This window comes from Microcaecilia unicolor, chromosome 5 (genome assembly GCF_901765095.1).
Source record: "Microcaecilia unicolor chromosome 5, aMicUni1.1, whole genome shotgun sequence".
Taxonomy (NCBI): Eukaryota; Metazoa; Chordata; class Amphibia; order Gymnophiona; family Siphonopidae; genus Microcaecilia; species Microcaecilia unicolor.
This window is the reverse complement of record NC_044035.1, coordinates 136,855,703-137,062,512: the sequence shown is the minus strand read 5'-3', so window position 1 is coordinate 137,062,512 and position 206,810 is coordinate 136,855,703. Positions and strand designations below refer to the sequence as shown.

Genomic DNA, 206,810 nt, shown 5'->3' with positions numbered 1-206,810 from the left:
GCTGGATGTACTTAGCATTTTTCTCATAAACACAAAGCGGGAAGAACCTTGTAGTTTCTCTGGGCTTAAATAGCTTATAGAAATAAATGTCGGTACTGGAATAGAATAGTTTATGGTCTTCAAGTTAAAGTACTTAGGGGTCATTCACTAACTATGCACTAATGTCATTAATGCATGTTCTTTACCATGGGGCCCTCTGTATAAAGGGGCCTTTTTACAAAGCAGAGTTAGAGCTACTGCAGCTTTACCGCACACCAATTCACCAATGGTGAGTGCTGGAGCCTGGCGTAGTTCCCACCCCGGCACTCACCATTTCTAGCACGGCAAAAATATTTTTTATTTTGTAGCACCGGGTCTTACCTGGCAGTAATTGGGCAGCGCCGTATGCTGCCCGATTACCGCTGGATTAGTGCAGGAGCTCTTGGCTCTCCCCAAAAATGGCTGCACACCAATCCCTGTGATTAGCACAGGGCCAGTTCTTTTTTGGGGCCAAAAACAATCTTTTACCCACTGCAGTAAAGGGGGCCTCAGTGTGTGGCAAATCCATGCTCCAATGCCACCACAGGCCTCCTTTTACTGCAGCAGTGGCGTTCCTACTCTCGATGACACCCGGGGCAGATCACCGATGCGCCCCCCCCCCCCCCCCCCCCCCCCGTGAAATGACACCTCCCCCCCTGGCAAAATAACACCCCCCCCTGGTGCACGTTGCTGAGGGGGGATGCCGTGGCGCACGCCTGTGGGCTCCGAGTTCGCTACGCTAACTTCGCTGGTTTGCTGCAGCTCCCTCTGTCCCGGAACAGGAAGTAACCTGTTCCGGGGCAGAGGGAGGGAGCTGCAGTGAACCAGCGAAGTTAGCATAGCGAACTTGGAGCCCACAGGCGCGCGCCGCGGCACCCCCCCAGCGGCGTGCACCTGGGGTGGACCGCCCCCACCGCCCCCCCCCTTGGTACGCCACTGTACTGCAGCTTGGTAAAAGGGGCCCAAAATCATTTGTAGTATTGTATAAAATGAGCTCTCTGCTAAATGACATGCATTAATGGTGTTTCCGCATGCTAAACCGGTAGTAAATTATTTTTCGTATCATTTTAAGGAGCCTATGCACATACATGTGTGATAAATTATTTTAGACTGAAATCTTTTTTTATTGATGACATTCTACACAAAAATTAGAGAGACACAAGTCCAATTCAATTGAACAATCTGTATTTTGTTAGAATTTCCATCACCATAACCAACTTGACATTATCAACATGCCTGTTTTACTTCCCTCCCCCCTCCCCCCATCATTCCCTCTCCTTCCCTTCTTTTCCCTCCACCCCACTGCTGGAAATCTGCCTCAGTTTGAGGGGTCCTTAAGTACATGTGCCACGATGAATTCTTGTTCCTTAGCCCTTAACTGTGCTAAAATAATATTCTATAGCGGGTGCTCTGTTCAGAATGTCCTTTACAGAACACTAGCTTGGCGCTTCTCATGCTTAACTTTGGGTGCCAGCATCTGACAAAAGCTGGTGTAAATGCTCACACCCAACTCATGGCAATTAGGTGTGTAAATGCTGGTATTCTATTACATTGCGCCTAATTTCTGGGAACACCCTGATCCCATGGCCACATCCCCTTTTGAGCAATGTACTATCCCCCAGATCTTATCCTCTGTCAGTTCAGACCTATCCTCCACTACTTGAGCCCTGATATATTTCATTCTTTAATTCTCTCACTACTCACAACCCAATTAAACTATTGCCATATAGTTTACCTCGGATGCACCCAGGCCAATATCAAATGCCTACAAATCTTACAGAACATGGCTATCCAGCTATTATGTCATGCTCAACGACATGATCATGTCACTCCACTGCTTAAGAAATACCATTGGCTTCCCACCCATCAGTGTATAATTTTCAAATTGTTAATGGTCACTTTCAAGTCTCACAGACTTGGAGAGGCATAATCGAACGGCGCCGGCCATCTATATGGCCGGCATTGCAAACAGCGGTCCCGAACCATATTATCGAAAAAGATGGCCGGCCATCTTTCGTTTCGATAATACAGTTGGGGCTGGCCAAATGTCAGAGATGGCCGGGTTTGAGATGGCCGGCATCGGTTTTTGTCGATAATGGAAACCGATGCCGGCCATCTCAAGCCCGGCCAAATCCAAGGCATTTGGTCATGGGAGGAGCCAACATTTGAAGTGCACTGGTCCCCCTCACATGCCAGGACACCAACCGGGCACCCTAGGGGGCACTACAGTGGACTTCAAAAATTGCTCCCAGGTGCATACCTCCCTTACCTTGTGTGCTGAGCCCCCCCAAATCCCCCCAAAACCCACTACCCACAACTGTACAACACTACCATAGCCCTAAGGGGTGAAGGGGGCACCTAGATGTGGGTACAGTGGGTTTTGGGGGGGGGGGTTGGAGGGCTCCCATTTACCACCACAAGTGTAACAGGCGGGGGGGGGGGGGGATGGGCCTGGGTCCACCTGCCTGAAGTGCACTGCACACACTAAAACCTGCTCCAGGGATCTGCATACTCCTGTCATGGAGCTGGGTATGACATTTGAAGCTGGCATAGAGGCTGGTAAAAAAATGATTTTTAATTTTTTTTTGGGTGGGAGGGGATTGGTGACCACTGGGGGAGTAAGGGGAGGTGATCCCCAATTCACTCCGGTGGTCATCTACTCAGTTGGGGCACTTTTTTGAGGCTTGGTCCTAAAAATAAATGGACCAAGTGAAGCCAGTGAAGTGCTCGTCAGAGCAGGCCTTTTTTTTCCATTATCGGCCGAAGCTGGCCATCTCATAACCACGCCCCCGTCCCACCTTCCATACCCTGCGGAAACGCCCCCTTTAACTTTGGCCGGCTCTGCGACGGAAAGCAGTTGGAGCCGGCCAAAATCAGCTTTCGATTATACCGATTTGGCTGGGTTCAGGAGATGGCCGGCCATCTCTCGATTTGTGTTGGAAGATGGCCGGCGATCTTTTTCAAAAATAAGCAGGTTGGGCTCCTGCACTTCTTATCTACTCTTACCATCCCATACTCTTCAATCCATCTTCTTTGATCATTATATGACCACCAGTTAGTGCGTCAGCGTGCACAGGAGGAGCAAGAAGAAAGCAGAGCAGGCAGTGAACGCGACAGTGCCGGAGACCGCGCTGAAGAAGGCTTCAGCTGGTGGGGGTTGGGGACCCCCCGCCAGCCAAACCAGGGGCCTGGATGAAATTTGTGGGGACCCAGGCCCCGTGGCCCACCGTAGCTATGCCCCTGGTCCAAAGCATGCAGTAGAAAATATTTTCTATCTTCTACTGCGTGGCACTTACCCAGTGGTAATTGGCATTTTACGTGCACTGACACTTACTGCCCAGTTAGCACACGAGACCTTACTGCTAAGTCAATGGGTGGCAGTAAGGTCGTTTTAATTTTGCCACACGTCCATTTACGGCCACAAACAAAAATGACTTTTTTCCAGGTGCGCTGAAAAATAGACTCACAGACGTCCAAAACACACGCCTACAACATCACAAGCCACTTTTAGCCATGCCTTAGTAAAAGGGCCCCTCAGCTTGTGAGCCCACCAGGGAAAGAGAAATTACCTGTCTATAATAAATGCAGTGGCGTTCCAAGGGGCGCTGACACCAGGGGCGGATCGCCGATGCGCCCCGTCCCCCCTGGGTGCAGCGCGACCCCCCCTCCCAGTGAAGGGACACCCCCACCCCAGCGAAAGAACCCCCCCGGTTGCACACCGCTGGGGGGGTGCCGCGCCCCGGTCAGTATCGTTCGTTTCCATGCTCCCTCTGCCCCGGAACAGGAAGTAACCTGTTCCGGGGCAGAGGGAGCATGGAAACGAATGACACTGACCAGCACGCGGCACCTCCCCAGCGGCATGCACCCGGGGCGGACCGCCCCCACCGCCCCCCCCCCCTTGGTACGCCACTGAATAAATGTAAACTGCTTTGGTTGTACCATGGAAAGGCTGTACATCATATATGAATGGAATGGCTGCATATCTGCAAACATCCTGAAAAAAACATTAAAATCACATCAGAAACATGAGGTTTGGTCATCTTAATTGCTGGTCAGTGCACAAGTAAGAAAAAGCAGTATCCCTTTAAGTGGACCACATTAAGCAAACTCCCCCCCCCCCCCCCCCCCAAAGAGGGTGATGTCACTGGGATGGAAACAGCTTATAAATTTGCAGTCGGAGCCACAGGAAAGCCAGAAGAGCACCAGAGAAGGACCCGCTGAGCTGCTCCCAGGTAGAGATCATAAATATATCTGTCTAAAAGCATTAATCTTGCTCCTCCTAGTAACACTTTACTACTATGTGAACTTTCTTGCATGCTTCGGATTTGAAAATCTCTCTTTTCTAGGCTTTGCTCTGCAACTCCACCTCCAGAAATGACCATCCCACTGTGGTCACTGGCATGGCTGTCAGTGTCATGCTGCGTTTGTTTCATGCTTGTGCCTGCTGGGGATGGAGATTTTCAACCTGAATACGTCAGCTGGGATTTACTTGAGACCATTTGTTCACTAATCAATCAGGATCAGCTGTTTTTGCAGAACGCACGTTGTTCTATCCTCGTCTCTGCATGTCTGTTTCATTTAATTCCAGCTACATGTAATGCGTTCAGAGTTCAGGCTTTTTTTTTTTTAATTTTGTAATCTGCTTGCCCTCACAAAACATTATTTGAGGCTGAGGAGCTGAAATGTAACTATTGTAGATTTCTGTACCTGGATTCTGAAGTTTGAAAAATGTATTTTCATCATTAATCATCATTTTATTATTTTGTGGAATTAGGGGCTTAGCCATACATCGAGGTGGGTGAGGGTCAGAGCCCAAGGGGGGGGCACATTTTGGTCGCCACTGCCCCCCCCCCTTCGCCCACTGCCGCCGCTGTACATCTTGGCTAGTGGGAGTCCCCAACCCCCGCCAGCTGAAGACTTCGTCCAGCGCGGGTCTCTGGTGCTACTGCAGACCAGCACTGGACGAAGTCTTCAGCTGGTGGGGTTGGGGACCCCCACCAGCCAACCAGGGGCCTAGAGTAAATTTGGGGGACCCAGGCCCCTGTGGCCCCACCTATCTACGCCAAGATCCTTACAACATGCCAAAATCTAGTGTCATTCTTGAAAAATACAGAAGTACTTGTTTAGTACACTTTTCTTCCTTATGAAGTACATTTTTAAATCATTTTATGAGCATCTAAACCTTGGATCTTTTTCCTGTATGAAGGCTAGTACTTGAGATTGATAAACTCATATCTGAAGTACCACACAGTCCAGAACACTTCAAATACTTGCTAAAATTTCATTCCTCTTTTCTCTTCCACTTTTTTTTCTTTTTTTTGGTAATAATTCCAGGTTGCTGATTTTGCTAATCCCAAGTCTCAGGATCTTAGAAAATAAACGTACAAATTATATCTTTAACCTATGTGATTTCATTCTGGCCATGCCATTGTCCTAAATCCCATGAGATTATTTCATTATTTATTGATGAGTCACTAAATCTGGGCAAAAAGACTCCAAATAAAGATTACCATTTCACTTTAAGTGCCCCTGGAATGAAGTATAAACCTTTTTAATTCCACGCAGCTTTTTCCTTGTTTTCTTGACCAAACATACCATGTTGGATTGGTCTCAGTGACATATATAGCATGTTCCCAGTATACCAACCAATCGTCACTTCCACCTCCTACCAGTCATCATTTAGAGGACTTGACATTCTGTCTTCTCATATTATGGCCTAGTAGATTAGAATTCACATCCCCCCCCCCCCCTCCCTGCCCCTTAAGTGGAGAATTCAACCATGCTCACTTTAAAGCAGCTTTAAAAATGTATACCTTCACTTTAGCCTTTGAGGACACTTAGGGGGATTCTAGGATTGCACCAGTATCATAACTCTAGCAAGATCCTTTTTGATACACTGTAATTTGTTTTTCTATTAACATCTTATTGTAAACTACTTTGGTATGTCCTGCTGGATGCTGAAAATTAAAATAATATATGGAGCCATTTTACTAAGCCGCATTAAGTAGCTAACGCGATGTTATCAGCGGAGGCCCGCATTGTCTACTGTGCTAAAACAGGGGCCTTTGTGGTAAAAACACCACATTAGCTGCCTAATGTGGGAGTAGGCCAGGTCTGGGTGTGACAGGGGTGGAAGGAAATATGTCCAGCCAGGGCTGCCGAGAGAGAGGGGGCAGAGGGGACAAAATTCCCTGGGCCCGGCGCCAGCAAGCTGATTCTTGCTGCCTGCTTCCGAGTCTGTCCTCCCCTGCTCCTTTGTGCCGCCCAGGACCTGGATGATTGCATTAGCATGATATCGCATTTATGCATTCATCCAGGTCCTGACTCCTGGCACGTACAGGAGCAGGAGAGACAGACTGTGGGAGCAGGCACACAGGAAGCGGCTTGCTGGCTCCCCCTTGGAGGCAAAGTCAGAAAGGTAAGGGAGTGGGTAGGCAGGAGCAGCGATGTGAGTGGGTGGGGGGGGGGGGGCTTGCAGCGGTCTACTTCTGACCCGGGCCTGGCTATGCCTCTCGGTGACCCTGTCTCCAGCTGTGACAGCTATGGGTTTCTACCATGCACTAGCTATCCCAATTGATGAGAGAGTGAATCTGCCCTTGAAGAGGAGGCAGTAAGTGCAGCCATGCTATCGGCAGTTAATAGCTCAGCACGCTGAGTCATGTTGCAGTGGTGCATCCCTGATCCACCCCCACACACAACCCCACACCTCCAGATTAGTATCCCTATATTCCCCTTCCCTTGAATGAATCTTTTTGTCCCCTGCACCCCCTGATAGCATAACCAAGTCCTTCCCTGCAACAATTCAACCCCCTGACACACATACCCTACCACCTTCCAGCAAAACCTGTCAACCTGTGCCCAAACTTCCCCCACCCCCTACCTCCTCATGAATTACCCGGGGATCAGCATTGGTTGCAATGGGATCTCATGTGGCCCCTCATCCAAAATGGTGCTAATGAGACCTAGTGGCAGTTTTGCAGTTATACTCCAGGGGGGTCATCCTTCCATATAAAGAGAGATATATATGCAGAAGGGGGGGGAGGTGCCGCCCCCAACAGAACCTTTACAGCTGGCCCTGCACCACATTACATGCAGGGGCAGGTAGCATGGTTGCTCCCATGTAAACTGCACTTGTATGTAATGTGTTGCCATATGATGCAGTAAGTGTCTGTCCTGTACAATAAAGGTAAGGCAGATGCCATCCTCTTCCCCTGCATGTACCACACAGGCTAAATTTTGCGGTACAAGTGCGGTAACTGCAAAATCTATTACACTTTAGTAAAAGGGCCTCTCAACTAATATAAATACCCCAGTGTTTTATGACATGCTGACATTAATCCCCGGATTATATATATTGCTCCGAGATTTCCATACTGAAATCAAAGCATATTCCTTAACAATACTCATAACTTAATTAGTTAACAAGCCACTGATAATTGGATGTTAACAAGCAATTATCAGCACTAATAGGCAGTAAATAGAATTTACACGCACTGCCTGTTAAGCGTATTCTGCAAAGTGGGGCGTGTACGTTCTAATGTGTGCTGCAGAGAGGGAGCTTGGAATGGGTGTGTCATGGGTATTCCAGAAAACTACATGCAGGGTTATAGAATATACCTGCTCTGTGCCTAACTCAGGGACCCTTTTACTAAGCCACATAGGTGCCTATGTGTGCCCAGTGCGTGTCAATTTGGAGTTAGTGTCCGGCTACCGCATGGCCCTTGTGGTAATTTCATTTTTGACGTGCATCCGCTACGCACGCCGGAAAATCATTTTTATTTTCTGGTGCGCAGCAGAAACCGTGCAGTAATTGTCATTCTAAGTGCGTAGACGATTATCACACGGATAAAGCGTGAGACCTTACTGCTAAGAAAATGGCTGGCAGTAAGATCTCGGATGCACGCCAATTTTGATTTTGCCGCACATCCATTTTCGGCAAAAATAAACGGCATTTATTGCAGACGCGCTGAAAAATGGATCTGCGAACGCCCAAAACACACGCCTACACTACTGCAGGCCATTTCTCAGCGCACCTTAGTAAAAGGACCCCTTAGGTGCTGGTATTTATACCAAGTTTTATTTGGCGTAAATGGTCGCGCCTAGAGTTAGGTGCTGTCAAGGCTGCTCAGCATATTCTACACACTGTGCAGAAATTTAGGCTTATTCTATAAAGTATGCCTAAATTAAGGCATACTTTATAGAATGTGCTTAGGCAAATTTTATTTTGGCACAAACTTTTTAGGCGTGATATATTTTATCTAGTCCTAAATGCCATCTGCTCATGTGAATAAGTGCAGTGATGCATGTGGGAAAGAGGAACCCAAACTATAGCTACATGATGCAAGGTTCTACATTAGGAATCACTGCCCAGAAAAAGAATCTAGGTGTCATTATTGATGATATGTTGAATCCCTCTGCATACTGTGCAGTGAAGTCTAAGAAAGGAAATAACATGTTAGGAATTATTAGGAAAGGAATGGAAAACCAAAATGATGTTATAATGCCTTTGTATCGTTCCATGGGGCTACCTCACCTTGAAAACTGTGTGCAATTCTGGTCACCACATCTCAAAAAAAGATATAACGGAATTAGAAATGGTTGAAAATCTAAACTAAACCCAAAACATTAATATAGTAGTACCTATCATACTGGAGAACTGGTTTCAACTGACAGACATTTAGAGGCCACTAAATTGCAAGATGAGAAAGATCACAGAATTATAGGCAATTGTATATTCACTAGAAAATGCAAGGAAGACCACCCCTCCACCAAATGGAGAATTCGTGGATGTAACAAAAGGGACTGCTTCCTTCTTTTATGAATTTCACATGAAACATTGGGGAAAATATGAATTATATAATTCAAAAATAACTGATCACAATGTCTCAAGAAAAGTTTCAAAATTCAATCTCTGTCCGTAAGCAGGGCAAAACTGTTATCAAAGTAGTCGATACAATTAATGAAGAATCAGATGACTCAAGAAACTCTGTTAAGTTCAGTACGTCCATTTGCAAACCAACTTCTTATTGCATTTGTGTACCCCATTTTGGCTTGTAGAAGATAATAGACTCCTGTCACCAGAGATAGTTTATCCTCCAGAACCCTTAATACCTCCAGGAAATATTTTTTAAACATCTCTCTTTGGGAAAGTCAAAATTTGGAGATTTAATTGACGAGACACATTGTCTAATGCTTCCACTTTTAGTTGCAACGGGGTAAGATCTTTTATTGCTGCAGAATATGATATTTGAGATGATTCTAGTAGCTGTTCAGTCTTCCTATATAATAATTCTCACCTCCAACGTTCTAATGTGCCTGGGACCGTGGCTCCCTCGGAGGTGGTCTGCTAGGCAGTTTAGAATGCACTGACGTCAGTGATGTCACTGACAGCTGATTCCAAGGCAAGGGGAGGAGTAGGGAAACACGCAACACCCCTCGGCGCAACACCCAAGCCCCTGCCCTGCAAGACCGTGAGCCAGGCAGGGGGAGGAGTAGGGAAACACGTGGAGCATGTTTCCCTACTCCTCCCCCTGCCTACCAATCAGCTCTCAGTGCCCCCACCCCCTCGGCGCAACACCCAAGCCCCTCCGCCCCGGCGCAGCACCCAAGCCCCTACCCCCCCTCGATGCATCACCCAAGACCCTCCCCCTGGCGCATCACCAAAGCCCCTACCCCCCTCTCGGGCACATCAACTCCCTCGCCACCCGCAGCCGCCAATACTAACGCTGTCCGACCGCTGCTGCTTCTCCTATGGAGCAGCAGCGGCCGGTACAAAAAGAAAAAAGCCAAAAAAAGATTTTTAACCTGAAACGCGGCTCCGTAGACAGCCATCTGGCATTGGCTGTCATCACTGCAGCCGCTCCTCCTCTCCCCTCCATATCACTGCCCCTGCAGGAAGACCCGGAGGAGCGCAGCGACGTCAGAGGGGAGAGGAGGAGCGGCTGCAGAGATGACAGCCAATGCCAGATGGTTGTCTACGGAGCCGTGTTTCAGGTTTAAAATCTTTTTTTGGCTTTTTTCTTTTTGTACCGGCTGCTGCTGCTCAACAGGAGATGCAGCAGCAGCCAGACAGCGTTAGTATTGGTGGCTGCGGGTGGCGAGGGGGTTGATGTGCTCGAGGGGGGGGGGTAGGGGCTTGGGTGATGCGCTGGGGGGGGTAGGGGTTTGGGTGATACGCCGAGGGGGGAGGGGAGGGTCGCTGTACATGGGTGGCTGCAGGGGGAGAGGAGGGTCGCTGGACATGGATGGCTGCTGGGGGGGCAGGGAAGAGGGCGGTGGGGAGGGGGTCCTGAGACCAGATGGGTGGCTGCAGGGGAGGGCAGGGGAGACAGAAGGGATGCTGCAGGGGGGGCAGGGGGAGAGGAGGGTCGCTGGACATGGGTGGCTGCAGGGGGGGGCAGGGGAGAGAGGTGGGTCACTGGACATGGGTGGCTACAGGGGGGGCAGGGGAGAGGAGGGTCGCTGGACATGGGTAGCTGCAGGGGGAGAGGAGGGTTGCTGGACATGGGTGGCTGCAGGGGGGCAGGGGAGAGGAGGGTCGCTGGATATGGGTAGCTGCAGGGGGAGAGGAGGGTTGCTGGACATGGGTGGCTGCAGGGGGGCAGGGGGAGAGGAGAGTTGCTGGACATGGGTGGCTGCAGGGGGAGCAGGGGAGAGAGGAGGGCTGCTGCACATGCGTGGCTGCAGGGGCAGAGGAGGGTTGGTGGGGAGGGGGTCCTGAGACCAGATGGGTGGCTGCAGGGGGGGCAGGGGAGACAGGAAGGACGCTGCAGGGGGGGGTTACCTTGCTAGCGCCCGTTTCATTGCCTACCGAAACGGGCCTTTTATACTAGTTTCTAAATAAATTTTACTAAGGTAATTTCTTGAGTCATATTTTGCTGTAAACTTTCACACTGTCACTCTCAAAAAGCCAAAGAATTAATTTGTGGGAGCAAAACCTTACTCAAATCAGTCACTGCCTCTCAGATAAAGTCAAGTAACAGCTGTAACAATTGATCTCAGAGAAAGGGAAGTTGGAATAGAAAGAGGCAAAATTGAAGAAGAAATAGCTGCAGCTCTAATTTTCTCAGCCATTATTACAGCAGACCCCAGGTTACTCCTTCTATCACACTCCACAGCATTGATGACCCATTCTGACTCAATTGTTCGAGGTTCTATTCTCAAGCCTTCCACCCTTGATGATTCCTACTTTTCCTGGTCAAGGGAGATCTTTTTCAGTAAGGGGTGCACCACAGCTCTTTCTATTGTCATTGGCAGCTACCCTTCTGCAAGAGAGGAAATTTTAGTGGCCCCTTCTATGAGGCCTATGCTAACTCATTGTACTGTCTTTGCTGGGGAGGGGTCAAGAGGGTAGGATTTTTTTCAAGAGCTTCCTCTGTGACCTGGTTGACTGCGCATAGTGAGGGAGAAGGAGTGTTCTCTACATTAGCAGCTGGGAGCTTTGATGGGACTGATGAAGACCTTTAATCGTGTTGGCAATGTATGTGGCAAAATCATTGCTGGTTAGTTGTGACTGGGAAGACTGGTTCTGTTATGGGTTTTGCAGTAGTTTGTTTACTATTTTAAATAGTTGCTTGGTTGAGTTTGCAGCTTGTTCAGTGTGTTGAGAGAAATATTGTTTATTATTTTTTTTTTTTGGCTTTTGTGAAGGCCTGGTGGTAGATTGCCATGTGTTTCTTGAAGTTGAGTGTCTAAGTGAGATTTTCACCATTTTCTTTCAAGTTGATATCCTTAACACTTAAGGGGAAATGTTTGTACTTAGAGTATAGGACCTTCTTTAGAGGGGCCATTTTTTTGCTAAGTGTGCATTCCAGATATCAACCTGTTCTGACACTGTCATTATCTTTTCAAACACATGGGGATAGGACAGTGCCTCTAGGAAGTTATCAACAGTTAGATTTATCATGTCTCAATTTTTCTTCCAAATTTTGGTTGGGTCCATCTGTTTTAGGTAGTCAATAGAAAATTTGATTAGAAAATGAACAACCCATGATAAGAATGTAATCTTGATGCCAACAGCCTTGTGTTCAAAGATGTCGACCCCTTTGCAGAACACCAAGTCTAGCATATGGCCTATTTCATGGGTTGGAGATTTGATCACCTGAGTAAATCCTAGCGCTCCAATCATATCTAGGAAGGCAGCAGTGGTGGTGTCTTGAGTTTCTATTTGTAGATTAAAAAGTCTCCCATGATCAGTAACCTAGGGCAGTGCAGGGTTACCTCAGTCACCAGATTCAGCAGTTGTTGCACAGATTATGTGTTGTTGCAAGATGCTCTGTAGACCACAAACAGCCACATTGGTTCCTTATTTCCCAGCTGGATTAGGAAGCATTCTGACTCAGACAGGTGAGGGTTGGAGACTCTATACAGTTTTATTGTCTCTCGGATCAGTACTACTACCCCACCATCCTGATTCACTTGTCTTGGTTGGTGCAGGATTGGGGCATAGTTCAGCTACCGGTACTCCTCTGCTTTCATCCAGCCAGGTCTCAGTTATTCTCAAGATTTCTAGGTGGTATTCACTGATGACAGCATGGATCGCAGGACATTTTTTATTGACTGATTTGGCATTTACTAGGCCCAGGTTTCCAAGTAGTGGTCTGTTAGTTGTGATTATGGTTGTAGTTGTAGGTTTAGGGGTTTCTTGATGGTGGTATCCAGTAGAGAGTTGCACAAGGACCCTTCCCGTCCTTGCTGGAATCTTACCAGTCCCCACTCAGCCCCACCCATCCGCACAAGAATTTAATAGTACCAGTCAGCTCTCTCGATCTCTGGGTTCAATCCGCAGCACTGCTGGCAAGGAAGAAATGGAAGTTGGAACACTCTGGTGCACATATGTAAGGCTCATCTCTGATTCGCTGGCACTGTGTGTGCTGAAAGGTCACCACATGCAAGCATCAACAGATCAAGTGACCTCTGATGCTCGTGCCTGAGTCATAGCTGAGGCCTATGCATCAGCCCAGGAGCAGAGAGGTTTTAATGGAAGACTTTCTACATCTGCACTGTTAAAGCAAAGAGGAGGAGGAGGTGGCACTCAAAGAACTTGCTACGTGAGAGTCTGGTGCAGGTGCAGCTTACACTTCCACAGGAATCCTGTAGGAACTGCTTCTGTCCCCACAGGAACTCTGCAGAACTGCTTCCGTCCCCACGGGAACCCTGCAGAGCTACTTCCATCCCTGCAGGAGCCCCGCAACCCCAGAGGGGATTCCTGCAGATTCCGTGGGATTCCTATGAACCCCATTCCCTAGCAGATCTCTAGTAGGCAGGTATTCATGTAGATATAGCTAGATAAGTGTTTTGCTTCTTGAGTCTGTGGCCCAGATGCACTAAACCTGAACGACCCTTTTAATGACCCTTAACGAAGAAATTTTCAAACGTAGCATGCATCAAAGGCCATTTTCCGAGGAAGCTAGCAGCTAACGAAACTGGAATGCAAATGATAAACTACCATTGAAATGTAGACAATTCGGAATACACTAACCATACCAACGATAGCAACGATTCACTTACCGCCAGAAATTTAACGTCCGCTCAGACGTCGTTAAAGCCTGAGCTGTCATCTCCCCGCTGCCCCCTGCACGATGAAAAACCAAATTGCTGGCATGTTTAAAAAGAAAAATGGCTCCCTGCTTCCTTGTGCCTAAAATAAAAAACGAAACTAAATTAAAAAAGGATCGGGAGGGGGCAAAGGCACTCATCAGCAACGTCCTGTATGGACGGCCTTGCCCCTCCCCCCCCCCAAAGTCCCTGCTGCTCCCCGCTGCTCTGATTGTGAAATAAAAGCTGTTAAAAATGAAACCTTTGCAGTTGCTGGGCTCCCCCTCCCTTCCTGTCTCTCTCTTCTTCAGTCGGCAATGCTCCGCCTCCTGCCCTCCTCCACCTCCGTGCCCCGCCACCCCGAGTTCGTCCCCGTCGCTCCCCCCCTCCACCGGACCCCCCCCCTCCACCATAATGGCCGGTGCAGTGCCTCTCACCTATGTTTGAAGGCGCTGCACGGGATGGATCAGCTGTTCTTGATCTCTTCTGTCTCCTCCGATGTCTCCTTCTTCTTCCTGTGCCCGCCCTCCTCTGATGTCAGAGAGAGACAGGAAGGGAGGGGGAGCCCAGCAACTGAAAAGGTTTCATTTTTAACAGCTTTTATTTCACAAACGGAGCTGCGGGGACTTTGGGGGGGGGGGGGGAGCAAGGCAAGGCCGTCCATAAAGGACGCTGCTGATGAGCGCCTTTGCCCCTCCCGATCCTTTAATGTTTGTGGAGACATGCAGGGGAAAGTGGGGAGCCACGTGTTTGTGTTTCTTTTTTTCTTTTATGTTCTGGCATGCGCAGAACAGCCAGCATAACGCTTGGCTGCTCTGCGCATGCTTTACGAGCCGATTACCGACGGGGATTAGTGCATCGTTCTTTACAATACCGCACCGAACTTGTGCGACTTGTTTTTTGGAGCATTGGTCGTTTTTTAAATTCGGTAATGGCTTTAACGATTTTGCTTTTTTTACGTTTGGTTGATGCATCTGGGCCTGTGTCCAGTAGGCTGATGGAGGAGTCTAATTTCTTCTTCCTCAGATTACTGGGATATATGAAGATCTTTGGTTTACTAGGTCAAATCACATTCTTGTTTAAAGTAGGAATGATTACAGAGCTCTCTTGCTAGTTAGCATAACAAAAAACCAGTTTGTCTATGGCTGCAATTAACAATAGAGTGATAATTTCACAGACAGTGCTTGATGAGAGTCTGAGGGCCAGATGCACTAAACGTAACGAGCCAGCAACGTGGTTTTTAAACTGGTTCTAGCCAGTTTAACGCGCAAGTAGTAAACCGGGACATGCACAAAAGGGTTCTCCGAGCCATTTCCCTGTCATGGTAGCAGCTAACGAAAATGGAATGCAAAAGAGCAAATTAGTATTATAATGTGTATAATTCGTATTACAATGAGATGCACTACCGTTTTCCGATCCCCTCACCGTGGAAAACCTAACGGGAGGTCTGCACCTCTCGTTGGGGCTGCTGCGAGGGAGTCGGAAGGAAAAAAACGTCCAAGTGCTCGTCAGGGCCGTCCTTCTAAAGTGCCTAACATGGACGTCCTTCACTAATCCAAAAACGGACGTCCCTGATGAGCACTTGGACGTTTCCCCCCCCCCCCCCAGATTTTTTGTGATGGGTGTCCTTTTTTAGTGCATCTACCCCTTAAAGACATGGGAAAAGAGACAACATGCAGCCCCCTCCCCTACCGGAAATTACCTTCCCCATCACATGTAGCTTTGAGATAATCTGAGCCAAAAGGGGTAAAGAAGAGACAGATAATCATTGAGCCAACAACCTAACGGGAGGTCTGCACCTCTCGTTGGAGCTGCTGCGAGGGAATCAAAAGGAAAAAAAAACATCCAAGTGCTCGTCAGGGACATCCAAGCGCCTAACACAAGCTGGATGTCTTCCTGCAGCTTTTGTGATGGGCGTCCTTCTTGGACGTGTTTTTCTTACCTGCCTGAACTGACCACAACCACAGTTCTCTCAACAGCTCCTCCAAGGTTGTTTTCAGCTTGTGCCCCCCCCCCCCCCCCACACACACACACACATACACACAGGATCTGGACGTGCGAGGACATCCAAATCAAAACTTTTGGACGTCCCTCCCTCCAGGTCTCTCTCAGCCAATCACAGCGCGTTTAGCTGATACTGGTAACAGCTAAACACGCTGTGATTGGCTGAGAGAGGACCAGGAGGGAGGGACGTCCAAAAAGTTTTGATTTGGACGTCCTCGCACATCCTGCGTCCTGATCCTGTGGGGGGGGGGGGGGGGAGCAAGCTGAAAACAACCTTGGAGGGGACTGTGAGAGAACTGTGGTTGTGGTCAGTTCAGGCAGGTAAGAAAAACAGGAATGTCCTTTTTTTTTTTCTTCAGAGAGTCCCTTCCTAATTGCCTGATGTAAGCCTGCCTTTAACATGCGAAGCAGTAAACAATGGAAATGTTACACAAGCAAAGAGCAGCAGCACTTAAATTAACTGGGGGCTCTTTTCAGCACTCTTTCTCTTCTGAGGTTTCAGGCTGCTGACAAGTTTCCTGCTCCTCAAGGACGTCCTTTTTTTTTTTTTTTTTTGAGTGAAGAACCTCGTCCTTGGCATGCACAGAGCAGCCAGCATAACGCTTGGCTGCTCTGTGCATGCTCAGCTGGCTGACAGGCTTGGAAGGAAATCCCATGCAAATGAGCTAGCAGCAACCAGCTCATTTGCATGCGATTTCCTTGATGCATGCCCGTTTCTTACCGATTCGCTAAGGAATCGGTAAGGGAAGGGCTTTAACGATTTTTTTAGTGCATCTACCACTGAGGCCCAGATGCATCTACCATACGTAAAAAAATTACAAACGTTAAAGTCCGAACCGAATTTAAAAAAACGAACAATGCTCAAAAAAAACAATTTGTACAAGTGCGGTGCGGATTTAAAAAGTACAATGTATCAATGCTGTTCGGTAATCGGCCCTTAAATCATGCGCAGAGCAGCCAAGCGTTATGCTGGCTGCTCTGCGCATGCCAGAACCGTCAGAACAACAACAACAACAAAACCCCCACAAACACGTGGCTCCCCGCTCCCCGCTGCATCCCTGAAAAATAAACATACCTTAAAAAAGGATCGGGAGGGGCAAAGGCGCTCTTCAGAAGCGTCCTGTATGGACGGCCTTGCCCCCCCCCTAGATCGCCGCTGTTCCACGCTTCCGCCCTTCACTAAATTAAAAACTGAAAATAAAAAGTGAAACTTTAGCAGCGCCGGGCCCCCCTCCCTTCCTGTGTTCATCTTCTTCTTTCCCAACACTGCTCCGCCTCCCGCCATCCTCCGCCCCTTGCTCCGCCCCCCATGAGTTCTTCGCCGCCGTTACCCCCTCCAAAGGACCCCCCTCCGCCTTACCAGCCGTGCAGTGCCTCTCACCTTTGTGTGAAGGCGCTGCACGAGATGAAACAACGGATCGTCGCTCCCTTCTGCCTCCACCGACGTCTCTCTCCTTCTTCCTGTGCACGCCCTTCTCTGACGTCAGTCAGAAAAAGCACAAAAGGACCTCCAAGACTGGAACAACGGTACAATCTTTAATAAAATGGACCAGACACGGGCCACGTTTTGGCGCAGAAAAATGCTACCTCAGGGTCAAACCAGTATTCTTTTCAGTTGGAAATAAGTATCCCAAATCATCCTTTAAAAGAACACATCTCAATCAGCAGCAGATTTACCAGATGCTTCCAAATGTAGTAGTGGATTCCTATGAATTACGGGATGTCAAGAAGCATTTGCAGTATGAGGACATTTTTTAAGCTACATGCAAAACAGTGGCCTTTTCAAGCATGTTCAAGATAAAATTAGAGATATTAATTTGCAAATTACTTGCAAAAGATCTTTTGGCGTGCAAGGTCCAAAATTGTGGAACAATCTACCCTTAGAGCTTCATCATCAAATTCATTGCTATGAAAAAAGTAAAAACTGTTTAAAGGCATGGATTTTATATGTGTTTTTCAGGAAAGGACTTGGAAAGATTAGATTTTTAGGTTTGTAATTTTTATTAAGGGATAGATTGTGTGTAAATTTTTAAAACTGTAATTCGTTGCAGGCTATTTTTGGTGAGGTGAAAACATCAAATAAAGTAAAGTAAAAATAAGACAGCATTAATACATTCCAAGACAGATCTATATATGCACACATCTGGGGTCCTATTACTAAGCTACAGTAAGCACTAACATGCTCACCACAGCTTAAAATGCCTTACTGTAAGGTGCGCTATAGCATTCCACAGTAATTTTGGCATCAGTGCACACTATATGCATGCTAAAAAGTAGATTTTATTTTTTAGCACTGGGATGATCTGGGGTGGAGAGTATCAGTGGCGTAGCTAGGTGGGGTGCCAGGGGAGCGGCCGCTCCCCAAATGGAGTTCTGCTGGCGCCGGCGCCTATTTTTTCTCAATGTGTTGCATTGAAACTGTGCACTGGCGCTAGCAGAAGTCTGCTCTTGCGCCGCTTTCGCTCCCCCTGTGCTGTCAACCTGGCTCCGCTTCTGGAGAGTAGATGTCTTCTGTGCTAATCGTTTAGTGCGTAGTTAGCGTGTAAGCCCTTACCACCTACAGTAGGGAATAATGAGAAAATTAGCATGTGACCATTAATTCCAAAAATAGAAAAAGTGTCTTTTACCCATGTGGTAAAAAAAATGTCCTTGGTGTCTGAGAATGATCCACATAAGGACGTACTAAGGCCACTTTTTACTACAGTTTGGTAAAATAAATAACTCCTTTGGAAGTTATTTTAGAAGTCTTATTCATTATTTCTGTGGGGATATTGCAGCATTTGCATGTATATAGCACATACACCCAGGGTTGACAACTGGCTGGTTTTCAGAAAAGCCAGTTTTCTGACTAAACATCTGCCAGCTACCCAGGCCCAGTCAAAACACACAAATACAATACAATAGCCAAATACAATAGCCAACCCAAGGCCCATAAACCTTTGCAGTCCAGCATTTTCTATCTCTTTGTCCCTGCCCCCCCATGCCTCATGGTCCAGCATTCTTGTCTTCCCCTTTCCCACCCTCAGTCCATCAAACATACTTTATTAATGCCTAGCAGAAGAAAAGAGGCGTTGATGCCCCTGTACCAGTCATTGGTGTGGTCCCACTTTTGGAGTATTGTGTTCAGGTTTGGAGGCCATATCTTGCTAAAGGACATAAAAAGACTTGAAACGGTTCAGAGAAAAGTGACAAAAATGGTATGGAATTTGCATCATAAGACGAATGAGGAGAGACTTCACGACCTGAACATGCACCCTGGAGGAAAGGAAAGACGGGTCATATGATAGAAACATATTTGAAAGGTATTAATCCACAAACAAATCTTTTCCAGAGATGGGAAGGTAGTAGAACTAGAGGACATAAATTGAGTTTGCATGGGGACTGACTCAGGAATAATGTTAGGAAGTACTTTTTTACAGAGAGGGCGGTAGATAGCTGGAATGCCTTCCTGTGGGAGGTGGTAGGGATGAAAATAGTAACAGAATTAAAAAATGCATTCGATAAACACAAAGAAATCCTGTATAGAAGGCATGGAACCAAAGAAGCTTAGCGGTGATTAGATGGCAACACCAGTAATTGGGAACCAAAGCCAGTGCCGGGAAGACTTGTGTGATCTGTGACCTGATCATAACTTCAGAAGTTGGAAAACAAGGATTTGAGGTGAATTATCTTTGCCCAATTTATCTACGCAGCTTATTCTTTTTGTATGGAAGCTGGTGACTCTTTACTGATGAATGTTTTATGAATATATCCTATAGCTTTATTGGAGTTCTTTTCTTTATATTAATTTGAATTCTAAACTTCCTTGCCTTGTATTTTGAAGTAAAGGCAGTATAGCAAATATAAACAAATAAATTAAACTAAACATATAGCTTTTACAAACGTACTCATTTCAGTCAAAGCTATACACAGAATCAGATTAAGGCATAGACAAACTAGGGAAAAGGTTACCAGACATCCCCAATTTCAAACACCCGTACCTGATTCTTTCCTATTTGAGAGTTTTCTGTCAGAGGTGACATATTGTAGTTTGCACTGCCCACCTTCTCCCACATGTTCCACCATCTCCTCCTCTTGCTGCCAACCCCCTGGGGTCACCTCTCCTCTCAAACCTCCCCTTTTGCAGCACCTTCCCATTTGCTCCAGTGTTCATATTAAAACACAGCAGAGCAATGCAGAACCTCCACTCAAGCACACTACGAGTCTTTTCCTGGTCCTGCTCCCATGGCAACGGGAGGTGTACATCAGAGGGGGCGGAGCCAGGTAGAGACTTGAAGTGTGCTTGAGAGGAGGCTCCACATTGCACCACTGTAATTTTTAATGTTGACATTGAAACAAACCAGAGAGCCACAAAGGGAGGTTTGAGGGATGGGGTGAGAGAATTAAAGATGCTGAACTAGAAAGGGAAGGAGAGAGGTGCAAGTACTGGACTGAGGGGTAGATGCATCAAGCAAACGTAAAAAAATCAGAAACGTTAAAACCTTTACCGAATTTAAAATAACGAAGCATGCTCCAAAAACACAGCCCCAAAAAGTTTGGTGCGGTATTGGAAAGAACGATGCACCAATCCCCGTCGGTAATCGGCTCGTAAAGCATGCGCAAAGCAGCCAAGCGTTATGCTGGCTGCTCTGCGCATGCCAGAAACGTTCAAAACACAGTCAAATCGCAAGCACATGGCTCCCAAATCAAAATAAAAATAAAAAAGGATCGGGAGGGGGCAAGGGCGCTCATCAGGAGCGTCCTGTACGGACGGCCTTGCCCCCCCCCCCGCTGCTCCCCACTTTCCGCCGCTCCCCCACCCCGAAAAGCAAACTTCTAGAAGCCCCTGCCCCCCTCCCTTCCTCACTACTCTCACCTAAGCTCCGCCTCCCGACATCCTCCGTCCGTGCCCCGCCCCTTTTGGGGTCGTCGCCGCCATTCCCTCCTCCATCGGGCCCCCCTTCCTCTTACCCGGGCCCGTTGCAGCGCCTCTCTCCTCTGTCCGAAGGCGCTGCACGGGCAAGAAGAACGCTGAATCGCTGATGCCTGCCTTCGCCTAGCTTCGATAGAGCGGTCTTTCTCCTGCTGGGCCCGCCCCTGTCTGACGTCAGTAACCTACGTAGGTTACTGACGTCAGACAGGGGCGGGCGCAGCAGGAGAAAGACGCGCCATCGCGAAGGCAGGCATCAGCTGATTCAGCGTTCTTCTTGCCCGTGCAGCGCCTTCGGACAGAGGAGAGAGGCGCTGCACGGGCCCGGTAAGAGGAAGGGGGGCCCGATGGAGTAGGGGAATGGCGGCGACGACCCCAAAAGGGGGCGGGGGCGCGGACGGAGGATGTCGGGAGGCGGAGCTGAGGTGACAAGAGTAGTGAGGAAGGGAGGGGGGCAGGGGCTTCTAGAAGTTTGCTTTTTCGGGGTGGGGGGAGCAGCGGGGAGCAGCGGGGGGGGGCAAGGCCGTCCGTACAGGACGCTCCTGATGAGCGCCCTTGCCCCCTCCCGATCCTTTTTTATTTTTATTTTTTTTATGTGTTTTCTGAGGTCCTTTGGACCAATCACAGCGCTTTTAGCTCTGCTAATGCGCTGGGATTGGCTCAAAAGTTTGTTATTTTTTCACTTAACACTTTTTCCTGGCACAGAGCTGTCCTAACGAGAGGTCCAGACCTCTCGTTAGTTTTCCTGCCTTTTTCCTGCGTAAAGGCAATCGGAAAAGGTAGTGCATGTCGTTTCAATGGGGTTTTCACACTAATTGCTCATCTACATTCCGTTTTCGTTAGCTGCTACGACCGTCGAAAAAATAGCTTTAGTGCATGGAAAGGATCGGAAATTCTTCCTTAAGGGCTCATTTACGATGAAAACGTTTAGTGCATCTGGGCCTCAGGAAGGGGGAGAAGACAGAGAGGTGGAAATGGCTGTGCTGGCATAGCAGAAGGGAGAGAGAAGAAAGATGGAGATGCTCTTCTTCCAGTCCAGTGGAGAGAGGGGATGGAGAGTGCTGGGCCCATGGGGGGGGGAAAGGGGATCAAAGGGGAAAGAGTGAAAATAATTAAGGAGCACCCATAAAGGAATGGAGAAAATGTGGGAATAATAAAATCCTGGAGAAAGAATATGAAAAGTGAAGGAGAGAAGGAATGGAAAGAAGAGCAGCAAGGGTAGAAAAATGGGAAAGCATCAAGGGACAGGGGTAGAAATATACATCCAGAAGGAAACGTATTCAAATATCCACTGTTGAAGGAAAGAAACAAATACATAAAGGAAAGAGCAAAAACAGAAAAAAAAAAGGAGGAAAACACCAGAGAGAAAAATAAAAGGAACAGATGCGACCAGCGAGTGAATAGAAAGAGCAATAAAACCAAGCCAGAGACACCAAAGGTTGGATTTTTAAATTCTCTGATAGATGAATCATCAGCGTAAAATGTCTTGAGACCCAATTCAAAGATTCAGAACCTGAACATATGTCCCACATAATGTTGCATGTTGAAAGGCTGGCTTTTGTCAGCTGTTTTGGTGTTTTCATTACATAATTAATTCTTTTTGATGTGCCACCTATCACGCAGCATAAGACTTTGGTACTGGACTCTAACCCCCCCCCCCCCCCCCCAAATTTACTAAAGATTAACTCGAGTTATCTGCAGCAGGGTCCATTTTATTCCTATGGGCCCTGCTGCAGATAACTGGAGCTCAGCTTTAGTAAACAACCCCCTAAATATTTTATGTTAAGCAACTTAAAGAATATACTTAAAATATAAAAAGGATAAATATTTATTTTTAGTAGATTATCATTTTTATGGTGGGAAAATTGCCATGCGATGGCCCAATTCTGTTCTACCCCTCCCAGAGATATCCCAGATTTGCAAGCCAAAAATCTAGTAACCTTAACTAGACACCCAAATGTTTAGGGGTGGGAATGTCAGTTGAGCATAGGATGTAAGAGGCTAGGATCATAGGCACCAGCTCTGTGGGTGCTGCAGGTACCTGAGCATCTCAAATATTCTATGCTATAATTCATTTTTAGGGTCTTTTACTAAGGCACACTCACGTTTTTGTCACGTGCTAAAATTGTGGGTGCGCTAAACATTAGAGACGCCAATGCATTCTTATGGGCGTCTCTAAAGTTTAGCACTCCCATGATTTTAGCGAGTGCTAAAAACGTGAGCTCACCTTAGTAAAAGACGCCCTAAATTTGGAGCAGAAAGCTCTATGGTGTAGAGCAGCAGGAAAAGGCAGGAAGAGTGCTTCTGTTTCCCAAGTACCAGTTTTATTCAAAGAACAAAGTACTTAAGTAAAAGTAAAAATAAATGTATATTGTAATTCTTAGGTAAAAGTAAACAGTACAGTGAAGAGCGCATTAAAAATTTTACTTAAATGAAAGTAAAAAAAAGTTATTGCCTAACATAAAACTATTTGAGTAAAAAATAAAAGTACCACAACTATAATGAATGCAACTATTGTTAATATTTTTATCATAAGAACATAAGAATAGCCATACTGGGTCACAACAGTGGTCCATCTAGCCCAGTATCCTGTTTCCAACAATGGCCAAGTCAGGTCACAAGTATCTGGCAGAAACCCAAATTGTGGCAAAACTCTATGCTACCAATCCCAGGGCAAGCAGTTGCTTCCCCATATCTGTCTTAATAGCAGACTATAGACTTTTCTTCCAGGAACTTGTCCAAACATTGTTTAAATCCAAATACACTAACTGCTGTTACTACAGCTTCCAGCAAAGAGATCCAGTGCTTAACTATCCGTTGAGTGAAAAAATATTTCCTTCTATTTGTTTTAAAAGTATTTCCATGTAACTTCCTCGAGTGCCCCCTAGTTTTTGTACTTTTGGAATGAGTAAAAACTTGATTTACTTCTACTTGTTCTACACCACTCAGGATTTAGTAGACCTCAATCATATTTCTACTCATCCGTCTCTTTTCCAGGTTAAAGAACCCTAACCTCTTTCGCCTTTCCTTATATGAGAGGAGTTCCATCCCCTTTATCATTTTGGTCATGGAATCAGTGGATCCTTTCATAACTCGAGCTAAGTGAAGAGTGAAGAGCTTCCATTGCACCTGTACCAGACTCAAAACATCCCAAACCAAAAATCATGCATACAGCAGTATGCTGAACCACCTGTAATGCATGAATTCTAGCCCCTGTAATGCCCAGTAAAAGGCTATTACAATAGTCTAATTTTGTAAGCACTAAACTCTAAACAGCAATTTGAAAGTCATACCTTGTCAACAATGGTTTTAATTGACTTAGGACTTTCAGCTGAAAAAAACACATTTGTACCAATTTCAAAATTTGCACTTGCATAGACAAACATGAATCAGTGATAACACCCAAACTTGTAATCTGGTTCTTAACTGGATATGCATCCCTTCAAACATAACAGGATTATAAACCATTTCTTTACTTGATCCAATCACCAAGATTACCTCTATTTTCAATAAATTCAAGGATAAACAATTGGTTTGCATCCACAACTTAATTTTTCTCAAAAACTTAGCCAATTTCTCCCATCCTACAGAAAAATCTTCATACACAGGGAAAAAAAAATTATATATCATCTGCAAATAATTTGTACTCAACCTGCAACTCACGCAATAAAACATAAAGTGGAGCTAAATACAAATTAAATAGCAATGCTGACAAGGCAGATCCATGAGAAACTCCTACATCCACTGCCAAAACCTGTGACACAGAATCTTCCCAACTCATGTGCATAGATCATCCAGAATGATAAGATATAACCCAATCATAAACTGTCTTCCTCACCCCTACTACATAAAGCCTATCCAGCAAGACACTATAACTTATGGTGTCAAAAGCGGATGAAATATCCAAAGGCACCAAACAATATGTCAAACCTGACATATTGCTTTTAATACATTCTCTGGCAATGAATTCCAGAGTTTAATTACACACTGAGTGGAGAGATATTTTCTCCAGTTTGTTTTAAATTTACTGTTTAGTAGCTTCATTGTGTGCCCCCTAGTCCTAGTATTTTTGGAAAGAGTGAACAAGCAATTCACGTCTACCCGTTCCACTCAGCGTTTTATAGACTTCTATCATATCACGCCTTAGCTGACTCTTCTTCAAGCTGAAGAGCCCTAGTCGCTTTAGCCTTTCCTCAATGGGAAATAATCCCATCCACTTTATCATTTTTGTTGTCCTTCTCTGTACCTTTTCTAATTCTGCTATATCTTTTTTGAGATGCGGTGACTACAATTGCACGCAGTATTTGAAGTGTGGTCGCACCATGGAGTGATACAAAGGCATTATAACATTCTCGTTTTTGTTTTCCATTACTTTCCTAATAATTCCTAACATTCTGTTTGTTTGCTTTCTTAGCTACCGCTGCACACTGAGCAGAAGGTTTCACTATATCATCAACGATGACACCTAGATCCTTTTCCTGGGCAGTAACTCCTAATGTGGAACCTCATATCATGTAGCTATAGTTTTGGTTCCTCTTTTCCACATGCATCACTGTGCACTTGCTCCCATTGCACATCATCTGCCATTTGGATACCCAGTTTACCAGTCTTGTTAGGTTCTCTTGCAATTTTTCACAATTCTCTTGTGATTTAACAACTTGCCTGTCCCTAGAGATTGAAACACAATATTGAAGCACCATCCCCTACTGCTAGCATTGCAGTTGGAGGACACCCACTCAGCTTAGAACAGTGCTCACTAATTATTCCCATCTCTAGATTATTTATAAATGTTAAAAAGCAGTGGTCCCAGCACAGAGCCCTGGAGAGCCCCCAATATCTTCCTTTCTCTATTAAGAATACTGACCATTTAACCATACTTTCTGTTTCCAGTTTTTAATCCACAATAGGACATTACCTCTTATCCCACAAATTTCTAATTTCCACAGGAGTCTTTCATGAGATGCTTTGTCAATTCCTTTTGAAAATCCAGATACACAATATCGACTGGCTCAACTTTATCCACGTTTGTTCACCCCTTCAAAGAAATGTAATAGACTGATGAGGCAAGATTTCCCTTCACTACATCCATGTTGGTTTTGCCTCATTAATCCATGCTTCTATATATGCTCTGTAATTTTGTTCTTTATAATATAGTCTCTACCATTTTGCCTGGATCATCAAAAGAACCCTTTTAAAAATTGGTGTTATATTGACCACCCTCTAGTTTTCACAGTACCATGCTTGATTTTAAATATTTATTTATTTTTCTATTTCATCCGCTTTTGACACCATAAGTCATAGTGTCTTGCTGGATAGGCTTTATGTAGTAGGGGTGAGGAAGACAGTTTATGATTGGGTTGTATCTTATCATTGCTGCATTTGTATCCCACATTTTCCCACCTATTTGCAGGCTCAATGTGGCTTACATTATATAGCCATGGTATCACCATTAACAGAGAAGAGGTTCAGCATATTGTTACAATTAATGTACAAGAATAACAGGTAGGTAGGGTAACTAAAAGGATAATACATAACATACAAGTGAGAGTAGGAAAAAATGTAATGTTCAATAATGATAATATGATAAAATAATCAAATCAGAAGGGATCAATATTGGTTGGTTCTGGTATAGATTAGGAAACAAGTCATTAAGGAGGATTCTTTTTGTAAGTCTCTTTGAACAGGTACATCTTCAGTAACTTCCGGAAGGTTGTCAAGTTGTGCGTAGTTTTTATAGTATTCGGTAGTTTATTCCATAATTGTGTGCGGAGGTAGGCGAAGCTAGATGCATGTATTGATTAAATTACACATTACTAACAGTAGCTCTGCCTCATCCTTGCCTCACATGGCAGACTGCCTTAGGCTGCCCCTGTATCCATAGCACACCTGAATTACAGAGTACCATAATTTACCTGCGTATTTGCATGCCCTGCCCAATCTCCACCCATACACATGTCTCCAGGGAAATTACATGCCATCAAGACATAGTGAATACTTTTATGCTAGTTGGTGTTCTTTAAGGGGTGATTTATGTGAATCCCTGTCTAAAATTAGATGGTTTCTTAGCACACATTCTATAAGGAACCATCTAATTTTAGACAGGGATGCACATACATCACCTCTTAAAGAACACCAACTAGCATAAAAGTATTCACTATGTCTTGATGGCATGTAATTTCCCTGGAGAATGTGTGCTGAGTTTTGAAATTTGATTCCTATGGCTAGGATTGCTTACTCTGGATTTTTTTCAGGCTGTTCAGATTTATAAAATAACTGTCTCAAAGTCAGAAGGGTGGTTAAAAGGTTGGGATATTGCTCACAGTTTAGCTGTCTATAGCTCTCCAAAAAGTGGGAGAAAACACTACTACTACTACTACTATTTAGCATTTCTATAACACCATACATGAAGATTTATTTTAATTTAATTAAATTTGATATACTGCTAATTGCCATATGGCAACTAAGCAGTTAACAATAAAAGCTCGAGAGGAGCACAAATAAGGGAGCAGGAATTGGAAATAGTCTGAATGGGGAAGATTGGGGGGGGGGAAGAGAAGTGATTGTGGCTTGGGGGGATGTGAGAAAATAAATGGGGCTTCATGGTTAAGTGCCCACAAATGTATGTTTGCATAGGGCTCAATATAGTGTTAATGCACCCCTGGCTTTACACAAGGGATTAAGAGTCATTCTCCTCAGTCCCATATATTTTATGTTCACCTCTGAAATGAAATTGATGAAATTATGGCCTCACTACTTATTTGGTAACACATGTATAGGTTTTTAAAACGTAGCAGTTACACGTGGAGGTGTCAGCCCCTACACATGGAAGTTGCAACATTGACACCTCCATGTGGAAGCTACCAGATGTGTGCCGTTTATTTTTTCAGTGTTTCTATTTCTAAAATGACTGCTCCCACTGGATAGGATAGAAATACATGTACATCCCTGCAGATATTAGAAAAGGCTCTTCTTCGGCAGCAGATCTGAATGCTTCCCAACCTTATTCCAATCTCTATGTTCCATGTACAATGGGGTTACATTTTCAAAATCTTTCTCCCAAAGTGCCCTAAGCTTGTGAGAAGTAACTAAACAATTGATCGTAAAAGAATTCAGGGCAGTGTAGCAAGCTATAAGGGCAGAGTTCCCTATATCAAACATAAGTACATAAGTAGTGCCATACTGGGACAGACCAAAGGTCCATCAAGCCCAGCATCCTGTTTCCAACAGTGGCCAATCCAGGTCACAGATACCTGGCAAGATCCCCAAAAAGTACAAAACATTTTATGCTGCTTATCCTAGAAATAAACAGTGGATTTTCACCAAGTCCATTTTAATAATGGTCTATAGACTTTTCCTTTAGAAAGACGTCCAAACCTTTTTTAAGCCCCGCTAAGCTAATCATCTTTACCACATTCTCTGGCAACGAATTCCAGAGTTTAATTACATGTTGAGTGAAGAAAATTTTTCTCCAATTCATTTTAAATTGACTACTTTGTAGCTTCATTGCATGCCCCCTAGTCCTAGTATTTTTGGGAAGTGTAAACAGACGCTTCACGTATATCCGTTCCACTCCGCTCATTATTTTATAGAGCTCTATCATATCTCCCCTCAGCCATCTTTTCACCAAGCTGAGGAGCCCTAGCAGCTTTAGCCTTTCCTCATAAGGAAGTCCCATCCCTTTTATCATTTTCGTTGCCCTTCTCTGCACCTTTTCTAATTCCACTATTTCATTTTTGAGATCCACTATATCTTTTTTGACTAAGCTGTACCAGTTGTGAATGCAACATTTAACAAACACTAATAGTACAGCCAGTATATTAACAACTAGTTCAGTTATTAACATAACTACTGTACTAATCCATTGCAAAAAAAATAAAAGCCATCACTACACAAGTAATAAAAAAGACTTGAATTTGGTAGGATCAGTGTATCATGAATACTGTGTCCACAAGCACTGTTCAATAATTGTGAAATGCTGTGGCCCAAGATAACATGCAGGTACTATGTAAGAATCAGAAAGTGTTTATAGTATGAGGAGAATATTTGTTTTAACCCAATGGTTTTTCACCCCTACCCCCAAAATCATTTTGTTCAGTAGCTGTAAGCATGAGGAGGGGAGGTGTAACAAGCCTGGAAAAATCCTCTGGTCTCCCAAGGGGCTATATCGGATCTCTGAGTCATGGAGTCCTCACATAGTAGGTGTTTGGTTACATGCCTTTTATGGGCCCAGCTCAGCTGAGATATCAGTATCTACATTATAGCTCCAGTCTATTCTTAGGTGCCACTTCAACCAGACACAGCAGGCAAGGCAACAATTATCATTGTGTGTTCTTTGTGCTTTTTTTTCAACCTCAATTGCTTTTAATTCTTTTCTTTTTTCATTAAACATCTTTTATTTTTCCCCTATCTTACAGTTTTTGTAAATTTTTTTTTTAGAGGCCTTTGGTGGCTGGTGTGAGAGTTACAAAACAAAATGTCTTACTCTGTAACTCTCTCTGGACCTGGACCATGGGGCTTCCGACTGCAAGGCGGAAAGGACTTTAACATGCCCTTGACCGTCTCCAGAGTAAGTGCAATGAGAACAGTACTGTGTATGATTTATTCATTCAGTACCATTATGCAACGTGTTTAAGGGATTTAAGTGCATGATATTCCTCTGAGTCGTAGGTGCTGAAAGGCTGTTGCTACTACAGTGAGGTCAGTCGCTGTGGGCTAAGATGACCTTTTTGACAAAACTGCTTTATTTCTCCTAGTATCAGCACCAGTTTGGACAGTGTCTCGAGATTTTGGACAGGTGGCAAAGCCAAGACTAATATTTAGGAGAATCATTTTCAGTGAGGAGTATGCAGCTTAATATTTTCTAAATTACACATCTATCTCAGTGAAGTCATTTGGCTGTCATAATATTCTGCTTGTAAATTTATGTTCTTATGGCCACAAAGGATTTTTTTTTAATGAGGAATCCACTGAAGTAGAATGTTAAAATTAGTTTTATCATAATGCCAGAAGGTGGTAAATGATTAGAATATTCATATTACCTAAACACACATATATCTATATACTTGGAGTCCTTATTTGACTTTCTATATAATATAATTAATTTTAACTTGGTGTCAAAATCGGCATAAAAGCATTCCATCATTACTGAAAACAGATCAATTTGCTGCTTAAAAACAGTTTTACATTAATAGCAGGAGTGTATGGTAGAAAAAAGAGAGAGTGTTGGCAAAATACCATCTTTCCTGACTCTCTAATATTTAGGAGAAGCTTCTAATATCAAAGCAGGCTACATCTGCACATCCAGAGAGCTAAATTATGAATGAACCTTTTGTTTCCAGGCAATGTTGATATTTTATGCTCCCAGACAGTTTCTGGCTTTTTAAAGTTAGGCAGCTAGTCAGTTTCTGCAAGATGGCTAATCCAGAGAGTCAATAGTACTTTCCTTAGCTAGGTGACTTCAGAAGTAACTGTTCTTCGTTAAAATCATCTGTGTAGATGCTTGCTCTAAAGGTTCAATAATTAATGTACAGTAACACAAAAATAGCACAGTATTTTCATTTATTCCATATTTGCTTTATTTTAGTATGGGGCAGTTGCCTTTGATAGCTGCAGTATGTCCTAAAGATGCACCCAAAAGTGTTATTAAAAGGTTTTTGTTCTCTTCCAAAACTTATATCTATTGTTTCCATTTTATTTTTAATTTTAAAAGATTTTTTGTGTGTTAATCCTATGGTGGCTACCAGGCATGTTCTCCTTGTAATAGAGGCCTCTGTGACTGTCCCCTTTTCTCCTCCTGGCATCTATCACCATCCCCTAAAAGGGGCAATCATAGCCCACATATGCACATTTCAAATTGGATAATATATGGCCATGTCTTTATTAGATGACCTAACAAGGGAATCTAATCCTTCTGCTCAAGCCTCTCTATTTACTACCTCAGAGAGGTCTTCCCAGGCCTGCAAGGCTTCTTGCCAGTTGGTATCCCAGGGTCACCACAACAGCAAACCTTATCCCAGCTGCCCAAGCAGCCTTCCTGGTCTGTCTTAAGTATACAAGCCTGCCCCAATGCAAGATTTCTCCAAGGCCTTGAATTGTAAGGTCTCGCTGACAGGATTCTGCATGAACTTAGATGAATTGGCACAGACTACCACCCAATCTGTGGTCAAGCTCATGCTGGTCCTTCTGGCCCCTTCCTACCATCCTTCAGGGGCACAACAGGAGGAATAAATTGATAAAATATTGCTTATAAGCTATATTCCCAAATTAGCGGGACAGAGATCTACCTAATTACTCACCCACCCATAATAAAGGGTGGGTGAGTGAAAAAGAGCCATCCATTCTGGAGAGGGCAAGGGCTGAAGGGGAGGGGAGCCATTGGCCTCTTTTAAACCTCATAAATCTTTGCCTTCACTCCTCTGGAGCCAGCCAGTGACAGTCCTGCTTAACGGTCACATATAATCAGGCTGTGTCCAGGCCTACTCGGCATGCTCCTTCCAATCAGGAAGTTACTGGTTTGGCAATGTGCTCCAGTTACCATGTGGTCTCCTCCAGTCCCCCAGTTGGGTGTTGTTTCTATTATGTGCACAACAAGGGACATCTTAGCAATTCAGTCCCTCCATCCCTCACTGCTGGGTTGGGGTATCAGAATGATGGCTGAGCCATGTAAGCCCTGGGGACCTCTCTTGGAGGCTGTTAGGGCCATGGGAGGCCCATTACCAGTGGCCAAGGAAGGCATGTTAACCAGCTCACTTCTTGTTGTTTAACAAATAGGAACTCTCTATATCCTGCAAAAGCAGGGCTATAAGTGAAGCAATCGGGAAAATGCAGTTGTGGCTACATCTAGCCTAGATCTGAAACATTATTCTTCAAAACACTTTGTTACTGATGCTGAGAAGTAGGAGTGCAGAATTAATCAGTTAGAAGTGTAGATGGTCATTGCCCATCTCATTCAAATTCAAACAAAGTATTGGATAGTATTAAACTTACTTCAGCACAGCACTCTATATGCGGGTCTCTAAAGTCTCACTGGAGCTGAAGTACATTGTTTAGATATGTTTACAATTTCTACTGTGAGTTTTCAGTCCAAGACAACACTGTATACAATAATTTCCAAAACTCAACCTGAAATTAATTATCTCCCATTACCTAGCCAACCTGTCACCTTCCCCTGTCCATTCCCCTCACCATACCATTTGGATGTCAATATCAAAAACATAACCACAAAGTGTTTCCATAACCATATCCCTCAAGTTCTGTTTTTCAACCCCAAATAGGTTTTCCACCAATTATATATAACCTACCCTCTATGCAACCCCTCCCTCCAACCGTATAGCTTTCTCTAACATTATTTTAGCCACCTGCAGCTCCTGTGTGTCATAAGAACATAAGAGTTATCATCCTGGGACAGACCGAAGGTCTATCAAGCCTAGCATCCTGTTTCCAACAGTGGCCAATCCAGGTCACAAGTACCTGGCAAGATCCCAAAACAGTACAATACATTCTATGCTGCTTACCCTAGAAATAAGTAGTGGATTTCCCCAAGTACATCTTAATAATGGCTTATGGACTTTTCTTTTAGGAAGTTATCCAAACCTTATTTAAACCCACTAAGCTAACTGCTTTTACCACATTTTCTGGCAACAAATTCCTTATGTTGTATAACATCCCCCAGCTGACCATATAAGATCTCTTTAAGGCTTATTTTCGAAAGAGAAGGACGCCCATCTTTTGACACAAATCGGAAGATGGGCATCCTTCTCCCAGGTTTGCCCAAATCGGCATAATCGAAAGCCGATTTTGGGCGTCCCCAACTGCTTTCCGTTGCGGAGATGACCAAAGTTCCCTGGGGGTGTGTCGGAGGTGCAGCAAAGGCAGGACTTGGGCATGCCTAACACATGGGCGTCCTCGACCCATAATCGAAAAAAAAAGAGTGTCCCTGGCGAGCACTTGGACGACTTTACTTGGTCCTTTTTTTGTTACGACCAAGCCACGAAAAGATGTCCGAACTGACCAGATGACCAACGTAGGGAATCGGGGATGACCTTCCCTTACTCCCCCAGTGGTCACTAACCCCCTCCCACCCTCAAAAAAATAGTTTAAAAATATTTTGTGCCAGCCTCTATGCCAGCCTCAAATGTCATACTCAGGTCCATCGCAGCAGTATGCAGGTCCCTGGAGCAGTTTTAGTGGGTGCAGTGCACTTCAGGCAAAGACCAAAAAAAGAGAGTCCATATCTCCAGCAAAAAATGCCAAACGCACAAAACAAAAGAAACGGAAGAAACCCAAAAAGACCAGACTGAAACCACAGATGGTAAGAGCACCAAAATAGTTTACTGGGACCCTACACGGTCTGTGTTTCGGCCAAAAAGGCCTTCCTCAGGGGTCTAAAACAAAACATAACATATAAACATATGTAAAACACATATAAAAGTCTTCCATGCAAGATTCTGTATATAATACGTGTAATGGTGACATTCAAGTACTATTAAAACCATAAAAGTCTAAAAACATATAATATCACAAAAACATTATAAAAGGTAAATGAGGATGCAACATTTGAAATAGTCTGGAATAAGAATAGCAATAAAGGCCAAGGCATATAAATATGGTAATATTGTTTCAACCATTCAGAGCCACATACAGGGATATGTATATCGAAAACATATAAATATAAATATGGAAATGTCAATTCAACCATTAAAACCATATACAGAACATATCAGAATTATATGTGATGTAAATTAATATATAGTAAAATAGAAAGAAAAAAGGAAATGAAAACTGAACAAGATAAGATGATTAAATGGTAATGTACACCAGTTCTATAAACTCTTCAACCTTGACTTCATCTAACAGTTGCCCTAGGATATGAAGGCCCCTAGATTCCTATTTCTTGTAAGTAGTCTTCATGGTCTGGTTGGGAGCCCATAGTATATGTTATCAGGGTTGATGTAAAAAAGTTTCTATCTCACAGTAGCTTGGCTCTCATGCTCCTCCTTAAGTCAATGATCCCTTGAATGTATGGGTTAGTTCATTTTTATATGTTTTTAGCACATGTACTGGTAACTACAGTATAGCCCAGAGGGGCATATCCCCCACCATCTTTTGCTCTAACTTGGTCCACCTCTTCATTGTCTCCCCTCCCTCCCATATTGCGGATACTTGTAATTGCGATACCATATAATATTTTGGAAGTTGGAGACTGCCATCCCTCCTTGTGCTCTAGGCCAATATAGCACTTCCCTATGGACCGTTGGAAGTTTATGCATCCATATGTATTCAAATACTTTGTGATAGAGCTTCTTAAAAAAAATATCCTGAATTGTCTTATGAGAAGCACCATAAGCAAAGTAATTTAGGAGGAATGATCATTTTTAAAGCATTTACTCTACCCCACCAAGTCAAATTGAGCCCTTCCCATCTCTTTAGCTCTTCCCATAGCTCCTTGAGTAATGGGGGGTAGATAATCCTATAGAGCTTTCCCATGTGACCCCTAAATATCTGATATATAATGGAGCCCATTTAAGTGGGTATTGTGTCAGTAGCTATGTGACTTGTTCTGGGTTTACACTAATATTTAATATTTGGACATTTGGACATTTGTCTTGAAGCCTGATACTTGCCCATATTGTGCTAGGGCTTGGGTAATTTCAAGCAGCAAATCTATGGGGTCTCTAATTGTAAATAATATATTATTGGTTTATTCTATGTTGATCCCTTTAATAACAAATGCCTTTTATTGATAGATGGTCCCTAATGTGTTGTGCTAGAGGCTCCACAGCTAAGGCAAAAAGCAGGGGCGACAAGGCATAGGCATCTTGTGTCCCCCTCTCAAGCTCAAAACTGGATGTCCTATAAAATGTCTTTTGCCCAGAAATCTACCCTCTGTCCTTACTTTTTCCAAGGCCCTCAACATGAAAGTCAGGTGACCCTGTCAAAAGCCTTTTCTGCATCAATGGACAGTACCAATGATGATATTCTGGCTCACCTGGTCTGCCATATCAAATATAGGACCCATCTGATAAATTCAGTTTGGTTGTGTCAGACCAGTAGAGGCATGACTCTTTGCAATCATTCGGTCATTATTTTTTTAAAGATTTTGAAATCCATTTCCAACAGGGAGATTGACAGATATGATCCACAGTGAATGCAGTCCTTCCCTTGGCTTGCACCAGGAATGGGACAGTTCATTTATAGTATAAAAGGTGTTAAACCTCTAGATAGAGCAGACCCAAGATATTTTTTTAAAATATGGGTAAAATTTATTACTAATGCTTAAGCCTGGGACCTTGCCATGTGGGAAGTCATAAGTACATAAGTATTACCATATTGGGAAAGACCAAAAGTCCATCAAGCCCAGCATCCTGCTTCCAACAGTGGCCAATCCAGGTCACAAATATCTAGCAAGATCCCCAAAAAGTGCAAAACATTTTATAACTGCTTATCCCAGAAATATTAGATTTTCCCCAGTCCATTTAATAAGGGTCTATGGACTTTTCCTTTAGGAAGCTGTCCAACTCTTTTTAAAACTCTGCTAAGCTAACCGCCTTTACCGCTTTCTCTGGCAACAAATTCCAGAGTTTAATTACAAGTTGAGTGAAGAAAGATTTTCTCCAATTTGTTTTAAATTTACTACATTGTAGCTTCATCACATGCCCAGTACTCCTAGTATTTTGGAAAGCGTGAACAGATGCTTCACATCTACCCGTTCAATTTCAATCATTATTTATAGACCTCTATCATATCTCCCCTCAGCCACCTTTTCTCTAAGCTGAAGAGCCCTAGCTGCTTTAGCCTTTCCTTATAGGGAAGCCGTTCCATCTCCTTTATAATTTTCATCGCCCTTCTCTGCACCTTTACTAATTCCACTATATCTTTTTGAGATGTGACGACCAGAATTGAACACAATATTCGAGGTGCAGTCGCACCATGGAGCGATACAAAGGCATTATAACATCCTCATTTTTGTTTTCCATTCCTTTCCTAATAATACCTAACATTCTATTTCTTTCTTTGCTGCAGCAGCACACTGAGCAGAAGGTTTGAACGTATCATCAACGACGACACCTAGATCCCTTTCTTGGTCCATGACTCCTAATGTGGAACCTTGCATGACATAGCTATAATTCAGGTTCCTCTTTCCCACATGTATCACTTTGCACTTGCTCACATTAAACGTCATCAGCCATTTAGACGCCCAGTCTCGTAAGGTCCTCTTGTAATTTTTCACAATCCTCCTGCGATTTAACGACTTTGAATAACTTTGTGCCATCAGCAAATTTAATTACCTCACTAGTTACTCCATCTCTAGGTCATTTATAATATGTTAAAAAGCAGCAGTCCGAGCACAGACCCCTGGGGAACCCCACTAACTACCCTTCTCCATTGAGAATACTGACCATTTAACCCTACTCTCTGTTTTCTATCTTTTAACCAGTTTTTAATCCACAATAGAACACTACCTCCTATCCCATGACTCTCCAATTTCCTTTGGAGTCTTTCATGAGGTACTTTGTCAAACGCCTTCTGAAAATCCAGATACACAATATCAACCGGCTCCCTTTTATCCACATGTTTGTTCACCCCTTCAAAGAAATGTAGTAGATTGGTGAGGCAAGATTTCCCTTTCCCTAAATCCATGTTGACTTTGTCTCATTAATCCATGCTTTTGAATATGCTCTGTAATTTTGTTCTTAATAATTTTGCCCGGCACCAACGTCAGACTCCACCGGTCTATAATTTCCTGGATCTCCTCTGCAACCTTTTTTAAAATCAGCATTACATTGGCCAAACTCCAATCTTCTGGTACCACGCTCGATTTTAAGAATAGCCCACATTGTTTCATCTAGACCTATTGGTTGGGATAGTTGATGCAATCTCTCCTGGAAATAGGCGGGGTAAATCTATTTCTTATAAGTACTGATTTATCTCTTCTAGGGGTGCAACTTGCTCTGCTGTATAATGTTTCTTATAAAATTGGATGGCAGTCTGCCTGATTGCCTTACTAACTTGATGTTCCCCTCCTAGGGGGGTCCTTAATAATTAAATGGTATTCATGCTGCCTTCTTTTTAAGCTTGCAGGCTAGAAGTGTCCCTGTCCCATTACTCGATTCAAGGTACTTCTGTTCAACCTGCTGTAACTTGTTTCCTCCATAGTTGATATATATATATATATATATATATATATATATATAATATATATATATATATATATATATATATAATATATATAGTTATAGTTATAGTTGATCTATATACTCCTTAAGATCCATCTCTATTTTGTTCAGCGTTGTCCTTCCTCATATTGGTGCTACTAGTCCAATAGTTATTGGGGCATGGCAGACCATACCTGAGGTTCTGTGATCATTGTCTGTATCAATCCAGTCTCCAGTGTCCACATATATATTCTAGAATAGGCAGCATGAACCTTGGAGTAGCATGAGTGTTCTCTTTGTGTGGGGTAGAAATGTTGTCATATATCATAATGATCCCAGTGTTACAACAATAATTTAAGCTTTTCCTTACTTGCTTGCCAGTGCCATATTATCAATCCGAGGTTTGGTTGTCAAATTGAAATCTCCCCCTATGAGAAGGTGCTCCTCTGCATGGTTTCTCAGGAGCTTATAAATGTGTTCGTAGAATCTCCCCTGGTCTGAATTTAGGGCATAAACATTTAGAAGTATATAGAGCTGGTACACTACCTCTGCTTTAAGCAAAACGTAATGCCCTTCTCTTTCATCACTTCTTTAGCTCGACTAGTCGAGGAACAGGAAATTAAGATGCCTACTTCATTTGTCTTCTTTTTCAGCCTATTAGAGGCTAGAAATATTAACAAATACTTAAAGAGCTTTTCATGAGACTGCAGTAAATGTGTTTATTGCACAAGTCAACCCCCAAATGCCTCTAAAGTATAGCTGGCACTTTGGAGGAAATTATCAAACATCATATCTCTATTTCCTTCTTGATTTCTCCCTACCCCCTCCCCCTCCTTCTCCCCCTGCCTGATTCCCACCATTACTCACCTCTCCTCCCTCTCCCATGTCTAAGCTCTGTCCCATATCTTCCCCATCTACCTCCGGATCATTCAGGAAGTACTTATAACACCCCCATTCCTCCCTTTCCCATTGATCTAACTTCCCCTTCACACTTGTTATTTATTTGTTATATTATGTCCATGGTTTTCACTATATACCTTAAATATTGTTAGGCTCCTGCAAATAGTTCCCCAATTGTGTTCATAGTTAGAAATAGGCCCCCTCTATTATATTGGTCTCTGCGCCAATAGCCCAATTATTTCTATTGAAATCCTCCTTTTGTAGTTCTTCTATTGAAAGCCTCCCTTTGTGGTTCTCTTGACTTGCCTCTTTAGTGTTAGAATAAGCACATGGTAAAGGCTGCTTATGGGTTGGGAATGGGCGTGGACTGCATACTGCAGTTAGTACACAATCACCTACCACATACTGTAACTACCACCTGCTATAGAGTTTTACATAATAACATTCATAAGAACATAAGCGTTGCCATACTGGGGACAAACCAAAGGTCCATCAAGCTCAGTATCCTGTTTCCAATAGTGGTCAATCCAGGTCACAAGTATCTGGCAATATACCAAAAGAGTAAAACAGATTTTATGCTGCTTATCCTAGAAAAGGCAGTGGATTTTCCCAAGTCCATCTTAATAATGGTTTATGGACTTTTCTTTTAGGAACGTGTCCAAACCTTTTTAAACCCCGCTAAGCTAACTGATTTTCCCACATTCTCTGGCAACAAAATTCCAGAGTTTAATTCCACATTGAGTGAAGAAATATTTTCTCTGATTTGTTCTAAATTTACTACTTAGTAGCTTCATTGCGTGCTCCCTAGTCCTTGTATTTTTGGAAAAAGTAAACAAGCAATTCACGTCTACCATTTCCACTCCACTTAGTATTTATAGGTAACTTTGGATTTATAGGTAACTCTATGGGAATGTGCTGGGAAGGCCTCAACAGTCAGCACATAGGCTTTTCATGTACTATTGTATGTGTTAAATACAAAACTTTACTGCATTTTACTGTACTGTAAAGGGTCCCTAATAATCACCTAAGTACCTTTATAAAATATAGTCCCAGACTGAGCCCCTGTGATGCACAGATGCTGACACACATATACGTCTGCTTCAAAGAGGATGCAAATGTGTTTTATAAAACACACACACACACACACACACACATCACAACTCCATCCCTGTTCTGCCCAAATTATGTTACCAGGAACATCTATGCTTATGAGGGAATTCTCTAAATGGCACCCAAAGTTAGTGCCTGGTAAGGTCCATGCTAAACTAGAGCACGCTGCATGGAACTCCCTTTATGGAAAACTTGCTTAGTGTGGATCTCGCACCTAACTTTGGATGCGAGCACTTAGGCCTGCTGAAACTTGATGTAAATGCTGGCACCAGCTAATGGCAGCTGAGTGTGTAAATGGCTCTTTTCTATAACATCACGCCTCATTTCTGGGAACGTCCCTGCTCTGCCCTTGGCCATACCCCTTTTTGAGTGGCATGCTATAGAATAGGGCACAGAGCAGATCCATGCGTAAACCTAAACAAGTGCCAACGAACACCAATGTGAACTGCTCATTAACTAATTAGTTTACATGCAGATCTGGGATCCATGTTCAAATCTGGGTGACCTATATACAATCCGGGGGTTTGTGTGTGTATAAGTATTAACTGCCTTATCACCACATGTCCTTACAGTTTTCTCAGATGCCTTTTCCACGTGTAAAACAGGTTAAACATGCAGAAAAGCATTTATAAAATTACCCCCAAAGTGCATATGACAGCCTGAGTAACAGACTCCAGATCTTTATTCCATGTAGAACACAAATGAAGACGACCAGATTTCAAGGCTAATGGAAGTAAGAAAGTGTAATCACAGTCTTAAGAAAAGCTCAGTGCTCTTAGTTTTACCATTCTGTGCTCTTAGAGGGTCTTTTACTAAGCTGCAGTGGTGTTTCTAGCTCATGGTAGAAATAAGCTGATGGTAAATGTTGTGATACCCATTATATTCCGATGTGCGTCTCAGTGTTTATCATGAGCTGAAAACGCTATCATGGTTTAGTAAAAGGACCCCTTAAATTTCCCTCTCCTGACACACGAATCAATTATCTCATTTCTGATTTCCTCCCCCCCCCCCCCCCCCCCATTGTTTTAGTTTCCCTCACATTGTCTTATTTTAAAAAGTGTGCAACCTATTACATCCAGGGTTAATCGGTGGGAGAATCTCATTTTTGGCTCTCTACACCACAGGAATAAGCATTACCATCCAAAATGTATAGCCCAAATGACTGAGCATTGGCTAGAAGCAATTTACTAATGTGTTAGATTTGTTCCCTTCCCCCCAGCCACCCACAGTGACTGATTCTTCACCGAGCTACACTTGTTTAAGACTGCTGTTAAATTTATTGCTATAAAGGCTCTGGGAAGTTTATACATTCTGATCACTAAGTCAAACATTGTGCTCTGCTATGTGCTGTAAAATGGTTAGGTTCAGAGTTTTCCTGGCAACAAGTTGCCACTGCAACTCAAAAGCTTTCATTTGCTTTACTGTTGCATTCCACGAATGCCCTAAGCCAACTATAAGGAATTGAGTGTGAGACTATACCATATTTAAGGGTGTGTTAACATTTCATTTTTGCTTCGTAAATATCTTGTGAACGTCTAACATATGTGGCAGACCATTGCCCTGGTACAAAATAAGTACCTGTATATAATATGTAAACCACTTTAATTGTGACTACAGAAAGGTGGTATTTCAAATCCCATCCCTTTCCCTAAAGGACCCCAGGGTTTAACTTCAGCGCCTTATTTATTTTATTTATTTATTTATTTATTTATTTATTTACTTATTTATTGTATTTGTACCCCACATTTTCCCACCTTTTTGCAGGCTCAATGTGGCTTACAGAGTATGGAAATGAAAACGTTGTTACATGATTTGAAGACAAAAAAAAAGACAGTCAATCATAGACTGAGGTGAAAGAGGAGTTCAGATGGAAAGGTGTTAGGTAAGGTCGTGTGAGAGGTGTCTTAGGTGTACTTGGGTAGTTTAAGGAGTGATTTGTTTCATTGAGGGTGACTTTTATAGGCTCTGTTGAAGAGATGTGTTTTCAGGGCTTTGCGAAAGCTTGTTAGATTGGTTATGGTTTTCAGCGCCATGGGTAGTGCGTTCCAGGACTGTGTGCTTTTGTACGCAAATGTAGTAGCATAAGCCTGTTTGTATTTCATTCCTTTACAGCTGGGGAAGTTCAGGTTGAGGAATTTGCGGGCCGATCTTTTGGCATTCCTGGGCGGTAAGTCCACTAGGTTTAGCATATAGAGTGGGGCATCTGCATGAATGATTTTGTGTACAGTCGTGCAGATCTTGAACTCAATTCGTTCCTTGAGCAGGAGCCAGTGTAGTTTCTCTCTGAGGGGTTTCGCACTTTCGTATTTAGGTGTTCCAAAAATGAGTCTGGCTGCGGTGTTTTGGGCTGTCTGGAGTTTTTTGATGGTCTGTTCTTTGCAGCCTGCGTATAGAGCGTTACAGTAGTCCAAGTGGCTTATTACCAGTGACTGTACTAGGGTGCGGAAGATGTTTCTTGGGAAGAAAGGTTTTATTCTTTTGAGTTTCCACATCGATTGGAACATTTTTTTCGTAGTGTTCTTCGCGTGGGTGTCGAGAGTGAGGTTTCGGTCAATGGTGACTCCAAGGATTTTCAGATTTTCTGAGATAGGAAGTGTGCAGTAGGGTGTAGTTATTGTAGGGTAGTTGTTTGTATTGTATTGGGAGGTGAGAACTAGGCATTGAGTTTTTTCTGCATTTGAGTTTTAGCTTGAATGAGTCCGCCCAAGAGTGCATAGTCTGGAAGCTCTGGTTGATCTCGTTGGTTATTTCATTTAAGTTGTTTTTGAATTGGATATGGATCGTAACATCATCGGCATATATGTAGGGGTTAAGGTTTTGGTTGGCTAGGAGTTTGGCTAGTGGTATCATCATTAGGTTGAAGATAGTTGGTGAGAGGGGGGATCCTTGGGGAACTCCGCATTCTGGTCTCCAGGGTGGTGATCTGTCCGTATTCACTATTACTTGGTAGGATCTGGTGGTGAGGAATCCTTCAAACCATTTGAGAACTGGGCCTCCGATTCCGAAGTACTCTAGTAGGTGTAATAGTATTCCATGATCCACCATGTTGAAGGCACTAGACATGTCAAATTGTAGGATGAGTATGTTCTTGCCGGTTGCGATCATTGTTTTGAATGTGTTCATTGCCTACACTAGTACAGTTTCAATACTATGATTTGATCGAAATCCTGATTGAGACTCATGTAGAATTGAGTGTTTGGTCAGGTATTCGGTGAGTTGTTTTGTCACTATACCTTCCATCAATTTTGTTGTGAGTGGGATGGAAGCGACTGGTCAGTAGTTGGTTAAGTCCATTGTGCTTTTCTTGATATCTTTAGGCAGAGGAGTGAGTAGGATATTTCCATTTTCCGTGGGGAAGAGTCCGTTTATGAGTCTGTAATTTATTTGGTTCATGAGGTCTTGTTTGAATTGTTTGGGTGCGGATCTTATTAGGCTGGTAGGGCAAGTGTCAAGTTTGCATTGAGATTTGGCATATTTACTGAGGCAGTGTGTGAGTTCATTTATTGAGATCAGGTCAAAGTTGGTCCATGATCGATCGACTGGGTATTCCCCAGGATTTGGGTCTACGCATTCAAGGATGCTTGTGTACTCAATGGTATTGCTCGGTATCATGTGTCGTAACTTTGTAATTTTTTCGTTGAAATAGTTCGCTAGGTTGGTTGCCGATGGGGTGTCTGTGCTATTCGAGGTGACCCGAGTGGTGTTTAGGAGACTGTTTACAAGTGAAAAGAGTTTGTGCGTGTCCTTGTAGTTTGGTCCTATTATAGTTTTGTAATGCGTTCTTTTGGTATGTCTGATTTTGTATTTGTATTTTCTTTGTACTTGTTGCCACTCTTTGAGTGTGTGTTCATCTTTTTTTTTGCTCCATGCCCTTTCTAGTCTTCGGACCTGTGTTTTTAGTTCTTTCAGTTCTTCATTAAACCATGGGATTGAGTTATTCCTATGTGAGGTTCTCGTTTGGAGCGGTGCTATTTTGTCTAGCACTGTTCTGCATTTGTTGTCCCATTCTTGTAGGAATTGGGGTGATTCTGTAATTGTATTCCATTCCTCGGTATATATTTGTTGCCAGAATGTTAGAGGGTCTATTTTTCCTCTCGTAGTATAAGTTTTCTTTTCTTGTTTTTGTTGTTTCTCTTTTGTTTTCCAGAGGAGGGAGGTGGTTGCTTTGTAGTGACCTGACCATGGTGTGATTCTCCATTTTGTATCCCTGAATATGAGGTTTGCTTCTGATGAAAATTTATGAGTTATGATGTCTAGTGTGTGTCCTTTTTTGTGGGTGGGTTGCATGTTCGGCCAGTGGATCTCCCATAGCTGGAGGAATTCCTTGCATTCGTGTACGTTGTTTGAATTTGTGTCTTCGAGATGGAGGTTTATATCTCCTGCTATGAGGACATTTTGGGAGGACAGAAAAGTATTTGATATGAAGTCTGTAAAGTGTATTTGTGCGTCTTGCCAGTTAGCCGGGGGTCTGTAGAATAGGATTATGTTTAGTTGATCATGTAGGTTAGGGTGGGTGATTCTAACTGTGGCTATTTCGAGTTGAGGGAGGATTGATGCAGCTGTTGTTGTAACTGTGAATTGGGATTTATAAATTATAGCTATACCTCCGCCTGTTTTTCCTTCTCTTGTCCAATGGGTGATTTTGTATCCTGGTGGACATAGTTCTATGATTATCGGGTCTTTGGAATTATGGATCCAAGTTTCATTGATGAGAAGGAAGTCAAGGTTATCTGCAGTTATCCAGTCAGCTATCATTGTAGTTTTCTTGATTATTGATCTGGCATTGGTGTATCCTATTTGTATTAATTAGTGTTGCTTCCTTGGGTTCGAGTTTGTGGTGATTTTTATCAATTGTCTGTTTTCTTGATGTGCTGGTTTGGTGTCTTCTTTTGGTATCTTCTGTTGGTGTCCATGGGCGTTAAGTTTGTCATGGTTTTTGTTATTTGTTTGGGTGGGCATTGTGTGTGTGTAAGTGGTGTGTGATTTGTGGGGTTGTTGTTATCTGTGTCGTGGGTTGTGTATACGTGTAAGAGTAAGGTGAGACAGAAGAGAGTTAGGAATGTTTTGCTGGGATTCATATCAGCATTTAAGGCACCACAGCGATTTCTAGGCAGCAGTGTATAGAAAAAACAATACCATGTGAGAATAGTACATAAGAGCACGCGGCATCTGGTTCAGTGGGGTAGTGTGCTTAGAGGTAGATCTTGTCTGCGGGAATGTAAGTGATGCAAGTCTCAGTTGCAGTGAACCCTGTGGTCAGTCCAAATCTGCGGAGTCCACATCACATCTAGTACATATGAGCAAGCGGCATCTGGATCAGTGGGATAGTGCGCTTAGAGGTAGATCTCGTTTGCGGGAAAGTAAGTGATGCAAGTCTCAGTTGCAGTGAACCCTGTGGTCAGTCCAAATCTGCGGAGTCCACATCACATCTATGAGCGGTGCAATCAGCGCGAGGCGGTTCAGTCTAGGCAGTGTATTCTGCATTAGTTCAATCAGATCTCACTTGCCTTAAACTTGTCAACAGTTCATGTTGATCTTACTTGGTTTACATCTAGAAGCAAAGCCAGCCAGCATTTGCATTTAAAGCATTACTGTGAGCGGTACAATAAGAAGCAGAGCCAAGCATTACTGTGAGCGGTACGTTCAGAAGCAAAGCAAAGCCAGTGTTTACATATAAAGCATTACTGTGAGCGGTACATGTTATTTCCAAATATCTTACAGTGAAACAGGTGGCTCATTTGCTTGATATTCAGAGCGAAGCAAAATGAGACAACCATATATAAATCAGAGCTGTAAGCGATGCATTCCACTATTATAGTTACTACTACTACTAATCATTTCTATAGCGTTACTAGATATATGCAGTGCTGTACACTTTACATGCAGGTACTTTCTCTGTCCCTAGAGGACTCACAATCTAATGTTTTTGTACTTGGGACAGTGGAGGATTAAGTGGGAATTGAACCCAGGTTGTCAGGCTCAAAGCCTACTACACCTACCATTAGGTTACTCCTCCACTCCTGTCATGACAGGAGCTACCAGACAAACATTGAGTTGGTGCTTTCTCTAAAATTGAAGAATATGAAATGAAGTTTTGTCCAAATTATAGTATATAAACTCATTAGATTAGAAAGATATTCCTGAAAATGTACTATTTGGTTTATTAGACCTTCTATGCAGTTTCACAGACATAACTATCATGATGAGAAAATGGTTAGTCTAAAGTGAATTCTACATTTTATTGGCTTTGCTGATGTTTTTCATTTGATGTCAGTTGCCCAACTCCAACTTTCAGTTTGACTGCCTGCCTGAGTTTCTGAAACTTTCAGTTTGACTGCCTGAGTTTCTGGGAGGTCCTGGTAATCTGTTGACACAGGAGGCCTAGTCAGTCAGAATGACAGGTGAAAACACATTTCTGTGTGTCAATGAAATGAAACTTTGTAGGACATTGGTATCTAACACTAAGTGTGAGGGGAGGGAGGTGAGAGTATGTAGAAGTGTGATCCACAGTTTTAATGTTACCTTGCAATAAGAAGCCAGGTCTGCAATACTGGGTTTTGTCTTTGGTTTTCACAAATAACTAAATTTAGTTTAGATTTTCCATTTTATTTTGTATTCTATTTAGTGCACAGAATTACTACTTTACGCTGAAAAATGGAGGAGGGTGAATAGTGGCATGCCTCTGGGGTCTGTACTGGGACTGGTGCTGCTTAACATATTTATAAATGATCTGGAAAATGGAACAATCAGTGAGGTGATTAAATTTGCAGATGACAAAACTATTCATAGTTGTCAAAACACATGCAGATTGTGAAAAATTGCAGGAAGGTCTTAGGAAACTAGAAGATTGGGCATCCAAATGGCAGATGAAATTTAATGTGGACAGATGCAAAGTGATGCACATTGGGAAGAATAATCCGAATCATAGTTACCCGATGCTAAGATCCACCTTAGGAGTTAGCACCCAAGAAAGAGAACTAGGCATCCTTGTTGACAATACGCTGAAATCTTCTGCCCAGTGTGCGACAGCCAAAGAAGCAAGCAGGATGCTAGGAATTATTAGGAAAGGGATGTGAAATAAGACCAAGAATATAATAATGCCTCTGTATTGCTCCATGGTGCAACCTCACATTGGAACCAAGAAAAAAGGGGGTTAAAAAAGGGGGTTCACACCTTCCACAAAACACAAGCAAACCAAAACAAGGGTGGAAGAGGAGAAAATCCAAATGACCAACCAAACAGCTGAGCAGGAGCTTCAAAATAAGGTTTATTAGGACCCGACACAGTCCGTGTTTCGGCAAAAATGCCTTCTTCAGGGGTCTAAAAACATAAAATTGATTTGCAAGTTTTATAATTTAAAAGCACAATAAAACAATATTTGAAACATGAAATCATAAAATGACAATACTGAAATTTATATAATCATAAAAAAATGATAATAAAAACATATGGAGTAATAATATAGACACATGATATTAATAATGACACACAAAATGTTAAAAAATAAATATGTTTTTACATGAATAGGATAGGAACATCCTCATTAATGTGAATTTGTGAATACAGGTACCATGTGGTAGTAAGAATTAATTGTAGTGACGACACAATTCTAGTGAAACAAGACTGTACAGCTGCTCTGTCTTTTATTAACATGGTATAATTTAATAAATAATACTGCCATAATATGATCCGGAGGAATTAATAAGTTTTTAGGCATGGTTAAAAATACATTGATAATAAATAAATGACTTGTCAACATTCCGGGTAATATGAAATTTCAGTACAACTCAGTCGCAAAGTAGAGGTGCTGAATCAAGCACAGACGGAAATAACGCTGAAAAACAAAGAACGCTGAAAAAACAAACAAACCAATGCTGAAGAAATAAAATAGGTCCGTCAGGATGAGTATACATCAAAGACACAGACCCGCTTACAAAAACAAAGTATGGCAACATTGGAAAGAGAAGCCAACATTAGAGTATAAACTGCTAAAACAGAGGCATAAAGATGCCCGTGAGGAAAAGCAGGCAAAACTAAGTAGGAGCATTTAAGGCAAAGAGCCAGCATCGTGCAAGGATGCTGCCACAGAAAAAGTGTTAAAAGGCACAACCCCGTAGAGGGAAAGAAGCAAAAAGGAAAACAGGAAAAAAAAGCATAAAACTATCATACCTGTCTCCACGGAAAAACTCTGTCTTGGTGAAACAGCCAAATGGACTGGTAAAAAAACCGCAACAAATAAAAAGGGAAGGTAAAGTGACGTAGCGTATCTGGGTTTAAAAAAGGTTTGAACAAGTTCCTGGAGGAAAAGTCCAGTCTGTTATTGAGATGGACATGGGGGAAGTCACTGCTTGCCCTGAGATCAGCAGCATTGAATGTTGCTACTATTTAGGTTTCTGCCAGGTGCTTGTGACCTGAATTGGCCACTGTTGGAAGCAGGATACTGGACTACATAGACCATTGGTCTGACCCAATATGGCTGTTCTTACGTTCTAAATTTCCTACAAACTGGGAAGTCAGTTAGGAACCCTTCTCAGAATTACAATATACAACTATGCCTTGTATCAGCTCTGAAATCCTTTTGGTTACCATACTAACCTAAATCGTAGCCATCAAATTGGTCAAAATCCATTTGGGTATGTTTATGCCTATATTTTAATCGAGTAAAGGTAGAAATAAAAATGCCTATAAAATATAGGACAGACATAGAATTCATGATATTTCTGTTTGTTGCATTCTCTCTCTCTCTAGCCTTGTCTCTCCATAACTTTTCATCTTTTTCCTGCCGCTCCATGCTTCCCTCCGCTCCTTCCTTCTTTCCTTGGCCGTCTTCCACCACCTTCTCCCAATCTCTTCCTTCTTTTTTTTTCTTTTTTCCTCCTCAGCCTTGTGGGTTGTAGTCTCCTTCACACAAACTTCTCATAATTGTTTTCATCGTCTCATGAAATGAAAGAGTCATTCATACTAAAAACACATTCAGAGAAATATTAAAAAGAGCAGTTTTCTGATGCCATCAAATATAGGGGCCCTTTTACTAAGCTTTGCTAATAGAAAATAGCCAGTGCTATCCCCAGCGAAGGGATTTCCCATGCCCTGAGGTCACTTTTAGTGTGGATCTGAAATGGCCTCGTACTTACCGATAGAGCACTTACAACACCTGTTTTCTAGGCAGTAAGGGCTCCCTTGTTAACCATGAACTAACCGTTGGCGAGTAGCAATATAGCTGCGCTAGTCAATTAGTGCAGAATGCCTATTCTTCACCCCCCCAAACATGCCCCCAGAGCTAAAAAAAAAAAAATTGTAAGCGCATTAGAAGCGTGCAACGATCCAAAAACTACTGCGGGATGTCTGAGTGCACCCCATGGTAGTGGGGTTTAACCTGAGGTAAGCATGCATTAGTGCTTACCACCGCTTAGTAAAACGGCCCCATAACTACAGGTGACGTATCTGTGTTGCACACGTAACTGCACACCAAGGCCTCCCGTGATCCACCAATAGGGACACTAAAAAGGGGAGTTTTCAAAGATGGTCTATGCATAAGAATATCCCTCAATGACTGTAAAAAACTAAATGGGCAAATTTTTATTTTAGATATATATAGTTCTGTTATTATATCTGTGCACTGCACCCAACACTGGACTATTCCAGGGACCTGCATGCAGTTCTAATGGACCTGAGTATAACATCTGAGGTTGGCATAGAGGCTGGCAAGTAATGACCACTGAGGGAGTAAGTGGAAGTCACCCCTGATTCCCTCCAGTGGTCATCTGGAGCGGCATAATCGAACGGCACACTATATGGCCGGCGCCGCAAAGAGCAGTCCCGAACTGTATTATCGAAAAAGATGGCCGGCCATCTTTCGTTTCGATACTACGGTTGGGGCCGGCCAAATGTCAGAGATGGCCGGGTTTGAGACGGCCGGCATCGGTTTTCGCCGATAATGGACTAATGCCAGCGATCTCAGACCCGGCCAAATCCAAGGCATTTGGTCATGGGAGGAGCCAGAATTTGTAGTGCACTGGTCCCCCTGACATGCCAGGACACTAACTGGACACCCTAGGGGGCACTGCAGTGGACTTCAAAAATAGCTCCCAGGTGCATAGCTCCCTTACCTTAGGTGCTGAGCCCCCCAAATCCCCCCCAAAACCCACTCCCCACAACTGTACACCACTACCATAGCCCTTAGGGATGAAGGGGGGCACCTACATGTGGGTACAGTGGGTATGGGAGGGTTGGAGGGTTTAACATTTACCATCACAAGTAGGGGGGGATGGGCCTGGGTCCACCTGCCTGCAGTGCACTGCACCACTAAATACTGCTCCAGGGACCTGCATACTGCTGTCAGGGAGCTGGGTATGACATTTGAGGCTGGCATAGAGGCTGGCAAAAAAAAAGTTTTTTTTTTTGGGTGGGAGGGGGTTGGTGACCACTGAGGGAGTACGGAGAGGTCATCCCCGATTCCCTCCGGTGGTCATTTGGTCAGTTGGGGCACCTTTTTAAAGCTTGGTCCCAAAAAAAAAGGGACCAAGTGAAGCCGGCGAAATGCTTGTCAGGGCTGACTTTCTTTTTTTCATTATCTGGCGAAGCCGGCCATCTCGTGAGCACGCCCCCGTCCTGCCCTTTCCCATCCCACCTTCGCTAACCTACCGACACGCCCCTTGAAGTTTGGCCGGCTCTGCGATGGAAAGCAGTTGGCGTCAGCCAAAATCGGCTTTCGATTATACCGATTTGGCTGGGTTCAGGAGATCGCCAGCCATCTCCCAATTTGTGTCGGAAGATGGCCGGCGATCTCCTTCGAAAATAAGCTGGCTGGTCATTTAGGGCAAGCACTGTATGAAATGTAAAAATGGAATGGAACACCTTCCAAGTCCTTTGTCATGTACCCTTCCCTAGCCTTCTTCATCTGCTTTCTGTCTAGCTCCCTTAGACTACGCCAGACATTAGTTTGTTGAACAAATTAGGCATTATATCATGGCTTTCAGTCATACCACTTTGGGTCTTGATCCTATGAAATCAGATGCTGATTTCTAGATTGAAGGCCTAGGGTTGATCCTAAATATTTTGTGCACACAAAAGTAATCTGCTATTTGTACCCAATATAAGTCTTATGTTTAAAAAATTCCTTTCTTAATATTAGTGTGGCCAGTTGAACTGGTGAAGTCACCTGCTTAAGTTAAACACCGGTGCTGCCATTTCATTTAATCCATGTAGTGGCACTGAATGTTAAGGGCTGCTATTTATGTCCCTGTGTAGGCCAGGATTTAAAGAGAAATCATTACATACATCTGTTGGTTAAATTTTCTGCATAAGATAGTGTATTGTTATTGTCTTGGACTCCAAATGATAGAAGCTTTTTCAGACATAGCTTGAAACCATAAGAAACAACTTTGTATTTACAGAAGGATAAGAATTGTGAAAGAACCAGTGTGGCACACCATTTTTCTGCTCATTTTACGATTGGCTACTAGAAGTTGTTTATGATATACTCAGTCATGTACTTAAGGCTGTTAGGTATTCAGGGACTCTTTCACTAAGGCGCATAGGTGCCTATGCGCGTCCAATGCACGTCAATTTGGAACTAACGCCTGGCTACCATGTGCCCTGGACGGTAATTCCATTTTTTTATGTGCATCCAATACGTGCGGCAGAAAATAATTTTTATTTTCTACCGCATGGCGCTAACCCGGCAGTAATCGGCAGTGTATGCATGCTGACGATTACCACCCGGTTAACGCACGAGACATTATCTCTAAGTGAATGGGTGGCCCAAAATGGAAGCGCGCTGATTTTTATTTTGCTGCATGTCCTTTTTTGGAAAAAAAAAGGCCTCTTTTGGAGGCGTGCTGAAAAATGGACCTGTGCGCGTCCAATATACATGTCTACACTAGCACAGGCCATTTTTCAGTGCACCTTAATACAGTGGCATTCCCCGGGTGCACGCCGCTGGGGGGTGCCATGTGCCTGTCGGCACCGCTTGTTCAGTGCTCCCTCTGCCCCGGAACAGGTTACTTCCTGTTCCGGGGCAGAGGGAGCATAGAACAAGCGAAGCCGACAGGCGCGCGGCACCCCCCAGCAGGTAAAGATGCACCCGGGGGGGGGGGCCGTTTCACCGGGGGGAGGTGTCGTTTCGCCGGGGGGGGGGGGGCACTGCACCCGGGTGAGGGGTGCATCGGCGATCCGCCCTGGGTGTCAACCACCCTAGGAACGCCACTGCCTTAATAAAAGGACCCCTCGGTGAATGCTCCATTATGGAGCATCTATAATGAACAATCTTATAAGTGTTGTTCAGCAGTACTTGAAGCTAAAGCATTCCAGCTTTGCATCAGAATAAATTTTATAGCAGAGAGTCTGTCAGAACATAGAAAGCACAGGTTTTGGAATTAAATGACTGTTTCATGTGGAAGTGATGAGAAGATGATATACCAAGCCTCTACTTGGAGACTACTTACTAAATAGCTGTCAGGTCACACATAATAGCTATTGGCTGGATGCACTCTCGGTTACAGGTTTGAAGTTTGATACAGCTGCTATATAATTTAGGGGCATGATGTCAGATTTTGGATGAAAGCACAGTGTCTTAGTATCCAAGGCTGGAAGACTGCTGGAAATGAGTGACTCATCTTTGACCGTCCTTATTTATCCTGTTGGTGCCACCAAGGGCTGCTTTGATATACAACCATGTCCATAGACAGGTGGCTTAGAAAATGTCATGCCCTTTCTCTGGTCCATCTCCTGCCATTATTCTCCATCCACCCCGTTGGTGCTATCTTTCCAACAGAATAATCTATCAACAATGTGAGTTCTTAGTTCCAAATAGCGATGTGCTGATTGGAAGTATTAAAAGGCAGGGGAAATCCATAGCTATGAATGAAGGCTCTTGGCCCTTTCAACCAGTAAGACCAGTTCTGAGTGAAAATGCAAAGGGGCACAAGCTGCTGGGTTTTGGGGGGAAAATACCTTGCAGCTAAGAATTATGAAGACTTAATTTGTTTTATGATATCAGATCTGTGCCCCTTTCTGACATCACATGTAAACCTTTCTCTGCTATTTTTTTTATTTCCATTTTATTCACACCTTTTTCAATAGGTAGCTCAAGGTGAGTTACATTCAAGTACACTGGATATTTCTCTGTCCTAGGAGGGCTCACAATCTAAGTTTGTACCTGAGGAAATGGAGGGTTAAGTAACTTGCCCAAGATCACAAGGAGTGGCAGTGGGATTTGAACTGGTCACTTCTGGATTGCAAGACTGGTGCTCTAACCCCTAGGCCACTCCTTCATTCCTGCATAATTTGCTTTTCAGTTTTTAGGAATTGAAGTAAGTTGCTATATTTTCTCCCCTCCTTTTGCATCTGGCTCACAAATTATTTTCAGTCTTTGGTTAAAGTTTCAGGAGAGTAGACTAGAGGGCAACAAACAGAAGATATCACTCAAGATGTGCATGTCATTCAGATATCTTTAAAGCCTGCAGGATGCTAGCTTTCCATATTTAAAGCACCCTGAAAAAAACCCAGGAAGCTATTTTGAACAAATGTGCTATCTGCTTAACACCGTTGGAATGCTTGCTTAGGCCTGTATAATGCTAAAAAATACTGGGTCCGATATTCAGCCAGCAGTGCTTTTGCTGTCCACCACAGACATTAAACCCAGATATTCAGTTCCGGGGCCATTTATGGTGACCAGCATTGAATATCGAGGTTTTTTTAATCACTAAAAAGTTAACCGGCCATGCCCATATTCATTGCTAACCAGTTAACTCTTTTGCAGTTAAAGATAGGACTTCTATTTATGCAGTCCTATTTGACAGCTAAACTTATCCGGTAAGACAATATAATAATCAAATTTCAAGTTTATTAGGGATTTGCTCCCCGCCTATCAGAGCAAGTGTCTAGGCGGTTTACACCAGTGGCGTAGCCAAGGGTGGGCTTGGGTGGGCCCAGGCCCACCCACTTTGGGTTCAGGCCCACCCAGTAAAAACATACCTATGATGTGGCTGGCAGGGATCCCCAAGCCCCACCAGCCGAAAACTCCCAACAAGTGTCCCTCCTGCATACCTTGTAAGTAGCAGACCTTCGCCTGCAGTGAGCAGTGACATACATACTGCTCACACCGGCCCCATAGCCTTCCCTCTGATGTATTTCTGCCTAGGTGGAAACAGGAAGCTGCATCAGAGGGAAGGGTGTGGGGCCAACATGAGCAGTGTGTATTAGTTGCTGCTCGCTCCTGGTGAAAATCTGCTATTTAAAAGGTATGCGGGGGAGGGGGATGTTTGAGAGGCCATATGGCATGCAGGTGAGAGGAAAGACCAAATCATCTGTGTTGGATTATTTGTAGTAAATAATTAGCAGATTTTAGTACACACAGCTTCAGCTTTAGAAATGTTAATTTCTTTCTTCATCTCTCTCTCATTCACCCCTGAATAATTCACTGCTGAGTCACTTTAAAGTTGAAGTAACAAAACATCTGTTTACTCACAGTTTGTAGTTAGATTATAATCAGACAGGCTTATATATATACATATTACTATACATTTGTATTATCAGCTCCTTCCATGTGCTTAGATGGTAATGGATGCTCACACCACCATAGATCCTCTCAGGTTAGGAGAGATCATGAGCTCCATGTGCTCCATGTGCTGCATGTGCTGTATCTGCTGCATCTGCTGTGTCTGCCCCCACAGGAAGTTACATAGCTGTGTGACCTCTCTAAGTAATTCACATCAGAGGTCACAGAGTAATCACAGAGAAATAATAGGTGACAGTCAATGCATGTAAAATACAATTACATTCCAACAAACCCCTTCTCATGCATAACTGTCATGCAATTATTTATTCATACAAAGTCCAAGCTTTATACGCAGATTCACAAAATGTTCTCTGGGTAACGGTTTGGTCATGATGTCAGCTGTCATCTCACTGGTGTGACAATAGTGTAGACTGATGACCCCTTCTTTCGCCAACTCTCGCACGTTGTGGTATTTCGTTGCGATGTGCTTGGTGCGTGACTGAACCTTGTCATTCTGTGACAGTCGGATGCAGCTCTGATTATCTTCCATTATCTGGATTGGTCTCTTTTCAGCTATTCCGAAATCCAGCAAAAGTTTTTCAATCCACATCAGTTCTCTGCACGCTTCCGATACTGCCACATATTCAGCTTCTGTAGAAGACAAACTCACAATACTTTGTTTATGACTGGCCCATGAAATTTGTACATTTCCATACATAAACACATATCCACTTGTGGATTTATAATCAGAATGATCCCCTGCCCAATCTGAATCACAGTAACATATTAGTTTTGGATTACTATTGGCTGAAATCTTTAATTTACAATCAATGGTACCCTTTAAATACCTTACCATCCTTTTGACTGCAGTCCAATCTGATTTGGTAGGTGAGCTGACCCTTCTGCTCAAAATTCCTACTGCATTTGCTATATCAGCCCTGTATGTGGTAGCTAGATATAAAAGCTTACCTATGGCTGATCTATATTGGATGTTATCTGGTAAAGGTTCTCTTACTGTTTCATCCTTCAGAAAATCAGTGATCATGGGAGTGCTTACAACTTGGGCATCTTGCATACCTAAACTTTCAATAAGCTCATTTATTTTCTGCTTCTGGCTTAGAAGATAAGAACCATCATTTTGTTTCTCAATTTCTATACCAAGATAGTATGACACATTACCCAGTTCTTTTATCTCAACATTGAGGTTTAAACACTTTACAATGTCCTTGTACTCTTGCTCACTTTTGCTTGCAATGAGCAGATCATCAACAAAAGCTAAAATGTATGCATATTGTCCATTTGTGCACCTAGTGTACAAGCATTTATCTGCTTCACCTTGCTTAAATCCTAAATTTGTCAATATTTCATGCAATTTTTCATTCCAACATTTTGCACTTTGCTTTAATCCATAAAGACCTTTGTTTAATTTACACACTAGCTGTCTTTGTTTTGTATTTATGAAACCTGTTGGCTGTTCCATGTACAAGTCTTCAGTTATTTCTCCGTGAAGAAATGCTGTTTTCACATCAATGTGGTTGACTTGCATGCCTTTTGAGACTGCAATGCTCAGAAGTGTTCTGATTGTCGTGTGTTTCACTACAGGTGCAAACACTTCATCAAAATCTTCTCCATATTTTTGAAGATATCCCTTTGCCACTAATCTGGCTTTATACCTTTCCACTTTTCCTTGTGCATTCCTTTTTAACTTGAATACCCATTTGCATCCTATAGCTTTCTTGCCAGGAGGTAATTTTGTAAGAATCCAAGTATTATTTTTATCCAATGCATCAATTTCTTCTTGTGCAGCTTTATGCCATTCAGCAGCTTCTTCTGCTGGCATTTTCTCAATCTCATCCCATGTTAAGGGCTCTTGAGCTTCTGCTGACTTTGTTAGGTAAGACAGTCTTGGGGGTGGAACACCTTTGTTTTCCCTGGATGAGCGTCTGACAACAGGTTGGTCTGACCTTTCCGCATCCTCTAAATCTGAGAGTTCTTCTCCAATTGATTCCCCTTCTCCAACTGTACTGTCTTCTTCAATGATCCTTTCTGTGTCTGCTTCCTCTGCCTGTTCCTCGTTAGATACAGGTGAGTTACTTTCAGACATCTGCCTTGGTATGGCATTTATATATACTGGCATGTCTATTATGGTTCTAGTTTCATATTCTGGATGATAAGGCTCATCTGGGATAATCCAGCCTTTATCAACCCTTTTGTTTTCATCAAAATATGTAACATGTCTTATGCCAACAATGCCAGTTTTCAGATTCAAAATTCTATATCCTTTGTGTCCTGGAGTATAGCCAACTAAAATGCCCCTTTCTGTTGTGGAATCCAGCTTATGCCTTCTTTGCTTTGGTACATGAGCATATGCTGTACTTCCAAATGTTCTTATGTGTGACAGGTTTGGCTTCCTACCATGCCATGTCTCATGTGGTGTGCGCTCAGCGCCTTTAGTTGGCATTCTGTTTTGTAGGTACACTGCTGTGAGAATGGCTTCCCCCCATAGTCTTTTAGGGAGATTGCTATCTGACAGCATACACCTGGTCATTTCCACAAGTGACCTAAATTTTCTCTCTGCAACAGAATTTTGCTCTGGTGTATAAGCTACTGTTGTGATATGCTGAATGCCTTCTTGTTCTAGAAATGTGCGCATGCTTTGTGAAGTGAACTCACCACCATTGTCGGTCTGAAGAACCTTTGGTTTTCTTTCAAATTTATTGCTCACCATGGCTACGTATTTCTTCAGCATGTCTGTGACTTGACTTTTTTCTTTCAGCAAATAGGCCACACAATATCTAGAGAAATCATCCAAGAATATTAGCACAAATCTGTTATTTCCCAATGATGGGATATTAAACGGTCCACATAAGTCACTGTGTATTAAGTCCAGTACTTTATTACTCCTATTTCCTGTGTATGCAGGAAATGAGGGTCTCACACCTTTTTGAGTAACACAATCTATGCATTTCTCCATTTTACCAGCATCTGCACTTATCTGAATGCCAGTGGCCAGTTGCTTACTGTGAAGATCCTGGATCACCTTAAAATCACGATGTCCCAGGCGGCGGTGCCAGATTTCCAGACTACATTTACCATCATTCTTCCTTACTTGCGCCATATGTGAGGCTTCACCTGAAATGTTCAGCTTATAAACATCATTATGCATAAAAGCTTCAGCATACACTTCATCATTTTTAGAGATTGTGCACTTACTGTTTTCAAAATGAATCACAAATCCCTTCTTATCTAATGTAGATACACTAAGCATATTGCAAACTGCTTGGGGAATATACAAGACATCACTTACAGGAATTTCTTTAACTTCATTAGACACTTTGCATTTTAAGAATCCAATACCTTTTGCTTGGATCTTAGCAATCCCTGCGTTTGCAGTTTTAAGAATACCTTCCTCTGGACACATTTCCTGAAAGAAATCCTTACAATTGGTTAAATGGCATGTGCTCCCTGAATCCAAAATCCAAGTACTTTCATTTGAATTATTATTTACCATAGTCAAAGATTTTTCTGCCATTAGAAAGCCCTGGTGTTTATCTTTGTCCTTCATACATTTCCTGGTTTGAAAATTCTTTAGTTCCATTGGCTTAGGTGAGCTAGAGGGAGTGTTTTGTGTTTCCTTACACCATTTAGATACATGTCCCTCCTTTCCACATGAGTAGCAAATCAGCTTGCCCTTGGGTGGAGTTTTCCCATAGCTCCGCCTTCCTCTGTTCTTTGCCAAGAAATTTGTTTCATTTCTCTCTGACTTGCTTTGAGAACACATCTCCTCAGAATCATTTATTATGCATTCCTGCCTTAGTTTTGATGTTGTCTGTTCAAAAGATTGCCCTTCAATGGCCTCATTTACAGACCTAAAAACATCAAACTTCTTTGATAGTGAGGTAAAAAGAAATGCTCTTTTCAATGCATCACACATGGGAATTCCTGAAAGTTCTAGCTTTTGAAATGAAGACATAAGATGCATAATGTGATCATTACATTTACTTTTATCCCTTAATTTGGTTTCATTCAACTCTGCCAACCAAATTGGTTGCTGTTTTGCATATGTAGTTGCATACATAGTTCTCAGTTTATATAAAATGTCCTTTGGTGTATCTTTTCCCTCCACTAATATGGCTTGTTTCTCTGAGAGAGCTTCCAAAAGCATGCACTTCACATAATAGTTTGCATTGTCCCATTCAGCCATATTTTCAGCTGTTCTGTCTTGGTCTAAGCATATATTTAATCTTTTTGCTCGAAGGAGACATATGAATCTTAGTTCCCACTGCCGATAATTAAACTCAGTTAATTTAGGCACCTTGAGAGAATAGAAAAATGGTGAATTTCTTCCCTCAGCCATTTTCTTAGCCTTCTGTCTGCTGTGTGGGGGGAGAGAGAGACAGACTGAATCTTTCCTTTAAAACTTAAGAGAAAAAATGTGGCCTTTTTTTTCTGCCTGGTAATATTTCTCTTCTTTTTCAATTCCTGGACCCTGGGCCCATAACCCTTTTGTTGGATTATTTGTAGTAAATAATTAGCAGATTTTAGTACACACAGCTTCAGCTTTAGAAATGTTAATTTCTTTCTTCATCTCTCTCTCATTCACCCCTGAATAATTCACTGCTGAGTCACTTTAAAGTTGAAGTAACAAAACATCTGTTTACTCACAGTTTGTAGTTAGATTATAATCAGACAGGCTTATATATATACATATTACTATACATTTGTATTATCAGCTCCTTCCATGTGCTTAGATGGTAATGGATGCTCACACCACCATAGATCCTCTCAGGTTAGGAGAGATCATGAGCTCCATGTGCTCCATGTGCTGCATGTGCTGTATCTGCTGCATCTGCTGTGTCTGCCCCCACAGGAAGTTACATAGCTGTGTGACCTCTCTAAGTAATTCACATCAGAGGTCACAGAGTAATCACAGAGAAATAATAGGTGACAGTCAATGCATGTAAAATACAATTACATTCCAACAATCTGTGGGACGGGGCGATGTTCTTCTGCCCACCCATCTTGGGCCCAGGCCCACCCAAAATTGGGTGTCTGGCTACGCCCCTGGTTTACACTCCAGAAGTTACATCTTAACATACCTATATTGAGACAATACATGAAGGGAAGAGGGTCGAACTACAAAGTTTATAGAAAAAAAGGGGGGAGCAAGAAGAGGGAGAAGAGTGCTCAAAGGCAGTAGCGTTCCTAGGGCGGCTGACACCCGGGGCGGATGGCCGATGCGCCGCCCCCCCGGGTGCAGCACCCCCCCCCCCCCCCCGGTGAAACGACACCCCCCCCCAGCGAAGCGACACCCCCCCCCCGGGTGCATCTTTACCTGCTGGGGGGGGGGGGGGTGCCGCGTGCCTGTCTGCTTCGCTCGTTCCATGCTCCCTCTGCCCCGGAACAGGAAGTAACCTGTTCTGGGGCAGAGGGAGCACGGAACGAGCAGCGCCGACAGGCACGTGGCACCCCCCCAGCGGCGTGCACCCGGGGCGGACCACACCCACCGCCCCCCCTTAGGAACGCCACTGCTCAAAGGTTGCACAAAAAACTTTATGAGGCACTCATACTTTTGAATAAAGACAGCGCAAAATCATACAACTTAAATTTCAGATGTATTTCTCTATCAGCCATTATGATACCAGAATACTGCTCTTCATTTGCACATATATCAGTACACGCACCCTGTAGATCAAAACAGAGTAGGCTTCACACAAGACTATATAGTATGTTTGTTTTTATTCCAGTGACTGTCTGGGGTTAGAGATGTCGGGGGCAGGAGGGCTCAAGGATGTATGGCTTGTCCAACTTCTTCCCGGTGGTATAATAGGCCTGTGCTTCTCTCTTTCTTCTTCCCGTATAAGGGCAAGGATATGATTCTGTTGGGTAGAGAGGAAAAGGTAATTTGTTTTAGAAGAATGTTAAATCTGCATGAAACAGCCCATGATAGATACAGTATGGACAATGGCTATCTGAGGAATCAGATGAAGGTGGATTAAGAGGCAAACAATGCCATATGGTTACATTTTAAAAGCATCAGAATGTGAAAGCACGACAACATAGTATTATCACTGTAACACAGAACATTAGACTTGTGAGGATTCCAGGATAATAGGTGAGGAAGTTGCCAGGGAAAGGAGCAGGAGGGGAAGATTTCCCCCCTGAAAACTTAAACTACATGTTCCAGGTTCCTCGGGGTAGATGGCCCACCCCTTCTCAGAGATACAAGCATCTTATTTCCTCTGAAATGGGGTGAAACAGTGATTTCTTTCTATAAAGAATATGTCTTTACTCCCTTCATTTTCCTTACTAAATCTTATTGGGGAGGGCTATATATCTGGATTTGAGTATATGTAGGGGACAATATACTAAAAGCATGTTAATGACTCCATAAATAATTTGTACTAACGATTGCTTTATCTATATTAACAGCATACAACAGAAAGGGTCAAAGTATACAACAAAGCAATCCAGAAAAGAAGCACAAAGGGCTCTCAAGAAAAGGTGCAAGTGTGCTTTATTTGTGACCCGACACAGGCTGTGTTTCGGCGTAAAACAATGCCTGCCTCAGGGGTCAATTCTAAAATATTTTAAAATATTTTTACATACAAAAAATATATAAAATATATATGTACAATACCATAAAAGTAACATAAAAACTGTACTGTGACCAAAAAGCCAAATTAGATAACATTTAATGCAAAATGAAGTGTGCACCAAAAACCACCCTGGCTAGAAAATAATGACTTGAATGCACCCTGATGCAATGTGACATACATAGAGGGGCATAATCAAACACGAACGCCCATCTCCATGGGCGTCTATCTCCGAGAATGGGTATGTGAAGGGGCGGGACAGACCGTATTTTTGAAAAAGATGGGCGTCCATCTTTTTTTTTCGATAATACGGTTTGTGCCGAGCAAATGCCTAGGATTTGTGCGGATTTGAGCTCGGCGGTAACGTTTTTCAGCGATAATGGAAACCGAAGGCGCCCAGCTCAAAAACGGACAAATCCAAGGCATTTGGTTGTGGGAGGGGGCCAGGATTCGTAGTGCACTGGTCTCCCTCACATGTCAGGACACCAACCGGGTACCCTAGGGGGCACGTGTAACAAAAAAAAAAAAGTAAAATACCTCCTAAGTTCATAGCTCCCTTCCCTTGGGTGCTGAGCCCCCCAAATCTCCCCAAAACCCACTGTCCACAACTCTACACCATTACCATATCACTTATAGCTGAAGGGGGGCACCTAGATGTGGGTACAGTGGGTTTTGGGGGCGGTTTGGAACGCTCCCATTTACCAGCACAAGTGTAACAGGTAGGGTGGGGATAGGCCTAGGTCCACCTGGCTGAAGTCCACTGTACCCACTAACAACTGCTCCAGGGACCTGCATACTGCTGTGATGGAGCTGGGTATGACATATGAGGCTGGCATACAGGCTGGAAAAAAGGTTTTTAAAGTTGTTGTTTTTTTGGGTGGGAGGGGGTTAGTGACCACTGGGCGAGTCAGGGGTGGTCATCCCCGATTCCCTCCGGTGGCCATCTGGTCATGTAGGGCACTTTTTTGGGACTTGTTCGTGCAAAAAATGGGTCCAAAAAAAGTGACCTAAATTCACGCTAAAAATGCCTTTCTTTTTTCCATTATCGGCCAAGGGTGCCCATCTCTCCTCGGCCGATAAACATGCCCCAGTCCCGCCTTCACCATGCCTCTGACACTCCCCTGTCAACTTTGCCCGTTTCAGCAACAGATTGCAGTTGAAGACGCCCAAAATTGGCTTTCGATTATACCGGTTTGGGCGCCCACGGGAGAAAGACGCCCATCTCCCAATTTGGGTCGAAATATGGGCGTCTTTCTCTTTTGAAAATAAGCTGGATAGTGGAGACAATATGTGCATGTGTGAAAAAGTATTGATATTCATTAAAGTTAAATGTTGTGAATAAGAGATGATAACCAAGTGACAGAATGTAAAAAATAGTGTGGAGACCACAAACTGGTAAGCAACAAATAAAGCTAATGGGTTAATAGAAAAACGGAGAGGAGAGGGGCATACCAAACAGAACAGCACAACTAATATAAGCTGTTTCTTAAAAGGTAATACTCAGAGAGGTATCAATCCACTCAATGATTTATTGCACTCAAAATGAAAGATCCTAAGATGATATAAGGCACTCTAATTATGGATGTAGGAATAAAGTGCAAAACATACAACACTGCTCTTCAAACTCTATCATAATCAGTTGTAAAGAGATAGGAAACAACTGCCTTAACAGGACGATAATGAGCTGCATACTGCATGGGACACAGTGCAAACCTTGTGCTGACAACTTCTAGCTGCAAAGCTCTAACTTAAAAACATCATCCTGACCAAGACATCATTCTCCACCAGGTCTGGTCAATCGCAACATAGAGCAGACTGGAAAAATCACCCTAATAAAACCGTGACCCTCCACCAGGTCCAGACGAACTCAGCAGTCACTGTCAGTGCCAAGCATTAACGGCATTGTGCAAAGAGGGAGATTAAATCCCATAGGAGAGCTATAAAATAGCCATTGACCTTACCTTAGAACAGTGAAACTTCGACTTGATGAGGTACAAACCGTCATGAAAGCGCGCCAAAAGAAACTAAAGATACGCACCGAGGCTTTTTAAAACAAAGATTGAAAACGAGGTTCCAGACGAATGGACAAACAAACACAGAATACCTTCAAATGAAGAGGATGCACTACGAGTTGCTCGAAAAAAGATTAAAAATAACTATTAATGTTTTATTAACCCATTATTTTTATCTGTTAGTTACTGGTTTGTGGTCTCCACACTACTTTTATATTCTGACACTTGGTTATCATCACTTATTCACAACATTTAACTTTAATGAATATTGATACTTTTTCACACATGCACATATTGTCTCCACAATGTATGCCACATTGCATCAGGGTGCATTTGTCATTATTTTCTTGCCAGGGTGTTTTTTGGTGTACACTCTTCACTTTTTTTTTTTTTTTGTTACATTTGTACCACACGCTTTCCCACTCACGGCAGGCTTAATGTGGCAGACAATGGAGGGTTAAGTGACTTGCCCAGAGTCACAAGGAGCTGCCTGTGCCGGGAATTGAACTCAGTTCCTCAGTTCCCCAGGACCAAAGTCCATCACCCTAACCACTAGGCCACTCCTCCACATTAAATTTTATCTAATTTGTTTTTTTTGGTCACAGTACAGTTTTTATGTTACTTTTATGGTATTGTATATATATTTTTGTATGTAAAAGATTTCTTTCTTCATATTTTAGGATTGACCCCTGAGGCAGGCATTGTTTTACGCCAAAACATATCCTGTGTGGGGTCACAAATAAAGCACACTTGCACCTTTTCTTGAGAGCCCTTTGTGCTTCCTGTCTGGATTACCTATACTAACATAGGTGTTTAAAAAAGCATTACACTAGCTTATTCTTCAACATGAATGCAATCTCATTTGTATATTTATATCAGTGTTTGTGATCGTATTGACTCAAAGTCTGTGCCAATGAAATAATGAGATGCAAAACATAAGAAATAGATCATTATTAGTGTATCAAAACATTACCTGTATTAAAACACAAAAATATAGCAGATGCATATATACAAAAGAAACTAAACATCTAGGGTTTTATTTGCATTTCTGCTCTCCCATCTGCATTAACACAGAAGATGAAGTACAATACATGCGTTTCATCTTCTGTGTTAATGTATGCATCATTTGTATCTTTAGCATTGACCACTGGATTGTACATGAAACATCTCATTTACATGTGTAAATGGCTGATGACAACACAATTTGCAGATCATCCCTAAATGAAGCAGCTGAAGTTGTAGAGGTTGTAGATGGGAAGAATGTTTCCCAGCGCTTACCAACTCTTTCACTTTCTGTCATTTACTTCAGAGAAACCCAAGATACTAAATGCAGAAGCATGCTGATATATTTATATGAGAGCATAGGAACGTAGACACACTCTGTGTTTTCCCATCTTAATTGATCAGGGGTTAAAACCTGATGTCACACATATTAGTAATTGCCGGTAGCCCACTTTATCTGTATTGCTTTGATATGCTTTATTAAGTAGACCCCTTCATGTATTTGCTCTTTTTCTATACAGCGTTATTTATTTATTTATTAGGATTTATTTACCGCCTTTGTGAAAGAATTCACTCAAGGTGGTGTACAGTAAGAATAAATCAAGCATAAGAAATAGACAATTACAGCAGTAAAAATATTCAGATAACAATACAAAGTATAGCATAGTATACTACTTACTATGTCAACACTGGCAATTATGGGCCCTGTTTACTAAGCCACGCTGTAGGTGCGCTGAAATTTTAGCATGTACTAATGCTAGAGACACCCATAGGAATATATGGGTGTCTCTAGCATTTGTGCACACTAATTTTTAGTGTGCACTAAAAAGTCAGCACACCTACAGCATGGCTTAGTAAACAGGCCCCTAAATCTTTTCAGTCTGTTTTTGTTGTTGTAAGCCTGAATGTTAAATGGAAGTGCTGTCAAGTAGAAGATGGTTCCTACTTCTTAGGCAGGTAGGAGATGGGAGTACTGAAGACAGAGGGCCCTTTTTACCAAGCCGTGGCCAAAGGGGGCCTGCGCTGGCATTGGCGCGTGTTTTTGACCCGTGCAGAGTCCCCCTTTTACCGCAGCAGGTAAAAGGTAGATTTTCCTTTTTTTGAGGAATTTGGCCGTACGGCAAGTGAACCACGTGGCCATTTCGGGGGGAGCCCTTACCGCCACCCATTGAGGGTGCCTGATTACCACCGGGTACACACTGGCGCTACAGAAATAAATATATTTCTGTAGCGCTGGATATGACTGCACGCTAAGTGTGAGAGCTACTGCTGGGCTGCTGTGGTAGCCTGGTGATACTTCCTTTTTACCCAGCGGTAAGCCTGCATTGGGCTTACTGCCACTTTGTGAGTACAGTGAATCTCATCACTAGACCAACTACTGCCCAAGAGACAGCATCATAGGCGGTCGGTGGCCCAACTGTTTGGGGAGGCTAAAGGGGGCGGGGTTGGGGGTGGGGCCAGGGGTGGAGCTTAAATCCATAATTGTCTGATAACACACAGAAAAAAATAAATAAAAATAAAAGTCACAATTAATACCTTTTATTAAATTTAGATATTAGATATGTATCATATGTCAAAGAATAAAGTGGTTGCTCAAAGCATATTCTAAGCACAATCGCTCAACTGCAAAACACTATGCACAACTTTGTGCAAAAACACACTCAGAACCTTACTGTACCATAAATATTACACTGGGCAGAACCTAATACACCAATATACCACCCATACGGAAAATGCAGACCGTCAACAATATGAAACAAGGGATCATATCATCACAATTCTCATGTAGAGCCACAAAACACCCTAATTCATGTTTAATGTGGGATAAAATGCCATAAATAAGTAAATAAATATAAACTTTTAATGTTGAGCACCTGATTCTCAAAGTGGACATATTCCAAACACTATAATGAAATTAAAATGATCTTTTCTACCTTTGTTGTCTGGTTGTCCGATTCTGCTGCTATCTGTTCTCAGTGCAGGTCAGGAAGTCATCCTCCTTAAATATCTCCCTGGCAACCCAGCCAACCCCCCTCCCCCTGCTCTCCCAGCAGTAAGGTAAACAAACCATAAACCAATTTCTACAATTGGTTACACAAGGCTAGAGGGCTTTCACTGCAGCTCCTGCTGTGAGGATGGAGGTAAATCAACAATTTAAACCTCTCAGAGCACAGCAGGGGAGGCTTAGCCTGTCCAAGCCTCTTATACCGGGCGCCTATGGACAGCATCCTCCTTCATAGTTTCAGCAGTTGGCAATTTGGTTTTGGGTAAGAAAATGGAGCTCCCCAGAATGATTGTTACAATTTTCAAGTTTAACCTCATTTATTGTATTTAGTTTATTCTTGGTTATTTTACTATTGTTATGCTGTTAACAAAACTATAAGTTTTATGTTAAACTCTACCTGCTGTACACTGCCTTGGGTGAATCTATTCATAAAGGTGGTTAATAAATCTCAATAAATAAACAAACAAATAAATAAATAAATAAATAATAGGTTCCATATCAGGAGGTAGAGGGAGAGGAGACATGCCTGTACATATTATCTGTAAGGTCAAACAGCTTCTAGGTTTGCAATCACACTAGACCCAGAAGAAATTCGCTACTGGGAGTCAGGTGATGTTAAGGCCAAGGTTCTTCTCTGATGATGCAGTAACAGTATAACAGCCATGTGAGAGCTCGGAAAGGCTCCTGTTATTACTGCCGCTGCAGCTATGGCAACATGAAACACCATCAGTCTACCTCTTGTTGGGCTGCTTTGAAATCCATGGGCCTTACACCTTAATCAACCATCTTGCCTAACTCTTCTAGTGGTCCTCCTGAGCACAGTATTCTGGAGTAATACAGTCCTTGTAATTGTATAGCAGCAACTCCTACCAACCAACCCCAGGGAGCACATGTACTTGATTGCAGAGGAGGGGCACAATATGTGATCTTTGGTAAAGGACTATCGATGTAGTGGAAGGTTTCAATAAAATGGATGAAAAAGTAACTGCAAACAACAAGACTCATCACCTGATGAGTCTTTTCAGCTATTTTCCATAAAGGTTATCTGTTTGTCCTAGAGCTAAAAATATTTTTTTTAAAAGGAGTAACACTTCCGCAAAAACAGAAACAAGCAAAGAGTAGAAGACTCCAAGGAGAGAAGTCCCAAGGCGTCCAAAAAAAATGCAAATATTAAAAAAAAAAAAAGTCCAATAGCTGCTTTAAAAATTTTTATTCTCCAATAATAGAACATAAAATACATTGACAACTCCGACCCCGAGCATAAAATGCATTGACCAATCAGTGAACAATGCACGGCAAAATAGAAAACTAAACAATAGTCGCAGCATGAAAAACTTAAACATGATCTCTACATTCTCTCCTTCTCTCTCTTTTCTCAATAATTTCTCAGATTTACTGGTAAACTGTGAAAACTTTATTTCACTTTGGATCAGACGGGACTCATCACTCACTCATCACTTGCATCTTAGGAGCCCCACTGTATGAGTGCTCCCTGCTTTTATGAATAGCCAGGAAGTGGGGCTGGGCTCCCCACAAACAAGGCTTTCAGGAATAGAAAATCTGTGGAGGAAGAAGTGGAAAGTGCAGCCTGCCAGACACACCCAGTTGCCAGTCTTCTATTATGACTTCCATGTTTCTTGTTTTTGCATCTAAGGACTCTGTGCTTATTCTAAGTATTCTAGATGACATGAGATTAGTGCAGAGTGTTCTTAGTTTCAAAAACAGTAAGTGAGAACTGGGTTGGTCTAAATAGAAGTTATTTTTCTTTTTAATTCCTCTGTGTCATTTTACATCATTGGCAAACATCTGAAGTATATGTATGTTTGGTCTGGAGCTCCCTATTATTCTTTGACCTCCTTTTCTGGAGTATAATAGGTCTCTTACTTTCCTCTGCATTAACAAGCAAACTCTACGAGCCAGACTTCTTTGTATGTCTTTTGAAAACCAGTAGGAGGAGTCAAGCAAAAACTGAGCATGCTCAGTTTAGCATAATCATGTTCTTTGGCTTCCTCTTGGTATAACAGGATCACATTAATACCCATCCAAGGTATATAATAATAATAGCTGCCATTTATCAACCTCTCATTAAGGGGATGAGCATATCATGCTACGCGACGTGACCTCTCTAACCCTTCATCTGTGCAATAGTCCATTTGCATGTTTGGGCTTGCAAACTTTTGAATATTCATAATTAGAGGCATTTTCAAAAGGACATCCCAAGTCAGAACTTCCCAAAAGGCCATTCATCTCACATGTGTTTTCAAACAGGAAATATGTCAACATTTCCTGTTCGAAAAAAAACGTGAGAAGGATGTCCATACACTAGAAACATCCATCATGAACAGGCATATTACAAACTGGAAAGTCCAAATTAAATTTTGAATGTAGGAAAACAAGAGATATGGATGTCTGTTATAGTATCATTCACTGAAAATGGCCTCACAGACCTCCATACAGAGCAGAGGGATAGCCCATTGGTTAGTGTAGTGAACTATGAACCAAGGGACTCAGGTTCAAATCCCACTTTAATTTCTATTTTGTAATTGTCAGCTGTCCAGGAACAGCAACATACCTGCTATACCCAAATGTACACCACTTCTATTAGCCTTTTAGGCTTGCGGGTGACTTAAGGGGCCCTTTTACTAAAGGTTTGGCACATGGCTAAGGCTTGCCACTTGCCAATCTGGAACTAGCTCGGTGGTAGTTCCCACCCCCAGTGCACACCATTTCTGGCACTAAAAAATATTTTCTATTTTTGTAGCACCAGTGCTTACCTGGCAGTAATCATGCAGTGCCACGTGCTGCCCAGTTACCGTCGGGTTAGCGCGGGAGCCCTTACCGTCATCTCAATGGGTGATGGTAAGAGCTCCCCCCTGAAATGGCCACACGGCAAGTGGCTCACAACGCATGGCCATTTCTTTTCTAGAAAAAAATGACAACCTTTTACTGGCTACAGTAAAAGGGGAACTCAGTGCATGCCAAAAACACACACTGACACCAGTAGGCCCCCTTAGTACAAGGAGATCCCTTATATATTTAGGTACAGTAGCCATTTTTCTGTTTCTGGAGGGCTCACAATTACAAAATAATAATAATGATAAAAAGAGCTGAAGTGAAATTTGAACCTGGGTTCCTTGGTTTACAGTCCACTGCACTAACCACTAGGCCAATGGTTCCCAAACTGTGTAGCCACAACAAACTCTCAGGGGTACTGAGGCATATTTTCCTCTCTGAGCCGCAACTATTGAAAGACCCGTTCTCCGAGGTCGGCAGCAGGCTGCAGCACTAAGCAACGTGAAGAACATGTGACCAGTTTCCTACATGCACTGCCACTAGCTCTGACAGTCACACCTCCTCTGATGCAAATTCTGCATCAGAAGGCTGTGAGATGCAGAGCTGGTGACGACATGCACAGGGAAATCTGCAGAAGGTGAGTGGGAGAGGGGAGGGGCAGAAAGAAAGTCACGAGGGCTGTTGGCTTGGGGAGAGCGGCAGAAAAACATAGCTAGAAATATAGAGAAAGAGATGGAGGGATGATGAAGGATGAGGAAGAAGAAACACAGAGAGAGAAAGGGGAAATGCCGAATGGGGTTAATGGGGAGGGGGGGGGGGCTTAGGCTGGATGGGAGCAAGAAAGGGCAGAGGCTGGATGAAAGTGGGGAGAGAGGGAGGGCAGATGCTGGATGGAAGGGGAGAGGAGGGCAGACACTGGATGGAAAGGGGGAAGAGAAAGAAGGCATGTGTGGAAATATAGGCATTGGTGGCTGAAACATGACACCAATTTGCTTGCTGCACAAGCGGCATGGAACTTGGGCCTCAGGCAGTGGATCCCTTCAGCTGGCAGGGCTTGGGTATCCCCACCTGCAAATGTAGGACTCAATGCTGATGAGGGTGGGGGGAAACAAGAGGAAATGTGTAGCTTAGGGGCGCCATGACCTGAGAAAGTTTGGGAACTACTGCACTAGGTTGACTCTCAGACTTGCTACCTACTCTCTTAAGAATGCTCATAATACTTGAAGCTGTCAAAGACCCTGGTATTTTACAGTTTCACTTTCAGGGGCGAGGGAGGGGAACAGCAGCCACTGGAGGGATTAAGGAGGTGGACAGCTGCTCAATCAGGGCACCTTTTTGTACCCTAGATTTATTTATTTAAAAATATTTATTAACTGCACTATCCACAGTTCAAGGCAGTTCAATAACAGACTATAGACTTTTTCTCCAGGAACTTGTCCAAACCTTTTTTAAACCCAGATACGCTAACTGCTGTTACCACATCCCCCGGCAATGAGTTCCAGAGCTTAACTATTCTTTGAGGGAAAAAAAATATTCTTCCTATTTATTTTAAAAGTATTTCCTTGATATTTCTTTGGGTGTCCCCTGGTCTTTGTACTTTTTGTGAAAAAGTGAAAAATCAATTCATTTTTACACATTCTACATGCTACTTGAAAATGTTGACATATTTCCTGTTTGAAAATACATGTAAAATGAGCAGCCTTTTTTTTTTTGTACTTGGGGCAATGGAGGGTTAAGTGACTTGCCCAGAGTCACAAGAAATCACAGTTGGAAATGAACCCAGTTTCCCAGGTTCTCAGCCCATTACAGTACTCCTCCACTCTGTATAGATAGAGAAGATAGAATGTAGACAGAACATACAGATCAGGAATGGGCAACCAAAGTCCTCGAGGGTCACAACCCAGTCAGGTTTTCAAGATTTCCACAATGAATATGCAGGAGATTTGCATTCAGTGGAAGCAGTACATGCAAATCAATCTCATGTATATTCATTGTGGAAATCTTGAAAACCCAACTAGGTTGTGTCCCTCAAAGACTGTGATTGCTCACTCCTAATATAGGGGCCCTTTTACTAAGCCGCGTATGCGTCTACGCATGCCCACTGTGTGCCAAGATGGAGTTACCGCCTGGCTACTACATGGCTCTTGTGGTAATTACATTTTTGGCGCGCGTCCCATACGCACATCCAAAAGATAATTTTTATTTCCCGACGCGTACCGAGTGGCATTTGACGCACGTAGGTCGTTACTGCCTGGTTACCGTGTGAGACTTTACTGCTAGGTCAATGGCTGGCGGTAAGGTTTCAGACCCAAAATGGACATGCAGCAATTTTCATTTTCACGCGTCCATTTTTGTCAACAATTTTAAAAAGCCATTTTTTTTTGCAGGTGCGCTGAAAAATGATTCTGCACACACCCAAAACACACGTCTACCGCAGGCCATTTTTCAGCGTACCTTAGTAAAAGGACTCCATAGGTAGAGAAGATATAATAAAGAATAACTAAATTAAGGGAAATTTTCATGTGAAGTCAGAAAAGGTGCATGAAAATGATCTCAGCTAGCGCAGGAATGGATAAGCAAGTCCTTCTACAGTATGTGTAGCCAGTGTGTGTGTGTGGGGGGGACTAGCTGTTCCTTCTTCCATTAAAGGTATGGGAGAAGAACCAAACTTAGTGACTTCAGGCAATTTGTAATTCTTTCCTGCCTAATGCACATTATCATGGATAGGGTATATCCTTAGTTTACATGTGGATGTTTGATTTATGTTCTTTAGCATGGCAAAATTAGTTGACAATAACAGTAATAGGTGTTTGACGGGCACCTCCTAAAATTTCATAGGAAGAGCTGTTGCTTCTGTTTTATTTGAGGTCTGGCTTACTGGTGATGACAGGCGAGGTCTGTTTTTAGCACTGAACTGAATGCCAGGAGATGTTTTCCTAATGTAGGAAGCTCAAGATACTGAGTCTTATGAGCCTAATGATAACACAAATATATACCATCATTAATCATATGTTCTGTCTAACAGGAGTAGTAATAATGACAGTTAATATAGAAGAGGTCTTATTTTTACAGTGCATTAGTGAAGTGTGGAATGTGGTGACTGTCTTTGATTTCACTGTGCAATATTCAGTCTGTGACCTTGACCAATTCACTTAGGGCCCCTTTTACTAAGCCGCATAGGCGCCTATGTGCACCCAATGTGCGCCAAATTGGAGTTACCGCCCGGTTACCGCATGGCCCTTGCGGTAATTTAAATTTTGGCGAGCGTCCACTACGCACGTTTGGAAAATATGTTTTATTTTCTGTCACATGTAGCGGACGTACACCAAGTGGCATCTGCTGCACATAGGTCATTACCGCCCAAATTCTTTACCGCTAGGTCTATGGCTGTCGGTAAGGTCTCAGACCCAAAATGGATGAGTGGCAATTTTGATTTTGCCGCATGTCCATTTTTGGCAAAAAAAAGGCTTTTTTTACAGATGCGCTAAAAAATGATTCTGCGCATGCCCAAAACCCGCGCCTACACTACCGCAGGCCATTTTTCAGCACGCCTTTGTAAAAGGTCCCCTTAAATTGCTTGTCCTTAAATTTAAATGTAAGATCTAGGAAGCATCAATATTGTATGTGAATTATATTTTACAGTGTTGTGTACAGTATAATGTCATAGTTATAAAGACAAATATAGCACTTTCAAACTGGAAATTGAATGGCCAAGGCAGTTCTCAGTGGCAGCCAATTTCTTTTTGAAAATCTTGCTTTTTTTTCTTTCAGCCCACATTCATTGCAAGTGCAAAGTGTGTGGGCTGAGATCCCTTAAAAGCAGACACAGAGATTTCAGATCCACATCGGCCCCACCCACGGTCAGGTCTCTTTTTTCCATGGTGAAATGTGTTCAAGCTGTCAATAGTGCACATACTTTCTGTCACTGAAGGCCTGGGGCAATTCTGAAAAGGTGTTTCTACACAGGTAAACATATCTCTACCTGCAGAAATCCCTTTGAAAATTTCCCTCCTGTATAAATTATATGGCATGACTTTTGCAAAATCCTTTTTTCTAGCGTTTTGAGGATGATTTCATAAAAGAAATATGGAGCCATGGTTAACCTCCTTGGAAGGATATGGCACACTCCCAAGCACTAGTTTTATCAGTCTTCAGTTCCTCTGCCTTTCATTGAGGATATTCCAGCAGTTTCTTATTCACTTAATGCAAACACGTATTTTTAATGCCTCTTAACTGCATTGTAGATAATGCAATACAATTAGTTATTCCAGGTAGTGGTGACTACACCATGTTATATCAAGCATGGAGGGTTGTTACTATGCATTAATAGGAGGAAATATTTTTTCACTCAACAAATAGTTAAGCTCTGGAACTCAGTACTGGAGGATGTGGTACCAGCAGTTAACGTATCTGGGTTTTAACAAGGTTTGGACAAGTTCCTGGAGGAAAAATCCATAGTCTGCTATTGAGATAGACATGGTGAAGCCTCTGCTTGTCCTGGGATTGGTAGCATGGAGTGTTGTTACTATTTGGGATTCTGCCAGGTACTTGTGACCTGGATTGGATCTGGGGGTTAGCGGCTAACTGGTTATATCATATATTACTGGCTATCCGTTAATATTCAGCGCATCGCCACTAAGTTTGGCAGCCAAATCAAGCCGCTGAAATAGCAGATCTATTTGTGGCTGGTTTAAACTTGATCAGCCAACGTTAAGTATTGGCCTGCTGGTTAAGTTTAAACCGTACAATATTAAACTGTATATTTCAATGTCAGTCACTGGAAATGACCTGACATTGAATATCTGGTCTCGCCACCAACTACAGGAACTAGCCGGGCTCCCTCCCGCATTCTGAATATCGGGCCCAAGTGCTTTTGAATATTGACCGGATAGCTAATAATGGAGCTTCTTGCTTGGTTTTAAGCAATAATGGTCTAGTTAAATATCATCATAGCAACCGTGCAGCCATGAGATGAACCATCAGAGAGGACAGGAAACTTATCCAAGGAGCTTGTATGTGCTGATTATTGCTAGACACACTATCATAATATGTTGTTTATTATTAGATTATTTATATACTGCCTTTCTGAGGTACAGTCAAAGTGATTTACATATTAAATACAGGTACATTCTCTAACCCTAAGTGGAACCACAATCTTTTTGTACCTGGGTAATGGAGGGTAGAAGGAGCTGCACTGGGAATCAAACCCAGTTCCCCAGGTTCACAGCCCACTACACTAACCATTAGACTACTCCTCCTCTCCATTGGCAAAAAGAAAAGTCCATAAAGCAAAATTGAGGTCTAGACTTGGCCATGTACAAAAGTCAGAAAATCCAGACAAGATAGGGTGCCGGAAATGCAAGTCCCAATCCAATACTTGTAACACAGCTACAGAAACATAGCAAAGTCAAACCACAATAGAGGTTATTGTTGAACTCGGAAACAGGACTACAGTTCAAGACTGCAGAATTTCAATGAATTAACAGTGAGCACAGTAGCAGAGGACTGACCTACACCAATCAGGGCATATGATAGAGCAGAAACATATAGAAACACGTATACCTAGATCCGGTCAGCAAGCAGAAAGAAAGACCTACCATACAGATAAATGGATGAGCCAGAATTCAGAGGTTCTCAACCCACTCTTCAGGACACACCTAGCCAGTCAGGTTTGTAGAATAGCCACAATGAATATGCATGAGAGAGATTTGCCTACAGTGGAGGTAATGCCTACAGATTTATCTCTTTATTCATTGTGGGTATCCTGAAAACCTGACTGACGGGTATTATACCGTCAAAGGACTGGGTTGAGAACCACTTAGCTAGATGAAAGGCATTTAGCAGTAGAAGGCAGATAGCTCACTGAGCTGGGGGCCCGCATTCTTCTCAGACACCCAAAATACCTCAGCACTCATTCTGGAAGAAGCATAGCCTTATGCCTTTGACCTATCTATGATTATCCCAGGTATATTTAGCCTTTTCTGCACTATTATTTCTACTGCTGTGTTCCTTCCAGTATATGTATATATAGGGAATTTGGACGGGAACAAAAGAAAAGCTATACAAGTATTTTGTAGGCTGAATTATTCAAATTCCATGTCTACAAGCTCAACAGATGCCCTGAGCTAATAGTACAATGTATCCAGACTTAGGACCAGAAGATCCCTATGCTGAATGCCAAAAGCATCAGTTTTTCCCAACCCTCTATGGTCCCCCTTGAGCTGTAGTTCATATTTCTAAATATCTATACAGAGAACTGTTTGCTAGGTTTAATTTGAAGAGCAGAAGATTAAGGGCCAAAGTGTTGCAGACAATAAGATATGTCATGTCCTTTGGAAGGACCTCTTGTTCCTTTTTATCATACATGACTCTGTAAGAATGTGCAGTGTGATCACCCAGAAAGATATCAATGGGATTTTCCTGGCTGCAATTCAGAAAAGATACCAAGTCATGCTTTTCTTATGCAAGGACTGATAAGAGTGCAACAAGCAGGTTTTATTATGCATGCACTGTCACAAAACAGCATTCTATTAGCTGTACGTTGGCAGTTAGCCATGGCAGAATCAAGAATGTTAAACAGGGTTACCAACTTGTAACCTGGATGTCACTAAACCTTAACCCCTGTCTCTTGGCTTGCCGGATGATGTGGAAAAGCCTGTGCCCTGGAATCAACATGAGCCATATCTAGTAATTTCTCATAGAGCAGGCATGTTAACCCCATAGGGGGACTGGGAGGGTAATTGATTAAACATTGTGGGCCTTATTCATAGTAACATAGTAGATGATGGCAGAAAAAGACCTGCACAGTCCATCCAGTCTGCCCACCAAGATAAACTCATATGTGCTACTTTTTGTGTATACCCTACCTTGATTTGTACCTGTCCTCTTCAGGGCACAGGACCATGCAAGTCTGCCCAGCACTATCCCCGCCTCCCAACCACCAGCCCCGCCTCCCACCACCGGCTCTGGCACAGACCGTATAAGTCTGCCCAGCATTATCCCCGCCTCCCAACCACCAGCCCCGGCACAATTTGCTATTAATTTATGAGCATAATTTATTCTCCTAAATTTATGCTCTTAAATTATGAGAATAATCTATTTTGGAGCACAGAGCATGCTCATAAATGTAGGAGCACAAATTATGCTCGTAACGTTAGGAGCATAAATTTTAGGAGTGGAAATTTAGGAGCATAACCTTTATAGAATAAGGCCCTAGATACCTATAATTATGGAGGGAGACTGTCTTTTTTCAGACCCATGACATCCATAAGGTTTGGCTTGAGTTGCAGTCTGCCTTGTTTATCACACTCAGCAGGGTCTGGGATAGGGATACACTCTGTTCCATAAAGAAAGGAAGAGAAACTGTAGACCACTTACATCCAGAAGCTGGTCTGGAAGCTCTGACTTGGTTCTCATATGTGGCTCAACATCACCCCAGGTACAATGTGGAAGCAGCCATGTTGGCTCCTTTATCTGCCAAGTTGTTCTGAGTGCTGGCAAGCACATGCCAGTGGGGTCTCCGAATTCTCAAGGAGGGGAGGCAGAAGAAAAAGAAGGGGATGGATGCGTAGACGTCCCCTCATGCCTAAACTGAGGAGAGGAAGGAACACTGAGCCACAGGTGGACTTAGGCCCTAGGGACTAATTCTGCAACACATAAAAGAAGGGGATCCTATTCCAGCAAATAGGGCCGCCGAGAGACTGAGTCAGGCCTGGGCAAGGCTGCCCCTGGGGTTCTCCCCGCTGCCGCCACCCCCCAATCGCCACTACTGTCACCTCCCTCTCCTGCTCCCAGGCAGTCGGTGCCACAGTCCACAGTCTCCACCTGCCTACCCTCAGCTCCGTTGACAGCCCCCTTCTGTCTGCCATCGGGCCCCCTGCATTAAAAAAAATCTCTAAAATCGGCAGCGCCTCACGTCTGTGTGAAAGCGGCAGATCGCCTCGGGTCTTCCCTCACTGTGCCCTGCCCTCGCGGAAATGGAAGTTACATCAGATAAGGACGGGACACAGTGAGGGAAGGCCCGAGGCGATCTGCCGCTTTCACACAGACACAAGGTGCTGTGCTGCTGATTAGAGATTTTTTTTGTTTAAATACAGGGGGACTGGTGGCAGACAGAAGGGGGCTGTCGACGGAGCTGAGGATACGCAGGTGGAGACTGGGGACTGTGGCGCCGACTGCCTGGGAGCAGCAGAGGGAGAGAGAGCCCAGCACCAAGCCCACTTGGAGGCCCGGGGAATTTTGCCCCCCCCCCCCCCCCTCAGCGGCCCTGCCAGCAATCACAGCTAGGCCCTGAGAACCTTCCTATAAAGCCTACAATAGAGTGACTGAGAGGAATGCAAGGGAGAATCAAATCTTCTTGCCATGAGAGGAGCAATGTAAAGCTGTTGTATATACTACTGTATATATCTGTACAAGAAATAATGACTACCTCATGTTCCTTGTGCTACTATTCATCTTGATTATTAACTATTCCTGAAGTTTGAACCCACTAGGTTACTGTTAAATTTGAAGTAGTTACTTTACCATATGTGGAGTGGATTTATTTCTCCAGTAAGTAAAAGTTTTGTTACTTTTACTCCTAAAGATGTACAGGATAACATTTTCTACTTTTACTTTTATTTAAGTAATAATTTTGCCAATTTTTACTACTTTTACTCAGTTACATCTGGTGCTTGCAGTTAAAAGTAAAAAAGCAAAAGTGGAAGGGAGATGTAAATGACTATTCCTCAGTAAACTAATGAAACAGCGAAACGGGGAACAGGATTTTGCATGCAAACTTTGTCAAGCAAACAGTGGATTATCTCATCTTAAATTTTGCTCTTCAGTGAATATAACCATAAGAACAGTGGAGCTGTCTGTTTTTTGAACTGGTTAGTGGCCTCCAGCCAAACAGAACAGTGATGAGTTGTGTCACCTTAAAGTGCAGCTGAAGCTGAAGCTGGTAGCAATTCTTGGTGAACAGATATGTCTCTATCACTACAGACTGCTCATCATCCCATGGGAAATTTTACATTGGGGTAACTGTCCACTGGATTGGTAAGAGTTTTTAAGGGAGGAAGTCTGCTTGTCTGGCCTTAAGACTGAAGGGTTCCCACATTTGGTGTTCTTGTATCAATTCTCAAAGATATTCATACAGAGTTCACCATCAGATGAAAAATTGTTAGAACAACTACAGACACTGATTCCAACTTCGTGAAAGCCTTCTTTGTAATCGGATAGCATGACGATGATAATGAAGATAAAGATGAAGATGCAAGTGATGAATTAGACAGCACTACTTCTAATGCAAATGATAATGACATGTAATAATCATGATAAAGTACTCTTTGCTATATTATTTAGATTTTGCTCACATCTTTTCAGTAGTAGCTCAAGGTGAGTTACATTCAGGTACACTGGATATTTCTCTGTCCCAGGAGGGTTCACAATCTTGTACCTGAGGCAATGGAGGGTTAAGTGGAAGTTACTATGGAAGTCAGGTGTTTCAGAGATTCCCTTGATCATAATCTGCAGACCAGTAACATTGCAATCTGGCCTGAATTGAAAGAACTTTTTATCAGACTGAACAATCTACTTCTGCTAGTGCAGTTGTTACACCTTTTTAGCTGTGCTGGATTAATGACTCACGAGCACAATTGCATGAGTGACGGTCATTTTCAAAATTTAGTTCTACTAAAAGCAAAGTGCATTGAATGTAGAGCAATAAAGCTGTTAGGTAAAAACATTAATAATAGTGCATTCATTGTAGTTACGGGTACTTTTACTTTTTACTCAAAAGTATTATATTAGGCAATAACTTTTTTACTTAAGGAAATTTTTTAATGTGTCCTTCAAGGTACTTTTTAGTTTTACTTAAGTATTAAAATATACATTTATTTTTACTTTTACTTAAGTACTTTGGCCTAGTATTTTGAACAACACTGCTGGTTCAGGGAACATCCCTACTGAGAAGTTCTAGGCACAGTAACCAGAGACCACAAAATCTCTAAGAGAGAAGGTCTTGAATGGAGTTCTTTCCCCTTGGAGGATGAAACAGTGAGGAAAGTAAAATCAATAAAGACAAGCCAATTCTAAAACCAAGAATATTGTAATACTCAAAAGTATCACCCAGAATCCATGGCACAGGAAACAGACTCGACATAGTCGTGTTTCGGCAAACAATGCCTGCACAAGAGTCTGCAATTCTATAAAACAATAAAAAATAAATAAATGAATAACTAGTAAATTAATTAGTCGATATACATTTAAAAACCATTCCTAAATAAATAAGGGGCCCTTTTCTAAGACTTGTAGGTACCTATGCGCGTACAATGCGCGTCAGATTAGAAACTACTGCCAATAATTTATATTTTCTACTGCATGGCACTAACCGGGTGGTAATTGGCAATGTGCATGCGCTGGCAATTACCACCTGGTTAACGCGTGAGACCTTACTGCTAAGTCAGTGGGTGGTGGTAAGGTCTCAGACTCAAAATGGACGTGGCACGTCCATTTTCGGCAAAAAAAGGCCTTTTTTACAGGTGCACTGAAAAATGGACCTGCACACATTTGATACATGCGTCTTCACCAGCGCAGGCCATTTTTCAGTGCACCTTAGTAAAATGGCCCCTAAGTATTAAACCTCTATGACGGGCACATAGCAAACATAAATAAATGACATTTCATTTGAGGAAAAGAAATGATTTGTGTTCATATTAAGAACAATGTGGTTATGAAAACATCTGATAAATAAACAGATGACAATGCATTAGATGAAAAAATGACATTCCATTTGGATAAAAGAAATAGCTTAGTACATGTATAGACAAAAATTGCACACTTGCCCAGAGTCACAAGGAGCTGCAGTGGGAATCGAACTCAGTTCTTTTATCATGCGCTAAAAATTAGTGTGTGCTAATGCTAGAGGCATCCGTGTATTCCTATGGGTGTCTCTAGTGATAGCGCACACAAATTTTCATTCCTATGGGCCCTGCTGCAGATAACTTGAGCTAAGCTTAGTAAAAGACCCCTTGCTCCTTTTGCTTTGTGGAATGCAGTGGTATTTTATAAAAATTCACTTGCCTTTTTTTATTACTACTATTTCACAGAGAAGGAATTGAATAATGACGGAAGAGTTTCCTTTGTGCAGAACTGTCCAGAGTCAGTCTAATGTGCCAACATTGTCCAGTTCAGCACACTATTAGCTGCCAAGTTCATACAACGTTAATTATGTTCAGTGGAAAATAAATCTGTTGGCTCAGGCTGCTTGCTATGTGAATATTCAATCACTGTTTCATTATTGCTACCAAATATTACATGTTAAAGGCATTTATTTTAATTTATTTATCCAGCCCTTACATGCACATGGTTTTGCTTTTTAAATCAAAGGTTTCCTATGATAGCATTGTGCTTATTTGAATTCGTTTTTCTGTACACGTTTTGCTTGATTTGTCTTTATTTGAAATAACAAATTTTAAAACACATCTTGTCCACAAGGGCCGGGGCTAGGTGGGGGCAGGGGGCCACAACAAATTGGTCTGCACAAGGCCCCACAATTGCTAAGACCAGCCCTGAGACACCAATCCAATATAACACACATTTCTGTCCCTATTTCGGTGCCACTTTATATAGAGACCCCCAGGCAGACCCCTGTTCTAGGGCATTATCTGAGACTACACAAAAAATAAGATGATGGATCCCATTGGCCAGGGGAAAGAATGGTATATAGGAGGATAAAGTCCCCACATGGAAAACAGCAGGATGAAAGAGTGAGGAAAGTAAAATCAATAAAGATAAGCCAATTGTAAAACCAAGAAGACTAATACTCAAAAGTGTCACCCAGAGTCCATAGTAATCAATAAAGTCAAGCCATTTATAAAACCAAGACGACTTTACTACTCAAAAGTGTCACCCAGCTTTTCCCTTTCTCCCTTCCTCTTCTCTCCCTTCCACCCCCTTCCACCTTTTTGTCTCCTCCCATTTTCATTTTTCTTCCTCTCTTTCTCTTTTCTTTTTTCACCCTAGTCTTTTCAATTTGATGCTGTCTTCTTTTTAAAGTATTCTTTTTCATATAGACCCCCACTGGCATTGAGAGAAAAAGTCAGCACATAAGTCTCGACCATATCTTTACTTTAAGTCTAGCGTGTGATAGCCAAGGTTGGCTGTGTGATTGCTGTTTTTACCTGATTTTACCAGTGACATATCCCTGGATTCTATATATAGAGCCTGACTTTCCATGCAGAAATCAAAATGTGTTCTATAATAATGTGCATAATTTAGGGCCTCTTTTATCAAGCCATGCTAGTGGCTCCCAGTGCGGCAATGCCGACAAAACCCATTCACTTTAAGCGGGCTCTGTTGGCATTACTGCACGGGAACCGCTAGTGTGTCTTGATAAAAGAGGCCCTTAATTAGATAACAAGTCAATCAGTGCTGATAATTGGATATTAACTAGCACAAATTGGCATTATTTATTTATTTATTTATTTGTTACATCTGTATCCCACATTTTCCCACCTATTTGTAGGCTCAATGTGGCTTACATAGTACCGGAAAGGCCTTTGCAGGCTCCGGTGTGAACAAATACAGGGTGATGCTGTGGTAAGAACAAGTTTATATGGCACAGCCAGATTAGGGAATCGGAGAACGGAAGAGTTGTGTTATGTCCATTACGTGCTTTAGTTTGGTTGTGTTGCAGAGATTAGGCATTTAAATTGGATTGGTAGGGTATGCCTTTTTATACAGGTTGGTTTTTATTGATTTCCAGAAGTTTAGGTGGTCGTACGTCGTTTTCAAGGCTTTTGGTAATGCGGTCCACAGTTGTGTGCTTATGTAGGAGAAACTAGATGCGTAAGTTGTTTTGTATTTAAGTCATTTGCAGCTTGGGTAGTGCAGATTTAGATAAGTTCGTATTGATTCGGATGTATTTCTAATTGGTAAGTCGATCAAGTCTGTCATGTAACTTATGCGCACTACTTGGTAAGTGCATTCTATAACGTGGTGTGCGTAAATTCTAAGTTGCCTAGTTAAATAATGGGTGTGGTTGTGGGCATGGAATGGGAGGGTCATGGGCGTTCCTAAAATCTATGCGGGTTGTAATATAATACACTCACTCTGTGCCTAATGTAGGCATTGGGATTTACACCAGGTTTTACTTGGCATAATTGACCATAATTAGATTGTAAGCTCTATTGAGCAGGGACTGTCTCTCCATGTTCAAGTGTGAAGCGCTGCGTACGTCCAGTAGCGCTGTAGAAATGATAAGTAGTAGTAGTAGTATGACTACATTTATTTATTTATTAGGATTATATACGTCTTTTTGAAGGAAATCACTCAAGGTGGTGTACAGTAAGAATAAATCAAACATGAGCAATAGACAATTACAGCAGTAAAAATATTCAAATAACAGTACAAAGTATGGCATACTATACTACTTACAATGTCAACAGAATATGTAATAGAATGTTTTAATTGACAGTGTAGGGTATAAGCAAAGATGGAACATGGAAGGCCCTGTTTATTAAGGTGCACTAGCATTTTTAGCACGTGCACAAAATTAGCACGTGCTAACTGTGTAGGTGCTCATAGGAATATTGTGGGTGTCTATACAGTTAGTGTACACTACAAACACTAATGCACCTCTAGCGCAGTTTAGTAAATAGGGCACATAGATAAGTAAGAGAGTAAGAGGAGTTAGAAAATAAGGTGACATGAGGTCAGAGAGATGGTTAACATCAGGGCTTTTTTTGAGGGGGTACTTGGGGGTACTGGAGTACCGGCACCTTTTCCATTGTCTGCTAAAATTGACCCTTGGACCCCAAGTTTTAATGAAAGAGCTCAGGCTCTACACACAATTCTGTCTTGTCATAGATTCTATGACTGGTTGCAGGTGACCTGGCTATTATGGGGTGGGGCCCTCCGTGATTACCCCACTCCTGAAGGGTGGCCCTAACATTTGAGTACCGGCACCTTTTTTGCTAGAAAAACAACACTGGTTAACATATAGGGTCCCATGCTCTTGGTATACTAGTGGAGATAAGAGATGGCTCTAGAAGAGTCATCCTAAAATTATGGAGATTTTAGAGAGTATTGTAAGGACTCCAATTATAAGATATATTAATTTACCCTGAGAAATTCATTTAGCGTGTGTGTACTCGGTATCCCATTGTTATTGTGTGAACACTGACCAACACACTAGAGTTGGGCCTACAGGACTAGTCTATCCCTGAAGCCTGCATTGTCACTCACTGAATGGTAAATCCCATTTTTTCCCCTTCCTACACACACTGGCATCATGCAGACTGCATCCTCTATTTATACACTGTCATTACTGGGAAGAAAGTGATTATGTGGTGAATTCCCAGTGGTTAATAACATTGGGTAATTCATAACCTGCTCTTTAAAATGTGTGGTAAATATTCAGCAGGCAGCATTGAGTGTTTTTTTTAGCCACCACCAGCCTTAGGCCCCAATATTCAATGTGAGCCATGTCCAGGCATCAGCACTGAATATCCAGGTATGTGCGAATGGACGGACAATATTCATTTCCTTAACCGGGTAAGTGAAACCAAACAAAGATAGGCCTGTGTTTTATGCGGTCTGATTTGTCTGGTGTCCTTATGTGGTTAAGTGCTGAATATCACTTGCTGACACACATAAGTGCCAACTCCGCTCCCCGAACCGCCCACAACACAGCCAATTTTGACTTAGGAGTTAGAGGGGATATGTAGTAGCACTATCCAGTTAAGTGCCACTGAATATTGGTGGATAGTCCATACAGGCAATTTAACCGGGTCTGGTTAAATTGCTTTGAATATCAACCCCTTAGTGTGTGCAGAATTGATTGATATGAATTAAAACAAAGTAGATTAGCAAACATTAATGTGAGTTAAAAATATTTATTAACAAACTAAACAATATCTAAAAATTGGGAAGAAAGTCTAAAAATGACCCAAAACCAAAACAATTCTTTCATGCACATACCTGGAAAAAACTGGAGGGCAAGAATGGAACAAAGCAGGTAAACACAAATAACATATTGTTGCTAAAACAAAATATTCCGTTAATTGACAATAAATGCATTATATACTTGCTTTTGTGGTTAATGAGTTTACATGACTCCTTTGCCTGTAAGTTTGCCAAGTCTTAATTTTCATCCTTTTACATTTTGTACATAGAAGGTAGGTTATGGTATCAAACTACATTTAAGATGCTGGTTGCATCTAGTGTGATTCTGCAACCAAGGATATGAACCAGCTAGGTGAAGCTTGACATTAAGGTTGAATGAGAATGATTTCTACTGTAAACAAAAGAGCATGAATAGTTCAGATTTAGCTTTGGGGAAGGCTTTCTGTCCAACCAATGGGACATGATATTATCCAGGCAAACGTCCCAGGGAAATAGGATTGGGGAAGAATTTGGTGATAACTCTCTAATTTATTTCTTCCCTAGATCACACCTGGCAGCAAGGCAGCCCAATCCAATGTTAATCAGGGTGACCTGGTGATGGCCATCGATGGAGTTAGCACAGATGGCATGACTCATTTAGAAGCCCAGAACAAGATCAAGTCTGCGAACTACAATCTGAGTCTCACCCTCCAGAAGTAAGTTGAATCATTTCATCTGTGCATGGCTCAACAATCAGGACAGCCATTAGTGAGGAAGAACGTCTCAAGCTGAGGAATCATAGGAAGAGGAGTAGACAATTGCCCCAATATTCAAACCGTGGGAGATAGCCGGGCTGTCTCCCGCAGTCCGCGCTAAACCCGGATATTCATTGCCGGGCCATTTCTGGTGACCAGCTTTGCATATCTTGTTTAACTTTGGTCAGTCCAAAGTTAGTTTACCTGTTCTGGTGGCCAAATATGGCCACCAAACCTGGCCAGTCTCCCTTTTAAAATCGGTGGATAGCCAGTTATATCGTGCAATATAACCGGCTATCTTTAAGCTGCTAATGGCGATATTCAGCACCTAAGTGTCGTTTCTGCAGCCATTTTACTTTAAATATTGGGCATAATGTTTGTGTGTGACCATTTTGGCAAGTCAGGAAAATTAGATTTAAAGTAGTATGAACTTTCCAGCTATTTTAGTGATGCAAAAAAACTGTTTGAAAGTTGAACTCAAGAAGCCTATTCGATTATTCATACTACCACTAAAATGTCTGTAAAATTCCAGTAGTTACATACATAGCTGTTGTTTTTTGATTGGGATGGGATGGTTTATCCACTATAACACTTTTGTTCTCTCATGCAGAAACATAAAGTTATGGTTTCTAGTTTCTGTGCTCCCAGTGTAATTTAACAGGCATTGAATATGCACGAACGATTTGCCTCTACTTTTCACTACTCCAGCCCGAAGACTTGGAATGCTTTACCTCTGAACCTAAAATCTCAATCTGACCATCACCTTTTCAAGAAGATGTTGAAAACGTTCCTTTTTGAAAAAACTTACTCCATTAGTAATTCTGCTGTTTAGTCACCCTAATTGTTGTTAGTGTTCTCTCCTTATTCTGCTGTAAAATTCATGTGTTGTACCTCTATACTTTTGTATTTCATGTAAGCCACATTGTGCCTGCATTTGTGGGAATATGAGGGGTATAAATGAACCATAAATAAATAATAAATAAATAAAATAAATATATTGTAAGAGGGAACCTGGAATTAAGGAAGAAATCTCCATAGCTCCACCAGTTTCCCTCTTGTTTCAAGGCAGAAAAACAAAAGGGAGAAATTTGTTGTAATGAAGGACTTTCCCAGTAGGGGGCATGGGGATGCAAGTAAGCTGAGGGAGGATGTTGGTTACTGGAAGAAGAGGAGGGGAGCTATACCGAGAACTGGCTGGGACAGGTTCAAAAGGGAGAGGTTCCCAAGGGAGGTGCTATATGGTATAAAATCTTCCAGTGGGTTAGACTTGGAGGATCCCATGAAGGTGAAGGATTATCCCCTAACCGAGGAAACCAGAACGTATGATGGAGATGTCTGAGCCTAGAGATCCCGGGGAAGAGATGGAGGTTCAGTACCTTTAATAAGTGGAGAAAGGTAGCAGTCAGCAGTCTCTTTAAACAAGCAGTGAATGATTAACCTATGAAGAAATAGGACACCTTTCTTTTCCTTCCTTAAGTGAAATCGCTGCTACTGGCAGAAGTGAGGTGGGTCACACTGCAGTCTAAGGCTTCTGTGGTGTGAAAAAGGGTTGGGTCTCCCAGTCCTTGAACCCTAGGTTTACAGAAAAAGAGGGCTCAAATCTAACGGGGAAGGGGAGGTTTTTTTTGTTAAAAATATTTTGTTTGGATCCTTGAAATGCCTTACTCTATTGAAGAGAAACAACTATAAGAAGAAAACAACTATAAGAAGAGTTTTCTTTGATGAACTGCTGAAAGACGTTGCTAATTACTGCTTGGAACCAGCTGTCAAACTGGGACTGAGCTGGGGAGTGGAGGTCGAGAAGGGCATTTAAGTCATTGACTCATTTGGAACTAATTTGCATACAGCTTTACTTTCCTTTGTATGAACATTGAGGACTGTTGTTCTTCCTTCTACAAGAATAAAAAGGAAGTGGAGAAGTGGCCTAGTGGTTAGGGTGGTGGACTTTGGTCCTGAGGAACTGAGTTTGATTCCCACTTCAGGCACAGGCAGCTCCTTGTGACTCTGGGCAAGTCACTTAACCCCTCCATTGCCCATGTAAGCTGCATTGAGCCTGCCATGAGTGGGAAGCGCGGGGGTACAAATGTAACAAAAAAACAAAAACAAAGTAACTGTCTGATTATCCCTGTTGAGAAAAGGAGCTCAAACGGTTGACTAAGATCCACTCACAAGAGGTGACTGCTAAGATAGACTGGCTTAAAGTAGAAGATGGAAGAGACAAGGACTGTTACTAGGCCAATGTTCCATCTGTGGAAGAGGAACTATCATGGGATAACCCTTCCTACATGGGGTTATATGAGAAACCTGGGGTGGGTCTGGGCTTAGCTTTTCTCTGAACTTAATGAAGCACCTGAATCACATCCTGCAACTAGAGGACAGGGTAGATCTTTACTCAGAGGATCTCAATCAGACCTGGCAGGTTAGGAGTACTTGCAGTCAGATGTTTGTTCTAGCCTTGTGCGTTCCATTGCCAACAGAAATAGCCAATGTTAAAATAGTGAACCCTTTACCCTCAGCAGAGCTCCTGAGCCACCAGGACTCCACTGGGGCTCCAAAACGACCTCACTGGGGACCTGGTGTGCCCCTTAGGGCACACCCCCTTTGGCCATCCTTCGGCCACGCCACAGCAGGTTGCCAGCTTTTATCGCTGGAACCAGCCCATGCTGATGACATCAGTGGGCCAGAAGCTGGAGTCTCAGCATTGCAAAAGACACAGAGCAGGCATTTGAGCACACCAACTCCATTAGGTACCAGCTCCTCCTCCTCTACCACCATAGGAGGCCACCAGCTTTTATCACTGGAACTGGCCTGCACTGATAACATCAGTGGGACAGAAGCTGGAGTCTCAGCACCGCAAAAGTCACAGAACAAGCCTTTGGGCTGATGCTCAAAGCTTACCGTGCTAGCAAGTCTAATTTAAACTAGTTCCAGCCAGTCTAGTGATCATGTTATTCAGTGCCTAATGCACAAACAGGTTCTGCATGGTTTTTACCATTTTAGGGTAGCAGCTAAAGATAATCCTATGCAAATGTATTACAAACAGCTCATTCGTATTAAAGAGAGCATTCCGAGCGATGTACAGAAAGGAGCACCTACCTCTAATGTGCTAAATTTTCTGTCAGGTCTGGAGCTGTCATGTATGAGGGAGACTTCTGGGAGGAGCAGTCTGCTTGCATTTTTCAGTAGCAAAACTTGTTGGAGAGCAGAGAACAGCTTTAGAGGGGCAGAAACAGAAACTGACAAGAGGGAAAGCTATTTTTGATCTAGTCCTTAGTGGAATGCAGGGCATAGTACAAGAGGTAACAGTGTTGGATCCTCTGGGAAACAGAGATCATAACATGATCAAATTTGAGCTGATATCTGGAGTGACGCCACTAAGGAAATCCACTGTAACAGCATTTAATTTTCAAAAGAACGACTACGACAAAACAAGGAAAATGGTTAAAAAGAAGCTAAAGGGTCAGCTGCAATGGTTAGAACTTTAAATCAGGCATGGATTTTGTTCAAAAGTACCATCATGGAAGCCCAGACCCGATGTATTCCACATATTAACAAAGGTGGACAGAACAGCAAACGACAGCCAAAGAACATCCTTTAAAGAATGGAAAAAGGATCCGAATGAAGAAATAAGAAGCAATTTTAAGCACTGTCAAGCAAGATACAAAGCATTGATAAAGAAAGCTAAAGAATATGAAGAAAACTTCCTGCAGAGACAAGAACTCATAGTAACACCTTTTTCAGGTACATCAGAAGGAGAAAACCTGTGAGGGAATCCATGGGGACCATTAGATCATGAAGGAGCAAAAGGGGCACTCAGAGAAGACAAGGCCATTGCAGAGATATTGAATGAATTCTTTGCTTCCTGTCTTACTGAAGAAGATGTAAAGATGTAAGAGATCTACCTGTACAGGAAATGGTTTTTAAGGGTGATGATGCAGAGGAACTGAAAGAAATCTTGGTGAACCTGGAGACATACTAAGCCAAATCAACAAATTAAAGAGTAGTAATCACCTGGACAAGATTTTATACACCCCAGGGTAGTGAAAGAACTCAAACATGAAATTGATGATCTGTAACCTGTCATTAAAATCATCCATAATACCAGAAGATTGGAGGTTGGCCAATGTAACGCCTATTTTTTAAAAGGGTTCCAGGGGTAATCTGGGAAATTACAGACCGGTAAACCTGATGTCAGTGCCGGGCAAAATAGTAGAAACTATTATAAAGAATAAAATTACAGAAAACATAGACAGGGTTTAATGGGACAGAGTCAGCATGGATTCAGCCAAGGGAAGTCTTGCCTCACCAATTTGCTTCATTTTCTTTGAAGTCGTGACTAAACATGTGGATAAAGGTGAGCCAGTTGATGTAGTGTATCTAGATTTTCAGAAAGCTTTTGACAAAGTTCCTCATGAGAGACTCCTGAGAAAGTTAAAAAGTCATAGGATAGGAGGCTCTAATGTCTTCTGTGGATTAGGAATTGGTTATTGAACAGAAAACAGGGTTAAATGCCTTTTCTCTCAATAGAGGAGGGTAAATAGTGGAGTGCAGCAGGGATTTGTACTGGGGCCGATGCTATTTAACATAATTATAAATTATCTGGAATTTGGAATGAAGAGTGAGGTGATTAAATTTGCAGATGACATAAAACTAAAGTTGTCAAAACACATGCGGATTGTGAAACATGCAGGAAGACCTTAGGAAACTGGAAGACTGGGCATCCAAATGGCAGATGAAATTTAATGTGGACCAAATGCAACGTGATGCACATGGAAGACTAATCCGAATCTTAGTTACCTGATACTAGGGTCCACCTTAAGATATCAGCCACTCTACTAGTGTGTAACTCAATAGGGGGCACGACCATGGGCGCGTCAGAGATGTTCCAAAACTTGTGTTCATACTTATAGAATACAGCCTCATCGCTCCTAACTTGGACATCAGCATTAGACCAGGTTTCAGCAGGTGTAAGTCTGATGCCTAAATTTAGGCATGGAATGGCACTAAGCATGATTCTATAAAAAGCATGCACCCTTTATAGAATCATGCTTAGTGCTCATTTTTTGCGGTGCCAAATTGTGAGCGATATTTACTGAATCCAGCTCTATAAGCATAAGGAATTAGAAAAGAATTTATATTTAGTGAAACAAATATGAGAGTTCACCTTGTGAGAAATGCAGAAGCCACTTATCCATGGACAGACTGTATACTAGTTTAATCCTTGCTACTTCATGAACTGAATTTATTATGGGATGGTGCAGCTTATGTTAATGCCACCTGTGAAAGAGACGTAGTTTCCACATGAGGTATTACCCTTAGTGCCTCTATTCCTATAAGGAATCTGGGTTTGGTGTCACTGGTAGGACTACATCAAACTGACTCTTGGAAGGGGGGCTGTAACCTGAGTGCTTGGCTTTCTGCTGACATCAAAGGTCCTTACATGTTTGTGAAATGCCTGGTTACATCTCCCCACAGCAGTGAAGGGGATATAATCAGATTCACTGTGAGAGGTCTTGCTATATCACTTCAGATCTGTAGATGCCATGTGTTAATGCTCATAGCCAATCAGGATTAGTTTTACTGATCTGGAAAATCTAATACACACTAGTCATTAAATACTGTAGTACTACCTTATAGTGAGCCTCAATATGCAAATATAATATTCACAGCTAACAGCAGTCATGAATTGCAACACAAAATTTCTGTCAAACTTGCTTTAGAAATCCAGGTTTGCTGTAAGAAATGAACCTCCGATTCAATCCCACTGCTGCTCCTTGTGATCTTAACCTTCCATTGCCTCATTTTAGAAGCTCATGCACATGTAAATACCTGCACTAGCAAGTGTATATATCATACATGTGTAAAATCTGATTTTAGAAAGCCTGGTATTTATATTTCTATGTTCTATCTAGAATTATCTTGAACAAGGGCATGGATTGGGCAGTATTCCCCATTGCAGAAGGGGAATCCATGTGTATGACCCAACAACTCAGCATCGGGATTTACATTTGCTTTATCCCATGAATCAGGGCCAGTCCAATCATTAGGCAAGGCTAGGCAGATACCTAGTGCAGTAGTTCCTGGGGGGGGGGGGGGGGGGGGGGGGGTAGGGCAACAAAGAGCAGCTGCAGTCAAAGCAAAACAACAGATCCTGACAGCCACACACTCAAAGAACCATCAATGCATATTTTTACGTGTGTGTGTTGGGGAGGAGGGGTATTGAGCTGAAGATTAACCTACAGTGTCTAATACCCTTACACCGGCCCTTCCACGAACATGCTGTGGTAAGGTGCTAATTTGGGCAGGGGGTAAAGTTGCACTTGCCTCCTGCTCAAATGAGCACCTGGCCACCTGATATTCTTGGCCGGAATCCACCCTCCCCTGGTATCATCTCCTTCTATTAGAACCCCTCCCCCCCAAGGTATCAGTTCCCCTCCCTTCCTCAGTCAGAACGCCCTCAGCATCGGCTCAGAACCCCTCAGCATCATTTTCCCCCCAGATCTGATCCTTCCCCTCTTTGAACAGACCCACCTAAACCTTGGAGTCATCACCGCCATTTTGAAGCTATTACAAGATTGGGTAGGAGCAGAGGAGGATGCTCCCACCAGTGGACCCTTGACTACCAGGGACCACTTCTTTGTAGGTCCCGGTGTTGGTAAGGGGTTCAGGGGGACCAGGGGTTGGGTGAGCGTGGATTTTGGTCAAAGGCGGAAGGGTTTGGAGTGGATCAGATCTACTTCACAAAGTGCTAAAAAAATGTTCTTCTCAGTAAATATGACATGTACATTTTTATTCTATTGTATATGCTCTGTGTTATTCCATCTGTTGTATTGGTTCTGTTCATGCTGTATACCACTCAGGACCATTTGGGAATAAGCAGTTTGTAAAAGTCCAGATTGGATTAGATGTATTTGTTTTAGACTCCTGATGCAGGCCCAATGCCGAAACCCAATACATATAAGGTCCACTTCAATAAACATTTTTAAAATTATTTTCCTTGTAGGTTCTCCATCCTTTGGCCATGGGCCATGCCAGTCCTTCTTTTGTGCCTTTAGTTTTTCAGTATTGAGTTACCTCTCTTTTGACTGACCTTTTACTTCTGTGTCATCTTCTGGTCCAAATGACTTCTTTACAGATATGTTGGTTCTGAAATACTTTTTAATACAAATGGTTGCCTCTTTAGCAATGTTTTTGAATCCTTTCTTGGTTTGCCTTAACATAGCTTTACAACCATTTAATCAAACTGAAAGTCATTTTGGTCTTTTGCCTTTTTATGTGTGGAATACTTTTTAACTGAGCTTCCGTGCCTTCTGCAATTTAATTATCCTTATAAATACAGTGCACTCCATTTAAGTGCACGTCGGATAAGAGCATGCTCTGTTTAACTGCATGCCGTACTTCGGTCCCATTTTTGGCACCATCAATTTCTATGGGGACAAACTTCGTTTTAGTGCACCACTGATAAGTGCAAGATTCGCTTATATGCATGGTTCAAGACCGCTCCTCTGCAGGAAAGACTCCGCATAAGCGCGTGCATGGAATATGGAAGCTGATTGGCGCGTGACAACTGAGATTTCAAGTTTATCGCCTCTTTAACTGCCCCAGACAGATTAGGGGAAAGAATGTTGTTGGAGCATGCACCGGGGTCGTCATCGTCATCGCAGCGGCGGAACTGTAAGACTTTAACACTGGCTGAACGAATAGAAGTTCTTAAAAAATTAGAAAACAAAGAAAGTCAAGCATCTATTGGTAAAGAATATGGCGTCAATCCCAGTCAAATTTCACGTGTCTTGAAGCAGAAAGACCAGCTTCTGGAAGACTGGCAAAACAATACAAATCCACAATGGAAATGAAAACGTGCGGGAAAAGCTGAGGAGGTAGAAGATGCTCTTCTTCGTTGGTTTTTTCGAGTCAGGAGCAGACAGTTTCCTGTCAGTGGTCCACTGCTTATGGAGAAAGCTAACCAGGTAGCAGAAAGTCTTGGACTGACTGAATTCAAAGCCACTGTTGGATGGTTGGAAAGATGGAAGGAGAGGAACAGCATAAAATTCAAGAAACAGCATGGTGAGAAACAAGACGCTGATGACGTTGGTGCTGAAAATTGGGTTGTTTCAGTTCTTCCTACCATCTTGAACGAGTTTGCACCTCGTGACATTTTCAATGCTGACAAAAATGGTCTCTACTGGCGAGCGATTCCTGATGGAACACTTGCATTCAAATATGCCGAAACTACTGGAGGTAAAACATTGAAGGACTGACTGACAATCCTCCTTTGCTGCAATATGGATGAGAGTGAGACGTTGGAACCCCTCGTCATTGGAAAGAGCAAACAGCCCCGTTGCTTCAAGAAAGTTAAGTGACTTCCTGTGTCATATGAGGCTAATGCAAATTTGTGGATGACTGGGGAAATTTGGAAGCAGTGGCTAAAGAAGTTAGACACTAGAATGCGGGCACAAAAGTGTCAGATTTTGCTGCTTTGTGATAACTGTGCTGCACACAGGGATGATGTCAAGGTGGTCTTCCTGCCACCAAACACTACCTCTCTGATCCAACCTTTGGATCAGGGCATAATAGCCAATTTCAAACAACATTATTGGGCTCTTGTGCTATGTCGTCTGATGAGCGTTATGGATGACCAGGCTGGGAAGGATAAATGTGCTGTTGAACTGGCTCGTAATCTATCACTGTTGGATTCCCTACATATGCAGAAAGACGCCTGGAATCATGTTACACAGGCAACCATTGTGAACTGCTACAAGTGGGCAAGCTTTGTTAAGGATATGGAGAGGGACGAAACAGGTACAGCTGTTGCAAACGCGTCAGATGAAGAGGTTATTGACATACCAGCCGGTTTTACTGAAGAGGAGTTCCATCACTATGTAGCTGTGGATTACGATCTACAAACAGCTGAAGACAGCACTTATGTCGAGATATGCTCCTACACGCAGGCAACAACGGCTGATGATGGAACAGATAAAGAAATGAGCAGCGAGGCACATGCTGATGAAATTCAACAACCTCCTCCTGTCACTTTTGCAAGAGCGTTGGAGAGTCTCAACACCGTGCGGACCTATCTGGAGGCCACTGGATGTCAGTGCTATGACAGGTTTTACCATCTGGCAGACGTAGTCTATGGGACTCACAGACCCAAGAGTGTACAGAGGACTATAACTGATTACTTCAAGTAAGCCTAATGTCAGTTAATTGGGACTGTATACTGTACGTCTAATAATAAACAGTACTGTACATATGTTTATCAGATGTCAAGCTTCTTTGGGTCACAACGGTTAAGTGCATGCTCTAGTTAACTGCATGCATTTCTTTGGTCCCAGACCCTTGCACTTAAGCAGATTGCACTTTACTCCTTTTAACTTGTTTCTAACCTCATTCTATCACAGTCTTTTTCCTACTGTTAAATGCTACTGTAGTAGATTTTTTAAATATTTTTACTTCATTGATTATGTTGACTGTATTATGGTCACTGTTACCAAACAGTTCCACCACTTTTATCCCTTGCACTGGGTTCTTTCGTTGACTAAGAACCAAGTCTAACATAGCTTACTTCCTATCAGTTCTACCAGAAGCTGCTCTGTTAAGCAGTCTTTTATGGTATCCAGAATTGTTACATCTCTAGCATACCCTAGTAAGGCATTTACCCAATCAGTGTGGGTGTAATTGAAATTTCCCTTTATTATTGTGTTGCTTTTCAGTCTGCTCCTCAGCCTTGTCATGCAGATGGTAATATGCTCTGACATCTATACATTTCCTTTTCACACATGAAATTTCAACCCACTGAGATTTCCCAGTGCAACATGTATCCTGCAGAATGTTTATCTTACTGGACTCTGTGGCAGTTTCATATTTTAATAGATTTTATACCCTGGCATCACAGTTTCTCTGTGGTTATCCTTTTTCTTCCAGGTCCTTGAGATGCCCATTATGTCTATATCATCAGTTAGTACAACACGTTCTAATGCTCCAGTCTTATTTTTTAGACTCTGGCATTTGTCATTTGACACAACTAGGGGGCGCTTTAGTAACAGACAGTATGATATTACTGTGTCAATTAATCATGGTAACTTAGGAGCCCTTGTAATAAGCTTCATTAGGTACTAAATTGCACCTAATACAGCTTAAATTGGCGTACACAGGATGCACTCAGGCGTTCTGCGGTAAGTGCTAATTTAGCATGCTCTGAATCCACACGCTAAAAAATGTTTCTATTTTAATTTTGGGAGGGGGCTTTCCTTCACTAATCAGTTAGTATAGCTACATTACTGAATGCTAACTGGTTAGCACAAGATTACAGCGTGAGTCCTTACCACCTACAAAATGGGTGGCAGTAAGTGCTCATGCAGGAATTGTTGTTATTGGCCATTTTTTTTTTGTTACATTTGTACCCCACAGTTTCCCACTCATGGCAGGCTCAATGTGGCTTACATGGGGCAATGGAGGGTTAAGTGACTTGCCCAGAGTCACAAGGAGCTGCCTGTGCCTAAAGTGGGAATTGAACTCAGTTCTTCAGGACCAAAGTCCACCACCCTAACCACTAGGCCACTCCTCCACTCATTTATCATTTATTTTATTTTGTTATACCGTCACTTATTGCCAGGAAATCAGAACGGTTCACAGAGCCAATCAAACAATAAAACACAAGTTAATTTAATTTAGGAACGCCATTAAATGATAGGAAAGAACAGACAAATCTTCCATACCAGAGATAAAATTAGCTCGTGACCATTAATACAAAAAGATGGAAAGTCGGACATTTACAGCTGTTGCAAAAATGGCCTTAACATGCATGAAACACCCTTGCAAAGGCACACTAAGGCCACTTTTTGCTGCAGCTTAGTATAAGGGCCACTTATTGCACAGCTGCAGTTACCGTTACTGCGCTTGCATGACAGTGCATGCTAATCATCTCTCTGACCTTATGTGCAACTTCATTTAAATTAGTCGCCTTATTCTCTAACTCCTCTTACTCTCTTACCTATCTATATGTTCCATCTTTGCTTTACCCTCCACTATCAATTAAAATGTTCTATTATTGTGTTGACATTGTATGTAGTATTTTATCTGCCTTATTTTCGAAAGAGAAAGACGCCCATATTTAGACCCAAATCGGGAGATGGGCGTCTTTCTCCCGTGGACGCCCAAATCGGTATAATCAAAAGCCGATTTTGGGCGTCTTCAACTGCAATCTGTCGCAGAAACGGCCAAAGTTGACGGGGGCGTGTCAGAGGCGTGGTGAAGGCGGGACTGGGGTGTGTTTATTGGCCGAGGAGAGATGGCCGTCCTCGGCCAATAATCAAAATAAGAAAGGCGTTTTTAGGGTGAATTTGGGTCACTTTTTTAACCCTTTTTTTTTCACGAACAAGTCCCAAAAAAGTGCCCTAAATGACCAGATGACCACCGGAGGGAATCGGGGATGACCACCCCTGACTCCCCCAGTGGTCACTAACCCCCTCCCACCCAAAAAAACAACTTTAAAACTTTTTTTTCCAGCCTATATGCCAGCCTCAAATGCCATCACAGCAGTATGCAGGTCCCTGGAGCAGTTTTAGTGGGTGCAGCGGACTTCAGCCAGGTGGACCCAGGCCCATCCCCCCTACCTGTTACACTTGTGGTGGTAAATGGGAGCCCTCCAAACCGCCCCTAAAACCCAATGTACCCACATCTAGGTGCCCCCCTTCAGCCATAAGTGCTATGGTAATGGTGTAGAGTTGTGGGGAGTGGGTTTTGGGGGGGATTTGGGGGGCTCAGCACCCAAGGGAAGGTTAACTTTTTTTAAAATTGTTACAAGTGCCCCCTAGGGTGCCCAGTTGGTGTCCTGGCATGTGAAGGGGACCAGTGCACTACGAATCCTGGCCCCTCCCACGACCCAATGCCTTGGATTTATTTTTGAGCTGGGCGCCTTCGGTTTCCATTATCACTGAAAAACGATACCGCCCAGCTCAAATCTGTACAAATCAAATGCATTTGACTGGCACAAACCGTATTATCGGAAAAAAGATGTATGCCCATTTTTGCCAAAATACAGTTTGCCCCGCCCCTTCACGTACCAGTTCTCGGAGATAGGCGCCCATGGAGATGGGCGTTCGTGTTCGATTATGCCCCTCTATGCCATACTTTGTATTGTTATTTGAATATTTTTACTGCTGTAATTGCCTATTGTTCATGTTTGATCTATTCTTACTGTACACTGCCTTGAGTGAATTCTTTCAAAAAGGAGGTAAATAAATCCTAGTAAACAAAATAATTCACATTCTAACTGTATACCCTCTTATGGTCTAGAGAATAGGTGAGCTGCAGCTAGGGAATGGATGAGGACTGTATGTTGCAGTTAGCATACAGTAACTTATTTTGTGTTGACACTGTTACAGATAGTGTTGAGGCACACACTTACCTCCTCCTATTTTGGAAGCGGTAAGTACCTCTGTGCTATCTGTCACTCCACTTAGCATCCAGTAAAGGAGGCAGTATGTCACCACATGTAGTAAAAGCGTTTTATGTGCAAGAACTGTATGGTAATATGTCCCCAAAAGTAAGTTGACAGGAGGAGCCTCCACGGAAAGTCAAAGCAAAACAGCAAAAGTAGAGGCTGACAAATGCGCAAACCAATAGGGAGATAATATCAAAAAACAGTTTATTCAGAATATTCATATCAAGGACCCAACACGGTCCGTGTTTCGGCGCCAAAGCGCCTGCCTCAGGGGTCACAATCAACTTTCTCTGAGAAGAAGCTGATAGGCTTGAATAATTCCTTTATGTATGCAAGTTAATCCACAGAGAGAACAAAAGAACAGCCAACCGATCAAGAAACACCATGTGACAATATGCCAAGCCACCCCCCCCCCCCTTTTCAAATATGTAACTTAGAATTTACGTGAACCACACTACAGAATACGCTGAGGGGGCCTTTTCCTAAGGCGTGTAGGCGCATACGAGCATCCAGTGCATGTCAAATTGGAACTACCGCCTGGCTACCACATGCCCAAGGCAGGGGCGTAGCTAGACTTCGACGGGAGAGGGGTCCAGAGCCCGAGGTGAGGGGGCACATTTTAGGCCCCCCCCCCGGTGCCGCCAATCCCTGGCGCCACCACCACCACCAACAACAACAACTTTGACACCCCCCCTCGCCGCCAACCCTCTTGACCCCCCCTCCCACTGTCAACCCACCACTGCCACCGTCTACCTTTGCTGGAGGGGGGCCTCAACCCCCACCAGCCGAGGTCCTCTTCTTCCAACGCAAGGCTTCATCAGGACGTTAGACTCAGAAACAGAACGAAGCCTTGCGCCGGAAGAAGAGGAGCTCGGCTGGCGGGGGTTGGGGTCCCCCGCCAGCAAAGGTAGGCGATGGCGGGTTGGCGGCGGGAGGGGGGTCGAGAGGGTCATCAGCAGGGGGGTCCAGGGCCAAATCTACGGGGGCCCAGGCCCCCATGGCCCCACGTAGCTACGCCACTAGCCCTAGGTGGTAATTCTATTTTTGATGCGCGTCCAAAACACACAGTAGAAAATATTTTTTCATTTGTACCATGTGGCGCTTACCCAGTGGTAACTGACAATTTACACATGCTAAGGATTACCACCCAGTTAGCGCATGAGACCTTACTGCTAACTCAATGGGTGACAGTAAGGTCTCAGGCCAGAAATGGACATGCGCTGGTTTTAATTTCAGTCACAAAAAAGGCCTTTTTTTCCAGGCGCACTGAAAAATGGACCTGTGTGCCTCCAAAACACATGCCTACACCAGCGCAGGCCATTTTTTGGCAAGCCTTAGTGAAAGGGCCCCTTAGCTAGCTGTGAAGTAAATCTTAATTAATGACAATTAGTGCTGATAATTGCTTGTTAACATCCAATTAACGCATTGATTAGCTAGTTAACCAAGTAAGGTCCTATGCATTGTTATAGACAAGCTTTGATCTCTGCGCAGAAATTAAGGCACAATATATAGAATTTGGGGGAAAATCAATTTTTCTTACAATTTCCCAGTGTTATTGCTTTAAAATTAATTAGATATTTTCTCCTTTGCTTTATTATCAGATGGCTTCAATATGGAATTCACTTCCTTTATTTTCATGATGTTGTTAACATTATGTATCATTTAGGAAGAATCTGAATATGCTTTTGTTGCTAAGAACTGAGTCTTAATTGTTGTATTTGGAGGGTATATGTCTTTTAGTGCTTGAATTTGTTATTGTAATTCCGAGAAAGTTTGGATCTGGTGTCTTAGTTTTCATAACTCACCTTAAACTGACAAGGTATATGGCAGGCTACAAGACGTAACATAGCATGTTTGTGTACAGCACTGCGTACTTCTAGCAGTGCTATAGAAATAAATAGTAGTGGTAGCAGTTAACCTGATGCCTTTTCAGTTAATTCAGAACAAAATCACCAGGAAGAGATTTGAATGTTAGTTCTAGGGTCTTAACTGTTGTCAATTATAACAGTACTATTTAATTACAGTTGAACAAAATTTTAAGATTTCACCAGTGTATTTAGCTCATAGTAAGATCCACCAACTTAAAAATGTTTGCATGTCAAATTCCTCCAGGCTTTTAATTTTGTTTAAGTTTCTAAGCAGATGTAGACATGTTGGTTTTTGTTGGTTTTTTTTTTTTTTTTTTTTTCATTTCCTTCTGTCCTCCTTTGGGATTAATTCAGTTTGCTACTGGGATATGTTGCACAGGAATGAAGGTCAACAGTGGTTAATCCATGGCTGGAGTTCCACTGTTGATGTCTGCAGTATCCATTAGGAATCCTGATTCTGCCCTATTTAGATTCTAGATGCCAGGTTTTGTCGTATTCAAGTATTGGAAGACTAAAATCCCAGTAAACACATGGTTCTGCTAAAGCAAAAGTCTTATAAAATTCAGTGCAGCAATATTTCTCTAAAGCCTTCAGACTAGATTTTACTTCATGTCTCTTTGCACATTGGCACTGAAGCAAAATGTTTGCACTTATCAAAACCAATAAAAATGGATTTTAAAGCAATAAGAGAAAAACACTGTAAACAAATGTTGGCTCCCCAGGAAACATAAACATGCATAAATGTTAAAGTAATTTAATGGTGCTTGTGTTGAGGTATGTCCGATTTACTAGAACATGAGAGGTACAAAAGGGGGTTCCACTGGTGTTCCTGGTTGAGCGCGATGATTGATAACTTGGTACACTATGTCCAGTCACCACTCACCTTATGGAAAGATGGTTCTAGTTTTGCTCTGGACAGACATTTGCTTTGTACATGGTATGAACATTAGTCCAGCTGTCAGCCTACACATGCCAAGCTCCATTGGCAAAGTAGGACATCCATATGCAAACCAAATTCTATAACAGTGATACCACATGTGTTGGAGTCTCCAGCTAGAGCATGCAGCACGTAGCAGCTCATGTATGTGCTCATTTCCAGCACTGGTTTTGCTTCCCAATTACCAGTGTTGCCACCCAATCTCCGCTAAGATTCCATGGATCCATTCCTTCTAAACAGGATTCCTTTGTGTTTATCCCACGCATGTTTGAATTCCATTCCCGTTTTCATCTCCACCACCTCCCACGGGAGGGCATTCCATGTATCCACCACCTTTTCCGTGAAAAAATACTTCCTGACATTACTCCTGAATCTTCCCCCCCTTCAAACCTCAATTCATGTCCTCTAGTTCTACTGCCTTCTCGTCTCCGTAAAAGGTTCGTTTGCAGATTAATACCTTTCAAATATTTCAATGTGTGTATCATATCACCCCTGTTTCTCCTTTCCTCCAAGGTATACATGTTCAGGTCATCAAGTCTTTCCACGTACAGGTTTGCAACGCAAATCCCATATACCATTTTTCTAGCTTTCTTTGCACCGCTTCCAGTCTTTTTACATCTTTATCCCGTTTCCTTTTTACATTTTTTACCCTGTTTCCTCCGTAGCTTTTTCATATGCTTCTTCAGTTCACTAGTCATTTATTTTGTCATATAATTATGTTTTGAAGAAACCTATTGTACTCTACCTCAGTGTTTCTCAAACCTGTGCTGGGGAACCACCAGCAAGTCCTTTTTCAGGATATGCCTAATGAAGCTGCAGGACAGAGATTTGCATATAATGGAGACAGCAAGCATTGCAAATCTGTCTCATGCATTTCCATTAGAGATATCCTAAATCCTGACTGGCTGGTGGTCCCTTAGGACAGGTTTGAGAACCACTGTTATAGCTGATATGCTACAAGTTCACCTACTTAAAATATTGCTTTCCTCTGATAGATAATATGGCCATTATTTTACAAACATATCTACATGTAAATTGTGTAATTTACAATACCTATGTAAATACCAATTTCAGAAGACTGCTGTTTACACATGGAGATCCATAGCACACAGTGGTTTCAAGGGGCGTGGTCTGTGTAATTAAATTCTGGAATTTGTTGCCAGAGAATGTGGTAAAAGCAGTTAGCTTAGCAGGGTTTAAAAAAGGTTTCTATAATTTCCTAAAAGAAAAGTCCATAAGCTGTTATTAAGATGGACTTGGGAAAATCCACTGCTTATTTCTAGGATAAGCAGCATAAAAATCTGTTTTACTGTTCTTGGATCTTGCCAGGGACTTGTGACCTGGATTGGCCACTGTTGGAACAGGATACTGGGCTTGATGGACTTTCAGTCTGTCCCAGTACAGCAAACACTTATGTTCTTAATTTTTTTAAATATTTGCTAATTTTGGCCAGGATTTTATATGAGGGATTCAGAAAGTCATTCCCCTTGACGTCCACCTCCAAATGAAACCAATGTTAAAATTGCAGCCCCCCACCACTTAATTGATAGCACTTACATGTGTAGATTTGTAAAATGGGGCAGCAACACACGGAAGTAGCACCATTTACATGTGGAAGTTGCAAAATTTCCACCTCCACATGGAAGCTGGCGGGTTTTCTGCTATTCATTCTTTCAATATGTACATTTGTTTTTAAATGGCTGTTCCCACGGGACTTGCCAGACAATGCACATGTGATACTGCAAGCACAACCTTTTCTAAAGTACCACTGAAACTGAGCACATCCCGACCTGGATATCTCAGTTCTGATCTCTACATTCTGGGGCTCCACATGAAAGAAAGCAAATGCAGATCATAGTTTATCTGTCAAGTTGCCTCTGCAGAGTACATCACTTAGTTGAAACATTCCTTAACTTGCAAAAATGTATACAGTGGAACATAGGTGTGTAATTCCATTTTCTGTATTTAGAAAATGGTTCAGTACTGGATTTAATTCACAAAAGAGCAGTTTTTCATAAATATGAATGGTAAGTTCATACTGCTCTGGCTTTCTTTTTTTAAACGCTCTTACATGGTAAAACGAATGACGGAGAGAAATATAAAATGTAGGAAGGGTTTTCTAAAGATACCTTGAAAGCATTTGTAGCAACCATGTTAGTAGCCCTTTTGTGGTGGTGACCTATTGAGGAAATTTGTACCCTGCTTTCTGTGAAGGCCATGCCATGTCATTAAGGAGTATATTAGAGTACTAGTACATAAGTACATAAGTAATGCCACACTGGGAAAAGACCAAGGGTCCATTGAGCCCAGCATCCTGTCCATGACAGTGGCCAATCCAGGCCAAGGGCACCTGGCAAGCTTCCCAAACGTACAAACATTCTATACATGTTATTCCTGAAATTGTGGATTTTTCCCAAGTCCATTTAGTAGCAGTTTATGGACTTGTTCTTTAGGAAACCATCTAACCCCTTTTTAAACTCTGCTAAGCTAACCGCCTTCACCACGTTCTCCGGCAACGAATTCCAGAGTTTAATTATGCATTGGGTGAAGAAACATTTTCTCCGATTTGTTTTAAATTTACTACACTGTAATTTCATCGCATGCCCCCTAGTCCTAGTATTTTTGGAAAGCATGAACAGACGCTCTGCATCACTTCTTAAGACACATCCCTGAGAAAAAAGGGCAACGTCAGTTACTGCTTCAAAATAATTGACAGCCCATTCCTTAGAAGGGATTTTTAATCCCTATCAACCTCATATTATTTTAGACTACTGTAAGAAAATTTACAGCAAAATCAGCCACCATAATCAGGGGCGTAGCCAGACTTCAGCGGGAGGGGGGTCCAGAGCCCCGAGGTGAGGGTGCACATTTTAGCCCCCCCCGGCACCGCCGACCCCCTCCCACCATTGCTGACCCCCGCCACCGCTGCCACCACCACCAACAACTTCCCCCCCCCCCCCGCTGACGACCCTCTCGACCGCCCCTCCCCTGCCGCTGCCGTCACCTACCTTTGCTGGCGGGGGACCCCCAACCCCCGCCAGTCAAGGTCCTTTTCTTCTGGCGCAAGGCTTCATTCTGTTTCTGTGAGTCTGACGTCCTGTACGTGCAGGACATCAGACTCACAGAAACAGAACGAAGCCTTGCAACGCTGGCTGATCTGCAAGGCTTCATTCTGTTTCTGTGAGTCTGACATACGTGCAGGACGTCAGAGTCACAGAAACAGAACAAAGCCTTGCACCGAAAGAAGAGGACCTTCGGCTGGCAGGGGTTGGGGTCCCCCTCCAGCAAAGGTAGGCGATTGCGACGACAGGGGAGGGTTGGCGGTGGGAGGGAGGGTCGAGAGGGTCGTCGGCAGGGGGTTCCAGGGCCAAATCTACGGGGGCCCAGGCCCTCCGTGGCCCCACGTAGCTACGACACTGCCATAAGTAATTGATGCTATTGAAGAATCCACTGGTTAAAGAGAAATGTGTGTAGGTGTGTATGAATGGCTATTGGTCAGCATCTCTCTGCACCTGTCATTTACCACTGGTACTGTGCCTTTTTAGCTTATAACAAACCGATCTGATAGTAGTGGTGGCAGTGATCTTTTTTTTTAATTATTTTAACATGGATTGGCAGCAGTGCTCATAAGAATGTAAGAATAGCCATACTGGGTCAGACCATTGGTCCATCTAGCCCAGTATCCTGCTTCCAAACAGTTGCCAATCCAGGTCACAAGTACCCTGGCAGAAACCCAATTAGTAGCAACATTCCATGCTACCAATCCCAGGGCAAGTAGTGGCTTCCCCCATGTCTATCTCAATAATAGGCTATGGATGTTTCCTCCAGGAGCTTGTCCAAACCTTTTTTAAACCCAGATATGCTAACTACTACTTATCATTCTATAGCGCTACTAGATGTACGCAGCGCTGTTACTGCTGTTACACATCCTCCGGGCAGTAAGTTCCAGAGCTTAATGATTTTTTGAGTGAAAAAATATGTCCTCCTATTTGTTTTAAAAGTATTTCCATGTAACTTCATTGAGTGTCCCCTAATCTTTGTACTTTTTAAAAGAGTGAAAAGTCGATTCACTTTCACCCATTCTACACCACTAAGGATTTTTTTGTAGACCACAATCATATCCCCGTCAGCCATCTCTTTTCCAAGCTGAAGAGCCCTAACCTGTGTAGCCTTTCCTCATATGGGAGCAGTTCCATCCCCTTGATCATTTTGGAAGCTCTTCTTTGAACCTTTTCTAATTCCACTATATCATTTTTGAGATACGGCATGATCTTTTCTACTTGTTTTTTCATTTAGTTCTGTTTGAAAAAAAAGGTTTTCCCTTTATTTTTTCCTTTGTTTTGTTGTCCCTTTTAAAGTTTCCGTTCTTTTCGATAGCGGCTGTCTTTTAGGCCACGCGGTCAGGTCTCTCCCTTTTTGTGCCTTTTTTCTTGGCATAATCGAGCCATTTGATTTCGCTGGTGCGGTTTTCCCTTCCATGTCATCGAAGGCTCCTAGCGGCTTCAAACGTTGTACTCGGTGCAACTGGACCATCTTGGGCACAGATACCCATTCTTGGTGTATCCAGTGCCTTGGGATCGACCCTGAGGCGATGTGAGGACTCGACGTCATCCTCATCGGCACCGAGGATCCTCAGTGAGATGCATCGAGCAAAAGCCAAGAAGCACCGACACCGTTCCCCCTCGACACATGGTGTCGGGAGCTCTGAAGCATCGAGCACCCGAGAAGCATTGGCGTCAGGAGGACTGCTCCTCTCCATACAGGAGGTGCTGACGCGTTGGCATCTCAGCAGTACAGTTCCTGCTCCCGAGCCTCAGCAGACTCTGCCTCCAAACTGCTCCACCGGCCCCGCAGCCTTCTCCGATGGCGACTCTCGACGAGCGCATCCGGGCCCTGCTTCAGAGCTTCTGGAAGGACTGCTGTGTCAATCTGCTTCACATCGGGGGTGCTTGCGCCTGCCATACCATCTGCTTTAGTGGCGTCTAGCCCTCTGCCTGTGATGAGGTCCCCCGAGTTCGGTGTCACTTGCAACTCCGGTATCAGCTGCCACCCAGGTCATCTCCCCATTGATGTCGGTTGAGAAGGTCCATGCGGGCGTCGGCCCCCTCAACAATCGCCATCGGGACCATAGGTCCTCGGCGTCGAGACAGGCTCAGTCTCAGAGGTCCTTGACGGAAGTGCTTTCCGATACTGAGGAGTGCTCGTGGGAGTCAGAGGAAGATCCCAGGTACTTTTCCTCCAATGAGTCCTTTGGGATTCCCTCTGAACCTTCAACTCCACCTGAAAGGAGACTGTCTGCTCCTGAGCGCCTCTCCTTTTCATCTTTTGTGTGGTAAATGGCTGAGGCAATTCCATTCCCTGCAGAAGTGGAGGATGAGCCCAGGGCTGAGATGCTCAAGGTCCTGGACTACACCTCTCCACCTAAGGAGGCAGTAATGGCTCCTTTGCATAAGGTACTCAGGGAAGTCCTTATGTGAAACTGGTCGTTCCCTCTGTCTGGCTCTGTGATCCCCAAGAAGACTGATTCCCCGTATCGGATCTACGGTGATCCTGGGTTGATAAGGTCTCAGTTACCCCATAACTCCATGTTGGTGGACTCCGCCCTCTAAAGAGCCAAGAGTACTAGAAACTATGCCTCGGCACCCCCAGGCAGAGAAGCAGAACCTTGGATTCTTTTGGGAGGAAGACGTATCAGGCTGCTATGCTCACTGCCCATATCCAATCTTGCCAGCTCTTCACGAGCATTCACTTATGGAACTTGGTGAGGCAGCTGTCTAGTTTGGTTGATGCCCTCCCTCCAGAGCAGGCCGAACCTTTTCACCAGCTGGTCAGGCAGCGTGTTGTAAATTCCTGGCCAGGGGTGCTTATGACACTTTTGATGTGGCATCCAGAATCTCTGCTCAAGGTAAAGAGCGGCCTGAGTATCATCACAGGAAGGTTTCTGCTGGCGGGGCTTAGGGACCCCCACCAGACCTGATATGTGGGGTTGCAGCGGGGGTGGAGAGCAATAGGGAGGCAGGGAAAAATGTGCCCCCCTACTTTGGGCTCAGCCCCCCTCCCAAATCAAGGTCTGGCTATGCCTCTCCTGCCTACTTAAATTGCTTTGAATATCAGTAGGTATAAATTTAAAAGAACAAATTTTTGAACCAAGTCAGAATGACCAAGGGAGAAAGTAGGCCATTTTAGACTTTCCATGCCACATGCTGTGAAAACAATTGGTGTACAAGGAAAATAAACAAAACAAAACAAAAACAACAAATGTGAGCATGGTAAGCTCCTATATGCTGCACCCCAGTGCATACCTTGGAAAAGACGCTATAGCAGTGCTTCTCTAAAAACTGGAGGCACTCCCATCCAGTCGGGTTTTGCATGAGATACATTTTCATATATTGCAGAGATCTACTGTATGCAAATCTACCTCATGCATATTATGGAAACCCTGACAACCCAACTAGCGAGATTGGAGAGAATAGAGAAGCACTGTCCTATAGCTTATATTCTATATAAAGCAAAAATCTGCTGCGGTATAGAGAATGACATGGGAGCAGGTAAACACGGTAAACTACAGTAATCCATGGTAAAATTGCGGGAAAGCTAAAAATAACCAGATTTTTACCATGAGTGCAACAGTGGTTATTTCACTGCCCCGCGGAAGCAGTAATAACCCCTGCACCTGCAGTAAATTGAATGCCTACCTTTTCACTGTTGTTTTACCGTTGGCTGCTCCTCCTCCCTGCCTGAACTCCAGCCGAACTAAGTCCTCCTTGTCGAGCACGTACTCCCCTCCCTGCCCACCACTCATGATGTCACCATCAAGGACTTGTCATTTGACTGAGGCAGAGCTAGCATGCCACGTGCATGACTGAGACATGCATGGTGCGTTTTATTCAACCTCCTTGCTTCTAAGACACTCTCACACCACTCCTCACGCAGGTCGCAATTGATGCAGGGGGAGGGGGCCGGTGGCTTGTCATTGGCTGGCTTCAGGTGCACCTCGCCTGGCACTGTGCCATCTCTCACAGGGCCAACCACCGCTTGCTGCTTTCCAGCTGCCTTGCAGAGTGTGTGAGTGTGTCTTTCGTGTTGCCATCGCTTTAGTCTGCTTCTCGGTTGTCTTGTCAGGGGCTGAGCTGTTGTCAGTCGTCATCTTTGCGGCCGCTCCCCATAAGTGCACCCTGTTTGACTGTATATTGCAAATTATGTTTTTACAAGGAAACAGCTGCTGGTCCACTTTTATAGGTTTTTAAAGGTTTTAAAGTTCCCCCTCCTTAGCTATTCTTCCTGTTTAAAGCTAAGTAAAGTAGGGAGCATTTAACATCTTCTTTTCCTGCGCCTACATCGAAAGAAAAAGATGGCATATGTGAACTTGCTCCTTTTGTTTTGTGGAATGCAGTGGTATGGTATATTATAAAAATGCAGTTCCCTTCTTTTATTACTACTATTTTATACAGAGTTAATTATGTTCATTGGAAAATAAATCTGTTGGCTCAGGCTGTTTGCTATGTGAATGAATATTCCATCATTGTTTCATTATTGGTTGCTACCAGTATTGCGTATTAAGAGTGGTTAAACAGTTAGGTACATAACTGTGTTGTTTCAGACTTTACTTTTTATGGACTGCTTCCCCCCTTCCCCCCATCCTACTGATCTGTATATCTGCTGTATTAAATTTTGGAAGATGGACATGTGTCTCTCTCTGTAGAATTTGGTTTGTTTACTAAGTTTTGAAGTGTGTGTGTATATGGAATATGCATATTATGCAGGGAGGGAGTGTAGGGGAGGGGATGTTTGTGAAAGGGGAGGAGGAAGGGAAGATGGGGGGTGTATCTTCTATTTTTGTTTTATAAATGACAGTTCAGAATATTGTTTGTTCATTTTTATACTGTAATAAAAAGATTTAAATATAAAATCAATTGTTTGAGGCTTCTGTGGACAGGGACAGAGTTCGCAGGGATGGGGACAGAGTTCGCGGGGACGGGGTGGGGACAGGGACGGGGACAAACTTTGTCCCCACATCATTCTCTACTGCAGTATCTATTTCCACTTGTGTCTATGTGTAGACCATATATTTGAAGGCATGCAAGGTAATTCAGTCTCCCCTGCCCCATGCGTGGTATTTAGCATAGAAAGGTCACAGGTTCCTATTTGTAGTAAAGCTTATCAGAGGGGCTGGTTGACATAAAAGAGCCAATAAAAATGACAGCTGTGAGCTCACAGACAAACAGTCTTTGGGTACTAGCCCTTGGCAAGGAAATGAATAAGTCACCAAAAATACTGCAAGATGATAAGGTCAGTGAACAGGAACAGAACAGAGCCATTTCAATTGATAGCTAAGCAAGTTTCATTATATTTAGTGTAGCTAGCTGGGTTTCTCTGACCAGCCAATAGAGAAAACATCTGAAATAACAGTAAAAAAGAAAATTGGTATTAGCCACAGACCTGTAGGGGCTTGTGCAGACAGTTAAAATAGTGCAGATTATAATTGGAACAAAGGTGGATTTGACAGTCAGATTTAAGGATATGCTAATCTCTATAAAAGAGATTTGCCACCCAATTCAACAAACCTGTTAAATATACATGAGTTTTTCTGACTGATTCAGGAAACCCCTTCTGATGCAAAAGTTGTGTTTGCAGTAAAAAACAAAATGAATTTCTGTGGATCAACATCAGGAAATCTGTAAATTCTCCAGAGAACTAAATCTTAGTGGCCTTCAGGAAAAATTCACATTTTCTGTTGAAACCGTTGGATTGAATCGACAAGCACAGAAGAAATCAAACCCTTTGCACAGGTCACACCAAGCAGGCAAAAAAGCGAGGGAGACACAAAAGATGATGAAAAAGAACCAGCGGACTCTATGAGAGTTCACATCAGAAGTTTATTCCACAATAAGTAATGGACTCGACACAAATTGTGTTTCGGCTGCAGAGGCCTGCCTCATGAGTCCTGTGGTTTACAAATGTTGTAGTATTGGAACATCTGCGTATGGTGAACCAAACAGAAATCTGAACCACCTTGGATATGCAGAAACAGTATACAGACGTACACAGCAAACAAGTGACAAAAAAGCCATTGGATTTCCAGAGATCACATACCTCTAAGCCTGGTTTTCTCACTACCCAGAAGCCTAGAAGTACCATGATCATTGGGGGGGGGGGGGGGGGGGGCTTTGTGGTTATTATTGCTTAGATGATGTTTCATTCTTACTGCTTTTTTCAAAAGGAGTGCCAGGATGAGAGCAGTGCCTCATTCTCCATCCCACTTGAACTTTTCCTGAAGGTCAGAGATCTATCAGAGCTGTTTACACTAAAGGTGCAGTTGCATTAGAACTGTAAAACAGGATCACTTTTGGCCTAACCCTGTACCTTCAAGATGCAGGTGTAAGAGAACACCATCAGTCAGGAGGAGGCATCCCTTTCATCACTGTCCACTTCAAATAGGGAATGGGGATCACTGTATTTTTCCTACCCATCCCCACCCCAGCCCTGTCTGCATCTTAGATGAGTCCCTTCCCTTCCTCCTGTACCTAGGGGTGTATTACAAGTAAATCTGTCCATTTGCATTCCTACTCAAGGTCCTACATGTAGAGGCAGCACCATCATTTTGACGAATTGTTTTCTCCAAGTACAATAATTTTATTGAATGACTACCAAAAATGCAGGATCTCAGATATTGGGCTGTAATGTTCTAAAGAAGTAAAATCTACAGCTACTGTATGTCATAAAGCAATAAGTATGTGTGTGTTATAGATGCCCAAAAATAGGGGTACTTTTACTAAGCTGTGGGAAAAAGGGCCCTTCGGTAGCAGCAGAGACCGTTTTCCCATGTGCCAGGGCCCTTTTTACTGCAGTGGGTAAAAAGTCCCCCCCTCCCCCAAAAAAAGCCATGCAGTAAGATAATACTTACCATGTGGCCATGCGGTGGGGAACACTTACTGCCACCCATTGAGATGGTAAGGGCTCCCATGGTAACCCAGTGGTAACCGGGCAGCGTGCGGCGATATCCGATTACCGCCGGGATAACGCTTCTTTACAGAAAACATTTTTCAGGAGGGCCAGAAATGGCATGCACTGCAGCCAGAACTACCGCTGGCTGCCGCATTAGGCCGGCAGCAGTTCTGATTTAGCGTGTGGTAAGCTCACATTGGGTTTACCAACACTTTGTGAAAGATCCCCCTAAGTAATAGAACATTGTGAGGCCAATATTCAGCACATACCTCATAATTTCTTCTTTTTTTTTTTTTTTTAATAATTGTCTGTTCGTAGAATGTCCCAGTTTATCCATCTGCAAAATGGATGTGGTTTGAGAGCAGGGCGAGAGCTGCAAATACATTTTTACATACAGTGATGAAATTCAGTCAGTGAACATGTGCAGCACCACTTTAGATAGGTCGTAGAAGTAGAAATTGAGATGTGCAGGTCAGGGTATCTCAATTTTCAACTGTATTTTAGAACAGAATCTGCTGGCGTAGAGCCTGTTCTACAGTACAGGGAAATGGACATTTATACACCAGAAGCATGCAACATAAACATCCGTTTTTTTTAAAGTATAGAATAGAGACATTTAGAAAGCCAGCCTATAACCAGTTTCAAGTTTATCAATTTATCTATGCAGACTACAATAAAATAAAACTAATAGAAACAGGAAAACATACCATAAATTTGATACAGTGGCTATCCAATCAAAGTGCATGTGTTCAATGTTGCCAGGTGGAAAATTTTTTTCCCACCCAAACCAGCCTAAATCCAGCCCAAAACCCGCCCAAACTCAAACCCCACCCCCGACACCCCCACCCCCGTGTCATCACCCCCGCCCCCGCCGTCATTGGCCCCGCCTCCCACGTCATCAGCCCCGCCCAGAACATCATTGGCCCTGCCCAAAACGTCACTAACCCCGCCCCCGCGGCCGAAAAAAACGCCAAAAAAACGCCCAAAAAACAAAAAAGAAGCCCAAAAACCGCCCAATTGGGCGGTAAAACCGCCCACCTGGCAACACTGCATGTGTTGCATATGCACCCCGTATTAGTCCCTCCCTTCTCCCTCCCATTGCATCTCTCCTTTCCCTTCCCAGTCCAGCTCTGCAAAGATCTGCAGTTCCCTCCCTCTCCCCGATCTCCACCCCCTCTCCCCCCCACCTTAAAAATCACTTCCAGTCTTTTCCCAGGCAGTGACAGCATAGACTGCCTGTGGCCTGCACCAAGGAGGTTTAACAGACAGGAGACCAAGTGACATCAAAATGATGAAGCCAATTAGATCAGTCTAAGTTTCCCCTTCCCCGCACAGTCATCATCCCCGTACACTCAAAACAAAGCAAGTAAACATATGAGCTGCTGCATCCAAGTTGTCGTTCTTTATTGCTGGTAGCATTTTTATTAATCTCACTGTATTTTCAAACATGCCGGCTTGTGCAGCATACAGATCTATACGTCTGTTGTCTGGAATTTTGGAAGATAGAAATGAAATAAAAATTAAATTTTGGATGTACTCTGTAGAAGTTGTTTACTTTTGCAATGTGATGGATGTCTGTTATGGTGTGTGCATGTGATAATCTTTGAATAACTGCCTATACTAATGACACTTTTATATGCATAGGGAGAAATTCCATAACTGAGTGCCACAATTTAGGCAACTAATATGGGTAATGAGAATGTAATAGTTCTTATAGAAGGCTAGTGTACATTAGTATTAATATACCTGCATTTACATGCTCCCACTTACACCAGGACTTTGATGGGCCTAAATGCATGCACCTAAATGGGGTACTCAGGGCCCCTTTTATCAAGCTGCAGCAAAAGGTGGACTATGCTAGCGTCAGCATGTGTTTTTCACATGTACCAAGGGCCCCCTTTTACCGCAGCGGGTAAAGGGGAAGTCTCTCTTTCCTGCAGGAAATGGCTGTGCGGCAAGTAAAGCATTTGCTACGCAGCCATTTCGGGGGGGAGCCCTTGCCGCTACCCATTGAGGTGGTGGTAAGGGCTTCCATGTTAACCCGGCAGTAACCGGCAGCATGTGGCACTACCCGATTACTGTCAGGCAGGGCCGCTGAGAGACTAGGCCAGGACCGGGGCAAGGCCGCCCCACCTCCGCCCCCCCCCCCCCCCCCCCCCCCCCCGCTGCTGCCACCCCCTGTCGCTCCCCCCACCGCTGCCGCCCCCCGCCGCTGCAGTCCGCAGTCTCACCTGCCTGCCTTCATGGCTCTGGGCCCCCTGCATTCAAGGCGGCAGTCGCAGATCGCCTCTCTTTGGGCCTTCCCTCCCTGTGTCCCGCCCTTGTCTGATGTAACTTCCGGTTTCCGCGAGGGCGGATCACAGGGAGGGAAGGCCTGAAGGGAGGCGATCTGTGACTGCCGCTTCGGATGCCGAGGAGGCAGGCAGGTGAGACCGGGAACTGCAGCGTCGGCGACCTGACCCCGGTGCCAGGCCCCCCTTGGAGGCCCGGGGAATTTTGTCCCCCCTGCCCCCCCCTCTCAGTGGCCCTGCTGTCAGGTACACTCCAGTGCCACAAATATATATTTTTGTAGCATTGAATATGACGGCGCGCTAGGGGTGGGAAGTACGCCACGAGGTACTTCCTGTTTAGCGAGCAGTAAGCCCACATTGGGCTTACCGCCGCTTAGTAAAAGAGACCCTCAATGTGCAAATTCTGTAAGTTATGTGCATAAGTGGGAACCCTGACCATGCTCCTCCCCAGTGAATACCCCCCTTATAGAATACTAGAGGAGTGGGCAACCTACAGGCCACGGGCCACATGCAGTCTGCCATTGAGTTTTAAGCACATTTGTTAATTTTCTGTGTGGGAAATTGAAAGGGGGCAGACTCAGGAATAATGTCAGGAAGTACTTTTTCACTGAGAGGGTGGTAGATACGTGGAATGCTCTCCCGCGGGAGGTGGTGGAGATGAAAACGGTAACGGAATTCAAAAATGCATGGGACAAACACAAAGGAATCCTGTTTAATAAAGTGGTGCACATAAATTCTAATGTGTGGATCTCAAAATGGGGGCATGGCCATGGGAGGGGCATGGTGTTCCGAAAGGTTATGCACACTGTTATTGAATATGCCCAATCAGTGTTTAAGTTAGGAATGGGCATTTACACCAGGTTTTAGTTGGCATAAGTGGTCAGTTTTAGGCATGGGCAAAAAGCTGCTTAGGGTGCCAGAGTGTAAAGGCATCAAATGCCTGAGCTAAACAGAAGCCTGATTCCACTTGCTTTAGGACCGTGCTCTGTGATTTCATGGGATGAAACCCCTTCCCTCTGTTCACTGGTCTCTCCTATGGGTGCCAATGCTTTAAAGCCATCCCTGGGATGCAATAAATATCCTATCCAGTCAGAGCATGGTTTACGCATTGTAATCCTATATGATGCATTTTCCTATATAGAAACTAACTGAAAAACAAGTTACTAAATGAAAGGAAATTGGTTTTCAGTTAACGTTCTAAATAAGAAAATACATTTCTAATGGGTGGGACCTACTGGGAAATTCTTGCAAAAAAAATGTGCATAATTATATGATGTCTCCATTCATAACAGTATCTATTACCAGACACTCCAAAATGACAAGTGGTTTTGGATAATCCCATTGAGACCATTAAAGCTATACCGTCTGTGTTTAGAGTGAATATTGCATAATACTCTCTGTCTGCTGTTTGTCTTATGAATGCCCAACCTGTGCAAATGTTAGATAAACCATCCCAGCACAATGTCAAATCTTTCATTATGTTGCAGTCGTTTTAATAAGGCTCACTCTCTTAATAAATATGCCAGTGGCTCTGGGTTCAGTCCATGATCAGCCTTTCAAAATGTAGTGGGAACTACAGAAAATGCTATTGCTAATCTATCCATTCCTCTCAAAAATAACTATAAATGGGCTATAGAAATATCAACAGCTTCTGAGGTACTTGCCCTTTGCCAATGAAGAGGCCTAAATGCTTTTGTGTCAATAAGACCAATTCGTACCAAAGCCCCTCAAAGTTACCTGCCTGACAGTTGAGATTAGCCTTGTCTTTATGTACCCTCTGTCCACATTTTATTATCATACTGCTGATAAGATATGCAACTACTGATATACTAGGTTTTGTGGAAATAACTTGATCCCTGAGTAGAAGTAGTAAGGGTGTAAGCTGATTTAAACAGAGTACTTCTTTGTTATTTTAAGACTGCACTCAAAGCCCCCTACCCACCATCCCCTTAAGCTTTGATTGAATGTGTAGCATTTTCTTTGCTTACTGTCTCGTCCACTGCAGATTTCCACCTGACACATTACAAGAAAGCAGTTTCTTGTTTGTTATTTCATTATTTGTACTCTGTTGTTCATGTGAGCTTCAGGAAATGAGCTTCCTGTCATGAAGGGCTGGGAGTTAGTTTGCTACAGCGCCCTACCAGAATGTTTGATTTTTGTTTTCTATGATTTTATCTTCTGTCAGCTCTGTGACATAGCATAGGGATATATTATACACCAGTTCCCCATGGTATAAAGAGATGATTGAGAGACATTTGTATCACACCAGATCCTTTTCATGGGTGTGGAGTGTGAAGGAGTGGACTAGTGATTAGAGCACTGGTCTTGCAATGCAGAGGTGGCCAGTTCAAATCCCACTGCTGCTCCTTGTGATCTTGGGCAAGTCACTTAACCCTCCATTGCCTCAGGTACAAACTTAGATTGTGAGCCCTCCTGGGGCAGAGAAATATCCAGAATGTAACTCACCTTGAGCTACTACTGAAAAAGGTGTGAGCAAAATCTAAATTAAAAAAAAAAATGGGTAAAGCTTGTTTGAGACCCATGCATAGCACATCATTCTTTAGATATAGTCCCAAACCAAACTTGGTAGTAGTACTTGAATTTGGCTTAAAAAAACAGCACACCTATACCCTGTTGAAATACCAGCATTATGGTAGAGCACTTCACCACTATTGGAAATTCATCTGCTTGACAGGAGGATGTTATTAAGAAGAGACAGGTCAACATGTGGTTTGGGAGCTGCTGATTAGACCAGCAGCTCCCAAACCTGTCCTCTGGGAATCTGCAATGAATATGCATGAGATATATTTGGATTCAATTTAGGTAGTGCATACCTCATGAATTTTCATTGCAGACATCCTTACAACCTAAATAGCTTGAGAGCCCCAAGTGCAGGTTTGGGAACCACTGGACGGGAGCATGAGAAAGAAGAAAAAGTGAGAAAAGAATAAAAAAAGACAGAATGGGGTCCTCTACAAGCTGGGGTAGAAAGTGGCCTTACCACACCTTAGTGGGTCTTTCCCATGCGCTAAGGCCATTTCTACCATAGCTCGACAATAGCCGATTTTCTAGTTTCTGAATTAATGACCATGCACTAATTTTGCCATTAGTGTGCGGCCATTAAAAAGAATTAACATGTGAGCCCTTACTGATACCTATTTTTTAGGCAGTAAGGGCTCACACATTAATCCTGAGTTAATCACACGGCAATGCCGACACGCTAACTAATTAGCACACTAACGCCCACTCTCTGCCCCCCAGACATGCTTCTTTCACTAAAAATATTTTTAACATCTGAGTAGCGCACATACATTTGTAACTTACCGCAGGATGCCTCAGCACATTTAGTACTTACTGCAGCTTAATAAAAGGCCCCAAAGAAGGTAAATGTAGCAAAAGGAGAAGGAATAAGGTAAGAGAAAAAGTACCAGAAGCAAAAATACAAAGTATACAGACTAATGAAGTAGAAAAGGATGAAGATCCGGAATAACAGTTTGAAAACAATGATTATAGTTAGTAATTTTATAACAAGTTGCTTAGGTTGGAAGTCCAAATACATACCTATTTTGGGGCTTTTAAAAATATATATTTATACATTTTCATAATACAATCAAGACAGCTCTTTTATAATAACAAAATGTTCCTCATTGTTATATCTTACCACCTCTAATTCAAATGAAAACCTCAATAACAAAGAACAATATACCACAAGACATAAGAAAACAAAGGAAAAGAAGGAGAAAGGGAGGAGGAGAATAAAGAAAAGACCAGTTAGCAGGAGAATTAAACTGGTACATAAAGAAAACCAAGGCAATTTCTTACAGTGAGCGCCAGACATTACAACATGAGACTCTACATTCGCCTTTCGAAGAGAGGATGGGGTAGAGGCCGTTATAGGCCTAGGGGGCTTTCTTGCATCTAGAAAATTCTTTAACTGGTCTGGGTCTAAGAAAACATATGATTTTGAGTCTTATTTTACAAAACATTTACATGGAAACTGTAGAAACAAAATCCCTCCAAGAGCCAATAATTCAGATTTAAAAGCCAAAAAAGCTTTCCTTCTGAGCTGAGTAGCTCTACAAAGGTCAAGAAAAATTTGAACTTTATGTCCCAATATCAAAAATATAAATGTAAGAGCCAGCTCCTATCTGGCCATAAGACAAAAGAAGCAATCAATGTGGCTCTTGTCACCACTGGATAGGATCCCTCCAGAAACCCAGAGAAGTCAAAACTGTCTGAAGTTCCTTATTTTTTGCTTCTCCCCTTTCTAATCTACATAGCAAACCCACATTATAGAGGCTATTTTATAAAAGACAAGATAGTTTATCATCCTCACTTTAATATTCCCTTATTTGTTTGTCCTTTTCGTCTGTCCTAATTAGATTGTAAGCTCTGTCGAGCAGGGACTGTGTCTTCATGTTCAAGTGTACAGCGTTGCGTACATCTAGTAGCGCTATAGAAATGATAAGTAGTAGTAGTTTTCCATGTGTCTTTCTAACATTACTTCATAAAACCTATAAAAAAAACATGGGTGAATGCACCCGCATGAATATATTTCTTCTCGATAGACGGCATACATTTATATGTATCAAGACACTTGTATTCTATAAATATGCACATAGATCATGACTGTCCATTTTCTGCCCAAACTCCTCCCCCAAATGCACCTACGCTCAGGTCAGGTAAAAAATAGGCATGAACTTTCTCTGTGTCTACTTTATATGCGCACAACTCCTGGGATGATTTTATAAAAGCTGTTTTCTGTGGGTAAAACAGGGTTTACTCATTTAACAAAATTTATAAAATTACCCTTTGAAAGAGAAAAGCAGCACAAAATAAAGAGTAGATCAAACAGAGAACAAAGTTGCAGAATCCCAGTGATTAAATAATGAGAAACTTAAGAAATTGATAGTCAAAGGCATTTATCCGGCTTCTTCCTGCATTAGTGCTGATGAGAGGGATATACAGTGATACTGATCAGATAGTGCTGCTGAACATTTATTTTTATTTTATTTGTTGCATTTGTATCCCACGTTTTCCCACCTATTTGCAGGCTCAGTGTGGCTTACATAGTACCGGAGAGGTGTTCGCAGACTCCGGTGTGAACAAATACAAAATGGTGTTGTGGTAAGATAGGTTCTTATGGAACAGTCTCATTAGAGTATCATAAAGCACATGTTGCGCTTGTGAGCTCCTGTGCCCAGCAAAGCACAGATGCGACACACTCGGACCCGAGCTCCGCAAGGCGGCCGGACAATTCTGAACCTTCACCTGGAGCGACCCCTTCCCCCAGGGGTTGAGCCCCCAGGACCCAGGGCCGACAGGACTTCCAAACACCAGCCGGAAGTAGTGGCACGCCAAGCGCCCGGTCAGAAATAAGGCAGAGGTCGAGGCTACAGCAAACAAAGCGATGGTCAGGGTTCAGGCAATGGTCAAGTCAGGCAGCAAACAAAGAGAAGGTCAGGATTCAGGCAATGGTCAAGGCAGGCAGCAAACAAAGAGAACATCAGGATTCAGGCAATGGTCAAAAATGCTAAGACACCAAAAAACAGGAAACACAAGAAACTCCACCGAAGTTGAAGCCGAAGCAAAATGATGACAATGTTCTGCTCTTAAGTAGGCCTCCCATCAGAGGATCCCTGCCCCAGCTAAGAGGCGAGGAATCTCATTGGGCACACCCATGAGGAAGCTTCTCAAGATGGCTGTCTCTCAGGAACAGATACAGAGAACCTCTCAAGATGACTGCCTCTCCGATGAACCTCCCAAAATGGCTGCTTCTCAGATGAGCCACTCAAGATAACTGCCTCTCAGATGAACCTCTCAAGATGGCTGCCCCTCAGGAACTGATACAGCTGAACCTCTCAAGATGGCCGCCGCCAGGCATAACAAGGTAGGAGTGTAACAGCGCAAGGGTTGTGTTATGCCGTTACGTACTTTGGTTTTGATGTGTTGCGTAGTTTGAACATTTAAGTTGGATCATTAGGGTATGCCTTTGAAACAAGTTAGTTTTCAGTGATTTCTGAAAGTTTAGATGGCCGTATGATGTTTTCACGGCATTCAGTAGTGCATTCCACAGTTGTGTACTTATATTGGAGAAACTGGATGCGTAAGTTGATTTGTATTTAAGTCCTTTGCAACTTGGGTATGTCCATGATGATTCGGATGTGTTTCTGGTTGGTAGGTCTATGAGGTATGTCATGTATCTCGGGGCTTCGCCGAAGATTATTTAATTCCTCTCTCAGTCACCTCCTCGGCCCCGTCCAGATACTCCTGGATTCTATATATGGTGACTAAAGTTACATATACAATTTTGGCCAAGTTGCATGTATAACTTAATTGGTTTACAGGCCGATAATTGGCCACTGATAAACAATTATCAGCACTAATTGGCGCTAATTAGAACTTGCTAAGCATATTCTATAAAGTGGTGCACGTAAATACTACCACATGGATCTCAAAGGCGAGGCCATGGGAGGAGCATCGGTGGGTCTTGGGCGTTCTTAAAATGTATGCAGTGTTAGAATATGCCCAATCCATGCCTAAGTTAGGCACAGGCATTTACACCAGCTTTTAATTGGTTCAAATGGCTAGCCCCCGGATTCTATGTAGTGTGCTAAGATTTAGGTGCCAAAATTGGCGCAGATTCTATAACACCACGTGTAACTTAATTGACTTAACAAGCTAATGAGCGCTGATAACAGCATTTAACAAGCAATAATGACAGTAGCTGAATATTGCCATTATCTGGATAGTGCTGCCCACGCTAGCTCACTGTTCTATCTGGATCGTCAGCGGCAGCCTCTATCCGGATCTTGCTGCTGAATACTCGGTGTTGAGAAAATATACTTATGACAAAAGCTTCCTGAAATACAAGTTCTCTGTTTCTACAAAATTATGCTTCCTTAAAAATTCCTCTTCAGTCAATACCGCTCCACTTTGCTTTAACTCCTCACTCTCCCTCTCCTTTGCCCATAGCTTCAGTGGCTTCCCAGCTCATTCACCACAACCAAAAGGCTGAACTCACTCTCCTTACTGACTTCCTCCCTTCAACTGAAGCACACACAACCCTTTTGTGCTGGCAACTTGAGTTCCCATGTGCACACTGCTGACATCTTCAGGGCATCCAGGTCATGCCTTTTTTGCCAGCAGGAGTTGGGTACTCACCAATATGCTAAATATTGGCATCACTGCCATAGGGATTTTAGTAATATTAGTGCTGCAGATATTGGGCATCCTGAAGGGATCACATCCATTTATGCAAGTCCCAGCCGACATTCAGCCATAACCTCCAGCGGCTAGCACTGTAGGAATTAGCCCCGGATATTTAATGCCTGTGGCCAGTCATGACCAAGCATTGAATTTCTGATGCTAATTCTGCCCGAGGTGGTCAGCATCACTGGTCATACTCTTAGCACATAGAAGTGCCACATTCAAGGCCAGATTTATTACAGTCAAGCTTCAGTTTTAATGTCTCACACTTCACTAGCATGGAAAACTATTAAACCTAAAATGTACTTCCTATGTAATCAAGTGCAGCCTCTTAAATGAGGTTACAGGTTAGGTACCATGATACACACAAATCTGGCCCTGGTCCCATTAAACTAGTAGTTCTCCACCCAGTATTCAGTACATGCTCTGCTAGTTTAGCCTGTTTTGGGGTGTATCCACAAGAAATATTTATGAGATACCATAAATTAGCATATAATTGAGCTGGTGCATGTAAATCTCTCTAGTGCATACATATTGTGGATAGGCATCTGGGTGGGTGTGTTCAGAGGGCTGAATTGAGAATACTGCGTTAAACATATTGTGCTCCTGTCCTGTTACCAGAAAAGTGAAATTAAGATATAGATAGACCTTACTTTCTGTTGGAACTCAGAGAATTAAAGGGGCCCTTTTACTAAGCCGTGTGAGTGTCTACGCACGCCCAACATGTGCCAAAATGGAGTTACCGCCCGACTACCATGTGGCTCTTGTGGTAATTTCATTTTTGGCGTGTGTCCGATACGTGCGTCTGAAAAAAAATTTTTCGGACGCACATAACGGACGAATGTAAGTCATTACCGCCCAGTTACCGCACGAGTCTTTACTGCTAGGTCAATGGCTGGTGGTAAGGTCTCAGACTGCACTTTTTGTCCTTTAGATTGTAAGCTCCTCTGAGCAGGGACTGTCCTTCTTTGTTAAATTGTACAGCGCTGCGTAACCCTGGTAGCGCTTTAGAAATGTTAAGTAGTAGTAGTAGTAGACCCAAAATGGACACGTGGCAATTTTCATTTTGCTGCACATCCGTTTTCAGCAAAAATGTTAAAAAGGCCTTTTTTTACAGGTGCGCTAAAAAGTGGATCGGCACGCACCCAAAACTGGGCACTGAGCAGCTCAAACTTGCTGAGAGTCATGTGGTGCCAGGAGAAAAAAGAATAGTGGTTCCAGAGGTGGCACTGCCAAAAAAAAGAAAGTCAAGCAAATATAGAAAGATATAAAAACCGGAGAGAGAGCCAGCTTGAAAGGGCTGAAAGTGGAGACAGGATTGTGAAGGCTACTGATGGGGTTGGGGATTGAGACTAGCTGGGATAGTGTTTGTGGACAGTGTGCTGGGGAGAGTTGCTTGAGAACAGGAATAGAGCATGTGTGGGTGAAGGTGAGCTTAGGGAAAAGGAAAATGTGTGGGTAGTAGACTTCGGGACAGATGCACAAAGCTTACCTTGCTATTAACGTTTGCTTTACACTGGTTCCAGCCAGTCTAAAGCAAACATTTAGGTAGCTAGGAATGCACAAAGAGGTTTTCCGTGGCTCTAACATGTGCCGTTACAGCCACTGAGAACCCCATGCAAATGTATTACAATGAGCTCATTCATAATCAAATGTGTATTCCACGGGATGCACAGCTCCAGAGCAGCCCTAATTTAACAAGGAAATTTTATGGCTGCTCTAGTGCTGTTGGAGAGGAGAGAAGCACAAGCAGGAAGCTATAAAGGATGCCTGCTTGTGCTTCCTACCGCTCACCTACCGGTGCCCCCCCCCCCTAAATTTTTAAAAAAATTTTCCCTGGTGATCCAGTGGACCGTGCCCCCCCCTTGACCCCGGAACCTTTTAAAAAAATTTTCCTAGTTGTCCGGTGGACCAAACCCCTTCCCCTGCGCAGGCACACACCCCCTCCCTCCCTCCCGCACCTGACCCACACCCCCGCCCCTTCCTGTACCTTACAACAAGGTGGAGGCAGGAGGGCAGGAGCAACAGCTCCCCCCCCCTCCTGCCTCAAGCCTGCCCGGAACAAAATGGTGACACCCAGGCTCTCCCCAGTGCATCCCAGAATGCGAGGATGCACAAAGAGGGATCCGTGCAGCTCATTTGCATGTGATCCCCTTTGTGCATTGCTGGTTGTTAGTGATTCGCTAAATTTTAGGGAGGCAGCTGTATTTTACGGCTGCCTTTGTGCATCGAGGCCTTCATTTTAGTTATACAAATTACTCAGAATGCACTTGAGCAGCCAGACTGACCATATCAGAAGGGGAATCCTTCAGTTCAGCAGTGTTCCCGCTCCACCTCCCATTGTGCCCTCCACTTTGTCCAGCAATGATCTTGGCTGTCACATGGAAGAGGGTTTTTTGCCAACATGGCCCCTTCTAGAAAAATAGTGAAGATCAATGCTCTAAGCCTTCTTTCACTCCTTCTGTGCTTCATCAGCACCTTGTGTTTGACCCATTGGAACTTTATTCTTTGTATAATTATATTCCTAGATGTCTGTTTAATTAGTATTTACCTGCATTTCTGATTTGTTACGCATTTGCATGTTTAACAGAATCTAACAGGGGTTTAAATAGAATTCACTGTATCAGAAATGCCACAACCATATTTACTGATGCTCAATTGTTTAACAAAAGTTTTTTGGGATGTTCCTGATTCCCCTTATAAATTATTATATGATAGAGGTAAAAATGAGCTTATTGGCCTTGAAAAAGTTTCTTTGTAAAATGCAGAGCATTTTGATCATTAAGGATTCTAGCTTAGTCATGTAGAAGGACCTTTTACAGGCTTTCTGAAGCCCAGGAGGAAGAATTACTTGCTTGAGTCTAATAGGCCCACTGGGTGTACATAAGAATATTCACAATGCATTAAATATAGTCAAGCAAGCTAGTCACAATTCCAATATAGTTTTATCCTATAAAAGATCAAACAATGGCTTTCAGAAGTCAAACTTTAAGGGAGAATGATAAATATTAATATACATATATTTTATTTTGCTTTCCAGATCCAGGCGTCCAGCTCCACTTCCAACAGGCTCAATTCGTGTTGACTCTTCTGCTCCTGTGATCCCCCATCAAAAGGTAGAGTACCTGGATTCTTGTCTTCCATTGATTAGAGTAGCCAGACATGTCACCCGTGTGAGTCCCATCTCTGAGATTTTGTTGCTCTCAATTATATCAATTCATTATATTAATTTGCCTTCTTTTAGACACTCCAAAGCAACTACATTTATGTGCACATTTATTCTCACTTCTCCATTTTTCAGACTTTCTCAAAGCAGTTGGCTGAGGATACACTTTCCTTGAGAGAAATCAAGGAAATTGGGATTCAGAAACTTAAACCTCGATGAACTAACCCTAAAAGTCTTCCTCTAAGTTTATAGTAGTGCAGCCAGTCTCCTACTGTGGTGGGGCTGAGGATGACATATTATTTTTAGTATCTGTGCCTATAAAATCAAAACCTTCTCCACAATCCTCTTCACAGAACAAGTATACAGGTCCTGTGATGGCTGGCTGTACAGTATAATCTGTGAACAGTATCTGGACAGGCACAAAAAACACACACTGAAAAAATAACTGAGGGAATCTGGTAAAGATTGGAATAAAAATACGTATTTATTGGGCCTTTCTCACGTGTACAAAAATATACAAAGGTAGAACAATGAAAACAGTAAGGCATATACAGGGCAATTCTATAACTGGACACCTGCAGTTACTGCCAAGAAAATTGGCACTTACATATGTAATTTCACTAAGTGCTATTCTGTAAGGTAAAGCATAAGGGCCTTAGCATGTAACTACACATGGGCGGAGTATGAGAGGGGCATGGGCATGTCTCAAATATGCATGTTCAACTTAGAGAATACTGTTGATTACACACGTTGCATGGTACATTTAGTCTCCCCACCCCCACCCCCTTTTACATCTGTCACGGACCTGGTGTAAATGCTCACACTGGCTCCACGGGCATGCTCCTTGGGACGAGCGATGCAGGGGCAAAATTGGGAAAAGAAAAAATGAAATCTTTACCCCTTTTTTGGCATTTATTTACTATTTTTCCACTTGTTTTAGGTAGCATTTTTTTTCTAATTTTGCCTTTGATGTTCCACTTTCTGTAATATCAGTCACGGGCATAACACCTGCCTCTGCTACTTCTATTCACTATAGTTGCCGGCCTAAGCCGGTTTATGAACTTCAGCGTAGTAGAAAAGTCAGTAATTAGATTTTTTGTGAATCTTCTCTATTATCCCAAGTTTCTGTTGATAGAAATTTGACTTTTTAAACTGTTGTTCTCCTTGTAAGAAATCAGAGTTAAATCATGATCATTTTATTTGTTTATCTTTATTTATTGTTACTTAGGTCCAGTGGCATACCAAGGGGGGGGCGGTGGGGGCGGTCCGCCCCAGGTGCACGCCGCTGGGGGGGGTGCCACGCGCCTGTCGGCTCTTCGTTTTCATGCTCCCTCTGCCCCGGCAGGCGTGTGGCACCCCCCTCCCCCAGCAGCGTGCACCCGGGGGGGTTCTTTCACCAGGGGATTGGGGGTTCTTTCGCCAGGGGGGGGCGCTGCATCCGGGGGGGGCGGGGCGCATCGGCGATCCACCCCGGGTGTCAGCCCCCCTAGGAACGCCACTGCTTAGGTCCCACATTATCTGAAACAATATCAGTTCAATGTGTCTTACATACTGTAATGTCCCACACCAGGTTGTGGCACAGTGTGTATCACCAGGTCTATTCCCTCTTACACTTTCCTTGGAAGAAGTCAGGAAAAATCCCCCTGATCTAGATCATGCTCCGGTACAGGCTTTCCAGCTCTCCAGCTCAGACACTCACACAGCAACCAGGTTCTGAAACATAAAGAGCTTTTATTGGGCACAAAGAATTAGATTCCATTGGCAAAGTTCAGTGTCCAAAACACAGCACAAGTCCCACTGACATGTGCTTCAGGATTTAAAGAAAAAATAAATGCAAAAAGAATCATGCAAAAACTGTATAGGAAGGGTTTCTCTTTTCTTCCCTAACCCAGCTTGCATTTTAAGTCCATAACAGTTGATAAGCTTCCCATAAGTTTGAACCAACATTTCCAGGACATAACCTAAAGCTGTGCTCCTTAATGAGCCTCTCTCTGACCAGGTTAATTCCCCACCTGATCCCGGCCATAGTGTTACCACCCCTCTCGGCTGGACTGTAGTGATGTGCTCCCAGATACCTGATGGTTGTAGTCGTGGCGAATATCCAGGAAACACACACTCACAGCCGAGGGAGTGGAACAAATAAACTAACCTCGTCCTTTACTCTCAAAGAATAAAGGAGGAAAAGAAGCTAAATTTAGGATTTGTTCCTGAACTGGAAGGACCAAACTTTCAGATATGCAAATTATCTTTTTCTTTATTGGATACAAATGCAAGCAAATTTTCATTCAAATAAACTCAAATTCACAATTAGTGTAAGGCTTAATAGAAATGCAATAACATATTCAACATTCCAATGTAGAACTACATGTATACCCTTAACTTTGTCTATTTCACCTAAAAAGGCAGAAAAGAACCTTTTCAGATAAGTATTTAAATTGTCTTTTATCAAAATCAGATATTTGTGGTTATTCTCTTTCCTGATGTAAAAATTGGTCTCTTTGTGTGCACTATTGGTGTTTTTGCAGGGATCTCATGGATTTTTAATATCTGATGGTCTGTTCCTTTGTTTCCCCTTAAAATGTTGTGAAAAAAAATCATATATTCTGTTCAACACCCTTGGCAATGTCACTTAGCTGTAGTTGAATTTACATAGATGATGTCTTTCTTGCATTGGAGCTCATCTGGAAATCCTTCAGCGGATGATCTACAGAATTCTTCTTCCTAAAACCTCACTTATAAAGAAAATAAATGGAAGCAAAGCCCTTAAAACTCCCTGCTTGTCCAGGAGCGGACTCCACTCTGGTGACAATTAATCAGTTCTTAATACTGTGGCCACACTCTCTAATTGAAATAAAATAAGTTATTTCTCACTGTTGATTCCCTGTTCTAAAATCCAGCAGGTTTCACACTGCATTCAGAGATCTCACACAGTAACCCATTCCATATTCAAATGGTGATTCAACATTGCATCTCACAGACTTCACATATAAACATAACATTTCCCTGCACAGCTATCAGATCAATCTGGAGAATACAGCATACTCATACAAAAACAGGGCTGGATTTTCTTTAATCTGCAGTCTGATTCCAAACCCTGTACTGAACTCAGAACTCTCACCAACAACACACCTTTCCCACAGACACAGCTCAATGGCTTCTTTTTCCAAATATCAACTTCACTTCTCAGTCCTTCCCCTGTGTCATACTTAAAATCCTTACACACTTTTTCCTGACACCCTTATAGGCTTTCTCATGTAGTACAATTCCCACCACAAATCAAAGCCTCTCTCACCATAAATGGTAAATCACTTATCTCTGGAAATTCAGGGCTATACTGGAACATTCACTCAGCTCACTTTCAATATCAAAGTACCCTTTTTCAATGTCACTTATTTCACTTTAAACTCATAAAATATACTTTTATTCCTCTTACATTTCATACAGACACACCATACGTTTTTTCTTTCCCAGACTTCCCTGCTCTGGTCTCCAGTTCACTCCGCAGTCTCCCTGACAACTCACCCCCCCTAGATGATCTGACATCACTCAACCAATCAGCTTGTCAGAGAAAGACAGTTTTTTTTTCTCTGATCTGTTTAGAATCTACCTCCCCCATAGACAGTGTTGCCAGGTGGGCGGTTTTCCCGCCCAATTGGGCGGTTTTCCGCGACCCGCCGCGGGAAATTTTTGCCCGCGGCGGGTCGCGGTTTTTTGGGCTTCTTTTTCTTCTTTTCCGCGGTTTTTCGGGCGGTTTTTTGCGGTTTTTTTCGGCCGCGGGGGGCGGGGTTAGTGACGTTGTGGGTGGGGTTAGTGACGTTTTGGGCGGGGTTAGTGACGTTCTGGGCAGGGCCGGTGACGAGGGAGGCGGGGCCGATGACGGGGGAGGCGGGGCCGGTGACTGTGGAGGCGGGGCCGATGACGGCGGGGGCGGGGGTGATGACGGCGGGGGCGGGGTGATGACGCGGGGGTGGGGGTGTCAGGGGCGGGGTTTGAGTTTGGGCGGGTTTTGGGCTGGTTTTTGGCCTGGATTGGGTGGGAAAAAAATTTTCCACCTGGCAACCCTGCCCATAGAAGTAAATGCAAAACTTACTACACAGAGAATTTCAAAGTCAATTTTAACCTGAACTTGTACCCAAAACAGCAAGAAACATATTATAGTACAATCCCCACCTAATCATGGTTTATTTCTTTTGTAAAATAAAACTATATTTAAGAAACATCTCACACTTTCTTCAGCTAACTCTATTAACAATTCCCAAACTAAACTTTAAACCTTTTCCAGCCAGCAACATTCACCAAAACCCTGGAACAGCCCCCCCCCAGAGCCCCAGGAAAAAAACATTTAATATATGTTACCATATATTACAATAGGCTAGGACTAGCTTAGTAACAGCCTCTGCACCTTTCACAAGGCTGACCCTGACCCCCCCCCCCCTCCCTCTTTTCAAGCAGGTCAGTAACACTTCCCCAGTGAGGACTGGAAACCAGTTCTTTCTTCCAGCCACAGGCTAGGACTGCTCAGAGAGTCTCTGCACCCTTCACCAGGGTTGCCAGCTTTTCCCAGCCCGAAACTAGCCGTAAACCTGCCCAAAAACCGCCCGTAGCCAATCCCCGTCTTCCGCGTCACCAAACCCCGCCCCTCGTGTCACTAACCCTGCCCCCGCGTCACCTAACCCCACCCCCGCATCACCTAACCCCACCTCCCACATCACTAACCCCACCTCCCACGTCACTAACCCCGCCCCCTATGTCATCCCTGACGCCAACCCTGCCCCTGAAAGGCTTCTATTGGTCCAATTTGGACCGATAGAAGCCCCGAAAAAGCTTCTATTGGACCAAATTGGACCAATAGAAGCCCCGGAAAAGTTTCTATTGGACCGAATTGGACCAATAGAAACCCCAGAAAAAACCGCCGAACTTGCACAGTGGTGACGGGAAAACCGCCCAAAAAACCGCATCCCGCGGCTGGCGAAATTTTCCCGCCACCGCTGGCAAAAACCCGCCCAATTGGGCAGTAAAACCGCCCACCTGGCAACCTTGCCCTTCACATATCTGACCCTGATCCCCCCTCTCTCTCTTCAGGCAGGTCAGTACCTGTCTCACAACAACATTTTGCCCAGTAAGGACAGGAAACCTGTTCTTTCCCCTTCTCTCACTAACCAGGCACTGCATTAACTTTAAGGTCCTTTATGCCCTGGGTTAGGTAGCCCGTTTACTCCCTGCAACAAGTTCTCTGTGAAGAAGATTCCCCCTGCCCTCAAACAGGTTGCTTACCTCTCTCCTTTCATTCTTCTTTCTCCTGGTCACAGCAGAGAAACTACCCTACCACTTTCCAAGGCTCACTTTAGCTCCCAGGGTTTACTGCTTACAGAGCCAGCGCAAAGGCTGGATCTAAGTCCTGGCTTGTGCCTAAGGACTGACTCCTTCTCCTCTAGGAAAGCACTACAGATGTAGAGCACCTCCCTTCCTGAGGCCATGCCAGGTTTACTCCCTTCCAGGGTTCTGTCTGTCCTGTGAAAGACATCACTAAGCCCTACTGGAAAGGGTTTAGACCTGGGGAATCTGCTCTCTTTGTAATTATACTCACCCCTCTTCTGCTTCAAGTACAGTGACACACAGCCAGCTATCCAGGTTAAATTTCTCTCCCTTCTTACAGTATTCACACAGCAATAAGATATGAAGAGACAACAGGGAGACCAGGAGGGCATCTCATACATCACAATACATTTTCAACATCATATTGACCTCTTCTGTCTAACAGAGGCCTGGCTTTTTCCTGGGGAAGAGTCCCACTCGTTGTGTTGTGTGCCATCTAATTATTCCACAGTTTTTTCTACACAATTTTCTTTCTTTTCTAAACGTGGTGGAGGTCTTGCTGTTGTTTTTTTTTGACTCGCTGTCTATTAAAGAGCTGTCCTTACAGAGTTTTCCTTATGTGGAGGTTTTACTAATTGAACTTACGTACTTCGATTCATATTTTGTTATTCTATTGTCCGTTGTCTTTAAAATTAGCTGAATGGGATCTCGTATATCAGACGCTATCTGATGCAGCCTCCTGATTCCCTCACTTAATTGTCCCTGAAGAATTTAATATTTATGTCAACGTTCAATCTCCTGCATACTCCTCTTTTTTCCTTAAGTGCCTTTTAAATTTGAATCTCTCACAGCGTGTTAATATTCTAATAAATTCAGCAGGTCATACTTTGGGTTTAGTCGTCTCTAGTCTCTCTTTATCTTCCTCTTTTTCTCATTTTCGATCTATTCCCTTTTCTTGGACAGATCATTTCTTGATCTTGTTTTCATTGGCCTTTCAGGTTCCTCTTACTTTTCACTCCCAACAGACAACCTTGAATAGAAATTTCTGTAATATAGGTTTGCCTACTTTTGGGTTCATTTTCGAAAGAGAAGGATGCCCATCTTTCGACATAAATCGGAAGATGGACGTCCTTCTCACAGAAACGTCCAAATTGGTATAATTGAAAAACGATTTTGGACATCCCCAACTGCACTCCATCACAGGGATGGCCAAACTTCAAGGAGGCATGTCGGAGCATAGCAAAGGCGGGACTTGGGTGTGCCTAACACTTGGATGTCCTTGACCCATAATCGAAAAAAAGAAAGGCGGCCCACACAAGCACTTGGTCGTTTTCACTCGGACCTGTTTTTCTTATAATTAAGGCACAAAAAGGTGCCCAAAATGACCAGATGACCACCAGAGAGAATCGGGGATGACCTCCTGTTACTCCCCCAGTGGTTACTAACGCCCTCCCACCCTCAAAAAGCATCTATAAAAATATGTCGTGCCAGCCTCAGATGTCATACTCAGGTCTATGACAGCAGTATGCAGGTCCCTGGAGCAGTTTTAGTGGGTGAGGGTACTTCAGACAGGCGGACCCAGCACCATCCCCCCCACTACCTGTTACGTTTGTGGAGGAAACAGCGAGCCCTCCAAACCCACCACAAACCCACTGTACCCACATCTAGGTGCCCCTTCACCCGTAAGGGCTATGGTAGTGGTATACAGTTGGGGGTAGTGGAGTTTGGGGGGCTCAGCACACAAGGTAAGGGAGCTACGTTCCTGGAAGCGTTTTATGAAGTCCACTGCAGTGCCCTCTAGGGTGCCTGGTTGGTGTCCTGGCATGTCAGGGGGACCAGTGCACTACAAATGCTGGCTCCTCCCACGACCAAATGGCTTGCATTTGGGCGTTTCTGAGATGAACGTCCTTGGTTTCGAAAATCGCCGAAAATCAGAAACGTCCATGTCTAGGGATGTCCAAATCTAGGGACAGCGCAATTTAAGGATTTGTATGTCCCTGGCAGTATTTTCCAAACGAAAGATGGACGTCCATCTTGTTTTGAAAATACGGGTTTCCCCGACCCTGAATTGGGACATTTTGCAAGGATGTCCAAATCGAAACTTGGACGTCCCTTTCGAAAATGCCCCTCCACGTCACCTTTGTCCCATCTTTTTCCTGTCAATTTCTCAGATCTTCCTGTCGAGGAACAAGTTTTCCTCTGGGATTCTCTCCTACATGATAAACTCGATGAGATTGCCCTTCCTCATCCAATAAAGCCTTGGTATCACGAGGGACTTTCCCTTTTGAAATGCCAGGTTCAACGAGCAGAACACCTCCTGAAACTTACCACATATGCAAACTACAATAGTGCTACTGTACAGCACAAATAAAGAAGGCAAAATGACTGTTTATTACTAAATCTACAACATTAGACTCCAAAATAAATGTAGATAGCGTCAAATATGAATTATACTTTAATTATAGAGGAAAAGCCTCAATCCTGGCAAGTGCTCCTTGTGTTGTTATACAACGTTAGGGAGCACTGCCTGATCATCACTGGCTCAAAAACCTCTATTAAGTATCCCACTTATATTCTCTTGTTTTAATCAAATTAAGGTTTCATGGGTACTTAGCTGGCTGCTAGAAAAATTTCTGGGCAGTCCCACAAACGGAATACAGGGTCCATGGGTCAATCGACTGTATTTCAATAAGCGAGTTCAATAATCCTTCCTCTCTTATTTCTTCCCGACCACTCAGTGGTCATCTTTTAATGTACTTTCAAGCAAGGACATCTCAAAACTCATTTCAGGAATGAATAGTACTACCTATCCTTTGGACTCCATTCCCTCAACCTAGATAAATATCCCCCATTTGACCTTCTGATGTTGGTTTTCCAACTAATATCTCATTCATTAACTGATGGAGTTATTCTTCCCCCCTTAAAAACTGCAATAATTTGCCCGATAGTTAAGAAACCAAAAACAGACCCTGCTCAGTATAGGCCCTTCCAATCTCCCTTTGCTGGCAAAAAGTTTGGAGAAAGTAGTATTTATACAACTACAAATTCAATTCTAGCCTTATATCCTCAACAATCTGTTTTTCAGATTGGCCATAGTATCGAGACTAATTATATTGCTTTGGCAGTTTCAGTGGACTTATCTGCTGCATTTGATGTAGTACACCATCATTTTCTCTTAGATTAGGCTCAGTAGTCATTACTGGCTTACTTCCTTTTTTTTTTTTTTTTTTGCAAGAATGTACCTTCAAGGTCATCTATTAATGATCAGCTATCTGACACTAATAACCTCATGACGTTCCACAAGGTTCAAATCTATCCCCAGTTCTCTTTCCTAGTCCTGTTGTACTTATACAGACATTGAGTTTAAATGTGTTTGTTTATGCTGATGACATTCTTATAGTTCAATACACTTCTATTTACATTCTGGATCTGACCCCTCTTCAACTTTGTTTGGATAAAGTTGTCTCTTGGTTATTCAATAACCATTTAGTTCTCAACCCTCAAAAGACAGTTGCCTGTTGGCTTATGAGCTATATTTTTCCTCCAGTTGGTGTTCAAGTGCTATTCGGTATTCTTACGCCTACTGTTGAGAGTTGTAGGTACCTTGAAATCATTTTAGACTCTAGAGTAAGCTTCTCCTCACAAATCTCTTCCATACTTAAATCAGGGTTCATGATTCTTTTTAAGTTGAGATCAGTTTGGAGTTACCTTAAGCAAAATGTCCAAACTCAGACTTACACGTCATGTCGAAAATGCCCCTCCACATCACGCTAAGCATTATGATCATATTACCCACTTCTCGTCAAGCTATATTGATTGCCAGTTGAGTACCACATTATATTTAGAATTCTAACACTAACATACAATGCACTTACAACTGGTATTCCGGATTATTTGGCCTCTTTGACAATTCTTTATGTACCATCTAGACCTTTGCACTTGTTGAATGCTCATCAGTTGGTCCTTCCTAATCCATCAAAGGCTTATCATGAAGTGACCAGGAAAAGCGCTTTTTATTTGTTAGTACCTTTTTTTATGGAACACCCTTCCTTTGGCTGTTTGATCAGAACTTTCCTTTGGTAAATTTAAAGTTGCTCTCAAAATGCATTTTTTACCCTTGCTTTTGCAGAGTTATTAGGATATTAAATTTGTTAGTAGGAGGGAATCTGCATCAGGCACTGTTGCAGCCAACAGCCACTATTTACCTGTGTTTTGTAAGCTCTCTTGTGAGATTGACTGTCCTGTATTATTTTGGAGTTCCTTTCAGCTTGTTTTAAACTTTCTTTTCTTGTAAATTGCTTTGATTTGCTCTGTTAAAGGCAATTTTATTAAGTCCTAATAAACCATAAACCATCAATTTGGGTTTGCACTATTATTCTATAACAGCATCTTGGTGCGCAGCCGCCGTTACAGAACTGGCACTCAGCACATGGCATCAGCGTACCTAACTGGGGGCACCCAGTTATAGAATTGCCCCGATAGTTCATAAAGATGATGGCAAAACATATCAAGCATACTCAAAATATGTAATGTTTCTATGTTTCAGTTGATTAACACAGTAGATTTCAGATGCAGCACATGCATAACATAATTAACATCTGGGCCAAGTCAGATATTAACTTTCAGGCTTTTTAAGACACTCAAAAAACAGTGGATGAAGAAGATGTTTCCTTATGTACATTCAGGTACAGTCTGTTTAACACCTTAATAGACCAATCTAGCTTGCTCCTATAGATTTTAGTGGTTGGCATGCTAATTTTTTTTTTGTATTATAAAATATCCATTACTGAAGAAAAGAGAGAAAGGAAGAGACTGAAACATACAATAAAAAGAAAGGAGAAGGACACAAGAAAAAATGGTGGGTGAGGAAGAAACAGAGAGACGTGATCAGAGAATGAGAAAAAATAATAGTGAATCAGAAAATCAAGCCAGGTTCACCTAACATTGGAACCTGTTATTATTTGGTAGATAATAACTCATCAAGGTGAAATATCCTGGAGCTCAGCTCAGTTTCATGACCTAGAAACCAGGGGTGTAGCCAAACTTCGGTGGGAGGGGGTCCAGAGCCCGAAGTGAGGGGGCACATTTTAGCCCCCCCCCCCCCCGGTGCCACCAATCCCCCCATTTTGACCCCCCCACCAACACCACCAACTTTGACGCCCCCCTGCCGACGACCCTCTTGACCCCCTCCTGCCGACGACCCTCTCGACCCCCCTCCTGCCGCCAACCCTCCCCTGCCGCCATGGGCGTAGACTGGGGGGGGCGAGGGGGGGCAATGCCCCCCCAAACGACGAAGACGACGAAAACAACTTAATCTTCTTTCCTGCAGCGGCGAACGGGCAAGTGTAAAAACAGCAAGCAAGCGCAGCCAGGCTCAAGTACTCCGTCCTTCGCTTTCTGAATCCTGACCTCTCAGCGTCCCGCCTTCCTCTGATGTCATTTCCTTTCGGGTGGGACGCTGAGAGGTCAGGATTCAGAAAGTGAAGGACGGAGTACTTGAGCCTGGCTGCGCTTGCTTGCTGTTTTTATGCTTGTCCATTCGCCGCTGCTAGAGAAGAGAAGCATTTATTTAAAAGTAGATGGGTTGGGGGGTGGAGAGGAGAGCTGCCGTATTGGTGCGGGTGAGAAAGAAGGAAGCTGGTCGATGGATGGAGTATTTGAGAGAGAGGGAGCTGCTGGATTGCAAGTGCTGGTGGGGAGGCTTGAGAGAGAGGAGAGTTATTGGAATGGGGGGGGGGGTTGTTGGAATGGGGGGGGGGGGGTTGTTTGAGAGAGGGAGCCACTGAATCACAGGGGCAGGAGGGGTTAAGAGAGGGGGAACTGCTGGATCACACAGGCTGGGAGTGATTGAGATAGGGGGAGCTGCTGGATTACAGGCACCTGGGGGGGTTGAGAGAGAGGAGAACTGTCGAATTGGAGGGGGTCAGAGAGAGGGAAGCTGCCAGATCAGTGGGGGGGGGGGGGGGGGTGAAAGGGGAGAAGCTGTTGGACTAGGGAGGTTGAATGAGCTGAATCACAAGGCTGGGGGGGGGGTTGAGAGAGAGAAGGCCTGCAGAATCAGGAGGTGAGAGGGAGAAGGATGAGCTGCTGGACAATTGGAGGACAGTTGAGAGAGAGGCCAGCTGCCAAACTGCAGAGGAGGGGATGCTTGAAAGAGAGGGAACTGCAAATTAAGCATACATATCATTTGCGAATAGAGAAACTAAATGATCAGACAACAAAGGTAGAAAAAAGTATTTTATTCAGAATTTATTAACTGAAATATGTCAGCTTTTTGAAATGTGCATCTGTGATATTTTGTCTGTAAATTTCAATTCCTTCCTCCATATTAGCATATTCATTTGCATATGTATATATGCAAATGAATATGCTAATATGCTCCGCCCCATCCTTTGCCCCCCCCCAAATGAAACAGTCAAACTACGCCTATGCCTGCCGCCATCGCCTACCTTTGCTGGCGGGGGAATCCAACCCCCGCCAGCCGAGGTCCCCTTCTTCTGGCGCAAGGCTTCGTTCTGTTTCTGTGAGTCTGACGTCCTGCATGGGGGAGGGTTGGTGGCGGGAGGGGGGTCGAGAGGGTCATTGGCAGGGTGGTCAAGGTCCAAATCTACGGGGGCCCAGGCCCCCATGACCCCACTTAGCTACGCCACTGCTAGAAACACCTCCAACATAGAATTTACATATTACTAACACTGGGATTTTGTCACTTAATTTAGGGGCCCTTATACAGGGCGTGTTGCTTGCCACTCCAGCAATATCATCGGCCTTCCACAGGAGCTGGCGGTAGTGCTGCCTCCAGCGCATGCCATTTCCAGCACGACAGAATTTTTTTTATTAAGCACCTGGTTTGCGCAGGAGCCCTTACCGCCTCCTAAGTAGGTGGCAGTAAGGGCTCTCCCCGGAAATGGCCGCGTGGCAAGTGTACATTTATTACACAGCTGTTTTTTGGGGGGTTTTATGCCTTTTACCCGCTGCAGTAAAAGAGGCCTCAGTAAACAGCAAATCCACTAGCCAGCGCTACTGCAGGGCTCCTTTTACCACAGCTTGGTAAAAGGGGCCCTTATCTTTTTTCAGTCCATAATTTATTCTCTTCTATACAAGACATACCAGTCAGGCTTAGAATTTTGTATTGGTTTCTAAATATTTTATGATAACAAAGCCTGTGGATTGTGCTTGTGAGGATATCTTGGAAAGTAGATTACTGCAGGTTTTCATATGGAAAGTGTACTGGATTCCTCCAACAACTCTCTCCCAACCCCCAACCCCATTCCCGTCCATGCAGACTACTCACACATTACTGATATCAGAAACAAGTATCCCGGATTCATCCTCCTATCTCCAATAGCCATATCACCACAAGATCTAGCAAAAACTCACATGGTTCAATTTAATTATCAATGTTAAGTTTAATTATCCAAATTTATGGAGTGGCACCTATGGGTGTGCATACTCTGACTCTAAGGTACCTAGCAATGCCTCTGAGCCTCTCCTGCTAACCAAGCTTGTACTGATGTTTATCGGCACTTCCTGCTTCCCCTTCAACTGTCTCAAACACAGCATGCACTGTTTAGCTAATGGCTTTTTCTTTTCTTTTTTTTTTTGCTCCTACACAGCATCTGCTGGCTGTGAATCTAACTCATGCTTCGCTCCTTGCTAATGCATCTGCTGTGCATTATGCTATCTTTGAATCATACCCCTACCTTTACCACGGGGGGGGGGGGGGGGGGGGGCAATTGAAACAGAATGCCCTATCCCTTAATGCTTCTGCATATTTTAATTAGCAGTGGTACTGAAAATTAGACTGAAAAACAAAAGCAATACACCAGACAAGCACCATCTTCCTGGTTCTTCTTCACACCTTGGCAGAGAATTACTCTCTGCCAGGGCTAAAAGCCTTAAGTGGGAAGAGCAAGGTCTGCAAAGTGGAAGCACAAACACACTGGTGAAGTGACAGCTCTCTGGAGGCTATTCCTAAGGTTGGATCTGTGAGACCCCTCTGCTGGCTGGCTGGAAGGTAGCCTCAGGCTGGTTACAGATATAAAAACTGATCATTCTGTTAGGAACTTAAGAATGAGCATAACCCTTGAAAGTCAAAGGGTTAAAAGGTAGAAACCCTAGTGGTTGTCTTGTTCTTTTTTTTCTGTCAGAAAATACTTCAACCCATAGATCATCAAACATATAAACGGCGAGTGACCGAACTCATTCGCAAATGCGCAGTAGAGACTTCCCTCTCTGTCCCGCCCCTGTGTCAATACGTGATGACGGGGGCGGGACAGAGAGGGAAACTGCGCTCTCCCCCCCCCCAAGGTCGCCGCCGCCACCCCTCCACCCGGCCCGGGTCCTCTGATCGCAATTAATTCAACTTACATCGCCACAGCACGCAGATCAGCTGAACTCCGGTCGGCCTTCCTTCCCTGCCTGTGTCCCGCCCTCGCCGACGGTACGTCACACGAGGGCAGGACACAGGCAGAGAAGGAAGGCCAGGCCGACGGCAGCTCAGTTGATCTGCGTGCTGCGGCGATGTAAGTTGAATTAATAGCGAACAGAGGGCCCGGGCTGGGTGGAGGGGTGGCGGCGGCGGCGGCGGCGACTCCGGGGGGGGGGGGGTACCGGTAGCGGCGACCTCGGGGGGGGGGCTTGGAAAAAAACCCATTCCAATAGTAACCTGTTTTAACGGGCTCAACGGCTAGTTTTATAAAGATTTGCCTGCATGTAAAGCATGCTGTAGAGATTGTTTGAGGATAGACACAGATAGGGCCAGCGTTATGGCTGGGATGTCACAGGGGCCCTCGCTTGCCTGATGTTTAAGGAGGCCCAGTCTGTAGGTTTTGGGGCCCTTCCCTAGTCTCCACCCAGGGCCCCATCATGCCTAACACAGAAATAATACTAATATTTTTCTGCAATAGGCGTGGCCTGTACGTGTCTCCAGAGGTGACGTGTGGGCAGAGCCGGGCTGGAATTGCAATGTATACACATATTTGATAAAATACATGTGTACACATTAACCGACACCCTCTCTGGAGCAGATGTTAATTTGTGCAAGAGATGTTTTTCTGCTACAGGGGAACATTGTAGGTGGCCTGTTTTATAAAGGTACATAGTCCTTTATAAATAGGCATAAAATAGGTGCATTTTTGGATTTTTTTCATATGTGCTGTGTTACAAAATTACCTTTTCCTCACCCCCTACTACCCCCCCCCCCCCCCCACCACCACCACCACCACAGAGGGTAAGTTTATAAAGGGTGCCTAGGCTTTCACAGTTTATGTTGCGTCTTTATAGAGGTAATATACTGTATGGATCTGATATTCAGCCAGTGATGGGCAGCGCTTTTCCTGTCCACTGCCAGCATTAAACCCGGATAAGTCGCACGATATTGCTAGTCATGTGCTAGGCCAGTGGTTCCCAAACCTGATCTTGGATGCACCCCCGCCAGTCAGGTTTTCAGGACATCCACAATGAATATTTATGAGATAAATTTGCATGAGGTGGAAGCAGTGCATGCAGAATTGCTCTAATGAATATTCATTGTGGATATCCTGAAAACCTGACTGGCTGGGGTGCCTTCAGGACCAGGTTTAGGAACCACTGCGCTAGGCGCTAACCAGCAATATTCAGCGGAAATAACCAGTTATCTCTCACTGAATATTAGCAGTTAGACACTAATATGCTATTTAACCGGTCAGCGGCCATGTCCAGCTGGTTAAATAGCATTGAATATTGTGTGTGTGTGTGTGTGTGTGTGTGTGTGTGGGGGGGGGGGGTGGGGGGGGGGGTATGTGTCTATCTGCCTTTATCAAATAGCCTACCCAAAAGCTGCGCCACAATCTTACACCTGTTCTGAGGTAGGAGTTACTTTCTGCATATGTTTGCTGACAGACATCAGCACATCAGAATGTATTTTATAAAATATATGGTGAGTGTGAATACCACCCTTGCTCTGCTCAAATCTCTGCCCCCAAGAATGATTGTAGTAGGTGCTATTTTTTCAGCATGCCCACTTTTATCCACATTTAACCCTGGCAATTTAATAAATGCCTACTTGAGTACCCAAAATATTCTTCTATCTATTGAAGTCATTTTTAAGATGACCATCTCATTTTCACTTTTGTGATATTATTTTCTGTTTAATTCTTCTCTACCTCCAGTGATGTGGACTAGATTGTTTTCCTTTGTGGATCTAAGTTGTACTCATTATTTAAAAATTTCAGTTCAAAAATATGACCCCCTCATTATTTACATGGTAGCAGATATGTGGAAACAAGTCACCTAGGTTGAGAAGCTGATTGAGGCTCTGATCACAGTGCTTGCAGTGAGGTCATATCTTCTTACCGATCTCAATATCCTAGTGAGGTGCTGCTGCCTAGATTGTGTGGACAGTTGTAGCTTAACAGAAACCAGTCAGACTACTGTATACAGCCTGGGAATCACTGTCTTTCTTTGTGCATAACATATCTACATAGTTTAAACAGTATCAGAATGGCTACTATGTGACAGGGTTAGAAATCACACGACAGTGATTCTTGTTTTGTCTGATCTGGTTCGGTTGAAGAGAATGGCGATGCTGGGCTTCGAGCAGACACAGAAAAAAAAAAAGATCTATTCACTATAACACTCTGATCACTATTACATACTGATAACTGTAAGTCGTAAGCGTTTCCAAAATAAGATTAGTCTACAGTAGCAGCATCAGTTGAAGGAAAGACCAAAGATAACTTAAACTGCTGATCATTCGAGTCTGAGAATGCTAATGCCCTTTTGGACACATCCATCAACGCTACTTCTGTCACTAGGATGACCACGGGTCATGCCTCATACGGTAGCCAATTCCACTCCCAAAGTCAGGACAATTAGCATCACAAGAACAAAATCTCAGTCTAACCTGTACAGCAAAGCTGTTTCCTGTCAAGAACAAAGGTCTCTGGCCAACAGAGTAAAGAGCTTTGGCACTGGCCTTGACAGTGCTATTCAACAAATTTAAGGAAGTTTCTTTAAAATAGCTCCACCTTTGTACCTAAGGTATCAATGCTACCTGCTTAAGAAAGTAGATTCTCATCTCCCTGATCCAATGCTCCTACTCCTGCAACAAACGTCCAGTCTGTGGTGAGTCATCTTCAGCCTCATAACAGCTCCATCTTTGAGATCAAAGTGTCAAATCTGGAGGCTGAGCAATGGTATGATCATGTTACAGTAGCAGCTAGAGCAGGGGACATGACATACTCCAGGGAAAAAGATGGGAGAAAGGAGAGCTCTGCTTTTCTGACAATGGTGGTGGCGGTGATGATGATGATATTACAGCTAATCTAAATGGCAGTAATATACAGTCTCGGTGGTAAGCCTTTATGAGATCTTTAAATCTGTATTCCTTCTCTGTGGCTTGGATGCACTTGGGAAACAGGAGGCCATCCCAAAGTTAGTGTGCCGCTCAAGAAATTCCCAAACTCTATTCATTTATCAGAGTGACAAAGACTCAGGGGATCAATAGAGTATCAACTATCCATATAGCCATTGAACTGTTGATTAGTAGAACTGAGCAGAAGCAAGCATTGACTTTGCAATACATTTCATCAATGGGAAGAATCAAAGTATAGGATGCTAATGAAACAGAGACATGACTGATTGGCATCGCTTCAGGCATTATTTTGGACATTAGACCAAACACACATATTTTTTAATTAGTGGAGACCAACAGCTTTATCATCCATCCATCCTTTCCTGCAAACAATAGGCATATATTAGAGATTCTGGCTGTTGCCCCTAAAACATTCTGGCTATTTCAAATACTTTGTTAGAGCATGTTTATAAAGTGCTAGATGCTAAATAGCAAAAACGATCTGAAACATCATCAGTTCATACAGGAAATTGTCTGTATGCTATAAAGGCTTTTTTGTACAAGAAAAATAAAGTGCCCAGCTAAGTTGGCCAGTGATGATAGAGGACCAGGGACAGTTTACCTCACTTCAGTTCACTGACATCTGATGTCCTGCCTGTCCAAGCGTTTATAACCCTTTAAAAAGGATGCTTGTAAAAACATATCACTTTAGAAATGGGAGTGCACTGACTCATTTGCCCTTCCTCTTTCTTCTTCACTACCTCTTGCAACAAAGTCCATCTCTTTTTACATAATGCACAATCTTTTGCTATATAATAGCAAAACAGATGTTGCATTATCTTAATTCTGAACATGATGAATCAGTTCAGGGCCCACTTAAAATACAGATAGGGGGGCAGTTCTATAACTGGGCACCACAATTTAGACCCCCAGTTTACACAGGCTGTGAGGCCTACTCTTCAGTTGTTTATTGTTTATTCATGCTTAATATATCGCTTAGAATGCAAAGGTAAAATAAATTTAAAAGATTGAAATTAACTGCATAAATGAACAGGAAAGATCAGAATATGCACACGAGCACAACAATCAAATCAAAACTATCAATTTATGCTCTGGGACAAAGATCCTAGACTCAATCAATCAACAGCACATCAAACATCACATCAACAGCACATCAAACCATTTTTCTTCCATATCAATTGGGAAATGCTAGTTTGAAAAAAGTGAGTTTTTAAAGCTGATCTATATTGTGTATTGCATGTGTAATTTAAACGATAAAATACTAGCGTAAGTCAGTGTTAACACACCTACATTTATGCATGCTCATGGATGCCGTGTCAACAGCCGGCATATGCTTAAATGCAGCACTTACACTGGTAACTTAGTTGTCTGTAAGTTATGCATGTAAGTGGGAGTGCCACCAATGCTCCTCCCCCTGGGAACGCCCTCTTGCATTTACATGCTAAGACAATGGCACACCACCGTTACAGTACCGCTGGGAGCATGCCTAGCATTTATGTGCATAACTGTGACAGTTGAAAATCACAATATTCTGCTAGAATATATATTAGGAGTCTATTTATATTATTGAGAGGAAGGAGGAAAAGACCTCAGATGCTGAACTACTTTTATTAAGAGAAAATATCTTGAAATGCAATGACTACCTGTTTGACAGTTACTTGTTGAACCTCTTCTCTTATCCTTTTATTAATATTGCAGTGTTACTACTTTCATTAAGCAACTTTTATTATTATTTTTATAATTATTTTAATTGCAACAAATCAGGCTGAAAGCTAACGACTTAACTGGCTTGTAGGTCTATTGATACGCTCGACAGGGTGCTACTGTTTCGCTAAGGCTTTCTCAAGAGCTTCACTTGTACTTGAGTATTGTGATTGACAAGTTTAACCCGCAAGTAAGAAGCCAGATCGGAAATTAGTTCATAACTGTGACAGTTACATGCGTAAGTGCTAGTATTCTATACCTTACATGAATAATAGGCAGCTAAATTTATATGACCTGTTATAGAATGAGGGGGAAGGAGAAAAATGTACATAGCCATTTACCTGGATAAACAGTGTGGGGCCAATATTCACACCACAGGAGTAGCTGGGCTGCTTTCTGCAGTCGGCATTGAGCCCGGATATTCAATGCCAAGCCATTTCTGATGACTGGCATTGAATATCTGGGTGTTTTGGGGGGGGGGGTTTCAACTGAACCAGCCATGTCAATATTCAGCGCTGGCCAGTTAAGTTGAAACCAGCCAAAGATAAGCCTGTTATTTCGGTGGCCCAATTTGGCCACCAAACTTAACCAATTATTTGCTAATTATTGGCAGTTAGCCAGTTATGTATCACACATTATACCCTGCTATTTGCTAAGTGCTAACAAGCAATATTCAGCTGGTTAAGTGCCATTTAACCAGTCAGAAGATGTTCCTGGCTGGTTTTAAATTCATTAATTCATGTATTTATATAACCACTTAGACCTAAGTAGTTTACAGTTTTATTTTTACAGGTACTGGGTCTGTCCCTAGCAGGCTCACAGTCTAAGTAGTATGTTGCGCAACAGTTGTACGTGGGGCAATTGAGGGTTAAGTGACTTGCCCAGGGTCACACGGAATTGCAAAGGGAATTCAACCTGATTCCCCAGGATCTCAACCCACTGCCAACCATCAGGCAGCAGCAGGAATCAAACCCAGTTCCCCAGGTCCACTACCCACTACACTAACCATTAGGCCACTCCTCCACTCCTAAGTACCGGGGGGGGGGGTGCCTGAGTAATTTGGTTCTGAAAATTGCCCTCACTCAACCAGCCAAAAGCATGCACACAGTTCCCTAGCCTATATACTGTCAGCAGGACTGAAATGAGGCATTTCTGGGGTGGTGTGTGTGGGACAGATTTTGAAACAAGATGCGTAGATTGGAAAATTCAATCTATTCACATTGTTTTCCAGGTGGACAGTCTGCAGGCTTTGGAGTTCCTGCACAGTATTCAGAGGGAAACTACATGCACACTTCCCCTTTGAAAATTAGGTACAAGGGCCACAGGTGCAAAGTATTTGTAAATTAGACAGAGTGTTTGAAAATTACCCCATTCAAAAGAATAGCTGGGAATTCAGCCAGTGAAAGGTGATAAGGAATGCTTGATGAACAGAATCCTATGGGCAGGCTTAGGCAAGAGTCGCCAACCTTCTGTTACGAGTAAGGGAGATTTTTTTTCCACAAAAAAAGATTCTATTTAACAATTCTCTCTTAAGAAGGAGCATAAATTATATCCCACTGTGTCTCAACAGCTATGCTTTCACCTTATAAATAATGGGTAAATCATCCAACTACCCATGGAAAGGCAAAACCCATAAACAGTTTTTACCACAGGTTTTCCAAGATAAAGCGTAACTGTGCTCTGATTAGTGCCAAAATAAAGTCCTCACAGAGGTTGTGCCTTCTTTTCATGTGATCACTTTTTAAAGATAAACATATGAGCAAAGTTTTGATTATTCAAACTGTTTGCAAGCTTCCTTCTCTCAACCAACCTTCACCCAAGAAATGCGTCTAACCCCCCCCCCCCCCCCCCCAGATATGAGTACTTGATTCTAAGACATACGCATACCCATGTACAGGGTAAGCAGTAACAAAAGAGCCCATGTTGTGGGTAAAATGGTCTTTAATCCATGGTAAGGGCTTTCATCTGTACCCTCCTCACAATATTATTATTATTATTATTATTAGCATTTGTATAGCGCTACCAGACGCACGCAGCGCTGAACACCTGATACAAAGAGACAGTCCCTGCTCAAAAGAGCTTACAATCTAAATAATACAAACAGACAAGACAGTTACGGGTGAGGGAAGTAATGGGTGAGAAGGAAAGAAGGGACAAGTTTATTGAATTCTGGTTAGCAAGCATTCTTCCCAGTGTTTGTATCATCTGATTATCAGACAGTTGCTGAAAATAATTGCATGAAACCTTTTACCTGACATGGAGTAAAATTATCAAAATGATTTTATAATCGGTCATTTTATACCTTTACAGTAAAATTAATAAAGGGAACAATTGAGCTTTACAAAGGATTATGTTCAAGTGCGTTCAGTTCTGAAAGGGTGCTTAGAGGCATTGCATGCTAACACAGCTAATTCATGTCAATGTTGAATGCTCTTGCATTAGATATGCAGATAATAGAACAAATGCTTCAAACATCAGCAATTACAAATATCTAAAGATTTTTGCCTGTGGCAATCAGGAATCTGAATCTCGTAGACACAGGGGGCAATTTTCAAACCATCCCACATAGTTGCAAAGTCCAGAAGTACCTTTAGCCATGGGTTTTACACCAGTTCTCAAAGTTGAAGAATGAGCTCAGTTTCCCTTGAAAACTGCCTAGGAAAAGTACCCACACAATTTCTGCCTTCTGCTTGAGGCACTGTTTCTCTTCAAAATGACTCATGTAGTTTTGAAAAGTGAAAGCCACCTGCGTTATTGCCTCTGCCAACCAAACCTTGCCTCTGAGCTTATATTCTTATGCCACAGATAAAAGTATATTTGATGTTGATCCCCACACATATTTACCTGTAGAGTGATTTTTTTAGACAGCCAGTTTACCTGGGTACACTTCTATTTACTGAGCTAAACAGCTTCTGATAATCGCTCTTAAAGTATCACTCAGAAGGCAGTTTTCAAAGCAGTATAGCAGCCTAAATATAATTAGGCGACTAAATCCACATGTTTGAAATCATGTTGTCATAAGTCAATAGCCACTGAAAATACTGGCATGGAGGCACGGGGAGGTTAAGGAGAAGGAATGCACATGCACAGTGAATTTTCAAAAATGTACATATTAAATATAGGTTAAGCAGGTAGACCTGGATCTTACCCAGTTAACACACTAACCAGGCCAAGGACAGATATTCAGCGGCAGTTAACTGGAGGGTGCCACTGAATAACTGCACAGACCACCACGGCACTATGCAGGTATTGTCAGTACAGTCCAGGGGCTGCAAAATATCGATATTCAGTGCAGGTGCTTGGATAACAATTAGGGCTAGTTGAACTGCATAAATAGCAGCCCTGACTTGCCTGGATAGCTATCCAGATACTGGCACTGAATATCAGTGGTACCTCGGTAACTTCCGGCAGCCACTGAAGACCTGTCTCTTCAGCACCAGTAGTCCGATATGGCCCAGCCCCGAATATCTGAGTGTAAGGCAGCCCATAGCAGTCTGAATACTGACTGGGTACTTTCCAAAAGCATAGTCCATGGGTAAGTTTTTTCATAGAAAATTTGCCAGAATTTAGGTGATCGTAAAAGTACCCATCCTATTGAAATTGCCTCCTAAATTTTTATTTAGAACTAATTTTATTGGACAGTCGATAGATTTTAAATGTGTACACAATTAGGCCAGAAAAGATCTGTAGTTAAAATTTTGTCTAGGATCCCTGTACTATCCTTACAATATGAATATCATCGTAAACATTTGACTTGAGGGAAATTTTGAAAGCTTGAACACTAACTAGCTGTGGCATTTTTTATGCAACAATAGCCTTGCCATGTTGTGTATGTACTCATGCAGTTTCTTTTTCTGTGTCCTATTTTTTTTATTTTTGGCATGCATGCATACCCTTTGTTGCTTTTTTCATTTTCTGGTCTGCATATATGCTATTACAGGATCTCGCTTTGGAAATCAACCGAACATCCTCCAATACATTTACTAGCAACCCTTCTGGGCTCATGGGGGATATTATGACAGCAAATGGAACGCTTTCAGGCTACCTCAGCAAGCAGGAGATCAGCCAATCACATAGCTCTTCTTTTTCAAAGACAACTACAGTTAGAACTTCTCTGTCCTCTCAGTCTCATGCGATGACATCGGACTCGTCCATAAAGAGTAACCCAAGTCCAAAAACAAGCCCTGTAGCCACTGATGGCAGCAGCCCTAAGCACCAACTTAGCCCTATTCCAAAAAGACAATATAACAATCCCATTGGCCTTTATTCAGCAGAGACTCTAAGGGAAATGGCGGAAATGTATAATTTAACTCTCAGAGGAAGGGCATCAGAAGTTGAACATCATAGACGGTATGTAAGTTTTCAATTAATGAACTGGCACTAGGGAAAATCTTATTCCAGAAAAGAAAATGTGTCCAAATGTACAACCTGAAAGGAAACCCAAGTCTGTAGAATAAATGGATTAGAAAAGCCCAATAGCATGCTTATGGCTGTATAATTCTATACATGTAAATAATAAGGCAGATGTTGGTAAAGCTATCAACAAATTCATAATCATCAAATACCAAATGTCTTCACTTTCAATGTAGTGTTTATAATAAACTCTTGGTCCTTGGTTCTATATGAGACAGGAGTTACACTGTGGTGCTCATTGTCAAAGCAGTTGGAGGTCTTAAAATGACTTTAAAAAGAGTTCATTTGCTAGAAACATCCAAATCCTAATTTTGGAAAGTCAGAATTTGGACATTTCACACTGCAGTTAGTCCGAATAGCAAGGGAGCGTGTTGTGGGTGTGTTTTGAGTGGGACTAGAGAGGACCCAAAAGTAGGATGTCCAGCAGGAAGTTTTGAATGGGAAGAAACGTCTATGTCTAAAAAGGACGTTATTATCTAGACCTGTTTAAGTCACGTCCAAGTTACAAAAAGTTGCTCCTCCTTAATACCCCAGTGGTTGTGGTTAGTGCAGTAGCTTGTGAGCCAGTGGATCGAGTGTTCAAGTCCTATTTCAACTCTTTATATAGATAGATAGATAGATAGATAGATAGATAGATAGATAGATAGATAGATAGATAGATAGATAGATAGATATTTCTGAATCAGAAAAATACCTACTGTAACTAAATATTTAAGACACCTACAAGTCGCCTGAAGGCTATTTAAATGGTGTACATTCAGGTCCTGGAGGGATCACATTTACAAAACAAAGAGCTATAGTGGGGTTTGAACCTGTACCCCTTGATTTACATTCTACTAGGCTACTCCTCTGTTCTGCAGAGATATCTGAAAATGAGACCAGACAGATGTTAATGTTAATGGTTAGTTTGTTGGATGTTTCACTTTGGAAAATGGCTATTCATTTTGGACGAACAGGAAATCTAGATGCTGTTCCTGTTTGATTATGGCTGTGAGATGGATTTTTTTTTAACTTAGAATTTTTTTTAAATGCCCCTCTGTATATCCTAATTTCCCTGGCACAAGGTATTATGATAAGACTGTCATTAAGGCAATAATGTTCTAGAACATGTTGGTGATTTTGCCATTAGCTCGGCTGTACTAAATATTAATTGCAAGAGTTAATAAACTGGGATAAAAAATAACATTCTTCATTAATCTAATAATATTCTGGATTTAGCATTAGCAAGATTATGATTATTAAAATTCATCAATTTACAGAGCAGTTCAAGTTATAAAAAAAAATGCCAGACATTCAAAATAAGTATAATGAAAAAATAGCAAACAATAAAGTACAGACAGCACACAGGCTTATAATACCCTACCCTGATTCTCTAAGGGCCCCTTTTACCAAGCTGTGGCAAAAGGGGGCCTGTGCTGGTGTCGGCACGTGTTTTTGACGTATGCTGAGGCCCCCTTTTACCCCAGCTAGTAAAAGGTAGCCCTCTCCCATGCTGACCTGGCAGTTACTGAGCAGCACGTGGCACTGCCTGATTACCACTGGGTACACACTGGCGCTACAAATATAAATATAGTGCCGGATATGACGGCGCGCTAGGTGTGGGAAGTACTGCCAGGCTGCTGCGGTAGCCCAGCAGTACTTCCTTTTTAGCGAGCGGTAAGCCTGTGTTGAGCTTACTGACGCTTTGTAAATGGGGCCCTAAAGCCTTTCCCTCGTTTTGGCCTAGATATAATAAGCATTTCCCCCATAGCCACAAAATAGGATAAACACTTTGGTACATATGACCTTTTAATAAATGGAGACCTAAGAGGAGATAAGCGTAACGGAGCACTTTACGCTGCTAATAATGAAGTAGGGAACCATTATCTTCCAAAATGAAAGGTCAAAAGAGATGAGTTAGCCAACTAAAGAAAAGAGAAATGTAATGATAATAAACAGGTAAAGAGATGGTACAAAAGCAGAAGAGGGCAAAGAAAATGAAGGTGTAAACCTGAACTGAGAAAAATGGCAGGTGAGAGACAGAAACTAAAACTAATAGTGGCTGGTCAAATAAGAGCTTGGAAAGTTAATGTGAGGAGACAAAATTTTAAGAGTTTCCAGTCATAGACATCTATTTACACCTTATTAATGTAATAGCAGAGGTAAATACCGCATATTTTCCAATTTAATAAATAGCCCCCATAATACATTTCTCAAGTAATGTAGACTGGATCTCGGTTCCTAGTTGTTCTTGTGCAGATTGAGTTGGATGTGATTGACGTGGAGGGGCATAATCGAAAGGGGCGCCCAAGTTTTCCTGAGGATGTCCTCGCAGGACGTCCTGACGAAGGGACGGCGAAACCCGTATTATCGAAACAAGATGGGCGTCTATCTTTCATTTCAATAATATGGTCAGGGTCTCCAAATTTAGGTCGACCTTAGAGATGGTCGTCCTTAGAGATGGTCATCCCCGATTTTCACTGATAATGGAAACCGAGGACGCCCATCTCAGAAATGACCAAATCCAAGCCATTTGGTCATGGGAGGAGACAGCATTCATAGTGCACTGGTCCCCCTGACATGCCAAGATACCAACCGGGCACCCTAGGGGGCACTGCAGTGGACTTCAGAAATTGCTCCCAGGTGCATAGCTCCCTTACCTTGGGTGCTGAGCCCCCCAAAACCCACTACACACAACTGTACACCACTACCATAGCCCTAAAGTGTGAAGGGGGGCACCTACATGTGGGTACAGTGGGTTTAAGGTGGGTTTTGAAGGGCTCAATTTACCACCACAAGTGTAACAGGTAGGGGGGGATGGACCTGGGTCCGCCTGCCTGAAGTGCACTGCACCCACTAAAACTGCTCCAGTGACCTGCATATTACTGTCATGGCGCTGGATATGACATTTGAGGCTGGCATAGAGGCTGGCAAAAAATATTTAAATGGGTTTTTTTTTAGGGTGGGAGGGGGTTAGTGACCACTGGGGAAGTAATGGGGAGGTCATCCCCGATTCCCTCCGGTGGTCATCTGGTGAGTTCGGGCACCTTTTTAGGCTTGGTCATAAGAAAAAATGGACCAAGTAAAGTCGCCCAGGTGCTCGTCAGGGACGCCCTTTTTTCCCCATTATCGGTCAAGGATGCCTATGTGTTAGGCACACCCCAGTCCCGGCTTCGCTATGCTTCCAATACACCCCTGTGAACTTTGGTCGTTCCTGCCACGGAAAGCAGTTGAGGACGCCCAAAATCAGCTTTCGATTATACCAATTTGGGCGACCCTGGGAGAAGGACACCCATCTCCCGATTTGTGTTGAAAGAAGGGCGCCCTTCTCTTTCGAAAATAAGCCTGACAGTGAAATAAATCATGACAGGGATATATCATTGTGGTCACCTTTGCCTTTCTCCTGCAGCATTAATACATGCACACGTTTTATAGCAGTAACAGAAATAGTGCATCAAGAATTAATGTTCAAAAAAGTATATAGCATCTACTAAACTACAGCTGCATCTCTAGTAGAAGTATAACATGGAACCTCTTGGCATTCAAAGCCCCAACCCTTCTGTTCCTTCAAAACAAGAGAAATGCCTTCCTGCTTTTCAGATTTTCAAACCCTCCCTCCCATTGCTTTATCAGTGAAGTTCAATGGGTTTCTTCTATTGGGCAAAAGTTCTAGTCATACATTTATTTTTGAGATGGGAATTATTTATGTGTGATTTATCAAAGCAGATCTTCATATCAGTGATCTTGCTGTTCCCAACAGTGTATGATGTTATGCCGATGTGCATGCGTCTCTGTATGAGTACATGTATTTGAGTTTAGAGATGACTGCTTTGCATGCTAATGTACTACAAGCATGTTCCTTCATCTTTTTCATATTTAAAATATGTACTGTAATCTCTAGTTCTGTAAAGTTGCTCTTAAAGTGACTTTTTGAGGTTAAATTTGTAACAGGGTGCCTTGTTTAAGAATGCAAGGAGACACCAACTTAGTTGCTGTTGTATAAAACGTATAGATAGCTATATGGAAGCTTGACCTGTAGCGGTAGAACTATGAGACTACTGCCAGTGGTTGCTGACACCATTTTGAATCCAGCGTTGGCAGGGACAGGAGTCACCGGGATCACTCCAGCCCTGATCTGCCTGCTTAAATCATTTTGAATATCAGGGCCCGTCAAAGCAACCAAACTATGACACCAAAAATCCAACAAGCAATAACATTAAGGGGTCCTTTTACTAAGGTACGCTGGAAAATGGCTTGCGGTAGTGCAGGCATGGGTTTTGGGTACTAGCTGATCCATTTTTCAGTGCGCCTGTAAAAAAAGGCCTTTTTAAACATTTTTGCCGAAAATGGACGTGCGGCAAAATCAAAATTACCGCGCATCCATTTGGGGTCTGCGACCTTACCGACGGTCATTGACCTAGTGGTAAAGTCTCACACGGTAACCGGGTAGTAATGATGTCTGCACGCCAAATGCCACTTGGCGCATGTCCGATATGTGCGGCCGAAAATAAAAATTATTTTTCGGCCATGCGTATCGGACTCACGCCAAAAATGAAATTACCGCAAGAGCCACGCGGTAGCCATGTGGTAACTCCATTTTGGCATGCGTTTGGCGCACATAGATACTTACGTAGCTTAGTAAAAGGGCCCCTTACAGTCTTGTCTCTCCTTGTCTTCTCTTTGCTTTTCCCATTCAAGTGTGATCTGTGGATTGGTTGGAGATGTCAGCTAAAAGAGCCAATATATGGCTGGATTAGAAACCCCTCTAGTGATAATATATCTGTAAGAAATAATCTTCCTGCTGAGAATTTTAAGGAAGGGCAAGTCCTTCTCCCTGCCCTGTGCTCTCCAGTCTGAAAGTTAGATTGAAAATTGTCAGCTGTTCTTTTATCCTGAAAATCTTTCTGCTTTGTCATATCCTGTGTCCTTCTGAACCATGCTTGTAAAACAAATATATTGTTATGTGTCAGCTACTTCAAATCCTACTGGATCAGCTTTAATCCCCACATTTTTTGCCCGTTAATCACATATGGTTTTCAGATGCACAGTTGCTTTCTTTTTCTATTTATAGATGACAAGAAAAGGCCTCATAAGCCCTGGTTAATACTTTTTGCCCTTCAGCTCTGAAACTACTGTTGTTCATTTTTATCTATTCTTCCTCTTCCCTCCTCCTTCTAGGTCATAGCCAACACGGCTGCCAAGTTAGTATCAAATGCTTTGTGTTTTTGCTGTGTGTTTTGGGTCTGTTGGTGCTTCTAGCATGAAACAAGTTGTTGTGGCTTTGTCTCCTTGTATTTGGACAACATATGAACCGCTTCATTTGTATGATTTGCATCATGATTTGTCGTAGCTATAGCTTGTGTTGGGGATAATGATATGTATTGCTTTTCTTACAAACTGACAATTATACCTGTCCTAGTGGCAAAGGATTTGAAAGCCCTAACCATGATATGACAACCTGAGTTCATGACTGCAGACTCTGCTGTATGGAACCCCTTTCTTGCATCTTTTTGGATGTGCCTGAAGCATCCTATATTGAAATGTTGTTAACCAAGCCTTATCTGATTTTGGGGGCATCAAAAAATTGGAAGGGATATCAAGAAAAAATCTCCAAAGCTTACTATATTAATTAGCACATCGAGAAAAGCATAAGGGGCCCTTGTACTAAAGTGTGTTAAGTAGTCGCATGCGCAACTCAGCGTGCCTCGTTACCACATGAGTGTGGTTACTGTTACGTGCTAATTTGCATATTACTGACCAAATTCTATAAATAGCACTGAAAAATCGGCATAAAAAACATGCTGAATGCTATTCTATAAATAGCGTTGAAAGTTAGGCGTCGTTTATAGAATATGCTTAGCGCCAGGATTGGCGCCTAAGTGTAGACATGAGGATTTAAACCAAGTAAACCCTGGTGTAATTCCTCACATCTAAATTAAGCACAGAATCCCCTTATTCTATAAGATCACTCATAATAGGAACTCCCTTGATCTGCCCATGGTCATGGACCTTTTTTGGAGCCACGCGTAATCCTCACAACTAAAAATGTGCAATAATTGATTATTGGCACCCAATTATTGGTGCTAATTGGCTTTTTATTCAATTAAATTGCACATACAAATTGGGCAGTGCCCAAATTTGCACACTCAATTTTAAGCGCCAGTTATAGAATTTTGGGGTAAGAGTATGCTGTGTTCGGGGACAGAAATCAGGCAGATTATGGGTGGAGAATGGGCATAAACTACACACTACAATTGGATGGTCTTATAGACAAGTGGGTCAAAACCATTTTTTACACTTCAGATGGTTGGTCCAGTTATCCACCTGGCCAATGGGGATATTCCATTCAGTCACATGCAAAATTCATTGGCTTTTAGCTTAGATCACTTGGCATAAGTAAATATTGATATCTTGATGCACTACATTCAAAAAGCTACACATCAGCAAAATTGAGGGTTAGCCCACCTGTCAGTAAGACCATCCAACTGTCATTTGTGCAGTTAGCACTGATGCACTTACTTTCTTCTCAAGAGGAGGTGGTAAGGAACAGCATTAATGGGCACTAAAGAACATTTCAGTGCTCTTACTGCAGAGAACATGCTGGACATGTCCCCAAGAATTATTGCACAGCTTTTCTACTTACTGCACTTTAATTTTTGACTGTTGAAGTGTGGTAACTGCAAAAACTTGTAAAAGGGCCTCTAAAAGTCTTATTGTTAAGAGTAAAAATTCTTATAGTTGACTGTTGAAAGGATGTATGCCAATTGAATCTATTTTTAAGGCAAACTTTCTGGAGGTCTAAAGAAGCTTCTCACCTCTTCCCATATGCATAGAAGTTTAGTTACCTATATTGATGTTATAGGATGCATCACCGTACTTTTGTTGATATCATACTTTGGGGCAGGAGTGCTTCTGATACCTTACTTATCTACTGTTGAGTCAGGAATTGGGAAATACAGTAACAACTGTTTTAGTTTAACTTTTCAAATATTCAAATAAACATCTTTTCCTATTTTCAAAGGTGTTTGGAAGGTAGTTTTTGAAAGGATTTAGCCAGCTAAAGGGCTTTGAAAATTGTCTTCAGCTGAGTGGCTTAATATAGCCACAACAAAAATGGGTGTAATGGGATCATGGGAGGAAACTTTGAACTTATGCTGAATTTTGTTTTTTATATACATGAATAGGCTTCGCCCTGCAAACATCCCTCCCATGACCACAGCTATAGCAGGTGAAATGTGAATTTTCAAGGAGGAGCTAGAGAACTTAACAATTTCCCTCCAAACAAGGCAAACTTTAGGGGGTGGCAAACAGGGCAATTGCCCTGGGCCCCATGCCACAGAGGACCCCAAAATCTGCCTCAAGCTGAAGGAGGCACAGCCTGCAGCTCAGGGGCATAGCCAGACACCCAATTTTGTGTGGGCCTGGGCCCAAGATGGGTGGGCAGAAGAACCCCACCCCATTCCATAGGTGATTTGGTCTCTCCTCTCGCCTGCATGCCATATGGTCTCTCAAATATCCCTCCTCTCCTGCACACCTTTTAAATTTTAGATTTTCACCGCAAGTGAGGAGCAACTAATACACACTACTCATGTAGGCCCCACATCCTTCCCACTGATGCAGCTTCCTGTTTCCGCATAGGCGGGAATACGGCAGAGGGAAGTCCGAGGGGTGTAAGCAGTATGTATCAGTCGCTGATTCCTGCAGGCGAAGATCTGCTATTTATAAGGTATGCAGGAGGGACAGTTGTTGGGAGTTTTCAGCTTAGGAATCTCTGCCGGCCACATCATAGGTGTGCTGCTACTGGTGGGCCTGAGCTCAAAGTGGGTGGGCCTAGGCCCACCCAAGCCCACCCTTGGCTACGCCAAGGCTGCAGCTGGGTTTGGGGTCCCCTCCCCAGTTTCTGCCCTGGGCCTCAACATATGTAACAATAGCCCTGCCTCCAAATCAATAGTTGGATAATGGCAGTCTTGAATACTTTGGCCCTTCAATGAAATTGGTCTATACAACTTTCTGCTGAAAATGCAGAATACAGCTTTCTGCTATGTAGGGTCTGCGATTTGTCAGGAACCCTTTTTCCTCCAGCTTTGTGCTTAATTCACTAATGAAGTGGTAAGAGCCAGATTTAAGGAAAGGAGCAGAAATTAGGGTAAAAGGCCTGATAGTCAGCATGCCTGCTCGGTTTCCAGTTAAAGCGTCTTTTAACTAATGTTATTACTTCCTGAAACTTCCAAGAAGACATTGTATAAGCACTTATGCAGCAAAGGGCTATAGGGCCACAATCTGATTTCTGAAGATACAGAGATATCCCCTACTTCTTTTTTTGCCTGTGAGTTTGCATGTGCAGCGTCTTCTGTGAAACGTTTTCATGCCTACAAGTTTTCAGAAACTGGAATCTTAGGTAAGGATATGTTATTTCAAAATTGTGCAAGCAAAAGAGACTCGGGGCTTTGTGACCTTTTTTCCTACAGAAATGTGTGTATGAGGGGGCGGGAGGATGATTTACTGACCTTGTTTTCTTGTGGGAAAATGTGCGTTGATAAATCAGTTCCACAGTGAGGGATAGAGATATTTAATTTTAATGCAGGAAACAAGGTATAAATGAGGACATGAAACAGAGTTGGTTATTAAACAGGAGCATGATAAGAAGCATCTCTCTTTTTTTTTAATTTAAATCTCTAACCTATCCCTAATCTTTTTTGATGCCCTGATTTACTTTTATGACATGCATGAACTACTGGAAGAAAGTAGTAGATGGTAGGTCTACAATGCCTGATAAAAATCTCCAGGCCTGTTCATTTCTTCACACTTGGAAGTAGATCTATTTAATCATAAAGCATGTTTGGCTACCTTTTGCTTGTAATATTATTTTTTTTTTTTTTTGCATTTTAAGATCCCTGAAGAGCTGATATTCCCTTATTCCTCTGCACGTAGCACAAGAGTATGCCAAGATCATGTGCCCTCCCCTTGTACGCTATGCTATCTGTGCGTTTGCGGAGTGTTTGCATTTCACTGCTATACTAGTTCTCTCTCTTTACTTCCTGAAGGCATTTCATCATCAAAAAATGATTAGACTTTTCTGGAATCCACAGCAGTTGAGATACATGGTGAAGGAGAATTAACATGAGAGAGATCCTCTTAGCACAACTTGGAAGGACCGGGCAAACATGCCCTCATGTTTTTGGCACCCTTTAATCCATACAGAATGCAGTTGTGTGACAACTGATGCCTTAGGTAAAAGTTGTGCACCTTAAACAATTTGCTGGCATTTTTTTGCACAGTCATTCTCAGGAGGAATTATGAAAGTGTGAGCAATTTTAAAAAGAGGTTCTGTAGCAATTTTTCTAACATTTAAATTAACTTTAATTTTGATAAATTGGTCAATAACCAGGATTTTTCCTATGGTTTGTTTTCACTTGTCAAAAGTGATATAATTTAACTGTTTTATAAAGGAAAACACATCTATTTTTCACAGTTATGCAAACATTTTAGAAGGAAGGAGTCTGAACCAAAAATCTAGGAATTAAAAATAAAGAAATGTTTATCAGGAAAAATAACTGGCAACATTTATATTCCTAAACTGGTCTGAGGTGGAACAGCTAATCAAATATGTAACTACACATAGGGTTACCATATTTTGTCCTCTGAAAAAGAGGACACATGCCATAGCTGAATTTTGCAAGTGTGTTTTCAAAACTTTTATAAAAAAAAGTCCCATTTCATGTAGTTGTTCTGCAGTTTAAATATCTGATGGCCTACTTTAGAGGCTTCTTGAAACCACCTGGGGGCTTCTGATCTTTGGGAGGCCACAAACTCCCCCAGCCCTGATGCAGAACATAAATGAATGCAAGAAAATGTCCTCCCAGACTTCAAAGCCTTAGTAGTCTACTGTGCTACAAACCTCCTCCCCCCTCCCCACTCCCCACTCCTAAGAGCTCAAGAACCTTAGACCAAAGCCTCATTCTTTCAGATTACATAAAAACATCAATAAATGAAAAACAGTCATTAGTTGGGATGTCAGCAGTAGAATTTCCCTTTTACTTTGGCTAGTGAACACTCTGCATTATGGCACTGTCATTGCAAATCACACAGCAGAGCTGTGCAAAATCTTCTTCAGCACTATGTTAGCAAGGTCAATTCATGCGCACTAAGCTGTGGTCCAGCTGAAAGCTTTTTTGGGGTGAGATGCCTTGGCTATACACCTACACTTCTTTGGACGTTTCTTTTAATTGTTACCTGCTTACACTTTGTTCTCACTTCCCCCTTTTCTACAAACCTCACTTCACTTCCTCCCAGCCCTGAGCACGCTGAACGCTTCAATCCCAATCTGCTGAAAGATTCTGCCCTGTCTACGCACAAACCAATCGAAGTGAAGGGCCCTGGAGGCAAAGCCACTATCATTCACGCTCAGTATAATACTCCAATCAGCATGTACTCCCAAGATGCTATTATGGATGCAATTGCTGGCCAAGCACAGGCCAGAGGCAGCGATATCACCAGGTAAGAACAATTTCAACGTCTTCTGTCTTTTCTATATGATCAATGACTATTAACTAGTCTTCTTGTTCAGATCATGGCTAACCTGAAAAACAAACTTAAAAGGGGCATTTGGATTGTCAGCAAGCCTTTTCCAAGCAAAGCTCAAGATGGCTTACAGCATTTTTAGTAGTCAGGAACAAACTGACTTGATTTTCATATACAAAGGACCTGCATAGTTTGTGTTTTGAAGATCAGGTTATTAGATGAATAAAAAATATGCTTATACCTTCAGTTGCCTCAATTAAGGGGCTGTTTTACTGGAGAGGTAACGTTTTGCAGTTACTGTGCAGTAGTTGCCCTTATTATGGCATGACAATTGCAAAGCCTGTGTATTACCTGTTTGGGGTGTTCACAGCATCTGTCCATGCTGTTACTGCAGAAAACAAATACATTTACCACGTGTTAAGTGCTTCTGCATGGCACAGATTATGAGTACACTAGGGATAGTGAAAGAACCGCATAAAATAAATGTAAACCGCTTTGGTTGTACCACAGAAAGGCAGTATATTGAATCCATGGCCCTTGACCCTTTAAATTTATTAAGGTTGTCTTAAATGATCTGCTGTATCTGCTGTGGTAACAGTTGACATGTGGTAAGTTCCTGTGCGGTAACTGTAGGGTGTATCCCTACCTATCCCCCACTGATTCCCTACCCCATTCTACACAGTGCAGTTAATAAATTAGTACACGCTATCCCCCTAGTTCAGTAAGAGTTGCCAAAAATTGTGCACACAAATTTGGGCATGTGCCCTATTTGTGTGCTCAATTTAATTAAATAACAAGCTAATTAGTGCTAGGCGCAGGATGCGATTTGAAAAAGGGAGCTTCTCCTACTAACCTACAAATGCACTCGATCTGCAGCCCCTCCTTACCTCTCTACCCTCATCTCCCCTTACGTTCCTACCCGTAACCTCCGCTCTCAAGACAAATCCCTCCTCTCAGTACCCTTCTCCACCACCGCCAACTCCAGGCTCCGCCCTTTCTGCCTCGCCTCACCCCATGCTTGGAATAAACTCCCTGAGCCCATACACCAGGCCCCCTCCCTGCCCATCTTCAAATCCTTGCTCAAAGCCCACCTCTTCAATGTTGCCTTCGGCACCTAACCACTACACCTCTATTCAGGAAATCTTGACTGCCCCAACTTGACATTTCGTCCTTTAGATTGTAAGCTCCTTCGAGCAGGGACTGTCCTTCTTTGTTAAACTGTACATCGCTGCGTAACCCTAGTAGCGCTCTAGAAATGTTAAGTAGTAGTAGTAGTAAAGTGCCAGTATTCTCTACATCAGTGTTTCTCAACCCAGTCCTTGAGGCACACCTAGTCCCATAAGGTTTTCAGAATATTCACAACAAATATGCATGAGATAGATTTGCATGCACTGCCTATCGTATGCATATTCATTGTGGATATCCTGAAAACCTGATGGGGCTGGGTGTGCCTCAAGGACTGGGTTGAGAAGCACTGCTATACATTTAGGGGTGCAAATATTTGCATAAATATAGCACCCAGTTATAGAATTGCACTTTAAATGTCAAGGGATAGCGCACATTAGTCTAAATTGTCCTTTGTCTAAATTGTGCCTCCTCCTATTTCCCTTTTTTTTCAGTGGTTCACTGTAGGCAAATCATACAGATATGTGTATTCTTTAGGGAAGCTCAAAATCCACTTACACAACTCCAGCCATTCTATCTGTATAACCCTTTTTCTATCCTCAAAGGGAGAAATCCTATAAATGGCACTCAGAATTTGATGTCGAAGATAAAATTGGTGCTGAATGGTATTCTATAATAGGCATTCTAGGATCAGTACCCATTATAGATAGCATGTAGTTCTGTGATTTGTGCTGAACTTTGAGCACAAGGAGTTATACCAAATGAAACCAGGTGTAAATCAAGGCACACAAGTTGGTCTCGGATCCCCTGAATTCTATAATATTGCATGCATTGTAAAGGAACGCCTCTGGCCTGCCCATGCTCCTCCCATGGCCATGTTCCCTTTGTAGAACTGTGCAGAAGCACTTACATGCTATTCTCTAAATGAGCGGGTTAGTGCATTAAAAAATTTTTTTTATTTTATTTGTTACATTTATACCCTGCATTTTCCCACCTTTTTGCAGGCTCAATGTGGCTTACAAAGTACTGTGAAGGCATTTGCCATTATGGTTGATAACAAATAAAGATTGTGTTGTAGACAAATGAGGTAGATGTGGTTCAGGCGTCATGGGGTCAAGGAATGAGGATAGTAGATTGTCCAGTACGATCATTGATTATATTGTGTTGCCGGGTGTGGGGAGTTATGTTGGATCGGTGGGATAGGCTTTTTTTGAAGAGGTGAGTTTTTAATGATATCCTGAAGTTTAGATGGTCATGGATTGTTTTTATGGCATGCGGGAGTCCATTCCATAGTTGTGCGCTTATGTAGGAGAAGCTGGATGCATAAGTTGTTTTGTTTTTTAGTCCTTTGCAGTTTGGGTAATGTAGGTTTAGGTATGATTGTGCTGATCCGAATCTGTTTCTAGTTGGTAGGTCTATGAGGTCTGTCATGTATCCTGGGACTATGCCGTGGATGATTTTATGAACCAGAGTGCAGATTTTGAAGACGATCCGTTCTTTGATTGGGAGCCAGTGCACCTTTCCTCGAAGGAGTTTAGCACTTTCGAATCGTGTTTTACCATATATCAATCTGGCTGCTGTGTTTTGGGCAATCTGAAGTTTTTGCATGTGGCTCTGCTGTTTTTGTTCCGTTTTGGCAGCTTGTATCTGTTACACTGCTTTTTTCATGCTGAAAATTTGACACAGAAATATCCTCTAATGTTTGGCGCCATATATAGATTTTCCTCCTTAGATCCTAAGTAAGCATTTGACCATGTCCCCGTAAGCATCTCAGCAGTAAACTACAGAATTTGGGTACACATCAGTGAAGGTAATCTCAATTATCTCAATGAAGCAGGCATATATGGATAAATCAGAGCATATTTTTTATACTCGCTTTTACTGGCGGAATGCCTGCCTTATCCCCCTAATTCTATAAAAGTCACCAAAAAATGCGTGCGTGCCCAACTTGCTTGCACAATTTAATTGAATAACGAGGGCTGTTTCCAACAGTGGCCAATCCATGTCACAAGTACCTGGCAAGATCCCAAAACAGTACAATACATTTTATGCTGCTTATTCTGGAAATATTCAATTAGACTGACCACTATTTTATGTGTGGGGACTTCTCAAATATAATCATATGTACTATGTCCCAAACATCAAATGATTTCATATGTATAGAATGCTTCTTGTATCAGTTAATTTCCTTCAATAGCATAACTCTCTGTGATGGACAGAATTCATTCCATCTATCAACTTCATTTAAACAAATTTCCTTTACTTTTTTCGGGGATCATCAGATGCTCCTGCTGCTCTCACCATTTGAACGCAGTGTTCAAACAATTGAAAAATGGTTGAGGCGCAAATCCTCATTGATCAACCCGTTAAAGTTTTCCTTATACTTCTAATATTTCAGTCGACTTTTTTTCAAGACAAATCCTTTTACAGTTTTCTCACTTTTGATTACAGAATCATAGCAGCACTTATCTTTCAGTCGGCAGCATTTTTAAACAACAGTAAAACCTGCTGATAAGGAAGGCAAAGAGAGACTTTGACAAAAAGATTACATTGGTGGCAAAAACATATAGTAAAACCTTTTTTAGGTATATTAGAAGCAAGAAGCTGGCGAAAGATACAGTGGAATTAGAAAAAGCACGGAGAAGGGTGATGAACATGACAAAGAGGATGGGACGACTTCCCTAGGAGAAAAGGCTAAAACGACTAGGTCTCTTCAGCTTGGAGAAAAGGTGGCTGAGGGGAGATATAATAGAGGGTTATAAAATAATGAGTGGAGTGGAATGGGTAGACGTGAATCACTTGTTTATTCTTTCCAAAAATACTAGGACTAGGGGGCATGCAATGAAGCTATAAAGTAGTAAATTTAAAACAAATCGGAGAAAAAGTGTGTAATTAAACTCTGGAATTCATTGCCAAAGAATGTGGTAAAAGCAGTTAACTTAGTGGGGTATAAAAAAGGTTTGGATAGCTTCCTAACAGAAAAGTCCATAGCCATTATTAAGATGGACTTGGGGAAAATCCACTGCTTATTTCTAGGAAAAGCAGCATAAAATATATTGTACTGTTTGGGGATCTTGCCAGGTACTTGTAATCTGGATTGGCCACTGTTGGAAACAGGATGCTGGTTTTGATGGACTTTCGGTGTGTCCCAGTATGGCAACGCTTGTGTTCCTAAAGTGTAGCATAGTTTATAGAATAATGCATAAGCAGAGATGTCATGCATAAATGAAGGTGCTGCCATTTGCACTAACGATAATGTGGTGCAAATGCATATGCTTAAATTTACAGGTGGAGCTCCTATATTCTATAGTTACACACATAACTCAAAACCATAACCCAGTCCACCCCAAAACACCCATTTCTGTGCTCCCTTTTCTGGCCGACGCATACATTTTAGGCACAGATCCCACACCTAAATTTACATGCTTTAGTCCCAATTAAATCTAATTAGTGCCAATAATTGCTTACAGAACGCCAATTGGCACTAATTGACTCATTTTTCTATCAAATTGTGCTGGCAAATCAGGGGGCATTGATGGGTCTTGCTTTGACTGTTTGGCACTGGAGGTAGGCATAAAAGTGTCCATCTTGCCAGTCTTGGACATTCCTTGGTTAGAACACACTCATGTGGGGTGCAGCCGTGTACTGTATATGCAGTTACTTGGTTTTATTTGATTTATTATAGTTGCTATACTGTCTCTCACCATAAGTTACTGGCAATTTACAAACACTTAAATAATTTAAATATACAAGACTATGGGCCTGATTTTCAAAAGAGAAAGACTTCCAAAAAGTGTCATAACTACTACTACTACTATTTAGCATTTCTATAGCGCTACAAGGCATACGCAGCGCTGCACAAACATAGAGGAAAGACAGTCCCTGCTCAAAGAGCTTACAATCTAATAGACAAAGCACCATTTGGACGGACTTCTTCTCAAAATATCCAAATCAGTATATTTGAAACCTATTTTGCAGAGGTCTATCTATGCAATTCATCTACAATGCATCCAAATCTCAAGGGGGTGTTTCGAAGGCAGTATTAGGGCATGACTAATACTTGGACATTTTACAACCATAATGAAACAGGAACAAAACCAAAACGTCTAGAGTGAAATCTTCAAGTTTTGATATAGACCTGATTTTCTAAGGAATAAGACACAAAAAGGTGCCCTAAATGACCAGATGACCACTGGAGGGATTCAGGGATGACCCCCCCAGTGGCCACTGACCCCTCCCATTCCAAAGAACTTTGAATAAAAATAATACTCGCCAGCCTCTGTGACAGCCCCAAATAGTATAGCCAGGTCCATTAGTGCAGGACCACAGAGTAGTGTAGTGGTGGGTGCAGTGCACTGTAGACAGGCGAACCCAGGCCCATACCTCCTCCTACCTGTTATACTCTTGGTGGAAACTGTGAGCCCTCCAAAACTCAGCAGAAATCCATTATACCCACATATATGTGCCCCCTTCATCCATACAGGCTATTCTAGTGGTGTATAGTTTGGGGTAGTGGGCTTTTGGTGGGTTTTGGAGCGCTCAGCAGACAAGATAAGGGAGCAGTGGTGAGATGTGTACCTGAGAGCATTTATATGAAGTCCACAGCAGTGCCCCTAGGGTGCCCCATTGCTCTCCTGGGATGTCTGGAGAACCAGTCTGCTAAAAATGCCGGCCCCTCCTACATCACACTGGCTTGATTTTATGCATTTTTAACTTGTGCAGTTTTTTTTTTCTTGAAAATGGCCTGAAAAGATAAATGCACAAAGCACAAAATCTTGTTCAAAATGGTATCTTTGAAAAAAAAGATAGACGTTTTTCTTTATTTCGAAAATGGGTATATTTCCTATTCGGATTTGGTATGTTTAGTGCAAAACGTCCAAAGTCTGACTTAGACGCACTATTGAAAATGCCCCTCCACATGTATGTTGAATACATAAGAAAGCAAAAAGTGGGAGAGCGACCAAGGATGCCAGAACCTGGAGGATGTTCGTTAATAAAGAATTTTATTAAAAGTTTTGAACTCGACCATGGCTTTCCAGAACTGGAACGATGTACTTACCTACAGTGACTGAGTCTTCAAAACTTTTAATAAAATTCTTTATTAACGAACATCCTCCAGGTTCTGGCATCCTTGGTCGCTCTCCCACTTTTTGCTTTCTTCTGTTTTTACCGTGGGGTGTTTGAGTTCTCCGCTTGTCAGCAGATCTCCTCCCATGTTGAATACATAAAACATCCCCTCTTTCAAATCACAACTCAGCATATTATTATTTAAACAACCATGCCTTTCCAGCATTTTATGAGATCTCCTGAACTTCCAGTGGAAGTTGTTTTACAAATAGAGCCCATGTTGTGGAAATATTGTTATCTAGGTGCTTCATAAATGTGCCCCAGAAAGGGAAGTCAACTGCTCAATCACTGCTGTAAGGATCTCAGTGGATGGACAGATTTGTGGAAATTGATGTACCTGACCAGCCTTGGGTGAATTTTTTCAAAATGGCAATATATAAATCCTAATAAATAAATAAATAAATAGTCTTTAGGGATGATTTTCACTCAATCTCTCACCTGAGAAATAAACCCCCCGTACACTATCCAGCTTATAATTGAAAGACAAAAACGCCTATATTGCGACCTAAATCGGGAGATAGGCGTTTATCTCCCAAAAACGAATAACGCGGTATAATCGAAAGCCGAACTTGGACGTTTTCAACTGCACTCCATCGCGGAAGCGTACAAAGTTGACGGGGGCATGTTGGAGGCGTGGTGAAGGCGGGACTGGGGCGTGGTTATCACCCAAACAGAGATGGGTGCCTTTCGCCGATAATGGAAAAAAGTATGCGTTTGTAGCTAGAATTTAGGGCACTTTTCCTGGACCCTGTTTTTTCACGAATAAGGCCCCAAAAAGTGCCCTAAATGACCAGATTACCACCAGAGGGAATCGGGGATGACCTCCCCTGACTCCCCCAGTGGTCACTAACCCCCTCCCACCACAAAAAATGATGTTTCACAACTTTTTATTTTCACCCTCAAATGTCATACCCACCTCCCTGGCAGCAGTATGCAGGTCCCTGGAGCAGTTGTTAGGGAGTGCAGTGGACTTCAGGCAGGTGGACCCAGGCCCATCCCCCCCTACCTGTTACAATTGTGCTGCTTAATGCTTAGTCGTCCAACCCCCCCAAACCCACTGTACCCACATGTAGGTGCCCCCCTTCACCCCTTAGGGCTATAGTAATGGTGTAGACTTGTGGGCAGTGGGTTTTGAGGGGGATTTGGGGGGCTCAACACACAAGGGAAGGGTGCTATGCACCTGGGAGCTCTTTTACCTTTTTTTTTGTTTTTGTAAAAGTGCCCCCTAGGGTGCCCGGTTGGTGTCCTGGCATGTGAGGGGGACCAGTGCACTACGACTCCTGGCCCCTCCCATGAACAAATGCCTTGGATTTATTAGTTTTTGAGCTGGGCACTTTCATTTTCCATTATCACTGAAAAACAAAAACGCCCAGCTCACAAATTGTAGAAATAAAACATGGACGTCTATTTTTTTCGAAAATACGGTTCGGTCCACCCCTTCACGGACCCGTTCTCGGAGATAAACGCCCATGGAGATAGACGTTTTCGTTCAATTATGCCCCTCTATGTATTACTTCTAATACTACGTCTCACTGTGTCACAAAAGATTTTCTTGTAATTACTGTCACTTGTATGAGAACCTATGATTGTCTATTGTTATCCTATCAAAGGATGGATAAACACATCATTAATGAGTTGAGTGTCATATCACTCGGTTTATGAGTACATTTATACAATCTATTAAACTTCAGTTAAAGTAAGGCAGTACGGGGCCCTAGCTAACACAGGCTGTACCATGCATTAGACATCAGTGTGGACCTGCCCTAACCTCTAATGCATATTAAAAAGAGTTGATGTGGCACAAATCTTGCACTAGCTGCTTAATGTGATGAATGGGCATGACAAGGGTGGAGCAGAGACGTGGCCATCAATGATGGTGCATTAGGCAGCTTCTCACGAGGAGGCGGCAAGTGCATCTATGCTTCTGGCAATCCAGTAGCACTGTCATGGACCTTTCAGCAAGGACTCCTGACCCCCACCAACCATCCAGTCCCTGCCTGACATCCAATTCCCACCCAGACACTCCTGTAATCCAATTTTCTGACCCCTTCAAACCCCCTGATTACATCCCCAACTTGTAGTATAGTCCAAACCTAGTATTTTGGGCAAGCCCAGAGTTAATTTGGATGGGCCCTTCCAAATCCCTCCACTGTCCCCTGTAGATATATAAAATAGTTGTTTTTTTTACCTTCCTCTCAGCTTTCTCCCCCCCCCCCCCCCCATCCCCTGCCCGTAGACTGGCAATTCCTTATGTCTCTGAACCTCCTCCCTGGTGTACCTCAGAGGTGGCAGCAGCAATTATTTTTGCTGTCTGTGCAGGCCCAGCAGACTTCCCTCTGCCACATTCTGCCAATAAGGAAACAGGAAGTGATGTCAGCGCGGGCAGGATATGGCACAGGAATGCCTGCTGGGCCAGTGCAGGCAGTAAAAATGAATTTCAATGGTCGCCTATGAGGTACACTGAGGAGGGGGTTCAGACACGGGGCAGATACCAGGCCACTGGCACAGGAGAGGAAGAGACAGGGGCCTACCTGTAGCTATGCCACTGTCCTCAAACACCCAATTAGCAAAAAGCAATAGATCTCTCCCTGTCTCAAAGCCCCACCTACACGCACTCATCCAAATTGTTGATGGTACAATGGGCTGAGGTGGGAGCAATATCCCTTTGCTCCTGACCATCCTGCTCCAGATCTCAAAATGGTTGCCATGACCCCTAATAGTAACCATATAGTACAAATGCTAAGGGTCAGCCTTCCCACTTTTGCTATGAAAATCAGGACTACAAGTATTTTCATAATGCAATAAGAACTAATTTAAAATGCCAAATTGACTCAGTTTGTCACAGACATGCCAGATGATCATCTACTGGGAGCTAGCAAAATGCTGACCATTAGCCCATATGGCTAATGTGTGACCATTAGCTGTGATACTTAAAGTCGATATAAGCATATTATGCGAGTCAGTAGTCCTCCATAGCAACTAATCTATGTTAAATAAAAAAACAGCTTGGAGCAAAAAATTAATACATTTTATATCAGGTTTATAAACATAGAGACTCTTGGAATTAGTAAATTCATTATTTGTAGTGGAAACTTCTTTACTGTGCAAAACTATGTGATGACTTTTGAGAGCTGTTAATACTGATTGCACAATGAATAAATTTTTTTAAAAATTGTCATGTCAAAGGGACATTCATTTCAGTGTGTATTTTCATTTATCACCATTATTACTTTTATCAGTTAATATAAGAGAGTAACAGAATAGCAAGGGAACAAATACATCAATAAACTTACTCAAATTTCTCATGCCAGGATATAGCACAACAGAAATGTCCCTGTTCCTTGTGTGCCAGCTGAGATTTCAGCCAAGCTTGATATGACTAATTAAGTCATAATTTTCATATACCAAGAACCAAGAGTTGTTTATAAGATGTGGTGCTGATTTTTATTTGTTCCAATCAAACTTCTTTCCAAAGTCCTTGAACGCTATAGCTGTAGTAACTGTAGGTAAGCAGCCTAAATAAATTCCTTTGGTTTGTTCTTCTGATTAAACACAATAAAAAAAAGTTTGATTTCTAGCAAACAACAATTATACATTTCAGTAACTGAAATTTAGTCCTAAAGCAAATGACAATGTGATTCCATACAAATTGATCTTTTATACTCCATGGTGATTACACTACAACCAGAGACGGCATTAAGGGGTGGCAAACAGGACAATTGCCCTGGGCCCCATATCATAGGGGGTCCCAAACTTGCCTCAAGCTAAAGAAGGCATAGGCTGAAAGTCAACCTTTGGGCCTAATCCCCCAGTTTCTGCCTTGAGACCCTGAATGTCTAACACCAGCCCTGACTAGAACTAGACTGAGTCTGAAGTAGCAAGACCATGCTTTCAATGCACATTTGCCAAAGGAGTTTGATTGCCTGTTGATCTTATCTTGGTGTGAATTGTCAATGATGATAAATTGACTTGCCAGATTACAATGGCCAAATGTACTAAACATTTTTCTCATAAACAAAAACTTGGGAAAAAACCTCTAGTAACTGTGACCCATGGTGATGTAAATAAAGGCTTTGCTTTCATTTAAAGCAATGAACAACCTTAATGATCAAAGTCTCATTCAGCAGGGTTTTCACTTCTTCCATACATATGGTGAAACTACCTCAGCATGGGGCACCAACTTTATTGTATCTTTACCTGAAAGATAAAAGCACAATTACAGTAAAAACAGATTAGGAATTAGGCTTTTATGCAATATGAAATTCTTAAATGTAGATTCTAAGAAAATTTAGGTTTATGGGGGTCAATATTCAAAGCAATTTTAGTGGGCTGAAACACAATTCGTGTCGAGCCTTTGGATGTTTTTATTAAAACTGTATTTACTTATCTGCTGAATTTCAGCACTAACCGCCCATCTTGAAACTAGTAAGGATAAGGGGATTACAGGGGTGTATTCAAGGTGGAGTTAGCAGTTATGCAAGTTCCAGTTCTTATATAGCTAAGCAGGCAGACAGGATTGCACAAAAAGTAGTCCTATCTATGCCAGCTTAACTATGTAGGTGCTGGCACTGAATATCGGCCGACACCTGCATAGCTTCCAGATATTGACTCCTACACTATTTTCTCCCTTCCCTCCTGGCCCCTTCCTCTGCAACAATAGAAGAACCCCAACTTATGCTGACCCCCATCATTGTGACCAAACCCCCCCTCCAGAATGCCTCCTCACCACAGAAGTGCCCTCATCATGACCCTACTCCTCTCTTGAACCACCCCCAACACTGAAAACCCACCCTCACATCCCAGTAGTCCCCCTCTGGCCTACTTTTCTTTCCATTGTGGTCCAGTGGGTAAACAGGGCAGGAGCAAAGCCCACTCTCTCCTGTCCCTGTCAACTGCAGCTTAAAAATGGTGGCCATGACCTCTAGTGGTAGTTTCATGGAATTACTGCTAGGGGGTTGGCCTAGTATAGTGAATAGTCCCTTACACTCATTTTTATTGAAAGCTGTTCAGTTAGCATCAAAGACCTTTTTGACACTGAAATCAGGAAACGTTTGGCAGTTTGGCTGGTATTCAGATCATGATTGAGAAATGTGGTCTTCCTCTCCTTTGCCCATTAATCTTAAAGAAATGATACTATCATAAGTTTTTTTTTTATTGCAAGAAAAATGTATGAGTAGCTAATCTTCATTGTGGTGCTATTCTAGTCATTTACGTGCATAAGCTGCCACTTATAGCATATAGAATGATACAATATAACATATGCATACTTGATCTTGATCTGTCCTTGCCATTTTCAGGGCACAGACCATAGAAGTCTGCCTGGCACTGGTCATATTCCCTAACCACTGGTGTTGCCATCGAAGTCTGTACCAGCCCACCTAGATCTGTCTAGTTACTTGCACTGGTATTCTATAAAGAAAAGTAGAGACCTTCTTTATAGAATATTCTTAAAATTGACACTATAGCCAATGCCTTTATTAATTGCCCTGTTGCAGAATTACCCTCTTTAAGTATTAAAGTTGCTGTGTTAGTCTACTTGGGTACGTACAAATAGAGGATAACAAATATGTTATAGGTGATACCTTTTTTGAATTAACTTAATGCTTGAGAGAGCTACTCCCTTCATCAGATTAATAAAAGTAGTTTATTTTGCATTGAATATAACCCTCAGAAGCTATTCACAAATACAGTCAGTCCAGTATATAAAAGTATCACCTCCAATATGTTTGTTGACCGTTATTTCCCTGTTTCACTCTATACAGATTCTATTTACAGTGGCTACATGCATATATAAAAGTTATGCATGCACATTTGAGCAGAAAGTGTTTACAGTAATCGTTATTCCTCATATGTGAACAGTACTTTTCACTTAAGAGAAAATATTGCATTAAAAAAAAACAGCTGGGTTTTCTAACAGTGTATGTAAGGATGTGTGAAAAAGATACATCTTACTGCGTGGAAAATATGCCGGCCTTGATTGACTGTTGGCCTGACCCAGCATGAGATTTATCTTCTTATTCTTATGTTCTTTTATACAAGCAAAGTCAGATGAAAATGTTTGCTAATTATTATTTTTTAAAAATGAATCATTGGTATAGTAGAAAAACTAAGCTGATGTCAAATTGTCATGAAAAATAAAGGAAAATTAGCCATTTATTATAATTTCAAGTGGAAGTGAATTGAAAGGGCCAGGACTCCAAATTTTAAACTTGTTTTGTCTGTTGTATAAATACTCTTTTCACACATCTCTAGATATATATGTTCACCTACACCCTTCTCAATGCCCCTTGTTCACAAACCATTTATTATTTCTGGATAAATAATGCATTTTCTTTGCTCTTTTTAAATCTGTCTTGTGTTTCTTTTTGGATCTCCATTCAACCTTTCTCCTGGAAAGCAATTACTTGGAAACATGAAGTTTTGTAACTTTTATAAAGAAAGCCTGATTTGGAATGGGGGTGGCATGTTCATTGTAGCTCGTTTTTTTAACTGTACCTTTCTCTGCCTTGCAGTACCCTTACTGTTAAAGATCCTCATGTAGACAGTGCTTCTCCAGTGTATCAGGCTGTGCTTAAAACTCAAAATAAGGTTGAAGATGAAACAGATGACTGGGCGCACCGTGCCGCCAGCCTTCAGTCCAGATCTTTCCGTGTTCTTGCCCAGATGACAGGAACTGAGTTCAGTAAGTAATGCTATCAAGCTTTATTTTAAACAGTGCAAAGTAGAAGGCTCACTTCTCCAAGGAGACATATAGGTGTATTTTCAAAGCACTTAGACATACAAAGTTATGTGGAAGCGTATTTTCAAAGCACTTAGACATACAAAGTTACATAGAGGGGCATAATCGAACGGGGCGCCCAAGTTTTCATGAGGGCGTCCTCGCAGGACGGCTCCCGTAAAGGGGCGGGGCAACTCGTATTATTGAAACAAGATGGGCGTCCATCTTTCATTTCGATAATACTGTCGGGGACACCCAAATCATGAAATTTAGGTCGACCTTAGAGATGGTCGTCCTTAGGTCATTTTTGAGATGGTCATCCCCAATTTTCGGCGATAATGGAAACCGAGGACGCCCATCTCAAAAGCGACCAAATCCAAGCCATTTGGTCATGGGAGGAACCAGCATTCATAGTGCACTTGCCTCCCTGACATGCTAGGACACCAACCAGGCACCCTAGAGGGCACTGCAGTGGACTTCAGAAAACGGTCCCTGGTGCATAGCTCCCTTACCTTGTGTGCTGAGCCCCCCAACCCCCCCCCCCCCCCAAAACCCACAACTCTACACCACTACCATTGCCCTTAGGGATGAAGGGAGGCACCTACATGTGGGTACAGTGGGTTTCTGGTGGATTTTGGAGGGCTCACATTTACCACCACAAATGTAACATGTAGGGGGGGGGTGGACCTGGGTTCGCCTGCCTGAAGTACACTGCACCCACTACAACTGCTCCAGGTACCTGCATACTGCTGCGATGGACCTGAGTATGGCATTTGAGGCTGGCAAAAAAGTATTTTTAAAGATTTTTTTGGAGGGTGGGAGGGGGTTAGTGACCACTGGGGGAGTAAGGGGAGGTAATCCCCAATTCCCTCCGGTGGTCATCTGGTCAGTTCGGGCACCGTTTTGATGCTTGGTCGTGAAAAAAAATGGACCAAGTAAAGTCGGGCAAGTGTTCGTCAGGGACGCCCTTCTTTTTTCCATTATCGGCCGAGGATGCCCATCTCCTAAGCATGCCCCAGTCCTGTCTTCACTACACTGCCGACATGCCCCCGTGAACTTTGGTCGTCCCCGCGATGGAAAGCAGTGGAGGGCGCCCAAAATCGGCTTTCGATTATGCCGATTTGGGCGACCTTGCGAGAAGGACGCCCATCTCCCAATTTGTGTCGGAAGATAGGCGCCCTTCTGTTTCAAAACTTCACCTGATAATAACCTATGGAACTTTGCAAGTCTAAGTTCTTTGAAAATGAGCCCCATAGGGTCCTGTTTAGTAAAGTGTGTTAAGCAGTTAACATGCATTAGTACAATCCAAACTAATGTCTACTGGGCACTAAAAACAGCTGCACATTAAAAAACATGTTAACTGCTTAACATGTGGGGTGGAAACTGAGTAGGGTATGGACAAAAAATGGGCATGGAAAGCAGAGTAGCATGCGGTATGAATAGTAGATGCTATTGCTAACTGAAAATACTGCTGACAGCATGTGTGCACTTAATGCCATCTCAGCACCCCAAAGTAACCCCTACACCACCGATGCCATCACAACCCCCCCCCCCCCCCCAAACACACAACAACACCAACCACCCTGATTACAACAGCAACCCCACAGTGATGGCCTCAACATTGCCAGAGAATGTGGTAAAGGCGGTTATCATAGCGAAGTTTTAAAAAGGTTTGGACGGCTTCCTAAAGGAAAAGTCCATAGACCATTATTAAATGGACTTGAGGGATAATCCACTATTTCTGGGATAAGTAGTATAAAATGTTTTGTACATTTTTGGGATCTTGCCAGGTATTTGTGACCAGGATTGGCCACTGTTGGAAACAGGATGCTGGGCTTGATGGACCTTTGGTCTTTCCCAGTATGGCAATACTTATGTACTTATGTAACATCCCCAATCAACCCACCTCCAGATCAAAGCCCCATCCCTTTAATCAAAGACTAACTCATCCAATCACATAGTCCCCTAAGAGCATTACCTGATCCTCCACCCCCCCCCCCCCCCCCCCATTCCCCTTCTTCCATGGCACAGGTTATAATTGATGGTATAGTGGCCAAGGCAGAAACAATTCCTCTCTGTTCCTGTCCTGTCAGTGCTTAGGTTCAAAGTGGTGGCTATGACCCCCTAGCAGTAGTTTCACAGTACTACCATTAAGAGTCAAGCTCCCAAATAATGCCCCCCCCCCCCATACAACACTGCCCCAGAATATATGATTACATTCCATAGACCCAAGTTTCTTCCTGTAACATCATAATAACAAATGCTTGCAATATGATAATAGGTGTTTACACAAGATACGCACTCTGCACAGCCATGAAGAATGCTCTGATAACTGTGCCTAAGTTTTCAATAATGCAATAGGCAGCCTTCACCAGTAGGCCTTAAGGATAGAAATGGGATAGGAAACAAATGAAATCCCTGGGATTGGTAGCAAGGACTCTAACTATTTTGGTTTCTGCCACATACTTGTGACCTGGATTGGGCCACTGTTGGAAGCAGGATACTGGGCTAGATGGTCTGCCCCAGTATGACTATTCTTATGTTCTACGTTGTTATCTCTACTCTTCTTTTGTGAGGATTTCTGCTGAGACAGCACAAGAAGTTAACTGTCATGTCCCCTACCTCAACACAAGCGGCATCCTCGGGCTGCGCGGGGTCCCATCGATACGCACAATTGACTGGCACTGCCTGAGCCATGTGTGTGTAGTCCTCTCTGGGTTTGTTCAGAGAGCAGTGGTTGCAGGCTCCTTAATTGCTTTGCCTCCATGCACCTGTTTCTGCTCTCTCTCTCTCTCTCTCTCTCTCTCTCTCTCTCTCTCTCTCTCTCTCTCTCTCTCTCTCTCTCTCTCTCTCTCTCTCTGCCTGGCTTCCAGGCTCCTTGATTGCTTTGCTTCCACCCACCTGGGTCTGCTCTTCCTTTGCCTGGCTTCCCTTGCTTCTATTGGTCTTCCGGTTACTCCTTCCCCTGCTCTTGTCCTATGGCTGTGCCCCTTCTCCCTGCTGATGTCAGACACCAGCACCTTATCAGCTGAGCTCTCCATGGACTCCATGCTTCGGCTTCTACTTTGGTAGGTGTTTCTAACTCTGTAGTCTGCTTCTTATCTACTGGTCCCTCGTTGCTGACTTTGCCTGTACCTGGATTACCCTTCTGCCTGCCGCCTGTCTACTGACTTTTGCCTGTACCTGGTTTACTCTCTTGCCTGCCACCTGCCTATTGACTTTCACCTGCATCTGGATTACTCTCTTGCCTGCCGCCTGCCTACTGACTTTTGCCTGTACCTGGATTACTCTCTTGCCTGCTGCCTGCCTACTGACTTTCGCCTGTACCTGGATTGCTGTCTTGCCTGCCGCCTGCCTACTGACCTGCCTGTACCTGGATTACTCTCTTGCCTGCAGCCTGCTGCCTGCCTACTGACTGCCGCTTGTACCTGGATTACTTTCTTGACCTGCTGCCTGCCTGGCTGATGCATTCATCACCCCGCTTCCAGCTCCATCCCATAAGTCCTGCAGGCCGCCCGCACCTAGGGGCTCAACCTCTGGGGAACGGCGGTCAGCGCAGGTGAAACCCGGGGTTGTCCAGCCGCCAGGCAGAACCTGGTCCGAGTACTGGGCTCAGCAGCGCTCTACTTGGTACAAGAACTCACAAGTCTGACGTTAACAACTTATACAGTAATTGTGAGAAATCAAAATAAGTTCCAATCACATCATAATCTGAAAAATTCATTCCTCATTTTAAGAACGGTTATCTTGTTTGATAATCCAAAAAGAAGCATGATAAAGATGTTTTCTGTCAGATCTTACCAAGTTTATTTTATTCAGCTCAACTTAACAAGGGAGGAAAGGCTCCTACTCAGTTAAGTAATGCTGACTGGGTCATACCCAGCTTTTCAACAGCACATAACCAGATAGTGCCACTGAAAATTAGGGCAGAATCTCATGGCACTATCTGGTTAAAGCCAAGTAGGTCCTGGGGCAGAATCTGGGTGGATCCAGGAGTTACCTGGGCACCATCAATATTTTGTAGCAGTGCCTGGATACTATCTAGTTAAATTAGGACAGCAACGAGACAAAACTTCCTGAATTGACTGCAAAGAAGTTTCAGCGCTCCATTTAGGCGCTGTTTGACTTCTTTGTTTGCTGAGAATCATTGATTGAAATTGCTAACTGCCTATAGTTACTTGGAACCACAACTTGGAGGATTCTATCTCCTGAGTGGTGTACTTATCAACTTTTACAGACGACGCCTTGACAATGTCTTCAGGCTCCTGAAGCAGGCCAATAGGCCGAAACATGGTCCGTGTCGAGTCTAGCTCCAACTACAATAAAGGATCTTGTGACACTTTTAATTCACAGATTATTGATTGTGTCTCCTCTGCCTTTTTTGTTACTCTGATCCGATAAATAAACATGTTAACTTATAAACTAATGCATGTTGCCAATTAGTGCATGTTAAAAAGTTCTAATGTGCATTACATTTTTGTAAGAAAATGTGTGAAACAAACTGAAAAAGAGTGTAAAGAACAGGAAAAAAGCTCAAATGAGCCGAAAATTGTTACCATGTGCACATGCTTAGCAACTATCTTTTAAAACAAAACTATATATATATATATATATATATATATATTACAATTAGATTTTCTTATGGTGGGCCCATTAATCACTGTTTTAACTAAATTCTATCTTTATCCACAGTGCAAGATCCAGATGAAGATGCTCTGAGAAGAACAAGGTAGGCAACTAGCATCAAGCGCTGTGGCCTATTAATTAATAGTAACAAATGCCTAGTGCACTAAAAATTTAAGGTGCCATTTTACCAAATGATGGTAAAAGGGTCCCTGCGGTGGCATCAGCACACGGGTTTGCTGCGCGCTGAGGCCCCTCTTTTACCGCTGCCAGTAAAAGGCTTGCTCTTAAAAAAGGAAATGGCCGGTGAGGTAAGTTAAAGACTTGCCACGCGGCCATTTCCTGGGGGAGCCCTTACCTCCTCCTATTAGGAGGCAGTAGGGGCTCTGGCAGTAACTGGGCAGTGCGCGGCACTAGAAAATTAAAAAAATATTTTCAAGCACATGGCGGGTCTTGACTGTTCTAGTTCTGAGCAACTACTACACTACGCCTGCCGCCCTTTTGTAAAAGAGCCCCTATATGAAAAAAAAAATTAAATTTGTAGTTCATTTTCTTCTCATTTACTCAAAATTTACTAAAGTTAAAATTGCTGTTGACTTAAAAAATTGCAACACAGAAAACATATCTAATCAGCAACTACCTGGATTGGCATATATATTCCAGAATGGATTGGCGATGGAGAAAAATGAGTGTGCTGTAACATAGTTGTGACTAAGTGATGTTGTAGTAATGTTCAAGTCAAATGAGCAATTTATTTGGATGCTACAGCAGCTAATTAGCAGCTCCCCCACCTCCCCCTCCCCCTGCCTCAATGCTGAGCTCAGCTAACCCAGCCATTTAAAAATTATAATGCAATTTAGTCCAAACAACTCAACACTTTGGAAGTAATGAAATCTTTCATTAGGTTAATAGACTAGTTTTATATAAATAATATCTGAAATACAATCTTGATTACACCCTCGTAGTTTGTCAACCAGCACTGATAACCGTTTCAGTCTGAATCAAAAACTGAAAAGCTACTTTTTCTTTCGTTAGAAGATATACACTGCAATCTCTTTATGCTGTCAACAGCACAACTCAGAGCACTAGGCAAGATGGGAATCATGATAGGGTTAAATAAAGCTGGAAGATAAGTGTCGACTGAGGTCTTTGTCAAGAGAGTGCAGTGTATTCAACTAGTGATGATAGAACTGCTTTTGTTAAGAATCTTTCGTTTGCTAACTTATGATCAATTTCAGTGTTAAATACCTGATGAGGGTCTTTTTTGGAAGTAAGAGTTTCCATTAGGATGAATGTAAGCATTACATAAAAATTCAGATCATTACTGTTGCTGCTATTGTTTATTTTTATGTATTTATTTATTGAGATTTATTAACCACCTTTATAAAGAGAATCATTCGGGATGGTATACACCATGTATAGCTTGACATAAAACAATTTTGTTAACAGAATAACAATAGTAAAATGACCAACTATAGGTGTAAATACAATCATTGAGGTAAACTGGGAGACAGGCAAACTGAATCCTACTAACAGAAATAACATGATACAGTGTCAGAAATATAAACCTTAAAAGAGCACTGTAGAGCAATCTTGTAAAAGAAATATGATAAATGTCAACAGGTTACAAATGATACATCATAATAGGCAGCATAAAGGAACATTCGTATAAGATAGACATGATACTTAAGGTGTAAGCAAAAAAATAATAAAACCCCTTAATAGACAGTGTATTAGAAGAATGTCACACAATGTCAGCACAATAGAAATAGCACACATTAATAAACATGCATTAGAACATTTAGGGCCCTGTTTACTAAGCTGCGCTGTAGGCATGCTAATTTTTTGGCACGTGCTAACAATTAGCGCACACTAATGATAGAGACACTCATTATATTCCTATGAGTGTCCCTGGCGTTAGTATGCGTGAAAAAGTTTGCGCGCTTACAGCACAGCTTAGCAAACAGGGCCCTTACATAACAAACATATGATCCTCATTATGTCAATACAATACAATGCACACTTCTAACAGTATCAAACCCCTTGCAGAATACTGAATGTAGATCACAATGATAAACTGCAAATAACCTTTCACCTATGTTGAAAGAATAGGATCCTTATTTGATTCAGACCACTTATTTTAAAAATTTTTGAAAAACATTTTTTGTTTAAGGAGGAAAAGGTCTCAAAAAACCCAGGTACCGAGACACATTGATGAGTCATAAGGCACACTGTAGCCTGAGCTCATCACTGACCTGAAAAAAAACCTCCTGTTGTACTCGTTTTTTATGCAAACATTTATTAACAACAAAATAATGTGACTTAGCTTTGGCTTTTTATGTCAAACGTCCCTTCCAATGTCTCCCGACGGGGACCCGTTTTGTTCCACCAGCTTTATCAAGGGAGGAATCCAGACGTTCTAAAAAGGAGACAAAAAAAGCTGAGTCAAATATCTTTCAACATGATCCAATTTTACGACTCGACATTCCCACTCTTACTTGACAGTCTCGTTTCGAGTTCCTACAGCGGGACCCACCAGCAAACTCAAAATGGCGCCTTCATTTAAAACTGACACTGTGGAGGTGTGTGTCAATCAGCTGATTTTGATGCAGTATGGTACGCCTAAAAGGACAAACCTCATTCTGATAAACAACTGACTTCACTCGGGCTATCCCCTGTTCAATCTAAAGAAATGCAGTCCACTCCACAGAAGAGCTTAATCCCTGTGGTGCTAAAGATTGTAAAGCATGTATCCAGTGCTGCTCGCATTGTTTCAATTTGTGATCCTGATCGCCTCCACGAGAAGAGGGTCCACCCTGCTGTATGGCGAAACAACAGAGATCATTGAAAGAGTGCCGGGTTTCTTTGCAATGCAGAACTAAAGGAGCTCCCATTTTGTTGGTAAATATACATGATTTGTGCTCTACTAAACGGACTTGTAGAGTTCTCTTCGTTTTTCCGACGTATAGCTTATTGCATGGACACCTTAGCATATACACCACATGGGTGGATTGACAGCTGGTGTGTGACTTACAGGGTTCACGAACTCATTGCATTCTTCCATAATGCCACACCTTCTGCAGTTACCACATTTCTCATGTCCACCGGTCACATCCCTCAAGTGTCTATTAACAGGCAAATCAGCTGGACTCAAAAGTTCTTTCAAGTTTCGACTTCTGGAAAAAGCTATAAGCAACCGATGCTGGTTGAAAAGTTTGGGGGTTTGCATAATGTCCCAGTTGCGCCTAAGTATTCTTGCCACCTCTTCCCCTCCCTTTGAATATCTAAGGACAAAGGTATCCACTTCTCCATTGTCCTGCCGATTCTCATCCCTGTCGTGTGACAAAAACAGGTCCCTGTCATTATATTTTGCTCTTCGCTAAGCCTTCCTCACTACTCCCACCGGGTAACCTCTTTCCAATAGTGAAGAACCCAATGCCTTAGCATGATGTGTAAAGGGCCTATCGTTGTCACAGATCCTACGGAATCTAAGGAACTGGGAGTAAGATAAACTGTTCTTCAGCACCCTTGGATGGCAACTACTGTACTGTAATAAGGTGTTCCTATCTGTACTTTTTTTGTAGACCCAGATCTTGAATTCATGATTAGTGTGAAAAATGTCCACATCCAAAAATTGTATGTTCAAAGCTGAATAGTTACAAGTAAACTGATTCGCCGAATTACAGTGATTTAACCAATTCACAAATTCCAGCAGGGTCCCTATTTGTTCAGTCCATAACTTAAAAATAGCATCAATAAACCTCTTCCAGAATAAGATAAACCCCCAGTGAGGAGATTGCTTCAGCCATTGTTCCTCAAATTGTGCCATAAAAAGGTTCGCCACCGCGGGAGCGAATGAAGCCCCCATTCCAACTCCTTTTAACTGAAGGTAGCATTCTCCCTGAAACTGAAAGTAATTATCTTGCATTGCAATCCTCGTGAGGTTCATTAAAAAATCCGTCAGAACTTCTTCAGGTTTAGGTCTGGTTTCTAGCGCATTATAAATTGCTCTTAGAGCTTGGTCCTGTGGGATCGAAGTATACAGTGCCATAATATCCAGTGTAACAAGCGTCACCTCTGTGGTTCGGGGAAGCTCTATATCTTTTATCAAATTCAAGAAGTGTTTGGTATCCCGTAAATAGGACCAGGTCCGTGGAACTAAGGGTTTCAAAAACTTTTGTGGAATACAATACAATGAAACATCTTAATAGGCAGCCAAGGGGGCAAGTGCAGTTGAGAAACAGACATGTAGACACAGACAGTCAAGAAGAGTAGAACAAAGTTGTTGGGATAAATAGCTGGATGGCTAAACTTAAGGCAGATTGTATGTACAATTAAATAAAGTTTGTGAAAATAGTCTTAGTTACAGGGTGTGCAAAAAGTCAGCCCAGGGGTGGAGTGACTAGATAGTCAGTCACCACATGTATTAAAGGCCTGGGAGAAGAGCCAAGCTTTCAACTGCTTCCTGAAGTAAAGTAGTCCTGAGTTCGGTGTAGCCTATTTGGAAATGAGTTCCCGACTGTGAGGGCTACTCTTGAGAAGACTCGCTGCTGGGTATCATATCATGCAATTTCTTTTAACAAGGGTACAGATAGTGATGCTCCATGAGAGGACCTTAGAGGCCTCAAAGGCATGTACAAAACTAACTTATTCTAGGTAGGCTGGCCCGAGAATGCAAGCTTTCCAAAATGTTTGGGGGTGCTAATTCCAATGAAAATTAGCGCTTCCTGGACATAGTCAAGGGAGTTTGCCCAACATTGGGGGTGCTCAAGCACCCACAGCACCTACAGAGTTGGCTCCTATGCTCTGGTCCATTTAATAACCAAATACATTTATTTAACTGATATATGTGGAGGGGCATAATCGAAAGGGACGCCCATCTCTAAGGGCGCCCATCCCCGAGAACGGGCAGGAGAAGGGGCGGTCCGAACCGTATTTTTGAAAAAGATGGCCGTCCATCTTTTCTTTTAAAAATACAGTTGGAACTGACCAAATGCCTAGGATTTGTTCATTTTCGAGATGGGCGCCTTTGGTTTTCAGCGATAATGGAAACCGAAGGCGCCCCTCTCAAAAACGAATAAATCCAAGGCTTTGGGTCATGGGAGGGGCCAAGATTCATAGTGCACTGGTCCCTCTCACATGCCAGGACACCAACCGGGCACCCTAGGGGGTACTTTTAAAAAATAAAAAAAACCACATTAAATTACGTCCCAGGTCCATAGCTCCCTTACCTTGGGTGCTGAGACCCCCAAATCCTCCCCAAAACCCACTTCCCACAACTGTACACCATTACCATAGCTCTTAAGGGTGAAGGGGGCACCTACATGTGGGTACAGTGGGTTTGGGGGGGGTTAGAGGGGTCCACCTGCCTGAAGTCCACTGCACCCACGAACAACTGCTCCAGGGACCTGCATACTGCTGTCAGGGAGCTGGGTATGACATTTGAGGCTGGCATACAGGCTGGGAAAAAAAGTTTTTAAAATTGTTTTTTTTTGGTGGGAGGGGGTTAGTGACCACTGGGGGAGTCAGGGGAGGTGATCCCCGATTCCCTCCGGTGGTCATCTGGTCATTTAGGGCACTTTTTTGGGACTTGTTCATGAAAAAAAAGGGTCCAAAAAAAGTGCCCTACATTCTCACTAAAAAATGCCTTTCTTTTTTCCATTATCGGCCGAGCGCGCCCATCTCTCATCGGCCGATAAACACGCCCCAGTCCCACCTTCACCATGCCTCTGACACGCCCCCGTCGACTTTGGTCATTCCCACGACGGACTGCAGTTGGAGGCGCCCAAAATCGGCTTTCGATTATACCGATTTGGGCGCCCTTGAGAGAAAGGCGCCCATCTCCCGATTTGGGTCAGAATATGGGCGCCTTTCTCTTTCGAAAATGAGCTGGATAGTCATTAAACCCCCAAATTCTATATAGTGTGACTTGTGTTGCATGCACAAATCTGAGCATATACTGATTTGTGTGAGCAACTCAATTGGTTAACAAGTCAATAGTACCGATAATTGGATGTAAACAAGCAATTATTGGCATTAATTGGCACTAATTAGAATTTATGTACACTATTCGCTAAGTGTATTCTATAAAGTAGTCCGCATAAATTCTACTGTGCGGATCTCAAAAAGGGGCATGGGCAGGTCGTGGGCATTCCTAAAATTTATGCAGGGTGTTATAGAATAACCCGTTCTATGCCTAAAGTTAGGTGTGGACATTTACACCAGCTTTTCATTGGTGCAAATGACTGCGCCTAAATTTTAGTCACGTGGACAGCGCTACATGTATTCTATAAACCATTCCTACTTTTAGGCATGGTTTATAGAATATACATAGTCGCATTTTCCATCTGTGCTGATTTTTTCAGCACCAAATATAGAATCTGGCCCTAAAAGTTGAGTTTGTACATATCATCGTAACCTAGCTGAACCTGGTTCATCACACTTGTTGACTGAATTATTTCCTAGTTGGAAAATAAGATAACCTGGTTGTTTCAGGAAAAGTGGGCATGACAACCTGTCCCTAGGTTTTTAATATCTTGCTGCAGAGCTAATAATTATTCTGGCAGTAAGAGTCTAGACCATTGGTTCCCACTTCCAGTCCTCAAGGGACACCAACAGGTCAGATTTTCAGGATATCGCTAATGAATATGCATGAAAAGAATTTGAATGCCTATAACCTTCATTGTATGCAAATGTATCTCATGAATATTCATTAGGAATATCCTAAAAACCTGACCTGTTGGTGGCCCTTAAGGACTGGAAGTGGGAACCTGTGGTCTAGAATATTCTATGTCTGAGCAACTACTGTGCAATAGTTTTCATTTGCCAGGTAATTTCCTAAAGTTTAATCAAAATATCCAGAAACAAACCTGAGATGGTCACAATGCAGGTAAAGTATAATTGTATGTGAACTTGGTGACCAGGCTTTTAGACAATAAAAGAAAAATAGCTTTTTAAGGGTGGCGGGGGGAGTTATCATGGGCTACCATTAAGAACACATATTAACAGTAGCCCACGTTGATAACTTTCCCCCTTAACCTTTTATTATACTACTTCAGCTATGAAATTTTAGACGACTTTGCCATTTAAAACTAATAGCTCATTGATGATGATGCTTCATTTTCCAACTAGTTATCATACAGACCAGGGCAGGGTTTGGTCTGATAGCAGTCATGCAACAAAACTCTTTTTTGCAAAGTGCGTCTACTTGACATACTAATAAAATCCAAACATACTATTTTGCACACTTTTATTTTTTGTTTTAATTTTGTCTTTGTTGAATTTTTTGTCAACAAGGAAATTAGCCCCAAATAATCAACATAACAAATAATAACCAAAAATAATAAATATAGATTAGATACCATATCACAGGGAGCAAGTTAATTTTTTTTTTTTTATTTGCAAGAAGTCTTTATTGTGCAGCAAAACTGAACATTAACAGCAAAAAATTCGAAAAAGTGGTACGCAAGATTGTCAACCAATAATCAATGTTTCGTTACTAACACATAACGTCGGTGAATCCACCTTACAATATAGCAATCGGCAGTTTCAGCTCTTCTTCAAGAACAGCACATAACTTCAATATTTCCCCTCCCCACTCAATTTTCAAGTTTACCCCCCTCCCTCCCCTTCCCCCCTCCTCCCCTTCCCCTAGAGGGTACAAGGACCAAGGTGCCTGCAGTGCGATCACCTCATTAACAAGGAGATTTTCACAGAGCTCCTTCAGGAATTTGTTTCCATACTAGTTGCCATTTTCCCATTTGGTGTTTGCGCTCAGCAATTAATCTCTCCATCTCTCTCACATACCTCAGTTTGCAGAGCCATTTAGCCACCGGGGCTACACCCTCACGTTTCCAATGGGATGCTACTACCACCCTTGCTGTACCAACCACATGGTTCGCTAATTTCTGCTGGTGTTTTGCTAGGCCTGCAATCCGAGCAGAGAACAGGAACACCTCTGGAACCCAGGGAATTGTGCACCCCAGCCAGTTCTGAAGCCTGAAATGGACCGACTTCCAAAACGCTCGGACTTTGACACATCTCCACCATGTATGCCCCATAGTGCCCCTGTGTCCACATTTCCTCCAGCATCCATCTGAACAGTTCGGGAATATCCTCTGCAGATGGACAGGTGTGAGATACCACCTATAGAGCACCTTCACTGCGTTCTCCTGCAGAGGAATATGTGTAGACACCCCCACCGCCCCTCTTTCTATGGGAGCAAGTTAAGTTTTACCCCTGCCCACCCAAGAACAAAAACAAAAAAGACAGAATACCAAAAGCAAAGAAGACATTCGTCGATTTATGAGTCACCAAAATACCTTATTAAAAAGATCATTTCAATAGCAACAACTACTTATTGTATTCATCAAAAGTGTCTCAAGTTGAGAAGGATCAATATAAACATAATTTAATCCCTGATAGGAGATAAAACACCTACAGGGAAAATATAAAATAAATAAAGGTAGCACCAGTAGCTAACACTCTTCATTTAGAGGGTCTTTTATTAAAGGTTAGCTCGAGTTATCTGCAGCAGGTCCCATTTTATTCCTATGAGCCCTGCTGCAGATAACTCAAGCTAAGCTTTAGTAAAAGACCCCCCTTAACCTGTAGAAATTGCCTCCTCCTTATTTGTATTGCCCTGGAAATGTCTGGAAAATATTTTTTTTTGTCCACAATAACACTTACCTTTCTTTCTAAATGTGACAAACAGAGTGACCCTAGAGGTTATAACTTCCTGTGAGGACTCGAGGAACTCACTTAAATTTGTGATTTGGGACTGCTCTTGCTGCAAGCATAACATTTACATCTCTTCCTTCCCTATTCAGGGGGTCTTTTACTTAGGTGCGCTGGCATTTTTAGCACGCGTTAAAAATAGGTGTGCACTAAACGCTAAAGACGCCTATGTATTCCTATGGGCATCTTTAGCATTTAGTGTGAGCCTGTTTTTAACGTGCGCTAAAAACACCAGCACGCCTAAGTAAAAGACCTCCTCAGTGATCCAGCTAGACAGAAAAGTAGACATTGAAGGCAGATAAAGACTAGTAGATCTATCTAGTCTTATTGTTTTCACTACCTACAACAATTGGACTTTCTCTTTACTTTCCCACTGCAAAGGATCTGTGCTTGGTCCATTACTTCTTGAATTGCAGTGCTAGTTCCTCTATGAAGAAATATTTCTTTACGTTACTGCAAAGTAAATTTTCTACCAGCCCCATACCTTGACTCTTGTTCTAAAATCTTCCTTTCTATCACAATGTGCTTCAATTCTATGCATTATGTGGTAAATTCTCTAAATGGCGCCAAAAGATCAGTGCCGAAAATAATAGCACTATTCTATAAATGGTGCTCACAGTTAGGCGCCATTTATAAAATAGTGCTTATCACTGGGATCTGTGACTATAGGTAATGTAGTAACATAGTAGATGACGGCAGAAAAAGACCTGCACGGTCCATCCAGTCTGCCCAACAAGATAACTCATATGTGCTACTTTTTGTGTATACCTTACCTTGATTTGTATCTGTCTTTTTCAGGGCACAGACCATATAAGTCTGCCCAGCACTAGTCCCGCCTCCCAACCACCAGCCCAGCCTCCCAGCACCTGCTCTGCCATCCAATCTCCGCTAAGCGACCATTTACACCAACTGAACTCTGGTGTAAATTCTCTTGTCTAAATTAGTCGTAGATCCCCCTTATTCTACAACAATGCACATAAATTGCAAGAATGCCCCTGATCCACCCATGACACTCCCATGGCTGTGCCCCCTTTTTTGATCTGTATGCGTGTAGATTTTAATTAATGCCAATTAGCACCAATGATTTATAGGGCCCAATTATCGGCGCTAATTGACTCATTCAATTAAAGTGAGCACTCAAGTTGGGCACATGCCCAAATTTGTGTGCACAATTTAAAGCGCCATTATAGAATCTAGAGATATATATTCAGACATACCTGACAAGTGTATTGTGGGTTCAATTCAGACACCTTTGTGCATTCTTTATCTCCTGCATTGTTTTATTTAAGAAATATGAAATTTTTCTTTAGTGCCTCTCCCCAAAAATGCTATAAAGTGGTTACAAAACCAATCTTTGCAATAGCTAAAACAATCTAAACATCTAAAATCTTATTTAAGATACAATAAACTGTGAAATATATTCTATGTATGAAGACAAATCATTCCATAACCAGGTTTTGCATGATTTACCAAATGCCTAAAGATCATTCATCATTCTATGATCAAGCGGTATTTTGGGAGAAATTCTATAAAGAGGGTACCAACTTTTAGGTGCCAAAAACACACATAAATGACCGGAATACAAGAATATATTCAACTTCAATTTATTGTGGCGCAGTCCATGTTCAATCATACATAAACATTTATTTAATCTAGTTACATTTCCACCCACTTGCTGGTCAGTTCACAGTACACTTAAATGACATGTGCGGTACATACATGTTATAACTACAGCCAACAATATTTGTTGGGCTCTAATGCTTTCTAGTTTTCAAAGCTTCTTCCCCAATGTACTTCACTTGTAAAGCACTAGTAGTATCACAGATAGAAACATGCACATTGTAGCAGATCTGACGGAGCTATAGATTATAAGTATCGTTGATCGTTTAGTTAAAGGTTATTTTTGTATGTAAAAACAGCTTAAATGTTCCTTCACAGAAGATATAATTTATTTGGTAGAGTATAAAGTGGCAAAAATATAACAGACTGGAAAGTCAGTGCAATGACTTTTCTCCATATTTAGAAATATGCCACCCCCCTCCTGATATTCAGCCAGTGGTGATGAGCATTTTGCCGCCCACCGCCAGCGTTATTCCCTGATATTCAATGCTAACACATGGGGGTATGTTTACTAAGGTGCGTTAGCATTTTTAACGCGCCTGTAAATTTAAGGCATGTTAAACGCTAATGCATCTATACATTTCTATGGGTGCATTAGTGTTTAACGCATGTAAACCATTTACACTGGTTAAAAATGCTAACACGCCCATACTGCCGCTTAGTAAACATAGACAATAGTCAGCTAACTCAGTATTCAGCTCTTGCCCACCTATGCCAAACTGCTTCAAAATAGAGCTATTTATGTGGCCAGATTTAAGCAGTTTCCTTATATGGTGAGAGACTGAATATCGGCACTTAACCCAGTTCTGCCCCTGAAACGCCCAAAAATTAGCTGCATTTGAGTTGAGCGCTAACTGGTCATTTTCAGTAAAGATTGGGGCTCTTTTACTAGGTCATGTAGGTGCCTACGCATGCCCAATGCACGCCAATTCAGACTCACCATCCGGCTACCACGTGGCCTGGTGGTAATTTCATTTTTTACGCTCATCCGCTATGCATGCTAGAAAATATATTTTATTTTCTGGCGTGTGCCAAAAATCAGGCGGTAACTCCAACTTGATGTGCATAGGCGATTACCGTACTGTCAATTCGAGAGACCTTATTGGTAAGTGAATGGGTGGCGGTAAGGTCTCGGACCCAAAATGGATGTGTGCCTTTGCCACACGTCCATTTTCGGCAAAAATTTTTAAAAGGCCTTTTTACAGACGCGCTGAAAAATGGATCCACGCGCGCCCAAAACATGCACCTACAGTACCACAGCCCATTTTACAGTGCGCCTTTGCAAAAGGCCTCCTTAACTGGTTAAGTGGTGCTGAAAATGACCAGATAGCAGCAAACAAGCGATGTAACCAGTCGGCGGCTGTTTCCAGCTGGTTAAATCATTTTGAATATCGGCCGGATTCACTTTGCAGCAAATTAAGCTGTCAAATCAGTATGGTACCTTTTGACCCCACTAGTTTGACTGCTGTTTTGACCCCAGACATAATATCAAATATAAGCAGTCTGTCAGTCCTAAAGCATGATAATCAAAATGCATGTAGTCCATCGAAATCAACCATGAGAAATTCAGTCGTGATGGATACCTCTACTGCAATTTAAAACTCAACCACAGTGAAACTGTAAAGTTTTTGCATTGTGACAAGTGTGCATTGCATAGTTCAGAGGCGATAAATGAGCTTACGTAAGATCCAGTATAGCAGGGATCAAGAATACGAGACATTTATAGTTGACGCAAAAGCACATAGAAAGAGAATGAAATGTCAGATTTTAATAAACTGTGATTTTGATTCCTAATTATGACCAGTCAAACAGGCAGGTTCAGATTGGCGGGGTCATCAAATCAGCAGGGTCAAAATGTCCTGTTTCCTTATCAAACACAGAAAAGGGAATCTAATACTCTTCTTTCCTGTACATAGTAAAGTCAGCCTGATGTGAAATACTTGGGGGATTTTGTTTTAATCAACAAAAGCAGTCCTATCAAAAGAAAATGCTAGAAGAATAGAAAGAATCATAGAAGCCTGTCTCCAAAAATTCTTATGAATGGCTTTGGCTACTCTGCTTTAAGTAGTCAAGGTGATATTTATCCAAATAAATTGCCAAATGGCCATGGTTGTAGGCAGGGGAGTGGAGGTCACATTCCTTAACCCCTGTCTTTCTCCCTCCTTTCTCCCTTTCTCTCTCTTTCTCTCTCTTTCTCCATGCCACAGGGAAAGGTTTGAAACGGAACGTAACAGCCCACGCTTTGCCAAATTGCGCAACTGGCATCATGGCCTTTCGGCACAAATCCTTAATGTTAAAAGTTAAATGCCCACATGTAACAACATGTTTATATGGCAGGAAAATAAACTAAGAATGTACTGCTATACTGAGAGATAGAGTGTAGAAATATATATGTTAGATTGTGTGTGTATATATCTATATATCTATAAATATATATAGATAGGTAAATAGATACACACATAATATAATCTAATATATTTGGAGTTGGCCTACAGTGCATTTCTTTGACTGTTATTTTTCTGCAAACCTTGTATCCCTCCATTGCCACTCTATAGCAAGAGTATAATTTTCAGCATTGTAAACAGATTCTTTCTGACACTTGGGAAATTTAAGCCTATATTTTGAAATTTGGAGTGTTGGTGAGGAAAAAAAGACAGCTGCTGTATTTTGTTCTTTAAATAAAAAAGCTGAACTATGAATACTTGTCAGATTGTCTTTGGTGGAAAATGTACTTTGAAGGGAAGGTTGTTGCAGTGTGAACATGCAGATAGGAGGTGGAGATGGAAGTCTTATGTTGCACATCCCCTATTTGTTAGCTAAAGGTGTAAGGCCTGACTTTCATAGTTTTCTGTCTTACGGCAAAATACCTTTGATATGAGGGCTGATGACATCTGGAGTTCAACTATTGATTTCAGGGTAAATATATAGTATAAACCTATTTCTTAGTTAACTTAGATTATTCCTCCTCTTGTTTTTAGAGAGACGGTTCCCAATAAATGTGATGTTTTTATTGAGTGAAGAGCTCATGCATTGCATTCACTGATTCAGCCTCATGGAGGTCAATACTTGATTTTCCTTGTTGACATACAGTACTGAATGACCACCTGGCTCCTTAAGACAAGGGGAATCAGTCCTGGTATTTAAGCTCTGGTTTCACAGTACTCCGGGAATTTCTTGGTGTCAATTTTGAAACGAGTTGAAATTGCAGAATTGTCCAAACTTTTCTTATAATCTGGAGTCAGGAGGTCACCTCAGTTTTAATGCATAGTTCATCTGAGTATTCCAGTCCAATTTTGAATGGCTGTTGAGTGTAAAGTGTCACATACAGATGGATTTATTATCTCTTATCCCAAATATATAAATAAATCATTTTTCCTAAATGTCTTACTGGAAGAAATCCACAAATAATATTGGAGTAATTATGAAATATATCAATTAAAAAATCATATTACTCACGTGCATAATTTTAATGATCAAGTCTTTAATTTTTTTTTCTTGTACCTTAACCATTATTACTGCCAAATTTGCTGGAAGGTTTTCCTTTCAAATGTAGAAGTAAATCAAAATGTAGAGGGGGGATATGATAGAGGCATTACCCCCAGTTTCACATAATTCCATAAGCACAGAATTTGCTCCTTGCGTAGAAATACAGCATTAGCCCTAGAACTGCAGCAAACTGCCAAATAATCTAATGTTACTGTACATCAGTCAACTCACTCTGCAACTGTAAATGCAGGATTGAGTCACTTCAAGTCCCTCTTCCCCCTGTAGTTACATATGCACATTCTCCCTCCAACTAGAGATGCAAACTGAGACATGTCCCCCAGGCTCCCTTCTCACAAATATCAATGCTGGTGGCAGCCTAACCTTAAATAGCCCACCATCTCCCTGTTTTTGGTCTTTTGCAATGCTTCCCCTTTCTCTGTCTGCCAGTAGTGCGTGGCTGACAACATACTATGGGGTTTGTGTTAAGATTTTACAATAAACACTTAATAGTAAAACACCTGCAAAACCTTTTTGGTAACTTCCGGGGGCATTCCCAGTAGATGTTGCTGATGTGGAATGCAGATAGCTACATGTGTGGAGGTGCCATTCAGTGTTCTGCATTATCTGCCATATTAGTAGTTATGCCTTAATGCCTATAGTCCCCACTAATTCCCCACCCCCTAATTGCTTTTAACATGGTGCATTAACAGTTAATATACATCAATACCCTTATTAAATCTCTAACATAATCTAGATAGACCCCTATACTCAGGAGAAGGAAGGCAAGGGTAGCAGAATGATTGGCAATGGGAGGGTAAGAAATATAGTGGAAAAGCAAAAAAAAAATGAAAGGTGACAGGAGAGATGGAAGACGAGCCTGGGAAGGAAATATTAAAAGAGGAAGAAAGGGGAACACTGGGAGAGTAGAAGGAATGGAAGATTGCCATATATGAAGAAAGATATTGTTTAAAGGAGAAAAGATGTTATCAAGTGGGAGTAGATTGAATAGGAAAGAAAATAAAGAAATGGGAAAAACAAAGAAAAAAGAGAGCACTAACATAAAGAAACAAAAAAGTAGAGGAAAAAATAATTCAGCAACACACAACAACAGATGTAACATTTGATATTTTAAAATAGTAATACTTGTAAAAAAATGTTTTTTTAGAATGTATTCAGGGTGTACATGCCAATAAATGTGAATTTACTGCAAAATATCAAAATCTCTGCACCAGAATTTTGAAACCCTTGCTATATACCCTACCCTTGACCTATCTCAAGAGGCAAGGGCCTGCACTGCTTCTCTAAGCTGAGCGGGAATCCTCCAACTGTATTGCTGCCAGTGGGGGGTGGTGCTTCAATATTGTGCCTTCCCCTCGCTATTGAAAATGTGATATTGAAACAGCACCACCCACTGGCAGGACTGTAGGTGGAGGACTTGTTCTCAGCTTAGAGGAAACAGCGGCAGGGGCCTCGGATGCAGGTATTGTAAGAATGCTGAAACGACTGAAGTGTAGATTCTTCCAAAACAAAGGCAATTTAGGGGGGAAGATAGCAATGTGGGAGGTCCCACTGCATAAAATGGTACTTGTGCTAAATTAGCATGAGTTAGTGGTAAACTGGCATATCTTAGTGGTAGCCCATGTTGATCATTACACTCCTAAATGTGAAATGTTAAGAGGAAACAGGAAGGAAGGGTGAAAAGCGTGCAGTTTTCCACTGTTCTCATAGAATTTATCCCATTAAAATCCGTGGCAAACACATTGGCAGGACTGGGGATGGGGATCATTCACCAAATGAGAATCTTGCTTTTTGCACATCTCTACTGTCCCTTGCCAGGTGAATTGGCAAGGATCAAAATTAATAAATGATGAAATAAAAGATGAAGGTGACAAACTGAAATGAGTCTAGAAGTGAAGATCTTCTGCTAAGACAGAGAGGTGTTAAGCATCAGGTGTCATGTAATTTGCTTTCATCCTATGAACGTTTCCAGCTGTATGCTTCTATAGCCCCTAAAAATACTAGATTCTTTTATACATTGATAAAAATATGCATAGAAAATGCCACCTCTGAGAACTGAATGCCCATATTTCCCTCATGCCAATCATTTTAAAATCCTTGAATCTCCATCATCTGAAAATTATGCTACCAGACATGTGTCTTTTGTTTTTAAATTGTTCTGTCCATAGTTAATGCCATTTAGTAACACAAAACCTTTTGCTTCCCTGACCATTATAGTTGTGAGTACATTACCTTTTTGTACTGCAACTGCTCAGTTGAATGGCTTTTGCCACCAGGACTGGCTGAACCATTAGGCAAAACTAGGTGGCTGCCTAGAGCAGCCGCTTCTGGGAGGGAGCAGCAAAGATCAGCTACAGACCAATCAAAACAATAGTTTCAGACAGCCACACAAACTCAAAGAACCATCCTTATGTCTTTTTACCCATATGTACAATAAAGTTCAATATTTAAAAGCACAATGACCAAATTTGTGTTTCTGTAGGATTGTTGTGGGATAATCATGCTTGTTGAGTTTATTATCGAAGGAGGGATAAGCTAGAAGCCAAAAGTTAATTGATGGAGGCGTAAGGCTGACAGTTTGCCTAGGGCATCCAATAATCTTGTCCCAGCCCTAGTTGACACTTGTTTGCACGCTCAGATAATGTATGGAAGAATGGAAGTAAGAGTATCTGGCCCAGAAGATGTGTCACCATAGGGTGTTTGTTCCTAATGAAATCTGTTAGTCCTCTAGACATGATCAATTACAGAAAGAGCACATCTCTGGGTTTTCAATTTTTTTGCAGTGCAGTTACAGAGCGACTGGACTAAAATGCAGTACATTGAGCAGGTATTACACAGAACTAAATCCTCAAAATGTTAAAAAAACAAAAACAACAGACCTCTTTTTACTCTGAAAGTACTGACTGTGATATATTGCAGTAACTGGAGAATTTTTTTCGATGAAAGGAAAACAAGGGGATAATTTTTAAAGGAGCTGCCTAGTCTTAGGCATTCAGAATGCCCAAAAATGCCAGTATTTTTGTCATTTACGTAGAGGAGTGTGGTAGCCATGTTAGTCCACTCTTAAGGTTATCAATAGAAATCAAACAAAACAAAACATGGAAAAGAAAATAAGATGATACCTTTTTTATTGGACAGAACTTAATACATTTCTTGATTAGCTTTCGAAGGTTGCCCTTCTTCCTCAGATCGGAAATAAGCAAATGTGCTAGCTGACAGTGTATACTGTATAAGTGAAAACATTCAAGCATTACTATGACAGTCTGACAGGGTGGGAGGATGGGGGTGGGTAGGAGGTATGCATGGGGACATCAAAGCATATCACTGATATTCTAACAGGATAGGTGTGGATAGGTGAGGGGAGGGTGATCAACAGAGAAATACAGCTTTATGGTTTATAATGGGCTAGGAACCCCAGATCCTTGTTAAGTCCTTTTTGTTGGGTGTTAAAATATTAAATCATTCTGACGTCAAGAAATGTATTAAGTTATGTCCAATAAAAAAGGTATCATCTTATTTTCTTTTCCATGTTTTATTTTGTTTGATTTCTATTGATGTCATTTACGTATAAATGGCCAAGGCCTAACAAACAAAAAAGTAGCTGGACGCCTCTCCTAAAGCAACAGTTCAACCCTTGAAACAAGCATTTCCCCCTTGGTCAAGCCCTTTCCAAGATCAATATCCTCTGATGTGATCCCCTCCCCGCAGACTGTCCCCAAGTCACTTCTCCCCTCCAAACCCTTCCTGAATAAATTCCCCTTCCAAGCCCCTCTCCTGAAGCAAAACCCTTTCTCACTAACTGCAACCTAAACCTCTCTCACCCCCTCCTGGGACTACCTAGGAGTATCCCTTGCTATCCAGTGGAAAGAATAGGACTGTTCTCCATCGATTCCTGCCCTGTGGCTGCCTGGGTTCAAAATGGCCACTGTGATCCCTTGCAGTATTCTTGCAGTACTACTGTTAGGGGTCAGGTCTGCTAACTGAGCATGTATAGGGTGGAGGTGGGGAACTGACTCAGGAGATGTCTGGAAGGGAGATCAAATCAGGGGAGGCTGGAATCAGGGAGGGACCATGAATTGAATGAAATATTGGCTTTGTTTGGCACATGGAGATAAGAGGGATGCATCTACGTTATCTGGGCCCCCATCACTTGGAGGGGTATAATCGAAAGGGGCGCCCAAGTTCTCCTGAGGACGTCCTCGCAGGACGTCCCGGCGAAGGGGCGGGGAAACCCATATTATCAAAACAAGATGGGCGTCCATCTTTCTTTTCAATAATACTGTTGAGGATGCCCAAATCGCGAAATTTAGGTTGACCTTAGAGATGGTCGTCCTTAGAGATGGTCGTCCCTGATTTTCGGCCATAATGGAAACCGAGGACGCCCATCTCAGAAATGACCAAATCCAAGCCCTTTGGTCATGGGAGGATCCAGCATTCGTAGTGCACTGGTCCCCCTGACATGCCAGGACAACAACCGAGCACCCTAGGGGGCACCGTAGTGGACTTCAGAAATTGCTCTCAGGTGCATAGCCCCCTTACCTTGGGTGCAGAGCCCCCTAACCCCCCCCCCCCCAAAAACCCACTCCCCACAACTGTACACTACTACCATAGCCCTAAGGAGTGAAGGGGGACACCTACATGTGGTACAGTGAGTTTCTGGTGGGTTTTGAAGGGCTCACATTTACCACCACAAGTGTAACGGGTAGGGCGGGATGGGCCTAGGACCACCTGCCTGAAGTGCACTGCACCCACTAAAACTGCTCCAGGGACCTGCATACTGCTGTCATGGAGCTGGGTATGACATTTGAGGCTGGCATAGAGGCTGGCAAAAAATATTTTAAAAGGTTTTTTTTTAGGGTGGGACGGGGTTAGTGACCACTGGGGGAGTAAGGTGAGGTCATCCCCGATTCCCTCCGGTGGTCATCTGGTCAGTTCAGGCACCTTTTTGAGGCTTGATCGTAAGAAAAAATGGACCAAGTAAAGTTGCCCAAGTGCTCGTCAGGGACGCCCTTCTTTTTTCCATTATAGGTCGAGGATGCCCATGTGTTAGGCACGCCCCAGTCCCGCCTTCGCTGTGCTTCCAACACCCCCCCCCCCCCCGTGAACTTTGGTCATCTCCGCAACGGAAAGCAGTTGAGGACACCCAAAATTGGCTTTTGATTATGCCGATTTGGGTGACCCTGGGAGAAGGACGTCCATCTCCCAATTTGTGTCAAAAGATGGGCGCCCTTCTCTTTCGAAAATAAGCCTGATAGGCTTGACACTAACCACATATTAAGTTTTGTACTTAAAGTGCTGTAACTGCAAAGCCTCCTGCATTTTAGTAAATAAGCCCCCAAGAGAATAAAATAGCAATGTTTCTAAGAGAATTTGCCTTGTTTTGCAGATAGTCATAAAAAAGAGACCTTTAAAATAGTCGCAAACTCTGTCAGTGTGTAAACTAGGGCCATTAAATGTATCCAAAATGTGCAGATTAAAAGAGGTACAATGTAAAAGGCAGAGAGGCAGTAGAAGGACTGTCCTGATCTTACTCCTAAAATTTTGAATTACAGAAACAAGGCTGTCTAAAGACACCTAGAAACTGTTCTTAAAACAGTGGGCTTCCCTAAAGCTCTCCCTTGAATCACTTCTTCAAATACACAAGAAAAAAAACTGCTCTTCACTATTTTGTTTCCATGAAGTTCTATTCTTCTGTTTACTTATAACAATTTTTGGAATCAAAGATTGATTTAGTTTGACTTGAAGGTTTTTCTCTCTCATTACTTTGATCTCAAAATGGCTCCCTGCCTCTGACACCACCATGTGCTGCTTTTGGTAACAGCTGTGAAATTATTAATAGCAAAGTACTCTGACATCATACTTCTGGCTGTACTTTAAGGGCACCCATAACTGATACACCGTGACCCAAAGGTCAAAAACCACTATACTTATCCAAAAGTACCATAAATAACATGAGAGATGGGCAGAGAAAGCTCTAGAAACATTGTTGTGCAATTTCCCCTATTGCTTCAGGTTTAAAAAATAAATGCATTCAAGTAAAATAGAATAAAATATTGGAAACTAGTTTCCCCTTCTTTGTACATTAGGATGATCCATTATTATTCCATTGCATATGCAGCTATATAGACCTTCAGCCTGTCTGTTGATCTGAAAGACCATCATCAGTACCTATTTTATAATTAAAATCACAAAAGATGAATATTTAAAAAAAAAATCAATGAATTTAAATATTGTGGGAATTCCCAATACACTGAAATTTTTTAAATGTAAAAGTTGGCATTGGAATACAAATTTAGGGGCCCTTTTACTAAGGTGGCACAAAAATGGCCTGCGGTAGTATAGATGCGTGTTTTAGATGCACACAGAATCATTTTTCAGTGCAGCTGTAAAAAAGACTTTTTAAAATTTTTGCCGAAAATGGACGTGCGGCAAAATGAAAATCTGTCGCGCGCGTCCATTTTGGTTCTGAGACCTTACCGCAAGCCATTGACCTAGCGGTAAGGTCTCACGTGGTAACCAGGCAGTAATGGTCTACGTACATAAAATGCCGATTACTGCCTGATTACTGCCCATGTGCCAGAAAATAAAAATATTTTCTGGCCCGCGTAGTGGGCGCGCATAAATAATAAAATTATCGTACGGGCCACGTAGCTTAGTAAAAGAGCCCCTCAACACTGTCATTTATGAGTGCCTATTACAACCAAAGGGCATCTGTATGAGACAATGTAAAACACGATGGAGCTCATGAAATGTAGGTCAGTGAATGGATGTTTAATCTTGGATTTGGTTTGCGATAGCTTAAGCTCTTCTTTGCTAGGAGATGTGTAGTTAAGTCGCTTTGTGCTGGAGGAGTTGAGTATCATTCGGTGGCTTAAGACTGATAACAATGCTGTTGAACCTTGGATGGCAATTTGAGTTAAGGACTGGAAAAATAAATCAGATAAGATGTGGCATGTGGGCATTACAAGACTGTCCCTGCTAAGCTGCCAAAATGTTACCCACTCCCGCTCAGTCATGTACATCAGTGAAGATGTGGCTAAGGTGGCACCTCTAGGAAAACACACCCAAATCAGAAGGGCCTCTAAGGTAAATCTGCTCGTCTGGTTATGACCTAGGAAGACCCAGTTTCTGCTGAGGTCTGAGCCAGCTTTTGACCCAACTAACCTTTTTCCTCAGTCCTATTAATGCTTCCATTTTTTTCTTCCTCCTTCCCTGGTGACTAGACTTGCTGTAGAAATACTGGCTGCACGCAATGCATGTGAAGAGACAGTGGGTGTATGTGTGACAAGAAGGCTGTGCAAATGGCCTCTTCCCATACAAATGCAATGAAACTTATAGTCTCATAGATATTTCATGTGTTCAAAATGTGCAACTAATTGTTTCCTTCATAGAGAAAGGTTTGGGGGGGGGGGAGTTATCAATGTGGGCTACTGTTAAGGCAGGTTATTTTAGCACAAATCATGCTATTTTAGCAAGAGGTCTAATTGCATAAAATAGCACAACTTGTGGTAAAATAGCCCATCTTAAAACGGTAGCCCACCTTGATAACTTCCCCTCTTATTTTCATTATATGTTTTTTTTAACATGGGTTGTCATTAGTAATGAGTTGGTCATTCATTCCATTAGGCAATGTGTCAGGGTTGTTCTGTACAAAAAGGTTGCTCAGTCTGAGGCCAGAAATTCTGAGCAGGGTCAACTGCAGCAGTTAGTTTGTGCCAAAATCAGTTTTGTCTAGCCCTGAATCTAACAGAATCTGAACAGTTCTGGCTGTTTCCTACAAGGTGGGCAATAATAATGAACACAGAAGGATGACTCCGTGTGAGTTTGCATATTTTCGGAGGTAGCTTCACATATTACAAATAAACACGTTAAATGCAAGTGAATATGAAAGTTTTTAGTGGCCCATGCACACTGGGTGGAATTCTATATACAGCACCAAACGTTAGGCGTTGAAAAGATCAGCTCTGAGCCCCTATTCTATAAAGGGTGCACAGCCTTGATAGAATACCTTGGCATAGCGTGCAGGTCACACCTAGCTTTAGGCACTGGACTTATACCTGATTGGCACTATTCTATAATTTGGCAGCTAACTCCCAAAAGGAGGGTCCTCCCATGGCCCTCCTTTTGGGATGTGCATAGGAAAAGTTAGGCATTAATGTATAGAATAGCATACAGGGGAGATCCACGCACAACTTCAATCACCACCAATTAGCACCAATTAAGTAGCCAGTTGGTGATCATTCCCTCATTAAGTTGAGTACGGATCTCGGCAAATTCTGGCACCCAATGGTCGGCACTATGTATAGGATCTGGGGGATTGCTTGTTGGTAGGCAATGAGAGAAATAGAGCTCCTTTTATTCCAGTCTGAGTTCTTGCTCTGTTTCATCTCATCCTTTGGGTTTGTTTTCGCCACTGCTTGTTCTGTGTGTAAATACTGTAGGTTGCTTCTGTCTTACTTTAACATAGTGAGTCCTTGCCATCGCTGGCTTACCTTGATGTCCATGCAGCAATACTAAATTTTCTTTAACATGTCTCAGCCTCAGCATGGTGGCACAGAGGGTAGCACCTCTTTTATATTCTAAATCTCTTATCTCTATAGTGGACTTCTTAACTATTTAAATAACTCATGGTCACAGCAACATTAGAGCAATTCTTTATCATGCAGTATCAAAATAGTGCAAATGCTGCATTCTATCATTTTGAGGACTTGGGTTTAATTTCCAAGGGCAGCTCTCCTGGAAAATGGACTCTAGCAGGCTTATTTCTGAAAGAGAAGGACGCCCATCTTTCGACACAATTCGTAAGATGGGCGTCCTTCTCCCAGGGTCGCCCAAATTGGCATAATCGAAAGCTTTCCGTCGCGGGGATGACCAAAATTCCCGGGGGCGTGTCGGAGGCGTAGCGAAGGTGGGACTTGGGCGTGCCTAACACATGGGCGTCCCTGTTTTATTTCGACCCATAATCGAAATAAAACAGGGCGTCCCTGATGAGCACTTGGATGTCTTTTCTTGGTCCTTTTTTTGTTACGACCAAGCCATGAAAAGGTGTCTGAACTGACCACATGACCACTGGAGGGAATTGGGGATGACCTCCCCTTACTCCTCCAGTGGTCATTAACCCCCTCCCACCCTCAAAAAAATAGTTTAAAAATATTTTGTGCCAGCCTCTATGCCAGCTTGAAATGTCATACTCATGTCCATCGCAGCAGTATGCAGGTCCCTGGAGCAGTTTTAGTGGGTGCAGTGCACTATAGGCAGGCAGACCCAGGCCCCTCCCCCCCCACCTGTTACACTTGTGGTGGTAAATATGAGCCCTCCAAAACCCACCACAAACCCACTGTACCTACATGTAGGTGCCCCCTTCACCTGTAAGGGTTATGGTAGTGGTGTACAGTTGTGGGTAGTGGGTTTTGGGGGGCTCAGCACACAAGGTAAGGGAGCTATGTACCTGGGAGCAATTTCTGAAGTCCACTGCAGTCCCCCTTAGGGTGCCCGGTTGGTGTCCTGGCATGACAGGGGAACCAGTGCACTATGAATGCTGGCTCCTCCCATGACCAAGGGGCCTGCATTTGGTCGTTTCTGAGATGGGCATCCTTAGTTTCCATTATGGCCAAAAATCAGAAACAACCAAGTCTAAGGACGACCATCTCTAGGGACAACCTAAATGTCAAGATTTGGGCGTCCCCGACCGTATTATTGAAACGAAAGATAGACTTCCATCTTGTTTTGATAATATGGATTGCCCCGCCCCTTCGCTGGGACGTCCTGCGAGGACGTCCTCAGGAAAACTTGGGCGCCCCTATCGATTATGCCCCTCCATGTCATCACATGGTACAACACCTAGTAGCTAGATTTAGGATAGAGGTGAATGAAGACTCATGGTACCAGTTCTCAATCCCAACTCTAATTCTGCCTGAACTAGAAGCCCAAATTATGAAACTGCTAGAGTATCCCCCCCCCCCCCCGTCAAAAAAGTTAACTTTAAAATAAAATAAATTCCTACTAAAAACATTAATATTTCTCCTCTGTTTGAAAGGTCACCGCCTCTTTGCTTTTAATACAAGAGGCAGCAAGTAGACTAGAAGGTACTCAAAGCAGGATTTAAAAGAAAGAAACCTTTTAACGCAATCCCCAACTAATTCTGAGCTGACAGCTTATTTATAAACCACTGAAAAGAACGTGACAAGAGAACCAGATGTGGCTTTCACATATGAGCTCCCAGATGGCCCTTAAGATCTAAAATGGTCCTTAAGTGCTTTTTCTGTTCCCTCCTCTTTCTCCTGCCCAAGTCCTCAATTCATAGTAACATAGTAAATGATGGCAGATAAAGACCTGAACAGTCCATCCAGTCTGCTCAACAAGATAAACTCATTTTACATGGTATGTAATACTTTATATGTATACCCGAGTTTGATTTGTCCCTGCCTTTCTCAGGGCAGAGACCGTAAAAGTCTGCCCAGCACTGTTCCTATACTAAAGGTTCTGAAGCTAACATCGAAGCCCCTTAAATTTTACACTCCAGCCCATCTATATTTATTTTGGCACGATCAGGGCGCAGACTGTAGAAGTCCGCCCTGCACTGGTTTTACTCTCCAAATACCGGCGTCGCCACCCAATCTCCACTAAGATTCCGTAGATCCATTCCTCTTAAACAGGATTCCTTTGTGTTTATCCCACGCATATTTGAATTCTATTACCGTTTTCATCTCCACCACCTCCCGTGGGAGGGCATTCCACGTATCTATCACCCTCTCTGTGAAAAAATACTTCCTGACATTACTCCTGAGTCTGCCCACCTTCAACCTCAATTCATGTCCTACTACTACTACTATTTAGCACGTCCTCTAGTTCTACCACCTTCCCGTCTCCGGAAAAGGTTCGTTTGCGGATTAATACCTTTCAAATATTTGAACGTCTGTATCATGTCACCCCTGTTTCTCCTTTCCTCCAAGGTATACATGTTCAGGTCGGCAAGTCTCTCTTCGTACAGTTTGCAATGCAAATCCCATACCATTTTTGTAGCTTTTCTTTGCACCGCTTCCAGTCTTTTTACATCTTTAGCAAGATACGGCCTCCAAAACTGAACACAATACTCCAAGTGGGGCCTCACCAATGACTTGTAGAGGGGCATCAACACCTCCTTTCTTCTGCTGGGTATACCCGTCTCTATGCAGCCTAGCATCCTTCTGGCCATGACCGTCACCTTGTCACATTGTTTCTTCACCTTCATATCCTCTGACACCAACACCCCAAGGTCCCTCTCCTGAGTCGAGCTTACTAATCTCTCCCTTCCTATTTGGTATCTCTCTTTTGGGTTTCTACACCCCAAATGCATCACTCTACACTGCTTATAACAATTGTACTACTTTTTCTTTTTTTTTAAATATGCTCTTTAATCTTGTTACTCTATAATACTACTAGTGAAAGCTAATCATAATTAGCTTTAAAATAAATTGAACAGCGCTCAGTTATGCATACTGCACTGTGACCCTCCCTGCCTCCTATTTCTGACTTCATAATCTTCCTTGCTTATTTGTACTTATTCTAATAAGCAAACTGCAGGTGTACTTATCTGAAGATGGAATCCTGTGTCACGGTTTTCATGAGCGTGACGTGATAAATTATTCAGAGTGAATAATTAGAGTGCTGCTGTGCTCATGCTCCTTTAAAAAGATTCCTCTTAACACCTAGAGTCCATACATTCCTCTCCTCTTGCGTATTCCCAACACAAGCTGTGTTTCGCAGTACATTGCGTCGTCAGGGGAATTTATATGTTCTACAAAATAGAAATGTTGTGTTACCACCCTCTTTAATAATATCTGCATTGAGCTCTAGTTCTCCTTGTTCCTCACTTCTTTTAAATTTGACTTTCATCTCCATTATTTCTTCCATACTTTTGTTATAGTTAATCATACAAATCTTAGCATACCTGGTGCGGATCATCCTCCCTACTCATGACTCCTGCCAAAAGGACGCCAGCACATGCGCTGGCCTTTTTTATTTCAAATCCTACTGAGCTCCTCCCATAAACTTATTCCTGTAGCCAATCAATCCCACGATTCAGACCCCGTGGTATTACTGTGTCCCACAGAAAGATCATTCTTTGTTCTTTAATACCTTCGCTATATCACCACCATATGGTAATCTTATTTGAGCTAATACGGTATATTTTACATCCTCCATGCTATGCTTCATATAGTTCCAATGTTCTACCAAAGGGGCTTCCCTCTTTCGAATCCTCAAGTTACTAATATGCTCGGCTATTCGTTGCTTTATCTTCCTCGTTGTATAGCCGATATACCATTTTCCACATGGATATACTATCCCATAAACTACTTGAGATGATTCATAATCTGTGTTGGATAAAATTCTATAGGGTTTTCCCGTTACAGGATGTTGCACCTATTGTGTTTGCCAAATGTATTTACAATAAACACACCGTAAACATGGTCTATGTCCTCCTTCAATTGAGGCTGTCATTTTTCTATCATCTCCTAAACCCTGTCATAATAATTCCCCAGTATTTTTAGCTCTCGTGTATGCAAATAGCAAATCCTCTTTGAAATTGAGTAGAGATAATATCGGCCAATGTTTTTTAATTATGTTCTTAACTTGTCCTGTACGGGAGGCATATGGCAACACACATGTAAACATACCTCGCTGATCCTTTCGTTTCACTTTCGGTAGTAGTATCCATTGTTGATGTGTGTTAGAAGCTCTCTTATGTGCTTTTTTGATTATTTTATGAGGATATCCCCTAGCTCGAAACCGATACATATCCAAAACGTTTATCGAAAAACCTCCATTCAACGACTCAAACTTGATATATTGGTCACATTCATTGATATAACTTAAAAATGCATTCAGTTGTGTATTGTCCCCTGACCATACCAAAAAGACGTCATCAATGAATCGCTTCCAGATTTTTATATATCTCTTGAATCTACAGTTGTGCATATATTTACTTTCAAAATTGGCCATATAGATGCAAGCTATAGTTGGTGCTACAGTTGCCCCCATCGCTATTCCATGTTTTTGGATATAATACTTATCCTCAATGAAAAACATTTTTCGTTATTACAATTTTTGCTAATATTAGCCCACACTAAAAACGCTAGTGCAACTTAATAAACAGGGCCAGTGAAAAGGTGGTGTAAATGCGTGCGCCTACATCTACACAGGCGGGTTCAAATTCTGTAGTCACGCATGTAGATGTGATTGATAGGCTCAGCATGCCCACACTCTTCCCCTGACTGCACCCCCCTTTTCAGCTGCGTGCATTGGAATTTATGCATGCCGATTTGTAAAATACGTCTAGCAAAGCACACGTGCGTAAATTCCAATTAGTGATGATGAGTGGTCATTATCGGCCACTTATCACGACAAAGTGGCTCATTAATTAATTGAGTAGTGTGCATAAACTTGTCATGCGCACAAATTTACACATGCTACCCGATGCACTATATATAGAATCCAGGGGAAATTGCGTAACTGCAAAATGGGCATTCATGTGGGAGGGGCATGGGGGGTCTTAAATACTCCGAATATTCTAGTGCGCACTTTAGTTTTGTGCTCAAGGTGCTGTATTTACACCTGCCATAGTCATGTAAATGCCAACTTACGCTGATATTCTTTAATGGTAATTACACACTTAATTGTCGTTATAGAATTTGCGCTCACTGCATGAAATTTAGGCGCCTATCTTTAGACAATCTTTCTTGAATGGACCTCTTTATGTGCAAAAATAATTTGTAAAATTACTCTTTATGTGCGCAGCAACTACAGGCCTGATTCACTAATGCTTAGTAAACCAGTCGTTAATGAACAGTTTTGAGGAGTAATGTATATGCCCAGTGTTAATCTTTAATACTAGGCCTTTGGGGGGGGGGGGGGGGGGGGAGGGAAACCTCAGTGTGCTTCTCTGTGACATGCATCATTCCATGTTAGGCATCACTCACTCTCCAAGATCTTCCAGCTCTAGCTCTGGAGATTTCTCCAGACATCATACCAGAAACCATCTGCATTTGCTGGAGACATGAACATATTAGGTGAATGCTGGAGAGCTAAAATTGATGAAGACTCCAGCAGCAACAGGCTAGAGGCTTGAAGAGTGTAGAAACGTTTCCCTACACTTTGTTCTCTGTGTGTCTGCTTTTGTTGGCCTCCCTCTCTCTCTCTCTCTCAAACCTTCATAAACTCCCCTGCTATCATCGCTCAGTAGTACCTCATACATCCATAGTCAGTTAAAGCAGCTGTAGTTGCCATTGCAATGGGGTTGGGGGGGGGGGGAGAAGGATTAACAAATACCAACAGGCCTAATGCTGCTAGAAGTCTGACACGTAACTGCTTGTCACCTCAGTTTGGATTCTGTCTTCAAGCACTGCTACACAGGAAATATGCTGCACTTCTCATTTCTAGCTGATAGAGTGATATTTTTTTTAACCATTGCATGAACTTTGGTTCTTGGTATGTTATCCCAATGCCTCTTATTTTCCACAGAATGTCACCTCTAATGCTCTCTATCATATTTCAGACTAGCTGTGCATGAGTACCACCTGTGATAATCAGTTTCATCCATGATGAACAGTGTTTGGTCTGCCAAATCTTTAGAGGAGACTACAAGAAATACAAAGCTATGTGAAAACCCTACAGTTTGATTGCCAGGACATGAATTGTATCTATTTTTTTTAAGAAGCTGTTTACTCATTGCATGCCAAGCAATACTTAATGCTTATATGATAATAATAGTGCATAAGACTGTCAATCATACATAAAATTGCAATACATTTTCCCCAAAAATACATGTTAACCAAAACAAGCAAAGAAATGAGTAATATTTGTGACTCAATACACACACATATAATAACTTTTAGGCAAACAAAACAAAAATGCTCATTAGCTCACATTTCAGGGAGATAAAGAGATTAGAATAAGGAAATAAGGGGCCCTTTTTCACCAAACAGCGGTAAAAAGGGGCCTTAGCACGTCCTTACGCAGGTCATTCCCATGCACTAAGGCCATTTTTACTGCTGGGGTAAAATGGCCGATTGTCTGCATTTTTCAGTAATAGCCATGTGCTAATGTTCACATTAGTGCATGGCCATTAGCAGTTGAGGTTCTACTGCCACCTATTTTGTAGGCAGTAGGGACTCATGCACTAAACCTACGCTAATTGGTTAGCGCGTGATAATATAGCTGCGCTTACCAATTAGCGCAGAACACACTCACTCTCTGTCCCCAGACACACCTACTGCACCAAAAAATAATTTTTTAGTGTGTGGCTAGTGCATGCACATGGCAAAATTACTGTGGGAAGCCTCATGGCGCCCTGCGGTATACCATTTTTCGCTGCTTTAAGCACACGTTAGTGCTTACTGCAGCTTTGTAAATGGGTCCCTAAATTTTTGTTACTTATCTTTCACTGATGGTTTGTTTGGTGTTTTTTTTTTTTTCTTATTGTTCAGCAGTTGCCTTAGTTGCTATTGTATCAACTGACACCAAAATTATTAAGCTTTTCATTCAGTGTTCAGAGGAGTGTTCACTGATGTGGTAAAACTAAGCTGAGTGGTGGGAAAAAATATAGGGCCCTGTTTACAAAGGTGCGCTAGTGTTTGTAGCTTGCGCTAAATGCTAGAGTTGCTCATATGTTCCTGTGGGCGACTTTAACGTTTAGCATGTGCTAATCATTAGTGCGCACTAAAAACGCTAATGTGCCCTTAGCGTGGCTTAGTAAACAGGGCCCGTAGTGATTCATGATTTAAATCAACAGTCACAAATCAGATCTTACTAACTCAACAAAAGCTTTAGGGGTCCTTTTACTAAGGTGCACTGAAAAATGGCCTGCAGTAGTGTAGGCGTGTGTTTTGGCTACACGCAGAATCATTTTTTAGCGCACCTGTAAAAAATGCTTTTTTTTTGGAGGGGGCTGAAAATGGATGTGCGTCAAAATGAAAATTGACACGCATCCATTTGGGGTCTGAGACCTTACTGTGAGCCATTGACTTAGCGGTAAGGTCTCACGCGTTAACGGGCAGTAATGGTTAACGTGCACCATAAAATAAAAATATTTTCTGACACGCTTATCAGATGTGCATCAAAAATGAAATTACCATCCGGGCCACGCAGTAGCCGGGTGGTAACTCGGAATTGGTGCGTATTGGGTGCACGTAGGCGCTTATGCAGCTTAGTAAAAGGGCCCCTTAGTGATCCAAACTATGCACTGAACAAATCTGGTCTGGGAAAACTTACTTCATAATTTACAGTGCCTGGAGAGCTTTTTAATACAACCCATGATATTCCTTTACCTACAGTAATTTTTTTTATCTTTTAGTATAATCATTAAATTTGCACCTAATCAATAAGATAGGTTTAAGGAATAGAGTTTTAATGATGTAATTTAAAATAACTTATAGTCTGCCTGTGCAAATAAAATTGCAACAAGACAGTTTATGATCATTATACCAACAGAAATAAACAAAGCAGAATAGAAAAACAATTACAAAAACCCGCCAATCAACCCAATAAACAAACAATAAAAATGAACACCCCCTCATGACCAATTTAAAAATACTGCATTACCAAAAAGTCTTTTAAAGAGAATATTCTGTACCTATAAAATTGAAAAGATAATGATTTATCCCACTGTTACTTCTATTCATCATGGAATATGTTATGTGTGTGTATCATTAGTGATGTTCTTAATATGATTAGGACCAGCGGAATCATGGAGTATCTGTCAACGTTTCAAAAATGATGTGAGATCATCCATTAGCAACACCCACACAAGTGATGTGATAATTCAAGGGAACAGGGTAGACAATCTTTTAGAACACATCATATAAAGTTGCATTACCTGCAAGTTCTCATTCCCTAAGAAAAACTGACCTGTGCTTGCATTGCTATGTTATATCATACGTTATATCTTTCCACGCAAGTAACCCTCTTACTTATAATGTCGTTATCATTTAAGAAGGAAAAAAGACTTCAGACGCTCAACATTCTGTGTGGGCACACAATGAATGACTGAATGCTTTACATCCACTGTCACTGGAAGTTCATCCCAAAGTGGATAATGCATGAGCTCCTCATAAGTCAGAAAACCTCCAACCAATATGTTAATAGGCTTAATAACCTTCTATCATAAGGTGAGAAACTTATCTTATTATGTTCTCTCTCTCTTGTTATACACTGGCAACATTCAACTAGGCTGTATCCATAACTGCGACTGGGAACGCTCTACAGAACGTTTCGTTTTAGCTTCTTAAGGAGCGAAATCCACGGCCATTCAAAGTCCTACAATATAAAAATACATCAGTTAGTACGAGGGGGCAATATATGGAATGTGGCAACGGGATCAAGCTGTGTAACGCTTACCTAGTTGTATCCAGCCATCTTGCTACGCCAGAGCTACCTGCATAGTGGCTGTCTATTTTTAAACCTTCGCTCTCCCTATCGCGAGAATGACTAATTACTTAAAGGGCCAGCCATCTATTACGGGGATCTAATAACCCTTAAATAAAGGCTCCCCATTCAATACGATTATTCAGTCTCATAGGGGCCAAGGATTGTAACCTGTAGATCCAGTGCTGTTCCACCTGCTGGAGTTTACGGTCTCGATCTCCTTCTCTTATCAATGGTGTTATATGATCAATTGCAATACATTTAAAGTCCTCAAAAATATGTGGTACTAACATACTGTGTGCCACTAGGGGCGCCTCTGCTCTGTGATGACATAAATTAAATTTGTGGTCATTGAGACACGTGTGGTCTTGCCCACATATAGTTTTTTACAGGGACAGACTAGAATATAAACTACATGAGTAGTTTCACAATTAGTATTGTATCCCAACCTATACTCCTTCTGATCCCCCAGATTAATGAATGACCTTGTTCTAATCATATTTGGGCAAAACACACATTTACCACATTCTCTATGTCCTCCTGTGTTTGCTGTATGTTGAGTAGTCTGCTGAGATTGTAGTTGATCTCTGAGATTTGTACTACGTGAATAGGCTATCCTCAATTGATGCTCCCGAAACACGGGATGGGTTTGCAGCATTCTCCAATGTTGTTTTAAAATCTGTACTGCTGCATTGGTACCATAAGTATACCGAAGCACACAGGTTTGCAGATTATGGTCAGGTTCTTTGATGCGAGGCTGTAATAAGGTATTCCTATGATTATACTTTGCCCTAACATAGGATGTTTGTAGGACTTCATTAGGATATCCTCTTTCACTGAACTTCTGCATTAAATATTTCAACTGCTTTTTAAAGGACCTAATGTCACTACAAATCTGCCAAAAATCTTAAGAGCTGTGAAAAAGGTACGCTTTTTTTAGTAGCTTGTGGATGATTGCTTTGAAAATGTAGAAAAGTATTGCGATCTGTTGGTTTAATATAGACTTCTGTATTAAATGCTTGTTGTGTTTGGGTGACTAAAACGTCCAAAAAATTAATTTGGGTACTTGCTTGTTGCATAGTAAACTGTATATGGACATCTCTGTCATTCAACCAAGAAAAGAACTGTTGTAGTTGTTCCTTGCTTCCTCTCCACAGCATAAATACGTCATCTATGTAGCGATGCCATGTGTAGATAAAATGCTTCCAAGGATTCCTTAGCAACCATCGCTCTTCGAACTGGACCATATATACAAACAAGCGATCGAAGGGGCACAAGTGGCCCCCATCACTACTCCTTTAACTTGTTGATAGAACTGGTATCTAAATAGAAAAAAGGATTTAGTTAACGCGATCTTAGCTAGTTCCATCAAAAAGGGGGTTAGTACTTGATGAGGACAAGCTCTACTTTCTAAACAATCTTCAATGATCCGTAAACAGTCTTGTTGAGGTAGGGAAGTGTATAGAGCAGTTACATCTAGTGTAACCATCAGCAGAGGATGAGCCTCAGAGGGTATTCCATCAAGTATTGTCAGGAAATGGGTACTGTCTCTTAAATATGAAAGACTGCTTTGTACAACAGGACTGAGGAACCAGTCTAAATATTGAGAGAGTGGTTCCAACATAGAGTTTCTAGAGGCCACTATGGGTTGCCCTGGGGGGGCTGCCATGTTCTTATGAATCTTTGGTACTGTATAGAACATCAGTGCTCTCCTGCCGCAGTTACGGATACAGCCTAGTTGAATGTTGCCTGTGTATAACAAGAGAGAGAACATAATAAGATAAGTTTCTCACCTTATGATAGTAGGTTATTAAGCGTATTAACATATTGGTTGGAGGTTTTCTAACTTACTAGTAAGAAAGGCCCTTTTCTGAGGCCAACAAAACGGGCGCTAGCAAGGCGCTTTGGTTACCATTCCCCTCCCCTTGTTGGTGGACTTACCCTCCGTGCTTGAGGGTGGTCATGGTCGCCTCGCCCCGCCCCGTGATGTACAGAGTGGCTGGCTGGCTCCCTCGCTGTGTGTGACCTACAGCCTGCCTGCTTCACACTCCCTCCATTCGTCATCACTTAGATCGATGTATGCCCCGCTCTCGCGTCAAACGTGATGATGTTGAGGGCGCAGCGATGCGATTGGTCAAGTGTCATTTTGGAGGTTTTTGGCCAGTGATGAGTTTGAGCCCTAGTGAATGCTTTTTTTTTCTGAAAACTTGTAAGCACCACAGGCTTTTTGAGGTCTTTCCTCCAATTTTTGTGATACTTATTTGCAATAGTATATTGAGTGATCCACAGTATGGTATTTTGAGAGTGTTCTCTTATAATTCTGTAGTAAGTTCTTGGGTTTTTTTAAATACCCAACAAGGTGGCCAGAGTTGTACCTGCTGCTCTGTGCAGCTTACACTTTTATATACCCTGTTTAAAATGTGAAGGTCATTTAATTATGCTTTCAATTCCATGCTCTTTCTATACATACATACATAGGGATCCTCTGTGATTATCCCATGCATTTTTGAATTTGGTCACTTTTTGTCCCATCTCCCCTGGGAGGGTGTTCCAGACATCTACCAACAAGTTGGCCCTGGTGGTTTACCCCATTTCCCTGCCTAGACACAAAGCATATATTCCTTCTTCAGTATTCACCTTCAGTCAATATAAATCAGTTTCCAAACTGAATTTTGAACAAACAGTTCTTTATGTGGGAGCAGATTTCACCAAGAAAGTAATTCAAACAACAAGCAAACTGTAGGGTAAATCATGTTAGCTGTCAAACACATTTGTTGTTCTAGTTGAAGATCATTTTTCAACAAATTTAGATCCCTGGGGAGGGGGTTAGTTTTATTGCTGATAGAGCCACTTCAGTAAAATTTCTGTTAACCAACATCTTTATATCTATGGAAAATATAAACAAATGTTTGCTGTAAGATAATCCATTGATCATGTACAAATTGTGATTTCTTCCCAGAATCCCCATTTTACGATGTGCACAAATAATGACATACTGCCCCCCTATCTTTAGTGTATGAGCACAGCCTTTGAAAGTGTTTAAATGTCATATGTATGATGGCTTCATCCTGGAGGGTTCAAGCTATTTTTAAAGTTGTACAGAATATGAAGCCTGCTGTATTGTATTAATCTGACCAGAACTCCAAACACAGAGATCAGCTCTTAGATTGATTTGGCAACCAAACATCAGTGCTCTCCTGCTACCTTTTGCTATGATTCCTCAAGCTTTATCCCTTGGTGTTTTCACTTGCGTTATTCACCCTCTCCCCTCCTTTCACAGCGGCAAAGAAAATGTGGCTGTGGCAGCTGAAACCAGGTAACGTTTACTCCATTCTCTGTTTATTCCATGTGTCCACAAAGTATTCTCAAAATTATAACCTTGACAGTTATCTAGTGTTCTATAAATCACCTAAATGAACTGCCATGTGGGTCTTTTCCTATGGGACAAAACATAATAGCAGCCTAGGCCCTTGCATAACAGGGTGCCCAAAACACAAGATCTTCAACACAGTATCAAACAAAAAGTAAATGCAATATCAGTCAACTGGACAGACCTTGTGTTTACACATTTAAAAAGGTAAATTCTGTAAATGATGTCGAAATTTAAGTATGAGCACTTATGCCATGTCAAAGGCTGGTGTAAGTGCTCAGGCC

The 206,810-nt window shown here is 42.6% G+C and overlaps 1 protein-coding gene across 4 annotated transcripts; it reads left to right on the top strand.

The window, feature by feature from the left end:
• The first annotated feature begins 4,193 nt into the window (after nucleotides 1-4,193).
• Nucleotides 4,194-184,951, top strand: LDB3 (LIM domain binding 3). Of its 4 annotated transcripts, none has more exons than XM_030203362.1 (9): nucleotides 4,194-4,250; nucleotides 28,904-29,033; nucleotides 82,969-83,120; nucleotides 120,892-120,967; nucleotides 148,961-148,983; nucleotides 154,076-154,279; nucleotides 167,068-167,237; nucleotides 171,966-172,002; nucleotides 184,460-184,951. In XM_030203362.1, the coding sequence occupies exons 2-9, from the start codon at nucleotides 28,941-28,943 to the stop codon at nucleotides 184,554-184,556; spliced, it is 852 nt and encodes a 283-aa protein (XP_030059222.1). In that variant the 5' UTR covers nucleotides 4,194-4,250; nucleotides 28,904-28,940; the 3' UTR covers nucleotides 184,557-184,951. The 4 variants fall into 4 exon arrangements, with proteins under 4 accessions (XP_030059222.1, XP_030059223.1, XP_030059221.1 ...); XM_030203363.1 differs by having other exon boundaries at nucleotides 4,243-4,263; XM_030203361.1 differs by lacking the exon at nucleotides 4,194-4,250 and adding an exon at nucleotides 28,689-28,770.
• The last annotated feature ends 21,859 nt before the right edge of the window (nucleotides 184,952-206,810 follow it).

Bases quoted from the DNA above. Each gene is read 5' to 3' on its own strand.
- LDB3 (XM_030203362.1), top strand. From the start codon at position 28,941: ATGTCTTACTCTGTAACTCTCTCTGGACCTGGACCATGGGGCTTCCGA. The intron at 29,034-82,968 runs GTAAGTGCAATG...TTTCTTCCCTAG, and splicing joins TGCCCTTGACCGTCTCCAGA to ATCACACCTGGCAGCAAGGC. The intron at 167,238-171,965 runs GTAAGTAATGCT...CTTTATCCACAG, and splicing joins GATGACAGGAACTGAGTTCA to TGCAAGATCCAGATGAAGAT.